Source organism: Thalassophryne amazonica, chromosome 12, assembly GCF_902500255.1.
Source record: "Thalassophryne amazonica chromosome 12, fThaAma1.1, whole genome shotgun sequence".
NCBI classification, from domain to species: Eukaryota; Metazoa; Chordata; class Actinopteri; order Batrachoidiformes; family Batrachoididae; genus Thalassophryne; species Thalassophryne amazonica.
In genome coordinates this window covers 44,541,391-44,809,512 of record NC_047114.1, presented here as the reverse complement: position 1 = coordinate 44,809,512, position 268,122 = coordinate 44,541,391, and the positions used below count along the sequence as shown (strand labels likewise).

Genomic DNA, 268,122 nt, shown 5'->3' with positions numbered 1-268,122 from the left:
CCCTCTCATCATGGACGCTGCCAAGACGTCACGGACAAGACCCTCTCCCAGCATGCATTGTGCCAATTGTAATTTGTGGATTTACGTCAGTTTGCATCTGCACCTTTTTCTTGCCTTATACGGAAGGATCTACTTTTTTTAAAACTTCATATTGTCTTGCGGCAAGTTTGGTGAGTACACATTTCTTTTATTTGTGCTTGAAAATTATTTTGGGGGACTTTTTCATACGCCCGTTTGATTGAGTGGTGTCGCAATGAAAATCTACTGTCTTTCGCCTCCGGTACCATCGCGGGATATGGAGGCGAGAGCCGCAAAGAATCCCAGTCATTAAAAATATATAAACCTCTCTCAGCGTCAATGGAGCTCTGGGGCTCCGATTGCCGAGACGTGCGGTGCTGTGGATTTTGCAGCAAGAAGTCTGTCCTTGCAGCAACAGATGTCACCGGCCGCTCCACATCAAAACGGCGAGCGTAGTCTCTGAACTTGTTCCAAGTTGGCTGCACCTCCATTCAGTAGACAGAGGTGATGCTGGTGTTGTGCGCTGAATCTAGCACAACACCGGCTGCAAAGCAGACACGGGCGGTGTGAGTGGCCCGCGTCGGCGGTCAACGAGCTTGTTAACTAGCCCGCAGACTTAATAAGCGCAGCGGAGGCAGAGAGCGGGAGAGGAAGAACGGCGCCCGCTGTCGATGTCGTGCTGATCTGAGCACACAGATCTGTATCTCACATTCATTGCAGCTTACTTTTGGATGTTGAAACCAGGACGTGTATAAGTAACATTACTAACAGATAAAATCAATTTCAATGCGGGATCGGACTGAAGGTGGGAGCACGTCGTCTTGTCCCTGACGTCATGGAAATGTATCATAAATTTTAGCTGCAAATTTGTCATTTTTAAACGAAGATTTCTCCGCTGAATTACAAATTTGGGCTTACAGATTTACTTTACTGCATTCACAAGGGTCTTATAAATACACTCAACAAAAATATAAACGCAACACTTTTGGTTTTGCTCCCATTTTGTATGAGATGAACTCAAAGATCTAAAACTTTTTCCACATACACAATATCACCATTTCCCTCAAATATTGTTCACAAACCAGTCTAAATCTGTGATAGTGAGCACTTCTCATTTGCTGAGATAATCCATCCCACCTCACAGGTGTGCCATATCAAGATGCTGATTAGACACCATGATTAGTGCACAGGTGTGCCTTAGACTGCCCACAATAAAAGGCCACTCTGAAAGGTGCAGTTTTGTTTTATTGGGGGAGGATACCAGTCAGTATCTGGAGTGACCACCATTTGCCTCATGCAGTGCAACACATCTCCTTCGCATAGAGTTGATCAGGTTGTCAATTGTGGCCTGTGGAATGTTGGTCCACTCCTCTTCAATGGCTGTGCGAAGTTGCTGGATATTGGCAGGAACTGGTACACGCTGTCGTATACGCCGGTCCAGAGCATCCCAAACATGCTCAATGGGTGACATGTCCGGTGAGTATGCCGGCCATGCAAGAACTGGGACATTTTCAGCTTCCAAGAATTGTGTACACATCCTTGCAACATGGGGCCGTGCATTATCCTGCTGCAACATGAGGTGATGTTCTTGGATGTATGGCACAACAATGGGCCTCAGGATCTCGTCACGGTATCTCTGTGCATTCAAAATGCCATCAATAAAATGCACCTGTGTTCTTCGTCCATAACAGACACCTGCCCATACCATAACCCCACCGCCACCATGGGCCACTCGATCCACAACACTGACATCAGAAAACCGCTCACCCACACGATGCCACACACGCTGTCTGCCATCTGCCCTGGACAGTGTGAACCGGGATTCATCCGTGAAGAGAACACCTCTCCAACGTGCCAAATGCCAGTGAATGTGAGCATTTGCCCACTCAAGTCGGTTACGACGACGAACTGGAGTCAGGTCGAGACCCCGATCAATCAATCAATCAATCAATTTTTTTATATAGCGCAAAATCACAACAAACAGTTGCCCCAAGACGCTTTATATTGTAAGGCAAGGCCATACAATAATTATGTAAAACCCCAACGGTCAAAACGACCCCCTGTGAGCAAGCACTTGGCTACAGTGGGAAGGAAAAACTCCCTTTTAACAGGAAGAAACCTCCAGCAGAACCAGGCTCAGGGAGGGGCAGTCTTCTGCTGGGACTGGTTGGGGCTGAGGGAGAGAACCAGGAAAAAGACATACTGTGGAGGGGAGCAGAGATCGATCACTAATGATTAAATGCAGAGTGGTGCATACAGAGCAAAAAGAGAAAGAAACAATTGTAGAAGAATTTTTAGGTCCATATTTGAACTGTGATGAACTATCAAGTGTCCTGATCCGAACTGTATGTCCTCTGGTTGAACTAGCAGGTGTTCAACCCAAAAAAAGGGCTCTATTAGTCATTTAGTCTGTCAGGGGCTTTCCAAGGCCTTTTAGGTGCTTTCCCGCAGGCCACGTGCGGGGGCCTCAGGCCAGCTGCACGTGTGGCTGAGGCCACGTGCGGAGGGGGCCTCAGGCCAGCTGCACCTGTGGCTGAAGGTCTTTTAAAAAAATCAGTTGTAAATCCTTCATGTTTTAATGGGAGCGTTTGTCACATTGAAATAATGGCCTAACACCTGCTTAGGGTTCACTAGAGGACGCTTCCAATAGAAAACCATGTCTTGGGAATGAAATAAATAAAAAAGTCGAAGGAGGAGCGATGCCCGCGGGTCTCCAATAAATAGACGAGCGCGGTTGTCATATTCAGTCTCTCTAGAGGACTCAGTTTGTCTAAGCTTTGTGTCGAAGGCTTAAATAAACTTAAAAACTCTGTGCATTTTATCTTGCTTAAGGCTGAATTATTCTAAAGTGTTGTGTCCTCTTTCTAGCATATCACTTGCAATTAGTTTGTGTTATCTAAAAGGCGACATCCTGAGAAGACCAAAAAGACGAGCCGCGACAGAACTTGGCGAGCCAGCTTCAGGAGGGTCCAGGGGCATTCCGGCAGCCTGGGGCAGTCCAGCTCATCCCTCCAGACCGTAAATAACAGTGATCACGACTAAAAGGTAAGCAGAAACCTTTTATAATTTCTGCACGATCTGGAGGAGTGAGTCGGGATTTCCGCCCAAGTTGACAGGTGATATTTTTTAATTGCCTCTTACCCAAAAGAACCTGGACTAAGAAAATTGATAAGAGACTAAAAAAAGATAAGATTGAAAATTATCAGGCCTTGTAGATAAAATGCTCAGAAGGTGTGTGTGTTCCCGGGAAAAAGAATGTCTATGTGAGTGAAAGTTCAGGAATGTTCATGAACTCTGGTGCGGAAAGAGTGCGTGGAGAACTAACCTGGATGCTTGGGGAATAATTGGTGTTGAAATTCGTTACTAACGTGCCGGCTGATAGCATGCGCTGTAGGGGTTAATTTAGGGGAGTATACTGACAAATAGATACAAGGTAATACAAGGTTATTTAAAGAGTTTAACAGAGACTGAAGTGAAATAAGTGAGAAAAAAGAGTTTAACAAGAGAATACGTGCAGAGAAAGCACAAGATAAGCGCCTGAGGGGGCGCAGTAGAAATACCGTACGTGATAAAGAGATTTAAAGAGAAAAGTGCAAAGAAGCACAGCTGACAGTAAGTAAAAGAGCTCAATAAAGGACGTCATTTTTTAAGAAAAGAGAAAAACTATAAAAAATTAATAAAATAAATAGAGAGTTAGTGCAGAATACATGAGAATTAATGAAGCAGAAAATAGTGCAGTAAGGCACCAAATACACGCTTGTGGGGCGTGGGAGAAGAATAAGTAATTAAGTACACAGTAATATGAGTTTTTTTATAAGAAAAGAAAAAGAGAATATTTTCAGTGCAAAGGCACATTAAGCTCACGAGGAGCTCAGTAAGTGAAAAAAGGTAGAAGAAAGTGCAGAAAGGCACAGGATACGCACGCGAGGCGCGGTAAGGCGTAGAAATAAATGAAATATTGTATGCTCAGAAAGGAGCTTGTGAAAATAATATATTAAGCACAGGATACGCACGCGAGGCGCGGTAAGGAGTAGAAGTAAATGAAATATTGTACGCTCAAAGAGGGCTTGAAAAAAGTAATATATGAAGTTGCTGACAGCGCCGGAGAAGCTGTCTAACGTGAAGAAGAGATACATGCTTAAACAGAACACATTGGTGTTAAGTGAATAAAAAGGTTGTTTAAAGCCGCGGAGTGAAAAGTGGCAGAAGTCTAGATAGAGATATATAGAAAGTTGTTTTTAATAATTTTTGTGTATAAAGCTTTTGAAGATTGGTGTGTGGGAGAGTGGAGAGTAATCTGTGTAAAGCTGTGAGAACTTGCAGGCTGGCTGACATACAAGATTAATGTGAAAGAGTACGAGGGGGAGGTATTTAGACCCAACAGGAGGACTTGGGAGGTGCATGACAGGCAGAGAGGAAAGTGTGAAACAGAGGCAGTGAAGAAAAAGACAGGAGAAGAGTGCTATGTAAATACAGAGAAGGTAGATATTATTTCAAAGAGAGAAAACTAATAAACAAACATAGCAGAAAAAGACGAGAAGCAGAAAGTTAAAAAAAAAAATAAATAAAAATTAGAAGGGAAATAGAAAGTCGGGAGCAAAGACATTAGGAGGTGTTAGGGTTGTAAGAGGATTAAATAAATAAAGTTGGTTATAAATCAAAAGAGTTAAAGCTTAGATTATAGTGAAAAAGCTGACAGACTGATCAATGCTTGGGACAGTCTTTGATGGGAGACTTAAGTGATGATGAAATAATACTCCCAGAACATTACTTGACTGACGGAGACATCGAAACCCAGGGAATCAGGACACATTTTTGGCTGGAAAGGACCTATTTTGACAGGGTAGGAGCAGAACATTGGCAGGACGAACAAGAGATCAATCAGAAATTATGGCAGATTACTAAGGTAATCAATCTGAAGCAAAAGAAAGAACAATTCCCTCTAATTAATTGGGAGCTGCTGATAAGACGTCTGTGGCATCAGGGTTTAACCCCGTGGCTGGAGCTGCTTTGTGCTGACCCTAATAAAGAACTTAGCATACCATTAAATCATTTAGTAACACTACCAACCGATCCAGGTGAAGAACTGTTTCCTAGGTTGACTCTGACTGTGGTCCCAAGGAAGGTTCGGTGGGAAACAGGTAAATTTTCATATTTAGTTAAAGAAAAAGAAGACGGGCATAGCAGTTGGAAATTTAATCCTTTTAAGGGTTTAAAATACAAAACAGGTGTTACAGCCAGCAAGTTATTGGTCTGGATCAGGACAGCCCCTGAGGGACTACCAGAACACCATAGAAACACCTCACATAGCGTTTGTCAGGGTTACATGGGTAACTCTCAAGGTCAAGGTCGGGAAAGTACCCCGCTAGACTTAGTACTAAGAAAATATCCAGGAAAACGCACTAAGGCCAACCAATGTATGAGAAAGTGGCACAAAAGGTCACATGGGGGCAGGCAATGGCCTTTGGTGGGATCATTTGATCCGGTGATGTGTGAAGCAGTTGCGGTAGAAATACAGAAAAAAGAAATTAAAGATCAGCAGAAGAACGTAAAAAACAACAAAAAACGCACTGAAGAAAAAGAAGTTTTGGCCTTGTTCAAGCAGGAAGCACAGAGGCTACAGCAGAAAAGAGAAAAAATGACAGAGGAAAGATCCAAAGAGACTAAAGCCAGTGCACCGAGCTGGGAAGCAGAGCCACCCCCATATAAACGTCATGATATGGGGAAGACAGCTGGACAATTTGTATTAGGAACTCGTGAAGAGGACCAAGGCATGGATGTGGAGGGCAAATTCACACTGACACTAAAAGCTCGAGAGCCACAAGGAGACAGGTCCTCAGTCTGTCAAATGGATCATACAAGGTCTCCAAGTCCGAAAGTAAGTGGTCGCACACCACGACCAGCAGGGGGGGCCACAAATAACAGTGACACGGAGGCAGACGAGGATAAAGAGAGAGACCTGAAGGCTCCGCCTGCACATCGAGGTCCACTGAAAACCGTCCCCTCCCACCATAAGTCAGCCGACTGGACCTTCACAGGCTATAGAGGCTCCGAAGAGTGGCACAAGAGCTTCTGTGACACACTGGATCTGGCCAGAAGAGATAATGAAGAACTAGCTGAGCAACTTCGGCTAGCGAAGGAAAGAATACAAAGACATAGGGACGCCGAGGAAAGAAGAATATTACAACAATCGACGCCCAATCAAGGGAATCACATTATAGAGCCACCCACCCGAAAAATTTCTGGTGAGATCATCATTGAGACTGCAAAAGAGGCCCGACTCAGGCAAAGACAACAATGTGTAGCCAAAGACATAGCGGCTTTAGAACAGAATATAACCGACTGGATGGACTGCCTGGAACCAGTCAGTCGCACTCGATCTGGAAGACAGTATGGAGTCCGCACAGAAGAAGAGGAGGACGAAGACCTCATATGCCCATTGGTGGTTAGAAATGGTCATCATGTGTATACCCCATGGAGCTGGACAGACATGGTGGGGCTGGCCAACAGACTGCCAGACATCACCCAAGGAGCTGGGAGATGGATAACTGCCTTAGAAGAAGGCACTGCAGGGGTAACCTTGTCTTTAGGTGACATAAAAGCCTTGCTAATGCATGTCATGGGAAAACATGACACTGAAGAATTAGCAGGAAAGGTTGGACTAACACAAATGATGGGCACAAATCAACATGATGAAGTCCCCTTTAATCGCTATAGAAACTCCATGTGGGAAGGACTGAGAAGAAAGTACCCTGAGGAGTGGACACCTGAAGAGTGCCCAAAGAAGTTCCTGCACCGATTCCAGAAGAGATGGGCGGAGGAAACAGGAAATGCATGGAACCATTCTCCAGCAACTGAAATCCTGTTTAAAATAACTGTAAAAAAGGCTCTACCAGATGAGGTTCAGAAAGCCCTAGATGGAGTTGTGGGACTATCAAAAATGAATTGGGCTTTATACTCTGAGCATATTTGTCACCATCTTGAAATCTACAAGAAAGAAAAACAAAAAGAAGAAGATGCAGCAAAATCCCTGACGAAAAAATTGGTGCAGATGCAGTTGGGAGAGCTAACCAAAGTCAAGAAAGAAAAAACAAAGACCCAGGCACCAATGATGACCCCTGTTCCTTCTGAGTCGGCAAGCACAGGCCCTACGGCAAACACTGCTGCCACCTTACAGGCACCTGTGGTAACAGCCACACAGAGCCCCCAAGGAGCAGCAGGGAGCACTGCTGCAGGAGAAGTCTCAGCACCAGTGGAGCATCACTATCATTACCATAGCACTGGCACACCCGGAAATGGACCCACCTACAGTCATGGGTGGAGAGGAGAGTCACGGAACTTTCAAGGTCAAAGAGGAGGGTGGCGAAGAGGATCTCGCCAACCTTCATTTGGAAGCAGATTCCAGAACTCAGCTCCCAGGAACAGTCAAGCGGGACCGCCTATGGGACCAACACCCCCAATAGGGGATCAACCCTCTGAGTGTTGGAGCTGTGGACAACCTGGACATCGAATGAGAAATTGTCCGGCCTGACCTTGGGTTGGACCCTCTGCCTATTGGCAATAGGGAGGCCTAGAGAAGACAGAGGGGGAAACGGTGGCATTGGCTATTTCGATGATACCTAAGGAAGAGCCAACCGTCACTGTTAATATACAAAACAGAGATTTCCCTTTCATGGTGGATACAGGGGCAACATACTCTTGCATAGGGAAAATGGGCGCTCATCTCCCCCTCTCTGGGTCTGTAATTAAGACCATCGGCTTCTCTGGGAAAACTCAAATAATACCTTTTACACGCCCACTTCCTGTAACGATTGCAGGAAAAACAATTGAAGCACCCCTGTTATACTCACAAAATACACCTGTGAATTTGCTGGGAAGAGACATTTTATGTAAGCTACAAACCCAGATAGTGTGTACCCATCAAGGACTGCAAATACACTTTCCTGACGAAGCACTCGCCAACATTATGGTGCTTATGGACATGGAAAACAAGGTCCGACCTGTGCAACCCATGGTATACTGGCTGAAGTTACAACCAGAAAATTCAAATCTTCAACTGCAATGGGAAAAATGGAAGCCCTGGGCCGAACAACACTATGAAGCAGTATATACACCTAGTTTACCTTTACATGTCACCCTGATGTTCGATGCCAAACAAGAACAAACTGACTATGCATGCTGCTGGGATGCATTGATGAATCAACGGCTGTTTCACATAACCACCACAGAAATTTATTTAGGCCCCCAAGGGGCCGCAGCTTCTGTCAAGCTAACTTCAGCTGAACAACAATGGTATCAAGTGCCGAATGCCATGCCTCATGTGACCCTTTTAGTCTCAGAAAAGTACGAATCCCATGACCTAGGTCCAATGGTAAAGACAGCCTCAGAAGTTGAAGAATGGCAAAACATGGAAAGTCCACAAGTACATCTGTCAAAAGACCAGCAGTTTATACGAATTAATTTAAAAGTAAATGATGAGGCTATAGCTCAAAAAGTGGAGCTCAATCCTAGACCAGAGGGACAGATGGTGTTATCGGCCCAACAAGAGAAATTGTTAGAGCAAATACCACCAGTGGTGTGGTCCAAAAGCAAAACGGATGTAGGACTAGTAAAAACAGCCTTACCAGTAAAAATAAAAGTAAAACCGGGAGCAAAACTGCCTCACCAAAGGCAGTATCCATTAAAACCTCAGGCTATTGAAGGCATAAAACCAGTAATTAAGGGACTAATGGGAGCTGGAGTTCTAATAAAAACTGCAAGCCCATGCAATACTCCTATCTATCCTATCCCTAAAAACAATACCAAAGAGTATCGGCTGGTACATGATCTGCGTCCTATCAATGCAATAATAGAAATGGATGCACCTATAGTACCTGATCCGCATACTATACTATCAAGCATCCCTGCTGGAGCAAAATGGTACACAGTAATTGATCTGTGTTCAGCCTATTTCAGTGTGCCTGTGCACCCAGACTCACAACATTTGTTTGCATTCACATTTCTGGGACAACAGCTAACGTATACACAGCTACCTCAGGGACTGAACCTGTCCCCAGCCATCTTTAACAAAGTCCTGGCTGAAGATTTACAACACCTTGACATACCCAGTACATTGGTGCAATATATGGATGATCTCCTTATTGCATCAGAGACTCAAGAACAGTGTGAAAAAGATTCATTAATTGTATTGCATGCATTGGCAGATGGAGGTCATAAAGTAAGTAAGGACAAATTGCAGTTCTGCAAACAACAAGTAGAATACTTGGGAAGACAGTTGTGTGGGACCACGCGATGTATAGCCCCAAGCCAAGTGGAGGCTATAATCAAGGCTCCCAAACCCCAAACAGTGGGACAGATGCTTTCATTCCTTGGGATGGCAGGGTACAGTCGGCCGTGGATTTGTGATTATGCTATAAAAACTGCACCTTTGCGTGCCATGATTAGAGCAGTGGGGCAAACAAGCAATGCAGCTCTCCTCGTCTGGACAGATCAGGCAACGGGAGCTTTTGAGGCCCTAAAAACAGACATGCAATCTGCTCCCGCATTAGGTAACCCAGATTATGGGAAACCTTTCCATTTGTATGTTACTGAAAAAGCTGGATATGCTTGTGCTGTACTAATGCAGGAAACAAATGAAGGAAAACAACCATTGGCCTATTATAGTACAAAGCTTGACAACATTGAAACAGGATTGCCACCATGCTATCAGGGTCTAGCAGCAGCTGCCTTTGCATTTCAAAAAGCATCATCCATAATCATGGGACATGCAGTAACGTTGTACACGTCGCATCAGTTACATGCCCTGCTAACCAGTCAACGTTTTGTCTTAACACAAGCTAGACGCACTGGATATGAAGTTGTGTTGTCCGCTCCAGAAATAACAATACAACGTTGTCACACGGTGAATCCCGCCACCAAATTGACCACACCGTTAGATGGTACTCCACATAACTGTGTGGCAGAGACAGAGAAATTTTTGAGAGCCAGAGAACATTTGTATAATCACGCCATAGATGCAGATCTAACCCTGTTCGTGGATGGCTCATGCTTTCGGGATGCCGCGGGATTGCATGCGGGTATGGGGATTGTTAAACTAAACACGGATGGCGAGACCTTTGAATTACTGGAGTCCCAAGGAATTGATCAGCCTTGTTCAGCCCAACTGGCAGAAATCAAAGCCTTAACTATGGCTTGCCAGATAGCTAAAGATCAACGTGTTAATATCTACACAGACTCAGCCTACGCTTATGGCGTATGTCATGTACATGCAAACATTTGGAAACAAAGGGGATTCCTGAGAGCAGATGGCACCCCTGTCACTCATGGAGAAGCGATTTCCCAACTGTTACAAGCTCTCCAATTACCGTCTGAGGTAGCCATCATTAAATGTGCAGGTCATCAAAAGAATAATAACATCATAGCTCAAGGTAACAACCTAGCAGATGACGCAGCGCGCAAAGGAGCACAAGGAGAAAATATGTTTCCCCTGCTAACCATCCAAGATTGTGCCCCACTGGTTTCACTTGACGCACTGATAGTGGCTCAAAGTAGGGCCAGTGGAGAAGAAAAACGAATGTGGGTTAAACGAGGCGCTATTGAGACACGCAGTCAGGGGCCAGCGGACAAGCTGTGGCGCAGTAGTCATGGACATTTTGTGTTACCCACCAATTTATTACGACATGCAATCATTTGGGCCCACGGACCCGATCATTGTTCGCGAGTCCAAATTATGAACAAACTAAAAGCTGTCTGGTGGTCACCATATATGGCAGCAACAGTGGACCGTTTGTTGAATGAGTGTGAGGTATGTGCACAGTACAATGTCCGGAAATCATTCACAGCCCCTTTAGCCCACATTCCGGTCCCTGATGGGCCATTCAGACATCTTATGATGGATTTCATAGACATGGGAGCTGAAAATCGAGTTAAACGAATGAGATATGTTTTGGTAGTGATATGCAGATTCAGCCGATGGATTGAGGCAGTAGCCTCTGCAAATCAAGACCATAAAACGGTAGCCAAATTCTTGTGCCGAGATGTCTTTCCAAGATTTGGCATTCCAGATACTATCTCATCTGACAACGGTAGGGCTTTTGTAGCCAAGGTTACACAAGAAACATTCAAACAATTGGGTATCAAACAGAAGTTTGGGTGTGTTTATCACCCTCAATCAAATGGGGCAGTGGAACGGGCTAATGGCATTTTAAAGAACAAACTAGCAAAAATCATAGCAGACAGCAATGGCAAACTAACCTGGCTGGATGCGTTGCCGCTTGCTTTATTGTCAATGCGCTCACAAACTAACCGACTAACCCATTTGACACCATTTGAAGCTCTTACAGGTCGGCCGATGCCTATTCCATACCTGAGAGGACCCTACGAAGGACCATCGCTGGAGCAGCTACAAGACGAATGGCATAATTATCTGAGACAGTTAACCCAAATACACAAAACTATCTTTTTGCCGGTCAAAGGTGCTACAGAAGACAGAGAAGCAGAGATTCCACTCGAAAATCAGAGCATCCAGCCTGGTGATCTGGTTTACGTCAAGGTGTTCAAAAAGAAGTGGGACAGGCCCCGCCGAGAAGGTCCTTTTAAAGTTATTCTTGCCTCACGTACAGCAGTCAAAGTAGACGGTAAGGACACTTGGTTTCATTTAAACCACTGCTGTAGGGTTGGTGGCCCAGCGCCCCTGCGGCCTCGGCAAGCTCGTCTTGGCAGAGCCGCCGGGCCAAGGGGGGAAGCAGGAGAAGCCAGAGACCCTACAGCAGCACCGAGGGACGGCCACGCCTCCCTGCAGCCAGAAGAAGCACCGAGGGAAGGCCACGCCTCCCTGCAGCCAGGCGAACACTGGCCAAGGCGCTCACAGAGACTGATTGAACAAAGACGACGCACAGCTTCAGAGAGTAGTGGATCCCTGCCAGATAGAGCAGCGACAGACTCAGATGCAGACTCAGAGACAACTGGAGACGCAGGCCAACAGACAGACAGAAATACAGACCGACAGATAGACAGGCCACAGGAGACATCAGACTCGGACAGCAACTCAGTAGATTTACCGACAGAAGAACCGCAGGAAGTACAACCCAGACAAAGCACAGATACACCACACATCCCTAGTGACAGCTCATCTAGTGACGGCTCACTTAGTAGCACATCTAGTAGCACATCTCAACAGTCATCAGAGCAATGATTAAGGAATTATTCAAGGGATTGACAATACTACTGGTGGTCAGTATGGGAGAAAATAGACATCCAAAACATACAACGGACTGTGCCGTGGCCATGGCCGCAATAGCAGCTAAACAAGGCATTCTAAACACAGGAAAAACATATAATTTGGTATACATTAAATCAAAAGCCTACAAGAACATAGGAATACAGGGAAAGCTGGGGGATTACATATTAGGCGAAGCCATTAGCATCAAATGTGAAGAGGAGGGAACACTCAACATAGAGGTAATTTGTGATAAAAGAGGATGCAGGGAAACCAAGCAAGACGTAACTGTTACAGTACATGAAGCCACAAAATGGGTAAAAATCAAACCAAGGAAAAAGAGGACAATTAGAAGCCTAGAAACAAGCAGTCACTTAGGGAGATGGGATCCCAGTACAGACCTAGCCCGCACACAAGGGTTGAAGACCAATTTATTTTACCAATGGTTGAAATTTTCGGCTAAGCAGATCAGTGAAAAGCCTTGCATAGCCTGTCACCGGAAAGGTGTGATACCTCAGGCTAAACCCCTACCTGATATCAACAACTGTTATAGGAGTCCCCAACATAACTCAGACCAAGCAGAATGCTATACACAATGTGTTATGAAAATGGCAGTAGGTGATGAAAAATATGCTGCCGACAGTAAACTTTGTCCAGTGCCCCTAAGTACAGAAGGAACCGTTCCACCTATGATTAAAATAGAGAAAGGGATGATACACCCATTCTGTATAGCTAAAGGCTTAGTAGCACAATACATAAGCGATTGGCAGGTAGGGACGACCCAGCCAAAACACCACATACAGTGTATGCAAAAGCAGCAAGAATACAAACCGGCTAAAACAGCATGGAACATTACCGTCTGTCACACCCTGCCAGCAGCAGGCATACAGTGTGAACAAATAGTACCGGCCACAGGGGGGTCGGTAATTGGACTGAATCTCACCCATGCTTCATGGGTATCTACTCCAAATTTAGCTAAGGGAACGGTACCCTTAGCTGACATCTTTTGGATATGCGGACAAAGAAGGAAACTCCTGTCATCGCTGTCCCCTAATTGGAAGGGCCTTTGTGCTCCTGTGATGCTCACAGGAGCTATAACAGTAATTGAAATGCCAAATTCAATACAACCCATGCCACAGAAACGTCGTAAGAAAAGAGGAATAATGACGTTTAAAACAGACTACAACATCACAGTAAGAAACGGGATACCAGAAGGGATACCCCGACAGTTAGAAGCCATAGACAGTAGCAGAGTTAAAGCAGATGAAGATGCGGATAAATGGGGATGGGCATTGGCTCTGTTCGGGGTTACTCCAAAAATCCGTTCTAGGTTCCAGGAGGTGCAGTGGATTAATTACTTGTGGTATAATCAGCAAAGATACCTGAACTGGACATTGGCAGCTGTAGGAGCCTTAACCGAACAACTGCACGCCACCTCGCTAATGACAATGCAAAATAGATTAGCTATTGAGATGATGATGGCTGATGAACAAGGAGTTTGTATTATGATCAAAGCCACCGAATGTTGCACAGCTATTCCCATGCGTACAGGGGAAGACGGAAATTTGACAGAGCTCTTAATCACACTTGAGGAGATGCAACAGGAACTGTTAAGTAACTCCATAGGAGGGAGAAATGAAACTGACGATTCTGGATACATTGTAGGGAATGGAATGAATATTGGCCCACTGTTTTCACTGTTTGGGACTCTAAGGAGAGGGTGGATATCATGGAAAGACTGGTTGTACCAGATAGGTGTAATCTTGGCACTAACAGGGGTGGCGGTCTTGCTGGTAATATGTTGTGGTATTCCCTTGATAAAATTTCTGGTCAATAAATTGATTTCATCCACAGTAGGACAGCTCCCACTGCTAGCCATCCAAGCCCTAGAAGAAAGCACAAACGAAACAGACAGAGAACCAGAATATATGGAAATGGATGAAATACCAATTATCCTCCCCGACAGCCCCCAGCTCCCTAATATTGTGGCGTACACCCCAGATAGGGAGGACTGGGATGGACCGTGCTTGGTGATATTGTAGACGAGGAAGAAGACATGCACGCACATTTACATTCACACACATGCACCCACAAAAATGAGGGATAGGATAGACAATATCTGAAAGAATGACATGGAGCTGTAATAATGAACGTATATGTATATTACTAGGACACAGGAGTATGGCTGAGAGACCAGACTCCCCTGATCAGGGACCTATGCCTGATCTGCCTCTATCAAGTCTGATTGGACTCTCAGAACTGTTTGGAGAAGAGGATATGCAGGAGGGATGGTCGAGACATGATTGGTCGCCACAGCCGCCTTCCATCCAGCAGCTAAACCAGTTGGCAACAGAAGGATCTTCATCGTTCCAGCACCTGGCGATGACGGCTTCACAGAATCTGCCTGCAGCAAGAGTCGGCCCGAGGACTCCACCATCACCTGAAAGACCCTTTGGACTCAGGAACACACCCCTTCCGCAGATGCCATGGAGACAGTCACATGTGCCAGGGGCAACGATACCCTCCAGGGGAGGCAGCCAAGGTCGGCCATATGCAGCAACCGCCCGAGTGCATCCTAGACCCAATTCACTGCTAGGACCTGTCCCCAGCTTTCCACCCCCAAGGCAGGAGAGATATTCTGATCAGCCCAGTACCTCTGGAGGAGGATCAGCAGGGGTAGACCTTAGCCAAACTCACCCACCAGGACAGAGGGGAGCTTTGTACAGGCTACTAAATGCCCAGAGTGTCCCAACCACTTGCCTGTGCGACATCAACAATACTCCCCCCACACACGAAATGCCTTCCCCCTTGTACTTCCTGTCCCCTGGACTGCACAACCTTAATCTGGTCATGGTCACCCCACAGGACATGGCAATCTTGGTTCGAGAGCTTCGTCTTCCACAAGAGTCTGTTCCAAAAACCTTGGAGCAGCTCCTGCCCCTCACAAATCACATTCCCCATGAGCTATTTGAGGAAATCATGCCACAACTAAGTCAGACAGCTGCATACCTGTTCAGGATACACCGTGACAATGCCAACATCTCTTGTGCTCAGGAGGGCCTCCATACTCAACTGTGTGGTCTTCAGTCTAGTATGGACATGCTAGCCTGCATGATGGAGCATATGGAAAGGGAACAGCTAGGGCTGGCCACCACCACCCTGAATGTGGGCAAGAATTCTCTGGGGGCCCTGTACAACCTGGCCAAGCAGCACAAGGAGCTGGAAAGATCCATCAGAGAACTGCACGACTGTCTGAAAGCCAGAATTCCTGATCCTTCCCCCACTACCCCTGAAAGGCCAACCTCCCCATGTTCCCCAACTTCTCCCAAAACTTCAGATGCTGAGTAAATGCTGAGGAGCGCGGACTGACGTAATGGCACTGAACACGGACTATGATCTTGGTTCTTGAGTTTGAATTGCGGACTGGTTTCAGAAATCTGAGTGTAACTAAAAACAAAGAAGGATATATGTTAGTAACGAAAGTTGGGTAAATGTCTGTCCTTACCATCATCTGCGTAACACAGATAAAGCTAAATGCATACACATAGATATCACATTGCAAAGTTATAAAAAGGGGACCCTTACATGGCGTGTTTGTAGATTTAGTAGTAAAGATGCACCATAGGGACCCCTTTTTTCTTAAATTATAGCATGCCTCAAGAGACATGCATTGCCTAAATTTGGTGTCTGGCCAAAACGGGCATTAGAAAACAAGCTGAAAAAGAAGAAAAACAAAGTGGAGAATGTTGAGAAATGGCCTATAATGAAAACCATTATATGATTGACTAAGGCAAATGACTTAAGGACGGACATGAAGGGAAACCATTTATTGTGTTTATCATTTAACTAGACATAGCTGCGCTAACCTTAGAATAGTTTCTTGATTGGTTGACTAAATAGTGGTAACGTAGGGGTTATTTGATGCATTTAAATAATAAATGTGTGACGCTTTAACAAAATAATATGTAGAACCAAGTATAATGGGTTGGAGCCTCTGGTTGAGTGAGTCAATAGATGCCAGAAGATGATTGGTTGCACTGATGTCAATGTGAAGCCTTTACTTTGCCATGATTAAGAGGTTGATGTAACTTGTTTTATGTGGCCATTTTAAGTGCCTTGAATTACACCAAAACTCAATGTTTGAATGTCACCTTGTGTTGATATAATCCAGCTAATTGCTCACCTTGTGCCTTAGTATGTAGGTTCACCTGCACTGCAATATATTTACCGTGTGAAGTATCAGATATTCATATCCGCACCAGAGTTATCAGTAACTCGAGTGATGTGTTTTTCTTTTTTATTGCAATGCACAAATGAGGATGTCTTGTCAGTAAACAACCCAAGAGTATAGTTGATGTAATGGGACTCTTTCGAGTCCCAGAGGAGGGACTGTAGAAGAATTTTTAGGTCCATATTTGAACTGTGATGAACTATCAAGTGTCCTGATCCGAACTGTATGTCCTCTGGTTGAACTAGCAGGTGTTCAACCCAAAAAAAGGGCTCTATTAGTCATTTAGTCTGTCAGGGGCTTTCCAAGGCCTTTTAGGTGCTTTCCCGCAGGCCACGTGCGGGGGCCTCAGGCCAGCTGCACGTGTGGCTGAGGCCACGTGCGGAGGGGGCCTCAGGCCAGCTGCACCTGTGGCTGAAGGTCTTTTAAAAAAATCAGTTGTAAATCCTTCATGTTTTAATGGGAGCGTTTGTCACATTGAAATAATGGCCTAACACCTGCTTAGGGTTCACTAGAGGACGCTTCCAATAGAAAACCATGTCTTGGGAATGAAATAAATAAAAAAGTCGAAGGAGGAGCGATGCCCGCGGGTCTCCAATAAATAGACGAGCGCGGTTGTCATATTCAGTCTCTCTAGAGGACTCAGTTTGTCTAAGCTTTGTGTCGAAGGCTTAAATAAACTTAAAAACTCTGTGCATTTTATCTTGCTTAAGGCTGAATTATTCTAAAGTGTTATGTCCTCTTTCTAGCATATCACTTGCAATTAGTTTGTGTTATCTAAAAGACGACATCCTGAGAAGACCAAAAGACGAGCCGCGACACAATGCATCATGGGAACCCCCCAGCAGTCTACGTCTATAGCAGCATAACTAAGGGATGGTTCAGGGTCACCTGATCCAGCCCTAACTATAAGCTTTAGCAAAAAGGAAAGTTTTAAGCCTAATCTTAAAGTAGAGAGGGTGTCTGTCTCCCTGATCTGAATTGGGAGCTGGTTCCACAGGAGAGGAGCCTGAAAGCTGAAGGCTCTGCCTCCCATTCTACTCTTACAAACCCTAGGAACTACAAGTAAGCCTGCAGTCTGAGAGCGAAGCGCTCTATTGGGGTGATATGGTACTACGAGGTCCCTAAGATAAGATGGGACCTGATTATTCAAAACCTTATAAGTAAGAAGAAGAATTTTAAATTCTATTCTAGAATTAACAGGAAGCCAATGAAGAGAGGCCAATATGGGTGAGATATGCTCTCTCCTTCTAGTCCCCGCCAGTACTCTAGCTGCAGCATTTTGAATTAACTGAAGGCTTTTTAGGGAACTTTTAGGACAACCTGATAATAATGAATTACAATAGTCCAGCCTAGAGGAAATAAATGCATGAATTAGTTTTTCAGCATCACTCTGAGACAAGACCTTTCTGATTTTAGAGATATTGCGTAAATGCAAAAAAGCAGTCCTACATATTTGTTTAATATGCGCTTTGAATGACATATCCTGATCAAAAATGACTCCAAGATTTCTCACAGTATTACTAGAGGTCAGGGTAATGCCATCCAGAATAAGGATCTGGTTAGACACCATGTTTCTAAGATTTGTGGGGCCAAGTACAATAACTTCAGTTTTATCTGAGTTTAAAAGCAGGAAATTAGAGGTCATCCATGTCTTTATGTCTGTAAGACAATCCTGCAGTTTAGCTAATTGGTGTGTGTCCTCTGGCTTCATGGATAGATAAAGCTGGGTATCATCTGCGTAACAATGAAAATTTAAGCAATACCGTCTAATAATACTGCCTAAGGGAAGCATGTATAAAGTGAATAAAATTGGTCCTAGCACACAATCAGATGGATAAAAGCACCAACATTCTGCCCTACAGCAGCACATTATGTGGTCTGGAGTTTACAAAGTTTTCTGACTCTGACATTAGATACTAGGCCTGATCCAATCAGATACACAAACACCTGGTGCCTTCTGAGCGTGCATGCACACAGACACACACACTCATCCATGCATGCAGGTGCTGGTGTATCAGGGGCATCTTCTGTGTTTCTAGTGAAGCATTATAAATAGATCAAAAGCCTTTAGCAGCCAAAGATTCAGACTGGAATATCAAGTGATGGTAACACTGAGCAGCTTCTCACCGTCTCACACGTCTTTGCTTCATTCTTACAAAAGCAGCAATGATCGTGTTACTGGAAGCGAGCCGCTGGACAAACCTGAGTGTAATCATCAATGAAAGGAAAGGAAAATCTGAATGGAAAACTCAGAGAAGCACTCACCCCGATGAGGACGACGAGCATGCAGATGAGCTACCCTGAGACGGTTTCTGACAGTTTGTGCAGAAATTCTTTGGTTATGCAAACCGATTGTTTCAGCAGCTGTCCGAGTGGCTGGTCTCAGACGATCTTGGAGGTGAACATGCTGGATGTGGAGGTCCTGGGCTGGTGTGGTTACACGTGGTCTACGGTTGTGAGGCTGGTTGGATGTACTGCCAAATTCTCTGAAACGCCTTTGGAGACGGCTTATGGTAGAGAAATGAACATTCAATACACGAGCAACAGCTCTAGTTGACATTCCTGCTGTCAGCATGCCAATTGCACGCTCCCTCAAATCTTGCGACATCTGTGGCATTGTGCTGTGTTATAAAACTGCACCTTTCAGAGTGGCCTTTTATTGTGGGCAGTCTAAAGCACACCTGTGCACTAATCATGGTGTCTAATCAGCATCTTGATATGGCACACCTGTGAGGTGGGATGGATTATCTCAGCAAAGGAGAAGTGCTCACTATCACAGATTTAGACTGGTTTGTGAACAATATTTGAGGGAAATGGTGATATTGTGTATGTGGAAAAAGTTTTAGATCTTTGAGTTCATCTCATACAAAATGGGAGCAAAACCAAAAGTGTTGCGTTTATATTTTTGTTGAGTGTACGTATCAGCTATTTCTTTCTGAAATCTTACCACATTTATTTCAATGCAGGTCTACTTTAACTGGGACAATTTAACCTAACATTTGTAAATTTTTGCAATGTACAATATGCACATCCCTGTGGCCATAGAATATATATACAAGGCACAGGGTCAGCAGCAGCAGCAGTGTTAGAGTATTAAGAAGGTGACAATGTGCATATAGTGCAATGTTCACAGTTCGGTGGTGGATGTTGAACTGTTCAACAGTCTGACAGCATTCGGGTAGAAGCTGTTTTTCAGTCTGGACGTTTTTGCCCGGATGCTGCACAGCCTCCTTCCAGAGGGAAGGGGTGTGAACAGACCGTGCGCAGAGGGTGGGTGGAGTCTCGGAGGATGCAGGTGGTTTTGTCTCTACATCTGGAGATGTAGATGTCCCCAATGGGTGGTAAGCTGCATCCGATGGTCCTCTGTGCAGCCTTCACCACCTGCTACAGCGCCTTCTTCTCCGCCACCGTGCAGCCACCATGCCACACAGGGAGGCAGCAGGACAGGACACTCTCCACTGCACAGCTGTAGAAGGCCCTGAGTACCTCGGTGTTCAGTCCGGCCCTTCCTAATTTCCTCAAAAAATAGAGACGTTGGTGGGCTTTCTTGATGACAGCCGTGGTGTTGGTGTGACAGGTGAGAGTGTTGGAGAGGTGGACTCCAAGGTACCTGATGGAGGAGACGATCTCCACTGCTGCTCCGTTGATGTAAATGGGGGAGGGGGTGGGGGGGCTGACCTGCGGAAGTCAACAGCTATCTCCTTGGTCTTCTGGGTGTTGAGGATGAGGTTGTTGTCTCCGCGTCTCTCCACTTCTCGCCTGTACACTGTCTCATCCCCTTGGCTGATGAGCCCAATCACCGCTGTGTCGTCTGCAAACTTAACTACAAGATTATTCTTGTGCTGGGCTCTGCAGTCGAAGGTCATCAATGTGTACAGCAGTGGACTGAGCACACAACCCTGGGGTGAGCCAGTGTTTAGGATGATGGTGGAGGATGAGGTGGTGATGATCCTGACACTCTGTGGCCTCCCAGTCAGAAAGTCCAGGACCCAGTTGCACAGTGCTGAGGGGATTCCTAGTTCAGCCAGCTTGGACACCAGTTTCTGCGGGATGATGGTGTTAAACGCAGAAGTGAAGTCCAGGAACAGCAGCCTCACATAGGAGTCCTTGTTCTCTGTGTGGGAGAGGGCGTGATGCACCACGGTGGAGATGGCATCAGCTGTGGACCGGTTTTGCCTGTACGCGTACTAGTGCTCATCTACAGTCACATCGATGGTCTGCTTCAGGCGCCTCATCACCAGCCTCTCAAAGCACTTTGTGGTGATGGGGGTGAGTGCAACTGGCCTGTAGTCATTGAGGCAGGATGGTGCAGAGGTCTTTGGCACAGGGATGAGCCTTGATGTCTTCAGGCACGGCGGAACTGACAGCGGAAGATTTCACTTTATATAGGCTTTGAAGGATTATGTAAAAACTACTTCAGATATTTCCCATATTTTTACCACAGGTAGATATTAGGGCATGGAAGAGTCTACTGAATGCTGGAGGTGATCCGGATCCAGATTCTGGATCAGGATTTCACTTTATATAGGTTTTGAAGGATTACGTCAAAACTACTTAATGGATTCTCACCAAATTTGCACCACAGATAGATATTAGGGCATGGAAGAATCTACTGAATGTTGAAGGTGATCCAGATCCAGATTCTGGATCAGGATTTCACTTTATATAGGTTTTGAAGGATTACGTCAAAACTACTTCATGGATTCTCACCAAATTTGTACCACAGATAGATATTAGGGCATGGAAGAATCTACTGAATGTTGAAGGTGATCCGGATCCTGATTCTGGATCAAGATTTCACTTTACAAAGGCTTTGAAGGATTACGTCAAAACTACTTCATGGATTCTCACCAAATTTGCACCACAGATAGATATTAGGGCATGGAAGAGTCTACTGAATGTTGAAGGTGATCCAGAATCAAGATTTCATTTTATATAGGCTTTGAAGGATTACATAAAAACTACTTCATGGATTCTCACCAAATTTGCACCACAGATAGATATTAGGGCATGGAAGAGTCTACTGAATGTTGAAGGTGATCCGGATTCTGGATCAAGATTTCATTTTATATAGGCTTTGAAGGATTACATAAAACTACTTCATGGATTCTTACCAAATTTGCACCACAGGTAGATATTAGGGCATGGAAGAGTCTACTGATTGTTGGAGGTGATCCGGATCTGGATTCTGGATCAGGATTTCACTTTATATAGGTTTTGAAGGATTACATCAAAACTGCTTCATGGATTCTCACCAAATTTGCACCACAGATAGATATTAGGGCATGGAAGAGTCTAATGAATGTTGAAGGTGATCCGGAATCAAGATTTCATTTTATATAGGCTTTGAAGGATTACATAAAAACTACTTCATGGATTCTTACCAAATTTGCACCACAGGTAGATATTAGGGCATGGAAGAGTCTACTGATTGTTGGAGGTGATCCGGATCTGGATTCTGGATCAGGATTTCACTTTATATAGGTTTTGAAGGATTACATCAAAACTGCTTCATGGATTCTCACCAAATTTGCACCACAGATAGATATTAGGGCATGGAAGAGTCTACTGAATGTTGAAGGTGATCCGGAATCAAGATTTCATTTTATATAGGCTTTGAAGGATTACATAAAAACTGCTTCATGGATTCTCACCAAATTTGCACCACAGATAGATATTAGGGCATGGAAGAGTCTACTAAATGTTGAAGGTGATCCGGATCCGGATTCTGGATCAAGATTTCATTTTATATAGGCTTTGAAGGATTACATAAAACTACTTCATGGATTCTTACCAAATTTGCACCACAGGTAGATATTAGGGCATGGAAGAGTCTACTGATTGTTGGAGGTGATCCGGATCTGGATTCTGGATCAGGATTTCACTTTATATAGGTTTTGAAGGATTACATCAAAACTGCTTCATGGATTCTCACCAAATTTGCACCACAGATAGATATTAGGGCATGGAAAAATCTACTGAATGTTGAAGGTGATCCGGATCCGGATTCTCGATCAAAATTTCATTTTATATAGGCTTTGAAGGATTACATAAAAACTACTTCATGGATTCTCACTAAATTTGCACCACAGATAGATATTAGGGCATGGACGAATCTACTGAATGTTGAAGGTGATCCAGATCCAGATTCTGGATCAAGATTTCACTTCATATAGGCTTTGAAGGATTACATAAAACTACTGCATGGATTCCCACCAAATTTGCACCACAGGTAGCTATTAGAGCATGGAAAAGTGTACTGATTGTTGGAGGTGATCTGGATGTGGATTCTGGATCAGGATTTCACTTTATATAGGTTTTGAAGGATTACAGTGGTCCCTCGTTTATCGCCGGAGTTACGTTCTAAAATAACCCGCGTTAAGCGAAATCCGCAAAGTAGTCAGCACTATTTTTTGCAATTATTATAGATGTTTTAAGGCTGTAAACCCCTCACTACACACTTATACACTTTTCTCAAACAGGCATTAACATTTTCTCACTTTTCTCTCCTGTGTAAATACTCTTTTTTTTCTTCTGTGCGAGAAGATTACAAACAGACACATGCAGAACACAATGCGCGTGCTCTCCCTTCACTCACTGCCTCCGGAGGTACGGATGCGGGACCCACAAAGAATCCAAGTCCTCTCTCGGTGAACACGGAGCTCTGCGGCTGTGGTTAACATCCGCAGCAAAACAGCGAGCGTAGTCTCTGGACCTGTTGCCAGATTTGGCGCAGCTCTGCACAGCAGACAGGAGGGCGGTGTGAGTGGTCCGCTGCTGCGTTTACCGAGCCCGCAGAAAGTGCATCGGAGGCAGTGAGAGCTATCGCGGTGATGCCGACCGGTGCCGTGACCGGCCTGCCTGATAAGGACGCAGAACACAATGCGCTGTTAAAAAAAAAGCATGCAAAATTGCACTAAAAAAAATCTGCGAAACTGCAAGGCCGCGAAAGGTGAACTGCGTTATAGCGAGGGACCACTGTACATCAAAACTACTTCATGGATTCTCACCAAATTTGCGCCACAGATAGATATTAGGGCATGGAAGAGTCTATTGAATGCTGAAGGTGATCCGGATCCGGATTCTGGATCAAGATTTCATTTTATATAGGCTTTGAAGGATTATGTCAAAACTACTTCACAGATTTTCACCATATTTTTACCACAGATATTAGGGCATGAAAGAGTCTACTGAATGTTGGGGGTGATCCGGATCCGGATTTTGGATCAGGATTTCACTTTATATAGGTTTTGAAGGATTATGTCAAAACTACTTCATGGATTCTTACCAAATTTGCACCACAGATAGATATTAGGCATGGAAGACTGAATTTTGGGGGTGATCTGGATCCAGATTGGCGGACGTCAGAAATCTCAGATTGCTCTTGTTCACAAATTTGATTAAATCTGTTAAGTGAGTATGCACCTTTGTGAAGATCATCCATCTTCTTGGCAGGTGTAATATATAAAAATCACAGTAGGATTATTCTACAATAAGAGGTCACTGGAAAAAGGTGCAGTATTAACAGAACAACACAATGTCATAGATGTCACAAGTTTTGAGGTGTGCGTTTAATGTCTGCATTGTGTTGTCTCCCTCGGGGCAAAATCACAATCTCCTGGACAGGAGGCATGCACTCGACCATGAGGTTAAAACACAGACACTCTAGTATCTGTCACTAGAGCGTCTTTGGCATTGGGGAGTGACGTTCAGTGACTTCAAATGTCACGTGTAATTGGCATGGTGATTGCAGGAATGTCCACCAGAGCTCGTGAAATGAAAGTTTATTTCACTACCATAAGCCACCTCTGTCATCTGGGAGATTTTGGGCAGTACATCCAACAGTCCTCACAAGTGCAGATCATTATAATCAGTAATGCCGGTAACGCATTACTTAGTAACGTGTTACTCTAATCTGACCACTTTTTTAGTAACGAGTAATCTAACACGTTAATCTTTCCAAATCTAATCAGATTAAAGTTACTTCTCCAAGTCACTGTGCGTTACTATTATTTTTGCATTGTGGGTCGACAGCAGCATTAAACTTGATCCGTGGGCAGGAGGTTCGACTGAACTGCCCACTTTAAACGAGCTGTGAGCTTTTCATCCGCGGTTTTTCTGCAGCAGCTACAACTCGTCCTCACCTCTTAAAGCGCGGTGACAACAGCACACCTGCACTGAGCTTTACAAAGACATTTTTTATGCTTTTTTTTCTCCTTATTTAGAATTCTGAGCTGAGCAGCTCCGTATCTGCTGCTAAAAACAGCTGATCCTCCACGACGCGTCAACAACTAACACTTTTTCCCACTCAAATGCACCTAAACTCTCTTTCTGAGGACCACATGATGTGAAACGCAATAAAACTTTCTTACCTGTAAATCTGGTCATGTTTTCTGCATAAGTAAATGTGTATCCATTCTTTGTGCTCAAACGCCAAAGCAGGGGCGAATCCAGATGGAATGGGGGCGTGGGGCAAGGATGTACCCCCCCCCCACAACACCCCTAGATTAAAGGTCCAGTTTTGGAGCCTTTTTTTACTACAACTACTAATACTACTTATAATAATAATAATTTCAACAAGTAAAATGTTTAGAGAGAATTTAAAATGTTAGAAAAAATGTTAGAAAGAATTTAATAGTTACATTTATAAACAATGTAGGTTAGAAATTGCAAGTTTTACTGTTACAGTGCTGTCAACAGTTAATATGAGTCAAGAAAGAGGTCTTTATTTTACTTTTTATAAAACAAGTATTATTTTCATTGAAGCCAAGAAAGGGTGACTATAAAGTGAGTTTTGGGCAAAACAGGTATCATTGTCATGTTGAGGTGGCAGAGGGTTGTTGTCGGCAGCTGGGGAAAGTAACTAAAAAAGTAACTAGTAATCTAACTTAGTTACTTTTACAATGGAGTAATCAGTAAAGTAACTAAGTTACTTTTCAAGGAGTATCAGTAATTGGATTACGTTTTCAAAGTAACTGTGGCAACACTGTGTATAATCATGGTACCTAGGAACGCCACGTGGGGTTTTCTTCACCCTAATAAAGATCTTTAATTCAAGCTCCACTGCACATTTAAGCATGACCTTTATAGTTCTGAGAAAAAAATGTTAGATCTTTACTTTACCAAATGAAAAATGGAAGAAAAACAGAAGTGTCTGATTTATTTTTTTGTTGAGTAAAGAATGAAAACATTTTCGCTTTCCTACCCTTTGAATGATTTCAATTTATTGGTGCTGATATACCGTAAACAGGAGCAGCTATCAATGGTAGTAAGTAAGCACCTTTTCTCAATTTTTTCTTTTGATCTCATTTGAATGGAGAGATATACCCATGAAAGATTATTCAAATCATTTAAAACCACCTGTATAGGTATTAATATAATGTACAGTTTGGCAAGATGGATTGAGTTTCAGGTAGAATATTTGTTCTGGATTGACAGCATGGACAGGAGAGCATGGAACAGCTTGGACAAACATTTGTGAAGAACAAATGAACATCAAAGAAAAAGCGCACAATCTGTGTGCAGGATTGTCTGGTCCAGTGCACGTGTGTTGCTGTCAAAGGTTGTATGTAAGTGTGTATGAATGTGCTTTCTGGATTTGTGTCTAATTTGATTTCCTATATTTAGTAACACCCCATGGAATGGCTGAGAAATGATGCAGTATATGAAGTTCATCACTCACATGTACAGATGTACAAACGCTACACATATACAATTCACACACACAAACACAAACACACACAGCACACAAAGTGAGTAGGAGGAGGCGCAGCAGAAGGTGAACAGATGTAGCCAGCAGAGAGAAATGATCAGATTGATGTACTGTGAACTCCAAAGGTTTTCTTTCATCTACACCACTGGTGATGTCGCCCTTCTCTGCTGTTAAGGTCATAGAGCTGTGACCACACCCCCTTTTATACCCTGCCAGAAAACACTGTGACAAATCTACTCAGCAACAAGAAGAACAAAGATTTATGCTGATGGATAACTCGAGCGGCTGGTTTGACCACAGCATATCATACATAGCTGTATGACAAATTTTAATATGTAATGCATCAAGTGTTATTCAAATACAGCTGATTCCATTTTGTCATTGTGGCTGAATACATGAAAATCAAGCCATGCATGTATGTTGTGTTTATAATTGTGAATTAAGTGTTTAGTGTGGTTTCTGGAGATGCATGAAATGAAAATATTTCAACAGCACAAGGGAAGAAAGACATGCATATTGTAACAATCAAACTTTATTTATTTATTTTTAATAAAACATTATGGGAGTTACTTCTGTGTTCAGCCACATTAGAAAATTCCTGATGCTGGCCAGCTCACAAAGACAAGAACAAATGTTTCAAAGACATACAGGAGCGAAGGCCCACCAGATTCAGTGAAAATCTTCAAACACATTAAAGGAAAAGTGCATAAAAGTCCACTCACTGGAAATAATGAAAACCTATTAAATATTATATTTATATACTGGTGTATATGTACAGTAGCAGACATAGACACCAAGATGAATACCTCTTTAACCCATTTTGCCCCACTTGTTACAATTGTTGCCGAAGTGTATCACTGTCATTTTCTGCTCACAGTAAAAAAATCTCAAAGGTACTAACGCAACTTTTTCGACTTATAAAAAAAAAAAAACTGGGCATAAACAGGTTAACCAGCAGAGAAGATTTCAATAACTGATTGGAATAGTTGTAAAAGCTACTGAATGACTAATTGACATCATTCAGGGAAAACTGGTGAAACCTGGGCTGTATTTAAAAGCCTACCTAAAAAAAAAACAGTAGCATATTGCATTTAAGATTCATCGGGATTAAAATTTTAGATCTCCACAAGTCCTGTTCCTCCTGAGAAGCCATACCAAAAACATTTACGGGACACCATACAACTGTACAATCTATTATTTGCCTTGTGGAATGGAACATTCCATCTTTCAACTTGTACAAATATTCTTACCATTGCACAAATGGAAAACATTTATTATTTGTTTTATATGACACCTAAACTGATCAGAGACAAAGCAAAGTCCACATGCTATAGATAACCTCCTTGTATAATGAATGCATTTTTAGATAAAGTGGAGTCATTCAATGGAGCAAAACATACGTATGGAACCAAAATGAATAGTAGCTGGAACCAAACTGCATGAAAAATGACAAATCATACAGTGCACTATTTTTCTATACAATGAGACAAATGATCAAAACCAAGTGACATACAATCCACCAATCAAATGACAAGAATCTATTTAGGTGTCATATATAAAAAGCTTGGGACTATGCAGATTTTGCTGCATTAAGGAGGCTCAATTAACACTGAAGAATTAATAAACATTTGTTCTAAAGGTGCTATGCAATAGGCATAGTAACTGAGGAACTGATGGCATTAGAGGTATCAGATACAAATATGCCGTCCACCTTTAAGAAAGCATTCCTTTGCCATGACCAGAAATGCCGTTGACCAAGAAGAAGCCATTAAATGGTAGATGGGCTGCATTTATATGAAACTTTCCCATCTTACACTCAAAGCATTTTACAATGATGCTTCACATTCACCCATACACTGATGTCAAGAACAAGGCACTCTTCTGCACACCAAGAGCATCTTGGGGATTAAGAACCTTGTTCAACGGCTCTTAGTTATATTCAAGCCTGATGGTGCTTTGAACCAAGGATCCTCTGTTCAAAAGCCCACCACTTTAACCATTTGACCTTTGCCTCCCAGCCTATATTCAAATCCTAACCAATCAGCCCTTTTAACAAGGAGCCAGATGGTCACAAGCCCACTGCTTGTCCAAAATTGGCATCCATAATCCAAAAAAAAAAAAAAAAAATACATGCAGGAACATCTGTGCTGTGTACAGATTAGAAGTTGCCAAGTCATGATGAGCGACACTGCCGAAGGTGGTTGAGAACGACACGGCTAAGGTCCTGAGATGTCAAAATCCAGACAGGCAAACAGCTGCTGGCCAACCAACCAGACATAATATTGAAAGAAGACCACAGCTGTGATCTATATGGCAATCCCATCCAACGCCAAGGCCAGAAGGAAGGAGCATGAGAAACTGGAGAAGTACCAAGGGCTGAAGAAACAGCTGGAGCAGATGTGGAAGGTAAAGTCCAAGCTGGTCCCAGTGGTAAGAGGAGCATTCAGAGCTGTAAACCCCGAACTGGAAGAGTGACTCCAGCAGATTCCAGTCACAACATCAGAGGTCTCTGTGCGGAAGAGTGCAGTCCTAGGAACAGCTAAGATACATGAAGAAAACACATAAAGGGTCTTTCACACCAGATGTGCCACGTGGCGTGCATCGCTCTAAAACCCATTATTTTAAATGGTAAATGGACTGCATTTATATAGCGCATTTCCATCTGCATCAGACAGTCAAAGCATTTTACACTAATACCTCACATTCACCCTGATGTGAGGGTGCTGCCATACAAGGCACTCACAACACACCGGGAGCAATAGGGGATTAAAGACCTTGCCCAAGTGCCCTTAGTGATTTTCCAGTCAGGCTTGAACTGAGAATCTTCTGGTCTCAAGCCCAATGCCTTAACCACTAGACCATCACCTCCCCTAATGCTTAGTGCAGAGGCACACCATGGAGCAAAGAGACAAAAAAAAAAAAAAGTGTACATACAGTTTCAACATAGGTACACTTCAATTATGAGAGACAAAATGAGAAAAAAAAATCCAGGAAATAACACTGTAGGATTTTTAAAGAATTTATTTGTAAATTATGGCAGAAAATAAGTATTTGGTCAACAACAAAAATTCAACTCAATACTTTGTAACATAATCTTTGTTGGCAATGACAGAGGTCAAACGTTTCCTGTAAGTCTTCACCAGGTTTGCACACATTGTAGCTGGCATTTTTGCCCATTCCTCCATGCAGATCTTCTCTACAGCAGTGATGTTTTGGGGCTGTCACTGGGCAACATGGACTTTCAACTCCCTCCACAAATTTTCTATGGGGTTGAGGTCTGGAGACTGGCTAGGCCATTCCAGGACCTTGAAATGTTTTTTACGGAGCCACTCCTTCGTTGCCTGAGCGGTGTGTTTGGGATCATTGTCATTCTTCCCTTAACACGGATCAGTCGTCCTGTCCCCTTTGCAGAAAAACAGCCCCAAAGCATGATGTTTCCACCCCCATGCTTCACAGTAGATATGGTGTTCTTGGAATGCAACTCAGCATTCATCTTCCTCCAAACATGACTTGTTGAGTTTTTACTAAAAAGTTCTATTTTGATTTCATCTGACCACATGATATTCTCCCAGTCCTCTTCTGGATCATCCATATACTCTCTGGCAAACTTCAGACAGGCCTGGACACGTACTGGCTTAACCAGGGGACACGCCTGGCACTGCAGGATTTGAGCCCTCTGCATAGTGTGTAGCCTTTGTTACTTTGGTCCCAGCTCTCTGCAGGTCATTCATCAGGTCCCTTCGTCTAGTTCTGGGATTTTTCTTCACCATTCTCGTGATCATTTTGACCCCACGGGATGACATCTGTGTGGAGCCCCAGATCGAGGGAGATTATCAATGGTCTTGTATGTCTTCCATTTTCTTACAGGCGCTCCCACAGTTGACTTATTCACACCAACCTGCTTGACTATTGTAGATTCACTCTTCCCAGCCTGGTGCGCATCTATAATTTTCTTCCTGGTGTCCTTCAACAGCTCTTTGGTCTTGGCCATGGTTGAGTTTGGAGTCTTGACTGTTTGAGGCTGTGGACAGGTGTCTTTTATACAGATAATGAGTTCCAACAGGTGCCATTAATACAGGTAAAAGGTGGAGGACAGAAAAGCTTCTTAAAGAAGAAGTTACAGGTCTGTGAGAGCCAGAAATCTTGATTGTTTGTGGGTGACCAAATACTTATTTTTCACCATAATTTACAAATAAATTATTTAAAAATCCTACAATGTGATTTCCTGGATTTTTTTTTCTCATTTTGTCTTTCATAATTAAAGTGTACCCATGTTGAAATTACAGACCTCTCTCATCTTTCTAAGTAGGAGAACTTGCACAATCAGGGGCTGACTAAATACTTTTTGGCCCCACTGTATGATTATTTAAGTGACTAAATACAGCTACTCTGGGCCCTGTACCTTACTTTTGCACTCATATGTGATGTGTGGATATGTTTTTATGTCTGGGGTCATTTTTGATATTAACGGTGGCTTGAGGTTGCCCACAAGTTCAGCACATACATAGTAAAATCTCCATTGTATAACTAACACTGCCAGTGAATATATGGTCCCACGTGGGACCATATATTCACTGGCAGTGTTAATTTGACACTGGTGATTTTACTGTGTACTATATCAACCCTCCACTGCAACAGCAATTTTATTTTTACTGAGTTCTCTTTTCAGTTGCTTTCATACTGTATAACAGCTGCAGATGACAAACATGAGCAAGACTCATAATTGAATTTATTGAACAGAACAGACTGCTTTAATGGAGTTTGTGAATTAAAACTTTTGTTGCTTTTTATTTGAATGCATCTGCTAGTTTGAGTCATTAAAATTGCTTACGTATGTACACTTTTCACAGTCCTTTTTGGACCTGTTGTGGCTTTGCATGCAAGTACTTATTTTGCATCTTTTCAGAATCACGACTTTATTGCCAAAATCACGTTTGACCATGAACATTTGTGGTTGCGAGAAATCTGTTTTTGAGAACATCTAAGACCCAATTTGAACCACAACACTGAAAACTTGCTTTGCACACCCCTTTTGAATGAAACTCCCTCTGCTCAGCACTGCCAGAAAAATACAGGGGAGAAGTGGATTTCAGTGACAGAAAAATACCAACTTGTCACAAAAAAGCTATACTGGGTGTTATGTCTCTGTGAAAATAGAGCTCAGGATTGTTAATGGTGCACACACAGTGCACATCGATTTGCATCGCAAACAGCACCTCGGTATATGCAAATTCACAACTGAAAGGTTCTCAAAAAACTATAAGTGCAACACTTTTTAATACGATGAAGTAAGCGACCTACGAGTTCTATTTCTCTCAAATGTAGTTGCGGTACATCCTCCAGGGAGGTAATAAAATCATTAATTTATTTGTCTGTCTGTTAGCAGGATTAAGCCAAAACTACTGCACAGATTTTGACAAAATTTTCACCACGGAATATATTAGACCATGGAAGACTCCATTAAATTTTGGAGGTGATCCAGATTCTGGATCAAGATTTCACTTTGTATGGGCTTTGAAGGATTACGTCAAAACTACTTCACAGATTTTCACGATATTTTTTTTTACCACAGATAGATATTAGGGCATGGAAGAGTCTACTGAATGTTGGCGGTGACCTGGATCCGGATTCTGGATCATGATTTCACTTTATATATGCTTTGATGGATTACGTCAAAACTATTTCACGGATTCTCACCAAATTTGCACAACAGGTAGATATTAGGGCATGGAAGACTGCATTGAATTTTGGAGGTGATCCAGATCCGGATTCTGTATCAAGATCAGACTCAGACTCAGACTCAGACTGACTTTATTGTCACTCGACCCTTACAGGCAGAATGAAATGCAGTTTGTCCAGGTGTTGGTTTAGTTAAAGGAGACCTGCATTGAAAAAAATGCAGTCAGATTTTTTGAACACAAAATGACTTACATTTACACATGAGATCCTTCTGAATGTAGCAAAGTAAATCTGCAAGCCCAGATCTGTCATTCAACGGAGAAATCTTGATTTGAAAATGACAAATGTGCAGCTAACATTTAGCCCTCCGCAAATTGTCCCTCTCATCATGGACGCTGCCAAGACGTCACGGACAAGACCCTCTCCCAGCATGCATTGTGCCAATTGTAATTTGTGGATTTACGTCAGTTTGCATCTGCACCTTTTTCTTGCCTTATACGGAAGGATCTACTTTTTTTAAAACTTCATATTGTCTTGCGGCAAGTTTGGTGAGTACACATTTCTTTATTTGTGCTTGAAAATTATTTTGGGGGACTTTTTCATACGCCCGTTTGATTGAGTGGTGTCGCAATGAAAATCTACTGTCTTTCGCCTCCGGTACCATCGCGGGATATGGAGGCGAGAGCCGCAAAGAATCCCAGTCATTAAAAATATATAAACCTCTCTCAGCGTCAATGGAGCTCTGGGGCTCCGATTGCCGAGACGTGCGGTGCTGTGGATTTTGCAGCAAGAAGTCTGTCCTTGCAGCAACAGATGTCACCGGCCGCTCCACATCAAAACGGCGAGCGTAGTCTCTGAACTTGTTCCAAGTTGGCTGCACCTCCATTCAGTAGACAGAGGTGATGCTGGTGTTGTGCGCTGAATCTAGCACAACACCGGCTGCAAAGCAGACACGGGCGGTGTGAGTGGCCCGCGTCGGCGGTCAACGAGCTTGTTAACTAGCCCGCAGACTTAATAAGCGCAGCGGAGGCAGAGAGCGGGAGAGGAAGAACGGCGCCCGCTGTCGATGTCGTGCTGATCTGAGCACACAGATCTGTATCTCACATTCATTGCAGCTTACTTTTGGATGTTGAAACCAGGACGTGTATAAGTAACATTACTAACAGATAAAATCAATTTCAATGCGGGATCGGACTGAAGGTGGGAGCACGTCGTCTTGTCCCTGACGTCATGGAAATGTATCATAAATTTTAGCTGCAAATTTGTCATTTTTAAACGAAGATTTCTCCCTGAATTACAAATTTGGGCTTACAGATTTACTTTACTGCATTCACAAGGGTCTTATAAACACTCAACAAAAATAAAACGCAACACTTTTGGTTTTGCTCCCATTTTGTATGAGATGAACTCAAAGATCTAAAACTTTTTCCACATACACAATATCACCATTTCCCTCAAATATTGTTCACAAACCAGTCTAAATCTGTGATAGTGAGCACTTCTCATTTGCTGAGATAATCCATCCCACCTCACAGGTGTGCCATATCAAGATGCTGATTAGACACCATGATTAGTGCACAGGTGTGCCTTAGACTGCCCACAATAAAAGGCCACTCTGAAAGGTGCAGTTTTGTTTTATTGGGGGAGGATACCAGTCAGTATCTGGAGTGACCACCATTTGCCTCATGCAGTGCAACACATCTCCTTCGCATAGAGTTGATCAGGTTGTCAATTGTGGCCTGTGGAATGTTGGTCCACTCCTCTTCAATGGCTGTGCGAAGTTGCTGGATATTGGCAGGAACTGGTACACGCTGTCGTATACGCCGGTCCAGAGCATCCCAAACATGCTCAATGGGTGACATGTCCGGTGAGTATGCCGGCCATGCAAGAACTGGGACATTTTCAGCTTCCAAGAATTGTGTACACATCCTTGCAACATGGGGCCGTGCATTATCCTGCTGCAACATGAGGTGATGTTCTTGGATGTATGGCACAACAATGGGCCTCAGGATCTCGTCACGGTATCTCTGTGCATTCAAAATGCCATCAATAAAATGCACCTGTGTTCTTCGTCCATAACAGACACCTGCCCATACCATAACCCCCCGCCACCATGGGCCACTCAATCCACAACACTGACATCAGAAAACCGCTCACCCACACGAGCCACACACGCTGTCTGCCATCTGCCCTGGACAGTGTGAACCGGGATTCATCCGTGAAGAGAACACCTCTCCAACGTGCCAAATGCCAGTGAATGTGAGCATTTGCCCACTCAAGTCGGTTACGACGACGAACTGGAGTCAGGTCGAGACCCCGATCAATCAATCAATCAATCAATTTTTTTATATAGCGCAAAATCACAACAAACAGTTGCCCCAAGACGCTTTATATTGTAAGGCAAGGCCATACAATAATTATGTAAAACCCCAACGGTCAAAACGACCCCCTGTGAGCAAGCACTTGGCTACAGTGGGAAGGAAAAACTCCCTTTTAACAGGAAGAAACCTCCAGCAGAACCAGGCTCAGGGAGGGGCAGTCTTCTGCTGGGACTGGTTGGGGCTGAGGGAGAGAACCAGGAAAAAGACATACTGTGGAGGGGAGCAGAGATCGATCACTAATGATTAAATGCAGAGTGGTGCATACAGAGCAAAAAGAGAAAGAAACAATTGTAGAAGAATTTTTAGGTCCATATTTGAACTGTGATGAACTATCAAGTGTCCTGATCCGAACTGTATGTCCTCTGGTTGAACTAGCAGGTGTTCAACCCAAAAAAAGGGCTCTATTAGTCATTTAGTCTGTCAGGGGCTTTCCAAGGCCTTTTAGGTGCTTTCCCGCAGGCCACGTGCGGGGCCTCAGGCCAGCTGCACGTGTGGCTGAGGCCACGTGCGGAGGGGGCCTCAGGCCAGCTGCACCTGTGGCTGAAGGTCTTTTAAAAAAATCAGTTGTAAATCCTTCATGTTTTAATGGGAGCGTTTGTCACATTGAAATAATGGCCTAACACCTGCTTAGGGTTCACTAGAGGACGCTTCCAATAGAAACCATGTCTTGGGAATGAAATAAATAAAAAAGTCGAAGGAGGAGCGATGCCCCGGGTCTCCAATAATAGACGAGCGCGGTTGTCATATTCAGTCTCTCTAGAGGACTCAGTTTGTCTAAGCTTTGTGTCGAAGGCTTAAATAAACTTAAAAACTCTGTGCATTTTATCTTGCTTAAGGCTGAATTATTCTAAAGTGTTGTGTCCTCTTTCTAGCATATCACTTGCAATTAGTTTGTGTTATCTAAAAGGCGACATCCTGAGAAGACCAAAAAGACGAGCCGCGACAGAACTTGGCGAGCCAGCTTCAGGAGGGTCCAGGGGCATTCCGGCAGCCTGGGGCAGTCCAGCTCATCCCTCCAGACCGTAAATAACAGTGATCACGACTAAAAGGTAAGCAGAAACCTTTTATAATTTCTGCACGATCTGGAGGAGTGAGTCGGGATTTCCGCCCAAGTTGACAGGTGATATTTTTAATTGCCTCTTACCCAAAAGAACCTGGACTAAGAAAATTGATAAGAGACTAAAAAAAGATAAGATTGAAAATTATCAGGCCTTGTAGATAAAATGCTCAGAAGGTGTGTGTGTTCCCGGGAAAAAGAATGTCTATGTGAGTGAAAGTTCAGGAATGTTCATGAACTCTGGTGCGGAAAGAGTGCGTGGAGAACTAACCTGGATGCTTGGGGAATAATTGGTGTTGAAATTCGTTACTAACGTGCCGGCTGATAGCATGCGCTGTAGGGGTTAATTTAGGGGAGTATACTGACAAATAGATACAAGGTAATACAAGGTTATTTAAAGAGTTTAACAGAGACTGAAGTGAAATAAGTGAGAAAAAGAGTTTAACAAGAGAATACTGCAGAGAAAGCACAAGATAAGCGCCTGAGGGGGCGCAGTAGAAATACCGTACGTGATAAGAGATTTAAAGAGAAAAGTGCAAAGAAGCACAGCTGACAGTAAGTAAAAGAGCTCAATAAAGGACGTCATTTTTTAAGAAAAGAGAAAAACTATAAAAAATTAATAAAATAAATAGAGAGTTAGTGCAGAATACATGAGAATTAATGAAGCAGAAAATAGTGCAGTAAGGCACCAAATACACGCTTGTGGGGCGTGGGAGAAGAATAAGTAATTAAGTACACAGTAATATGAGTTTTTTTTAAGAAAAGAAAAGAGAATATTTTCAGTGCAAAGGCACATTAAGCTCACGAGGAGCTCAGTAAGTGAAAAAAGGTAGAAGAAAGTGCAGAAAGGCACAGGATACGCACGCGAGGCGCGGTAAGGCGTAGAAATAAATGAAATATTGTATGCTCAGAAAGGAGCTTGTGAAAATAATATATTAAGCACAGGATACGCACGCGAGGCGCGGTAAGGCGTAGAAGTAAATGAAATATTGTACGCTCAAAGAGGGCTTGAAAAAAGTAATATATGAAGTTGCTGACAGCGCCGGAGAAGCTGTCTAACGTGAAGAAGAGATACATGCTTAAACAGAACACATTGGTGTTAAGTGAATAAAAAGGTTGTTTAAAGCCGCGGAGTGAAAAGTGGCAGAAGTCTAGATAGAGATATATAGAAAGTTGTTTTAATAATTTTTGTGTATAAAGCTTTTGAAGATTGGTGTGTGGGAGAGTGGAGAGTAATCTGTGTAAAGCTGTGAGAACTTGCAGGCTGGCTGACATACAAGATTAATGTGAAAGAGTACGAGGGGGAGGTATTTAGACCCAACAGGAGGACTTGGGAGGTGCATGACAGGCAGAGAGGAAAGTGTGAAACAGAGGCAGTGAAGAAAAAGACAGGAGAAGAGTGCTATGTAAATACAGAGAAGGTAGATATTATTTCAAAGAGAGAAAACTAATAAACAAACATAGCAGAAAAAGACGAGAAGCAGAAAGTAAAAAAAATAAAAATTAGAAGGGAAATAGAAAGTCGGGAGCAAAGACATTAGGAGGTGTTAGGGTTGTAAGAGGATTAAATAAATAAAGTTGGTTATAAATCAAAAGAGTTAAAGCTTAGATTATAGTGAAAAAGCTGACAGACTGATCAATGCTTGGGACAGTCTTTGATGGGAGACTTAAGTGATGATGAAATAATACTCCCAGAACATTACTTGACTGACGGAGACATCGAAACCCAGGGAATCAGGAAACATTTTTGGCTGGAAAGGACCTATTTTGACAGGGTAGGAGCAGAACATTGGCAGGACGAACAAGAGATCAATCAGAAATTATGGCAGATTACTAAGGTAATCAATCTGAAGCAAAAGAAAGAACAATTCCCTCTAATTAATTGGGAGCTGCTGATAAGACGTCTGTGGCATCAGGGTTTAACCCCGTGGCTGGAGCTGCTTTGTGCTGACCCTAATAAAGAACTTAGCATACCATTAAATCATTTAGTAACACTACCAACCGATCCAGGTGAAGAACTGTTTCCTAGGTTGACTCTGACTGTGGTCCCAAGGAAGGTTCGGTGGGAAACAGGTAAATTTTCATATTTAGTTAAAGAAAAAGAAGACGGGCATAGCAGTTGGAAATTTAATCCTTTTAAGGGTTTAAAATACAAAACAGGTGTTACAGCCAGCAAGTTATTGGTCTGGATCAGGACAGCCCCTGAGGGACTACCAGAACACCATAGAAACACCTCACATAGCGTTTGTCAGGGTTACATGGGTAACTCTCAAGGTCAAGGTCGGGAAAGTACCCCGCTAGACTTAGTACTAAGAAAATATCCAGGAAAACGCACTAAGGCCAACCAATGTATGAGAAAGTGGCACAAAAGTCACATGGGGGCAGGCAATGGCCTTTGGTGGGATCATTTGATCCGGTGATGTGTGAAGCAGTTGCGGTAGAAATACAGAAAAAAATTAAAGATCAGCAGAAGAACGTAAAAAACAACAAAAACGCAATGAAGAAAAGAGTTTTGGCCTTGTTCAAGCAGGAAGCACAGAGGCTACAGCAGAAAAGAAAAATGACAGAGGAAGATCCAAAAGACTAAAGCCAGTGCACCGAGCGGAAGCAGACCCCCCCATATAACGTCATGATATGGGGAAGACAGCTGGACATTGTATTAGGAACTCGTGAAGAGGACCAAGGCATGGATGTGGAGGCAAATTCACACTGACACTAAAAGCTCGAGAGCCACAAGGAGACAGGTCCTCAGTCTGTCAAATGGATCATACAAGGTCTCCAAGTCCGAAAGTAAGTGTCGCACACCACGACCAGCAGGGGGGCCACATAACAGTGACACGGAGGCAGACGAGATAAAGAGAGAGACCTGAAGGCTCCGCCTGCACATCGAGGTCCACTGAAAACCGTCCCCTCCCACCATAAGTCAGCCGACTGGACCTTCACGGCTATAGAGGCTCCGAAGAGTGGCACAAGAGCTTCTGTGACACACTGGATCTGGCCAGAAGAGATAATGAAGAACTAGCTGAGCACTTCGGCTAGCGAAGGAAAGAATACAAAGACATAGGGACGCCGAGGAAAGAAGAATATCAACAATCGACGCCCAATCAAGGGAATCACATTATAGAGCCACCCACCCGAAAAATTTCTGGTGAGATCATCATTGAGACTGCAAAAGAGCCCGACTCAGGCAAAGACAACAATGTGTAGCCAAAGACATAGCGGCTTTAGAACAGAATATAACCGACTGGATGGACTGCCTGGAACCAGTCAGTCGCACTCGATCTGGAAGACAGTATGGAGTCCGCACAGAAGAAGAGGAGACGAAGACCTCATATGCCCATTGGTGGTTTAGAAATGGTCATCATGTGTATACCCCATGGAGCTGGACAGACATGGTGGGGCTGGCCAACAGACTGCCAGACACACCCAAGGAGCTGGGAGATGGATAACTGCCTTAGAAGAAGGCACTGCAGGGGTAACCTTGTCTTTAGGTGACATAAAAGCCTTGCTAAGCATGTCATGGGAAAACATGACACTGAAGAATTAGCAGGAAAGGTTGGACTAACACAATGGGCACAATCAACATGATGAAGTCCCCTTTAATCGCTATAGAAACTCCATGTGGGAAGGACTGAGAAGAAAGTACCCTGAGGAGTGGACACCTGAAGGTGCCCAAAGAAGTTCCTGCACCGATTCCAGAAGAGATGGGCGGAGGAAACAGGAAATGCATGGAACCATTCTCCAGCAACTGAAATCCTGTTTAAAATAACTGTAAAAAAGGCTACCAGATGAGGTTCAGAAAGCCCTAGATGGAGTTGTGGGACTATCAAAAATGAATTGGGCTTTATACTCTGAGCATATTTGTCACCATCTTGAAATCTACAAGAAAGAAAAACAAAAGAAGAAGATGCAGCAAAATCCCTGACGAAAAAATTGGTGCAGATGCGTTGGGAGAGCTAACCAAAGTCAAGAAAGAAAAAACAAAGACCCAGGCACCAATGATGACCCCTGTTCCTTCTGAGTCGGCAAGCACAGGCCCTACGGCAAACACTGCTGCCACCTTACAGGCACCTGTGGTAACAGCCACACAGAGCCCCCAAGGAGCAGCAGGGAGCACTGCTGCAGGAGAAGTCTCAGCACCAGTGGAGCATCACTATCATTACCATAGCACTGGCACACCCGGAAATGGACCCACCTACAGTCATGGGTGGAGAGGAAGTCCGGAACTTTCAAGGTCAAAGAGGAGGGTGGCGAAGAGGATCTCGCCAACCTTCATTTGGAAGCAGATTCCAGAACTCAGCTCCCAGGAACAGTCAAGCGGGACCGCCTATGGGACCAACACCCCCAATAGGGGATCAACCCTCTGAGTGTTGGAGCTGTGGACAACCTGGACATCGAATGAGAAATTGTCCGGCCTGACCTTGGGTTGGACCCTCTGCCTATTGGCAATAGGGAGGCCTAGAGAAAGAGAGGGGGAAACGGTGGCATTGGCTATTTCGATGATACCTAAGGAAGAGCCAACCGTCACTGTTATATACAAAACAGAGATTTCCCTTTCATGGTGGATACAGGGGCAACATACTCTTGCATAGGGAAAATGGGCGCTCATCTCCCCCTCTCTGGGTCTGTAATTAAGACCATCGGCTTCTCTGGGAAAACTCAAATAATACCTTTTACACGCCCACTTCCTGTAACGATTGCAGGAAAAACAATTGAAGCACCCCTGTTATACTCACAAAATACACCTGTGAATTTGCTGGGAAGAGACATTTTATGTAAGCTACAAACCCGATAGTGTGTACCCTCAAGGACTGCAAATACACTTTCTGACGAAGCACTCGCCAACATTATGGTGCTTATGGACATGGAAAACAAGGTCCGACCTGTGCAACCCATGGTATACTGGCTGAAGTTACAACCAGAAAATTCAAATCTTCAACTGCAATGGGAAAAATGGAAGCCCTGGGCCGAACAACACTATGAAGCAGTATACACCTAGTTTACCTTTACATGTCACCCTGATGTTCGATGCCAAACAAGAACAAACTGACTATGCATGCTGCTGGGATGCATTGATGAATCAACGGCTGTTTCACATAACCACCACAGAAATTTATTAGGCCCCCAAGGGGCCGCAGCTTCTGTCAAGCTAACTTCAGCTGAACAACAATGGTATCAAGTGCCGAATGCCATGCCTCATGTGACCCTTTTAGTCTCAGAAAAGTACGAATCCCATGACCTAGGTCCAATGGTAAAGACAGCCTCAGAAGTTGAAGAATGGCAAAACATGGAAAGTCCACAAGTACATCTGTCAAAAGACCAGCAGTTTATACGAATAATTTAAAAGTAAATGATGAGGCTATAGCTCAAAAGTGGAGCTCAATCCTAGACCAGAGGGACAGATGGTGTTATCGGCCCAACAAGAGAAATTGTTAGAGCAAATACCACCAGTGGTGTGGTCCAAAAGCAAAACGGATGTAGGACTAGTAAAACAGCCTTACCAGTAAAAATAAAAGTAAAACCGGGAGCAAAACTGCCTCACCAAAGGCAGTATCCATTAAAACCTCAGGCTATTGAAGGCATAAAACCAGTAATTAAGGGACTAATGGGAGCTGGAGTTCTAATAAAAACTGCAAGCCCATGCAATACTCCTATCTATCCTATCCCTAAAAACAATACCAAAGAGTATCGGCTGGTACATGATCTGCGTCCTATCAATGCAATAATAGAAATGGATGCACCTATAGTACCTGATCCGCATACTATACTATCAAGCATCCCTGCTGAGCAAAATGGTACACAGTAATTGATCTGTGTTCAGCCTATTTCAGTGTGCCTGTGCACCCAGACTCACAACATTTGTTTGCATTCACATTCTGGGACAACAGCTAACGTATACACAGCTACCTCAGGGACTGAACCTGTCCCCAGCCATCTTAACAAAGTCCTGGCTGAAGATTTACAACACCTTGACATACCCAGTACATTGGTGCAATATATGGATGATCTCCTTATTGCATCAGAGACTCAAGAACAGTGTGAAAAAGATTCATTAATTGTATTGCATGCATTGGCAGATGGAGGTCATAAAGTAAGTAAGGACAAATTGCAGTTCTGCAAACAACAAGTAGAATACTTGGGAAGACAGTTGTGTGGGACCACGCGATGTATAGCCCCAAGCCAAGTGGAGGCTATAATCAAGGCTCCCAAACCCCAAACAGTGGGACAGATGCTTTCATTCCTTGGGATGGCAGGGTACAGTCGGCCGTGGATTTGTGATTATGCTATAAAAACTGCACCTTTGCGTGCCATGATTAGAGCAGTGGGCAAACAAGCAATGCAGCTCTCCTCGTCTGGACAGATCAGGCAACGGGAGCTTTTGAGGCCCTAAAAACAGACATGCAATCTGCTCCCGCATTAGGTAACCCAGATTATGGGAAACCTTTCCATTTGTATGTTACTGAAAAAGCTGGATATGCTTGTGCTGTACTAATGCAGGAAACAAATGAAGGAAAACAACCATTGGCCTATTATAGTACAAAGCTTGACAACATTGAAACAGGATTGCCACCATGCTATCAGGGTCTAGCAGCAGCTGCCTTTGCATTTCAAAAAGCATCATCCATAATCATGGGACATGCAGTAACGTTGTACACGTCGCATCAGTTACATGCCCTGCTAACCAGTCAACGTTTTGTCTTAACACAAGCTAGACGCACTGGATATGAAGTTGTGTTGTCCGCTCCAGAAATAACAATACAACGTTGTCACACGGTGAATCCCGCCACCAAATTGACCACCCTTAGATGGTACTCCACATAACTGTGTGGCAGAGACAGAGAAATTTTTGAGAGCCAGAGAACATTTGTATAATCACGCCATAGATGCAGATCTAACCCTGTTCGTGGATGGCTCATGCTTTCGGGATGCCGCGGGATTGCATGCGGGTATGGGATTGTTAAACTAAACACGGATGGCGAGACCTTTGAATTACTGGAGTCCCAAGGAATTGATCAGCCTTGTTCAGCCCAACTGGCAGAAATCAAAGCCTTAACTATGGCTTGCCAGATAGCTAAAGATCAACGTGTTAATATCTACACAGACTCAGCCTACCCTTATGGCGTATGTCATGTACATGCAAACATTTGGAAACAAAGGGGATTCCTGAGAGCAGATGGCACCCCTGTCACTCATGGAGAAGCGATTTCCCAACTGTTACAAGCTCTCCAATTACCGTCTGAGGTAGCCATCATTAAATGTGCAGGCCATCAAAAGAATAAAACATCATAGCTCAAGGTAACAACCTAGCAATGACGCAGCGCGCAAAGGAGCACAAGGAGAAAATATGTTTCCCTGCTAACCATCCAAGATTGTGCCCCACTGGTTTCACTTGACGCACTGATAGTGGCTCAAAGTAGGGCCAGTGGAGAAGAAAAACGAATGTGGGTTAAACGAGGCGCTATTGAGACACGCAGTCAGGGGCCAGCGGACAAGCTGTGGCGCAGTAGTCATGGACATTTGTGTTACCCACCAATTTATTACGACATGCAATCATTTGGGCCCACGGACCCGATCATTGTTCGCGAGTCCAAATTATGAACAAACTAAAAGCTGTCTGGTGGTCACCATATATGGCAGCAACAGTGGACCGTTTGTTGAATGAGTGTGGGTATGTGCACAGTACAATGTCCGGAAATCATTCACAGCCCCTTTAGCCCACATTCCGGTCCCTGATGGGCCATTCAGACATCTTATGATGGATTTCATAGACATGGGAGCTGAAAATCGAGTTAAACGAATGAGATATGTTTTGGTAGTGATATGCAGATTCAGCCGATGGATTGAGGCAGTAGCCTCTGCAAATCAAGACCATAAAACGGTAGCCAAATTCTTGTGCCGAGATGTCTTTCCAAGATTTGGCATTCCAGATACTATCTCATCTGACAACGGTAGGGCTTTTGTAGCCAAGGTTACACAAGAACATTCAAACAATTGGGTATCAACAGAAGTTTGGGTGTGTTTATCACCCTCAATCAATGGGGGCAGTGGAACGGGCTAATGCATTTTTAAAGAACAAACTAGCAAAATCATAGCAGACAGCAATGGCAAACTAACCTGGCTGGATGCGTTGCCGCTTGCTTTATTGTCATGCGCTCACAAACTAACCGACTAACCCATTTGACACCATTTGAAGATCTTACAGGTCGGCCGATGCCTATTCCATACCTGAGAGGACCCTACGAAGGACCATCGCTGGAGCAGCTACAAGACGAATGGCATAATTATCTGAGACAGTTAACCCAAATACACAAAACTATCTTTTTGCCCGGTCAAAGGTGCTACAGAAGACAGAGAAGCAGAGATTCCACTCGAAAATCAGAGCATCCAGCCTGGTGATCTGGTTTACGTCAAGGTGTTCAAAAAGAAGTGGACAGGCCCCGCCGAGAAGGTCCTTTTAAAGTTATTCTTGCCTCACGTCAGCAGTCAAAGTAGACGGTAAGGACACTTGGTTCATTAAACCACTGCTGTAGGGTTGGTTGGCCCAGCGCCCCCTGCGGCCTCGGCAAGCTCGTCTTGGCAGAGCCGCCGGGCCAAGGGGGGAAGCAGGAGAAGCCAGAGACCCTACAGCAGCACCGAGGACGGCCACGCCTCCCTGCAGCCAGAAGAAGCACCGAGGGAAGGCACGCTCCCTGCAGCCAGGCGAACACTGGCCAAGGCGCTCACAGAGACTGATTGAACAAAGACGACGCACAGCTTCAGGAGAGTAGTGGATCCCTGCCAGATAGAGCAGCGACAGACTCAGATGCAGACTCAGAGACAACTGGAGACGCAGGCCAACAGACAGACAGAAATACAGACCGACAGATAGACAGGCCAAGGAGACATCAGACTCGGACAGCAACTCAGTAGATTTACCGACAGAAGAACCGCAGGAAGTACAACCCCCAGACAAAGCACAGATACACCACACATCCCTAGTGACAGCTCATCTAGTGACGGCTCACTTAGTAGCACATCTAGTAGCACATATCAACAGTCATCAGAGCAATGATTAAGGAATTATTCAAGGGATTGACAATACTACTGGTGGTCAGTATGGGAGAAAATAGACATCCAAACATACAACGGACTGTGCCGGGCCATGGCGCACTAGCAGCTAAACAAGGCTTCTAAACACAGGAAAAACATATAATTGGTATACATTAAATCAAAAGCCTACAAGAACATAGGAATACAGGGAAAGCTGGGGGATTACATATTAGGCGAAGCCATTAGCATCAAATGTGAAGAGGAGGGAACACTCACATAGAGGTAATTTGTGATAAAAGAGGATGCAGGGAAACCAAGCAAGACGTAACTGTTACAGTACATGAAGCCACAAAATGGGTAAAAATCAAACCAAGGAAAAAGAGGACAATTAGAAGCCTAGAAACAAGCAGTCACTTAGGGAGATGGGATCCCAGTACAGACCTAGCCCGCACACAAGGGTTGAAGACCAATTTATTTTACCAATGGTTGAAATTTTCGGCTAAGCAGATCAGTGAAAAGCCTTGCATAGCCTGTCACCGGAAAGGTGTGATACCTCAGGCTAAACCCCTACCTGATATCAACAACTGTTATAGGAAGTCCCCAACATAACTCAGACCAAGCAGAATGCTATACACAATGTGTTATGAAAATGGCAGTAGGTGATGAAAAATATGCTGCCGACAGTAAACTTTGTCCAGTGCCCCTAAGTACAGAAGAACCGTTCCACCTATGATTAAAATAGAGAAAGGGATGATACACCCATTCTGTATAGCTAAAGGCTTAGTAGCACAATACATAAGCGATTGGCAGGTAGGGACGACCCAGCCAAAACACCACATACAGTGTATGCAAAAGCAGCAAGAATACAAACCGGCTAAAACGCATGGAAATTACCGTCTGTCACACCCTGCCAGCAGCAGGCATACAGTGTGAACAAATAGTACCGGCCACAGGGGGGTCGGTAATTGGACTGAATCTCACCCATGCTTCATGGGTATCTACTCCAAATTTAGCTAAGGGAACGGTACCCTTAGCTGACATCTTTTGGATATGCGGACAAAGAAGGAAACTCCTGTCATCGCTGTCCCCTAATTGGAAGGGCCTTTGTGCTCCTGTGAGCATCACAGGAGCAATAACAGTAATTGAAATGCCAATTCAATACAACCCATGCCACAGAAACTTCGTAAGAAAAGAGGAATAATGACGTTTAAAACAGACTACAACATCACAGTAAGAAACGGGATACCAGAAGGGATACCCCGACAGTTAGAAGCCATAGACAGTAGCAGAGTTAAAGCAGATGAAGATGCGGATAAATGGGATGGGCATTGGCTCTGTTCGGGGTTACTCCAAAAATCCGTTCTAGGTTCCAGGAGGTGCAGTGGATTAATTACTTGTGGTATAATCAGCAAAGATACCTGAACTGGACATTGGCAGCTGTAGGAGCCTTAACCGAAACAACTGCACGCCACATCGCTAATGACAATGCCAAATAGATTAGCTATTGAGATGATGATGGCTGATGAACAAGGAGTTGTATATGATCAAAGCCACCGAATGTTGCACAGCTATTCCCATGCGTACAGGGGAAGACGGAAATTTGACAGAGCTCTTAATCACACTTGAGGAGATGCACAGGAACTGTTAAGTAACTCCATAGGAGGGAGAAATGAAACTGACGATTCTGGATACATTGTAGGGAATGGAATGAATATTGGCCCACTGTTTTCACTGTTTGGGACTCTAAGGAGAGGGTGGATATCATGGAAAGACTGGTTGTACCAGATAGGTGTAATCTTGGCACTAACAGGGGTGGCGGTCTTGCTGGTAATATGTTGTGGTATTCCCTTGATAAAATTTCTGGTCAATAAATTGATTTCATCCACAGTAGGACAGCTCCCACTGCTAGCCATCCAAGCCCTAGAAGAAAGCACAAACGAAACAGACAGAGAACCAGAATATATGGAAATGGATGAAATACCAATTATCCTCCCCGACAGCCCCCAGCTCCCTAATGTGGCGTACACCCCAGATAGGGAGGACTGGGATGGACCGTGCTTGGTGATATTGTAGACGAGGAAGAAGACATGCACGCACATTTACATTCACACACATGCACCCACAAAAATGAGGGATAGGATAGACAATATCTGAAAGAATGACATGGAGCTGTAATAATGAACGTATATGTATATTACTAGGACACAGGAGTATGGCTGAGAGACCAGACTCCCCTGATCAGGGACCTATGCCTGATCTGCCTCTATCAAGTCTGATTGGACTCTCAGAACTGTTTGGAGAAGAGGATATGCAGGAGGGATGGTCGAGACATGATTGGTCGCCACAGCCGCCTTCCATCCAGCAGCTAAACCAGTTGGCAACAGAAGGATCTTCATCGTTCCAGCACCTGGCGATGACGGCTTCACAGAATCTGCCTGCAGCAAGAGTCGGCCCGAGGACTCCACCATCACCTGAAAGACCCTTTGGACTCAGGAACACACCCCTTCCGCAGATGCCATGGAGACAGTCACATGTGCCAGGGGCCAACGATACCCTCCAGGGGAGGCAGCCAAGGTCGGCCATATGCAGCAACCGCCCGAGTGCATCCTAGACCCAATTCACTGCTAGGGACCTGTCCCCAGCTTTCCACCCCCAAGGCAGGAGAGATATTCTGATCAGCCCAGTACCTCTGGAGGAGGATCAGCAGGGGTAGACCTTAGCCAAACTCACCCACCAGGACAGAGGGGAGCTTTGTACAGGCTACTAAATGCCCAGAGTGTCCCAACCACTTGCCTGTGCTACATCAACAATACTCCCCCCACACACGAAATGCCTTCCCCCTTGTACTTCCTGTCCCCTGGACTGCACAACCTTAATCTGGTCATGGTCACCCCCACAGGACATGGCAATCTTGGTTCGAGAGCTTCGTCTTCCACAAGAGTCTGTTCCAAAAACCTTGGAGCAGCTCCTGCCCCCTCACAAATCACATTCCCCATGAGCTATTTGAGGAAATCATGCCACAACTAAGTCAGACAGCTGCATACCTGTTCAGGATACACCGTGACAATGCCAACATCTCTTGTGCTCAGGAGGGCCTCCCATACTCAACTGTGTGGTCTTCAGTCTAGTATGGACATGCTAGCCTGCATGATGGAGCATATGGAAAGGGAACAGCTAGGGCTGGCCACCACCACCCTGAATGTGGGCAAGAATTCTCTGGGGGGCCCTGTACAACCTGGCCAAGCAGCACAAGGAGCTGGAAAGATCCATCAGAGAACTGCACGACTGTCTGAAAGCCAGAATTCCTGATCCTTCCCCCACTACCCCTGAAAGGCCAACCTCCCCATGTTCCCCAACTTCTCCCAAAACTTCAGATGCTGAGTAAATGCTGAGGAGCGCGGACTGACGTAATGGCACTGAACACGGACTATGATCTTGGTTCTTGAGTTTGAATTGCGGACTGGTTTCAGAAATCTGAGTGTAACTAAAACAAAGAAGGATATATGTTAGTAACGAAAGTTGGGTAAATGTCTGTCCTTACCATCATCTGCGTAACACAGATAAAGCTAAATGCATACACATAGATATCACATTGCAAAGTTATAAAAAGGGGACCCTTACATGGCGTGTTTGTAGATTTAGTAGTAAAGATGCACCATAGGGACCCCTTTTTTCTTAAATTATAGCATGCCTCAAGAGACATGCATTGCCTAAATTTGGTGTCTGGCCAAAACGGGCATTAGAAAACAAGCTGAAAAAGAAGAAAAACAAAGTGGAGAATGTTGAGAAATGGCCTATAATGAAAACCATTATATGATTGACTAAGGCAATGACTTAAGGACGGACATGAAGGGAAACCATTTATTGTGTTTATCATTTAACTAGACATAGCTGCGCTAACCTTAGAATAGTTTCTTGATTGGTTGACTAAATAGTGGTAACGTAGGGGTTATTTGATGCATTTAAATAATAAATGTGTGACGCTTTAACAAAATAATATGTAGAACCAAGTATAATGGGTTGGAGCCTCTGGTTGAGTGAGTCAATAGATGCCAGAAGATGATTGGTTGCACTGATGTCAATGTGAAGCCTTTACTTTGCCATGATTAAGAGGTTGATGTAACTTGTTTTATGTGGCCATTTTAAGTGCCTTGAATTACACCAAAACTCAATGTTTGAATGTCACCTTGTGTTGATATAATCCAGCTAATTGCTCACCTTGTGCCTTAGTATGTAGGTTCACCTGCACTGCAATATATTTACCGTGTGAAGTATCAGATATTCATATCCGCACCAGAGTTATCAGTAACTCGAGTGATGTGTTTTTCTTTTTTATTGCAATGCACAAATGAGGATGTCTTGTCAGTAAACAACCCAAGAGTATAGTTGATGTAATGGGACTCTTTCGAGTCCCAGAGGAGGGACTGTAGAAGAATTTTTAGGTCCATATTTGAACTGTGATGAACTATCAAGTGTCCTGATCCGAACTGTATGTCCTCTGGTTGAACTAGCAGGTGTTCAACCCAAAAAAAGGGCTCTATTAGTAATTTAGTCTGTCAGGGGCTTTCCAAGGCCTTTTAGGTGCTTTCCCGCAGGCCACGTGCGGGGGCCTCAGGCCAGCTGCACGTGTGGCTGAGGCCACGTGCGGAGGGGGCCTCAGGCCAGCTGCACCTGTGGCTGAAGGTCTTTTAAAAAAATCAGTTGTAAATCCTTCATGTTTTAATGGGAGCGTTTGTCACATTGAAATAATGGCCTAACACCTGCTTAGGGTTCACTAGAGGACGCTTCCAATAGAAAACCATGTCTTGGGAATGAAATAAATAAAAAAAGTCGAAGGAGGAGCGATGCCCGCGGGTCTCCAATAAATAGACGAGCGCGGTTGTCATATTCAGTCTCTCTAGAGGACTCAGTTTGTCTAAGCTTTGTGTCGAAGGCTTAAATAAACTTAAAAACTCTGTGCATTTTATCTTGCTTAAGGCTGAATTATTCTAAAGTGTTGTGTCCTCTTTCTAGCATATCACTTGCAATTAGTTTGTGTTATCTAAAAGACGACATCCTGAGAAGACCAAAAAGACGAGCCGCGACACAATGCATCATGGGAACCCCCCAGCAGTCTACGTCTATAGCAGCATAACTAAGGGATGGTTCAGGGTCACCTGATCCAGCCCTAACTATAAGCTTTAGCAAAAAGGAAAGTTTTAAGCCTAATCTTAAAAGTAGAGAGGGTGTCTGTCTCCCTGATCTGAATTGGGAGCTGGTTCCACAGGAGAGGAGCCTGAAAGCTGAAGGCTCTGCCTCCCATTCTACTCTTACAAACCCTAGGAACTACAAGTAAGCCTGCAGTCTGAGAGCGAAGCGCTCTATTGGGGTGATATGGTACTACGAGGTCCCTAAGATAAGATGGGACCTGATTATTCAAAACCTTATAAGTAAGAAGAAGAATTTTAAATTCTATTCTAGAATTAACAGGAAGCCAATGAAGAGAGGCCAATATGGGTGAGATATGCTCTCTCCTTCTAGTCCCCGCCAGTACTCTAGCTGCAGCATTTTGAATTAACTGAAGGCTTTTTAGGGAACTTTTAGGACAACCTGATAATAATGAATTACAATAGTCCAGCCTAGAGGAAATAAATGCATGAATTAGTTTTTCAGCATCACTCTGAGACAAGACCTTTCTGATTTTAGAGATATTGCGTAAATGCAAAAAAGCAGTCCTACATATTTGTTTAATATGCGCTTTGAATGACATATCCTGATCAAAAATGACTCCAAGATTTCTCACAGTATTACTAGAGGTCAGGGTAATGCCATCCAGAATAAGGATCTGGTTAGACACCATGTTTCTAAGATTTGTGGGGCCAAGTACAATAACTTCAGTTTTATCTGAGTTTAAAAGCAGGAAATTAGAGGTCATCCATGTCTTTATGTCTGTAAGACAATCCTGCAGTTTAGCTAATTGGTGTGTGTCCTCTGGCTTCATGGATAGATAAAGCTGGGTATCATCTGCGTAACAATGAAAATTTAAGCAATACCGTCTAATAATACTGCCTAAGGGAAGCATGTATAAAGTGAATAAAATTGGTCCTAGCACACAATCAGATGGATAAAGCACCAACATTCTGCCCTACAGCAGCACATTATGTGGTCTGGAGTTTACAAAGTTTTCTGACTCTGACATTAGATACTAGGCCTGATCCAATCAGATACACAAACACCTGGTGCCTTCTGAGCGTGCATGCACACAGACACACACACTCATCCATGCATGCAGGTGCTGGTGTATCAGGGGCATCTTCTGTGTTTCTAGTGAAGCATTATAAATAGATCAAAAGCCTTTAGCAGCCAAAGATTCAGACTGGAATATCAAGTGATGGTAACACTGAGCAGCTTCTCACCGTCTCACACGTCTTTGCTTCATTCTTACAAAAGCAGCAATGATCGTGTTACTGGAAGCGAGCCGCTGGACAAACCTGAGTGTAATCATCAATGAAAGGAAAGGAAAATCTGAATGGAAAACTCAGAGAAGCACTCACCCCCGATGAGGACGACGAGCATGCAGATGAGCAACCCTGAGACGGTTTCTGACAGTTTGTGCAGAAATTCTTTGGTTATGCAAACCGATTGTTTCAGCAGCTGTCCGAGTGGCTGGTCTCAGACGATCTTGGAGGTGAACATGCTGGATGTGGAGGTCCTGGGCTGGTGTGGTTACACGTGGTCTACGGTTGTGAGGCTGGTTGGATGTACTGCCAAATTCTCTGAAACGCCTTTGGAGACGGCTTATGGTAGAGAAATGAACATTCAATACACGAGCAACAGCTCTAGTTGACATTCCTGCTGTCAGCATGCCAATTGCACGCTCCCTCAAATCTTGCGACATCTGTGGCATTGTGCTGTGTTATAAAACTGCACCTTTCAGAGTGGCCTTTATTGTGGGCAGTCTAAAGCACACCTGTGCACTAATCATGGTGTCTAATCAGCATCTTGATATGGCACACCTGTGAGGTGGGATGGATTATCTCAGCAAAGGAGAAGTGCTCACTATCACAGATTTAGACTGGTTTGTGAACAATATTTGAGGGAAATGGTGATATTGTGTATGTGGAAAAAGTTTTAGATCTTTGAGTTCATCTCATACAAAATGGGAGCAAAACCAAAAGTGTTGCGTTTATATTTTTGTTGAGTGTACGTATCAGCTATTTCTTTCTGAAATCTTACCACATTTATTTCAATGCAGGTCTACTTTAACTGGGACAATTTAACCTAACATTTGTAAATTTTTGCAATGTACAATATGCACATCCCTGTGGCCATAGAATATATATACAAGGCACAGGGTCAGCAGCAGCAGCAGCGTTAGAGTATTAAGAAGGTGACAATGTGCATATAGTGCAATGTTCACAGTTCGGTGGTGGATGTTGAACTGTTCAACAGTCTGACAGCATTCGGGTAGAAGCTGTTTTTCAGTCTGGACGTTTTTGCCCGGATGCTGCACAGCCTCCTTCCAGAGGGAAGGGGTGTGAACAGACCGTGCGCAGAGGGTGGGTGGAGTCTCGGAGGATGCAGGTGGTTTTGTCTCTACATCTGGAGATGTAGATGTCCCCAATGGGTGGTAAGCTGCATCCGATGGTCCTCTGTGCAGCCTTCACCACCTGCTACAGCGCCTTCTTCTCCGCCACCGTGCAGCCACCATGCCACACAGGGAGGCAGCAGGACAGGACACTCTCCACTGCACAGCTGTAGAAGGCCCTGAGTACCTCGGTGTTCAGTCCGGCCCTTCCTAATTTCCTCAAAAAATAGAGACGTTGGTGGGCTTTCTTGATGACAGCCGTGGTGTTGGTGTGACAGGTGAGAGTGTTGGAGAGGTGGACTCCAAGGTACCTGATGGAGGAGACGATCTCCACTGCTGCTCCGTTGATGTAAATGGGGGAGGGGGTGGGGGGGCTGACCTGCGGAAGTCAACAGCTATCTCCTTGGTCTTCTGGGTGTTGAGGATGAGGTTGTTGTCTCCGCGTCTCTCCACTTCTCGCCTGTACACTGTCTCATCCCCTTGGCTGATGAGCCCAATCACCGCTGTGTCGTCTGCAAACTTAACTACAAGATTATTCTTGTGTTGGGCTCTGCAGTCGAAGGTCATCAATGTGTACAGCAGTGGACTGAGCACACAACCCTGGGGTGAGCCAGTGTTTAGGATGATGGTGGAGGATGAGGTGGTGATGATCCTGACACTCTGTGGCCTCCCAGTCAGAAAGTCCAGGACCCAGTTGCACAGTGCTGAGGGGATTCCTAGTTCAGCCAGCTTGGACACCAGTTTCTGCGGGATGATGGTGTTAAACGCAGAAGTGAAGTCCAGGAACAGCAGCCTCACATAGGAGTCCTTGTTCTCTGTGTGGGAGAGGGCGTGATGCACCACGGTGGAGATGGCATCAGCTGTGGACCGGTTTTGCCTGTACGCGTACTAGTGCTCATCTACAGTCACATCGATGGTCTGCTTCAGGCGCCTCATCACCAGCCTCTCAAAGCACTTTGTGGTGATGGGGGTGAGTGCAACTGGCCTGTAGTCATTGAGGCAGGATGGTGCAGAGGTCTTTGGCACAGGGATGAGCCTTGATGTCTTCAGGCACGGCGGAACTGACAGCGGAAGATTTCACTTTATATAGGCTTTGAAGGATTATGTAAAAACTACTTCAGATATTTCCCATATTTTTACCACAGGTAGATATTAGGGCATGGAAGAGTCTACTGAATGCTGGAGGTGATCCGGATCCAGATTCTGGATCAGGATTTCACTTTATATAGGTTTTGAAGGATTACGTCAAAACTACTTAATGGATTCTCACCAAATTTGCACCACAGATAGATATTAGGGCATGGAAGAATCTACTGAATGTTGAAGGTGATCCAGATTCTGGATCAGGATTTCACTTTATATAGGTTTTGAAGGATTACGTCAAAACTACTTCATGGATTCTCACCAAATTTGTACCACAGATAGATATTAGGGCATGGAAGAATCTACTGAATGTTGAAGGTGATCCGGATCCTGATTCTGGATCAAGATTTCACTTTACAAAGGCTTTGAAGGATTACGTCAAAACTACTTCATGGATTCTCACCAAATTTGCACCACAGATAGATATTAGGGCATGGAAGAGTCTACTGAATGTTGAAGGTGATCCAGAATCAAGATTTCATTTTATATAGGCTTTGAAGGATTACATAAAAACTACTTCATGGATTCTCACCAAATTTGCACCACAGATAGATATTAGGGCATGGAAGAGTCTACTGAATGTTGAAGGTGATCCGGATTCTGGATCAAGATTTCATTTTATATAGGCTTTGAAGGATTACATAAAACTACTTCATGGATTCTTACCAAATTTGCACCACAGGTAGATATTAGGGCATGGAAGAGTCTACTGATTGTTGGAGGTGATCCGGATCTGGATTCTGGATCAGGATTTCACTTTATATAGGTTTTGAAGGATTACATCAAAACTGCTTCATGGATTCTCACCAAATTTGCACCACAGATAGATATTAGGGCATGGAAGAGTCTAATGAATGTTGAAGGTGATCCGGAATCAAGATTTCATTTTATATAGGCTTTGAAGGATTACATAAAAACTACTTCATGGATTCTTACCAAATTTGCACCACAGGTAGATATTAGGGCATGGAAGAGTCTACTGATTGTTGGAGGTGATCCGGATCTGGATTCTGGATCAGGATTTCACTTTATATAGGTTTTGAAGGATTACATCAAAACTGCTTCATGGATTCTCACCAAATTTGCACCACAGATAGATATTAGGGCATGGAAGAGTCTACTGAATGTTGAAGGTGATCCGGAATCAAGATTTCATTTATATAGGCTTTGAAGGATTACATAAAAACTGCTTCATGGATTCTCACCAAATTTGCACCACAGATAGATATTAGGGCATGGAAGAGTCTACTAAATGTTGAAGGTGATCCGGATCCGGATTCTGGATCAAGATTTCATTTTATATAGGCTTTGAAGGATTACATAAAACTACTTCATGGATTCTTACCAAATTTGCACCACAGGTAGATATTAGGGCATGGAAGAGTCTACTGATTGTTGGAGGTGATCCGGATCTGGATTCTGGATCAGGATTTCACTTTATATAGGTTTTGAAGGATTACATCAAAACTGCTTCATGGATTCTCACCAAATTTGCACCACAGATAGATATTAGGGCATGGAAAAATCTACTGAATGTTGAAGGTGATCCGGATCCGGATTCTCGATCAAAATTTCATTTTATATAGGCTTTGAAGGATTACATAAAAACTACTTCATGGATTCTCACTAAATTTGCACCACAGATAGATATTAGGGCATGGACGAATCTACTGAATGTTGAAGGTGATCCAGATCCAGATTCTGGATCAAGATTTCACTTCATATAGGCTTTGAAGGATTACATAAAACTACTGCATGGATTCCCACCAAATTTGCACCACAGGTAGCTATTAGAGCATGGAAAAGTGTACTGATTGTTGGAGGTGATCTGGATGTGGATTCTGGATCAGGATTTCACTTTATATAGGTTTTGAAGGATTACAGTGGTCCCTCGTTTATCGCCGGAGTTACGTTCTAAAAATAACCCGCGTTAAGCGAAATCCGCAAAGTAGTCAGCACTATTTTTTGCAATTATTATAGATGTTTTAAGGCTGTAAAACCCCTCACTACACACTTTATACACTTTTCTCAAACAGGCATTAACATTTTCTCACTTTTCTCTCCTGTGTAAATACTCTTTTTTTTCTTCTGTGCGAGAAGATTACAAACAGACACATGCAGAACACAATGCGCGTGCTCTCCCTTCACTCACTGCCTCCGGAGGTACGGATGCGGGACCCACAAAGAATCCAAGTCCTCTCTCGGTGAACATCCGCAGCAAAACAGCGAGCGTAGTCTCTGGACCTGTTGCCAGATTTGGCGCAGCTCTGCACAGCAGACAGGAGGGCGGTGTGAGTGGTCCGCTGCTGCGTTTACCGAGCCCGCAGAAAGTGCATCGGAGGCAGTGAGAGCTATCGCGGTGATGCCGACCGGTGCCGTGACCGGCCTGCCTGATAAGGACGCAGAACACAATGCGCTGTTAAAAAAAAAGCATGCAAAATTGCACTAAAAAAAATCTGCGAAACTGCAAGGCCGCGAAAGGTGAACTGCGTTATAGCGAGGGACCACTGTACATCAAAACTACTTCATGGATTCTCACCAAATTTGCGCCACAGATAGATATTAGGGCATGGAAGAGTCTATTGAATGCTGAAGGTGATCCGGATCCGGATTCTGGATCAAGATTTCATTTTATATAGGCTTTGAAGGATTATGTCAAAACTACTTCACAGATTTTCACCATATTTTTACCACAGATATTAGGGCATGAAAGAGTCTACTGAATGTTGGGGGTGATCCGGATCCGGATTTTGGATCAGGATTTCACTTTATATAGGTTTTGAAGGATTATGTCAAAACTACTTCATGGATTCTTACCAAATTTGCACCACAGATAGATATTAGGGCATGGAAGACTGAATTTTGGGGGTGATCTGGATCCAGATTGGCGGACGTCAGAAATCTCAAATTGCTCTTGTTCACAAATTTGATTAAATCTGTTTAAGTGAGTACTGCACCTTTGTGAAGATCATCCATCTTCTTGGCAGGTGTAATATAATAAAAATCACAGTAGGATTATTCTACAATAAGAGGTCACTGGAAAAAGGTGCAGTATTAACAGACAACACAATGTCATAGATGTCACAAGTTTTGAGGTGTGCGTTTAATGTCTGCATTGTGTTTCTCCCTCGGGGCAAATTCACAATCTCCTGGACAAGAGGCAGGCACTCTAACCATGAGGTTAAAACACAGACACTCTAGTATCTGTCACTAGAGCGTCTTTTGGCATTGGGGAGTGACGTTCATTGACTTCAAATGTCACGTGTAATTGGCATGGTGATTGCAGGAATGTCCACCAGAGCTCGTGAAATGAAAGTTTATTTCACTACCATAAGCCACCTCTGTCATCTGGGAGATTTTGGCAGTACATCCAACAGTCCTCACAAGTGCAGATCATGTATAATCAGTAATGCCGGTAACGCATTACTTAGTAACGTGTTACTCTAATCTGACCACTTTTTTTAGTAACGAGTAATCTAACACGTTAATCTTTCCAAATCTAATCAGATTAAAGTTACTTCTCCAAGTCACTGTGCGTTACTATTATTTTTGCATTGTGGGTCGACAGCAGCATTAAACTTGATCCGTGGGCAGGAGGTTCGACTGAACTGCCCACTTTAAACGAGCTGTGAGCTTTTCATCCGCGGTTTTCTGCAGCAGCTACAACTCGTCCTCACCTCTTAAAGCGCGGTGACAACAGCACACCTGCACTGAGCTTTACAAAGACATTTTTATGCTTTTTTTCTCCTTTATTTAGAATTCTGAGCTGAGCAGCTCCGTATCTGCTGCTAAAAACAGCTGATCCTCCACGACGCGTCAACAACTAACACTTTTTCCCACTCAAATGCACCTAAACTCTCTTTCTGAGGACCACATGATGTGAAAACGCAATAAAACTTTCTTACCTGTAAATCTGGTCATGTTTTCTGCATAAGTAAATGTTATCCATTCTTTGTGCTCAAACGCCAAAGCAGGGGCGAATCCAGATGGAATGGGGGCGTGGGGCAAGGATGTACCCCCCCCCCCACAACACCCCTAGATTAAAGGTCCAGTTTTGGAGCCTTTTTTTTACTACAACTACTAATACTACTTATAATAATAATAATTTCAACAAGTAAAATGTTTAGAGAGAATTTAAATGTTAGAAAAATGTTAGAAAGAATTTAATAGTTACATTTATAAACAATGTAGGTTAGAAATTGCAAGTTTTACTGTTACAGTGCTGTCAACAGTTAAATATGAGGTCAAGAAAGAGGTCTTTATTTTACTTTTTATAAAACAAGTATTTATTTTCATTGAAGCCAAGAAAGGGTGACTATAAAGTGAGTTTTGGCAAAACAGGTATCATTGTCATGTTGAGGTGGCAGAGGGTTGTTGTCGGCAGCTGGGGAAAGTAACTAAAAAAGTAACTAGTAATCTAACTTAGTTACTTTTACAATTGAGTAATCAGTAAAGTAACTAAGTTACTTTTTCAAGGAGTAATCAGTAATTGGATTACTTTTTCAAAGTAACTGTGGCAACACTGTGTATAATCATGGTAACCTAGGAACGCCACGTGGGGTTTCTTCACCTAATAAAGATCTTTATTCAAGCTCCACTGCACATTTAAGCATGACCCTTTATAGTTCTGAGAAAAAAATGTTAGATCTTTACTTTACCAAATGAAAAATGGAAAGAAAAACAGAAGTGTCTGATTTATTTTTTTGTTGAGTAAAGAATGAAAACATTTTCGCTTTCCTACCCTTTGAATGATTTCAATTTATTGGTGCTGATATACCGTAAACAGGAGCAGCTATCAATGGTAGTAAGTAAGCACCTTTTCTCAATTTTTTCTTTTGATCTCATTTGAATGGAGAGATATACCCATGAAAGATTATTCAAATCATTTAAAACCACCTGTATAGGTATTAATATAATGTACAGTTTGGCAAGATGGATTGAGTTTCAGGTAGAATATTTGTTCTGGATTGACAGCATGGACAGGAGAGCATGGAACAGCTTGGACAAACATTTGTGAAGAACAAATGAACCTCACAGTGCGTACGTGAACATCAAAGAAAAAGCGCACAATCTGTGTGCAGGATTGTCTGGTCCAGTGCACGTGTGTTGCTGTCAAAGGTTGTATGTAAGTGTGTATGAATGTGCTTTCTGGATTTGTGTCTAATTTGATTTCCTATATTTAGTAACACCCCATGGAATGGCTGAGAAATGATGCAGTATATGAAGTTCATCACTCACATGTACAGATGTACAAACGCTACACATATACAATTCACACACACAAACACAAACACACACAGCACACAAAGTGAGTAGGAGGAGGCGCAGCAGAAGGTGAACAGATGTAGCCAGCAGAGAGAAATGATCAGATTGATGTACTGTGAACTCCAAAGGTTTTCTTTCATCTACACCACTGGTGATGTCGCCCTTCTCTGCTGTTAAGGTCATAGAGCTGTGACCACACCCCCTTTTATACCCTGCCAGAAAACACTGTGACAAATCTACTCAGCAACAAGAAGAACAAAGATTTATGCTGATGGATAACTCGAGCGGCTGGTTTGACCACAGCATATCATACATAGCTGTATGACAAATTTTAATATGTAATGCATCAAGTGTTATTCAAATACAGCTGATTCCATTTTGTCATTGTGGCTGAATACATGAAAATCAAGCCATGCATGTATGTTGTGTTTATAATTGTGAATTAAGTGTTTAGTGTGGTTTCTGGAGATGCATGAAATGAAAATATTTCAACAGCACAAGGGAAGAAAGACATGCATATTGTAACAATCAAACTTTATTTATTTATTTATTTTAATAAAAACATTATGGGAGTTACTTCTGTGTTCAGCCACATTAGAAAATTCCTGATGCTGGCCAGCTCACAAAGACAAGAACAAATGTTTCAAAGACATACAGGAGCGAAGGCCCACCAGATTCAGTGAAAATCTTCAAACACATTAAAGGAAAAGTGCATAAAAGTCCACTCACTGGAAATAATGAAAACCTATTAAATATTATATTTATATACTGGTGTATATGTACAGTAGCAGACATAGACACCAAGATGAATACCTCTTTAACCCATTTTGCCCCACTTGTTACAATTGTTGCTGAAGTGTATCACTGTCATTTTCTGCTCACAGTAAAAAAATCTCAAAGGTACTAACGCAACTTTTTCGACTTATAAAAAAAAAAAAAAATCTGGGCATAAACAGGTTAACCAGCAGAGAAGATTTCAATAACTGATTGGAATAGTTGTAAAAGCTACTGAATGACTAATTGACATCATTCAGGGAAAACTGGTGAAACCTGGGCTGTATTTAAAAGCCTACCTAAAAAAAAACAGTACCATATTGCATTTAAGATTCATCGGGATTAAAATTTTAGATCTCCACAAGTCCTGTTCCTCCTGAGAAGCCATACCAAAAACATTTACGGGACACCATACAACTGTACAATCTATTATTTGCCTTGTGGAATGGAACATTCCATCTTTCAACTTGTACAAATATTCTTACCATTGCACAAATGGAAAACATTTATTATTTGTTTTATATGACACCTAAACTGATCAGAGACAAAGCAAAGTCCACATGCTATAGATAACCTCCTTGTATAATGAATGCATTTTTAGATAAAGTGGAGTCATTCAATGGAGCAAAACATACGTATGGAACCAAAATGAATAGTAGCTGGAACCAAACTGCATGAAAAATGACAAATCATACAGTGCACTATTTTTCTATACAATGAGACAAATGATCAAAACCAAGTGACATACAATCCACCAATCAAATGACAAGAATCTATTTAGGTGTCATATATAAAAAGCTTGGGACTATGCAGATTTTGCTGCATTAAGGAGGCTCAAATTAACACTGAAGAATTAATAAACATTTGTTCTAAAGGTGCTATGCAATAGGCAAGATAGTAACTGAGGAACTGATGGCATTAGAGGTATCAGATACAAATATGCCGTCCACCTTTAAGAAAGCATTCCTTTGCCATGACCAGAAATGCCGTTGACCAAGAAGAAGCCATTAAATGGTAGATGGGCTGCATTTATATGAAACTTTCCCATCTTACACTCAAAGCATTTTACAATGATGCTTCACATTCACCCATACACTGATGTCAAGAACAAGGCACTCTTCTGCACACCAAGAGCATCTTGGGGATTAAGAACCTTGTTCAACGGCTCTTAGTTATATTCAAGCCTGATGGTGCTTTGAACCAAGGATCCTCTGTTCAAAAGCCCACCACTTTAACCATTTGACCTTTGCCTCCCAGCCTATATTCAAATCCTAACCAATCAGCCCTTTTAACAAGGAGCCAGATGGTCACAAGCCCACTGCTTGTCCAAAATTGGCATCCATAATCCAAAAAAAAAAAAAAAAAAATACATGCAGGAACATCTGTGCTGTGTACAGATTAGAAGTTGCCAAGTCATGATGAGCGACACTGCCGAAGGTGGTTGAGAACGACACGGCTAAGGTCCTGAGATGTCAAAATCCAGACAGGCAAACAGCTGCTGGCCAACCAACCAGACATAATATTGAAAGAAGACCACAGCTGTGATCTATATGGCAATCCCATCCAACGCCAAGGCCAGAAGGAAGGAGCATGAGAAACTGGAGAAGTACCAAGGGCTGAAGAAACAGCTGGAGCAGATGTGGAAGGTAAAGTCCAAGCTGGTCCCAGTGGTAAGAGGAGCATTCAGAGCTGTAAACCCCGAACTGGAAGAGTGACTCCAGCAGATTCCAGTCACAACATCAGAGGTCTCTGTGCGGAAGAGTGCAGTCCTAGGAACAGCTAAGATACATGAAGAAAACACATAAAGGGTCTTTCACACCAGATGTGCCACGTGGCGTGCATCGCTCTAAAACCCATTATTTTAAATGGTAAATGGACTGCATTTATATAGCGCATTTCCATCTGCATCAGACAGTCAAAGCATTTTACACTAATACCTCACATTCACCCTGATGTGAGGGTGCTGCCATACAAGGCACTCACAACACACCGGGAGCAATAGGGGATTAAAGACCTTGCCCAAGTGCCCTTAGTGATTTTCCAGTCAGGCTTGAACTGAGAATCTTCTGGTCTCAAGCCCAATGCCTTAACCACTAGACCATCACCTCCCCTAATGCTTAGTGCAGAGGCACACCATGGAGCAAAGAGACAAAAAAAAAAAAAGTGTACATACACCGCCGCTTGATGTGACCACACCACGATCAAAGTTCAACCAAATCCAACATTCACCACGACATGCTGTGATGTATATCCATAAAGCAAATATAAACGAGAGGTCCAGCCCAAAACACGAAAGACACCAATGTACAGAAATGTGTGCCAGAGGAATGGTCAGAATGTTACTGCTAGTTTATACACAGCAGTTTTCCAAAGAAAAATCAACTCAACTCAACTCAACCTTTATTTCTAAAGCACATTTAAAAAGACAGCAGTTGACCAAAGTGCTGTACATAATTAAAAAATGGGCACCAAGTTACCCCCAGTTGTAATTAAATGAATTCAAAATAACAATAAAATTGCAACAGGTAAAAAAAAAAGCGTAAAAAGTAGTAAGAAATAATTTCATTTGATTTCATTTGATTTTATTTACATAGCGACAAATCACAACAAAACTGCCTCAGGTGCAATGCATAAGTAAGGTCTAACCTTACCAACCTCTAAAGCAAGCACACAAGCAACAGTGGTAAGGAAAAACTCCCTCTAAGAAAGAAATCTCAAGCAGACCAGACTCAAAGGGGTGACTACAAATATGGTAAATTTGTCAGCATTAAATAACAGGAAAAACAGAAAAAATACTAAGGTGAAAACAGAGATGTAATTGCTTATTTAGGTAACACCAGAGAAAAGAAATAGGTTTTTAAAGAGGCTTTAAAAGTCTCCAGGGACAGGGATGTACTAATATTAAAGGGGAGACTATTCCAGAGCCTGGGGGCAGCTGCTGCAAAGGCTCTGTCACCTCTCCTCTTTAAACTGGTTTTAGGGACCTCCAGCAACAGTTCGTCAGAAGACCATAAGACTCTGGTTGGGGTGTAAGGAAAAAGAAGCTCTGAAAGATACACTGGAGCCAGGCCATTGAGGGCTTTAAAAACAATTAAAAGAACTTTAAAATCAAACCGGTAATGGACCAGAAGCCAGTGAAGAGTAGCCAAGCAAAGAACTTTATTAATCCCAAAGGAAATTATTTTGTCAGTGCCAAAAGAGTAATCAGTAAACATTGTAATGTACCTTGGGCATTTTGTTTAGAGTAAATAAAATAGCATAAAAAGTAATGTTTACATTTTTAAGTCCGTTAGATTCATTAATATATATCTGCATTTCAACCAGGAAAAAAAAAGTACGTAAATATAAATAGTTATTACAAACACAACAGCAAATTATGACAATTACTGCAGTGTCTGTTAAAAATTAAAGTATATTTGCTGCAGTCATGATGGTTAGTAGTCATAACGATGATATTGTTTTTTGTTTTTTTTTGTTTTTTTATTTAGCGGTTTCAACATTTAATAATTACGCCTTCACTGACCACATCACTGCTGTTAATGATGTAATCACGACAGAGTACAAGTCCCTTCGGCTGCTCCCTTGTTTTTCACTCGGGGTCGCCACAGCAGATCCAAGGTGGATCTGCATGTTGATTTGGCACAAGTTTTATGCCGGATGCCCTTCCTGATGCAACTCCACATTATATGGAGAAATGAGCAGGGGTGGGGTTTGAACCAGGAACCTTCTGCACTGAAACTGAGCACACTAACCACTTGGTCACCACCCCCTGTTGTAATCATGACAGCGTAATTACAAAAATATAAATTGGACTATTCTAGTGACTGTGAATGCTTTGAAATTATACACAACATAAGCAGGTCTTCTTCTACCTGTGCAAGCAAAAGTGTATCAACTGAACTTTCACTTCATATAGGTATTTAACATTTTTTTTTCTTTTTATTTCAGTATATAAAAAGAAACAGCTCCTTCAAATAATAAATTTCTCTTAAAAGGACCTTGGTTTTATTTAAAAGAGTAGGAGCAGGTGGGTTTGCAGGGAGACAGGTGAGCTGGACTCTCAGAACGTTTAACCAGCAGAAGGTCTCCTGCCTCTTGATTGGAGTTTTTGGAGCCACTTTCCTCACATTGTGATGAGCAGCAATGTTCTCTTCTTCTATCTGAATTAGAGGGTTTGGTGGACAGTTCCACCATTGGGAGTTCTGAACTACATCTGCATTTGCAGGGTTCTCTGTTATCTCCCAGTGGTTGATTCTTCTGTGCACAGCAAGAGTTCTGAAGGCATTCCAAAACACTCTTTGTTGTTTTAAAATGCAACAAAATTGAAAGAAGGGAAAAGAGGAACATTTAAAAATAAACAAGGGTTAAAGACAAAATTAAACAACAAAAGATTCCAAAGTGTGTCAGTGATGTGCGAAAGAAAACAAGTAGTCAGATGGTCTTAAAAAACAGGAACATTAAAAGTTCTGAACACTGAGAAATTTCTGAATTTGAACAAGCTTTGCATTTTGTATCCTCAGTTATATAGCTTCATGATGAAGTGGCATAGAGGAGGATTTTTGTAAAAAGAAGACCTGCAAGTTCAGCTACAAATTGCCAGTAGGTACATCTGAGATGCAAGCCTAGATTTAATCGATTTTGGTGAAAGAATATTTCTCCACTCCACTATGAAGCTAAGAGTGGTGATGCAAAATACAGAATTTGCACTGTGTACAATTTCTCCAATCACAGTTTTCCGCACTTTTCTCCTTCTTGCACAGTCACTCAGTTTTTGAGAACTTCATGCAGATTTACCATAGAGTGCCATACTGTTTGTATTTCTTTGCAATTGATGTAAATAAAGTCTGAAACATATTCAGTGGCAGCTTTACCATCAGAGAGCCTTGTCCACAACTACCACAAAAGACTCCAAGATGTCATTGATGTTAAAGGGGGCAACACACGGTATTAAGAAGAGGGGTATGTAAACTTTGGATCAGGGTCATTTGAGTAGTTTCTGTTGTCATTATGATTTAAAATGACTAAACACAGTTGTTTGACAATAAATGGCTTCACCCAACCACTAACCATGAGTGAAAAAAGTTTTTGTGTTATTATTCTTATTCTCTGAAAAATGGCCAAATAAACCCCCCTAAAATTCTGCCAGCATATATAAACTTGTGAGCACAACTGTATATGCCACAGCCACAGTAATGACACACTGACACACTTAGGTATAAGATCAAGAATACCCCCCAAAGGGAGAAAACTGGAAGCCCAAATCCGAAAAGTCCGGAAGGATGTTAGCCGACTAACAGGAGGGCATCATGAGAGACAGGTCCTGGAGAGATAAGAAGTACAACAAGATGTCCATAACTGGGGCCCTGGAAACTGCCAAACAAAGGCTCACAGCTCTGGCTACTCAGCTGAAGAAATACACCAGCGAAGCAGAGCCCAAGAAAATATAGTTGTATGCAAAGGTTTGGGTGCCCCTGATGATTTCCATGGTTTCCCTTTAAAAATCATTCGGTGTTTGGATCAGCAATTTCAGTTAAATATATCATACAGCAGACAAACACAGTGACATCTGAGAAGTGAAATAAAGTTTATAGGATTTACAGAAAGTGTGCAATAATTCTTTAAACAAAATTAGGCAGGTGCATAAATATGGGCACCCCAACAGAAAAAAATACATCAATATTTAGTAGATCCTCCTTTTGCAGAAATAACAGCCTCTAAATGCTTCCTATAGCTTCCAATGAGAGTCTGGATTCTAGTTGAAGGTATTTTGAACCATTCTTTTTTACAAAACATCTCAGGTTTGTTGGTTTCCGAGCATGGACAGCCCACTTAAAACACACCACAGATTTTCAATAATATTCAGGTCTGGGGACTGAGATGGCCATTCCAGAATGTTGTACTAAATGCCTTAGTAGATTTTGAGTAGTGTTTAGGGTCGTTGTCTTGTTGAAAGATCCAGTGCCGGCGCAACTTCAATTTTGTCACTGATTCATGAACATTGTTCTGAAGAATCTGCTGATATTGACTGGAATCCATGTGACCCTCAACTTTAACAAGATTCCCAGTACCTGCACTGGCCACACAGCCACACAGCATGATGGAACCACCTCCAAATTCCAAGTGTTTTTCTTGGAATGCTGTGTTCTTTTTCAGCCAAGCATACCGTAATTGTTATGCCCAAATAACTCAATTTTAGTTTCATCAGTCCACAGCACCTTATTTCAAAAGCAAGCTCTGCTTGTCCAAATGTGCTTTAGCATATGTAGAAGAATTTTTAGGTCCATATTTGAACTGTGATGAACTATCAAGTGTCCTGATCCGAACTGTATGTCCTCTGGTTGAACTAGCAGGTGTTCAACCCAAAAAAAGGGCTCTATTAGTCATTTAGTCTGTCAGGGGCTTTCCAAGGCCTTTTAGGTGCTTTCCCGCAGGCCACGTGCGGGGGCCTCAGGCCAGCTGCACGTGTGGCTGAGGCCACGTGCGGAGGGGGCCTCAGGCCAGCTGCACCTGTGGCTGAAGGTCTTTTAAAAAAATCAGTTGTAAATCCTTCATGTTTTAATGGGAGCATTTGTCACATTGAAATAATGGCCTAACACCTGCTTAGGGTTCACTAGAGGACGCTTCCAATAGAAAACCATGTCTTGGGAATGAAATAAATAAAAAAGTCGAAGGAGGAGCGATGCCCGCGGGTCTCCAATAAATAGACGAGCGCGGTTGTCATATTCAGTCTCTCTAGAGGACTCAGTTTGTCTAAGCTTTGTGTCGAAGGCTTAAATAAACTTAAAAACTCTGTGCATTTTATCTTGCTTAAGGCTGAATTATTCTAAAGTGTTGTATCCTTTTTCTAGCATATCACTTGCAATTAGTTTGTGTTATCTAAAAGAAGACATCCCGAGAAGACTAAAGACGAGCCGCGACAGAACTTGGCGAGCCAGCTTCAGGAGGGTCCAGGGGCATTCCGGCAGCCTGGGGCAGTCCAGCTCATCCCTCCAGACCGTAAATAACAGTGATCACGACTAAAAGGTAAGCAGAAACCTTTTATAATTTCTGCACGATCTGGAGGAGTGAGTCGGGATTTCCGCCCAAGTTGACAGGTGATATTTTTTAATTGCCTCTTACCCAAAAGAACCTGGACTAAGAAAATTGATAAGAGACTAAAAAAAGATAAGATTGAAAATTATCAGGCCTTGTAGATAAAATGCTCAGAAGGTGTGTGTGTTCCCGGGAAAAAGAATGTCTGTATGAGTGAAAGGTCAGGAATGTTCATGAACGCTGGTGTGGAAAAAGAGTGCGTGAAGAACTAACCTGAATGCTTGGAGAATAATTGGTGTTGAAATTTGTTACTAACGTGCCGGCTGATAGCATGCGCTGTAGGGGTTAATTTAGGGGAGTATACTGACAAATAGATACAAGGTAATACAAGGTTATTTAAAGAGTTTAACAGAGACTGAAGTGAAATAAGTGAGAAAAAAGAGTTTAACAAGAGAATACGTGCAGAGAAAGCACAAGATAAGCGCCTGAGGGGGCGCAGTAGAAATACCGTACATGATAAAGAGATTTAAAGAGGAAAGTGCAAAGTGGCACCGCTGACAGTAAGTAAAAGAGCTCAATAAAGGACGTCATTTTTTAAGAAAAGAGAAAAACTATAAAAAAAAAATAAATAAATAAATGAAGAGTTAGTGTAGAATACATGAGAATTAATGAAGCAGAAAATAGTGCAGTAAGGCACCAGATACACGCTTGTGGGGCGTGGGAGAAGAATAAGTAATTAAGTACACAGTAATATGAGTTTTTTATAAGACAAGAAAAAGAATATTTTCAGTGCAAAGGCACATTAAGCTCATGAGGAGCTCAGTAAGTGAAGAAAAAAGGTAGAAGAAAGTGCAGAAAGGCACAGGATACGCACGCGAGGCGCGGTAAGGCGTAGAAATAAATGAAATATTGTATGCTCAGAAAGGAGCTGGTGAAAAATAATATATTAAGCACAGGATACGCACGCGAGGCGCGGTAAGTGTAGAAGTAAATGAAATATTGTACGCTCAAAGAGGGCTTGAAAAAAGTAATATATGAAGTTGCTGACAGCGCCGGAGAAGCTGTCTAACGTGAAGAAGAGATACATGCTTAAACAGAACACATTGGTGTTAAGTGAATAAAAAGGTTGTTTAAAGCCGCGGAGTGAAAAGTGGCAGAAGTCTAGATAGAGATATATAGAAAGTTGTTTTTAATAATTTTTGTGTATAAAGCTTTTGAAGATTGGTGTGTGGGAGAGTGGAGAGTAATCTGTGTAAAGCTGTGAGAACTTGCAGGCTGGCTGACATACAAGATTAATGTGAAAGAGTACGAGGGGGAGGTATTTAGACCCAACAGGAGGACTTGGGAGGTGCATGACAGGCAGAGAGGAAAGTGTGAAACAGAGACAGTGAAGAAAAAGACAGAAGAGTGCTATGTAAATACAGAGAAGGTAGATATTATTTCAAAGAGAGAAAACTAATAAACAAATATAGCAGAAAAAGACTAGAAGCAGAAAGTTAAAAAAAATTAGAAGGGAAATAGAAAGTCGGGAGCAAAGACATTAGGAAGTGTTAGGGTTGTAAGAGGATCAAATAAATAAAATTGGTTATAAATCAAAAGAGATAAAGCTTAGATTATAGTGAAAAAGCTGACAGACTGATCAATGCTTGGGACAGTCATTGATGGGAGACTTAAGTGATGATGAAATAATACTCCCAGAACATTACTTGACTGACGGAGACATCGAAACCCAGGGAATCAGGACACATTTTGGCTGGAAAGGACCTATTTTGACAGGGTAGGAGCAGAACATTGGCAGGACGAACAAGAGATCAATCAGAAATTATGGCAGATTACTAAGGTAATCAATCTGAAGCAAAAGAAAGAACAATTCCCTCTAATTAATTGTGAGCTGCTGATAAGACGTCTGTGGCATCAGGGTTTAACCCCGTGGCTGGAGCTGCTTTGTGCTGACCCTAATAAAGAACTTAGCATACCATTAAATCATTTAGTAACACTACCAACCGATCCAGGTGAAGAACTGTTTCCTAGGTTGACTCTGACTGTGGTCCCAAGGAAGGTTCGGTGGGAAACAGGTAAATTTTCATATTTAGTTAAAGAAAAAGAAGACAGGCATAGCAGTTGGAAATTTAATCCTTTTAAGGGTTTAAAATACAAAACAGGTGTTACAGCCAGCAAGTTATTGGTCTGGATCAGGACAGCCCCTGAGGGACTACCAGAACACCATAGAAACACCTCACATAGCGTTTGTCAGGGTTACATGGGTAACTCTCAAGGTCAAGGTCGGGAAAGTACCCCGCTAGACTTAGTACTAAGAAAATATCCAGGAAAACGCACTAAGGCCAACCAATGTATGAGAAAGTGGCACAAAAGGTCACATGGGGGCAGGCAATGGCCTTTGGTGGGATCATTTGATCCGGTGATGTGTGAAGCAGTTGCGGTAGAAATACAGAAAAAAGAAATTAAAGATCAGCAGAAGAACGTAAAAAACAACAAAAAACGCACTGAAGAAAAAGAAGTTTTGGCCTTGTTCAAGCAGGAAGCACAGAGGCTACAGCAGAAAAGAGAAAAAATGACAGAGGAAAGATCCAAAGAGACTAAAGCCAGTGCACCGAGCTGGGAATCAGAGCCACCCCCATATAAACGTCATGATATGGGAAAGACAGCTGGACAATTTGTATTAGGAACTCGTGAAGAGGACCAAGGCATGGATGTGGAGGGCAAATTCACACTGACACTAAAAGCTCGAGAGCCACAAGGAGACAGGTCCTCAGTCTGTCAAATGGATCATACAAGGTCTCCAAGTCCGAAAGTAAGTGGTCGCACACCACGACCAGCAGGGGGGGCCACAAATAACAGTGACACGGAGGCAGACGAGGATAAAGAGAGAGACCTGAAGGCTCCGCCTGCACATCGAGGTCCACTGAAAACCGTCCCCTCCCACCATAAGTCAGCCGACTGGACCTTCACAGGCTATAGAGGCTCCGAAGAGTGGCACAAGAGCTTCTGTGACACACTGGATCTGGCCAGAAGAGATAATGAAGAACTAGCTGAGCAACTTCGGCTAGCGAAGGAAAGAATACAAAGACATAGGGACACCGAGGAAAGAAGAATATTACAACAGTCGACGCCCAATCAAGGGAATCACATTATACAGCCACCCACCCGAAAGATTTCTGGTGAGATCATCATTGAGAGTGCAAAAGAGGCCCGACTCAGGCAAAGACAATGATGTGTAGCCAAAGACATAGCGGCTTTAGAACAGAATATAACCGACTGGATGGACTGCCTGGAACCAGTCAGTCGCACTCGATCTGGAAGACAGTATGGAGCCCCCACAGAAGAAGAGGAGGACGAAGACCTCATATGCCCATTGGTGGTTAGAAATGGTCATCATGTGTATACCCCATGGAGCTGGACAGACATGGTGGGGCTGGCCAACAGGCTGCCAGACATCACCCAAGGAGCTGGGAGATGGATAACTGCCTTAGAAGAAGGCACTGCAGGGGTAACCTTGTCTTTAGGTGACATAAAAGCCTTGCTAATGCATGTCATGGGAAAACATGACACTGAAGAATTAGCAGGAAAGGTTGGACTAACACAAATGATGGGCACTAATCAACATGATGAAGTCCCCTTTAATCGCTATAGAAACTCCATGTGGGAAGGACTGAGAAGAAAGTACCCTGAGGTCTTGGATCCCTCTAAATTGGATGATGAGGAGTGGACACCTGAAGAGTGCCCAAAGAAGTTCCTGCACCAATTCCAGAAAAGATGGGCGGAGGAAACAGGAAATGCATGGAACCATTCTCCAGCAACTGAAATCCTGTTTAAAATAACTGTAAAAAAGGCTCTACCAGATGAGGTTCAGAAAGCCCTAGATGGAGTTGTGGGACTATCGAAAATGAATTGGGCTTTATACTCTGAGCATATTTGTCACCATCTTGAAATCTACAAGAAAGAAAAACAAAAAGAAGAAGATGCAGCAAAATCCCTGATGAAAAAATTGGTGCAGATGCAGTTGGGAGAGCTAACCAAAGTCAAGAAAGAAAAAACAAAGACCCAGGCACCAATGATGACCCCTGTTCCTTCTGAGTCGGCAAGCCTAGCCCCTACGACAAACACTGCTGCCACCATACAGGCACCTGTGGTAACAGCCACACAGAGCCCCCAAGGAGCAGCAGGGAGCACTGCTGCAGGAGAAGTCTCGGCACCAGTGGAGCATCACTATCACTACCATAGCACTGGCACACCCGGAAATGGACCCACCTACAGTCATGGGTGGAGAGGAGAGTCACGGAACTTTCAAGGTCAAAGAGGAGGGTGGCGAAGAGGATCTCGCCAACCTTCATTTGGAAGCAGATTCCAAAACTCAGCTCCCAGGAACAGTCAAGCGGGACCGCCTATGGGACCAACACCCCCAATAGGGGATCAACCCTCTAATGAGTGTTGGAGCTGTGGACAACCTGGACATCGAATGAGAAATTGTCCGGCCCGACCTTGGGTTGGACCCTCTGCCTATTGGCAATAGGGAGGCCTAGAGAAGACAGAGGGGGAAACGGTGGCATTGGCTATTTCGATGATACCTAAGGAAGAGCCAACCGTCACTGTTAATATACAAAACAGAGATTTCCCTTTCATGGTGGATACAGGGGCAACATACTCTTGCATAGGGAAAATGGGCGCTCATCTCCCCCTCTCTGGGTCTGTAATTAAGACCATCGGCTTCTCTGGGAAGACTCAAATAATACCTTTTACACGCCCACTTCCTGTAACGATTGCAGGAAAAACAATTGAAGCACCCCTGTTATACTCACAAAATACACCTGTGAATTTGCTGGGAAGAGACATTTTATGTAAGCTACAAACCCAGATAGTGTGTACCCCATCAAGGACTGCAAATACACTTTCCTGACGAAGCACTCGCCAACATTATGGTGCTTATGGACATGGAAAACAAGGTCCGACCTGTGCAACCCATGGTATACTGGCTGAAGTTACAACCAGAAAATTCAAATCTTCAACTGCAATGGGAAAAATGGAAGCCCTGGGCCGAACAACACTATGAAGCAGTATATACACCTAGTTTACCTTTACATGTCACCCTGATGTTCGATGCCAAACAAGAACAAACTGACTATGCATGCTGCTGGGATGCATTGATGAATCAACGGCTGTTTCACATAACCACCACAGAAATTTATTTAGGCCCCCAAGGGGCCGCAGCTTCTGTCAAGCTAACTTCAGCTGAACAACAATGGTATCAAGTGCCGAATGCCATGTCTCATGTGACCCTTTTAGTCTCAGAAAAGTACGAATCCCATGACCTAGGTCCAATGGTAAAGACAGCCTCAGAAGTTGAAGAATGGCAAAACATGGAAAGTCCACAAGTACATCTGTCAAAAGACCAGCAGTTTATACGAATTAATTTAAAAGTAAATGATGAGGCTATAGCTCAAAAAGTGGAGCTCAATCCTAGACCAGAGGGACAGATGGTGTTATCGGCCCAACAAGAGAAATTGTTAGAGCAAATACCACCAGTGGTGTGGTCCAAAAGCAAAACGGATGTAGGACTAGTAAAAACAGCCTTACCAGTAAAAATAAAAGTAAAACCGGGAGCAAAACTGCCTCACCAAAGGCAGTATCCATTAAAACCTCAGGCTATTGAAGGCATAAAACCAGTAATCAAGGGACTAATGGCAGCTGGAGTTTTAATAAAAACTGCAAGCCCATGCAATACTCCTATCTACCCTATCCCTAAAAACAATACCAAAGAGTATCGGCTGGTACATGATCTGCGTCCTATCAATGCAATTATAGAAATGGATGCACCTATAGTACCTGATCCGCATACTATACTATCAAGCATCCCTGCTGGAGCAAAATGGTACACAGTAATCGATCTGTGTTCAGCCTATTTCAGTGTGCCTGTGCACCCAGACTCACAACATTTGTTTGCATTCACATTTCTGGGACAACAGCTAACGTATACACGGCTACCTCAGGGACTGAACCTGTCCCCAGCCATCTTTAACAAAGTCCTGGCTGAAGATTTACAACACCTTGACATACCCAGTACATTGGTGCAATATATGGATGATCTCCTTATTGCATCAGAGACTCAAGAACAGTGTGAAAAAGATTCATTAATTGTATTGCATGCATTGGCAGATGGAGGTCATAAAGTAAGTAAGGACAAATTGCAGTTCTGCAAACAACAAGTAGAATACTTGGGAAGACAGTTGTGTGGGACCACGCGATGTATAGCCCCAAGCCAAGTGGAGGCTATAATCAAGGCTCCCAAACCCCAAACAGTGGGACAGATGCTTTCATTCCTTGGGATGGCAGGGTACAGTCGGCCGTGGATTTGTGATTATGCTATAAAAACTGCACCTTTGCGTGCCATGATTAGAGCAGTGGGGCAAACAAGCAATGCAGCTCTCCTCGTCTGGACAGATGAGGCAACGGGAGCTTTTGAGGCCCTAAAAACAGACATGCAATCTGCTCCCGCGTTAGGTAACCCAGATTATGGGAAACCTTTCCATTTGTATGTTACTGAAAAAGCTGGTTATGCTTGTGCTGTACTAATGCAGGAAACAAATGAAGGAAAACAACCATTGGCCTATTATAGTACAAAGCTTGACAACATTGAAACAGGATTGCCACCATGCTATCAGGGTCTAGCAGCAGCTGCCTTTGCATTTCAAAAAGCATCATCCATAATCATGGGACATGCAGTAACGTTGTACACGTCGCATCAGTTACATGCCCTGCTAACCAGTCAACGTTTTGTCTTAACACAAGCTAGACGCACTGGATATGAAGTTGTGTTGTCCGCTCCAGAAATAACAATACAACGTTGTCACACGGTGAATCCCGCCACCAAATTGACCACACCGTTAGATGGTACTCCACATAACTGTGTGGCAGAGACAGAGAAATTTTTGAGAGCCAGAGAACATTTGTATAATCACGCCATAGATGCAGATCTAACCCTGTTCATGGATGGCTCATGCTTTCGGGATGCCGCGGGATTGCATGCGGGTATGGGGATTGTTAAACTAAACACGGATGGCGAGACCTTTGAATTACTGGAGTCCCAAGGAATTGATCAGCCTTGTTCAGCCCAACTGGCAGAAATTAAAGCCTTAACTATGGCTTGCCAGATAGCTAAAGATCAACGTGTTAATATCTACACAGACTCAGCCTACGCTTATGGCGTATGTCATGTACATGCAAACATTTGGAAACAAAGGGGATTCCTGAGAGCAGATGGCACCCCTGTCACTCATGGAGAAGCGATTTCCCAACTGTTACAAGCTCTCCAATTACCGTCTGAGGTAGCCATCATTAAATGTGCAGGTCATCAAAAGAATAATAACATCATAGCTCAAGGTAACAACCTAGCAGATGACGCAGCTCGCAAAGGAGCACAAGGAGAAAATATGTTTCCCCTGCTAACCATCCAAGATTGTGCCCCACTGGTTTCACTTGACGCACTGATAGTGGCTCAAAGTAGGGCCAGTGGAGAAGAAAAACGAATGTGGGTTAAACGAGGCGCTATTGAGACATGCAGTCAGGGGCCAGCGGACAAGCTGTGGCGCAGTAGTCATGGACATTTTGTGTTACCCACCAATTTATTACGACATGCAATCATTTGGGCCCACGGACCCGATCATTGTTCGCGAGTCCAAATTATGAACAAACTAAAAGCTGTCTGGTGGTCACCATATATGGCAGCTACAGTGGACCGTTTGTTGAATGAGTGTGAGGTATGTGCACAGTACAATGTCCGGAAATCATTCACAGCCCCTTTAGCCCACATTCCGGTCCCTGATGGGCCATTCAGACATCTTATGATGGATTTCATAGACATGGGAGCTGAAAATCAAGTTAAACGAATGAGATATGTTTTGGTAGTGATATGCAGATTCAGCCGATGGATTGAGGCAGTAGCCTCTGCAAATCAAGACCATAAAACGGTAGCCAAATTCTTGTGCCGAGATGTCTTTCCAAGATTTGGCATTCCAGATACTATCTCATCTGACAACGGTAGGGCTTTTGTAGCCAAGGTTACACAAGAAACATTCAAACAATTGGGTATCAAACAGAAGTTTGGGTGTGTTTATCACCCTCAATCAAATGGGGCAGTGGAACGGGCTAATGGCATTTTAAAGAACAAACTAGCAAAAATCATAGCAGACAGCAATGGCAAACTAACCTGGCTGGATGCGTTGCCGCTTGCTTTATTGTCAATGCGCTCACAAACTAACCGACTAACCCATTTGACACCATTTGAAGCTCTTACAGGTCGGCCGATGCCTATTCCATACCTGAGAGGACCCTACGAAGGACCATCGCTGGAGCAGCTACAAGACGAATGGCATAATTATCTGAGACAGTTAACCCAAATACACAAAACTATCTTTTTGCAGGTCAAAGGTGCTACAGAAGACAGAGAAGCAGAGATTCCACTCGAAAATCAGAGCATCCAGCCTGGTGATCTGGTTTACGTCAAGGTGTTCAAAAAGAAGTGGGACAGGCCCCGCCGAGAAGGTCCTTTTAAAGTTATTCTTGCCTCACGTACAGCAGTCAAAGTAGACGGTAAGGACACTTGGTTTCATTTAAACCACTGCTGTAGGGTTGGTGGCCCAGCGCCCCTGCGGCCTCGGCAAGCTCGTCTTGGCAGAGCCGCCGGGCCAAGGGGGGAAGCAGGAGAAGCCAGAGACCCTACAGCAGCACCGAGGGACGGCCACGCCTCCCTGCAGCCAGAAGAAGCACCGAGGGAAGGCCACGCCTCCCTGCAGCCAGGCGAACACTGGCCAAGGCGCTCACAGAGACTGATTGAACAAAGACGACGCACAGCTTCAGAGAGTAGTGGATCCCTGCCAGATAGAGCAGCGACAGACTCAGATGCAGACTCAGAAACAACTGGAGACGCAGGCCAACAGACAGACAGAAATAGAGCGCTTCGCTCTCAGACTGCAGGCTTACTTGTAGTTCCTAGGGTTTGTAAGAGTAGAATGGGAGGCAGAGCCTTCAGCTTTCAGGCTCCTCTCCTGTGGAACCAGCTCCCAATTCAGATCAGGGAGACAGACACCCTCTCTACTTTTAAGATTAGGCTTAAAACTTTCCTTTTCGCTAAAGCTTATAGTTAGGGCTGGATCAGGTGACCCTGAACCATCCCTTAGTTATGCTGCTATAGACGTAGACTGCTGGGGGGTTCCCATGATGCACTGTTTCTTTCTCTTTTTGCTCTGTATGCACCACTCTGCATTTAATCATTAGTGATCGATCTCTGCTCCCCTCCACAGCATGTCTTTTTCCTGGTTCTCTCCCTCAGCCCCAACCAGTCCCAGCAGAAGACTGCCCCTCCCTGAGCCTGGTTCTGCTGGAGGTTTCTTCCTGTTAAAAGGGAGTTTTTCCTTCCCACTGTAGCCAAGTGCTTGCTCACAGGGGGTCGTTTTGACCGTTGGGGTTTTACATCATTATTGTATGGCCTTGCCTTACAATATAAAGCGCCTTGGGGCAACTGTTTGTTGTGATTTGGCGCTATATAAAAAAAAATTGATTGATTGATTGATTGAAATACAGACCGACAGATAGACAGGCCACAGGAGACATCAGACTCGGACAGCAACTCAGTAGATTTACCGACAGAAGAACCGCAGGAAGTACAACCCAGACAAAGCACAGATACACCACACATCCCTAGTGACAGCTCATCTAGTGACGGCTCACTTAGTAGCACATCTAGTAGCACATCTCAACAGTCATCAGAGCAATGATTAAGGAATTATTCAAGGGATTGACAATACTACTGGTGGTCAGTATGGGAGAAAATAGACATCCAAAACATACAACGGACTGTGCCGTGGCCATGGCCGCAATAGCAGCTAAACAAGGCATTCTAAACACAGGAAAAACATATAATTTGGTATACATTAAATCAAAAGCCTACAAGAACATAGGAATACAGGGAAAGCTGGGGGATTACATATTAGGCGAAGCCATTAGCATCAAATGTGAAGAGGAGGGAACACTCAACATAGAGGTAATTTGTGATAAAAGAGGATGCAGGGAAACCAAGCAAGACGTAACTGTTACAGTACATGAAGCCACAAAATGGGTAAAAATCAAACCAAGGAAAAAGAGGACAATTAGAAGCCTAGAAACAAGCAGTCACTTAGGGAGATGGGATCCCAGTACAGACCTAGCCCGCACACAAGGGTTGAAGACCAATTTATTTTACCAATGGTTGAAATTTTCGGCTAGGCAGATCAGTGAAAAGCCTTGCATAGCCTGTCACCGGAAAGGTGTGATACCTCAGGCTAAACCCCTACCTGATATCAACAACTGTTATAGGAGTCCCCAACATAACTCAGACCAAGCAGAATGCTATACACAATGTGTTATGAAAATGGCAGTAGGTGATGAAAAATATGCTGCCGACAGTAAACTTTGTCCAGTGCCCCTAAGTACAGAAGGAACCGTTCCACCTATGATTAAAATAGAGAAAGGGATGATACACCCATTCTGTATAGCTAAAGGCTTAGTAGCACAATACATAAGCGATTGGCAGGTAGGGACGACCCAGCCAAAACACCACATACAGTGTATGCAAAAGCAGCAAGAATACAAACCGGCCAAAACAGCATGGAACATTACCGTCTGTCACACCCTGCTAGCAGCAGGCATACAGTGTGAACAAATAGTACCGGCCACAGGGGGGTCTGTAATTGGACTGAATCTCACCCATGCTTCATGGGTATCTACTCCAAATTTAGCTAAGGGAACGGTACCCTTAGCTGACATCTTTTGGATATGCGGACAAAAAAGGAAACTCCTGTCATCGCTGTCCCCGAATTGGAAAGGCCTTTGTGCTCCTGTGATGCTCACAGGAGCAATAACAGTAATTGAAATGCCGAACTCAATACAACCCATGCCACAGAAACTTCATAAGAAAAGAGGAATAATGACGTTTAAAACAGACTACAACATCACAGTAAGAAACGGGATACCAGAAGGGATACCCCGACAGTTAGAAGCCATAGACAGTAGCAGAGTTAAAGCAGATGAAGATGCGGATAAATGGGGATGGGCATTGGCTCTGTTCGGGGTTACTCCAAAAATCCGTTCTAGGTTCCAGGAGGTGCAGTGGATTAATTACTTGTGGTATAATCAGCAAAGATACCTGAACTGGACATTGGCAGCAGTAGGAGCCTTAACCGAACAACTGCACGCCACCTCGCTAATGACAATGCAAAATAGATTAGCTATCGAGATGATGATGGCTGATGAACAAGGAGTTTGTATTATGATCAAAGCCACCGAATGTTGCACAGCTATTCCCATGCGTACAGGGGAAGACGGAAATTTGACAGAGCTCTTAATCACACTTGAAGAGATGCAACAGGAACTGTTAAGTAACTCCATAGGAGGGAGAAATGAAACTGACGATTCTGGATACATTGTAGGGAATGGAATGAATATTGGCCCACTGTTTTCACTGTTTGGGACTCTAAGGAGAGGGTGGATATCATGGAAAGACTGGTTATACCAGATAGGTGTAATCTTGGCACTAACAGGGGTGGCGGTCTTGCTGGTAATATGTTGTGGTATTCCCTTGATAAAATTTCTGGTCAATAAATTGATTTCATCCACAGTAGGACAGCTCCCACTGTTAGCCATCCGAGCCCTAGAAGAAAGCACAAACGAAACAGACAGAGAACCAGAATATATGGAAATGGATGAAATACCAATTATCCTCCCCGACAGCCCCCAGCTCCCTAATATTGTGGCGTACACCCCAGATAGGGAGGACTGGGATGGACCGTGCTTGGTGATATTGTAGACGAGGAAGAAGACATGCACGCACATTTACATTTACACACATGCACCCACAAAAATGAGGGATAGGATAGACAATATCTGAAAGAATGACATGGAGCTGTAATAATGAACGTATATGTATATTACTAGGACACAGGAGTATGGCTGAGAGACCAGACTCCCCTGATCAGGGACCTATGCCTGATCTGCCTCTATCAAGTCTGATTGGACTCTCAGAACTGTTTGGAGAAGAGGATATGCAGGAGGGATGGTCGAGACATGATTGGTCGCCACAGCCGCCTTCCATCCAGCAGCTAAACCAGTTGGCAACAGAAGGATCTTCATCGTTCCAGCACCTGGCAATGACGGCTTCACAGAATCTGCCTGCAGCAAGAGTCGGCCCGAGGACTCCACCATCACCTGAAGGACCCTTTGGACTCAGGAACACACCCCTTCCGCAGATGCCATGGAGACAGTCACATGTGCCAGGGGCAACGATACCCTCCAGGGGAGGCAGCCAAGGTCGGCCATATGCAGCAACCGCCCGAGTGCATCCTAGACCCAATTCACTGCTAGGACCTGTCCCCAGCTTTCCACCCCCAAGGCAGGAGAGATATTCTGATCAGCCCAGTACCTCTGGAGGAGGATCAGCAGGGGTAGACCTTAGCCAAACTCACCCACCAGGACAGAGGGGAGCTTTGTACAGGCTACTAAATGCCCAGAGTGTCCCAACCACTTGCCTGTGCGACATCAACAATACTCCCCCCACACACGAAATGCCTTCCCCCTTGTACTTCCTGTCCCCTGGACTGCACAACCTTAATCTGGTCATGGTCACCCCACAGGACATGGCAATCTTGGTTCGAGAGCTTCGTCTTCCACAAGAGTCTGTTCCAAAAACCTTGGAGCAGCTCCTGCCCCTCACAAATCACATTCCCCATGAGCTATTTGAGGAAATCATGCCACAACTAAGTCAGACAGCTGCATACCTGTTCAGGATACACCGTGACAATGCCAACATCTCTTGTGCTCAGGAGGGCCTCCATACTCAACTGTGTGGTCTTCAGTCTAGTATGGACATGCTAGCCTGCATGATGGAGCATATGGAAAGGGAACAGCTAGGGCTGGCCACCACCACCCTGAATGTGGGCAAGAATTCTCTGGGGGCCCTGTACAACCTGGCCAAGCAGCACAAGGAGCTGGAAAGATCCATCAGAGAACTGCACGACTGTCTGAAAGCCAGAATTCCTGATCCTTCCCCCACTACCCCTGAAAGGCCAACCTCCCCATGTTCCCCAACTTCTCCCAAAACTTCAGATGCTGAGTAAATGCTGAGGAGCGCGGACTGACGTAATGGCACTGAACACGGACTATGATCTTGGTTCTTGAGTTTGAATTGCGGACTGGTTTCAGAAATCTGAGTGTAACTAAAAACAAAGAAGGATATATGTTAGTAACGAAAGTTGGGTAAATGTCTGTCCTTACCATCATCTGCGTAACACAGATAAAGCTAAATGCATACACATAGATATCACATTGCAAAGTTATAAAAAGGGGACCCTTACACGGCGTGTTTGTAGATTTAGTAGTAAAGATGCACCATAGGGACCCCTTTTTTCTTAAATTATAGCATGCCTCAAGAGACATGCATTGCCTAAATTTGGTGTCTGGCCAAAACGGGCATTAGAAAACAAGCTGAAAAAGAAGAAAAACAAAGTGGAGAATGTTGAGAAATGGCCTGTAATGAAAACCATTATATGATTGACTAAGGCAAATGACTTAAGGACGGACATGAAGGGAAACCATTTATTGTGTTTATCATTTAACTAGACATAGCTGCGCTAACCTTAGAATAGTTTCTTGATTGGTTGACTAAATAGTGGTAACGTAGGGGTTATTTGATGCATTTAAATAATAAATGTGTGACGCTTTAACAAAATAATATGTAGAACCAAGTATAATGGGTTGGAGCCTCTGGTTGAGTGAGTCAATAGATGCCAGAAGATGATTGGTTGCACTGATGTCAATGTAAAGCCTTTACTTTGCCATGATTAAGAAGTTGCTGTAACTTGTTTTATGTGGCCATTTTAAGTGCCTTGAATTACACCAAAACTCAATGTTTGAATGTCACCTTGTGTTGATATAATCCAGCTAATTGCTCACCTTGTGCCTTAGTATGTAGGTTCACCTGCACTGCAATATATTTACCGTGTGAAGTATCACTGATATTCATATCCGCACCAGAGTTATCAGTAAGTCGAGTGATGTGTTTTTCTTTTTTATTGCAATGCACAAATGAGGATGTCTTGTCAGTAAACAACCCAAGAGTATAGTTGATGTAATGGGACTCTTTCGAGTCCCAGAGGAGGGACTGTAGAAGAATTTTTAGGTCCATATTTGAACTGTGATGAACTATCAAGTGTCCTGATCCGAACTGTATGTCCTCTGGTTGAACTAGCAGGTGTTCAACCCAAAAAAAGGGCTCTATTAGTCATTTAGTCTGTCAGGGGCTTTCCAAGGCCTTTTAGGTGCTTTCCCGCAGGCCACGTGCGGGGGCCTCAGGCCAGCTGCACGTGTGGCTGAGGCCACGTGCGGAGGGGGCCTCAGGCCAGCTGCACCTGTGGCTGAAGGTCTTTTAAAAAAATCAGTTGTAAATCCATGTTTTAATGGGAGCATTTGTCACATTGAAATAATGGCCTAACACCTGCTTAGGGTTCACTAGAGGACGCTTCCAATAGAAAACCATGTCTTGGGAATGAAATAAATAAAAAAGTCGAAGGAGGAGCGATGCCCGCGGGTCTCCAATAAATAGACGAGCGCGGTTGTCATATTCAGTCTCTCTAGAGGACTCAGTTTGTCTAAGCTTTGTGTCGAAGGCTTAAATAAACTTAAAAACTCTGTGCATTTTATCTTGCTTAAGGCTGAATTATTCTAAAGTGTTGTATCCTTTTTCTAGCATATCACTTGCAATTAGTTTGTGTTATCTAAAAGAAGACATCCCGAGAAGACTAAAGACGAGCCGCGACACATACCTCAAGCTAGTCTGTGGCGTGTATGCAGAAAAGGCTTCCTCTCCATTACAGCATCACACAGCATCTCTTTGTGCAAAGTGTGCTGTATAGTTGAACGATGCACAGAGACACTATCTACAGCAAGATCATGTTGTAGGTCTTTTTAGCAGGTCTGTGGGTTGACTATGACCGTTCTCACCATCCTTCGCTTCAGCTTATTTGAGATTTTTCTTGGTCTGCCACTTCAGGCCTTAACTAGTACTGTGCCTGCAGTCGTCCATTTCCTCACTATGTTCCTCACAGTTGAAACTGACAACTGAAATCTCTGATATAGCTTTTTGTATCCTTCCCCTAAACCATGATGTTGAACAAGGAGGTGATGGTCTAGTGGTTAAGGTGTTGGGCTTGAATCCAAAAGATCATAGGTTCAAATCCCCGCCTGACTGGAAAATCACTAAGGACCCTTGGGCAAGGCCTTTAATCCCCTATTGCTCCCGGTGTGTAGTGAGCGCTTTGTATGGCAGCACCCTGACATCGGGGTGAATGTGAGGCATAATTGTAAAGCGCTTTGAGCGTCTGATGCAGATGATCAAAGATTTAACAATCTTTGCTTTCAGGTCATTTGAGAGTTGTTTAGAGGATCCCATGTTGCCACTCATTAGAAGAGATGAAAAGAGGGGAAACATTTGCAAATGGCCACCTCAAATACCCTTTCTCATGATTGGATTCACCTGTGTAAGGAGGTCAAGGGTCAATGAGTTTACCAAACCAATTTTGTGTTCCAATAATTAGTGTTAAATGTATTCAAATCAATAAAATGACAAGGGTGCCCAAATTTATGCACCTGCCTAATTTTGTTTAAATAATTATTGCACACTTTCTGTAAATACTAGAAACTTCATTTCACTTCTCAAATATCAGTGTGTTAGTCTGCTATATGATATGTTTAACTGAAATTTCTGATCCAGACAAACTAAAGATTTATAAAGGAAAATCATGAAAATTCTCAGGGGTGCCCAAACCTTTGCATACAACTGTAAATGGTCTGTTCTCCAATGACCTGTCCATGGTGTACTCCTAGCTGAAAGGGGAAAACAGTAACAAGAACAGAACCACCTGGACTTAGGGGGTGGAATTGCCAGAAGGCAGGATAGCGAACATACATGACAGCTACAGATACTTAGGGAATCCCACAAGCCCGTGTGACCCATGATGAAGATGAAAGAAGGTCAGCTACAGTCAAATACCTCCAGAAGGTAAAACAGGTGCTCAGAGGCAGGCTCAATGGTAGGAATAAGATCTGAGCCATCAATACATACGTCCTACCAGCCATCAGATACCCAGCTGGGATACGAAGTTGGCCCCAGGAGGAGATAGATGCCACTGATGTCAAAAACTCCTCACAATGCATGTAAACTCCTCACAATACACACAAAAACTCCACTCAATGCACAGAGATTTCCATCCAATGTCCAGTACTCTGAGGCTCCATAAGCAATGCAAGCAGGAAGGGCGAGGATTCGTGAGTGTCAGAGCCACAATCCAGGATGAGTCAAGGAGCATCCATGAATACATCAGAAAGATGACCCCGAGATCAGCTATTACAAGAGTGCCTCAGGCAGCTGAAGACATACGGCGATAAGGAACAGGTGGAAGAGATATCATGGAAGACCAAGCCCCTCCATGGGATGTACCATCATTAGATAGAGGAAGTAGCTGAGATCACAAAGACCTACCAGTGGCTAGAAAAGGCTGGCCTAAAGGACAGCACAGAGGCTCTGATAATGGCAGCACAAGAACAAGCCCTAAGCACCAGATCCATCAAGGCAAGAGTCCACCACAGCTGACAGGACCCAAGGTGCAGGCTGTGCAAATGTGCCCCAGAGACAGTCCAGCAGCAGGATGCAAGATGCAAGTTGGGACAGCCTACACTGAGAGGCACAACCAAGTGTCGGGAATCAGAGAAACCACCGAAGGTGGTTGAGAAGTTCAGGGCTAAGGTCCGGTGGGACTTCAAATTCCAGAAAGACAAGCAGCTGCTGGCCAACCAACCAGACACAGTGGTGGTTGACAAGGAAAAGAAAACCACAGTTGTGATCGATGTAGCAATCCCATCTGACAACAACATCAGAAAGAAGGAGCAGGAGAAAATCAAGAAGTACTAAGGGCTGAAGGAGCAGCTAGAGCAGATGTGGAACGTAAAGTCCAAAGTGGTCCCAGTGGTAAAAGGAATACTCGGAGAGGTAAAACCCAAACTGGAAGAGTGGCTCCATCAGATTCCAGGCACAACATCAGAGGTCTCTGTGCAGAAGAGTGCAGTCCTGGAACAGCTAAAATACAGCACAAGGGTAGATCTGCTTGGCTGTATTTACCTGTATTTCTGTCTCAAGGACTACTGCTGTTGCCGCTACTGTACTTGTTACACTAATTTTAAAATAATTATTGTGTCCTTTTTGTCCACATTTTTAGTCTTCTGATTGAATTTTCGCTGTGTGCTAATATTTGAAATAGAATTAAATTAATATTCTAAATAAAATAACATAGAACATCACATTTTAATTTACATGAAATGATTATTTAATATGTGATCATGTGTTTATCCTGAACTCTTTATGCAATCATGTTTAGTTGAGACAATGGCACGTGTGTGTTTGGTGTCCACCCTCAAAAACAAACCGTGCGCCTGTTTGCTTTACATTGCAAATACACCCGTGTTTACATTTGCTCCACACTGACAATGGTCACTATGGGTTACTTTGAGTCACAACGCAGGTAACCAATCAAAACTCACAGGGAGGTGGAGTTCACTGAGAGGAAAAAAAAAAAAAAGAGGAAGCACCAACTGTCAAAAATTGTGAGGGAAACAAATATCATTTTCACTTCGCTGTTCTACAGTCTGCAGTGCTTTCAGGGGAAGTGGAGGTTGGCAACAGGAAACTGACCCCAGGTCTGTGAGGAGGTGACGCGGTGCTGTTTGTCAGAAGGGATGACAACTATTTCCATTTCTCTTATGAATGTTCCAGCCAGCTGCAGCTCTGCCTCTTTACAGACACAAGCTTTAAACAAAAGGTAAGCCTGACACTTCTTATTCCGTCTACCACACTGTACAAACACAAACGCCTCACAAAACCACAGCAACCCAGTGCTCTGGGTGACTTCTGTGTCTTGACACGTTCTGAAGGGAAACCGAAAGTATTCTCAGAGCGGGAATGTCAGTTTGCGAGATATGGTTGTCCACAGGCCTGAATAAACACTCTGCCGGGGACTTTAATAAGAAACACTAAAAAAAAAGTGGTACTTTCAGTGAGAGCCAGCGCATATACACAAAACGATGTGTGATGACCATCACAATCTACACACACTATATTTCACTGTGTTCATTTAACAAGGCCCAGTTACCCCAAGCAACGGGGGGCTTATCAGCTGCTCCTTCACTTGCCGTACTGTTATCAGCATGGCCTGCTTCAGACACGCACACACAGACTAGGGAATGAATGTTATGGGGACTTATCAGTGTCCTTGGGGGCTTGGCAGTCACTTCACAGGCTGAGTTCACAGTGCTGAAGCTGCAGACAAACCTACCGTATGTGACCAGAGAACTGATGAACAAAGACTCCACAGTGCTGCTGCAGACGCCTCCATAGGGGCAGCAGGCTGCAGGGCACAACCACCATACAACAGTACAGATGGCACAATGGCACGCTCAGCACTCAGACCCACTCACAGAACAAATGTGCACATGTTCTGTGTGAACTGTGACATCACAGAACCTGTTCACTTTTCAAACACACACAGTTAAATTCATCTTTGTTTGGATGACTTGCAGTGTCTTGCAATGCAATGTCTGTTGCTACTATTAAAAAAAAAACAGGAGTGTTTCCATATTGCACACAGAAATGTGTAATAACATAATCATGTTTATCTATAAACTACCGTTAAATGTTACAAGCAATGCACGCACTAGTGCACATACAAACCCTGTACTACCCTAACACAATACACGCATCAAGAATCCAGACATATCACAATACATAATTACATCACTGCTCTGACTAATTATGTAAAAAGTAATCTATGGTGAATGTTTTAACTTAAAAGAAATAAATTATTCTGAACAAGAGCAATCTGAGATTCGTCCACCAATCCGGATCTGGATCGCCTCCAAAATTCAGTGGAGTCTTCCATGCCCTAGTAATTATCTGTGGAGCAAATTTAGTGAGAATCCTTGAAGGACTTTTGACTTAATCCTTAAAAGCTTATATAAACTGAAATCTTGATCCAGAATCCGGATCTGGATCACCTTCAAAATTTAATGGCGTATTCCATGCCCTAATATCTATATGTGGTGAAGGTTTTGTCAAAATCGGTGCAGATCGTGTAGTTTTGACGCAATCTGGCTAAAAGCGAGACAAATATAATGCAAATGGTTTTGTTACGTCCTTTGTGGACGTAATTATAAATTGTAATTCCTGATGTCATCTGTTTCCTATTTGTATATTTTATAAATAAATTATGATTCTTCTGCAATAGCCCATTATTTCTTCTCTGCAGTATTTTACTTTTCATGGTGTCATAACACTAATTTAATTTTTTAAAAATTACAGTTTTATACAGGCTTTGATGTTGTGGTTAGAACCACTGGGATCTCGAGGAGTGGACTCCAGGATGCAGGCAGCCAAACAACAAAAGTGGCAAAATCCAAAATGTAGTACAGGTAGACAAAGTGACAATCCAATAACCAAAAACAATGGTCAAAAAGGGACAGTGAGAAAGGACTTACAGTACTGTGACATTGGTAACAGGAGTGACAGAACTAAGGCACAAATTCAGAGACAAATGAACAGATACAAAGTGCTACAAAGGAACTAAGTGAACACAGGAATGAACACAGCAGGTGGAAAAATTAACAACAATCAACAGTGGAGGGAAAAAAATCAACATGAGACCAACCGTGGGAATAAAACCGTGACAGCTCGACAACCATAAAACAACCCAAAGGAGACATAACAGGTAAGCAACAGAAATGTCTAAAACTGGGAAAACTGAATATGTCTTGGACTTTATTTACATCAGTTATGAAGAAATACAAACAGTATGGCACTCTATGGTGAATCTGCATGGAGTAGATAGTTCTCAAAAATTCAGTGACTGTGCAAGAAGGAGAAGAGTGAGGAAAGCCACCAAGACAACCCAGAAGACGTTATAGGCTTCTCTGGCTGTGATTGGAGAAATTGTGCATAGTGCATGTTAGCTTGGAAGGTACTGAGTGTGACATCGGGATATTGGAAGGAAGGAGTACAAGGAGATGTGGCATAAGGTGAAAAGAGAAGTGGCAAAAGCTAAGGAAAATGAATTTAGCGAGCTGCACAAGAAACTGAATACTAAAGAAGGAGAAAAGGACTTGTACCGATTGGCCAGACAAAGGGACAGAGCTGGAAAGGATGTGCAGAGGGTTAGAGTGGTAAATGATTCACATGGTAATGTGCTGACAAGTGAGGAGAGTGTGTTGAGAAGGTTAAGGGAATATTTTGAGGAGCTGGTGAATGAAGAAAATGAGAAAAAGAAAAGGTTGGATGATGTGGCAAGAGCAAATCAGGAAGTACAAGAGAGTAGTAAGGATGAAGTGAGGGCAGCTATGAAAAGGATGAAGAGTGCAAAGGCAGTTGGTCCAGATGACATTCCAATGAAGGCATGAAAGTGGCTAGGAGAGATGGCAGTGAAGTTTCTTACCAGACTGTTTAATCAAATCTTGGAAAGTGAGAGGATGCCTGAGGAGTGGAGACGAAGTGTGCTGTTTTCTATTTTTAAGAACAAGGGTGATGTGCAGAGCTGCAGTAACTACGCAGGCATAAAGGCACAAGACAGTTGTGAGACCAACTAAAAAGACAGGAGACAGAGCTGGACATGGCAGAGCTGAAGATGTTGTGATTCTCTGTGGGAGTGATGAGAATGGACAGGATTAGGAATGAACATAACAGAGGGACAGCTTAGGTGGGGCGGTTTGGAGACAAAGTCAGAGAGACAAGACTGAGATGGTTTGGAGATGTGCAGAGAAGGGACTCAGGGTATATAGGGAGAAGGATGCTGAGGATGGAGCCACCAGGCAGGAGGAGAAGAGAGAGGCCAAAGAGGAGGTTTATGGATGTATTGATGAAGGACATGCAGGCGGTTGGTGTGGCAGAGGAAGATATAAAAGACAGGGTGAGATGGAAATGACTCATCTGCTGTGGTGACCCCTAATGGAAGCAGCCGAAAGAAGAAAAGGATCCCAGTTATACAGGTTGCACATTTCAGATTGGCTGTGAGTTGATTACTGATTATGTGAACCTGAACAAAAGCTTTGAAAACTGAGTCTTCCTGGTAGACCCTGTGCTACAAGATATTTTTCAAAAACTGAATTACAACGCATGAGGGAGACTTGTGAGGGAAGCTAACAAGACACCCAGATGACTCCAAAAGAGCTATAGGCTTCTGTAGCAGTGATACTAGAACCTGTGCACAGTGCAGTTTTTCCCTGCTGTGTAACCTGTTGTACAGGCTCACAATAGAGTTGGAACAGAAAAGGTTTTTCATACAAGAAATGAGGTGGGCTTCATAGATAATTGGCAAAGCTTCTGGGGAAAACCTGGTCTTGTTAGGAGAGACGGCATCCATCCCACTTTGGATGGAGCAGCTCTCATTTCTAGAAATCTGGCCAATTTTCTTAAATCCTCCAAACCGTGACTATCCAGGGTTGGGACCAGGAAGCAGAGTTGTAGTCTTACACACCTCTCTGCAGCTTCTCTCCCCCTGCCATCCCCTCATTACCCCATCCCCGTAGAGACGGTGCCTGCTCCCAGACCACCAACAACCAGCAAAAATCTATTTAAGCATAAAAATTCAAAAAGAAAAAATAATATAGCACCTTCAACTGCACCACAGACTAAAACAGTTAAATGTGGTCTATTAAACATTAGGTCTCTCTCTTCTAAGTCCCTGTTGGTAAATGATATAATAATTGATCAACATATTGATTTATTCTGCCTAACAGAAACCTGGTTACAGCAGGATGAATATGTTAGTTTAAATGAGTCAACACCCCCGAGTCACACTAACTGTCAGAATGCTCGTAGCACGGGCCGAGGAGGAGGATTAGCAGCAATCTTCCATTCCAGCTTATTAATTAATCAAAAACCCAGACAGAGCTTTAATTCATTTGAAAGCTTGTCTCTTAGTCTTGTCCATCCAAATTGGAAGTCCCAAAAACCAGTTTTATTTGTTATTATCTATCGTCCACCTGGTCGTTACTGTGAGTTTCTCTGTGAATTTTCAGACCTTTTGTCTGACTTAGTGCTTAGCTCAGATAAGATAATTATAGTGGGTGATTTTAACATCCACACAGATGCTGAGAATGACAGCCTCAACACTGCATTTAATCTATTATTAGACTCTATTGGCTTTGCTCAAAAAGTAAATGAGTCCACCCACCACTTTAATCATATCTTAGATCTTGTTCTGACTTATGGTATGGAAATAGAAGACTTAACAGTATTCCCTGAAAACTCCCTTCTGTCTGATCATTTCTTAATAACATTTACATTTACTCTGATGGACTACCCAGCAGTGGGGAATAAGTTTCATTACACTAGAAGTCTTTCAGAAAGCGCTGTAACTAGGTTTAAGGATATGATTCCTTCTTTATGTTCTCTAATGCCATATACCAACACAGTGCAGAGTAGCTACCTAAACTCTGTAAGGGAGATAGAGTATCTCGTCAATAGTTTTACATCCTCATTGAAGACAACTTTGGATGCTGTAGCTCCTCTGAAAAAGAGAGCTTTAAATCAGAAGTGCCTGACTCCGTGGTATAACTCACAAACTCGCAGCTTAAAGCAGATAACCCGTAAGTTGGAGAGGAAATGGCGTCTCACTAATTTAGAAGATCTTCACTTAGCCTGGAAAAAGAGTCTGTTGCTCTATAAAAAAGCCCTCCGTAAAGCTAGGACATCTTTCTACTCATCACTAATTGAAGAAAATAAGAACAACCCCAGGTTTCTTTTCAGCACTGTAGCCAGGCTGACAAAGAGTCAGAGCTCTATTGAGCTGAGTATTCCATTAACTTTAACTAGTAATGACTTCATGACTTTCTTTGCTAACAAAATTTTAACTATTAGAGAAAAAATTACTCATAACCATCCCAAAGACGTATCGTTATCTTTGGCTGCTTTCAGTGATGCCGGTATTTGGTTAGACTCTTTCTCTCCGATTGTTCTGTCTGAGTTATTTTCATTAGTTACTTCATCCAAACCATCAACATGTTTATTAGACCCCATTCCTACCAGGCTGCTCAAGGAAGCCCTACCATTATTTAATGCTTCGATCTTAAATATGATCAATCTATCTTTGTTAGTTGGCTATGTACCACAGGCTTTTAAGGTGGCAGTAATTAAACCATTACTTAAAAAGCCATCACTTGACCCAGCTATGTTAGCTAATTATAGGCCAATCTCCAACCTTCCTTTTCTCTCAAAAATTCTTGAAAGGGTAGTTGTAAAACAGCTAACTGATCATCTGCAGAGGAATGGTCTATTTGAAGAGTTTCAGTCAGGTTTTAGAATTCATCATAGTACAGAAACAGCATTAGTGAAGGTTACAAATGATCTTCTTATGGCCTCGGACAGTGGACTCGTCTCTGTGCTTGTTCTGTTGGACCTCAGTGCTGCTTTTGATACTGTTGACCATAAAATTTTATTACAGAGATTAGAGCATGCCATAGGTATTAAAGGCACTGCGCTGCGGTGGTTTGAATCATATTTGTCTAATAGATTACAATTTGTTCATGTAAATGGGGAATCTTCTTCACAGACTAAAGTTAATTATGGAGTTCCACAAGGTTCTGTGCTAGGACCAATTTTATTCACTTTATACATGCTTCCCTTAGGCAGTATTATTAGACGGTATTGCTTAAATTTTCATTGTTACGCAGATGATACCCAGCTTTATCTATCCATGAAGCCAGAGGACACACACCAATTGGCTAAACTGCAGGATTGTCTTACAGACATAAAGACATGGATGACCTCTAATTTCCTGCTTTTAAACTCAGATAAAACTGAAGTTATTGTACTTGGCCCCACAAATCTTAGAAACATGGTGTCTAACCAGATCCTTACTCTGGATGGCATTACCCTGACCTCTAGTAATACTGTGAGAAATCTTGGAGTCATTTTTGATCAGGATATGTCATTCAAAGCGCATATTAAACAAATATGTAGGACTGCTTTTTTGCATTTACGCAATATCTCTAAAATCAGAAAGGTCTTGTCTCAGAGTGATGCTGAAAAACTAATTCATGCATTTATTTCCTCTAGGCTGGACTATTGTAATTCATTATTATCAGGTTGTCCTAAAAGTTCCCTAAAAAGCCTTCAGTTAATTCAAAATGCTGCAGCTAGAGTACTGACGGGGACTAGAAGGAGAGAGCATATCTCACCCATATTGGCCTCTCTTCATTGGCTTCCTGTTAATTCTAGAATAGAATTTAAAATTCTTCTTCTTACTTATAAGGTTTTGAATAATCAGGTCCCATCTTATCTTAGGGACCTCGTAGTACCATATCACCCCAATAGAGCGCTTCGCTCTCAGACTGCAGGCTTACTTGTAGTTCCTAGGGTTTGTAAGAGTAGAATGGGAGGCAGAGCCTTCAGCTTTCAGGCTCCTCTCCTGTGGAACCAGCTCCCAATTCAGATCAAGGAGACAGACACCCTCTCTACTTTTAAGATTAGGCTTAAAACTTTCCTTTTTGCTAAAGCTTATAGTTAGGGCTGGATCAGGTGACCCTGAACCATCCCTTAGTTATGCTGCTATAGACGTAGACTGCTGGGGGGTTCCCATGATGCACTGTTTCTTTCTCTTTTTGCTCTGTATGCACCACTCTGCATTTAATCATTAGTGATCGATCTCTGCTCCCCTCCACAGCATGTCTTTTTCCTGGTTCTCTCCCTCAGCCCCAACCAGTCCCAGCAGAAGACTGCTCCTCCCTGAGCCTGGTTCTGCTGGAGGTTTCTTCCTGTTAAAAGGGAGTTTTTCCTTCCCACTGTAGCCAAGTGCTTGCTCACAGGGGATCGTTTTGACTGTTGGGGTTTTACATAATTATTGTATGGCCTTGCCTTACAATATAAAGCGCCTTGGGGCAACTGTTTGTTGTGATTTGGCGCTATATAAAAAAAATTGATTGATTGATTGATTGACAAGAAAACAGATCAAATCCAGGCTTGTGTATCCTGTATGTGTTCTGGCAAACTGCTGCTAAAATTTCTTGTATATTTTATGAAAAAAATCCTATGCTGGATTGGTCGAACTATCCATCCATCCATCCATCCATCCATCCATCCATCCATCCATCCATCCATCCATCCATCTATCTATCTATCTATCTATTCAATGCATTTTAGAAGGCACATGTCTAGATTTTTTCAAAGCTTATGAACAATAATCAAGAAAATACCAAGCGTCACATGCAATTATTTTCTCATCAATGGTTATATTTATTTGAGCATTAAATTTACTTCACTCTGGTGTTGTGTGTTGGGGGGTGTGGCTGGATGTTTTGGTGTTCTTTTCTTTTCTTTGCTCTTCAGGTGGCATGAGAACTGATTTGTCTGTGGAGAAGGTGCTGGCTGAAGAATCCTCACCCTCATCAACATCATGTGTAGCACCTGTGACTGGTACTCACATGCAACCTTAAAGACTTTCAGCTGAAGCAGATAATTGGATGGCGTTCTGCATTTAAGTCATGTGTGATTCAAGCAGAACTGCCGGGAACTCGACCTTGTGATGTCCGTTTGTGAGACGCTGAGGACCGCGCCTGGGTTTGACACATCGAGCCCGTGAAGCAAGGAAGGGTGAGGACACTTGCTGTCAGCACACATTAAAGGTGATTAAGTGTTCGACTAATTGTTGATAGTAACTTGGTGTTTTGTTACGCAGTATACTGGAATTGTGCGGTTTGCTTCTCACTGCTGTGGCGTGCAGGATAAGTGATCCTCCACTTGTGAGAAGCTGCTCATTTGCATAAAGTTAAAAAATACAGACCTGAATGTGTTGCTGATAGCGTGTGTCTTTTGAAAGATATTGTTGTAACTGCTGACTTACCTCACCTCCTCTTTGCTTCACAGAGAGTCAGTTTGTCGTGTCCACCTGGGGGGTGTTTGTCTGGTGGTAGTGGGTCCAGGAACACCGGGCTTCTATCCTTTTGGGCGCTTAAGAGCGTGCCAACAGTCACTCCACCAGAAGGATGTTCTTTTAGTTTTGTACACATTAATATGCACAGGTGAAAAATAAATTGTTTCTGTTGTTGGAACCGCTTTCTGGTTATTTTTAGCGCTGGGTTCTGTCTGACGCAGGTCCGCTCCTCAACTCACGTCGACACATAACATCTGGTCTCATATACAAGCTAAAGCTCTGAGTGCCAACAACTGCAAACATCAGTGGAGGCTGAACACAAGAAGGCCATGATTGCCTGAGATGTTGGCAGCAGTTTGGCACTGGAACTCAGGAAGCAGTGCCTCCTAACTGAGCTGTGCTTCCTGTGTGATAACTGATCCAAACATGTTGTGCCTGTATCAAACAAAGAAGCACCGTCACATTCTTGCCATCCTTTGGGCAGCTGGAATAAACATGGACTACAAAGAAATTGGACTCTATAACATTACCAGCACATTTTCATCCAAACTGAGGATTAACAGGATTTCTTTTTTTTTAAATAGGTAGTCTGTCATTAGAATTACATCGGTGGAAGTGTTTTGCTCAGACTATGAGATCTATACAAAACCTGAATTTTGGAAAGATCATCATCAGAGAAAGATAGGGTAAGTGCATAGATGGCATGGAGTTTTTCAGCATTACAATGACAACCATGTATACTGAGCCAAACCTGCATCAAAATATATTTTCAGTACATTTAGATTTGCTTAGTTTATTTTCAGCAGTTACGGTCCATGCAAAAGCATTTGGACAGTGACAACATTTTTTGTAATTTTGCATCTGGACACCACAATGGAGTTGAAACAATAAAGATGTGATTATAATGTAGACTTTAGGCTTTAATTCAAGGGGTTTTACATTAATCATTCAGGAACTACAACCATTTCATACACAGCTTTGTTTCTCGCATTTTCAGAGACCATAAGTAACTGGACAAACTACATACAAAAGTATTATTGTGAATACAAGTCACCACTTTTACAGACAAATCAGGAGATGGATACACAAACATTTCCCAGTCATTTATTATGTCTTGGACTTCATGTACATCAATTATTAACCGTCAAGTGACTGAGTGAGGTCATTTACAACCCCGGCCATATATATTTTTGTGCACCACTTTTCTTATTTTAATCAGAAAAAGTTTCCTACCATGAATTTGTCAATATGTTGTTCTTGCATTTGTTTTGCTGATCCGTGTGGCAAGTACTGTATAATCCAAATTTGTACATGGTCACTGAAGATCTTTGACATTTTCGACATTATAGGCTTTAGATGGTATTGTAATTTGCCAACTTTAATCATTATATTTTATTGTTTTGCAGGGAAGCATGGCCAACAGATTTAGAATAGCAAGATTTACAGCTGCACAAGCACTGAGACTGATTTTTGATGCCCAGAGTGAGGATGAAAAGGATGACGGACAAATATATTAGACAATGAAATCAATTTGAAGAACCCTAAAACAATCATTTACATAGAAGTATTCCAATATAAAGTCAATATTAGTCACTAAAATAGCTTGGTCGCTTGAGGGTTAAGCCATACAAACAATATGTTACGTGCCGTAAACCTGTCTGGAGTATTCACAATAATCCTTGAATGTAGTTTGTCCAGTTATTTATGGCCTCTGAAAATGCAGCGACTGTGTTAATGATTAACAAGATAGTTTTGTTAAACACTTTGAATTCCCGCTAAAAGGCCACACTACAAGCACATCTTGATTGCTTCATTTCATCTCCATTATGGTGGTGTACTTTGCACACAAAGGTCGTACGGGTCATATAGTTTGGCTGTTCTGGTCTTAACGTCCATTCTGCAGTCACACTCAAAGGAATGTGCACATTAACACTTCAGAAACCTTGATAGCTGTGCAAAGACTTGACGTTTCAACTGCAAGGCCAGCTACCTCCTCCCTGTGCACACGTTTGTGCAAACGCTTCCTTCCTGTTGCTGGCTTGGCCTCTTTTTGGAAGCAACATCAGAGTTACAAAAAAAAGAGATAGAGAGAGTGAGATTTGTGAGAGATAAAACCTTGTTGTTCAACTCTGGACACATTTTTTGGTGGGCGGGGGAGGGGGGGTGTATTTTACTGAGGCGTGTGTTTCTCGTCCGTCTGTCACAGCAGGTGTTCTGCTCTCTGCATTTTGTTTCTCTGTACTACTTCACGCTTGCTGCTTTGCTCTTCCCCAACAGGTTTGGTCACACCACAGGACGGCTTCACAGCCTCCACTTCCTCATCGAAAATCGAAGTGAGCATGAGTTTCCTGTGACGCAGGTGTCTCTGGTCATTCCGTGTGCTTTTATCACTCCGGCAACTGTTGACTTACCCTGCACGGAAAGAGGCCGCTCTCTTCATTACCGCCGCTGACTGGCAGAAGATCCACCCCAAACACTGGACACACCTGTACGCCAAAACACGCCAGAAACACAGCCAAGTGGTTAGCAGTTTGGGTTTTTTTTTTTTTTTTCGGGGACAGCTGTGATGCTGTTGTCATACAGTTAGACGGGCGTGCAGGTGTTTGGTGTAGGTCGCCATGCTGCAGCAGTCAGAGCTCGTCTTTGATTTCGCCAGTGACCATGGTAACACTGTGCCACAGGTGAGTAAAAGCTAATCAGCGTATTTGTGTGCAGGCGTAATCATTCCTATGTGATTGTGTCCTTTGTGTTGCAGCTGGGCGGACAGACAGATTACCCCGCGGTGATCGTGGAGCAGGTCCCACATGCACACCTGCTCTCATACTCCGGTCTAACATACGAGCACTCACAGGCAGAACACGATCACCAACAGCTGCTCAAAGGTCAGCAACTTTCTTCTGCCACGTCACTTCGTCTTGTGTCTCCTGTGCTAAAGGAAGTATCATAATGCAACCTTTGCTCTCTTACGCTATCCCGTATTTTTTTTAATGTTTGCCAGATGACATCACAAAGATGTGGGGTGATACTCTTAAATATCCCTTAAGATTTCCCTCTAAAGAGACAAAGAGTAAGTTTTACAAAGGACAAAAGAGAATAGCGTAATATTCATATTCTATACCTACTTATTCCAGCTAAAGGTCACGGGGGAGCTGGAGCCTATCCCAGCGGTCACTGGGCGACAGGCAGGGTGCATCCTGGACAGGGCACCAGTCTATCATAGCACCATATTAGATTATTCAATTCAATTTAATTCAATTTATTTCATTTATATAGCACCGAATCACAACAAAGCTGCCTCAAGGCGCTTCACACAAGTAAGGTCTAACCTTACCAACCCCTAGAGCAAGCAGATAGGTGACGGTGGTAAGGAAAAACTCCCTCTGATGATTTGAGGAAGAAACCTCAAGCAGACCAGACTCAAAGGGGTGACCCACTTCTTAGGGCATTCCAAAAGATTACAGAGTTATAGTAGAAGTAGCTATAAAAGAAAGTATGTAATGGTGCATCTCAAGGCCAAGCCCACTGAGTCCAACATCGTGATTTGGATGGGATGTTTCAGATGTCATTGGCAGGCTATTCTTGATCAGATTTGCAGCATGTAGCATCAGCCGCACCAGTCCTGTATGTCCGCCTTCAGCAGTGATAATTCTGGCTACTGGCCAATGTCTCCTTATCATGGCCACAAACAGGCCCATATTTCACAGCATAATACAGACAGACCCCTGTGTCCATTTACCATTGTGGAATATGGATCGTGGAGTCATACTTTCAGTCAGGTTTTAGAATTCATCATAGTACAGAAACAGCATTAGTGAAGGTTACAAATGATCTTCTTATGGCTTCGGACAGTGGACTTATCTCTGTGCTTGTTCTGTTGGACCTCAGTGCTGCTTTTGATACTGTTGACCATAAAATTTTATTACAGAGATTAGAGCATGTCATAGGTATTAAAGGCATTGCGCTGCGGTGGTTTGAATCATATTTGTCTAATAGATTACAGTTTGTTCATGTAAATGGGGAATCTTCTTCACAGACTAAAGTTAATTATGGAGTTCCACAAGGTTCTGTGCTAGGACCAATTTTATTCACTTTATACATGCTTCCCTTGGGCAGTATTATTAGACGGTATTGCTTAAATTTTCATTGTTACGCAGATGATACCCAGCTTTATCTATCCATGAAGCCAGAGGATACGCACCAATTAGCTAAACTGCAGGATTGTCTTACAGACATAAAGACATGGATGACCTCTAATTTCCTGCTTTTAAACTCAGATAAAACTGAAGTTATTGTACTTGGCCCCACAAATCTTAGAAGCATGGTGTCTAACCAGATCGTTACTCTGGATGGCATTTCCCTGATCTCTAGTAATACTGTGAGAAATCTTGGAGTTATTTTTGATCAGGATATGTCATTCAAAGCGCATATTAAACAAATATGTAGGACTGCCTTTTTGCATTTACGCAATATCTCTAAAATCAGAAAGGTCTTGTCTCAGAGTGATGCTGAAAAACTAATTCATGCATTTATTTCCTCTAGGCTGGACTATTGTAATTCATTATTATCAGGTTGTCCTAAAAGTTCCCTAAAAAGCCTTCAGTTGGTTCAGAATGCTGCAGCTAGAGTACTGACGGGGACTAGCAGGAGAGAGCATATCTCACCCGTGTTGGCCTCCCTTCATTGGCTTCCTGTTAATGCTAGAATAGAATTTAAAATTCTTCTTCTTACTTATAAGGTTTTGAATAATCAGGTCCCATCTTATCTTAGGGACCTCGTAGTACCATATTACCCCATTAGAGCGCTTCGCTCTCAGACTGCGGGCTTACTTGTAGTTCCTAGGGTTTGTAAGAGTAGAATGGGAGGCAGAGCCTTCAGCTTTCAGGCTCCTCTCCTGTGGAACCAGCTCCCAATTCAGATCAGGGAGACAGATACCCTCTCTACTTTTAAGATTAGGCTTAAAACTTTCCTTTTCGCTAAGGCTTATAGTTAGGGCTGGATCGGGTGACCCTGGACCATCCCTTGGTTATGTTGCTTTAGACGTAGACTGTGTTTCATAATTATTGTATGGCCTTGCCTTGCAATGTGGAGCGCCTTGGGGCAACTGTTTGTTGTGATTTGGCGCTATACAAGAAAAAAGTTGATTGATTGATTGATACTTCAGGGGTCCATATATACTGTGTGACAGCAATGTTAAACCATTCACCATACATTAGCAAGCACAGGCACAGGGTTGGTAAGGTTAAGGCCCCCTGACACTTGCACGACTTTGACTGTACGCCCTATGTCATGCAGGAGAGTAAACCTGTCTGTAATGGGTGTAGATTGAATGCGAGATGGGTGTCGGCGCGTTCAATTGCGCAAAGAGAATTTTGAAATGTTCAAAAAATCTTTCATGCATAAATGTTGTGCAACGTTGTGCGATCTACTCGCCAACACTACGTGCAGCTTGTCAACTCAAGTAAAGAAGTGAACAGTGTGAGCAGTTGCGTCAGCGCACCGCCTCAGGGCACAGCTTATCTGAACGATTATAACGAAATGTTAAATCTATCACAAACATACTTTTACAGCTGCACACAAGAAGGAAAGAACATACAACTGTTTTACCAAACCATGACAATGTAAACATGAGAAATAACTGGAGTAACTGGAGAAAGAATAATTGGACAAATAATTGACAAAGCATTTGGAGCCTTTTTAGATGGCTCGAAATGCTTTCTCCAGCTTCTTCAGTGCGCGCAACGAGAACAGCTCTCCGTGATTCAGGAAGCGATTAGAGCCGTTTTCAACAGACAACTTGCAGAGAAAATGATTAATCCGTTACAAAATAATTATTTTATATACGCAGCATATTAACTGAAGTTGAATTGACATTACAAAGGTTTGCTAATGATGACTTGAGGCCTATCTGCAGCTTATCTAAACAATGCACAGTGTGAATAACTCTATGCACAGCTTTCAACTAGGTTTTTGTTGGTCTATGGTGCAATCACTTTCTGCTGCCACACAACATCAATGCACAGGCACTGCACCTGGCCACGCCTCATTTTTAGACCAGCATACCCAGAGGTGTACAGATGAATGTGGTTGAGCTTGTTGCATGATACAAGCGCTGGGTATGAAAATGACACCTGTGCCAATTGTAAACTGTCAATGAAACCTGCACTGTGCTGTGTGATCATTTTTGCTGGTTGGGAAATAGGGTCCATACTGTCTTACTGTTGACATTTGTTCTCACTTGGAAATTAATGACAGACCAAAAGGTGAATAACGTGTCATCTGATTATCTGTGACTAATAGTGAAATTTTTTATATATTTACTTCACAGACATGCTGATACAAACCTTATGTACACAAGGCCTACAGCATTGCACACTTGTAACTCTTTGAGAGATAAGTGTGTCATCCTAGCCCAAGTAACCAGTTACTCACCACTCAACACTCTCCATTTTTTTCAATTTACAGTGCATCCAGAAAGTATTCACAGTGCTTCACTTTTTCTACATTTTGTTATGTTATTCCAAAATGGATGAAATTTAATTTTTTCCTCAAATTTCTACATATAATACCCCATAATGACTATGTGAAAAAGTTTTCTTTTCTTTTTTTTTTTACATTTTTGCAAATTTGTTTGTTGACATCACATGCACATAAGCCTTCACAGCCTTTGCCATGAAGCTCAAAATTGAGCTCAGGTGCATCCTGTTTCCACGGATCATCCTTGAGATGTTTCTACAGCTTAATTGGAGTCAACCTGGGGGTACATTCAGTTGATTGGACATGATTTGGAAAGACACACACCTGTCTACATATAAGGTCCCACAGTTGACAGTGCATGTCAGTGCACCAACCAAGTATGAAGTAAAAGGAATTTGTCTGTAGACCTCCGAGACAGGACTGTCTCAAGGCCAATCATGCCTGTATGGTAGAGTGGCCAGACGGAAGCCAATTCTTGGTAAAAGGCACATGGCAGCTGCCTGTAGTTTGCCCAAAGGCACCTGAAGTACTCTCAGACCATGAGAAACAAAATTCTCTGGTCTGATGAGAAAAAGATTGAGCTCTTTGGCATGAATGTCAGGCATCATGTTTGGAGGAAACCAGGCATCATTTCTACAGTGAAGCCTGGTCGTGGCAGCATCATGTTGTGAGGATGTTTTTCAGTGGCAGGAACTGGGAGACTAGTCAGGATTGAGGGAAAGATGAATGCAGCAATGTTCAGAGTCATCCTGGATGAAAACTTGTTCCAGAGCGCTCTTGACCTTAGACTGGGGCGACGGTTCAACTTTCAGCAGGACAGCCAAGATATCAAAGGAGTGGCTTCAAGACAACCCCCCCCTCCCTTCCAACCCAATGGAGCTTGAGAGGTGCTGCAAAAAGGAATTGGTAAAACTGCACAAAGTTAGGTGCACCAAGCTTGTGGCATTATATGAGGTCTATTAGACAATAAACTGACCCTTTTATTTTTTTTAACTATATGGATTTGAATGACGTGCGATTCCACCAATCATGCTTGAACCCTCGTGCGCATGCGTGAGTTTTTTCACGCGTGTCGGTGACGTCATTTCCCTGTGGGCAGGCCTTGAGTGAGATGTGGTCCCGCCCTCTCGGCTGAATTCCTTTGTTTCACACGCTGCTCCAGACGGCGCGCGTTGCTTTATCAAAATTTTTTCTGGACCTGTGAGGAATATCCGAGTGGATACTATTCAAGAAATTAAGATGGTTTTTGGTGAAAAGTTTAACGGCTGATGAGAGATTATGGGGTCTTTCTGTCGATGTAAGGACTTCCCACAGAGCGGGACGTCCTGAAGCGCATCCAGGCGCCGTCGTCGGCCTGTTTCAACCTGAAAACATCCTAATTTAAGGCTTATTTCACCCAGGATGTCGTGAGAGAACAGAGAAGATTCAGAAGAGGCCGGCATGAGGACTTTATGCAGACATTCCACTGTTTAAGGATATTTTTTAATGAAAGACGTGCGCGCAAATTCGCCAAGTCGTTTCCGTGACGACTCGGCAAATCTGCGTGCACCGCGACAGGAAAAACACCTCCGTGTTGAAAACCATTTGTAAAATTCAGGCGGCTTTTGATGGCTTTCAACATGTGAGTAACTGAGAAATTGTTTAACAGCTTGGGCATGTTCTAACTTGCCCGTTAAGGTTTCCAATGGAGGTGTTTTTCCTGTCGCGACCCCCCGCGGTCGGGTCCGGCCCGACATGCGACTCTGTCCGCACGTTCTTTCATTACAAAATGTCCGTTAACAATGGAATGTCCGAATAAACTCCTCATGCCGACTTCTTCTGAAAGTTCTCTGTTCTCTGACGACTTACTGGGTCAACAGAGCCTGAAATGTGGAAGTTTTCAACTTGAAACGGCAAGACGCTGCCGCCTCGAAGCGTAGATCGCCGTCAGGCACCGTGGGCCGTCCTTACGGCGACACTACCAGACCAAAATCTCTCATCAGCCGTTAAAATTTTTACAGAAAACCAGCTGAATTTATCCAATGGTGTCCACTCAGTTGTGCCTTACAGCTTTGAAAAAACTTTTATCAAACAAAGCAGCAGTCTCTGAGCCATTCCTAAACAATGAAAAAATCGACGAGAGGGTGGGCGACTCCTCACTCAAAGACTGCCCACAGGCGAATGACGTAACCGACAGGCGTGAAAAAACTCTCGCTCGGGTTCAAGCATGTCTGATGTAATCACACGTGATTCAAATCCATATGGTTTTTGAAAAAAATAATAAGGTCGGATACTTTTCTAATAGACCTCGTATTCAAGAAGGCTTGAGGCTGAAATTACTGCCAAAGATGCATCAACAAATTACTGAGCAAAGGCTGTGGATATTTATGTACATGTGATTTCTTACTTCTTATTTTATATATATATATATATATATATATATATATATATATAAATTTACAAAAATTAAAACAAAAAACTTTTTTCACATTGTCATTATGGAGTACTGTGAGTAGAATTTTTGGAGGAAAAAATGTATTGTATTTTGGAATAAGACTGTAAATGTGTAAATATGTGGAAAAAGTGAAGCGCTGTGAATACTTTCTGGATGCGCCATATGTGTGAAAATGGTTTGTTTCTCTCACAGGTCTACAGGCTACAAACTCAAAACTATTATGTTCAAAGTGCTTTTTTTTAGCAATCCTGTGAATTACTAAACTAGTATTTATTTGTATAACCACAGTTTTTCATGATTTCTTCACATCTGCGAGGCATTCATTTTGCTGGTTTGGAACCAAGATTTTGCTTGTTTACTAGTGTGCTTGGGGTCATTGTCTTGTTGAAACACCCATTTCAAGGGCATGTCCTCTTCAGCATAAGGCAACATGACCTCTTCAAGTATTTTGACATATCCAAACTGATCCATGATACCTGGTATACGATATATAGGCCCAACACTATAGTAGGAGAAACATGCCCATATCATGATGCTTGCACCACCATGCTTCACTGTCTTCACTGTGAACTGTGGCTTGAATTCAGAGTTTGGGGGTCGTCTCACAAACTGTCTGAAGCCCTTGAACCCAAAAAGAACAATTTTACTCTCATCAGTCCACAAAATATTCCTCCATTTCTCTTTAGGCCAGTTGATGTGTTCTTTGGCAAATTGTAACCTCTTCTGCACATGTCTTTTATTTAACAGAGGGACTTTCCGGGGGATTCTTGCAAATAAATTAGCTTCACACAGGCGTCTTCTAACTGTCACAGCACTTACAGGTAACTCCAGACTGTCTTTGATCATCCTGGAGCTGATCAATGGGAGAGCCTTTGCAATTCTGGTTATTCTTCTATCCATTTTGATGGTTGTTTTCCGTTTTCTTCCACGCGTCTGGTTTTTTTTTTTTTTTTTTTTTGTCCATTTTAAAGCATTGGAGATCATTGTAGATGAACAGCCTATAATTTTTTGCACCTGCGTATAAGTTTTCCCCTCTCTAATCAACTTTTTAATCAAACTACGCTGTTCTTCTGAACAATGTCTTAAACGTCCCATTTTCCTCAGGCTTTCAAAGAGAAAAGCATGTTCAACAGGTGCTGGCTTCATCCTTAAATAGGGGACACCTGATTCACACCTGTTTGTTCCACAAAACTGACGAACTCATTGACTGAATGCCACGCTGCTATTATTGTGAACACCTCCTTTTCTACTTTTTTTTACTAACAGCCCAATTTCATAGTCTTAAGAGTGTGCATATCATGAATGCTTGGTCTTGTTGGATTTGTGATAATCTACTGGTACCTTGTTTCCCATGTAACAATAAGAAATATACTCAAAACCTGGATTCATCTTTTTAGTCACATAGCACTACTATTATTCTGAACACTACTGTATCCATGGGTGGAAATTTCATTTCACTGATGGGGAGAACGTTCATTAATTTTTCTATACCTGCTTACTCCAGGGTACAAAAGGAGGCCGGAGCCTATCACAAGGCCGCATGATAGACAACTCAGTCACATTTGCACTCACACCTATGACATGGGGAGGTCAATAAACACAAAAATTTCTCAAGGGCAATTCTTGAGGGGGATACAAAAATGCTGCTAAAAAGTGTGCTTGCATTAAATAGATATAGACATTCGAGCAGTGGCATCTCTTGCACTGAACACTTCGTGGGTCACCACAAAACTCTGTATGGGCACCAGACATCAGTGAAAATACACACAAACATAGCTGCTCACTCAACCCAAACATGAATGCACCTTAACAACAAAGATGAAGATATTAATATAAGGCGCTGCAACAGTTATCAAGCCGTATATAGTAATTATGGTTTGCTCATTTACACTTTCTTTCATGCACTGTTTTTGTTAGAATGGCCTAAGCAGTGGGCCACCCCACTGAATATGGCCTGCTTCAGGTTTCTTCCTCAAAAATCGCCAGAGGGAGTTTTTCTTTCCCACTGTCACCCATGTGCTTGCTCAGGGGGGTTAAGTAAAGCGCCTTAGGGTGACTTTGTTGTGATTTTCCGCTATATAAACAAACAAAATTGAATTAAATCGAACTGAATTGCAATCCAGCATATGAAGCACCTTACATATGTGGCTGTGTGTCTGCAACAAAGGTGGCACTCTCAAGTCGCGCTCACATTGGCTACATGTCACAGCAATCAACAGAGGCAAAGCAAGGCCTTGCCATTCATTTTCAAACAGAGTGGGAATTTTGCAGCGGCAACAGACAACGGTTGCTATGCTGCCAGCTAGGCAGGGCCAAAATAGACCTGAGGTCTGTTTTATGCAAACACTAAGAGACGCAACACGGTTGCTGGCAATCACAGTGAATAGGCAGCGTAACATCAGGTGGTTGTTCACTTGAACAAAATAATCCAAGAAGGCAAAACAGCCTCCAATATACCAGTGTTTCTGCATACATCTGTTTCTCATACATTTTCTAAAAGTTAGCGCAAAATACACACTTTTAAAACTAGATGCAGTTTTTTCTTTAACTAAATAACACCTCTAGCAGGCGTGCCCCATGAACGCCCATCAAGTGACAAAGCCAACTGTGTGTCGCCATCATTTGTGGCTAATCTGACATTAGTATCAGCGTAGTGGCTTTCTGTGTGCGTAAGAAGACACCTCTCTCAATGGAAAACTGCAGCACATGCTTCTTAGTCATAATCCATAATGCCAATTAACTGTGCAGCAAGCCATATTATTGCAGATATTTCTAATTAAATGCTCACACAGGAGCCATTTGGTCATGTTATCATTAGTTGTTAGTATCATTCTATCCAAAACATAACACCGTTTGCAACATGTGAACAATTAAATCCATCACAATTCCATTAATAAATGGAATAGTTTTGATTGTGTTGAATGTTTGGTCTCCAAAGTAAAGGTCAAACAAGGTCAACATCCATTGGATTGGATTCTATGACATGTGACATATGTTACCCGGTAACATGATAATAGTCAGGAACTGTGAGGACATGGCACGACAGGCGGGTGGACACAAATGCAGACTCATCATTTAGAGGTGGGATTTAGAAAAAGGTTTAACAAAAACAGGCTCAGGTCGATACACAGGGTCACAAGCAGGCAGGCGGTGGTACAGACAGTCTTGAGGCGGCGGCGTGGTCAGTAACAAGCAGAGTTCCAGCACGGGCAAACAGGTGTATTGGAGGAGGCAAAAACGTAGTCAAAAAACAAGCAGGGTTCAGGCACAGAAAAGCAGGTTAACAGGCGAGGATCATACACAGCAAGAAAGCAGACTATGGCAGAAAACATACGAGAGGCTTGGAACGAGGCAAAACACACAATGAACTAGCAGTGAAACAGAGGAAAGCATGGACTTAAATACAGAGGTTAATCAGGGCGTGGTGAGAAGCAGATGCAGGGAAGAAGGCGTGGCTGGATGAGACAGTTCAGTGACAGGTGGGCGTGTCAGAGCAAGTGAGGAAAGTGAGTGACAACAAATGTGAAACAACAAGGAAATAATGATACCTAGAATACAAATGTGAGAAAGAATAAACAAATGAAAAGGCAGAAACAGAACAGAAAATTAAAGGCTGGATCTAAACTAGAGGAGAACTCAACATGTGGCAGGAGTGTACAGAAAAACCTGAAGGACTAATGTGCTCAAAACAGAGTGACTGAATAACCAGAAAATAAATGACAAAGACTAAACTACAACTACAATAAGTGGCTGACGTGTGACATAATTCTGAAAACCTAACTTGATAATACAGAATGACTAAATAAGAAACAGAGACTAAACTAGAACCAAACTTAATGTGGGTGAAGTGTAACAAATCATAAAACCAAGACTAAAGTGTAAGAAACAGAAAATAAACACTCAGAGCCGAACAGAAGGACCAAGACAGCGAAATGGACGGAGACTGGGGGACAAAAGCAGATTCTGGGCCGGTCCAGGGCCAAAGCATGACAATAACTAAGCATGATACATTGTCAAAACTATTCCTTTTTAAAACCCTGTTAACTCAATTAATAATTTGCATCATGTTTGACCAAAATTGGAGCAACTTTAACTTTTGACCCCTGTACAAACTGAAACTGACCTTTGTCACAATTTTTGCTGTTTTTACCCCGTAACTCCTGATCATTCAGTCATAGATAATCCAAACTATACCTTTTTGGAATCTTTATGATCAGACAAATAATGTGGTGTAGTTTATAAAAAAAATTTGAGCATTTTTAATTTTGACCCCTGTGTAATTCTTCAGTTGACCCCTACCTGGTCGCCTATTGAAAATTCAAGTGGGCAGTCGTTTTTTTCAAAAGTATTTGCGCCAACTCTGGTGCTTGTATCACCATTTGCATGATTTTGCTCTAAATATGCTCTTAGCTGCTGCACTATTTGGGGAGGAGGATACTGTCTATGAATTGTTGCTATTTATAACCCAAATCAGAAAAGTTGGGATGGAATGGCATATACAAAAATAAAACATAAAAAAATAAAAAACAACAAAAAAACAAAACAAAACAAGGATTCTTACATTTACTTTGACTTTTATTTCACTGCAGACAGTCTGAACCCAAGTTATTTCAGATTTTGTTGGGTCTGTTTCATTTGTTATTATACACCCATTGCTGAATTTCAGACCGAAAACACATTCCAAAAATGGTTGGGATGTTAAAGCATTATCACTTTGTAATGTTGCCTTTCCATCTCACAACACGTAAAAGACATTTTGGCACTGAGGATACCCAGTGATGTAATCACCAACTTTTATTGGAGATGAACAGCAGTTGGCACTAAAGTAACGTGGTGTCAGTTCTGTCAGTCACAGTGTGTGACAGGAAAGAATTGTATTATTTTGAATGAGGGTTAATGCTGATATATTACTGGGGGGGAGCTCTCAGAAAATATTCAATCTGTATGTGTATTGTAATTTTATAATTGCATGGATATAAATGGAGCTAATAAGAAAAATAATGCAATATTATACAAATAATGAGTGTTTATGAGTTCAAAGGTACAAATATTTCATGAGGTGAAAGAGGAAATATTCTTTCCATGAGGTGAAAGAGATAATGTTCCATTCAAATGGGCTTTGCCTCGTTGAATGGAACATTTCGTTCAATGGAAATATTCTTTCCATTGAACAAATGAAAAAACATTCATTATTTGTTTTATATAACAACTAAATTTTTTTTATATTTTATTAATTTATAAATAAGAGAAAAGGGACTTACATTTTCGTGTGCGTCGCTGGTCTTTTGACGTCAACAGGTTCCAAACACTCCAACACAAATTTTAAATTGCAGTCCAATCCATGCCAAGATTGTTCTCAGTCAACTTGCAAAAACAGTCAGATTGTGAAAAAACAATGTAGTCCAAAGCTGATGCCGTGCACTGACTTCTTCATGTACACTGTGGTCTGCTTTTCTCAGTCCAGCGAAAATGTGTGACAGAAATTTGTTGAGCTCCTCATCCGACAGCGGTTCCATTTCACCTAGAGACATTCCAGACAGCTTACACCATAGTGGATTTGTTTTTTCTTTTGTATTCAAAGAATTACAGTGGGGCCAAAAAGTATTTAGTCAGCCCATGATTGTGCAAGTTCTCTTACTTAGAAAGATGAGAGAGGTCTGTAATTTTCAGCATAGGTACACTACAACTATGAGAGACAAAATGAGAAAAAAAATCCAGGAAATCACACTGTAAGATTTTTAAAGAATTTTCGGTCCTCCACCTGTTACCTGTATTAATGGCATCTGCTGGAACTTATCTGTATAAAAGACACCTGTCCACAGCCTCAAATAACCAGACTCCAAACTCAACCATGGCCAAGACCAAAGAGCTGTCAAAGGACATCAGGAAGAACATTGTAGATGTGCACCAGGCTGGGAAGAGTGAATCTACAATAGTCAAGCAGGTTGGTGTGAATAAATCAACTGTGGAACAATTGTAAGAAAATGGAAGACATACAAGACCATTGATAATCTCCCTCGATCTGGGGCTCCACGCAAGATGTCATCCTGTGGGGTAAAAGTGATCAAGAGAACAGTGAACAAAAATCCCAGAACTACACGGAAGGACCTGATGAATGACCTGCAGAGAGCTGGGACCAAAGTAACAAAGGCTACACACTACGCAGAGAGGGGCTCAAATCCTGCAGTGCCAGGCATGTCCCCCTGCTTAAGCCAGTACGTGTCCAGGCCCATCTGAAATTTGCCAGAAAGCATATGGATGATCCAGAAGAGGATTGGGATAATATCATGTGGTCAGATGAAATCAAAATAGAACTTTTTAGTAAAAACTCAACTTGTCCTGTTTGGATGAAGAAGAATGCTAAGTTGCATTCCAAGAACACCATATCTACTGTGCTTCGGGGCTGTTTTTCTGCAAAGGGGACAGGGCGACTGATCTGTATTAAGGGAAGAATGAATGGGGCCATGTATAGTGAGATTTTAAACCAAAACCTCCTTCCATCAGTGAGAGTATTGAAGATGCAACGTGGCTGGGTCTTCCAGCATGACAATGATCTCAAACACACCGCTCAGGCAACAAAGGAGTGGCTCCGTAAAAAGCATTTCAAGGTCCTGGAGTGGCCTAGCCAGTCTCCAGACCTCAACCCCATAGGAAATTTGTTGAGAGAGTTGAAAGTCCATGTTGTCCAGCGACAGCCACAAAACATCACTGCTCTAGAGGAGATCTGCATGGAGGAATGGGCCAAAATAAAAGTTACAGTGTGTGCAAACCTGGTGAAGACTTACACGAAACGTTTGACCTCTGTCATTGCCAACAAAGATTATGTTACAAAGTATTGAGTTGAACTTTTGTTATTGACCAAATACTTATTTTCCACCATAATTTATAAATAAATTCTTTAAAAATCCTACAATGTGATTTCCTGGATTTTTTTTTTTCTCATTTTGTCTCTCATAATTGAAGTGTACCTATGTTGAAAATTACAGACCTCTCTCATCTTTCTAAGTAAGAGAACTTTCACAATCAGGGACTGACTAAATATGTTTTTACCCCACTGTAGCAACGTCAATAAGCTGCTAAGCGCTGAGCTGCTAGGGTGCATATGTGGTGGTCACGTGCGGTGGTTGTAGCGTGCAATGGTACAGATCATATGGAACCAAATTTGCATGCTAAATGGAACCAAAATTGTACAGTATGGAGCACAATGGCAAATGGGACAAATGTTCAATAACACGTGACATACAAACCACCTAGCAAATGACAACGATCTATTCAGCCGTTATATAAAATGTGACTATTAATGGAACATGTGGTTCAGTTTTGTCGTATTTGCAACGTCTACCAGATGGGAGGTGTTTTACATGAAATTTATCTGACTTGCATTGTGGATATTGTTGTTGCCGTCTGTACAGTAGAGGGTCATAAAATCGTGACAAGTTCTATCCCAAAACAGTAGACTTAAAAGGAGCTTGATGTCTGCGCCAGCATTTTTTTTTTACATCTCTATGCCACAGACACCCTAATGTAGAGAACACACATGTGCGAGCTGTGAGTCCTGTGTAGTTTGCCTTAATTCAGAGAGGGGCGTCAACTCAGAACATGACGCCATTTTGGTTCCAACTGCGCTGAACTACTGAAGGAACGTTTAATGTTTTCAACATTTTTTAAAATCATTTAACCACATACAGCAACACATCCAGGTACAGGTGCAATCAAAATAAATATAAAAATAGTTAAGCTGTCAAATTTACAATTTGTGATGATCTATTTAATTAATTTAAAGCCTGATTTATGTTCTGCAGCTCTGTAACTCCGTGTCATGCAATGATGTGCGTGACAGTTTTAAAGTTCTCCGTCTCTGGATTATGCTTTATTCTGGACTAATTTGAACCTCAACAAGCTTTTCTTTCTACAATCATCACCTCCAATTCAAAGGTAAGCTGTTGTGAAAGTGTAGGAACACGGACCCACAACAGGGGGCGCAAATGAACGGACAATGGAGAAGGTAAATAACAAGGTTTTACTGTTGTGGAACGTGCACAACCAATACAACAATTGACAATTGGGGTTAAGCCGAATTCCACTGGTGTCGTGTGGGCAGGCTCGAAGGTAGGAGACGTCCGTCCAAGTCGAACCGGAACCACCCAGATTTCCTCTGCCACCGAACCCTGGAAGTACTGGAACCGCCAAGTCCCGAATTCCCAGGTGGCCACTGCCTCTGCTCGTCGGATCCGGTACTGCTGGCAAGAGAACAAACACACAGGTGTGGATGCGGCTGCACCCAGTAACACAGAGAGGGGAGAAGCCGTCTCCACCTCACGTCACAATACTGCAGGAAGGTGAGTACTTATCTTTGAGTAGACAGCTGTCCTGCAATGCTCAACAAGAAAGTCAATATAATATAGCAGAGAATTGTACCTCTATCTTAAGGCGATATCTCGGCACTGAGGTGGAGACGCCGTCCTGATGATATACCTCCGTGCTGAGTGGAGTCAGCTGTGTCCAGTAATGGGTGACAGCTGTCACCCTGACTGCTCTCGTAAGGCGGCAGCGCCCTCTGGTGCCTGGAGCCCGCACTCCAGGCAGGGCGCCCTCTGGTGGTGGTGGGCCAGCAGTACCTCCTCTTCAGCGGCCCACACAACAGGACCCCCCCCCCTCAACGGGCGCCTCCTGGCGCACGACCGGGCTTGTCCGGATGGCGACGGTAGAAGTCGGCCAGGAGGGCCGGGTCCAGGATGAAGCCCTTCTTCACCCAGGAGCGTTCTTCGGGGCCGTACCCCTCCCAGTCCACCAGGTACTGAAAACCCCGGCCCATTCGACGGACGTCGAGGAGCCGGCGCACGGTCCAAGCCGGTTCCCCGTCGATGATCCGGGCAGGAGGTGGTGCCGGACCCGGGGTGCAGAGGGGTGAGGTGTGATGGGGTTTTATCCGGGAGACGTGAAACACTGGATGAATCCGCAGCGAGGCCGGAAGCTGGAGCCTCACTGCGGCGGGATTGATGACTTTGAGGACTTTGAAGGGACCGATGTACCGTTCTTGGAGTTTGGGGGAGTCCACTTGAAGGGGAATGTCCTTGGTGGACAACCACACTTCCTGCCCAGGACGATACTTGGGGGCCGGGGCCCGCCGCCGGTCTGCATGTTTCTTCGCCCTCGTCCGGGCCTTCAACAAAGCAGAGCGGGCGGCACGCCACACCCGACGGCACTTCCGTAGGTGGGCCTGGACCGAGGGCACACCGACCTCTCCCTCGACCACCGGAAACAAGGGGGGCTGATACCCCAAGCACACCTCAAACGGGGAGAGGCCGGTGGCTGATGACACTTGGCTGTTGTGGGCGTACTCGATCCAGGCCAGGTGGGTACTCCAGGCCGTCGGGTGCGCGGCTGTCACACAGCGTAGTGTCTGCTCCAATTCTTGGTTGGCCCGCTCTGCTTGCCCGTTGGTCTGGGGGTGATACCCGGACGAAAGGCTGACCGTGGCCCCCAGTTCCTGGCAGAAGCTCCTCCAAACGTGTGAGGTAAACTGGGGACCGCGATCGGAGACGATGTCTGATGGTATTCCATGCAGACGGACGACGTGGTGGACCAGGAGGTCCGCTGTCTCCTGGGCCGTTGGGAGCTTCGGGAGGGCCACGAAGTAGGCCGCCTTGGAGAAACGGTCCACTATCGTGAAGACGACGGTGTTTCCCTGGGACGGCGGGAGACCCATGACAAAGTCCAGGCCGATGTGGGACCAGGGGCGATGAGGCACGGGCAGTGGCTGTAGCTGCCCTGAGGTCTTTCTGTGGTCGGCCTTGCCCCTGGCGCAGGTGGTACAGGCCTGGACGTCGGCCTCCAGGGATGCCCACCAGAAGCGTTGCCGGACGACTGTCACGGTCCTTCGCACCCCAGGGTGACAGGAGAGCTTAGAACCGTGACAGAAGTCCAGGACTGCAGCCCTAGCTTCTGGTGGGACGTATAGTCTGTTCTTTGGTCCGTTTCCGGGGTCCGGGTCACAGGTCAGGGCCTCCCGGACGGTCTTCTCCACGTCCCAGGTGAGGGCGGCCACGATAGCGGACTCCGGGATGATGGGATCCGGGGGATCCGACGGTTCCGTTTTGACTTCGTCTTCGTGCACCCGGGACAATGCAGCCGATCTTTGATTCTTGGTCCCGGGACGGTAGGTAATCCGGAAGTCAAAACGGCCAAAGAACAGTGACCAGCGGGCTTGCCTGGGGTTCAGCCGCTTGGCGGTCCTGATGTACTCCAGGTTCCGATGGTCAGTGAAAACCGTGAATGGCACGGCTGTTCCCTCCAACAGATGTCTCCACTCTTCGAGGGCCTCTTTCACAGCAAGGAGTTCCCGATTGCCGACGTCATAGTTCCGTTCAGCGGGGGTCAACCTGCGGGAAAAATAGGCACACGGGTGAAGGACCTTATCGGTCTTCCCGCTCTGGGAGAGCACCGCTCCTATCCCTGAGTCTGAGGCATCCACTTCAACCACTAACTGGCGGCTAGGATCGGGCTGCACCAGAACTGGTGCAGACGAAAAGCGCCGTTTCAACTCCTTGAACGCGGCTTCGCACCGATCCGACCAGGTGAAGGGGACTTTTGGAGAGGTCAGGGCTGTCAGGGGGCTAACTACCTGACTGTAGCCCTTAATGAACCTCCTGTAGAAATTAGCAAAGCCGAGGAACTGTTGCAGCTTCCTACGGCTTGTGGGTTGGGGCCAATCTCTCACCGCCGCAACCTTGGCCGGATCAGGGGCGACGGAGTTGGAGGAGATGATAAACCCCAGGAAGGACAAAGAAGTGCGGTGGAATTCACACTTCTCTCCCTTCACAAACAGGCGGTTCTCCAACAACCGCTGCAGGACCTGACGGACATGCCGGACATGAGTCTCAGGATCCGGGGAAAAGATGAGTATATCGTCCAGATACACGAAGACGAACCGGTGCAGGAAGTCCCGCAAGACATCGTTTACCAACGCTTGGAAAGTCGCGGGAGCATTAGTGAGACCGAACGGCATGACCAGGTACTCAAAATGACCTAACGGGGTGTTAAATGCCGTCTTCCATTCGTCTCCCTTCCGGATCCGAACCAAATGATACGCATTCCTAAGATCAAGCTTGGTGAAGATTCTGGCTCCATGCAAGGGGGTGAACACCGAATCCAACAAGGGCAACGGGTATCGGTTGCGAACCGTGATTTCGTTCAACCCCCTGTAATCAATGCATGGACGAAGCCCGCCATCTTTTTTACCCACAAAAAAGAAACCAGCACCCATCGGAGAGGTGGAATTCCGGATCAACCCGGCAGCTAATGAGTCCCGGATGTAGGTCTCCATTGATTCGCGTTCCGGCCGTGAGAGGTTGTACAGCCTACTGGACGGGAACTCACTGCCTGGAACCAAATCAATGGCACAATCATACGGGCGGTGGGGAGGAAGAGTGAGAGCCAGATCCTTGCTGAACACGTCCGCGAGGTCATGGTACTCCGCCGGCACCGCCTTCAGATTGGGCGGGACTCGGACCTCCTCCTTAGCGTGGGAGCCGGGAGGAACCGAGGAACCTAGACACTCCCGATGGCAGGTCTCGCTCCACTGTACCACTACCCCGGACGGCCAATCGATCCGGGGATTGTGCTTTAGCATCCAGGGAAAACCCAGAACCACACGGGAGGTGGCCTGAGTCACAAAGAACTCGATCACCTCCCGGTGGTTACCTGACACCACCAGAGTTACAGGTGGTGTCTTATGCGTGATCGGAGGGAGTAGGGAGCCATCTAGTGCCCGAACCTGTACGGGTGAGGTAAGAGCCACCAGAGGGAGCCCTATCTCCCTAGCCCATCTGCTATCCAACAGATTCCCCTCAGAGCCCGTGTCCACCAGTGCTGGGGCCTTCAGGGTAGAATCCTCATACAGGATCGTGACCGGGAGTCGTGTGGCAATGTGGGTGTGTCCCACGTGAATGTCTCGACCCACCCCTAGCCCAGTCTCTAGGGGCGGGCGTTTGGCGTTTGACCGCTCGGGGCAGTCTCTCACATGGTGCTCTATTGAACCACAAACAAGACACGCTCCGTGGGTCCATCTCCTCTGTGCATCTGGTGCCCTAAATGTTGCCCTACTCGTGTCCCTAGCTTCGTCAGTAGGGGGAGCTGTGACCCCACGGAGCGCAGGGGCTGTGGAGCGTGGGGAAGGCGGAGCTTGGTCGGAACCGGAAGGGAGAGGGACGACGCGTGCCTGGCCACGCCCTTCGCCTCGTTCCCGACGGCGTTCTTCTAGCCGGTTGTCGAGTCGTATGACTAGATCGATGAGCCCATCTAAGTCCCGCGGTTCGTCCTTCGCCACCAGGTGCTCTTTTAGGACCAGTGACAGTCCGTTTACAAAGGCGGCGCGGAGGGCAGTGCTATTCCAGCCGGATCTCGCCGCCGCGATGCGGAAGGCGACTGCATAGGCAGCTGCGCTCCGACGCCCCTGTCTCATTGACAGCAGCATGGTTGAAGCGGTCTCTCCTCTGTTGGGGTGATCGAACACCGTTCTGAGCTCCCGCACAAACCCATCGTATGCATGAAGGAGCCGTGAGTTCTGCTCCCAGAGCGCTGTAGCCCAAGCGCGTGCCTCCCCACGAAGCAGGTTTATTACATAAGCTACTTTGCTAGCGTCAGTCGCGTACATCACGGGACGCTGTGCGAAGACGAGCGAACACTGCATCAAGAAATCCGCGCACGTCTCCACACAGCCTCTGTACGGTTCTGGGGGGCTTATGTATGCTTCTGGGGACGGAGGGAGGGGCCGTTGAACGACCAGTGGAACGTCACTATCACGCGCAGGATCCACGGGAGGGAGAGCCGCAGCGGCGCCCGAAGGGCGCGCTTCCACTTGTGCGGCGAGAGCCTCCACCCTGCGGTTTAGGAGAACATTCTGCTCGGTCATTAAATCCATCCGAGTGGTGAAAGCGGTGAGGATCCACTGCAACTCACCGATTACCCCTCCCGAAGACGCCGACGCGCCCTGTTCTTCCATTGGCCGTTCAACAGCCGGTTGATGCCCCTCGGGATCCATGACGCTGGCCGAGATATCCTGTTGTGAAAGTGTAGGAACACGGACCCACAACAGGGGGCGCAAATGAACGGACAATGGAGAAGGTAAATAACAAGGTTTTACTGTTGTGGAACGTGCACAACCAATACAACAATTGACGATTGGGGTTAAGCCGAATTCCACTGGTGTCGTGTGGGCAGGCTCGAAGGTAGGAGACGTCCGTCCAAGTCGAACCGGAACCACCCAGATTTCCTCTGCCACCGAACCCTGGAAGTACTGGAACCGCCAAGTCCCGAATTCCCAGGTGGCCACTGCCTCCGCTCGTCGGATCCGGTACTGCTGGCAAGAGAACAAACACACAGGTGTGGATGCGGCTGCACCCAGTAACACAGAGAGGGGAGAAGCCGTCTCCACCTCACGTCACAATACTGCAGGAAGGTGAGTACTTATCTTTGAGTAGACAGCTGTCCTGCAATGCTCAACAAGAAAGGCAATATAATATAGCAGAGAATTGTACCTCTATCTTAAGGCGATATCTCGGCACTGAGGTGGAGACGCCGTCCTGATGATATACCTCCGTGCTGAGTGGAGTCAGCTGTGTCCAGTAATGGGTGGCAGCTGTCACCCTGACTGCTCTCGTAAGGCGGCAGCGCCCTCTGGTGCCTGGAGCCCGCACTCCAGGCAGGGCGCCCTCTGGTGGTGGTGGGCCAGCAGTACCTCCTCTTCAGCGGCCCACACAACAGTAAGCTGTACATTTTCCTCTTTACGTCTTTGTGCTGTAAAGTTGCAGACTTTCTGATCCATTTTTAATCACATTGTAAAAACTAGTATAATATGATGTCAGACGAAGGAGTAAAAGCAGAAAAGTGTCAAATCACAGGCTTTTTTGTCAGATTTAACGTGCACATCAGGCTTCAGATCCCAGTCTGAACACGGTTTGAAAAAATAAACTGTCGGACTTTTAATCAGGAAAATGACTCTGGTCCCACTTTCCTCAAACTGGCGAGTGTCAGACTGCTCAGGGTTTTTAATGGAAATACATTGCGATCAGACAGGACATTTTATCCGATGTGAGCGGTATGTATGTAATGGATTAGTTACAGTCAGGAGGTGCTGAACATCTATGGGGAATCCTGAATCAGGACGTTTGCCTCATTTAATGACCGGGTCAAAATTTCCTCTGAAAAATTTTTTTTTTCTACCAAATGTATTTGATCCATTATGAAAATGTAATCAACGTGCACACTGCAAAAAAAAAAACTACTATAATATGATGGCAGACAAATCAGTGAAAGCAGCAAAGTGTCAAATCACAGCCTTTTGCTGTGTCTGATTTAACAGGCGCACGTCAGATTGCAGGTCCGAGTCTGAGCACGGTGTGAAAAAATAAATGGTCGGGCTTATAATCACAGAAATGACTCTGGTCCCACATCCACCCTTTTCAGGTTTAAAATCCCGCAAAACTTAGGAGAGGTTGCCATGCTGCAAGATCTCAGTAACATTGAGAACTGCATTGAGACGCGCTGATCATGCTGCACTTTATCCGTTGCACAAAGACAACAGCATTAACATCGCAACATAAAACTATTTTTTTTTATTGTGCCTAAAACTCTCATGAATATATTCTCTGGGTTTATAGACGTTGTTATTGTGTTTGTTTTATGTAAACATGTGAGAATCACAGGCTGTCTCTCCGTTATTTTCAGTGGGAGCTGCTGTGAGCTATGCTCACTTCCTGATCATGTCGTTCTGGGGGAAAGTGAAGTTTGCTCTTTAACGTCTTGACTATTGTTCTTTACAACACCGTTTGTCCACTTTGTTCCAGACTAATATATATAGTATGTCTGAAATTCGGTTTGCGTTTATTAAATTCCACGCAGATTAAATGTAGCAGACACAGATTATTTGTTATAATTGTTTTAGCAAGTTTTCAGGGTATCATGCATGCAGTCTCTTATTAACGTGATGAAAAACATAAAAAATACATTTTTGTAGTATAATATTAATTTACAATTGTCATCATGTGGATTCTCTATGTTGTTTTGACTGCAGCGACTCTCTGGCGCGCAAGGGATTATGGGATACATGAAAACCCTGGATGCGAGGGATTTAATGGAAATACATTGCGATTGGATGGGACATTTTATCCGATGCGACTGAAAATCCGTTATATATGGTGTTTATTGCATTGAAAACAATACAAAAACATTGGGACTTTTTTGTCTGGTGACTGTGAATATCCGGTTTATACGATGACGGTTTAGGTGAGTTTTATTGTACATGGGACTGAAAAATAAATTTACCTCTCAAAGCTTTGATGATGTAGTCGCTTCCATCCCACACGGCTGATTTTATTTTACCAAATTTAACTTCTCTTTGGATATGAAGGGACAACAACCCGGCATTTTCAGCGAATAAATAAAAAAAATGTATTTTCATGCAGACAGATTAACAGCGAACGTTATTTTGAACCCAAGATGGCACCGTGTGTCACGTGACCCAAGATGGCACCTTGACTGATCATTTCGCCGCTCTGGTCCTGTGTCCCCCCCCCCACCCCGTCCCACCCAGGACTGACGTCTCTGGAGAGAGAGAGAGAGAGAGAGGGAGAGAGAGAGAGAGAGAGAGAGAGAGAGAGAGAGAGACGCGCATGCGCAGTGAGAACGCATGGCCCACCCTCTACAAACATTCAGGAAGTAGAAGAAAACATTCTTGTACCTATGAAAAAACATACTTAATACTACATAACATTTAGGATGTAGACGCGCTTAATATCGTTTGCGGTACATATGCTATGACTTGACACTCACTGGAATTGTGGCTTAAAAGTAAGTTAAGTGTTTGGTGTTTTTGCCGTGTGCAGCTGGATGTCATGGGGAGTTTATTGGCTCGAAGAATTCTTGCTAAAGTTATACAACAGCACATATATGCATCTTTAACTTCATATTTATAGCCAGCGTGGGGCATTTACTCCGTCCGTGTTTCTTCAGTTAAGAATATGTGTGTGTGTGTGTTTTTTTTTAACATAAAGCGTTTCAGATCTCGACAAACATGTTAGCTTGCTGATGTTTATTAGCTCAGCGGCTCCATGCTTTAAATGGATGCGCGGTAAATAACACACGCTTGTCATGTTTTGTTTCGTAGATGTATGTGTGGTAAAGTGTGTGCTGGTGGATGCCAGATTAGGAGAGACCGGGTGGGTATTTCACAAAGCCGAATTTCCTGTTATCCTGTTTTGGCTGTGACTCGATTCGTGACGATGGTGGCACCTGAGTTACCATGGCGACAGCTGCTTGATTAATATGATCTGGGCAGCTACTCTAGATCAATGTGTTATTTACTGATGTATAGACCTAATGATCATTTAACACGCTGGAAAACGGTTTATTACAGTTCACAGATGCATGGTTAACATGACCTTTATTCTAATAACACTATGTAACACAATTTTAGTTCCTGGCTTCTAAGTGTTATATTTCAACTGCTTATGTCTAAAGTCTATGGAAAAATGACTACATTCAGCACAAACTTTGATTTTTTTTTTTAATGCCTAGAAAGTTCTAAAAGTTTCTTGAAATTTCTAGATAATTCTGGAAACTTCTGGACCGTTCTAGCAGTTAAAGAATATTCTAGAAGACTACTCGGTAGTAGTGAAGGCGAATCGAGAATATTCTTGAAAACAGACAAATTTCAAAATATCATTGTCTTGATCACAGAAGCAAAGTTTCTGTGGAATAACAGCTATTTTCTATTTATTTAAGGCATAACAGGTTAGAAAAACACACTGTGTACCCAGGAACAAAACAAAAAATAAAAATTTGTTACATAGTGTAATCACACATCTGAGAGTCATGGTCACTGCTAGATTATGTTCAGGAAGACCGCTGTCCAAGGTTTGATGCATTGGGGGTCATTCTGTGCCAAGTCACCCAGAGGGTCCCAGGTCACCATCTCAAATTTCCCCTCAAAAATTCACAGGTGCTCCTATTAGGGAGTCAACCAATATAGGTTTTTCAGGGCCAATACTAACTAGAGCACTGCACTCGTAGAGCGAAAACCTAACACTAGTTTCCAATTCCACAAATGTTTACCTTGGGAAAAAAAATGAAGGTCAAAGTCCTGTTAGAAGTTGCTTTTTCAAAAGCAAAATTAGATGTGATCAAATGTCAGCAGCATCTATTTAGTTCAAGCACTTGAATCAAAGTTTTTTTTATGGTGTTGTCAGGTTTTTGTTTTTGTTTTTTGTTTTTTTGTTTTTTTTACTTTTTTGGTTTCTGAATTCTTTTTCAGATAATTTTCACAGAAAATTGGTTATCTCTGCTATGCACAATTTGTAATTGTTTTTGGGCATTTGATTTCTGACCGATAACTGGTAGATAGACAAACGGGCAATCCATAAGAGAAAAACAAGAGTGATTGAGGAACTTTTAATTGAGATGTAATGCAAAAATATACGCCAAATGGGCTTTTCAACATTAAATTCAAAATCCACAATCCAGATCAGATCCGGTGTCGCTGACCGAACGGACCAATTTTTAGGGGAGGACCGTTCGATCTGCGACCTATTATTTTGTTCATAAGGGAGCGCTCCCTAAAATAGGCAAGAAGCCTACTTTATGTCAATGCTGAGTGATGTGACATAGTGACTGCCAATCTGAGTGAAGGCAATGTGATGGCAGCATGAAGTGCATTGGTTGGTTGCGCAAACAAAATAATCCCAGATTTTGGAATACGCATCCAGACCACTGTATTTCTGAATAAATCGAACATGTTTGACATTTTTTCTTCTTATATTTGGTGAATATTAACTGAAAATAAGGACTTTTCTATATCGACAGATATATTGGTATCATACATTTTTTTTTAACTCCCTAATCATATAGGCCTCTCAAAAATCTGTATCAGTCAGGCTGTGATTGCTGCCATCTTATTTTTTCCTCTGTTTCTTGTTTCCACATTTGTTTGGTCCTTTTATTCCGGGAAAGTGTTCGGCGTCCTGCACAAGTACACTTCAGTGATTAGTTGCCCCGATAGGAGTCTAAACCCAGTGTGGACCCAAACCAATGTTCTCCCCACAGAAACTTGTAGCAGCTGTTGCTGTAACAAAATGGCAATCATGTTCACAGCCAGATACATTATTTTGCTTTCATCAGTGCTTCCTAAACCAATTTCCGAAGTGTGTTAAGATGAAAATAGTCTTGATGATCCACTGTTCAGCTAGAAAAGGCACTGCTGCACCATCCAATATATGCGGTCACTCTGTCAAATCAGAATCATTACTCCCATAATTCAATTTGTTGCTCTGTGAGTCAGATGATTTCAATGTTATTGAATGTGTTACTCCTCCACCTGCTTAGCAGTACTCCTTTTTCTGTGGTCTACAGTGGAGCCATGTGAAAGTGGAGAGGAAGAGACCATGGAGACACTTGTTCCTGCTGACTCACTTCTCATCATGGACTGCCCCGACACACTCTCTCTGGAACAGCATTACTGTAAGACCTAAAACACATCCACCTGTGTTGACTTGCACATGCAGTGACACAATGAAGATGCCTGACTGAATCCTCCCATCTACTGTGTTCTGATGCAATACATGTTTGACTGCAGGGTGACATTATTAGACTACTAGTCACCATGTTGTTCTTCTTCATTAAATATGTTTATTCCCTCATCCAGCCCAGACCTTCTTGCCATCACTGTGTGATGTCATCGCTACTCCTGTTACTCAGCTGACTGTGTCAGCAGAGGGAATTGTGGAAGCTGTTGACCAGCCACAGTGGGGTGAAGTGCACACAAAGGAGCCTGCAGCCCAGCTGCAGTCCAGAAAGAAAGGTCAGTCCACGCTGGTTCCACATCAGAAGCATGAACTACACTGCTGAAATTAGAAATGGTGTACCAGGCGACATTGCACCGTGGAGTGCAGGCATATTGTGTTGGCATAATTGTAGGTTACTTGAAGTCATTAATTCAAGCATCAATGCATTTAAAGATTAGTCTCGTTGTGGAAAACCCGTAGTTTAACTCATGGGTAAATCACAGTCACAGAAGATAATGGGAGCTGTGGTGGCTTCCTTGTCTGCCTTTTGCACAGTGATTCAGTTTATGAGAGCTGCCTTCACCAGACAGATCCACCATGTGGCATCATACTGTTTGTATTTCTTAATGATTTTTTGTAAAGTCCAAGATGTATTCACTGACTTGGAAGAGTTCATGTATCCATCCCCTCACTTGTCTAAAGAATGCTGCTTGCACAGCCACAAATCAGAAAAAAACTGGGACATTGTGTAAATTGAAAATACCCCCCCCCCCCCCCCCCCTCCCGTAATGATTTTTACATTTAATTTGACTTTTGCTTCATTGCAATATGAACCCAGGATATTTCATGTTTTGTGTTGTCAACTTCCTTTGTTAACATACATCTATTCCTGCATTTCAGGCCTGCAACACATTCCAAAAACAAACTTGGAACAAGTGCAGTTTAGGGCTAGAAATCAGAACAAATAACAGAACAAACAAATCTATATATTAAAAGCCAAGCGGCCACTGTGTACATGTATGTATGCATGTGTGCGTGCAGCTTTGATCACGGAGAAACTGGGGAGAGCTGACATTTGCCATTTGGTATGCTTATGTATTTTGGGTCAAGGATGAATGCCACAAAAACAGAAGGTTGATAGGACTAATATTATTGGGGAAATTAGGGACATTGGTTATCAACAATGGACATTGAGTATATTAAAAGTGAAGTGGCGTGTGTGTGTATACACCTTTGAACACGGAGAAACTGGTGAGAGCTGACATTTGCCATTTGGTATGCTTATCAATCAATCAATCAATCAATCAACTTTTTTCTTATATAGCGCCAAATCACAACAAACAGTTGCCCCAAGGCGCTCCATATTGTAAGGCAAGGCCATACAATAATTATGAAAAACCCCAACGGTCAAAACGACCCCCTATGAGCAAGCACTTGGCAACAGTGGATCGAGCATGAATGCCTCCAAAATGGAACATTGATAGGACTAATATTTTTTTGGAGAAATTGTGGATATTGCGTAACAACAGTAAACAATGACGATGAGAATTACATTCTGGACTCACGCCATTCCAAATCAATATAGAAACTTTGGATCATTTATTACCACCCTTGAAAAATGTCAGCTACCTATTTTGTAAACACTCCCCAATCTAGAGCCTGTGGATCCCCACCAGCAATGTGCTACTACTACTACTACTAATAATAATAATAATAATAATTACAATAATGATATTATTTCAAACAGGTGACATCAGCTGTTGATTGCAATCATGATTTGGTGCAAAATCAGTTTCCACAAAAGGCTGGGCCTTTGAGGAAGCAAAGATAGAAAGAGGATCTCCAGTTTGTAATCTTGTCCAGAAGTGGCATCATCTTCTCTGGGCTTAAAGGCATCTGGGTTGGACCATCACACAGTGGAATCTTGTGTTGTGGTCAGACAAATCAGTGTTCCAGATAATTTTTTGGAACAAAGGGATGCAATGTGGTCTGGACCAAAGGCAAAAAAAAGAGTCCAGATTTTGATGAGTTGGTGCAGTTGGTGTTGGAGAAAAACACCTCCTTCTTCTCCCCCTCCTTCCTCCTCCCAACATTCACCCATTGCAGTTATTATTTTGGTGGACAGGACATGCTTCTGGTTGCCTTTTTGGACAGTGATGTAGTTGAGCAGGTGCCAATGCTTTGTGTGAGGGTGTTGGCGGGATACTTTGAACTTTTGCTTTTGCCTGATGATGGTGTTAGTGATGACAGGATCATGTTCGGAGCACTTTTTGAGCAGCAGGGTGCCTTTGATGTTGTATATTTCAGCTCTGTTTTGCCTGGCAGCCCTTTCCAACCTGGGCATTGTAGTCGCCGAGGAGTCTGAGCTTGTCAGATGGTGGGATCACAGACAGAGCGGTGTCCAGCTTGGCATAGAAGGTTTCCTTCTCTTTATGATCGGTGTCAAGCATTGTGCCACAAGCACTATTGGTGGTGGCCTGACGTTCACTCACAAGTTTGAGACAGAGTGTCATCAGTCATTCACTGACACCCAGCCGAAGTTCACTTAGTTTTGGAAGGAGAGAGTTCTTGATGGCAAAACAGACGCTGTGGATTTTAAGACCTTTCCAGAAGAAAATATAGCCCCCTTGCTCCTCACATCGCTGGCCTTCTCCTGCTCTTGTTTCACCCAAGGTGATGATGTCAGGGTCAGGTTTCTGGAGCTCATGAGATATGAGAGCTGTTTGCCTTTGTGGTCGGCACAACGTTTTGCTGTACATCAAAGTTCATATGTTCCATGTTTCAAATGTCATCATTTGTTTTTCTCCTGTAGAGCTGTTGGCCCTGTGGATGTGGTCATCTAGATGGGTTAAGGTGAAACAGACTATATTTTGGGCACCTTTTCTGGCCTGGTTGGTCCCCTCTTCCTCTGCTAGGGCAGAAAAGGATGTTGACACATACTGGCAAAACCAACTGCCTGATGACATCACATAAATTAAGTGGGGACATTTATTTTTTTGATGTTATGCTTTAATTTTGTACATCAGTGAAAACACTTAACACTTGGGCTAAAAACTATTTATGAATAGAATTTTATGCAGCAACAAATTAACATGCATAAAAATGAGCACAGGGAAGGAGGGAACCAACCAGTCCTCCAAAGTGCTTGCATTTGTGTGATCCAGTTAGAAGTGCTCAATGCAAAGAGCTCTCAGCCAGTGTAATGGAGGAGCTTGCTGCTGATTACCAGCTCCTTTTCCACCCTGGCGGAGGAGGCGGGGACCAGCTAGCTTTTCTAGCCCCCTCCCTCGGAATATTCCATTCGGAATAGGGCTGGTCAGTTGCAGATGCAGCCGCCGAAAAACCCTCCTGCTTCTTCCAAGGGTCTGATGACTGAATAACACATCTGCTGCTTTAGTGCCAGGTCAGAACTAAGAGCGTCTAGATTCACAGTCTTGCCCTTGCCACTTTTGCTGATCACCGAAAGACTTGTGGGTGTGCAGTGCACCGTAGAAAATGTACATCTGGGGTTGAGCTAGAGATGCCTGTGCATGGGTTTTTTTTTAACATCCCTAGCAGATCATAAGCCTGGTCTGATGGATGGGAAATCCCACACGATCAGGGTCTGGGGACCTGCGGCAGCCTTCATCTGCCTTCACAGCCGTTGGGTTACAAGCCATCACCCCCCCTCAGCCTGATCTGCCATTGAAAACTTCTTGTTTCACAAGAGAGCGCTTAGCCTGGGCTGCGCTAAGGGTTCCTGTTGGGCCTTCATGACTAACATAACAGCCATAGCTGGCACACAAGGTCCCCGCCATATTTCATCTCAACAGGAAATCTACTAATTTAACCATTACCCAGGTTTTACGATACGGATGAGTGTTTGGATTTTGTCACCTTTTGCAGCACCACATTCTGGGCACATTACAAAGATGTGGCTGTGGAAGAAGATGGTGCGAATACTAGACTGGCCTGGCTACAGTCCTGATCTGTCCCACAAAAAAGAATGTGTGGAGATTTTTGATAAGAAAAATGTAACAATGATGACCCCCATACTGTTGCACACCTTAAAATATGTTTGTTAGAAGAATGGGACAAAATATCACCTGAAATGTTTCAGTGATTGGTATCTTCAGTGCCACATCTTTTGAGTGTTGTGAGAAAGAATAGCAACATTAAAAACTCCTAAATGTTTTTGCCTGCCAACTTTTTTTAAAGTATTGCAGCCCATAAATGCAGGATATATATGAACAAATAAAATAAAATTGACCACACAAAACATGAAATATCTTGGGTTCATAATGTGTACAATGAAACAAAAATAAATAAATAAATGTAACAATCATTGTGAGGTTTTATTATTAATTTTTTTTTATTTGCATTTTCCATGCGTCCAAACATTTTCTGATTTGACGTTGTGAATGTAATGACTTTTATCAACGATAACTCTTGTATTTAGTGTGTCCAATTACTTATGGCCTCTGAAAATGGAGGACTAAGTATAAAATTGGCTGTCATCTGTAAAAGGTCTATATAATGCTTTTGTAAAACATTTTGAATTAATGCTGCACTACAAGCAGATGCTGATTGTTTATTCTGGTGGTGTACAGAGCCAAAATTACAAAACTGTTCTATCACTGTACAACTACTTACTGGCATCACTGTGTACAACAACCACACAATATGCCTTATGATATAATACAGCACCTGTCATATCATAGTATTTTCATGTTAATGCATACGGTGCAACCGGAAAGTATTCATAGCACTTCACTTTTTCCACATTTTATGTTACAGCCTTATTCCAAAATGGAGTAAATTCATTTTCTCCCTCAAAATTCTCCTCACAGCATCCCACAATGACATTTTTTTTTCTTTTTTTTTGCAAATTTATTAAAAATAAAAACTAAGAAATCACGTGTACATAGGTATTCACGTTTGCTCAATACTTTGTTGATGCACCTTTGGCAGCAATTACAGCCTCAGATCTTCTTGAATATGATGGGGAGCATCGGTGCACAGCCATTTTCAGATCCCTCCAGAGAAGTTCAATCAGATTCAGGTCTGGGCCCTGACTGGGCCACTCAAGGACATTCACGGAGTTGTCCTGAAGTCACTCCTTTGATATATTGGCTGTGTGTTTAGGTTCATTGTCCTGCTGAAAGATGAAGCGGCGCCCCAGTCTGAGGTCAAGAGCGCTCTGGAGCAGGTTTTCATCCAAGATCTCTCTGTACATTGCTTCATTCATCTTTCCCTCAATCCTGACTATTCTCCCAGTTCCTGCCGCTGAAGAACACCACCACAGTATGATGCTGTCACCACCATGCTTCACTGTAGGGATGGTGCCTTGTTTCCTCCAAACATAATGCCTGACATTCACACCAAAGAGTTCAATCTTGTCTCATCACACCAGGGAATTTTACTTCTCATAGTCTGAGAGTCCTTCAGATGCCTTTTAGCAAACTCCAGGTGGGCTGCCATGTGCCTTTTACTAAGGAGTGGCTTCCATCTGGCCACTCTACCATACAGGCCTGATTGGTGGATTGCTGCAGAGATGGTTGTTCTTCTGGAAGGTTCTTCTCGCTCCACAAGGAATGCTGGAGCTCTAGCAAAGTGACCATCGAGTTCTTGGTCACCTTTCTGACTAAAGCCCTTCTCCCCAAATCGCTCAGCTTACATGGGTGGCCAGTTCTAGGAAGAGTCCTGGTGGATCCAAACTTCTTTCATTTATAGATGATGAACACCTTCAGACCAGCAGAAACATTTCTGTACCTTCCCCAGATTTGTGCCTCGAGGCAATCCTGTCTCAGACGTCTACAGGCAATTCCTTTGACTTCATGTTTGGTTTGTGCTCTGACATGCACTGTCAACTGTGGGACCTTATATGTAGACAGGTGTGTCCCTTTCCAAATCATGTCCAATCAGCTGAATTTACCCCAGGTGGACTCCAGTTAAGCTGTAGAAACATCTCAAGTATAATCAGTGGAAACAGGATGCACTTGAGGTCAATTTTGAGCTTCATGGCAAAGGCTGTGAATACTTATGTACCTGTGATTTCTTTTTTTTTTTTTTAATAAATTTGCAAAAATCTAAAAAAAATAAACAATTTTCACATTGTTATTAAGGGGTATTGTGTGTAGAATTTTGAGGAAAATAATTAATTTCATCCATTTTGGAATAAGGCTGTAACATAAAATGTGGAAAAATTAAAGTGCTGTAAATACTTTCTGGATGCACTGTATATGCAGTATGCTGTGCATTTCTCTACATCTGAGCCGTGATGCAGATTCCTGTCACATTAGCATGGTGTGTCGAGCTGGATTTAGTTACTGCTCAGGTCTAAGATTTGGTCAAACATTTGTCAACAGTTTTACTAATGTAGATCTGTTTTAAGTGATGATCACCTGGCCAGCAACAACAGCAGGCAGGCATGGATGGCGGTCCAGCACCTCACCAACTACAAACCCGGCATCAGAGCTGCTGAAGGTGATGCTGCATTGGCAAAATAGTTAAATCTCTTCTTTGCCACCAGGAGCAGCCACGTTGCAGCCGGCAGTAATTTCACGGTGGGAGAGTACAAGTGAGGCGCACGCTGAGGGGTGTCAGCTCACACAAAGCAATGGGCCTTGACAGCATCTCCGGGCAGGTGTTGAAAGACTGTCCAGACCAGCTTGCTGGGAATTTTCACCAGAATCTTCAACTGGTCCCTGAAACAGTCTGCTGTCTTGTAATGCCTGAAGACTTCCACTGTAGTCCCCCTACCCAAGAAATCACCCATAACCAGCTTCAGTGACTACTGGTCCATAGCACTCACACCAGTAGTGATGAAGTGTTTTCAAAAACTGGTTAGAAGTCACATCATGTCTTTCATAACCCCCACTTCACACCTATACCAATTTGCTTACAAGGCCAACAGGTCAGCAGAGGATGCTGTGACCGCTGCCCTTCACGCCACACTGACCCACCTGGAGCAACAGGATAACTACACCTGTCTTCTCTTCATAGATTATAGTTCAGCTTTCAACACCATCACCCCCATGGCCTCATGAGGAAACTGCTGAACCTCGGTCTGCCTCATTCCACGTCTTTGGATTAAGAAGTTTCTGTCAGATCACTCACAGAGAGTCAGGTTTGACCCTCATATATCTACAGCTCTCACACTTAGCACCGCTTACCCTCAAGGCTGGATGCTGGACCCGCTGCTCTTCACCTGCTACACCTCTGACTGCACCCTTGTCCACACCAGCAACACCTTCATTATGTGTGTGGATGACACCACAGTGTTAAGCTGTATCACTGGAGGAGATGAGTCCGCTTACCAGGATGAGGTGAAACAGCTGACAGTGTGGTGTAGAGAAAATAACCTGCTCCTGAACACATCCAAAACCAAGGAGCTAATCATAGACTTCAGGAGATATGCAACAGACATTCAGCGCATTATCACCTGTGTGGAAAGGGTCAGGGACTTCCATTTCCTGGGAGTCCACATAGATGAGAAACTGACCTGGGACAGGAACACCACAAACTTGGTAAAGAAGGCACAGCAAAGACTCCCTTTTCTGAGAAGCTGCAGGAAAATAACATAAACCACAGACTGCTCATGTCTTTTTACCGCTCTACCATGGAGAGCATCCTCATATACTGTCTCTATATGTGGTTTGCCAGCTGAACGGTGGCAAACAGGAGGCTCCAGAGAGTTACCAAAATGGCAGAGAAGATCACTGGGTGCCCTCTACCCACACTGGAGGACCTGCATAGCTCTTACCGTCTCAGGAGAGCCAACACCATCCTAAAGGACTCATCCAACCCTGGCTACTCTCTGTTTGAGCTACTGCATTCAGGCAGAGGGTACAGGACCATTAAAGCAAGCACAAATCGATTGAAAAACAGTTTCTACCCAACTGCTGTTAGAGCTTTGAATGCCACTGGAATCAAATAGCCAGGTCACATGCCACGCTTGAAATGAGTGCAATATTTGTTAATGTGCAATATCCACTGCCACTGAAATATCCACTGTTTTGTACATACTCATAATTTCCTTTTTGCTACTACGTTCTTGTCTGTATTGTGTCTTCTGAGAGGGCTTTCATAGTTGCCTAAAGGTTTTTAGGGTTGTAAAATTCATATGGTACTCTATAACTGTTTTGTGGTCATTTTCTTTCTTGTTTATGAACATAAAGCAGTCAGTATGTGACTATACACAATATTTTTTAAATGACATGGCCTTTTGTCTATCCAGTGAGGAAACCACGACATCAGAGGGCAGAGTCTCCCACACCGGACATTAGAGTGAAAAAAAGCAGATATCACAAAGGTATGACCTTAGGTAGCAAGCTTAACCCGCCAGGCCACTATGACTAGAAAGATGGAGAAGTTCTTCTGCCTCGCTCATGATTGATCATCCTCAAGTTCAGTTCAGTTATTTATTTAGTTTTTCCTTTGTTTCTCATGTTTGTGCTTTAGGTGGAAACACTCTGTATCTGTGGCAGTTCCTGATGGAGTTACTGCAGGACCGGCAAGTCTGCCCACGCTACATCAAATGGACAAATCCTCAAGCAGGGATCTTCAAGTTAGTTAACTCAAAAGCAGTGGCCAGACTGTGGGGAAAACATAAGAACAAGCCAGATATGAATTATGAGACCATGGGAAGAGCATTAAGGTATATTATTGAGGCAATGACAAAGTTTCATGTTCACATCTTTACTTTGAAGAAACAAGATATGATTATTCAATGTTCTTGGTACTTTGCCATCTGTATTTTGGTAGGTATTACTACCAGAGAGGCATACTGAATAAGGTTGAAGGCCAGCGCCTGGTGTACCAGTTCACATCCCTACCCAAAGACATGATTTATATAACGGATGGAGACAGCACCTATGAAAAAGATGAAGATGATAACAATGACCATAGTGGCATTGATGAAGGTGTTAGCGATGACAGTGAGTCAGATGATGTCACATTATCTCCAAGTGACCAATCTGTGGAGGAGGAAGATTCCCACCCAACACAAAAGAAAATGGCATCAAGATCAGTCCGAGCTCAAACCCCTCAGCGGACCAGACCAGCTGCCAGGTCTTCAGGCCACCGTGAGACCGTTCTCCGGCCTGCCAGTACCAGCTTGATTCAGGAGCAGCATTTGCCAATTGTTTCGGCCGAGATGCTGCGGACCCTTCAGAACCTACAGAAGGTGCAGTCCTTGCAACCTGCAGGCCACGCCTCAGTTTTCCAAACGGCTCAACTGCTGGGGAGCCTGTGTAATCGACAGGCAGCTGCTGAGGGAGATGTAGAAAGGTGTAAAGGTGAACCGGTGACATCTGATGCTGGTTCAGAGAAGTCCCAAACAGGATACACCACACTGAAAGTGGAGACCCCACCACTCGTGCTCTTAGCTAACTCTGATCAATAAAACAAACATCACAACCCCCACATAGCACATGCACGCGCGCGCACACACACACTCCAGACTCAGGACCTTGTCGTGACCATGTCTTGCTACCACAGCCCATATGTTTGTGTCTCAAGTGTCTAAGATGGGGGGGGGATATAGATCTGTTTTAATTCATCTGTTGAATTGGTGACGTAATGTCAACACCAATGCACATTTCCTGATATCTGAATTCAGATTAGCAGGAAAATAGCAGCAACCAAAATATCACCACATTCAGGAGTTTACCTTATAGCAGCCATAAACTGTGGGAGACACCAAAGAAACATGCACTGGAAACCACAACTTTTGTTCACCTTATGCAGATATACATTACTGTTTTCCACCCCCCCAAAAAAAAAAAAAAAAACATTCCTGTTCTTCAATTCATTTAGATCAACATCCATGTAAATGAGGTGCCTTTTGGTTAACCATTCAGTCTAGATCCTAAGAGAACCATTATGTCATTTGCTAGAGCACCGTTGGACACAGTGAACATGTATGTTCCACATTTCAGTTTGTTGAAGGTTGAATTTCGATTTGTGATGTCACTGGTGACCTTTCATGTCCTATTATTTACTGTTCCTGAACATAAATTCGAAACACATCTGGGACAAGCTTATGGAGTCATGAGGTTACAAGACCGTTTCAAAATGTTGGTATCGTCGGAGAAGAATGAAGGTCCAAGTCTTCAGCCTCATGGTGTTTCCTTTTACTGTCTTGTTGTGACACCTGGATGTGAACCATTGACTTAAAGTGACAACTGGATGTAACCAAGTCTTTTTGGAGAAATCTTAAGTATGTCTGGAATGACGTGACATCAAATGAGCAGTTACTTAGGAAGACCAGATGAGGTGCATCCCCTGCATTGTGAGGGAACATCAGCTACGATGTTATAACCATGTGGCGTATTTCCCTGAGCATGATCCAGGCTGCAGATGCCTCATTGTTGACACCAAAAACGGAACAGGCCAAGGGGACGCCCACCTCCTTAAAGCAGCCATGGTATGGACCATGGGTATGGACCATGGTCTGCCTGGGTGGTTCTATAATGTGGTGGATGCAGCAATGCCTAGCTTCAGCCCATGCTGCCATAAATGGTTTCAAACCTGTTTAGTTTTGGTCTAAATCCTCCAGAAAGTTCCAAATGAGTTTTGGAACTCAGAATCCATTCCTTATTGGTGGACTTGTTCTTACCTTCTGCTTGCACTTGAGCTTCAGAGTCATGGAGCAAATTATCTGATGAGCACACTGTTCACTCCTTTTCTGCTCTGATGTTCACGTTTTGCCCCTCCTTGTAATGTTAGTTTATTTTAGTTTTTTTAAACCATCTCATGCTGAATCATTCCTCTGCCTTGAAAAGGCCTTTTGCACTAATGTTCACCCCTGCTGTATTTTACTTCCCCAAGTGCCTGAAGATATCTGTGTATGCTGTCCCGGCTTTCTTTCTCCCCAATACCCGCGAGGTCATTAAGGGGGAAACATTCCATCTTCTTTTGTGAGATTACTGTTTTGTTTGTGTTGTGAATTGTAGGAAATAAGGGATCGCTGTTTCTAGAATAGTAATTTAGCACTGCTGCTGTTTATATTTAATGTGTCCACAGTGGAAATGAGAATAATCTTTGCTGACAATCACCAGTGAGCTGGTTTTGTAGCAGTTCACCTCGCTGCCGTGCCTTTTGTGGAATATTTCTGCTTTCAGCCTTCGTGTAACACACATGTATATTGGTGTACGTGGCCCTGTAAGGCCTTAATGTTTTGTGTATACACTGTACGTCTGTGAACATGTTTAACTTTGTGCCTGGTTGCCATTGTCTCCCTCAGGTTCATAAAACTTTTTTGCTGCACATACTATATACTTGCCTTGCACTCAGAGTCTATGCCAGGAGTTTTGTTTTCAGGCGGTCTCAGTTTATCCTTACAAAGCCAGCCCGCAAACTTCAGTGACTTCGGCAGAATCCAAGGTCATGAGATTTAATAATGGCTTTGTTTGCATAGCACTTTTTAAATGCAAACTGCTTTGCATTATCAAATTAAAATCTCCAGTGCACAAATCATAAAGTGCTGAAGCAAGTTAATTAGTGCTATGAAGTGTAATAACAACGCAGCACAAATTGAAAATAACATGAAAGAAATAAAATCTTATTAAAATTAGTATTCCACTGAGGATTACAGATAAACGTATACTAACAAAATTTGAAAAGGTGCATTTTTTAAAGAAGCGGGTGGGTTCTGTTTGGGTGATCTTGGATAGGAGATGCACATATTTTGCCTTTTCCCCTGGAAGCCTTATGCAAAACTATTATTGGAAAAGCCTTGTATGTAGTTTCCAATCTTGCTTTATGTGTTTGGTTTTTTTTTTACTGATATATGGAGCAAAAAGTGGAATTACTGCCTTTTTTTTGTATGTTTGCTTGTATGCAGTCTGAACTCTGGAAATGTTGCAAACACGATGTCCAGTTTATTAAAAAAAAAATAAATTTCATTTTGTCATAGTGTGAAAATCCTGCCTCTGTCATTTTGTCATCACACTCTGTTTCTAAACCCACTTATTCCTTTTAGGAGTCACAGGGCTACATTGTTTTAAGGTTCCCAGTAGTGTACAGGAATGAGAAATGCTGCCCTTTATTCATCTAATCTAATCTAAAAGGGGGTAATTGCAAGGTGTACCTAATAAAGTGGCCGTGAATGTATCATCATTTATTATTGTTTTATATAATTTCATGCACAGTATTATTAGTGTGCATGGCATCGTCATCGTCGTATGGCCTGTTGACTACCGTGTGTGGTTGTAACAATTTCATGTTGAATTACGCTACTCCAACAGATAGACATACATGTAACATTATGAAAACAAGGAGATGAGTCATCACTGCCATCCAAAGATGGAGTTCTCTGCACATCTGGCACAAAGATAAATAAATGTAAGTATCATAAAATAACTATACCACATTATTTGTCTGATCACAAAGATTCCAAAAAGGTATAGTTTGGACTATCTGTGATTGAATGTTATGGAGTTATGGGGTAAAAACAGCAAGAATGGTGACAAAGGTCAGTTTCAGTTTATACAGGGGTCAAAAGTTAAAGTTGCTCCAGTTTTGGTAAAAAAAAAGAAGTGGAGTAAATTATTGGTTGTGCTAATAGGACTAATAAATGGAATAGTTTTGACTGTGTTGAATACTTGGTCTCCAAAGTAAAGGTAAAACAATGTCGACGTCCATTGGATTCTATGACGTGACATATGTTACCCAGTAACATGATAATTAAGCATGACACATGGTACAATCTATTCCTTTTTAAAACCCTACTAACTCATCCAATAATTTCCATCACTTTTTACCAAAACTGGAGCAGCTTTAACTTCTGACCCCTGTACAAACTAAAGCTGATCTTTGTCACCATTCTTGCTGTTTTTACCCCATAACTCCATAACAATCAATCACAGATAGTCCAAACTATACCTATTTGGAATCTTTGTGATCAGACAAATAATGTGGTATAGGTTTCATTATGAGTGTAACATTTTTAAATTTTGACCCCTGTGTAATTCTTCAGTTGATCCCTACCTGACTGCCTATTGAAAATTTTGGTGGCTAACGTGCAAAACAAAGAGTAATGTCTAAGGCGTATGTGTACCAATTTTGGTGCTTGTTTGCAGAAATGAACACTTGTTACAGTTATCTGGTCCACTACAAAGTGATCAAACCCACACTAAGCCAAATGAATCGCATTTTTTCCACGTTAAACTCGGGTTAAGTTTAGCATCCGCACTCCAGCCCAGATGGTGGCGGTAATTCAGAAAATGAAAATGAAACAGAGAAATTCTTGCGCTTCGAAGCTCCGGTATCTGATTCATCTGTGACTCCAGCTTCGGTCTGCACGTCCACAACAAACCCATGGCAACGGAACGGTAGGTTTAATGAAACATCTGGTTTATATGTTATATTTCCATATATCTGTTTGTATTCAGATGTCCAATAGTGACTCTCTTTATTCGATTTAGCAGGTTCCCCGACAGCTTCATTGACGAAGACCCTCAGAAAGCTCTCGAGGTAAACATTAGCTTAGCTAACCTTCGCCACACGTTAATGTTAGCAAGTTGATGAAACTTCTGGAACCTTCTTTGACGAATTGCCTTTATTAATTGATTTCGTACAACCAAAAGTTTTTAAACCCATATCGGGCGCCTTCAGTAATGTTACGAGTTGTTTTTTGTTTTTTTTTTAAGTTTCAAGCATCACTTTGAAATGTGGGCGAATGATCTTAAGTCATAAAATGTAGCCGAGGTTCATCAAGTTTGAGGCTGGAAACATCATTCAGGGTCCTGATGGAGCACCAAACGCTTACGAATGCCATATTTAAAATGGCTTAAATTATGTAAGAAATTAGAACAAAATGAGGGCCATTTTATTGGCTAAAAAGTTTGAACATAGTGCCCACTAAAACACCAAAACATCAAATCTAGCCTTGCATCTCAGATATACCTTAAAGCAAATTGTAGCTGAGCTTTTAGGTCTTTTTTTTTTTTTAAAGAAAACCCTCCTCTGTACCACTTCATCATGAAGCTGTATAACTGGTGATGCAAAATGCAAAAATTGCACTGTACATAATTTCTTCAATCACAGCCACAGAAGCCTGTAACTTCTGGGTTGTCTGAGTGTCTTGGTGGCTTTTGTCACTCTTCTTTTCCTTGCACAGTCACTCAGTTTTTGAGAACTGTCTACTCCACACAGATTTACCATAGAGTGCCATACTGTTTGTATTTTTTCATAATTTATGTAAATAAAGTCCAAGACATATTCAGTTACTTGGAAGTGTTCGTGAATCCATCCACTGACTTGTCTGAAGAAAACTGACAATACTATAGAAATAATGATGAATGTTTGAGTTCAATGGTACGAATATTTCATGAGGTGAAAGCTGGAACATACCATTCAACTTGCCTTCGCCTCGTTGAATAGTATGTTCCAGCTTTCACCGAATTAAATATTTGTTCCATTGAAAGAATGTAAAAACATTCATTATTTGTTTTATATAACAGCTAAAATAGATCCGTCATTTGACATTTTATTAATTTCTAAACAACAGAAAAGGGACTTACATTTTGGTGTTCCACTGCTGCTGAAGTCCAAATTGTGACGTGTAGTCCAGTGATGCTGTGCACTGACTTTGGACTTCTGTAAAAAAAAAAAAAAAAAAGACTTTGCGTAGTTCCTCAGTCCAGCCAAAAATCACAGCAGCTTTCCAGCTGAACAGCTCTTCATGCATACAGACAGCACAGTGGATTTGTTTTGTGTCTGTGTGCGCACGGACGTGTGCAGAGTGCAATGGTACCAAACGTATGGAACCAAATTTGCACTCTAAATGGAACTAAGCTGCACTCTAAATGCAATGCAACACAAATGGGATGAATTAATATATGTCATGTGACATACAAAGCACCAATCAATATACCAAAGAGGCCCATTACTTATGCAACCATCATCATGGCTTTTATTTTTTTATTCATTTATATCAAATTGCAGAGATTTGCTTTGAGTTTAAGGAAGAAAATTTGGGAATTTTTTTTTTAGATTGAGATGCTTGATTTACTCTTTGTATTTGAAATGGCATCAATAAAATGCGTGAAATGCCAAGGTGCCAAATACTTTTGCAAGCTACTGTATATCACTCACTGCCAAAATCTTAGAAAAACTGCCTTTTGTTATGCCATATACTTAGAATTTCTGAACGATGAATGCGTATCAAAGGTTTATTAACTGAGCGCGAAGTCTGTATGGGAAAATATCAGACCGAGGTGTTGGCAGTACAAACCTCACTATGCTCAGCCTATACAAAAACACAGATGTTTGATATTCCCATACAGACCCAGGTAGTGAGGTTAATAGTTTGTTTTTTATATGGCTATTACATATACATACATATACGAGGTCTGTCCAAAAAGTATCGGACCTTTTTATTTTTTGCAAAAACCATATGGATTTGAATCACATGTGATTGCATCAGCCAAGCTTGAACCTTCGTGCGCATGCGTGAGTTTTTTCACGCCTGTCGGTTGCGTCATTCGCCTGTAAGCAGCCTTTGTGTGAGCACTGGTCCACCCCTCTCATCGTTTTTTTATTGCAAATAAATGTCTGAACGATTTGGAGCTTTGCTGCATCAATTTTTTTCCAGAAACTGTGAGAGACCTCCAGGTGGACACCGTTCGGAAAATTAATATGGCTTTCAGGGACGATTTTGTGGGGATTACACAGATTAAGGAGTGTTACTGCCACTTTAAGGACGGCCCACAACTGCTGAGAGCGCGCCGATCGACAGGCTGAATCAACCAGATCATTTTGAACGTGAAGGCTTTGTTGATCCGGGACGTCGTCTGACTTCCACAAAAAAAGGAAAAAGGCATGGACATCAGCACTTTTTCGGCACATTCCACTGTTAAAGGAGTTTTTTTCATGGAAAGAAAAGCGGACGGATGCGCCACCGTGCCTTTCATGGCGCAGGACAAAACCACCTCCGTGTTGGTCTCACAGGACGGCTTTGAGATGGCTTTCAGACAGCTGTCGGTGGGTTTTCAGTCGTGTGACTAACCGAGAAATTGTGGATGAGCCTGGACATGCCAGAACATGTCCTGTGAGGCTTCATCACGGTGTTGCTTTGCGCCATGCGGCTCCACCGCGACGCGCGGAATTCCTCCGCACGTCTGTCTCTATGTGCCGAAAAAGTGCTGATGTCCACGTCTTCCGCAATTCCTGTGCTAGTCAGAGGATGTCCCGGATAAAACACAGCGTCCAATTTGGAAATGAATGGCACATTCCACTGTTACAGGAGTTTTTGTCATGGAAAGAGGAGCGGAGAAATTCCGCGCGTCGCGGTGGAGCCGCATGGCGCGAAGCAACGCCGTGATGAAGCCTCACAGGACGTGTTCTGGCATGTCCAGGCTCATCCACAGTTTCTCAGTTAGTCACACGACTGAAAACCCACCGACAGCCGTCTGAAATCCATCTCAAAGCCATCCTGTGAGACCAACACGGAGGTGGTTTTGTCCCGCGCCATGAACGGCACGGTGGCGCATCCGTTCGCTTTTCTTTCCATGAAAAAAATCTCCTTTAACAGTGGAATGTGCTGAAAAAGTGTTGATGTCCACGCCTTTTTCCTTTTTTTGTGGAAGTCAGACGACGTCCCGGATCAACAAAGCCTTCACTTTGGAAATGATCTGGTTGATTCAGCCTGTCGATCGGCACTCGGCGCGCTCTCAGCAGTTGTGGACCGTCCTTAAAGCGGCAGTAACACTCCTTAATCTGTGTAATCCCCACAAAATCGGCCCTGAAAGCCATATTAATTTTCCGAACGGTGTCCATCTGGAGGTCTCTCACAGTTTCTGGAAAAAAATTGATGCATTAAAGCTCCAAATCGTTCAGACATTTATTCGCAATAAAAAAAACGACGAGAGGGGTGAACCAGTGCTCACACAAAGCCTGCTCACAGGCGAATGACGCAACCGACTTTTTGGACAGACCTCGTGTATATGTATATATGTGTATGTATATATATGTGTATGTATATATATATATATATATATATGTGTATGTATATATATATATATATATATATATATATATATATATATATATATAAAACGTGCAAACTTAGGGTATAGCCCGAATATGAAAGCTTCTGACGGGGTTGGGCTCGTAGTCAGACCTGTTTGCTTTCTTCACCTACATCAGGGGTGGGCAATCATGTGCCATAAAGGGCCGAGACACTGCAGGTTTTCCATGCAACCAGTCGCCTCAGCAGGTGATTTCATTAAAGATCAGGTGTTTCAGCAGGTGATTTCATTGACAACCAGGTGTTTATGTTCAGAGCAGAAGCTCATCAGCAACCCACCTGCTGAGGTGATTGGTTACACGGAAAACCTGCAGTGTCTCGGCCCTCGACGCCCACCCCTGACCTACATGAAGAACTTGCTTAACAGATGGTCCGATCATTAGCTGGTAAGCTTTTAATCTGCCTTTTTTTCTGATGCTGTTTAGATATTTATGGAGTTATGTTCATGTCCAACTTGGTTTTTCTAATCGTGTTTTTTAGCTTTCTGGTTTGTAACGAATGTGATACGCAATCCGGACTGATTATCATGGTAATGGTCTGGTATTGGAAAATGTCAGACCGGAAATCAGCCAATGAGAGCACGCATAGCGTCGTAGCCATATGATAATACTATGTATTCAAGCAGTACCTGGTGGTTGCCAAACTTTGAGACAAAGGAGACAGTCATGCTCATCGCGGTGTCAGCACTTTCTCAGTTTTACTTTTCCATTCTTGTTGCAGCTATTTTTAAATTAACAGTACTGTAAGATGTCTAAGAGCTGATTTATTTATTTTTCTTCTTCTTCTGTCTAGGAAATTAATGAAGCCTTGCAGGGAGACCCGGAGAATGCTGAGTGGTTTTGCCAGCGTGCCTATGCTCATATTCTTCTCAAAAACTACAGCTGTAAGTACATTATTGAGAAGCAAGTTCACTTGAAAATATTAAAATAATTCATATGGTATTTGGTTTGCATTAAGTGCTCTAATGTGTGGAATGTAAACGATTGTCTTTGTTTTGCATTGATAATTGCAGTGTGATCTTAAGTGGTAGCTTATTCTATTCATGCTTGGGGAACTTCTCATTGGTCAGGAATAATCAATGAGTATAATATTACAAACATTTTGGTAAGCAGTGTCTTTGTTTGTTTTTGTTTTGGATTTTTTTTATTTACAGGTGCTGCTGATGATGCGAAGAAAGCACAGCAGCTAAAACCCAGCCTTCCGCTTGCTTTTATGCGAACAGGGTGAGTAATACGCAGTGATAAAGTGAAATAAAATGGTGGAGGACAGCATCTGTGTTTGTGCTTGGTCATAGGTCATGTTAATCGGATCAGTAATGTTCTACAATAGTTAGATATAGCTTTATTATAAATTTGGTGTGTAAACAAGAGAGATTCCTGTCCTTAAACGACATGCCATCTAAAACTTGGAAAACATTCTTTAGAATGCACACCAGCTATGTGTGGTAAATCAGGTAAAACGTTTGGATTTACCTCTTTACTAGTATCTACCATTTACAGTTTACAATTTAATGTACGAGGTCTGTTAGAAAAGTATCTGACCTTTTTATTTTTTTCAAAAACCTGATGGATTTGAATCGCCTGTGCTTGCATGACCCAACCTTGAACCTTTGTGGGCATGCGTGAGTTTTTTTCACCCCTGTCGATTGCGTCATTTGCTTGTAAGCAGCCTTTGTGTGAGGATGGGTGGAGTGTCTCGTTGTTTTTTTCTTTGCAAGGAAAATGGCGGAATGACTGGAGCAGCGCGACTGCATCAAATTTTGCCAGAAACTGGGCAACAGCCAGGTGAAAACCATTCGGTTATTCAGACGGCTTTCGGTGACGATCCTATGGGCATCACACAGATTAAGGAGCGGTACAACTAAACGTCCGCACAACGGTGGAGAGCGAGCCTCGCTCCGGGCGGCCATCAACGCTGAAATGACCGGATCATTTCCAAAGTGAACTCTGTGGTGATGTGGGACCGTCGTGTGACTATCCGAGACATTGTGGAAAAAGTGAGCATGTCACAACAGATTCAAATCCATCAGGTTTTTGAAAAAAATAAAAAGGTCGGATACTTTTCTAACAGACCTCGTATACCAGGCCATGACCAACTTACAGTGTTCTACACTGAACTCCAGAGGTCATGTTCCATGCCATGCAAGATAGAGAGCCTCATCTTCTTTCTGCATGATTTTGTCAGTTATAACTGAAATCCGTTATATGTAGAAAATGAGCAAAATCCATTATATGTATAACACGGACAAAATCCATTATTGTATGTAAGGGATTAGTTACAGCCAGGAGGTGCCGAACAATTTATGGGGAATCCCCATCTCCAATTAGGCTTTTGTATTTCATTGATTAAAAGCATGTCCTTGAATCAGGACCTGCTTCATTTAATGACTGGGTCAAAACTTCCTCTGAAAAAAATAAATAAATAAACACCTGCCTTGAATAAGCGACAGACATTATGTGTATTAAAACATTGCATTTGGTCGAGTCACCCTTTTTTCTAAGTCCGCTGCAGAGTGGTACCTTAAAATCCTAAACCCTGATTTATGCATGTACTACTCGGTAACCTGTGACATGATCCTTTTAAAGTTCTCTGTCGCGTCTTTCAGCAATTTTCCACAGGACCAGCGGCTTTTCTAGATTAATTTGTCCCTCAAAGAGTTCCATTCCTTTATACGGGGTCTATTAGAAAAGAAACCGACCTTTTTATTTTTTTCAAAAACTATATGGATTTGAATCACGTGCAATTACATCAGACAAGCTTGAACCCTTGTGCGCATGCGTGAGTTTTTTCACGCCTGTCGGTTGCGTCATTCGCCTGTGGGCACGTTTTGAGTGAGCACTGGTCCACCCCTCCCGTCGGAATTCCTTTGTCTGAGAACTTCCTGAGAGACTGGCGCTTTGCTTTATCAAAATTTTTTCAGAAACTGTGAGGCAGATCCAAGTGGACACCATTCGAGAAGTTCAGATGGTTTTCGGTGAAAATTTTAAGGGCTGATGAGAGATTATGGAGTGTTACTGTCGCTTTAAGGACTACCCACGGAGCCGGACAGCGCGCCGCGCCCCGAGCTGCCGTCGTCAGCCTGTTTCGAGCTGAAAACTGAAAGACGTGCGGACGGATTCGCGCGTCGGCACGCAGCCGCTCATCGCATGGCGCCACAGAAAAACACCTCCGTGTTGATAACCATTCGTAAGATTCAGGGGGTTTTCGATGGCTTTCAGTCAAGTGAGTATCTGAGAAATTGTTTAACAGCTGGGCATGTTCAAACTTGTCCTGTGAGACTTCCAACGGAGGTGTTTTGCTGTGGCGCCGCGCCATGAGCGGCTGGGTGCCGACGCGCGAATCCGTCCGCACGTCTTTCATTACGAAATCTCCTTTAACAGTGGAATGTCCGGATAAACTGCTGATCCCGACCTCTTCTGAAACTTCTCTGCTCTCTCACGACGTCCTGGGTCAACAGAGGCTTAAATTTGGAAGTTTTCAGCTCCAAACAGGCTGACGACGGCGGCTCGGGGCACGGTGCGCCGTCCGGCGCCGTGGGCTGTCCTTAAAGCGATATTAACTCCTTAATCTCTCATCAGCCCTTAAAATTTTCACAGAAAACTGTCTGAATTTCTCGAATGGTGTCCATTTGGATGTGCCTTGCAGTTTCTGAAAAAATTTTGATCAAGCAAAGCGCCAGTCTCTCAGGAAGTTCTCAGACAAAGGAATTCCGACGGGAGGGGTGGACCAGTGCTCACGCAAAGCCTGCCCACAGGTGAATGACGCAACCGACAGGCGTGAAAAAACTCATGCATGTGCACGAGGGTTCAAGCTTGTCTGACGCAATCACACGTGATTCAAATCCATATAGTTTTTGAAAAAAATAATAAGGTCGGATACTTTTCTAATAGACCTCGTACAATGATCAACCTCCAGATCAATGATCGGCTACGTATTTCCTCCATGAATTGTGGTTCATTTGATCGTCTTTTTCCGACTCTGTGTTGTGAAGTTTGCAGACTTTTCTGCCAAACGTATTTGATCCTTTATCGAAATGTAATCAGTGGGAACAATGCAAAAACTTTTAAAATATGATGAGAGAGGAAGGAGTGAAAATGTAAAAGTGACAAATCACAGGTGCGTGTCAGGCTCCGGGGAGGGTTCGCAGCCATGCAGAGGACTAGGGTCTAAAGCGGTTGGGTTTGTCACACCCAGGGATATGTGTGAAACTTAAAACCATGTTATAGTGAGGGGAGCAAGCACCATTTTGTTAATATCACCAGACTTGAATAAAGAAGGCCTCATTTAGGTGCCGTGTCTGAACACAGTTTGAAAAAGAAAAAATGCCCGCACTTTAAATCATGGAAACCCGCTTTCCTCGAATCAGCGAGTGTCAGCGCTGAGCTTCATTTCATACCTCTGTTACTGGGAATATCCAGACTGCTCTGTCTGGTACATGCGAGGAGTTTTTAATGGAAATGCATTGCGATCGGACGGGACGTTTTGTCCAATGTGAGAGAAAATCCGTTATATGGAATCTGTTATATATACGGTGTTTATTACATGGAAAACCATACAAAAACATTAGGGTTTTTGCCCGTCGAGTGCAAATATCTGGTTTATGCGATGACCGTTTAGGCAAGTTTTACTGTAAATCGTATTATTCATTTATAAGGCACACGTGTAAAGGAACATAGCTAATTAACGTCACCATAAGGGCACAACATACGAGTAAACTGCTTCTTTCAGCCACTGAACAGACGATCATATGTGAACATACCACACAATGAATCGTTTGAGTCCACTGGGGATAAATTCAGATGATTGGAGTGTGCTGTATTGCGCATACAAAGAGATGAATGCAATCATATTAAAGTCAATCCAGTGTGCATTCTTAACAGATTACCAGCTCTGTCATGCATTAAGAAAACATTCAGTCCAAGCTGCTCCTTGTTGTTTTATTTATTACTTTTTTGAAAGTTAACTGTTTTTTTTTTTTTTTTTTTTTTCCTCCTCTCTCTCTCTCTTTTATATGGCAGCTCAGTTCTACGGAGTGCACAAATGTAGGACTAAAATGAGAACACTCAGAGTAATATTGATTGAACAATGTTTTAATTGTTAAAATATATCATTGTTATTGTTCTTAATAGTAATGATATTTTGTTCAAAACACGTTTTCAAAAATGGATCTTTACTCTCAGGGGGCTGGGTGGTGGTGGTGGGGGGGGGGTTGTTGCTCTCCATCCACTGGCTACATGCCTGGCTGCACAGTTTCTGAATAGGAAGCAACCAGGCACGGAAAATTCATTTATTTATGTGGAAAGTGCTACAGTAAGACATTTCCATCACATGCCATCCATCAAAAACATCTGGTGTATATGTGAAGGAAAGGACAGTGAAATATTTCAAAGCTTTCACCGTGGGTGCATTACCTGCTCTTCTTCTTATCAGACAACAAGACTGATAATCCATGATGATGTATATGAATAAAAGACTTGTGTATTTGATGTGAAGCAGTGTGTTTATATACTTTTATAATATACCCTGTACTCCGTGTTGAATGCAGCCGCAGTGCTGCGAGCTTGCTCACTCCAGTGACACAGTGTATATGAAATTAAGTGAGAGAAAATGCTCACTGATTTATTCAATTGGGTTTCATTTGTTCTATACCAGTCAATCAGAAAAACACCTCTACAGCCCCAGGATCATCACTGAAATGTGGTGATTGGAATGTTACAAAAAGACACTGTAACAAAGTAAGTAGAGATCATATATCAACCAGGTTTAGGAGCAACACATGCTGCCATCCAAGCAACGTCTTTTTCAGGGACGTCCCTGCTTATTTCAGCAAGACAATGATGAGCCATATTCTGCACATGTTACAACAGCGTGGCTTCGTAGTAAAAGAGTGCAGATACTAGACTGGCCTGCCTGCAGTCGAGACCGGTCGCCAGTGGTGGGCACAGATAACCAAAAAATTAACTTAGATGACAGATAATCAGATAACTGAAAAGTTATCTTCGATAAAGATAAAACAATAAACCACCCAAAAATTTATCGGAAGTTACAGATAACCGGTAACAGATAAATTCTAATATCTCTGGCACATTTACAACTACTAGTAAAACAAATTTAATAGCTTCTAATAATATTAAAAACAACAACAGACCCAAACAATAAGACCATACTTTTTCTTTCAACAGTCCGCCCCTGCTGGAAGCTCTACAGCGCTCCGAGCACAGACAGGCACCCCGAGACCCAAACAATGAGACCACGCTTTTTTCTTTAAACATTCGGCCCCTGCTGGAAGCTCTTGTTTATTACAGCCCTCCCAGCACAGAGACACTCTTGAGAGCAGCCGTAAAGCCAGCCTTGTACCAATTATAAAGGTCCGGTCATGCGGAGGTCTTGAAAAATAAAGTCATATTGACTTATGGTTTTGATTTATAAATAACATTAATACTGATAGAATAACTCCATTAATGTCAATTCTGTCATTTGTACAAAGTTAAAATATAACATATGTCTTTTAATGTTGAATAATGCACTAATTCTGGGGTTTTGTAACAAAGAGACAGATCGCAAAGGATTCTGGGTAAAGGTGCCTGCTAAACACTGATTGGTTCAGTCATTCATTATGTAAACCAACACGTTAATGTGAAGTCTTGTGTGTTGGTGTTTAAATGTGCTTTTGTAAAATATTCCATTTTTTTATTTGTAAAAACAGGCATTTTTACGGAGCTCTGGAAGTGTCATCGCAAATTTTTTTGCATGTTTTTTTTTTTTTTTTTTTTGCATTCTTTTTTTTCATTTTTTTGCATTCTCTCTTTACAACATTCATTTGATGTAAAACATACTTTACACTGTGCGAGATGATTTTTCATGCAGGAATTTTTTGGACCAAGTTTCAGGTTAATCGTGCGTCCTGCATCGTGTAGTGTTCATGGAGTATCAAGCTGCGGTCAACATCCTGATCGCTGATCGTATGGTCGAATGAGAATCAAACCTGTTTGATATATTATTGTGGTCGGCCGTCGTGAGGTTATCCTGCTGCTGAAAGCTACAAGCAGCATCCAACCGTTCGCACTGTACCTGTGCAAACACTGCAGAGCTGTCTTGTAATAATGTTGTTGTTGTTGTTATTATTATGCAGTTGTTTTGTTTTTAAACTTCATTTGTAAAAAAAAAAAAAAAAGCCATTTGCAAAGCAAAAATTTGATTTGACAATCATCTTTCTTTCTTTCTTTCTTTAATATTTATTTCATTCATTTAAAAGAAAAAAACCCCAGAAAAAACAGAAATAAAGCATCACAATCACCAGAATGAAAAGGAGCAGAGAGAAGAACAAGTCTTATATCTGACATAACTGGGGTCAAAATAAATAGAACACTGCCATCTACTGGTCCCCAGACACTGCCATGAACACTACTGGCCAGTAGATGCTAGATGGCAGTAGAGGCTTTCAAAACAAATTCTAGATAATCCCTGTCTGTTCACATTTAAAATGCGTGGAATTTAACAAACGCAATTAAAAAATCAACGTCTATAAACGCAGAGAATATATACAAGAGAGTTTTAGGCACTAGAGTTTAATGCTGTTGTCCTTGGAGCCTGAACAGAGTGTCTGAAATGCATTTGTCCTGTCGTGACGTACTGAGATTACATCATCCTACCCATAATGAACTGCGGGGCAGAGCATATGCTCACAAAACCTTATAAATTAACACATTACTTTAAAACTAAAACATATATCTGATATTTTTACTTTATACAACTTCAGACATGACAGTAATTTTAAATAACTTGTCCAAAATTAGTTTGGTTAAAATTTGAACCATAAGTTAAAGATGTATGCCTCTGGATGACTTGGGTGATATTGCCAGCATATCAGTATGGTGTTAAAGGAAATGTGTTTTTTTTTCTTTTTGGGGCTGTTTTTCCTTTGTCTGTAAAGGATTGAGATGCTTTTTATACAAGCAGTTCTCTTCTGTTTGTGTGCGTCTGGTACAAAACTTTTAACAGGTGGGTGCTGAACTATTTTTAAAAATGCTTGTCGCTGTTCAGCTTTGTTTATTTTGTTTATCGTTTTAAAAGTTATCGGACAAAAATTCATTGGAAGATAATTGGTCCGATGATGGTCTGTAAAGTTATCTTAAAAGATAATCCGATAATGAAAACGTTATCTTCGATAATTATCGGATTATCGGAAAACTAATTTTGGACAAGTTATTTAAAATTACTGTCATGTCTGAAGTTTTATAAAGTGAAAATATCAGATATGTTTTAGTTTTAACGTAATGTGCTAATTTTTAAGGTTTTGTGAGCACATGCTCACAAAACATGCTCACATGCTCATTTTGCTTAATCTGCATAGTTAGATTGATCTAGATAATTAGATAACGATTTATTTCACAGTGTAATCTTCACGTGCCTTAATTAAAGCACTCTCTCTGCTGAGTCACCTCTAAATTATTCACACATTATTCACTTTGTGTGTTTTTAGGAATCCGCTAGCTTAGCGCAGCTATTAGCTCTTAGCCGGTTTAGCATGGTGGCTTCTCAGGGCTGTACGCTTAGCTTTTTCACTACGACCACAGGTGCTCCTAAATGAAAAAATTTAGGAGCACCGTGAAATTTCTTGATACAATTTTATTAACGCAAAGACACATACTGTACAGAGAGTACCTTTTCCACACACACATGCACATTTTATATGATTCTATTGTTGTATTTATTTCATTGTTTTTTACTTCCTTTTCTATCGTTATTTACATCATTGCTTTTGTCCATTCCATTACTTATTGCTGTGTATTTCTTGTATTATTTTAAACCCTCACACACACATAACATCCCGGTCCCACTTTTTATACTCAGGTCGCCTGCTACGCTTAGCTACATTCAACCAACGGTCCACAGCAGGATGTGGATCAAAGTCCTCTAAAGCTGGCCCCTCCAGGGTGATCCTCATGAGGTCTTCAGTGGTGGAGACCGCTAGGCTGCTTCTTTTGGTGCTCTTAATCCGATTCTGACCAGAGAAACCTCTCTCACACTGGGCAGCAGAAATGGGCAGCACCAGCATCAGCTGCACCAACTCCAGTATGTTCTACGGGACCAAGATAGGCCGTTTTTATTAAAACTATAATCACCAATATAAGGAGGGCACTGCACCTTACTAACAAGCAGTGTTTGCTTACCTTGTAGTCCTCCCTGTATGGCTCTTTGGTCAGCATGGTCTCCCACAGACCACTGTAGGTCTTGTCCCTGAAGTTTTCATTGACCAAGATCTATAAAATAAAATAATAATAATATAAAATAAGACCAACCTGTTTTCATGCCCAAACATTTGTTTGAGAAATAAAAATAGAACGTTTTCCTATAAATAATTATGATGGTTTTTAGAACTAACGAATTTAATTTTAACGATCAACGTACGAGGTTGGACACATAAGAAATTATTAATAGTGACTGACCAGTATTTCATAGTTCCTCTGATCGCGCCTCTTCGTCCTGGCGTCGCTGCGCTGTCACGTCTTTTTCCACTGATTCACACCTCGTGCAGGTGTCTTTTTCCGAGTGTAGAACACAGTTATGGGTAGTTGTTGGCGCTCTTTTTTTCTTCTGGGCGAGAAGATTCTTATAAACAGACACGCAGAACACAATGCGCGTGCTCTCCCTTCGTGATGTCGCGACCGGCTTCTTGATGAGGCCGCAGAACACAATGCACTGTAAAAAAAACAAAAAACATGCAAAATTGGACTAAAAAAAATCCGCGAAACAGCGAGGCCGCGAAAGGTGAACCGCGTTATAGCGAGGGACCACTGTATTTATTTTAGGAGCAAAATGCGAATGAAAGGGTTTAAATACATTCTCGCACACGTGCGCCCGTTTTATTATTTTCTTTCCTCGCACAATCAAATTTTAGGCGCAATATGCGAGCAAAACGCTCGCACTGTACAGCCCTGCTTCTCCTGTCTCTCCCCCACTTTTCTGCACTGGGTGTGAAATGTTTCATTATTCCTCGGCCTCCTTTAGCAGGTACTTGTAATAAGTGTAGCTCGGCTCCGCACCTTGGAAAATCTACAGCTAGCCAGGCCCCTGTAGTTGGTGCGGACCAAGGTAGCTTAGCCGCCGTTAGTTGTCCCCCAGCAGATCCCGAGCAGCCGGGAAAGCAGGCCGGCTGGGTGACTGTGAGGAAGAAGCATAGTTCTAAACAGAAGCCCCCTGTACACCACCAACCCATTCACATCTCTAACCGTTTTTCCCCACTCGGCGACCCACCCGCCGAGGATCAAACTCTGGTTATTGGCGACTCTGTTTTGAGAAATGTGAAGTTAGCGACACCAGCAACCATAGTCAAATGTCTTCCGGGGGCCAGAGAAGGCGACATTGAAGGAAATTTGAAACTGCTGGCTAAGGCTAAGTGTAAATTTGGTAAGATTGTAATTCATGTCGGCAGTAATGACACCCGGTTATGCCAATCGGAGGTCACTAAAATTAATATTGAATCAGTGTGTAACTTTGCAAAAACAATGTCGGACTCTGTAGCTTTCTCTGGGCCCCTCCCCAATCGGACCGGGAGTGACATGTTTAGCCGCATGTTCTCCTTGAATTGCTGGCTGTCTGAGTGGTGTCCAAAAAAATTAGATGGGCTTCATAGATAATTGGCAAAGCTTCTGGGGAAAACCTGGTCTTGTTAGGAGAGACGGCATCCATCCCACTTTCGATGGAGCAGCTCTCATCTCTAGAAATCTGGCCAATTTTATTAAACCCTCTAAATCATGACTATCCAGGGTTGGGACCAGGAAGCAGAGTTGTAGTCTTACACACCTCTCTGCAGCTTCTCTCCCCTGCCATCCCCCCAATACCCCATCCCCGTAGAGACAGTGCCTGCTCCTAGACCACCAATAACCAGTAAAAATCTATTTAAGCATAAAAATTCAAAAAGAAAAAATAATATAGCACCTTCAACTGCACCACAGACTAAAACAGTTAAATGTGATCTATTAAACATTAGGTCTCTCTTCTAAGTCTCTGTTAGTAAATGATATAATAATTGATCAACATATTGATTTATTCTGCCTTACAGAAACCTGGTTACAGCAGGATGATTATGTTAGTTTAAATGAGTCAACACCCCCGAGTCACACTAATTGTCAGAATGCTCGAAGCACGGGTCGAGGAGGAGGATTAGCAGCAATCTTCCACTCCAGCTTATTAATTAATCAAAGACCCAGACAGAGCTTTAATTCATTTGAAAGTTTGACTCTTAGTCTTGTCCATCCAAATTAGAAGTCTCAAAAACCAGTTTTATTTGTGATTATCTATCGTCCACCTGGTCGTTACTGTGAGTTTCTCTGTGAATTTTCAGACCTTTTGTCTGACTTAGTGGTAGCTCAGATAAGATAATTATAGTGGGTGATTTTAACATCCACATAGATGCTGAGAATGACAGCCTCAACACTGCATTTAATCTGTTAGATTCAGTTGGCTTCACTCAAAATGTAAATGAGCCCACCCACCATTTTAACCGCACTTTAGATCTTGTTCTGACATATGGCATAGAAATTGAAGACTTAACAGTATTCCCCGAAAACCCCCTGTTGTCTGATCATTTCTTAATAACATTTACAGTTACTTTAATGGCCTACTCAGCAGTGGGGAATAAGTTTCATTACAGTAGAAGTCTTTTTGAAAGCGCTGTAGCTAGGTTTAAGGATATGATTCCTTCTTTATGTTCTCCAATGCCATATACCAACACAGTGCAGAGTAGCTACCTAAACTCTGTGAGTGAGATAGATTATCTCGTCAATAGCTTTACATCCTCATTGAGCACAACTTTGGATGCTGTAGCTCCTCTGAAAAAGAGAGCCTTAAATCAGAAATGCTTGACTCCATGGTATAACCCACAAACTCGCAGCTTAAAGCAGATAACCCATAAGCTGAAGAGGAAATGGCGTCTCACTAATTTAGAAGATCTTCATTGAGCCTGGAAACAGTCTGTTGCTCTATAAAAAAGCCCTCCGTAAAGCTAGGACATCTTACTATTTATCACTAATTGAAGAAAATAAGAACAACCCCAGGTTTCTTTTCAGCACTGTAGACAGGCTGACAGAGTCAGAGCTCTATTGAGCCGAGTATTCCTTTAACTTTAACTAGTAATGACTTCATGACTTTCTTTGCAAATAAAATTTTAACTATTAGAGAAAAAATTATTCATAACCGTCCCAAAGATATATCTTTATGTTCGGCTGCCTTCAGTAATGCTGGTATTTGGCTAGACTCTTTCTCTCCGATTGTTCTGCCTGAGTTATTTTCATTAGTTACTTCATCCAAACCATCAACATGTTTATTAGACCCCATTCCTACCAGGCTGCTCAAGGAAGCCCTACCATTATTTAATGCTTCGATCTTAAATATGATCAATCTATCTTTATTAGTTGGCAATGTACCACAGGCTTTTAAGGTGGCAGTAATTAAACCATTACTTAAAAAACCATCACTTGACCCAGCTATCTTAGCTAATTATAGGCCAATCTCCAACCTTCCTTTTCTCTCAAAATTCTTGAAAGGGTAGTTGTAAAACAGCTAACTGATCATCTGCAGAGGAATGGTCTATTTGAAGAGTTTCAGTCAGGTTTCAGAATTCATCATAGTACAGAAACAGCATTAGTGAAGGTTACAAATGATCTTCTTATGGCCTCAGACAGTGGACTCATCTCTGTGCTTGTCCTGTTAGACCTCAGTGCTGCTTTTGATACTGTTGACCATAAAATTTTATTACAGAAATTAGAGCATGTCATAGGTATTAAAGGCACTGCGCTGCAGTGGTTTGAATCATATTTATTTAATAGATTACAATTTGTTCATGTAAATGGGGAGTCTTCTTCACAGACTAAGGTTAATTATGGAGTTCCACAAGGTTCTGTGCTAGGACCAATTTTATTCACTTTATACATGCTTCCCTTAGGCAGTATTATTAGGAAGCATTGCTTAAATTTTCATTGTTACGCAGATGATACCCAGCTTTATCTATCCATGAAGCCAGAGGACACACACCAATTAGTTAAACTGCAGGAATGTCTTTCAGACATAAAGACATGGATGACCTCTAATTTCCTGCTTTTAAATTCAGATAAAACCGACGTTATTGTACTTGGCCCCACAAATCTTAGAAACATGGTGTCTAACCAGATCCTTACTCTGGATGGCATTACCCTGACCTCCAGTAATACTGTGAGAAATTTTGGAGTCATTGTTGATCAGGATATGTCCTTCAATGCACATATTAAGTAAATATGTAGGACTGCTTTTTTGCATTTGCGCAATATCTCTAAAATTAGAAAGGTCTTGTCTCAGAGTGATGCTGAAAAGCTAATTCATGCATTTATTTCCTCTAGGCTGGTGCAAGAGACCAAGTGGAAGGGAAGTAAGAGCAGGAGCATCGGCGGTGGGTACAAGTTGTTGTACCATGGTGAGGACAGGAAGAGAAATGGTGTTGGGATCATTTTAAAGGAAGAGTATGTTAAAAGTGTGTTGGAGGTTAAGCGAGTGTCTGACAGGGTGATGAGTGTGAAGTTGGAAATTGAAGGGGTGATGATGAATATCATCAGTGCATATGCCCCACAGGTAGGCTGTGAGATGAAGTAGAAAGAAGATTTCTGGAGTGTGTTAGATGAGGTGGTGGAGAGTGTACCCAAGCATGAAAGAGTGGTGATAGGAGCAGACTTCAATGGGCATGTTGGTGAAGGGAACAGAGGTGATGAAGTAATGGGTAGATATGGTATCAAGGATAGGAATGGGGAAGGACAGATCGTAGTTGATTTTGCAAAAAGGATGGAAATGGCTGTGGTGAATACCTACTTTAAGAAAAGGGAGGAGCACAGGGTAACATATAAGAGTGGAGGAAGGTGCACACAGGTGGACTACATTCTTTATAGGAGGTGCAAGCTAAAAGAAATCACAGACTGTAAGGTGGTAGCAGGAGAGAGTGTCACTAGACAGCATAGGATGGTTGTTTGTAGGATGACTTTAGAGGTAAAGAAGAAGAGAGTGAGAGCTCAACAAAGGATCAGATGGTGGAAGCTGAAGGAGGAAGACTGTTGTGTGAAATTTAGCGAGCAGGTGAGAGAAGCACTAGTTGGAGGGGAAGCGATTTTGGACAGCTGGAAAAGTACTGCAGATGTGGTGAGGGAGACAGCTAGGGCAGTACTGGGTATGACATCTGGACAGTGGAAGGAAGACAAGGAGACTTAGTGGTGGAATGAAGAGGTCCAGGAAAGCATAAGGAGAAAGAGGTTGGCGAAAAAGTTTTGGGATAGTCGGAGAGATGAAGAAAGTAGACAGGAGTACAAGGAGATGCGGCGTAAGGCGAGAAGAGAAGTGGCAAAAGCAAAGGGAAAGTCATATTGCGAGCTGTACAAGAAGTTGAATAGTAAGGAAGGAGAAAAGGACTTGTACCGATTGGCCAGACAAAGGGACAGAGCTGGAAAGGATGTGCAGCAGGTTAGGGTGGTAAAAGATGCACATGGTAATGTGCTGACAAGTGAGGAGTGTGTGCTGAGAAGGCGGAGGGACTATTTTGAAGAGTTGAGGGTCAACTGTTCAAAGTAATGGAGAGTGTGGTAGAGAGGTGAAGAAGAGAGTGCAGGCAGGGTGGAGTGGGTGGAGAAAGGTGGCAGGAGTGATTTGTGACTGAAGAATATCAGCAAGAGTGAAGGGGAAAGTTTACAAAACAGTAGTGAGACCAGCTATGTTGTATGGTTTAGAGACAGTGGCACTAACAAAAAGACAGGAGGCAGAGCTGGAGGTGGCAGAGCTGAAGATGTTGAGATTCTCTTTGGGAGTGACAAGAATGGACAAGATTAGGAATGAACATATCAGAGGGACAGCTCAGGTGGGACAGTTTGGAGACAAAGTCAGAGAGGCGAGATTGAGATGGTTTGGACATGTGCAGAGGAGGGACCCAGGGTATATAGGGAGAAGGATGCTGAGGATGGAGCCACCAGGCAGGAGGAGAAGAGGGAGACCAAAGAGGAGGTTCATGGATGTGCTGAGAGAGGACATGCAGGTGGTTGGTGTGACAGAGGAAGATACAGAGGACAGGGTGAGATGGAAACGATTGATCTGCTGTGGCGACCCCTAACGGGAACAGCCGAAATACAAAGAAGAAGATTTCCTCTAGGCTGGACTATTGTAATTCATTATTATCAGGTTGTCCTAAAAGTTCCCTGAAAAGCCTTCAGTTAATTCAAAATGCTGCAACTAGAGTGCTGACAGGGACTAGAAGGAGAGAGCATATTTCACCCATATTGGCCTCTCTTCATTGGCTCCCTGTTAATTCCAGAATAGAATTTAAAATTCTTCTTCTTACTTATAAGGTTTTGAATAATCAGGTCCCATCTTATCTTAGGGACCTCTTAGTACCATATCACCCCAATGGAGCGCTTTGCTCTCAGACTACAGGCTTACTTGTAGTTCCTAGGGTTTGTAAGAGTAGAATGGGAGGCAGAGCCTTCAGCTTTCAGGCTCCTCTCCTGTGGAACCAGCTCCCAATTCGGATTAGGGAGACAGACACCCTCTCTACTTTTAAGATTAAGCTTAAAACTTTCCTTTTTGAAAAAGCTTATAGTTAGGGCTGGATCAGGTGACCCTGAACCATCCCTTAGTTATGCTGCTATAGACTTAGACTGCTGGGGGGTTTCCCATGATGCACCCAGTGTTTCTTTTTATTCACCTCTTTTTGCTCTGTATGTACCACTCTGCTTTTAATCATTGGTGATTGATCTCTGCTGTCTTCCACAGCATGTCTTTTTCCTGATTCTCTCCCCTCAGCCCCAACCAGTCCCAGCAGAAGACTGCCCCTCCCTGAGCCTGGTTCTGCTGGAGGTTTCTTCCTGTTAAAAGGGAGTTTTTCCTTCCGACTGTCACCAAGTGCTTGCTCATAGGGGGTCATTTGACCATTGGGGTTTTTCCGTAATTATTGTATGGCTTTTGCCTTACAATATAAAGCGCCTTGGGGCAACTGTTTGTTGTGATTTGGCGCTATATAAATAAAATTTATTTGATTTTTAAAAAAAAATCTGGAAGAAAATGAAGCGCTGTGAATACTATCCAGATGCATTGTAGGCGTCCATAAATTATATGTGTAATATTTTTTGACACAGAATACGTATCGAATACCTGAAGAAAGGAAAGTGCAACAAAAGCATGGAATGACAAGATACCAGCTGAAATCTATCAGTAATTAAAAAGCAATCCTGCCCCTTGTCAGTGCAAATTAATATCAGCTCTGATTCAATCCCAACTAATGGCCTAGGTGTCACACAAGAAACATCTCATGATGGGTGAAAGCAAAGAGCTCGTCTCAAGATTTTTGCTACCTTATTGTTGCAAAACATACTGATGGCATTAGATATAGAAAGATTTCTACACTTCTGAATGTTCCAGTGAGCACTGTTGGGGTCATAAACTGGCTCTGACCAGGTGCTTCTTATAAGATTTCTTACATAGGAGGGAAAAGAATGATCAGAAGAGTTATTCATGAGCCAAGGACCACTTATGGAGAGCTTCAGAAAGATCTGGGATTAGCATGTACGAGTACAGTTGTTACAAAGAAAACAATAAGTAATTCAATTCAGTTCAATTTTATTTATATAGCGCCAAATCACAACAAACAGTTGCCCCAAGGCGCTTTATATTGTAAGGCAAGGCCATACAATAATTACATAAAAACCCCAAAGGTCAAAACGACCCCCTGTGAGCAAGCACTTGGCGACAGTGGGAAGGAAAAACTCCCTTTTAACTCCCATTAAAACTCCCATTCTACTCTTAGAAACCCTAGGAACTACAAGTAAGCCTGCAGTCTGAGAGCGAAGCACTCTATTGGGGTAATATGGTACTATGAGGTCCCTAAGATAAGAAGGGACCTGATTATTCAAAACCTTATAAGTAAGAAGAAGAATTTTAAATTCTGTTTCTGTACTATGATGAATTCTAAAACCTGACTGAAACTCTTCAAATAGACCATTCCTCTGCAGATGATCAGTTAGCTGTTTTACAACTACCCTTTCAAGAATTATTGAGAGAAAAGGAAGGTTGGAGATTGGCCTATAATTAGCTAAGATAGCTGGGTCAAGTGATGGCTTTTTAAGTAATGGTTTAATTACTGCCACTTTAAAAGCCTGTGGTACATAGCCAACTAATAAAGATAGATTGATCATATTTAAGATCGAAGCATTAAATAATGGTAGGGCTTCCTTGAGCAGCCTGGTAGGTATGGGGTCCAATAGACATGTTGATGGCTTGGATGAAGTAACTAATGAAAATAACTCAGACAGAACAATCTGAGAGAAAGAGTCTAACCAAATACCGGCATCACTGAAAGCAGCCAAAGATAACGATACGTCTTTGGGATGGTTATGAGTAATTTTTTCTCTAATAGTTAAAATTTTATTAGCAAAGAAAGTCATGAAGTCATTACTAGTTAAAGTTAAAGGAATACTCGGCTCAATAGAGCTCTGACTGTTTGTCAGCCTGGCTACAGTGCTGAAAAGAAACCTGGGGTTGTTCTTATTTTCTTCAATTAGTGATGAGTAGTAAGATGTCCTAGCTTTACGGAGGGCTTTGTTATAGAGCAACAGACTCTTTTTCCAGGCTAAGTGAAGATCTTCTAAATTAGTGAGACGCCATTTCCTCTCCAACTTACGGGTTATCTGCTTTAAGCTGCGAGTTTGTGAGTTATACCACGGAGTCAGGCACTCCTGATTTAAAGCTCTCTTTTTCAGAGGAGCTACAGCATCCAAAGTTGTCTTCAATGAGGATGTAAAACTACTGACGAGATACTCTATCTCACTTACAGAGTTTAGGTAGCTACTCTGCACTGTGTTGGTATATGGCATTAGGGAACATAAAGAAGGAAACATATCCTTAAACCTAGTTACAGCGCTGTCTGAAAGACTTCTAGTGTAATGAAACTTATTCCCCACTGCTGGGTAGTCCATCAGAGTAAATGTAAATGTTATTAAGAAATGATCAGACAGAAGGGAGTTTTCAGGGAATACTGTTAAGTCTTCAATTTCCATACCATAAGTCAGAACAAGATCTAAGATATGATTAAAGTGGTGGGTGGACTCATTTACATTTTGAGCAAAGCCAATTGAGTCTAATAATAGATTAAATGCAGTGTTGAGGCTGTCATTCTCAGCATCTGTGTGGATGTTAAAATCGGCCACTATAATTATCTTATCTGAGCTAAACACTAAGTCAGACAAAAGTTCTGAAAATTCACAGAGAAACTCACAGTAACGACCAGGTGGATGATAGATAACAACAAATAAAACTGGTTTTTGGGACTTCCAATTTGGATGGACAAGACTAAGAGTCAAGCTTTCAAATGAATTAAAGCTCTGTCTGGGTTTTTGATTAATTAATAAGCTGGAATGGAAGATTGCTGCTAATCTTCTGCCTCGGCCCGTGCTACGAGCGTTCTGGCAGTTAGTGTGACTCGGGGGTGTTGACTCATTTAAACTAACATATTCATCCTGCTGTAACCAGGTTTCTGTAAGGCAGAATAAATCAATATGTTGATCAATTATTATATCATTTACTAACAGTGACTTAGAAGAGAGAGACCTAATGTTTAATAGACCACATTTAACTGTTTTAGTCTGTGGTGCAGTTGAAGGTGCTATATTATTTTTTCTTTTTGAATTTTTATGCTTAAATAGATTTTTGCTGGTTATTGGTGGTCTGGGAGCAGGCACCGTCTGTACGGGGATGGGGTAATGAGGGGATGGCAGGGGGAGAGAAGCTGCAGAGAGGTGTGTAAGACTACAACTCTGCTTCCTGGTCCCAACCCTGGATAGTCACGGTTTGGAAGATTTAAGAAATTTGGCCAGATTTCTAGAAATGAGAGCTGCTCCATCCAAAGTGGGATGGATGCCGTCTCTCCTAACAAGACCAGGTTTTCCCCAGAAGCTTTGCCAATTATCTATGAAGCCCACCTCATTTTTTGGACACCACTCAGACAGCCAGCAATTCAAGGAGAACATGCGGCTAAATATGTCACTCCCGGTCCGATTGGGAGGGGCCCAGAGAAAACTACAGAGTCCGACATTGTTTTTGCAAAGTTACACATCGATTCAATGTTAATTTTAGTGACCTCTGATTGGCGTAACCGGGTAATGCACTCAACCACCATGGCCTGTATGCACACTCACCATGTAAGACTCCATTGCTGAAGCAAATTCATGTTGAAGCATGTTTAAAGTTTGCTCAACACACTTAGACAAGCCTGTGAAATACTGGGACAATATAGTCTGGTCAGATGAGACTAAAATTGAACTCTTTTGGTGCCACAATATGCACCATGTTTGGAGGTCAAATAGCACTGCACATCACCCCAAAACAACAGTGAAGCTTGGAGGTGGGAACATCGTGGTGTGGGGCTGTTTTTTAGCATACAGCTCTGGCAAAATTCATATAATTGAAGGAAAGATGAATGAAAAATATGTTGAGACATTCTTCATTTAAAAAAAAATTGGTTGCCATCCACCAGAATAATGAAAATGAAACAAATTTGGGCATGTCAGCAAGACAATGATCCTAAACACCCAGCCAAGGAAACTTTCATTTACTTTCAGAGAATGAAAATAAAGCTGCTAGAATGGCCCAGCCAGTCAACTGACTTGAATCCAATAGAAAATCTATGGAAAGAACTAAAGATAGTTCATAGAAGAGGTCCATGGAACCTTCAAGATTTGAAAACTGACTGTGTCCAAGAATGGGGTGCGACTAGTTTTTCCATACATGGGTTGTCTTGAAGCTATCATGACTAACAAAGGCTTTTATATAAAGTGTTAAATAAATTCAGTAAGCATGTTCAATACTTTGTCCATGTGTCATTCCATTTTATTACACATCACTTAATTTATTAATACCTATGGTTTGATTTCTTTGTATATGTGAATTACTGGGGTTGTTACTGACATCTGGTGAAAATGTGATGTCAATAGCACCTTTGAGAAAAATGGTGTCATGTTGAATACTTATTTTACCCGGTGTATTTGATGATCAGTTGTATGAAAAGCTGCACTCAGGTCCAGCAGGAATAAATAAAATCTGTCTATAGTAATTGCAAGTGTAGCGGCTGTACTCTCTCTCAATTTGCGTTGTGTTTTGACTGCTCCCACTCGCTCCCCTTGAGATGCAAACTCACAATCTCTGACATGGAAGGTCGACACTGTCCGGTCGGCTAAAATCCCATGCTCTGGTCTGAGGGGTCAGAGTATCCTTTGGCTGTCGGAAGAATGAGGGCTATTGACGTCCATATACACAGCGACTCGTGCTGACCTCTGTCATGCGAGCCCCATCACCACTTTGACATTTTCCGTAGAATAATCTATGTACTGTGTACCTCCTGTAATCAAGAGCAGATGAAATGTGATACAAATTGGTAGGAAAAATTAAGAATGTCATTGGTTGATATTCAGTCTGTTATTTACTGGACTAATACTTAATAGCTGAGCATTTAGGAGCATGACCAAAATGTTTCATGTCAGGTGAAATTTCCTCCGATCTAAACTGTTAAGTCCAAATGGTGTATTATTTCTCTCCTCTACCTCAGAATAGCAGAGTTCCATCTGAACCACTATGAGACGGCACATGCAGTTTTCACTCAGGGACATCAAATGGATGGTGAGTAAAGCCGGTTCTGGCTGTAAGTACAAACTCGATTCACTCTTAATCAGCTTTTGGTTACAGTCGTGTCCTCTCTGCTTCACTCTCAGTTCAATTCAGTTTATTTATGCGGTACCAAATCTAGGCCTGGGGTGACAAATCTACTTAATAGATTACGTTGATTACATAAACACGGCAATTTCAGGGGTGTGCATCAACACATTGCAAAGAGGGAGTAGTATGGCTGCACATTGAGAGGAAGAATGCCACAGAAGAGCAAGCTGAATTTAGGGGGAAAACCCCTCTGCAATCATCTAAAATGTGGAAGTGATGGGTACTGAAACAGCAAGTTCCAGCGTTTATCCAGGACCTCTCGCTTTCCCTCCCCTCCTCCCTATCTCCCCATCTCCCCTTGACCATGTGCACAAACTGTTTTGCTCCCTTCCTCTCTCTCGGTGCATGTGCACGAGTTGTGTGTGTTTCGCTCCTCTCCTCTGCAGTTTCCCTACAAGTCATGGGCTCCTGTACATGCAGATTTAAAATGGGAAAAAAATTGATTTCATTTATATTGCGCCAAATCACAACAAAGTTGCCTCAAGGCGCTTCACACAAGTAAGGTCTAACCTTACCAACCCCTAGAGCAAGCACACAGGCGACGGTGGTAAGGAAAAACTCCCCCTGATGATTTGGAGCAGAAACCTCAAGCAGACCACACTCAAAGGGGTGACCCTCTGCTTGGGCCACGCTACCGACACAATTGATTATACAGGAAATTTTGGGAGACTATGCTGGAGCACAAGACGGGAGGCCTGCAGAAGAGGACACCCGCTCCAATCTTTGGATGGAGCCACTCCTCAAATGGAGAGAAAAAACAGAATCAGGTGGCAGAAAGACAACAAATACAGGATAATTTGTCAGCATTAAGCAACAAGAAAAATAGAAGAAATACTAAGGTGATTGCCGGCCACTAACCCTAAGCTTCACTAAAAGACCCAGACTTTAGATAAAGTTGAGGCTGCGGCCCCTCTGTTTCCTAATAAAATGAATTTAAAAGGGTAGAAAGCATAGTACCATACTATGCCAGTATGCTAGCCATACAAAAGGGAAAATAAGTGCGCCTTAAGTCTGGACTTGAAAATCTCTACAGAATCTAACTGTTTTCTTGATGCAGGGAGATCATTCCACAGAACAGGGGCACGTCAAGAGAAAGCTCTGTGACCCGCAGACTTTATTCACCCTAGGGACAAAAAGTAGTCCTGCACCCTGAGAATGCAGAGCCCGGGCCGGTATGTAGGGTTTAAGCAGGTCAGCTAAGTAGGTGGGTGCTAGTCTGTGAATAATTTTATAAGTTAGTAACAGAACCTTAAAATCTGATCTCACAGCGAGAGGAAGCCAGTGAAGAGACATCAAAATGGGTGCATTGTGGTCAAACCTGCTTCCTGTCAAAAATCTGGCAGCTGCATTTTTAACCAATTGAGACCCCTAATGCTGGACTGTGGTAAACCAGAAAATACAACATTGCAGTAATCCAGTCTAGAAGAAACAAAGGCATGAATCAGTAGGAGTGCAAGAAAGAATTGATTCACGTCCGAATCACGATTCTTATTTATTACGATTCTGAATCGATCCAAAATGTCCAAGAATCGATTTTTAAAAAGCATTTTTTAAAAACATTTTCTTGCTTACTAGCTGCGTGTACTGTTTGTCAGGCAACAGCTTCCGTACTACAGCGTCCCCGCTAGGTGAGGGTCTAGCATGCCTCAAACATTCGTGAGCTGCAGCTTAGCATGGCGGGCGAAGAGCTAATTCACCCAGCACCGTCTTTGCTGAAGGCAAATGTTTGGGCACATTTTGGATTTTATTATTTGCTGCGTAAGAAGGAGCTTGACATGACTTATGCAGTGTGCAAAATCTGCAAAATGAAAGTCAAGTACTTCGGAAACACTTCAAATCCGCAAGCCCACATGCTACTAAAAGAGGGGAGCAGCGGTATCTGCAGACTACTCACCGGCGCTTTGCTAAACTGCCAGCCAACTCTGAACAAGCAAAGCAGATAAGTAAATTTACATTGATTAACCTTGTAAAGCTGCATTTTCTTAAACATAAACATTTTTAAGTAATATAACTACGAGGTCTGTTAGAATAGTATCGGACCTTTTTATTTTTTTTCAAAAACCATATGGATTTGAATCACGTGTGATTGCATCAGCCAAGCTTGAACCTTTGTGCGCATGCGTGAGTTTTTTCATGCCTGTCGGTTGCGTCATTCGCCGGTGAGCAGGCTTTGTGTCAGCAGTGGTCCACCCCTCTCGTCGGATTTTTATTGCGAATAAATGTCTGAACGATTTGGAGCTTTGCTGCATCAATTTTTTCCAGAAACTGTGAGAGACCTCCAGGTGGACACCATTTGGAAAATTCTGTTGGCTTTCAGGGACGATTTTATGGGGATTACACAGATTAGGGAGTGCTCCAGCCGGTTTAAAGACCGCCCACAGCTGCTGAGAGCGTGCCGCGCTCCGAGCGCCGATCGACAGGCTCAAACCCTGCTGAAACAAGCAGATCATTTTCAACATGAAGCTTTGTTGATCCAGGACGTCGTCTGACTTACACAAAAATGGCAGGAGACGTGGACATCAGTACTTTTTCGGCACATTCCACTGTTACAGGAGTTTTTTTCATGGAAAGAAAAGCAGACAGATGCGCCACCGTGCCGTTCATGGCGCGGCACAAAACCACCTCCGTGTTGGTCTCACAGGACGGCTTTGAGATGGCTTTCAGATGGTTGTCGATGAGTTTTCAGTCGTGTGACTAACCGAGAAATTGTGGATGAGCTGGATATGCCAGAACATGTCCTGTGAGGCTTCATCACGGCGTTGCTTTGCACCATGCGGCTCCACCGCGATGCGCGAAATTCTTCCGCATGTCTGTCTCAATGTGCAGAAAAAGTGCTGATGTCCACGTCTTCCGCAATTCCTGTGCTAGTCAGAGGACGTCCCGGATAAAACACAGCGTCCAGTTTGGATATGAACGGCACATTCCACTGTTACAGGAGTTTTTGTCATGGAAAGAGGAGCGGAGGAATTCCTTGCGTCGCGGCGGTGCCGCATGGCGCAAAGCAACGCCGTGATGAAGCCACACAGGACATGTTCTGGCATGTCCAGCTCATCCACAATTTCTCGGTTAGTCACACGACTGAAAACCCACCGCCAGCTGTCTGAAAGCCATCTCAAAGCCGTCCTGTGAGACCAACACGGAGGTGGTTTTGTGCCGCGCCATGAACGGCATGGTGGTGCATCCGTCCGCTTTTCTTTCCATGAAAAAACTCCTGTAACTGGAATGTGCCGAAAAAGTACTGATGTCCATGTCTCCTGCCATTTTTGTGTAAGTCAGACGACATCCTGGATCAACAAAGCCTTCACGTTGGAAATTATCTGGTTGATTCAGCCTGTCGATCGGCGCTCGGAGCGCGGCGCGCTCTCAGTAGCTGTGGGCGGTCTTTAAACCGGCTGGAGCACTCCTTAATCTGTGTAATCCCCATAAAAGCGTCCCTGAAAGCCAACAGAATTTTCCCAATGGTGTCCACCTGGAGGTCTCTCACAGTTTCTGGAAAAAATTGATGCAGCAAAGCTCCAAATCGTTCAGACATTTATTCGCAATAAAAATCCGACGAGAGGGATGGACCACTGCTCACACAAAGCCTGCTCACAGGCGAATGATGCAACCGACAGGCGTGAAAAAACTCATGCATGAGCACGAAGGTTCAAGCTTGGCTGACGTAAAAACATATGAATCAAATCCATATATTTTTTGCATAAAATTAAAAGGTCCGTTACTTTTCTAACAGACCTCGTATTTCTCAGAGCTCTTTGAATGGAAAATCGATTCTGAATCGAATCATCACCCTAAGAATCGGAATCAAATTGAATCATGAGTTGTTGTACGATTCACATCCCTATGAATCAGGGTCTCAGCATCAGCCATAGACAGGATGGGATGAATCTTCACTATATTTCGCAGGTGGAAGAAAGCCGTCCTCATAATATTTCTAATGTGGAGCTCAAAGGACAACGTAAGATCAAAAATTACCCCAAGGTTCCTCACGTTGTCAGTGTGATGTATGACACACGAGCCTGGGTTAAGCGTTAGCTGGTCAAATTGATGCTGATGTCTCACTGGACCAAGAACCATCATTTTAGTCTTGTCAGAGTTTAAATGTAGGAAATTGCTAGACATCCAGCTTTTTGCTGATGCAAGGGCATGTGTAACTGAGAATCATCAGCACAGCAATGAAAGATAACTAAGAACTTTCAGTTATGTTGGTTTTGTTGATCAAATCAGAGTAATAGGCACACTTTGTCATCAGCAGTGCATGCTTATAGTCTAAGTTAGCATCACACCACACGAGGTGCAATACTTCTAATTTTGAACTACGTCATTTCTGTTCTAGACCTCTAGCCTTATGCTTGAGGTCACGCAAGTAATCATTGAACCAAGGTGACTGTTTGTTTACACCCAGGGATATGTGTGCAGCTTAATACTTAATACTATATTACAGTGCAGGCAGCAAGCAGTATTTTGTTAATTATCACCGGCCTTGAACAAAGGCCTGCCTCGTTTAGGCGCCGGGCCTGAGCACGGTTTGAAAAAAATAAACACCCGCATTTTTAATCAAGGAAATGAGATATAGAGGTCAACCAGTTTACAGATTTTGTTGTTTCATCCCAAAAGACACTGCACCTTGTGATGAAACAATAAACAGGCTTAGCGCGGTGGCATGTTGGCTTAGTGGTTAGCACTGATGCCTCACAGCAGGAAGGTCCTGGGATCACTTCCCATCTGGGCCTTTCTGTGTGGAGTTTGCATATTCCCCTGTGTCTGTGTGGGTTTTCTCTGGGCACTCTGGTTTCCTCCCACAATCAAATACATGCTTATTTAGGGTCTGCTCCTTTCTCTGCCCCTGGCCAAGGCAGTGTCTCTGCATCTTGAGTTGGTCCCCGGGCAATGGACTGTGGCTGTCCACTGCTCCTAGTGGTTGGATTGTGTCTAACTGTAATGAGGATGAGGTTAAATTTTCATTGCATGTGTGTGATCAGAGAGGCTACCGGAGTGTGAAGTTCGCTGATCCACAGCAGGATTGTTTTCCACCGGCGCGGCTTTACTGAGGCCCGAGGCGTCAGCGCACATCCACCGGCGCGGCTCCACCTGAAGCCCGAGGCGTCAGCGCAGTTCCACTGGCGCGGCTTTACCGAGGCCCGAGGCGCCAGTGCGGAGTTATCTGACCATGGGTCCGAAGAAGGCACTGACGGCGGAGGAGGGAGATGATATCAAGAAGTCCCTGGACTTTTTGTCTGAGGAAATCTCTGTGGTTAAAATGCAGCAGAAATCCATTATGGAGCTGGTGGAAGAAGTGAAGGCTCTCCGGATCCAGAATGCCGAGAAAGACCAGCGTCTGGTGTACCTGGAGAACCGTGTTGCGGAGTTGGAACAGTACACAAGGATGAATGACGTTATTATTACAGGAATTCATATTAAACCTCGATCCTACACACGGGCGGTGTCAGAAGACAGCGGAGGGGAGGCCAGTGAGCAGGAGGCCAGCTCAGTGGAACAACAGGTGGCTGACTTCCTGCAATCTAAAGCTATTCAAATGGACTGTAATAACATTGAAGCGTGCCACCCCCTGCCCAGGAGAGAGGATGGAGACAAGCGAGCAGTTATAATGAGGTTTGTCAACAGAAAACATAAAATGGCATTGTTAAAACAGGGACGGAAACTTAAAGGAACAAACGTATTCATCAATGAACATCTGACCAAAAGAAATGCAGACATTGCCAGGAAAGCTCGTTTCTTAAAAAAGCAGGGAAAAATTCAACAGACATGGACATCCAACTGCAAAACATTTATCAAATTGAATGGAACACCAGAACAAGCGAAGGTTATGGTAATCAGGAACATCGAGGAACTGGACAAATACGACCAATAAGGTATGAGGACACAAACACATCACAACACCATGACACAGACCAGAGGAACCTATTCATCTACTACATCATCTACATCTGGAGACAAGAAGGATATAACTCAAAGGATTGCTGATCATGGAAAAGTAGAACTGAGAACATTTAAATACACAGACCACAATGTACTGGACTTGGAGCACGATATAGACCCGGACAATAATTTCTTCTCAAATATCAATGACAGTTGTTGCTATTATACAGATGAACAGTTTAATCGGATCATTAAAACGGATAACAAATGATCAATAATCCATTTCAACAGCAGAAGTCTATATGCAAACTTTAACAACATTAAAGAATATTTAAGTCAGTTTAAAAAAATATTTAACATAATTGCTATATCAGAAACATGGATCAATGAAGATAAAGGAATGGATTTTGAACTGGATGGATATGAATTTAATTGTGTAAACAGAAAGAATAAGAGTGGAGGAGGAGTGGCTGTGTATGTGGATACGAACATGGATTATAAAATAGTAGACAATATGACAACGGTGATTGATAACTTATTAGAATGTAGAACTATTGAAATATGTGAAGAAAAAAGCAAAAATGTATTAGTCAGCTGTATATATAGAGCACCAGGATCTAGTATTGAAACATTCACTGACTGTATGGGAAAAATGTTCTCAAAAACTAATCAAAAAACTGTGTTAATTTGTGGTGACTTAAATATTGATCTGCTCAATCCAAATAAGCATAAAATAACAGATGAATTTATCAGTATAATGTACAGTATGAGTTTATATCCAAAAATCACCAGGCCAAGCAGAACTACATCCCATAGTGCTACCTTAATTGATAATATATTCAGCAATGATATTGAGAATAACACTGTGAGTGTATTATTAATCAATGACATTAGTGATCATCTACCAGTTTTCATCGTTTATAATAGAAACCATCGGCGGAATCAGCCAGAGGAGAAAATAAAATACAGGCGAGTGCGGACAGAGGAAAACATGAACACACTAAAGAAGGATTTACAGGAGCAAAACTGGGAAAAGGTATACAGTGAAAGTGATGTTGATAGTGCATATGAAAGTTTTTTACAAATATTTACATCATTATATGATAAAAATTGTCCAATTAAACAAGACTACAGAAAACAAAAAATCCAAGCTCGACCATGGATGACGAAAGGGTTACGAAATGCATGTAATAAGAAAAATACACTGTATAGAGAATTCATAAAACTAAAGACTAAAGAGGCAGAAAATAGATATAAGAAATACAAAATAGATTAACTAATATTATACGGGTATGTAGGAAGGAATATTATAGTAACATATTATATAATAACAAAAACAATATTAAAGGAATATGGGATATATTAAATAGCATTATCAAAAATGGTAATAAAAAACAGAGTTACCCTCAGTATTTCATTGATAATAATGTCAAGAAGGAAAATAAGGATGAGGTAGTCAACGGTTTTAATAATTTTTTTGTAAATATTGGACCAAGCTTGGCAGAAAAAATTCCCGATTCCCAACCTGAGGATTGGGATAATAATCTCATAGAAAGAAATCCCTGTTCAATGTTCCTCACAGCAGTGGATGGAAAAGAAATTATAGACATTGTGAATAATTGTAAATATAAAACATCTACCGATTTAAATGAAATTGATATGGTGGTGGTAAAACAGGTCATTGAATGGATTGTAGAACCATTAACATACATCTGTAACTTATCATTTCAAACCGGTAAATTTCCCAATCAAATGAAAATAGCTAAGGTTGTGCCGCTGTATAAGACTGGGGATAGACACCACTTCACAAATTATAGACCTGTTTCTTTGCTTCCACAATTTTCCAAATTATTAGAAAAGTTATTCAATAATAGATTAGACAAATTCATAAATAAACATAAATTACTTACTGATAGTCAATATGGATTCAGAGCACATAGTTCAACATCACTTGCATTAATAGAATCAGTTGAGGAGATTACAAACGCCATAGACCACAAATTACATTCAGTTGGAATATTTATAGACCTTAAAAAGGCTTTTGATACAATCAATCATGACATATTAATCAATAAACTTGAACAGTATGGGATTAGGGGGTTGGTGTTGCACTGGGTGAGAAGCTACTTAAGTAACAGAAAACAGTTTGTGAAGCATACATCATCATGCTTGGACAATGCTTGTGGCATCCCACAGGGGTCAGTATTGGGTCCACAACTGTTTCTAATTTATATAAATGATATTGTCAATGTTTCCAAAATATTAAAATTAGTATTATTTGCAGATGACACAAGCATTTTTTGTTAAGGGGGGGATCAGTATAGAAATGGGAAAATTGAAAATATGGTTTGACAGAAACAAATTATCATTAAACTTAAGTAAAACAAAATACATGTTATTTGGCTATTGTAATACAGACATACAGGTTCAGTTACAAGTCGAGGGGGTAGATATTGAAAGGGTACATGAAAATAAGTTTCTGGGGGTGATAATAGATGATAAGATAAACTGGAAGACTCATATACAAAGTAAACTGTCAAGAAGCATTTCAGTTCTAAACAAAGCGAAACATATTCTGGACCACAACTCACTCCGCATTCTTTACTGCTCACTGGTTTTACCATATTTACAGTACTGTGCAGAGGTATGGGGTAATACTTATAAAGGTACAACACAATCACTATCAGTAATGCAGAAAAGAGCTATAAAAATTATTCATAATACTGGCTATAGAGATCATACAAATCCACTATTTTTACAATCCAAATTCTTAAAATTCACAGACTTGGTTCATTTTCAAACAGTACAAATTGTGTATAAAGCAATAAACAATTTACTTCCAGCAAATATTAAAAATATGTTTTTTAACAGATCAGGGGATTACAGTCTGAGGGGGAAATTTAATTTAAAGCATCAGTGGGCACGAACAACATTAAAAGGTTTCTGTATTTCTGTCTGTGGGGTGAGGATGTGGAACAGATTGGGAGTGGGGCTCAAGCAATGTCCAAGCATGAACCGGTTCAAACAGCGGTACAAAAATATGTTTTTTTCTAGGTATAGGGAGGAGGAAGGGTAATGAGGGTTAGGGTGTTTTTGTTTTTTGCTTCGGCTTGTAAATATATAGTATTTTGTATGTAAGTAGGTATGTGTAGGTGTATATATATGTATATGTGTGTATATATATGTATATATATGTATATGTGTGTATATATATGTATATATATGTATATGTGTGTATATATATGTATATATATGTATATGTGTGTATATTGATATCGGTTTAGGTGTGTAGGAATCTATGTGTATATGTGGCAAAGGATATTACTGGTTGTGGGGAAGAAGGGGTAGGGATAAATAAGCTGATGCTTCACCCTACCCCTTTTCGGACATGTTGGGTACACAGTAGGAACTTTTTTGTTGTTGTCTTTACTGATCTATCTTGTAATTGTTGTTGTATCAAATGTTCGAAATAAACAGTTTTCATTCATTCATTCATACAGTGACAATAAAGGCCCTGATTAAACGTTTGCTCACACTGATACTATACATGCAAGCGTCTGATATGGCTGAGCTGGGGAGAATCTTTATTTATTTTTTTTTTTAGCTCTATGCTAGGTCGCTAACTTGAAACTCTTTTTATTTTTTGTACAATATATAAAATTTAACTTATGAAAAGCTTTAGCCTAGACTACAACCCCTGGCAATAATTATGGAATCACCAGCCTCGGAGGATGTTCATTCAGTTGTTTAATTTTGTAGAAAAAAGCAGATCACAGACATGACACAAAACTAAAGTCATTTCAAATGGCAACTTTCTGGCTTTAAGAAACACTATAAAAAGTCAGGAAAAATAATTGTGGCAGTCAGTAATGGTTACTTTTTTAGACCAAGCAGAGGGAAAAAAATATGGACTCACTCAATTCTGAGGAATAAATTATGGAATCACCCTGTAAATTTTCATCCCCAAAACTAACACCTGCATCAACTCAGATCTGCTCATTAGTCTGCATCTAAAAAGGAGTGATCACACCTTGGAGAGCTGTTGCACCACGTGGACTGACATGAATCATGGCTCCAACACGAGAGATGTCAATTGAAACAAAGGAGAGGATTATCAAACTCTTAAAAGAGGGTAAATCATCACGCAATGTTGCAAAAGATGTTGGTTGTTCACAGTCAGCTGTGTCTAAACTGTGGACCAAATACAAACAACATGGGAAGGTTGTTAAAGGCAAACATACTGGTAGACCAAGGAAGACATCAAAGAGTCAAGACAGAAAACTTAAAGCAATATGTCTCAAAAATTGAAAATGCACAACAAAACAAATGAGGAACGAATTGGAGGAAACTGGAGTCAACGTCTATGACCGAACTGTAAGAAACCGCCTAAAGGAAATGGGATTTACATACAGAAAAGCTAAATGAAAGCCATCATTAACACCTAAACAGAAAAAAAAACAAGGTTACAATGGGCTAAGAAAAAGCAATCGTGGACTGTGGATGACTGGATGAAAGTCATATTCAGAGATGAATCTCGAATCTGCATTGGGCAAGGTGATGATGCTGGAACTTTTGTTTGATGCCGTTCCAATGAGATTTATAAAGATGACTGCCTGAAGAGAACATGTAAATTTCCACAGTCATTGATGATATGGGGCTGCATGTCAGGTAAAGGCACTGGGGAGATGGCTGTCATTACATCATCAATAAATGCAAAAGTTTACGTTGATATTTTCACCCATATTGGCCTGTCTTCATTGGCTTCCTGTTAATTCTAGAATAGAATTTAAAATTCTTCTTCTTACTTATAAGGTTTTGAATAATCAGGTCCCTTCTTATCTTAGGGACCTCATAGTACTGTATCACCCCAATAGAGCGCTTCACTCTCAGACTGCAGGCTTACTTGTAGTTCCTAGGGTTTGTAAGAGTAGAATGGGAGGCAGAGCCTTCAGCTTTCAGGCTCCTCTCCTGTGGAACCAGCTCCCAATTCGGATCAGGGAGACAGACACCCTCTCTACTTTTAAGATTAGGCTTAAAACTTTCCTTTTTGCTAAAGCTTATAGTTAGGGCTGGATCAGGTGACCCTGAACCATCCCTTAGTTATGCTGCTATAGACTTAGACTGCTGGGGGGTTCCTATAATGCACTGAGTGTTTCTTTCTCTTTTTGCTCTGTATGCACCACTCTGCATTTAATCATTAGTTATTGATCTCTGCTCCCCTCCACAGCATGTCTTTTTCCTGGTTCTCTCCCTCAGCCCCAACCAGTCCCAGCAGAAGACTGCCCCTCCCTGAGCCTGGTTCTGCTGGAGGTTTCTTCCTGTTAAAAGGGAGTTTTTCCTTCCCACTGTCGCCAAGTGCTTGCTCACAGGGGGTCGTTTTGACCTTTGGGGTTTTTACGTAATTATTGTATGGCCTTGCCTTACAATATAAAGCGCCTTGGGGCAACTGTTTGTTGTGATTTGGCGCTATATAAATAAAATTGAATTGAATTGAATATTTTGGACACTTTTCTTATCCCATTAAGTGAAAGGATGTTTGGGGATGATGAAATCATTTTTCAAGATGATAATGCATCTTACCATAGAGCAAAAACTGTGAAAACATTCCTTGCAAAAAGACACATAGGGTCAATGTCATGGCCTGCAAATAGTCCGGATCTTAATCCAATTGAAAATCTTTGGTGGAAGTTGAAGAAAATGGTCCATGACAAGGCTCCAACCTGCAAAGCTGATCTGGCAACAGCAATCAGAGAAAGTTGGAGCCAGATTGATGAAGAGTACTGTTTGTCACTCATTAAGTCCATGCCTCAGAGACTGCAGGCTGTTATAAAAGCCAGAGGTGGTGCAACAAAATACTAGTGATGTGTTGGAGCGTTCTTTTGTTTTTCATGATTCCATAATTTTTTCCTCAGAATTGAGTGATTCCATATTTTTTTCCCTCTGCTTGGTCTAAAAAAGTAACCGTTACTGACTGCCACAATTATTTTTCCTCATTTCTTATAGTGTTTCTTAAAGCCAGAAAGTTGCCATTTGCTTTTTTTCTACAAAAATTAAACAACTGAATGAACATCCTCCAAGGCCGGTGATTCCATAATTTTTGCCAGGGGTTGTAGTGCAAATTGCCAATATACTCAGAATTCAATGGGTGTTCATGAACTATTTAAAGTACATAGCAGCGTTTCTTTGTTACTGTGATGCTGTTGAACAGTGAAAAGCGGCTTTTTCTCTCTCTCGCTCTGTCTAGTTTCTGACAAGTCTTTTGAGATCTGGATCAAGCGTTGTGAGGAGATGATGGGGGGTAAGTAGCTGAGATTTTTGTCATGCCTGCATGAGTTCAACATCACCACTTGTGTTCAATGATGCAGTGTCGGCTAAAGTCACATGAAAGCGCTGTGATGTTCCTGATCTGTTAATGAAACACTTGGGACAAAATTACCAATCATTAAAATGAACACATTTCTACCCTGCTGGTGCACTTGGGTTCAGGCTGCATGACTTCAGTAGCTGAGCCTGAAAAGGCTGTCGAAGCATGATTTTGAGATTAAGGTTGGTATCATTATCAACTGTGTTGGGATTGATATCAGGTTGAAGTAGCAGCTGTGTACTTACAAATGTAGTGTTAAGAACAGAGCATCAGCAATATCACCAAATCAGAAATAAAATATCTTGTGGAATCCCTCAATGTAATATAATTTTTTTTTTCCTGCTTTGAAGGATAGTTTCCTCAATAGAACAAGTCTCCACCAGAGCACTGCATGGAAATACTCGCTGACACACCAAGAGGCATATTGTATGTAGGTTACGTCTGGTAATGCTAGAGCGTCGAGTAAAAAGGATTTTGAAATGAATAGAAATTTGAATTGCTCCTGCAGCTTAAAGGGCCTTTCACACTTCCTGTGCCGCATGATCATTCTGCCGCATTCGCTCCCTTTTTTGAAAAAGTGGACACGCAGAGGAAGCAGAGACGTCACAATTGCCATCATGGATTCACGAAACACTCAGTCTGCAAGACATAACCACAAGTTTTGGAGCAAAAACCAGAAGAATGAGTGACCGACATCACTCTGCTGGGAAGAGCTTTTTCCAGCAACTGTTCAGAGTGAGGCTGGCTGGAGCTGAAGTGGTCGGGTGGAGCTGAAGCGGCCGGCCCGGCAAAAGACCCACAGACCAGGTCAGAGAGAAAGAGACAGCAGCCGGTATGATTGAGCAGACACTCAATCTGAAATTCTTCACTTTTGGATATGTACACACACCCAGTTTGAGCAATGGAGAGTAATCTGAAAATAAAGCGTTACGTTAGTGCACCAATTTTTATCAGTTAACCAGTAGTGGGCACAGCGTACCAAAAAGTTACCTTCGATAACAGCTAATCAGCTAACTGAAAAGTTATCTTTTATAAAGCTAAAACGATAAACCATCCAAAAATTTATCGGAAGCTACAGCTAGCCGATAACTTTCAGTATTGTCTCCAGTACACTTGCAACCCATTTCTGCATAACAAGCTGATTTTGAGTTTTAACACCACGATCACTTCTGGTAGTATCAAAAGCAACCACAGACCTAAACAATGAGTCAGCACTTCTGTCTTTGTGCACCCTGCCCACTGCTGGAAGCTCCTGTTTACTACATATTTTGCAGTAGTGAAGCAAAACAAGCAAAACATATACAAAAGCAAAGCAAAACACACACAAAACAAGCCATTATTCCTAAACAGGATACACCAGTACCGCAGTGAGGCAGAGGTCTTTGAAAATAAAGCAGTTTTAACTTATGGTTTTGATTTAAAATCATCAAATTAAACCAGATAGAATAATTCCATTAATGTCAATTCTGTCATTTGTACAAAGTTAAAATATAGCACATATCTTTTAATTTTAAATGATGCACTAATTCTGAAGTTTTGTAACAAACACAGACAAATGCCAAAGGGATTATGGGTAAATGAGCCTCCGCTAACACTGATTGGTTGACTTTCATATGTATCAAACCAACACATTAATGTGAGGTGTGTGTGTTGGTGTTTACATATGTGTGCTTTTGTAAAATTTGCCTTTTTTTATTTGTAAAACAAAACAAAACAAAAAAGCCATTTGCAAAGCCAAAAAGTGAAGTTGTGATAGACAACCGTCTGATATAACCGGGGTCAATATAAATAGAACACTGCCATCTACTTGCATTCAGACGCTCATACTGCCATGAACACTACTGGCCAGTAGATGGCAGTAGAGACCGTGAAAACTTGCCAAAACAAAATTCCATATAATCCGTGTCTTGCTACGTTTAAGCTGCGTGGAATTAATAAACGCAAACTGAATTTCAGACATTTTATATATATTACTCTGGAACAAAGACGACAGACAGTGTTCAGAGCAAAAAGGAAGCAAATTGCAGCTCATGATGATTTCAATTGAAAATAATAGAGAAACAATCTGAGCTTCTTCTGGCATTTTTACATAAAAAACAATGACAATGTCTGTAAACCCAGAGTGTATTCACAAGAGTTTTAGGCGCAATATTCAAAGGGTTTAATGCTGTTGTCCGTGTGGAGCCTGATCAGAGCGTCTCAAATGCATTTCTTCTCTCGTAAATGTACTGAGATTACCCATAATGCACCTGTCCACACTAAAACCTTCAAAATTAGTGCATTAATTTAAAACTAAAACATATATCAGATAAAACTTCAGACATTACGTTAATTTAAATAACTTGTCCGAAATTAGTTTGGTTAAAATTTTAACCACAAGTTAAAACTGTATGCCTCTGGATGACTTGGGTGATATTGCCAGCACATCAGTATGGGGTCAAAAGAAATTATCTTTTTTCTCTTGTTTTTTCTTTCTTTTCTGTAACCAGTTCTCCTTTGCTCGCAGAAGATAGAGCGGAGCGGTTTTTCCTGGAACCAGCTTTCCTCTGTTTGCAGAGGATAGAACTGTACATCCGCTACAAAACATTTAACAGGTAGGTACTCAAATCTTGGATTTCAGACTTCATAAATGTTTGTAATTGTTAAGCTTTGTTCACCAAGCCTGCAAAAATATGTTAGCGGTCTAAAATTTATAGGAAGATAATTAGTCCGCTGGTGGTTTTCAGAGTTATCTGAAAAGCTAATCCAATAATGAAAACATTAGCTTTGATAGTTAGCGGATTAGCAGAACTGTGCCCACCACTGCAGCTAACATTAGCTTAGCCTTTAGCTATAGAATCAATCACTCAGTCAAACTGAGTGAATGTTTTATATTTGTAAATTTGTTAATAAATATTTGTTTTTACCAAATCTACACAATAGTTTTTTCTTTAATTGTTAGTCCTCTAACTACAAGAACAGTCTCAACTTTATATAACAGATTTTTTATTTAACTATCTACAACCCCTGGCAATAATTATGGAATCACCGGCCTCGGAGGATGTTCATTCAGTTGTTTAATTTTGTAGAAAAAAAGCAGATCAAAGACATGACACAAAACTAAAGTCATTTCAAATGGCAACTTTCTGGCTTTAAGAAACAGTATAAGAAATCAGGAAAAAAAATTGTGGCAGTCAGTAACGGTTAGTTTTTTAGACTAAGCAGAGGGAAAAAAAAATGGACTCACTCAATTCTGAGGAATAAATTATGGAATCACCCTGTAAATTTTCATCCCCAAAACTAACACCTGCATCAAATTAGATCTGCTCGTTAGTCTGCATCTAAAAAGGAGTGATCACACCTTGGAGAGCTGTTGCACCAAGTGGACTGACATGAATCATGGCTCCAACACGAGAGATGTCAGTTGAAACAAAGGAGAGGTTTATCAAACTCTTAAAAGAGGGTAAATCATCACGCAATTTTGCAAAAGAGGTTGGTTGTTCACAGTCAGCTGTGTCTAAACTCTGGACCAAATACAAACAACATAGGAAGGTTGTTAAAGGCAAACATACTGGTAGACCAAGGAAGATATCAAAGCATCAAGACAGAAAACTTAAAGCAGTATGTCTCAAAAATCGAAAATGCACAACAAAATAAATGAGGAACGAATGGGAGGAAACTGGAGTCAACGTCTGTGACCGAACTGTAAGAAACCGCCTAAAGGAAATGGGATTTACATACACAAAAGCTAAACGAAAGCCATCATTAACACCTAAACAGAAAAAACAAGGTTACAATGGGCTAAGAAAAAGCAATCGTGGACTGTGGATGACTGGATGAAAGTCATATTCAGTGATGAATCTCGAATCTGCATTGGGCAAGGTGATGATGCTGGAACTTTTGTTTGGTGCCGTTCCAATGAGATTTATAAAGATGACTGCCTGAAGAGAACATGTAAATTTCCACAGTCATTGATGATATGGGGCTGCATGTCAGATAAAGGCACTGGGGAGATGGCTGTCATTGCATCATCAATAAATGCACACGTTTACGTTGATATTTTGGACACTTTTCTTATCCCATCAATTGAAAGGATGTTTGGGGATGATGAAATCATTTTTCAAGATGATAATGCATCTTGCCATAGAGCAAAAACTGTGAAAACATTCCTTGCAAAAAGACACATAGGGTCAATAGGGCCTGCAAATAGTCCGGATCTTAATCCAATTGAAAATCTTTGGTGGAAGTTGAAGAAAATGGCCCATGACAAGGCTCCAACCTGCAAAGCTGATCTGGCAACAGCAATCAGAGAAAGTTGGAGCTAGATTGATGAAGAGTACTGTTTGTCACTCATTAAGTCCATGCCTCAGAGACTGCAAGCTGTTATAAAAGCCAGAGGTGGTGCAGCAAAATACTAGTGATGTGTTGGAGCATTCTTTTGTTTTTCATGATTCCATAATTTTTTCCTCAGAATTGAGTGATTCCATGTTATTCCCTCTGCTTGGTCTAAAAAAGTAACCGTTACTGACTGCCACAATTATTTTTTCCTGATTTCTTATACTGTTTCTTAAAGCCAGAAAGTTGCCATTTGAAATGACTTTAGTTTTGTGTCATGTCTGTGATCTGCTTTTTTTCTACAAAATTAAACAACTGAATGAACAACCTCTGAGGCCGGTGATTCCATAATTTTTGCCAGGGGTTGTAGTAATGACCTTAAAATAGAAACATGCTGTTTTGTGTTTCTTTGTATTTTAAGAAATGTATTTCTTCACTTTTCCCACATCAGGAAAATTTCAATATTTGTCATGCAGAAAACCTAGTAAATACCGATACACTTCAGGACTTGCAGTGATGGAACTGAACACCAAACCTGAAGTCCAGAAGTAGGAAGAGAACATCGCACAAGATCGGTTTTTGCACATCGCGCAAAGCTTGTCATTGAAAATAATGGGTTTTTAGAGTGATGTGCGCTGCATTTGTGTCCTCGGTGTGAAAGGCCCTTAATCCTGCCATTCCCTGTCTGTCTGCATGCTCTTTATGGGTAAATCTAAATTCTGGGTAAATGCTTCATATCTATCAAGTTGGAAAGCCAACATTACTAACACTAAAAAGTGTTAATAAAGTACAGTTATTTTGCCTGCAAGTTAAAACTTTCTTTTTATAAAGTCATTTGTTTTACAGTGTGTAGAAAGACAGTAAGGAAAAAAGAAACAAGAAAAAGGCACAGATGGGTGAGAAAAAATAAGCAGGGGAAGAGGAATCATCATGACAATACTTTTTTTTTTTTTTTTTTTTTTTTTCTCTCCACGATACAGGCCAAAAACCTTTTCACATAGGTGTACAATAAGCATTGATTAGGGTATTAGGGGGGGATTTTACTCAAGCAAACAACAAAATAAAGCACATTTAGTTACCTAAGTAATTATTATTAACATCCTGTTGTAGTCGGGGACCACTTGTTTGAGATGATCTGTCCATTTTCTCCAGTATGTGGTGAATTTGTCCATGCACAGATTGAAGGAAAAAGTCAGTTTTCCATGTCATATATTTCCTTCACAATTCCAATCCACTCCTGTTTCGATGGGGTCTCCTTTGTTAGCCATCTTCTTGTAATAGCTTTCTTACTGGCTGCTAACATTATTTTAATTAAATAATTATCCATAACATTGATCGTGGGGGAGATATTACCAAGATAATTTGTGCAAATATGTTTAATTTTAAAGCCTACTATTGATTTAATTTCCTCCACTGCATCCTGCCAGTAGGATCCTATAATTGTGTAGTCCCAGAAAACATGGAAATGATCTGCCTGAGCATTTCCACACTGCCTGAGCATTTCCACACCGTCCATAACTAGGCTGACCTTTCTGAAACTGTTTCATTTTTGGAGTAATAAAAAATGTAATTACATTTTTCCATGAAAGTTCCCTCCATTGATCAGAACTAGAAGTGCTCATTTGAGTTTTACAAATGTTCAGCCAATCATCTTCTGATATGGTTATTTTTGCTTTGTTTTCCCAGTTGGATTTTATGTAAAGAGTAGAAAACCCATTGTAAACTGAGTAGATTCAGGTAATCAGTTTCCATTTTAGTTTAGATTTGTACGTGTCAATCAAAATGTTACTTAAGACAGAGCTGCCTTGCTCTGTTGTTTTTATATCACATTTGTAATAAGCTCTAACTTGAAGGTATTTAAAGAAGTCTTGATTTTCTAAATCATATTTGTCTTTAAGTTTTTGAAAACGGTCTCATCTCCCATTATCAGAAATAAGACAGTATGATGTGATACATTTAGAGAGCTTTCGCTTGAAATGCCCAACCATTTGGGCAGGTTTAAAATTTTCATTGTGTGTCACCCATCGTAATCATTTATTAGGATTTTCCAATTTGTTTTTAACGACATTCGCCAAACCAGATATTTAAGTGTTTTTGTCCAATCACTTAAGTTTTTGTTTATGCAGTAAGTATAGATTTCTGTCTCCAAGCAAAGTATAGAGGGGAATGCCCAGCTGGCTTAATTCTAGATTTTTCCATTGAGAATTGTAATATGGATTGCACAAAAAGATTAGGTGTCTAAGATGTGCTGATTTGTAGTAGTTCATTATGTTTGGCAGAGATAATCCTCCTTTTTCTTTGGGCAGTTGCAGTGTTTTATATCTGATCCTCGGTTTAAGGCCTTTACATATGAGCCCAGATAGCATTCTCTTCCTCTCTGTTAATTGTTTCTCAGGTATTTCTATTGGTATGGGCAGAAAAAGAAAAAGCAACCGTAGCAGGATGTTCATTTTAACTATATCTATTCAGTTATACAGTAGTGTTCAGAATAATAGCAGTGCTATGTGACTAAAAAGATGAATCCAGGTTTTGAGTATATTTCTTATTGTTACATGGGAAACAAGGTACCAGTAGATTCTCACAAATCCAACAAGACCAAGCATTCATGACATGGATCAGTTTGGATATGTCAAAATACTTGAAGAGGTCATGTTGCCTTATGATTGAAATGGGTGTTTCAACAAGACAGTGACCCCAAGCACACTGTTAAAGCTGTGGTCACAACCTGCCGTACTTGCACGTGCGTGCAGTCTACTTGCAAAAATGTGGGCTAAATTTGGAGATCTGTACGTCGTAAGTACTGCCTCAGTACGAATTTATGAGCACGCAGACACGCCATAGAGGTTTTAGTGCATGCAGAACGTTCGCTGCAGTCAGGCTGCGGATTCACCAGCAGTACAGATGACGCACGTTGTGAGTACTGCCTCAGTACGGATTCAAAGCAGCACGTTTTCGTTCAATTACTTTTGAATTAACCAAATCCGTACGGAGGCAGTAGGCTACTCACCACATACTATGGAATTAAATTGTAGGTATCAGATCTTGAAGATTGTGATACACATATATAAATTAGAATTAAGTTGAAATTTAAAAAGCTGGTAATCAAGTGTGTAGTGAATATATTCCTCTATCAGTGTTTCACACCTTGTGTGATTTTTCACTAACAGGCTGGACATGCTCATGCATCGCCGACACCGAAAAACACCTGGCCCTCCGGGTCCCGCTCATAACACACACATCAAAAGAAAAGCCGACCCCACACACACACACACACACACACACTGCTTTATTGTCAACTCTCTTTATCGTTACACTCCTAGAGACGTGCGTTTGTACGTACTCCCTCCCTCCTCTTGCTACTGCCTCTGTACGTTTTCACAAAAACGTAGTCGCCGTGGCATCTGCAGAAAATGTACGGTGCCATTAAATGTAGAGCCTGTCTTATGTTATTTTATGTCTCTGGTTTTAAGGAACCCAGTCTGGTCTTCATCTGTTATAGAAGGGATAATATTTTCTAATCTTTTTGTGATTATTGAGGCGTACAGTCTAAGTTTAAAATCGATATCGGACTGTATGAACTGCACTCAGATTTATCTTTGCCCACCTTAGGAATTACAGAGATGATGGCATGTCTCCAAGAAACTGGTGTTTCTCCTCCATTAAGTGTAATGTTAAAGCATTTCAATAGTGCTGGTGATAGTAACTCTCTAGATGTTTTATACCATTCTGCAGAGTATCTGTCCTGGCATTTTATTTGTTTTGAGTCTTGAGTCATTATCCAGCTCTTTTTGTGTTATTGCATTCATCATTATTTTATTCTCTTCCAGCCCATTGGATGATAGATCCAGTGAGTGAAGAAAATGTGTAATACTTAAAGAATGGGCTCCTTCTGGTTGTGTATGCAGATCTTTATAGTAATTTTCAAAGGAGTTTTATATTTCTTTTAAGTTGACATATTTTCCCAGATTGTGTGTCCTGAAGCCCCGCCACACAGGAGCCATTCTGACACGGCAAATATTTTCATAATCCGACGCAGTCGGCAGAAAAAGAGGTGTGGCCCGAATGCGTCTGAACTGCCTCGTGCACACCTGGAGAATGCAGCCCAAACATATTTCAGACAACAGTCAAATGACACAGAGTGCTGTCAGATGGCACCGACATCAAATCTCCGCTCGGCCTCATATTCCCAGCGCTAAACTGACCTCTCATCAGTGTGTGTCTCACATGACGGAGTGTGCGCGTGTACATGTATAGAACAGGTGATTCAAGTGATGAGTATGTGTCCACTCAGCTGCGCGCGTGTGCTCACAATGGCTGAAGGAGCCACTGTGGACGGTGTGTGCAGAACAGGTGATCAAAGCAGTGTGTGAGTGTGTGGCTGAAATGTTCTCTCAGCTGTGTGTATATGTGTTCATAAACACTGTACCAGCCAGTCCGCGTGCGCACGTGGGGTGCACATCTGGTGGGACTCCTAACTACTGCTGATTTGTGCTGTCAGTGCGCAACTTTCAGACAGAGTCAGTGGACTTTCTCTTTTTTTTTTTTTTTTTTTGTCTTTTTTTGGTGTCATTTTACTTGATACACATCTTAACACAACTGCAGTTGGATTATCGGTGTGGGACGCCGCTTCACATGGGATTAATTATATCAGAGGTGGATTATGCTTTTGTCATCTGATTGGCAGCACACAGCACAGCGGAGTGAAATGGGCCGGCTGGAGATGAGTGACATGTTCATCATGTGCTGGGCAAACATTTCCACATCATACCTGTTACAGCGGTGACATCCCGGTTACAGATTGCGTTGCTGGGTGCCACGCCGAGCCTCAGACGTGCACAGTGCCAAATACAGTAGTGTTCAGAGTAATAGTAGTGCTATGTGACTAAAAAGATTAATCCAGGTTTTGAGTATATTTCTTATTGTTACATGGGAAACAAGGTACCAGTAGATTCAGTAGATTCTCACAAATCCAACAAGACCAAGCATTCATGATATGCACACTCTTAAGGCTATGCAATTGGGCTATTAGTAAAAAAAAAAAGTAGAAAAGGGGGAGTGCACAATAATAGTAGCATCTGCTGTTGACGCTACAAACACAAAACTATTATGTTCAAACTGCTTTTTTAGCAATCCTGTGACTCACTAAACTAGTATTTAGTTGTATAACGACAGTTTTTCATGATTTCTTCACATCTGCGAGGCATTCATTTTGTTGGTTTGGAACCACGATTTTGCTCATTTACTAGTGTCCTTGGGGTCATTGTCTTGTTGAAACACCCAGTTCAAGGGCATGTCCTCTTCAGCATAAGGCAACATGACCTCTTCAAGTATTTTGACACATCCAAACTGATCCATGATACCTGGTATGCGATATATAGGCCCAACACCATAGTAGAAGAAACATGCCCATATCATGATGCTTGCACCACCATGCTTCACTGTCTTCACTGTGAACTGTGGCTTGAATTTAGAGTTTGGGGGTCGTCTCACAAACTGTCTGCGGCTCTTGGACCCAAAAAGAACAATTTTACTCTCATCAGTTCACAAAATATTCCTCCATTTCTCTTTAGGCCAGTTGATGTGTTCTTTGGCAAATTGTAACCTCTTCTGCACATCTTTTATTTAACAGAGGGACTTTGCAGGGGATTCTTGCAAATAAATTAGCTTCAAACAGGCGTCTTCTAACTGTCACAGCACTTACAGGTAACTCCAGACTGTCTTTGATCATCCTGGAGCTGATCAATGGGTGAGCCTTTGCCATTCTGGTTATTCTTCTTTTCATTTTGATGGTTGATTTCCGTTTTCTTTCACGCGTCTGTTTTTTTTTTTTTTTTTGGTCCATTTTAAAGCATTGGAGATCATTGTAGATGAACAGATAATTTTTTGCACCTGCGTATAAGTTTTCCCCTCTCCAATCAACTTTTTAATCAAACTACGCTGTTCTTCTGAACAATGTCTTGAACGTCCCATTTTCCTCAGGCTTTCAAAGAGAAAAGCAGGTGCTGGCTTCATCCTTAAATAGGGGACATCTGATTCACACCTGTTTGTTCCACAAAATTGACGAACTCACTCACTGAATGCCACACTACTATTATTGTGAACACCCCCTTTTATACTTTTTTTTTTTTTTTACTAATAGCCCAATTTCATAGCCTTAAGAGTGTGCATATCATGAATGCTTGGTCTTGCTGGATTTGTGAGAATCTACTGAATCTACTGGTACCTTGTTTCCCATGTAACAATAAGAAATATACTCAAAACCTGGATTAATCTTTTCAGTCACATAGCACTACTATTATTCTGAACACTACTGTACATGTTATTACGTGACCAGCATTTCCTTTGCCTGATCGATCTCGGAGCTCAATCAACTGCGATCATATTGTTTCAAATGCTGTTTTGATGTTGTCAGAATATGTAAATTGCAGTCAGATCATCAGATTATACATGAATCTCTGTCGGATTGGAGTCCCATCTCCATGGTGCCCGGAGAATTATGAACATGTGCGTCACACTCGGGGCCGTTGGCCGATTTTGACCAACTGTGTTGACTTCCGCAGATGGCTGTCATAATGTTTTTGCAAATGAAATCCGGCACCTTTCAGATGTGCACCAATTCATAAATCTGACACCACTCTGCGTGATTCCAGCTATATGTGATGGGGGTACTAATTTTATAGATGGATCTTTCCTCCTGTTACCTTATCATCCAGGCTAACAGTTTTTTAACTCTTGGCCCATTATCGTAGTATCTTTGTTTTATAAACTTAGTTTTCTTCTCCTCATGACTATATCGTATAGTTTCTTTAAGCCTTGTGTAATGAGTTTTATCTGATCTAATAATTTTGAATCATTAAGTTTTATGTGTTTCATTTTTACATTTTTTTATTTCCTGTAGAAAGTCTTTTGTTTCCTTCTGTTTCTCCTTTTTTTAATTATATAGGTTGTCCCCTTATTACTGCCTTGGCAGCATCCCATACAGCACCTGGAAACACTTTATTAGTATCATTTAGTTCTGAATAATCTTTAAATTCCTTTTGAATAAATTGGTTGCACAAAGGATCATTTAATAAGCTTGCGATATTGTATTTTTTTATTTCAGTGTCCAGATGTAGGGATAAGTATTCAACTGCGTGGTCTGAGATCTCTTTGATTCCTATTTGACACTTTAGAATTCTGTGTCTTTCTGAAGTAAACATGAAAAAAGTCAGTTCTTGAATGTACATTATGAGGGTGTAGTGCAGCAGATAACAGAAGTTTTGCAGAGGAATCCTTCAGATCTGGTTACAAGCACCAAAGTTTGACTGTGTATACCTTTTGGTACATATTTTAGAAAAATAATGTTAGCCATTTGAATTTTCAATAGGGAGCCCAGTAGGGGTCAATTGAAGAACTGCATAGGGGTCAAAAAAATGTTCCAATCATATTGAAAGCTATACCACATTATGTGTCTGATCACGAAGATTTCCAAAAGGTGTAGTTTGGACTATCTGTGACTGAATGTTCTGGAGTTATGGGGTAAAAACAGAAAGCATGGCAACAAAGGCCACTTTCAATTTGTACAGGGGTCAAAAGTTAAAGTTGCTCCAATTATAGTAAAACATGATGGAAATTATTGGTTGAGTTAGTAGGATTAGTTAGTCCAAAAAAAAAAAAAAAACACTCTAACAAAAAAACTTCTGATAGATCTACTCTTTAAAATAGTTAACATCATTAATTAATGATGTTGTTTTTCTCCCGTTATCACTCACGAGTACATGACCTGCGGGTCATCGTCTTCTGAAATGTAATGGCTTGCTGGAATCTCCAGAGGTTCCCTTTGGCTCTGTCAATGTCCGTGGCCCGGTTCCATCGTCTTGAGGACCTGCTGACCTGCCATGGTTTTCTCTTAGTATCTTGCAGGATGTCACAGCTGTCTGGGGTGCATCAGTGGGTGCATTGCCCTCATCTGGTTCTTTGTCAGCTGTTAATATCCCCTTCTTCAGCATATCATCCATTGCTTCTTCTGTAGTGTTGTACCTGGTGGATCATTCTTCATAAAAGACTTGGAATTTTGTGGGTGTTTGGAATCTGAGTTCCCGTTCTTTTAACACCTTCTTCAATTGTGGGTATTCCTTCTTCTTTTTTTATTTATAACTTCTGATGGGTAGTCATGGTCGAAGTGGAATCTTCTTCCATTGAAAGGCATCTCTTTATTATGTCCACCAAGGATGTAGTAAAATCATCACTGTTTGTTTTTTTTGTCTGTCTGCTGTAAGCCTGTATAAAGTCAAATCGACTGCACAGATTTTGACTAAACTTTAACCACACATACATATTAGGCCATGGAAGACTCCATTAAATTTTGGAGGTGATCCGGATCCGGATCCAGGATCAAGATTTCACTTTATATAGGCCAGGGGTGGGCAACCTGTTCCAGAAAGAGCCATGAGGGTGCAGGTTTTCTTTGCAGCCACTGACTCCACCAGGTGATTTTACTGATTAATATCACTTTGAGCAGATGGAATCAGTTAATCAGTGAAATCACCTGGTGGAGTCAGTGGCTGCAAAGAAAACCTGCACCCTCATGGCTCTTTCTGGAACAGGTTGCCTACCCCTGATATAGGCTTTGAAGGATTAAGTTTAAAAAAAAAAAAACTACTTCACGGATTGTCACCAAATTTGCACGACAGATAGATATTAGGGCATGGAAGACTCAACACTGAATTTTGGAGGTGATCCGGATCCAGATTGGCGGACATCAGAAATCTTGGATTGCTCTCGTTATTCCATGTGGTTCTCAGTACTAGTTCCTTGGTTTTATACATGAGGAAACAAGCTATAATGGTTCTCGGCGTGGCGTGTGGTGGTGGTTTTGGTTCGAGTGACTGGTGACAGCGTTGTATTTTAAAGTCAGTTGCAACTCTGACTTAATGAACTTTTCTAGAAATACACATGCATTGTTCTCCTCCTCTCATTCAAGAATCCCAAAGATGTGGAGGTTATTTCTAAATCGGTTAACTTGTACACAATATGCTCTTGCTCCATCAAATCCTGGAGAAACGCATCCTTCGCATTAATATTCCACTCCTCCACATCGGCCACTCAGTTCTCTACTTCCTCCATCCTAGCCTCTGTGTTCTGCACTGATCTCATTCACTTTCTGGTTGACTTCCTCTTTAAAGTACATGGCTCTTCCTTCATGCCTTTTGATAATCTCACAGAATCCGCTCAGTTCCTTTTTCAGGTCCAAGTGTCTTGCTTTTATGTCAGCGCAGATAGCACCTATGCTAACTTGTAGGGCATCCATCTTAGCATCTGTGGCAAAACGGATGAGTTGTTTTAATCATTGAAACAAACAGGAATAATAGATCATACTTCCTTATATCATACTTACTGATGCAAAAGCTTTGCATTTTGCATCACTACTCTTAGCTTCATAGTGGAGTAGAGCAGAGAAGGATTTTCTTTCACCAAAACAGATCAAATCCAGGCTTGCATCTCAGATGTACCTTCTGGCAATTTGTAACTAAACTTTCAGGTCTTCTTTTTAAGAAAATCCTCCTCTATACCACTTCATCATAAAGATGGATAACTGGTGATACAAAATGCAAAGCTTGCACTGTGCACAATTTCTCCAATCACAGCCTACTAAGCCTGTAACTTCTCCTGGGTTGTATAGGTGTCTTGGTGGCTTTCCACACTCTTCTACTTCTTGCACAGTCACTCAGTTTTTGAGAAATGTCTACTCCATGCAGATTTACCATGGAGTGCCATACTGTTTGTATTTCTTTGTAATTGATGTAAATAAAGTCTGAAACATATATTCAGTGGCAGCTTTACCATCAGAGAGCCTTGTCCAAAGCCACCACAAAAGACTCCAAGCTGTCATTAATGTTAAAGGGGGCAATACACAGTATTAAGAACAGGGGTATATAAACCTTTGATCAAGTTCATTTGGGTAGTTCTCTTGTCATTTTGATTTAAAAAGAGGAAACACAGTTGTTTGACAGTTAATTGCTTCACCCAACCACTAACCATGAGTGAGAAAAAAGTTTTGTATTGTCATTCATATTCTCTTAAAAATGGCCCAAAAAAGCAAAAATTCTGCCAGGGTATGTAAACCTTTGAGCACAACTGCACGTGTGTGTGTGTGTGTGTATTTTATGACTTTATTTTGACACGAAATACACTTTTTCTGAAAGAGTGACCCAGTGGAGAAAAACATACGGACCCTTCTTCTTTTGTGGCTTTGCAGCCGCCGCGACGCTCCGCCACAGGAAAAACACCTCTGTTGGAAGCCTTAAGGACAAGTTGGAACATGTCCAGCTGTTAAACAATTTCTCATATACTCACTCCACTGAAAGCCATCAAAAGCCGCCTGGATTTTACAAATGGTTATCAACACGGAGGTGTTTTTCGTGTGCCGCCGCACCGCGCCGGCTGCGTCCCGACGCGCGGACCCGTCCGCACGTCTTTCATTAAAAAAATCTCCTTTAACAGTGGAATATCCGGATAAAATGCTGAAACCGACTTCTTCTGAAACTTCTCTGTTCTCTCACGACGTCCTGGATCAATAGAGCCTGAAATGTGGAGGTTTTCAGCTTGAAACAGGCTGACGACGGCGCCTGAGAGTGCTGCGCGACGTCTTGCACCGTGGGAAGTCCTTAAAGCGACAGTATCACCTCAAAATCTCTCATCAGCCGTTAAAATTTTCACCGAAAACCAGCTTAATTTTTTGAACCGTGTCCACTTCGATGTGTCTCACAGGTTTAGAAAAAATTTTGATCAAACAAAGCGCCAGTCTCTCAGCAACTTCTCAGACAAAGGAATTCCGACAAGGGGCTGGACGACTCCTCCCACAAGGAGTGTTCACAGGCGGATGACGTCACCGACAGGCGTGGAAAAACTCACGCATGCGCACGAGGGTTCAAGCATGTCTGACGTAAAAACATATGAATGAAATCCATATAGTTTTTGAAAAAAATAAAAAGGACCTATACTTTATTGACAGCCCTCGTATATTTTGCTTGCATGCTGAAATCATCCTGCATCAATTTTGTTTGTATTTTGGTGAATTTCATAGACTGCAGTACAGCTGGTGCTCAGGATGTGTGCATTTTAATGAAACTATGCTGTATGTGCATTTGGGGGTTTTCCTGCTGACTGACATAAGTAGTCGGGCTGCAAACTCACATGGTGTGATTTAGGAATTTACTATGGGGCAGTAACTTGTAAGCATACATTTCACATGTAAATATAAATAAAGTCACTGTTTTGTACCACAAATGTTGTTTTGATAGGTTTTAATATCTTTAAATGATTTACACGTACTTGCATGAAGTTCCAGTATATTTCAGAGCTCATCGCAAGTTAAGGAAAGACATTTAAAGAATATTTTGGTATTTTCAGTGATATTTGTCTAATGCTATGGCATTTATAATAAGTACATATGCTATAGCACGAGGCAGGTATTACTGAAAGAAGGTTTACACAGACAGATTTTTATTACAGTCAGGTTTCCACATATACCAACATACAAAAATATAAAATGGAAATTCATGAAATTAGGTCTCTCTAGTAGCCCCGAAATGCCTCAAAAATGCTCAAAATCTGTGGGCCCCCACCAGGGGCAGCTCCCCTGGACCCTACTGGGGGCCTACGGCAACCCCGGTCCCCTGCTGATTTTCAGAGTTTTTTTTTTTCTTTGCCTATTTTCATCCCTGACCACGGACACAGGAGACAGTCTGAAAAACAACAAAGTAGAGCAGCAGAACAGAGCAGAGTAACAGTGGCGATCTTCCAGCGATCAGTCACACCACATTGTCATCCTCATCTGCAGCCCTAAAATTAAACAACCATAAGTACAAAAATGGCTGACACAGGAAGCCAAAGCCACCACTCGCATACTGGTCACCACGACGTGGAGCAGTGCCTCAACGTCACACGACCGCACCTGACGGCAAACAGCGATCGGCGCAGAGAACGGCAAACTGCCTACAGCCACGCTCACATGACTTTCTGTGAGACAAAATGCTGAAATAAGCCACTAACAGATGAGATGCAGAAAACTCCAGCTGTCACCATCCCCACCTGTCCCCACAGGAACACAGAGTGAAAGGCCCAGCCCATGACACAAGCCCAGCCTCCAGTCAGAGAGACAAACACTGACTGCCCACTTGTATACAGCATTCTCCCTCCAAGATTGGCTGAAACCCAACACCAGCTGAGAATCATCAAGGCCAATCACTTCAACCTGCTACACATGCACATTGGCTTCACCTGTATCGACGTGTCCTGTCGCCAAATCCTCGTTTTTCTCACTGTTGTGACTTGTGGTCTTAACTTTGGTTAGTTGGTATTTCCCCATTGAAATTTAACAGATAAGCACGCCTTAGTTGACTCTAAAATAGGGGAAATGTCAGACCATTCTGTGATCTCTGCATCTCGCCGCAATACCCAGTAGTCTTTGCCTAAAAGTTAAACAAGTTATTGCTGGGGGATATGAATACTTAACTCACTCGATGCCATTGACTCTAAAACGCGTCTTTTCCGATAGTAACGCCCCGCGCCAAACATGCGTCATCGAGCCAATTTCTTTTCTTTTCTTTTCTTGTGGTATGTTTGTTGTTGACATGGACATATAACTCAATTTTCTATGGGTCTTGAAAAAACACTCAGATGCTGAAGAAATCCTGGCACTGGGATGTTCTGAACTTTGAAAATGGCTGGCACTCAATGAGTTAATAAGGTAGGGGGAAAAAACTCCAATAAAATTAAGAACTTCTATTGTAAGATGACAACACACAAATCCAGTAGTATCTCAGAGATCTGTCTGTCTTGCTAAAAACTCATGTGGCTTTCTGTTCAGAAATCCTCACCCACTGCGTAGGAGAAATCTGTTGTATGAGCTGAGGGCTATTAAACTCAGAGATGACAGCAAACATTCACTCAAACAAAAAAAAAAAATGTAATGGCAAACAAAGCATTTGTTTAATAGTCATAATTCCCACTTTACTGTTGTGGAAGAAATGTAAAAAGGTTTTTGGTTGTCACAGCACTTTGGTTTTTTAAACTCCAAACACCAGATTCTACCAAACTGTTGTGAGGAACACTGTAAAACGTAATGTTGGGACAACTAGTGGGATACCATTAGTCATTGACTAGTCAATAATTAATCTTGAGACTAAATGAACACAGTCAGATCTAACCAGTAAAACTCCCTATTGGCTTTAATTAAAAGAAAACATGTTCCACTAAAGACAAAAACAAACAAACAGATCAATCAAAAACAAGACAGATCCACATCAGAATTTATTTATTTATTTATTTATTTTTCTGTTTGCAGAGAAACAGAACGGCAGCATTAACGTGGTAAGTTTCTCTGCACAACCACCTGGGGGCATTGTTGTTCTCAGCTTCAGTAGAAAAAAAATGAGTGTCTGTGCTTGGGTTTGTGTTTCATACAGGATCCCTTGTTAACCTATTTCTTTGTTCATGCTTTATTTTGTGACTTGCTGTTGTGGTTCTTTGTCCATTACCACATTTTGCTAATTCTTGTCTTATCTTTGTGGCTGAATAATCAAGCAAACACCAGCAGCTCCAAATGTCAAGTAAGTATTTGAACATAAATATATGTTTTTAGTGGAATTACACTGCAGCAGGTTTGAATTTATTGTTGTATCATTTCAGGTTTTTTTTTTAACAGCCCTTCAGTAGTTTAAAGAATGAACATTGTAAACAAAAATTTAGAAAATATAACTGTGAGGTGAAATATACATAAATTTATTAATTTTGATTGTGTTGAAGTGACGTCATCACAAATTTATTGTTTGTAATGGAGACTGCCCGAGTTATGTGTGCTGCCACTTACTGGGTAAAAAAGTCACGTGCCACCACAATGCATTCTGAGAAAAAGGTCGACATACCCTGCTATATGGGATCGAGTCACTACAATTTTGTTTATCTGGCGTGTGTGTAAGGTAATTTACTGGTGTTAATGGTTCGTAGACAGCATGGTTTCACACACAAGCACAGTGAAAAAGCTGGATGTTTGCGTGGGCATGTTGAGTGTCTGCTTCTCCTGTTTGGCATCTTTATAATCAAACTCCCCAAGACCCTCATAGCTACCCTCTGCGTGTTCTATGAATGCGAATAACTCTTGTTTTGTTGCACACATGTAGTCCTTTCCTAGGTAGAATTTCTTGCAGTTTTTTCCCCAGTTAACTTTGTTAGCATTACATCGGAAGTCGTGTTGGGATTTGTGTCGACTAGTTGCCCGCATGGGACATGTATTTTTACCCACTAGGTGGCGGCACACATAACTTGGACAGCCTCTATTGGGAGAAAGGGCTTTGCCTCGCTTGTTCAGTGGTTGTGTATTTCTTTCAGACATGACTGGTACCAAACAGAATCTCAAGTCATTGTCACGGTCATGGCAAAAAATGTACCCAAGGATGGTGTTTGTGTGAACTTCACAGAAAACCAGGTACAAACACTCATAAATACAACAAGAGCTTGGAGATTATGTGACAAAGAATAAGCACATGTATGCTTGTGTGTCTGAAAGAGAAGTGGCATAGCTCGTGTGTGTGTGTGTGTGTGTGTGTGTGTCCTCAAGGGGGCCTATTAGATAGGTCTCATGCTAACACACACACACACACACACCCTGGTACTTGTTGGCTGTCTCCCCATGGATCCAACTGTGCCTCCAGTGGTGCCTTGTTAACATTGCCCCCAAAGTACAGATCTAAGAACAATTTACCCTCCCTGGTTTCTCCCACCTCCTAATTGTCTTTAGATAGAAGACATAACTGGTCTAGGATCGGCTACGCATCCCTCCAGGGACCCAACTATTTCTCTCTCTCTTTCTGTTTTTCTTTCTGCCGTTCCCATTTCTCTTTCCCTCTCCGAGGGGTAGCTGGAGGGCACCCCAGGGAACAGCTTTGTCTTTCCTAATAGAATAACAAACTGAGTTTACAGCATTTCAAAAGAAATGGTTCAATTGCTGAGAATTATGCAGTCACTTATGTTTCCTCTGTGGTGTGAAGTATAGATAAGTTCATATATTTTTTACGAGGTCAGTATAAACAAAAGAAATTAAAGATGAAAGGCAGTTGTTCCACTTATTTTCCCAAGTGACTGACTGTGCAGCAACTGTATACCTACATTGTATGAATTCAACTGAAAATGAATATTAAGTCTTTGATAGTTTTATGGAATTGTCCCAAAGCTACTGCAGCTAACTTTCTAAGCTTTTATCTCTGTTGAATTACTTCTTGCTTTAATTTGTTTGCAGTGAGGAAAATGAACTGTTAGGTGGTTTGTTGCAAGTGATTAGGTTAATTAGAAGTGATGCCAATAGAACTTGGCTTTAAAAGTACTCTCACACAAGGCATGTGAGCGGTAAGCATTTGCTTGCTGTACTCGCCATGCACATGCCTGCACTTGCTGCCAGCATGTGTGCGCCAATCAGTGGAGTTTAACATAGTGAGTCTTCGGCTGCTTCCTGATTGCTATTTTATTAATTTTGTTTTCTTCAGTTTTATCGTAGTGTTGGAGTTTCTGAACATCCTGGTACTTTTCAGCCTGTCACACAGATGGTGTGTGTGTGTGTGTGTGTGTGTAAGAAGGAACTGCGTGATGAGTGAAGTTGAGAGGCGAGTATTTTGGATATTAGCGAAACACTCACCACATCCTGGTGAGTGTCTGTTTTCTGTCGAGATGACCTGCCCCGTCGAAAGGAGCTGCGCATAGCGTAAATTGACAGTTACATGTGTCGAGATTTGCGCCGCGTAGCATAAATCGACAGTTACGTGTGTTGAGATGAGCTCCGCGTAGCGTAAATCGACAGTTACGTGTGTCGAGGTGAGCTCCACGTAGCGTAAATAGACAGTTACGTGTGTCGAGATGAGCTCCCCGTCAAGTTGAGCTCACTGCCATTCACTAAAAATATGAATCTTGACAAAGTTAGCTCATTTTGATGGGAAAATAAAGACAGCATGTACATGCAGATCTTTACTTTTTATACTTTACATTTTAAAACTGAAAAGACACATTGCTGTATTTTTATATAAAGACAAAATTTATGTGTTTTTCCTTCGGTGGGGGGAGCTCAACTCCACGGGTGTTTTCTGTCGAGATGAGCTCCCCATCGTCAAAGGACAATATTCTGTTTTGAAAACAGCGTATACATACAAATCTTTACTTTTTAAAATTGAAAAGGTGTTAAAGTCTGGGGTAGAAAGAGATACGCATGAGCAGTTGCGCAGTAACAAGAGGCAGCTGAACTCAACGGGGGGAGGTGTTAAAGTCCGGGTAGAGAGGAGTTGCGCGGTGGAGCTCCTCTTGATGGGTAGCTCATCTCATCAGGACACCGGCAGCAGCATAGCATTGTGTGACGTGTTTGTGGAGAACTGGCCGGCAAGTGCTCCACATGTCCCTAAACACCACGCGCACACCTTTGGTGTGAGAGGGACTTTGAAAGTCTCCAGTTGCTGGTGCTGTTCTGTCTCAGGGTAACATTTGTCATGTGACAAGTGTGTGAACAATTAGGCCACAGCAGAGGCTACACAACCAGCCTGGTTGATTGTCAGGCTGTTAGGAGCTGTCCTCCAATCAGTGATCTCTCTGTGACCAAAGGCAACAGGACCAAGAAGCTCCTTTCTGTCACAGCAGCCAAATCAGACACTTATTATTTTGGACATGCTGATGCTTTCATTTCTGTTTTGCTGTCCCCCTTTTAGTTTTGTTTTTATCGTGACGATTGCGACACGTGTATTTATCAAATCCATCTGGTAAGTCTGCTAGTGGTTAATAGTTTGATTCTGTGGCTTATTCTCATCTATAATGATTTAAAAAGGATTCTGGAGAATATTTGCATGCTGACTGTAGAGTGTAGCTACAGCTGTGAAACTCAAGCAGTTGCCCATAAATTGAAACTAAAGTGGCCTGTGAGCTCAGTGGTAACTGCAAGACTGGTCCAAATCCTGTGAGCATTCTGTGGACAAACTGATTCACCAGAACTGTGGTGGACATGTCATTGTGGAGAAACCTCAGGATCTTGATGAATTTCTCCTGACATCTCATTTTGCACTGGATGTTCCACAGAAGTGGGCATGACACCCTGTCAGACACCTTTGACAGGTCGAAACAGGGAAGGTACAGCAGTTGGTGTTGCTCTCTACACATTTCTTGTAATTGGTGGAGAGTGAAGATGGTGTCTGTTGTCCATTTGATGGTCAGAAGCCACTCTGAGTTTTACGATGGATGTTTTTCACTAGTGGTCTCAGATGGTTATTGGCAGTCCGTGCTGGAACATTTCCTGTTGTAGACAGCCACAAGATTCTGCTATGGTTTCCGCAGTCACACTTGTCTCCTTTCCATTTGTAGATAGTCTGCAGGCATTCTTTCTTGACTCGAGATGTTGATGATGAGATTTTGCAGTTTGTGTTGTGAGAAACATTATTTTTAGCTTCATTAAAGACCTCAGTAGGTGTGTTGTTCTTCCGGGTGTCTCGTAGTAGACTATTGTTGGCTGTCTTGAGCTCTTCCCAATGTTTAGGAACCGTAATACATTTTATCAGGCACTGTTGAAACTCTGCTTTTGTTTCTGTGTCTTTGAGCTTGGCAATGTTCAACCTTTTGACAGTTTTCCAGTATCCAGGCCTCCTCTTGGGGTGGATGGTCAGCTGAATCCTGGAGCAGATCAGGCGATGATCCATCCAACACTCATCTTCACCAGTCATTGCCTTGGTGGACAGGACATTTTTTCCGGAATGCTTTCGGACAATTATGTAGTTGAGCAGGCGCCATTGCTTCGACAGGGTGTTGCCAGGAGACTTTTAACTTTTGCTTTTGCCAGACAATAGTGTTATGTCGCGTTCACACCAGACGCCACGCAACGCCACAAATTCGCATCCGCCACCTGCCGATGGATGCACCACCATCGCCTGGTATGTCGCTCTGCTTGAGCCGCGTTCACACCGGACGCCACAAATTCATCATTTGCTGCAGGAGCTGCGTCTGGATGACGGCTGCTTTCAGTGGTACTTTCGTCTCTCCAGGACCCAGTTTGAGGACTTCCTGTCCCGTTCGTGCGCGCACATGTGAACAAAGAAAAAAAAAACTGGCTGCTGCTGCAGTTCCTTGCTCTCCTCTCCAACTCTGTCATAATTGTGTTATAAACCAGTCAAGATTTGTTTTATTATACATCCGTGTCGTTAATAAAATTATCTTCACGGACAATTCGTTCGCGTGCGCACATGTGAACAAAAAAAAAACTGGGTGCTGCTGCAGTTCATCGCTGTCCTCTCCAACTCTGTCATAATTGTGTTAAAGGACAAAAGGGACATAGGTCCTGCTCACAGGCTGATTGCCAGAGACAGGACATGTCCACATCAAGTATAAACTCCAGACATCTCCACGTCACTACATATCCAGTCCCTGATTGGTCATTGTGACGCATCAAGATGAAAAAGTTCAGATTTTTCAACTTGGGGAAGAGGGCGATGCGAAGCGATGAAATGTGATATCACGCCACAAACACGCCAGTGACTTTATTTGCGTCGCTTTATTCACGTCCATCGCCTTGCATTGTGTGGCTTGGATTTTTGTGGCGCCACAACGCGTCCTTCCATAGGGATTACATGGCAACCTCTCGCCGCCGTCGCTCGCGTGGCGTCTGGTGTGAACGCGGCATTAGTGATGGTGAGGTCATGTTCAGCACACTTTGTGAGAAGCAGGATGCTGTTGACTTTGCACTTACCCATTCCATTTCTCCTGTTGGTTCTGTTTAAGATTCAAGAATATTTGTCACTTTTCTACAGCCTTATTCCGAAATGGAGTAAATTCATTTTTTCCCTTAAAATCCTACTCACAACACCCCATACTGACAACAGGAAAAACGTTTTTTTTTTTTTTTTTTTTTTTTTTTTTTTTTTTTTATTTATTAAAAAACTAAGAAATCACCGTCACCACAGTCTTAGGTGAAGAGTGTTCTGGAGCAGGTTTCCATCCAGGATGTCTCTGTACATTGCTGCATTAATCTTTCTCTCAATCCTAACTAGTCTCCCAGTTCCTGCTGCTGAAAAACATTCCCACAGCATGAGGCTGCCACCACCATGTTTCACTGTTGGGATGTCGAGGGTTCATCTTCCAGCAGGAAGGAGTGGCTTCAGGACAACTCTATGAATGTCCTTGAGTAGCCCAGCCAGAGTCCAAACATCAATCTGATTGAACATCTCTAGAGAGATCTGAAAATGTCTGTGCACTGACGCTCCCCATCCAACCTGAGCTTTTGAGGTGCTGCAAAGATATATGGGCAAACTGCCCAAAGATAGGCACACCAAGACTTGAGGCTTTAAGTGCTGCCAAAGGTGCATCAAAAAGTATTGAGAAAAGGGTGTGAATACTTGTGTACATGTGATTTCTTAGTTTATTATTTTTAATAAATTAGCAAAAAGAAAAAAAACCTTTTTCATTTTGTAGTTTTGGGGTGCTGTGAGTAGAATTTTAAGGGCAACAAAAAATTTACTTCATTTTGGAATAAGGCTGTAACATAACAAAATGGGGAAAAAGTGAAGCACTCTGAATACTTTCCGGATGCATTGTATATGTTTTTTCTTCTCACTCTGGACATCTACAGGGTGCACAGATGGGACTCACCTACTGCTTCTCCTCCGTTAGAGAGCACAGAGGAGCACACACTGACAAACATTAGTCTTTTGTTTTTTAAACTGTTCTGTCTCACATTGATGCGCTTATGATACAGCAGTATCACATTCTATCATTCTGTAGTTTATAGTTGGCTTCGCTTTTCTTCCTTACATGCTTTTCACTCTGTCTTCCGCCATCGTTCGGCATGATGTGCAGCGCATGTGAACATATGAAAACACAACATCGACTACATCGATTATATCGCGGGATGGGAAATTCTCTCTCTTGGAAGAATTGTATGTAACAATGTAGTATGGCCCATGCCTAAAACACACACGCACACACACACACAGAGTACATTTACTGTTTCTGAAAATGCTAAATTGTTGATTTCTGAAACTTTAAAAAAAACTCTCCATAAACATCTAAAAGCTGATTTTGTGTTCCCTTCATCTTTCACGTTGCTGCTGTGTGTGATAAATTACATCCTTGTCTTGCGATCATTCATTTTAGATCCCTCACTGAAGCTCTCACAGGTGTTGGAGAAGTAAATGATAGGACATTTGTTACCTGAGCATTGCCTATAGGCAGAGCTACACAGGTTTGGTGTTGTTTTAGGGTAGTACTTAGTACTTGCCAACTCCCTGAAAAATAAATAAGGGACACATCATTGCTAGCAGACTTGATTGCCTTCAGCCCTCCCGGCATGGCAAAATTTATTTATTTTTGTCCTTGTGTGTGTGAGAGAGAAAGAGAGAAACACTTTTTCAGCTATTTGACGCATACTTTTGTCTCTAAATACAGGGCGATTCCCTTTTTCAAGGGACAATCGGCAACCCTAGTAGTTTGGGTTCCTACTTTTGTTTGGGAAGAAGAGGTCACATACTGTAAATGAGCATATACAGTCAGGCTCTGACTGAGGCCCAGTTCTGACCATTTTGGGTGGGTATACTTTAAATGCATTTTTTAAGGAAGCATGTATATCCAGTATATGTGTGCATCAGCACCTCCACACTAGTCTGTGATGTATTTTTTTTAATTCTTGTGATAGGATATAGATAAAGTATCTGAGAGTTTCATCCGACAAGAAGTGTATGTATGTTAATGTTAAATTTAAATGATGTAAAGAACATTTCCTTCATACTGTCAGCACCCAAACCTAGGTCCAGACTAGTTGAGCGGAACTCATTTGATGTGTTCCGCACATTTGAACACAAGGACAAAACGACCTGGCTTTCAGTTTCTTTGCAAACTCTCATGTCTGGAAGGTAGATCTGTAGAGCAACAGAACTACAGATTTTAGCAATTATCTGAAATGGGAACAGAAAACATTATTTGAAATAATTGTAAATGGTTAATTCCATTGTTTTTGCTCTTTCATCAGAAAAGAAAAATTTTGTGCTGAGTTAATTTCATGTCATGTGTGTCTTTGTATGACTAAGAGAAATTTACCAGCCGCAGTCAATTAAACTAAAATGTGTCATCTCCAGCTTCCAACCACTTGATGTAAATTTGTACCTTTTATAAATGTTGGTTTTGCACATCAGCTTCATTGGTGTTTGAGACACGTGCTAACACTTAAAGAGAAATCATGTTTGAAATAGTTAGCTAGAGCTTTTTGGGTTAAACACTGTGCCCAGCATAGCCTACCTTAACTGCAGCTTTAGCAACAGACTGAAGAGAAAAATATAGCCTGTATCAGACATTTGTATAATGTCCAAAAGACAAATATCACACAGCCTTACTGTAACTTATGTGATTTGGTTTTAACTCGTTGGGGAATGAACATTTTAGGGTGCAACACAAGACTATAACCATTAAAATACAGATTCTGCTTGGAACAAACTGAAAATCATTATTTGTACAGTTCATTTATTTTCTGCCACTTGCATGGGTTGAGGTAGTAGGAGACTAAGCAGCTCCTCCCACTCTTCCCTATCCTTGACCAAGCCCTGTAACTGTTACCCGGGGATCCTGAGTTGTTCCCAAGCCAGCTAGGAAATATAATCCCTGCAGTAGGTCCTGGGTCTTCCCGGGGCGTCCTTCCAGGAGGACGTGACTGGAAGACTTCACCAGCGAGACAACCAGGGGTCGCCCAAACCACCTCAACTGGCTCCTTTCGATGCGAAGAAGCAGCGGGTGTGCTTAGAGTCTCCCAGATAGTCGAGCTTCTCACTCTGTCCAGGGGTGTAAGCCCAGATACCTGTTGGAGGAATCTCATTTTCAGCACTTGTATCCATGACCTTATTCTCTCGGCCATTACCCAAGGTTTGTGACCAAAGGTGAGGATAGGAGCATAAATTGACTGGTAAATTGAAAACCTTTTCTTCTGGCTCAACAACTTCTTTACTACGACCTTCTGGTACAGTGTCCAAAAACATCGGATGCCATCCCATTCTGTCTATTCAGTTCACGCTCCAACTTACCCCCACTTGTGAATGAGAGCCTGTCATAGTTAAACTCTTCCTCCTGGGATGGTAATTATCCTCTGAACCAGAGGGGACAATCCACCTTTTTCAGACAGAGGACCAGGGTCTCAGATTTGGAGATGCTGAGTCTCATCCCAGTAGCTTCACACTCAGCCTCAAACCTGCTCGGTGCACGCCAGGAGTCACTGCCTGATGAAGCCGACTGAACCACATTGTCCGCAAAAAGCAGAGATGCAACTTTGTCACCAAACTGGACACCCTCCGGTCCCTGACTGCACCTTGAAATCTCATCCATGAACATCACAAACAGGATTGGTGACAAGAGACAGCCCTGAGTCCAACACCCAATGGGAACAGGTGTGATGTGATGCCGAGAATGCTAACACAACTTCTACTTTGGTCATATGGAGACTGGATAGTGTTGCAGTGGTTCTAGTACCCCATACTCCCACTGTGCCCCACACAGGGTACTTCAAGGGACCCAGTCACATACCTTTCCTCATAGGCGAGCCCTTGTTGGCCAGGTCTACAACTGTGGGACTTCGTCAGGCTCAGCCCAAAGGGACAACACGGTGGCACCTTCATGTGGGCTCACCACCCGCAGGAAGAGTGTAACAAGTCAGGTGTGCTGTTTTTTGGCCAGTGGACACGGGCAAATGCCCATGCGTGACACTCATTTGTACAATGATTTCTTTACTTACTTATTTAGTTATTTTCCTCCTCACTGAATAATGCAAACTTCAGAATATCTTCCTTGCCTAATAATGGTCTCACGTCTTCATATTTGGCAATGTGTGGAGCCCTATGGTAACATATTTGTGAGCAAACTGCATACTTTGGCATCAAATCCTTCTGCCATTGTTGTTTTGTTGCTGTTCCAGCAATCATCCAGTCCCTTGCTCTCATTAGAATGGCAGGGTATGGTACCAAGAAGAATTTTTGAATGTGATAAATTAATGAATTTCTAACTTGCGACATTGGGCACTGATTGACTGAGCCCCCGTACATCATCATTACAACTGAGTTTTCTCACAACTATGGTGGACTTGAAGGAGAAAATCAGTTTGGCTGTAGATAAAGAAGAATTTATTGCAAAATACATATGAATGGAAACCAAAACAACTAGGATGCTTGTAATTATTGTTAAAGAATGAAAGTATCCATCATGCTTCTGGGTCTCAGTTTCCTGATGACTTCAGTGTACTTTGGTGGCCACATGTGAACTGCATGTTCAGTACCAGTTTCCTGTGGCAGACTGACTTACGTACTTATGTTTAATGTTTATCATCCTTGACATCAGAAAAAAAGTGGTGAGGGCAGGTGGATTTTATTTTAATTTTTTCTTAGAAACTAGTATATACAACATAATTTCAAACCTGAAAACAACACATACAGAACCTGCATACCAAGTGAGAACTCAAAATATCAGATATTTTAAAAATAAATGTTGTAGTGTGGTAAACATGCATACTGTGTGTGAGTGACACGGAACAACTGACTGTGTGGTTGTCAGTGACTATCTTTGACCAAAGCATACTCACCGCCCAGAGGACGTGCGGATTCTTGCGCCAGCAGTACCACCATCAAGGAAATTCGCTAAAATAAAAAATGCGGGCTGATTTTGGCATGCTAGCGGGGATGATAAACTGTGTTTTGTTGTTGTTGTTTTTTATATGGGGCCTTACACACTACTGTATAATTACCAAGTTTCATACTGCTAACCTGAAGTTTTCAAATTCCACAGGATATCACACAGGAATATGCTGTTGAAGTACAATAAGTTGTCTGTCTCTGGTTCTACAGCTCTCTGCTGTGATACAGTTGGCGTCAGGGGAGACCTGCAACCTCAATCTCCACCTGTTACACCCAATTATCCCTCATCAGAGCACCTTCAAGATCCTCAGCACCAAGGTACTAACAAAGACCAAAAGTTAACTCACAGTAGTTGTGAAAAAGAGATATCATTTTACTATCTTCTGAATTCTGGAAATACAGTTTTCCACAGCAGTTTCATTTGTTCGAATAGACATTTTACTGAGTTGAGGTATAATTGGTTTCCATTGCCTGTTTTTGGGGACCAGTGCTTTGCATATTTTCTCCGTATCCTTGCTCTACTCAGTATTGATTAGCTGGTCTAGGTATGTTCAAGCAGTCCAGACATGGGAGGTTCCATCTCTTCATAAAGTTGGAGCACCAGCGAAATGTCAAACATATAGGACATTGGTTCTTGAGAAATGAAGTTGGAGAATTGCTGTGATTGATGATGCTGTCAAGAGCTGGAGATGGGTCTGGTATCTAGCAGGATGGTTGCCTTCCAGGACCGAGGTGGTTCCTTAGGTCCCCTTCACACAGTAGTGCAAATTTGGTCAAAGTGCACATGAAGCAGGAATCGTATGCAAAACGTGTAAATTTGTAGCTGTCTCACACGCCTCGTACACCTGTTGCTACAACTGTTTGTGCACACCAGCGAATGAAAGACAGAGTGTGCCCTGTGCGAGCCCATCGAACCCTCTCGCAGCAGGTGTCAGCCAAATTCTAACTGACACACACGGACATCTAACACCGCTCGTTTGGCACTTAAAAAATGTGTGGCCATTCATACTATCATCATACTATCATTCATACTATCAGACGATCACTGTCAAGCTGGATGTGAAATTTGTCTAAGTGCCCCACAACTATGGAGTTTCGTAGTGCACATCTGACATGCCAGAGTGTCGGCTCCCCCCCAACATGTGTGCATGTGTCACACCCCCCCCAAACACGTGCATGCGTGTGGTTCCCCCCACCCACAGGCGAGGGGCCTCTCATCTGATCACAGAGTGACACCTTGGTCTGTGTGCTGAATGGACGGGGGTGTGGGAGCTGGTGACAACTCTGGTCCTGGACATCAGAGCTGCAGAACACACACCGTGTTTTGATGGACATACGCATGTGTATGCTTGCTGTCCTCACATCGAAATATATAAAAACATATATCACTTCTGTGACGGGCTGGAGAGTGCGTACATTGGCAGGCTGTTCCAGCTGGACCAGACAGCCAGTTCCTGTGGACATGCAGCAGGCGATCTCAACGTCACATCTGTCTGACAGGACAGTGAGCAGCGCACCACAGGGCCATATGACAGGCCAACAGTACAACAAATATGCTACTTTCAGTCACATATCGGCAGAAATACGCTGTACCAAACTCCGTTTGTTTTCTTCTTTTCTTTTCTTTTTTTTTTTTTTTTTTTTTTTAGAAAATACATTTATCTGCTCGGTGGTTTTAAACATTTCACACTCCTGTTATGAGACAATGATTATGCCTATCTCGTCTTTCAGTGCTTACCAGTCGAGTGAGTATAAGAGAAATTGTGGAGAGCTGGGCATGTCCCAACTTGTCCTCTAACACTACGAAACAGAGGTGTTCCTTTGTCTCACTCCATCAACGAATCGGTCGTGACGCGCGAAGCCTCCACGCGGCTTTCCATGACAAAATCTCTTGTTAAAAGTGAAATCTGCCGGAAAATGGCTGATGTCCAGCTCTTGTGATAACCAGAGAAATTGCACATGACGGTCCCGGCTCCACACAGCGATCCGTTTAGAAATGATGTGGTGGTTTCTGCCTCTCGATGGCGGCTCGGAGCGCAGCGCACCGTGCGCCATTGTGGGCCGTCCTTAAAGCTGTAGTAACACTCCTTATTCTCTATGAAGCCCGTAAAATTTTCACCGAAAGCCAGATAAATTTTTCGAATGGTTTCCAGCTGCCTGTCTCTAACAGTTTCTGAAAAAATTCTGATGGGAAAAAAGCCCAAATCATTCCGCCATTTCCTCGCAATGAAATGATGACGAGAGGGGGTGGACCAGTGCTCACTCAAAGCCTGCCCACAGGCGAATGACGCAACCGACAGGCGTGGAAAAACTCACGCATGCGCACAAAGGTTCAAGCTTGGCTGACGTAAAAACATATGAATCAAATCCATATAGTTTTTGAAAAAAATAAAAAGGTACAATACTTTTCTAACAGACCTCGTATATACACTCAACAAAAATATAAACGCAACACTTTTGGTTTTGCTCCCATTTTGTATGAGATGAACTCAAAGATCTAAAACTTTTTCCACATACACAATATCACCATTTCCCTCAAATATTGTTCACAAACCAGTCTAAATCTGTGATAGTGAGCACTTCTCCTTTGCTGAGATAATCCATCCCACCTCACAGGTGTGCCATACCAAGATGCTGATTAGACACCATGATTAGTGCACAGGTGTGCCTTAGACTGTCCACAATAAAAGTTTTGTTTTATTGGGGGGGGATACCAGTCAGTATCTGGTGTGACCACCATTTGCCTCATGCAGTGCAACACATCTCCTTCGCATAGAGTTGATCAGGTTGTCAATTGTGGCCTGTGGAATGTTGGTCCACTCCTCTTCAATGGCTGTGCGAAGTTGCTGGATATTGGCAGGAACTGGTACACGCTGTCGTATACGCCAGTCCAGAGCATCCCAAACATGCTCAATGGGTGACATGTCCGCTGAGTATGCCGGCCATGCAAGAACTGGGATATTTTCAGCTTCCAAGAATTGTGTACAGATCCTTGCAACATGGGGCCGTGCATTATCCTGCTGCAACATGAGGTGATGTTCTTGGATGTATGGCACAACAATGGGCCTCAGGATCTCGTCACGGTATCTCTATGCATTCAAAATGCCATCAATAAAATGCACCTGTGTTCTTCATCCATAACAGACGCCTGCCCATACCATAACCCCACCACCACCATGGGCCACTCGATCCACAACATTGACATCAGAAAACCACTCACCCACACGACACCACACACGCTGTCTGCCATCTGCCCTGGACAGTGTGAACCGGGATTCATCCGTGAAGAGAACACCTCTCCAAAGTGCCAAACGCCAGCGAATGTGAGCATTTGCCCACTCAAGTCGGTTACGACGACAAACTGGAGTCAGGTCGAGACCCCGATGAGGATGACGAGCATGCAGACGAGCTTCCCTGAGACGGTTTCTGACAGTTTGTGCAGAAATTCTTTGGTTATGCAAACCGATTGTTTCAGCAGCTGTCCGAGTCGCTGGTCTCAGACGATCTTGGAGGTGAACATGCTGGATGTGGAGGTCCTGGGCTGGTGTGGTTACACGTGGTCTGCGGTTGTGAGGCTGGTTGGATGTACTGCCAAATTCTCTGAAACACCTTTGGAGACGGCTTATGGTAGAAAAATGAACATTCAATACACGAGCAACAGCTCTGGTTGACATTCCTGCTGTCAGCATGCCAATTGCACGCTCCCTCAAATCTTGCGACATCTGTGGCATTGTGCTGTGTGATACAACTTTTCAGAGTGGCCTTTTATTGTGGGCAGTCTAAGGCACACCTGTGCACTAATCATGGTGTCTAATCAGCATCTTGATATGGCACACCTGTGAGGTGGGATGGATTATCTCAGCAAAGGAGAAGTGCTCACTATCACAGATTTAGACTGGTTTGTGAACAATATTTGAGGGAAATGGTGATATTGTGTATGTGGAAAAAGTTTTAGATCTTTGAGTTCATCTCATACAAAATGGGAGCAAAACCAAAAGTGTTGCGTTTATATTTTTGTTGAGTGTATGTATATATATGTGTGTGTGTGTGTGTGTGTATATCTGTGCTCCAAATCTTGTTGGAAGTTTGCCAGGGTGTCAAATATTTTTCTGTATTGTTCCTTGTCTCAGTTACTAGATGATCATTTTTCTGTAATTATGTCAAGTTAATATTTATAATAATGAAATGTCATTTAACAAAAAGACAAAGCCTCGTCAGTGTGAGTTTAAGCATTTTAATGAAACTGCTCATTACTTCTGTTGCCGCACCAAGATTAAATCTTAATCTCTTTTGATAATTTAAAGAAGTGTAAAGTAGACTGCCACTGCTTTTAATTCCTTAATGCTGGGAAATCTTATTGTAGATGAACAAGGTATGAGAAAATCCATGCTCACTGTATAATGTGTGGCTCCTGTGGAGCCTTTTCCCCCAGTTCATCTCAGAACCCAACGGGAGATACATACATTTGCACAAATACTGAAATAGGGCTGTACTCGCTGAGAGTTCCTCTGCAGTGTTTAAGGTGATTATGAGCCCAACGAGTAGGAGGGGCACTTCTTAGTATAGAATAATGTATGACAGAGGATGTGAGCTGACTGTGCACTGATTCTGGGTTTAGAACACTGACAGGTTTTTATCCTGCAGATCAGTAAGTAGGTTTTACTATGTGGCTCTATAGTTATCTATTTAAATTTTCTTATCAATAAGGGAGCACTTTGGAAAATTTTAGGACACTGTTCACTAGGGGCTACCTCAGATCTTCATTTGTTTATTGAAGGAGGTAGACGAGGAGCAATGTAATATCGACGTATCTCTTCTCTCTCGTTGCGTGCATGAAAGGAGTGAAGCTAACCCCCCTACATTGCCAACTGGCTGTCTTGAATTGCTGTTGCAACCTGGGACATAGTACTTGACTATGCAAGTGAATTATTACTTTTTTAGGACAGAACAGCTTATATTAACTATCCTGACAATTTACCGAGCTGTAACAATCGCGTTGACTAGGGTGGCAGTGTAGCTGGAAGATATGTTGACCAAGTGGGTGCATTGTGCAGCTTTATTCAGTTTTTTTCATTGCAATACAGTAGGGTTGGGCACGATATAGTCTAAAATTAATAGTACTGTTTTCTTCACTTTTTGGACAATGATGTTATTATATGACATTATTTGCTTTGCACTCTGTGACTCAGTTAATCAGTTTGAGCAAACGTTTAACCTGGACTATTTCCATTTTCAGATCTGCTCCTTCAAAGTTCAAATCTGGATGACATACATCATGAAAGTTATTTACTCAGTTGTACGTGTTTATATGATGGATGATTCCCAGTAAGTTTGGATGTAATGGGGTCATTTCATAGAAATTGATACTGTTTAGAACAAGTAAATATATTTTTTTTCATAACTTCATACATTTTTTGAAGTGACCTGCTGTTTCTACAAGCCATTCTTCTCATTTGTCGCTGTCTGTCATTGTATAATTGCAGTGTGCAGTCCCGCCGACTTCTTAATTAATTTGTCGAATTCATGAGTGAGTCCTGGACAGTGGCACCATTTATTTTATTTATTGTGGTTTGCACTCTGCACCCTATGTGCACCCTGCAGATCTGAGCTCTGTGCGATAGGAGAGTGAGTCCAACACAGCACCTCACCCGCTCTCATCCCGCTAAATAATTGTCTCATCCTACCAACTTTTTATTTAATATGTCTGTTAGTGTATTACACTGCACATTGCCTCAGGACATGCACAGAGGCACCAACATGAACATGGCTGAATGATTTCCCAAACTAAATTCTTAAAATGTGAGAAGTTGGTGATGCAGAAATTGACATTAACAAACCTTATGTGAATGTCAGATCTCTCCCATCGCCATTTCAGTTATTTTCTGTAAAACCTCCTGCACCATGTGTTGAAGAGTCTGATGTAAGGTAGAATAACAAATAATAACAAGTAATAGCTTTGAATAGAGATATAGATGCACCAACTTTATATTTAGAAATTGGTGAATTTTGCTTCTTTGTTTTAAAGATACACAGACCAAGTTGTAGAATAACCATTGCATTCATTTTGCCTAGGTAGAGTAGGATCCTTATGGGCAGTTCCAGTGTTACCCATATAGCAGTTGTACGATTAATCTATATCAGAAAATTGTTTCACTATTCTGGAAATGGATACAACTTTCTCTTTACTAGAAATGCAGCCCATTATTTAGTTCTGCTAAGGGAACTTTGGGACATTAGGTTTGGAACCACTAGTCGTAATTGTCAACTGTGTGTGTGTGTGTGTGTGTGTGTGTGTGTGTGTGTGTGTGTGTGTGTGTGTGTGTGTGTGTGTGTGTGTGTGTGTGTGTGTGTGTGTGTGTGTGTGTGTGTGTGTGTGTGTGTGTGTGTGTGTGTGTGTGTGTGTGTGTGTGTGTGTGTGTGTCTGGGTTTTATTTCCAGCAAAGAATCTATTGCAGAAATTAATTATCACTTTCTCAGCACTGTTGCTTAGTGGTTACCGCTGATGCCTCACAGCAGGAACGTTGTGGTATCACTTCCTGCAGGGTACTTTCTGTGTGGAGATTGCATGTTCTCCCCGTGTCTGTGTGGGTTTCCTCTAGACTCTCCGATTTCCTCCCACAATTAAAAACCTGCTTATGTAGGCTATGCCGTTTTCTCAGCCCCTGACTAAGACAGCGTCTCTACATCTGGAGTTGGTCCCCGGGCACTGGACTTTGGCTGCCCACTGCTCTTAGTGGTTGGATTGTGTCCAACTGTAATTAAGATGGGTTAAATGCAGAGGACAAATTTTGTTGAACGCATGTATGTAGGCCTGTTGGGATAATTGCCATCTCAACTTAGCATTTGATACAGTGCTTTGTTGTACCTTCTTAGCAAATTGTAGCTGAACTTTCAGGTCTTAATCCTTCTCTATACGACTTCATCATGAAGCTGTATAACTAGTGATGCAGGTGACTCCACCGGCCTCCCTCGTTGCAGTCCACTACCCACCCTATGCCTAAAAAAATAATAAAACAAAACAAAAAAAACAATAAATATATAAGCAGTCAAATTATATATAAACCAGACTGTCAGTAATACCCCTCCTCTCCTCTGCATGCATTCTTAAAATGTTCCTCATGTACATTTTTTTTTGAAGTGCTCAATGTTGGTGCTTCTCTGTAATTATTCATATAACCTCACAAACTGAAATACACGTAGTGGCACAAACAGAGTGCTTTTTTAAGGATAGTGTTCTTTTTAAGTTGTAACCTTGTAGATTCTCATCTGCTTGACACTATGAAATCTGGAGATAATTGTTGGCACCAACAGGCCTCAGGGCTGATATAGATCTTATTTATATGTAATCAGTACATCAAAAACAAGGTGTTCTTGTGCTCTTTATACCCCACATTATGCACAAGTGTTACCCCAGACGTCCACACTGTAGTTTAGTTATGGTGAAACAAGTGAGTAGTAGATCATCCACAGTGATTTATATTCCAGTGGCTGTCTAGATTTTTGAAAAATCATTACATCTGGACAGAGAGCAGGCATTCTGCTTTGTGTGCACCTGATTTCATCAGATCTCTGACGTGAAGCACAGTATGTCCTGATGGGTACTTGGCTGGGAGACCACTTGGGAAGACCAGGGGGCTGCGTGTGTTTCTCCATATGTAACTGGAGTTGTGTCAGAAGGGGCATCTGGCTTAAAGCCTGTGCCAAATCCCAATCCAGATCTGCTTTGCAGCTGCTGTGGTGACCCTGTACAATTGAGGGCAGCCAAAAGACAACAACAGCATTATCTATACAGATCTTAATCACATGGTTTTTAATTTTAAGATCATAAAGTAATGTGTACTACCGTGGTGTCCTTGGGGGTCCAGCAGCTCTAGATGACTAGTGTTTATAAAATAGGTAGCTGACATTTTTCACAGGTGGAAATAAATTATGCAAAGTTTCTATAAGATGGATTGGTGTGTGAGCCCAGAATGTTTTACAACCTTAGACCTAGACCTCAACAGTTTTAAAGAAGAGGTCAACCCTTTTATTTTCTGTTAATTACTTAATTTTTTTAATGTTAATTTACTATCTTAATGTATTTAGAAATTGTTTAGGTTCTTGTTATCATATAAACACCATTATTATCATCCTCAGTATTATTATGTTATTTTATTATTACTTCTATTTCGTCATTTGATTTTTAAATGGACCACAATGAAAATAAGTGTTTTCACTTTCTTGTATCATCCATGTATTTTGAATGCATTTACAATTATATCATGTACTTACATTGAACTTACTAAATCATGCACACAAGCAAGCTTTTACTATATGGATGATTTACTGTTTGAATTATGTGTGAGACTGGAATGTAATTATCAGCATCTATTGTTCAGTGTTGTTAGCTAATGTCTGTGGTTTCTCCAAAAATATTAGCCCTATCACTGTCTGTTTTGGTGGCATTCATCCTTGACCCAAAATACGTAAGTGTACCAAACAGCAAATGTCAGCGCTCCCCACTTTGTCCATGACCAAAGTTATACACATGCCTGCAGGCACACAGAGCTTTTTGCCTTTTCTGCTTTTATTTTTACACACCCACAAAGTGAGACGGTAGCGGAAGACATCAAACGCGCTACAGTTCTCACTCATGGTAACAGCAACATAACACTTAACTAAACTAACTGAACCAGTTGAACTAAAAAAACATAAATCAATAACTAACAACACTGTTAAAGTAACATCAGCCACAATAACAGTTAAAACTCCAAAACCTCAAATTCCCATGGTGCATTGCATTCATTATTCGCTGTTGTTAGCTAATATCGCTAATTTCTCAAAAAATATTAGTCGTATCAACTTTCTCTTTTTGCAACGTTCATCCTTGACCCAAAATACAGAAGCATACCAAACGGCAAATGTCAGCTCTCCCCGGTTTCTCCGTGATCGAAACCCTACACACGCACTCATGCACACAGAGGCCACTTGGCTATTATAATGTAGATGCCATTGACTGTGAAAAAATTTAAACAGATTTTCTGACAATTTTACATCTGGATATGCTTTAAAGTTATTCTCTTGTTGGATGTGGTTGGGCAATATTTGTCCAGCTTCAAAATAGAGGGATGCAAAACACCTATTGTATTCTAGGTAGTTTAGGTACAGCTTCCACCACCTTTGTATGAAGAAAGCAACTGCTGAGTTGCCAATTAGAAATCAGCCACTTAAAATAATTTTAGGTTTCTCTGCAAAACAGTGTTACTCATGTTAGATCTCTCTTCCCCATACATTTTGCACATTATAGTGTTACTCGCATTACAGAATTGGTGACAAATTACATGAGAAATGATTTTTCTTTTTCTTTTTCCTTTTCTCAATTTTATGTCTTGGGTGCACATAGAAGATATGATGTCTGGGACTTGACATTAATAACTAGTTTCATTGCAGAATGTGGAAAAGGTCAGTCTATTTTTGGTACTCGTATTACAGATTCAGATGGTTTGCTTTGTGTACGAGCATACTTTCAAACTACTAATGTTCTTTCTTACACTTTGAAATGAATACTGTCACAAAATAATATGCTTTATTGCATTAAGTAAATACAACCCCAAATTAGAAAATGTTGGGATGACATAGAAAATTTAAATGAAATCACAACAACAAAAAAACACAGATTTTATCCTTTGCTTTTGAGTGGCCGGGAGACACATTCTTAACAAAGCACATTTCCTCTGCCATGGAACTGGCTGTGTTTGTGGTTTGTGCCTCGGCATTGCATGGCGCTAAGCTAAACTGCTACATGCAGGACAAGGGCAGTGTCAGTGAGGAAGCCGCTTCAGAGTCGTTCAGGAAGGTGATGACAAATGGCTGCTTTTAACAAGACAGCCGTGACGTGGACCAGCTCCTAGTCCTTTGAGTTACTAGCTAATCTGAGCTAAACTGATGGCTAAGCTAAGTGCTATCGGGAGTCCCAGTGTCAATGAAACCGTATCTACTGTCTGGAGATGGCTGGTGGAGGGACATTGTTTTTCTTTGAATAAAAGACAGCGCCACATGGCTCTGTGTGTGAACACAGCAGTAGTGAAATCAGAGACACCACTTTCATGGTATATAATTATTGTTCAGTCTTATTGAGACATATGCAATGTTTTTTTTTGTTTTTTTGTTTTTTTTTCTTTTCTGAATTCACCACGTGTTACAAACAGCCGAGACGAACATTTGTTGTTTGCATAATACAAAAATTTGATTTGAAAGCCAAATTAAAGCTACATTATAACCATATACTACAATTGGAGACAAAAAAAAATCAGTCCAGATTGACTGTGTGTCCTGGTGTAAGTCATGAAGTAGACACAGGTGGAGTGACCTTCAGACAGGTAATTGTTAGCACCTGAGCTTACGTCACTTTTATGATGATAAAATGATCCAAAATGTGGTATAATGTAGAGCAGAGTGGGTTGGCATCAATGGTGTGCAAATGATTTTTGTGTTAGTATTGGCGTGTTTGCTGTATTAATGTTAAAAACAGCAAACTTCTTTTACTTTTAGAGAAATGCCCAGTGAAAATGGATGTGCAGTATGTGACCAAAGATGCTGGAACTGCAGTGTCTGGGTTAGAAAGAGGTCTTGGGATGTTTGATAGGTTTCATGATGCAACCTGATTATCACATATTTTGGCTCCTTTGTGTTTGGGAGTCATTGACCTGCACAGAAACCGCCCCTCACAAAAATCTCACACACTCTCACTTCCTCATTTTTCCATGGCAACAGCGGCAGACACTGCATACCAGAGGGGCTCGTGGGCTGCAGCTTAAACAAGGGCTCAGTCTTGGAGAGACCACGGCTGAATGAGCTCTTGGATCTCTCTCTATCTGTCATTCTTTTTTTCTTCTTTCTTTCTTCTTTTCTTCCTCATTTGGTGTGTCTTTTATGTTCACTGTCGTTCTTTCTATATCCACACATTTTTTTTATGTCTCAGTCATACAGTCACACACACACACACACACACACCTACCTCTATGTGAGGGAGAGTTCACACCCTCTTCCTTTTCTACAAAGCCCTGTCTGTTCCTTGGTCCACTGGGCTCCGTGGGCGCACATGGCCTCTGTATATGTACACACACACACACACACACACACTGCCCAGTTCCGAACATGGGCAGTGGTGTGTGTGAGACTTTTTTGTTTTTGTTTTTTTGGTAGTATTTTATTTTTTCTGAAGCTAAGGAGACACTGGGGTGGGCTGGGGGCATACAAATGTTCAATGTTATCAGCAAATTGAGTTTTTGCCGATTGGCATGATCCCTAATGACCATTTTTAAGCAAAATGCCTTGCCCTCGGAGCTGGTTGATTCTCAGCCAGTCTCGGTCTGTCTCTTTAATAGGCTGCCCTGCTCTTTTCTCTCCACAATATTTACGCTTCATCTCCTCGCTGTCTATAAAGTTAAGCCGGGTACAGGCGTGCATTCAAAAACACTCTAAAATACAGAGTAATCCTTCAACACGGTTATGCCATTTACACAACGTATTCTAGTCAGTGTGTGCATGTGTGTGTATGTGACAGAGCATGTTGTCTGCAGTGCATTATCGTCGGTGTGACCTCTGCCTGTCCTTCATCACCATAGACGTTCCTACCGCAGGGATCACCACGACAACGGGGAGCCAATTACACACCAGTGTGTTTGATTGGAAGCGACAGTGGACGCACACTCAGAAGCATACACTCACACACTCTTTTTTTTTTTTGGCAAATAACTAAATTTGCATGCCTGTCAAAATCTCATAATGTTTAGATGTTTTTCACGTTTACATATTGAGTGGATATTGTTTTGGAATCTGCAAGTATTTGGAAAAAAATAAACATGTGGCAAGTACCTCACGACCTGAAGCCCTCCCTGTAAGTACATGTGTTTATGTTGCGCACTGTTGCGTAGTCCAGCCGCTTGGGTCCTGTGGGTGGTGGCTCCTGTATGGGGTCCTGCTGTCACATCCCTTCACCACTTTGCCTGCCACACACACCAAAACACACACACAGAGACACAGGTGGTGCCTGGTCTGTCGTGTCTCTTTAAAGCCAGTACACACAGATGTGGCAGCAGATAAATATTGTATGAATGCATGCATATAAGCACACACACACACACACACACACACACTTTCACATATCCACACACAGTCCATGTGAGATATGATGCTCTCATATCTGAACGCGCACGACAGTAGCTGGTACCTGCAGGACTAGCTATCGACTTTGAGATGTTTTTAGTTTGCTTTGCTTGTACAGTCCTTGGTCTTTTTTTTTTTCTTGGATTTATTTTTTCCTGCACTGGTAAAACAGCACACATGTAGATGAGAGAGTGGGTGACTTAATCCATCCCAGCATTATCTAAGTCATAACTGAAAAACAATGAAAACTGTCATCTTTTAACTCAACAAATTAAAAAAGCAGATATTGATGATGAACTCATTCGTTCGTTCTTTACATTGATGACACATCAATAGAAGAAGCAACTTTGTTTTGCTTATGTAATGTCCCATACGTGTGTCTGCTGCCTGCTGGGTGCAGTGCTCACCTTCAGATTGGCACTGGGTAGCAACCATGCAGAGAAATGTGGTGCCCACTACTTGATCAAAAACAGGACAAAATCTACAACACAGTCTGAAAGTAAAGCCGGAGATAAATAGCGGGTAAAACACGTGGCTGAGGTTGATAAATCTTTTCGTAGGTCAGGTCAGGTTTGGGTGCGTTCATCATACTATGGAACTGCTTTGGCTTCTGGTTATCAACCACCCAAGTAGAAAACCAGTCCGTCACCACGTCCTGACAGTAGCCACCTATATTCTGTCCCGTCTATCTGACTTGAATTAACAAGCTATCTACTGCAGCCAGGAAAATGTGGGCATTACCTTGGCCTTCTACAACCACTGGAGGTTATCAGTACTGAGGCACCTGTGTGCTGGATCATGCCCAGACAAATGCACCACATGACCAAAATGTTATAAGGAAATGATACTCTAGTCTCACTGCTCGTTTGAGACAGACGTTCGTACAATCCGACCCAATATTCATTGATAAAGCAAATTAATGATGGGGGACTCAAAACACTTCTGGAATGTTTCCCCGTGTTCTAGAACATTGTTTTGGGGTCGACATGAAAAGGAAATCTTTATGTGCTGTTCTGTCACATGCTGAAAACTGGCATCTGCTGGACAGTGGAGAATTGTGCATTAGGGTTAGGCGGTAGTACCATATCTCAGGTATTTACAAATAGCAGTAGCAACACGAGTCAACCATTAAATGGCATCATCTAAAAAAACACATATCTGCTGTGTAATGCCTACTATTTAGCTGAGCTGTGCCAACAGATGCTGTTTTAGTTGGACCTAAAACTCTGAGCTGCTGCTTAAGAACACTATTTTAGCGGCGAGCGAAATTCCGAGCTGCCACTGCCTCTTCTGCTGATGCTCCTTCCTGTTTCAGAGTTCACAGGAGAAGTGTGTTGTTGAACGTAGGTGCGGCTTCTGACGTAACACTTGGAAGTGGGTTGGGTTGGATTTTCAACTCAGGCTGCAGCGAGAGGCTTCATGGCCTACTTGTTGTTTCATTATGTGAAAATACCAACAGTTGCAGTTTTTTTTTTTTTAGGTTGTGTATGGCATCTTTAATAGAATAAACGAAGCTTGAAAAATACATTTTAAAACGCATTAAAGGCCGTAAACACCATAAATTTACATGCAGTGGCAAGACAACATAAATAATACACATCCCAACAGGTTTGGTGGTGGCCAAGTGTTCAGTGTGCTTGGTTTCAGTGTGGAAGGTTCCCGGTTCGGACTGCACCCCTGCCACATTTCTCTGTGTAATGTGGAGTTGCGTCAGGAAGGGCATTCAGTGTAAAACTTGTGCCAAATCCACATGCAGACCCATCTTGGATTGGCTGTGGCGACCCCGAGTGAACTCAAGGGAGCAGATGAAGGGGCTTACTTTTATCTTTGATTTAATACATTTTTCTTCTCTACAGACACATTTTGTGTGTTTGACTGATGAGCACAGCTGAAACTAATCCATCATCCATCCTGCATCCACTAATTGTCTAGTAGGTAGCAGGCACATCTATGGGATAATACAGAGGCAAACAAAGTTGCTTTTCAATTGATCTGGTGCATCAAAGTTCATTACATACGTACGAGGCCTGTCAATAAAGTAATGGCCCTTTTTATTTTTTTCAAAAACTATATGGATTTCATTCATGTTTTTACGTCAGACATGCTTGAACTCTCGTGCGCATGCGTGAGTTTTTCCACGCCTGTCGGTTACATCATTCGCCTGTGAGCACGCCTTGGGAAGGAGTGGTCCCACCCCCTCGTCGGATTTTCATTGTCTGGAAATGGCGGAATGAAAAGGACTTTTTTCCATCAGAATTTTTTCAGAAACTGTTAGAGACTGGCACCTGGAAACCATTCGAAAAATTTATCTGGCTTTCGGTGAAAATTTTACGGGCTTCACAGAGAATAAGGACTGTTACTACAGCTTTAAGGACCCCTTTAAGGACGCTCGGCGCGCTGCGCTCCGAGCTGCGACGACGCGGCACAAGCCACCGGACCATTCCTAAACGGATGGCTCTGTGGATACGAGACCGTCGTGTGCTATTTCTCTGGTTATCACAAGAGCTGGACATCAGCCATTTTCCGGCAGATTTCACTTTTAACAAGAGATTTTGTCATGGAAAGCTGCGCGGAGGCTTCGTGCATAAAGACCGATTCGCTTTGGAAGCGAGACAACGGAACACCTCCGTTTCGGCGTGTCATGGGACAAGTTTGGACATGCTCAGCTTTCAGTGCTTACCAGTCGAGTGAGTATAAGAGAAATTGTGGAGAGCTGGGCATGTCCCAACTTGTCCTCTAACACTCCGAAACGGAGGTTTTCCTTTGTCTCGCTTCATCAACAAATTGGTCGTGACGCGTGAAGCCTCCGCGCGGCTTTCCATGACAAAATCTCTTGTTAAAAGTGAAATCTGCCAGAAAATGGCTGATGTCCAGCTCTTGTGATAACCAGAGAGAGCACACAACGGTCTCGTATCCACAGAGCCATTTAGAAATGGTCCGGTGGCTTGTGCCGCGTCGTCACAGCTCGGAGCGCGGCGCGCCGAGCGTCCTTAAAGGGGTCCTTAAAGCTGTAGAACAGTCCTTATTCTCTGTGAAGCCCGTTCACCGAAAGCCAGATACATTTTTTGAATGGTTTCCAGGTGCCAGTCTCTAACAGTTTCTGAAAAAATTCTGATGGAAAAAAAGTCCTTTTCATTCCGCCATTTCCAGACAATGAAAATCCAACAAGGGGGCGGGACCACTCCTTCCCAAGGCGTGCTCACGGGCGAATGACATAACCGACAGGCGTGGAAAAACTCAAGCATGCGCACGAGGGTTCAAGCATGTCTGACGTAAAAACATGAATGAAATCCATATAGTTTTTGAAAAAAATAAAAAGGGCCGTTACTTTATTGACAGACCTCGTAAAGGCCTGTTCTCATTATCAGTGGCATTCATCAGTCACGAGTGCCCATGGATCTGTGCCTTGCGAGTCACGACAGGAGTAGGGCCTTGTTACTAAGTTACTGTGTTAACAAATTGTAGGGGATAAACTCTTTCATCCCAATAAGTTAAACGGTGAATGAATTATCGTCCTTTTTGTAGAATGGGTTACCCCCTTAATGGACCAAAAGGAACTGAAAAACTTGCTTGGCTCTGATTGAAATAGTCATTTTTAACACTTGGTTGCAAATTCTTTGTTGTCAATAACCACCTGAAGTCTGTCCACTAATGTCCTAGGTTTCTTCCTTGCAGATGTTCTGCCAGACGTTCACGACAGCTGTCTTCACTTCTTGCGTATTGATAAAGCACTTTGCCGTCAGCATATACAACCCCTGGCAAAAATTATGGAATCACCGGCCTCGGAGGATGTTCATTCAGTTGTTTAATTTTGTAGAAAAAAAGCAGATCACAGACATGACACAAAACTAAAATCATTTCAAATGGCAACTTTCTGGCTTTAAGAAACACTATAAGAAATCAGGAAAAAAATTGTGGCAGTCAGTAACGGTTACTTTTTTAGACCAAGCAGAGGGAAAAAAATATGGAATCACTCAATTCTGAGGAAAAAATTATGGAATCATGAAAAACAAAAGAACACTCCAACACATCACTAGTATTTTGTTGCACCACCTCTGGCTTTTATAACAGCTTGCAGTCTCTGAGGCATGGACTTAATGAGTGACAAACAGTACTCTTCATCAATCTGGCTCCAACTTTCTCCGATTGCTGTTGCCAAATCAGCTTTGCAGGTTGGAGCCTTGTCATGGACCATTTTCTTCAACTTCCACCAAAGATTTTCAATTGGATTAAGATCCGGACTATTTGCAGGCCATGACATTGACCTTATGTGTCTTTTTGCAAGGAATGTTTCCACAGTTTTTGCTCTATGGCAAGATGCATTATCATCTTGAAAAATGATTTCATCAACCCCAAACATCCTTTCAATTGATGGGATAAGAAAAGTGTCCAAAATATCAATGTAAACTTGGGCATTTATTGATGATGTAATGACAGCCATCTCCCCAGTGCCTTTACCTGACATGCAGCCCCATATCATCAATGACTGTGGAAATTTACATGTTCTCTTCAGGCAGTCATCTTTATAAATCTCATTGGAACGGCACTAAACAAAAGTTCCAGCATCATCACCTTGCCCAATGCAGATTCGAGATTCATCACTGAATATGACTTTCATCCAGTCATCCACAGTCCACGATTGCTTTTCCTTAGCCCATTGTAACCTTGTTTTGTTTCTGTTTAGGTGTTAATGATGGCTTTCGTTTAGCTTTTCTGTATTTAAATCGCATTTCCTTTAGGTGGTTTCTTACAGTTCGGTCACAGACGTTGACTCCAGTTTCCTCCCATTCGTTCCTCATTTGTTTTGTTGTGCATTTTCGATTTTTGAGACATATTGCTTTAAGTTTTCTGTATTGACGCTTTGATGTCTTCCTTGGTCTACCAGTATGTTTGCCTTTAACAACCTTCCTATGTTGTTTGTATTTGGTCCAGAGTTTAGACACAGCTGACTGTGAACAACCAACATCTTTTGCAACATTGCGTGATGATTTACCCTCTTTTAAGAGTTCGATAATCCTCTCCTTTGTTTCAATTGACATCTCTCGTGTTGGAGCCATGATTCATGTCAGTCCACTTGGTGTAACAGCTCTCCAAGGTGTGATCACTCCTTTTTAGATGCAGACTAACGAGCAGATCTGATTTGATGCAGGTGTTAGTTTTGGGGATGAAAATTTACAGGGTGATTTCATAATTTATTCCTCAGAATTGTGTGATTCCATATTTTTTTTCCCCTCTGCTTGGTCTAAAAAAGTAACCATTACTGACTGCCACAATTTGTTTTCTTGATTTCTTATAGTGTTTCTTAAAGCCAGAAAGTTGCCATTTGAAATTACTTTAGTTTTGTATCATGTCTGTGATCTGCTTTTTTTCTACAAAATTAAACAACTGAATGAACATCCTCCGAGGCCAGTGATTCCATAATTTTTGCCAGGGGTTGTAAAATGCTGACTCACTTCACTTCAACGCAGGTGTTCAACTTAACCAATTCAGAACATTCCACTTCACTGCCTTAAAATGTCTTGGGTTGTCTTCACAGTATGCTTTGGACCATTATCTTCAGCGTTGGGCTGTTGTTTTGTAGCATTTGTCTCTAGATATTATAGCTCAATGCAACTTAGTACTCTTCCTGCTGATTTTGTGTTTTCAGTGGTTTTTGGGAAGTATATCGACTTTGTGTAGCCTTTAGAAAGTCAGTCACATTTTCTTATTTTGTTTTTCACTCCAAGTACTTCAAATGTCCTTTAGCTTTTTACACACCTTTAAAGCACCATTACCAGCTACGTGTGTTGTTGAAAGCGACTGTCACCACAAGTCATATGATGTGTGACAGCTTGCATCAAATTTGGGCAAGCAGAGCCACCTTTGGCATCAAATTCTGTTCAGTTTTCTGAACTTCAACACACTTCCATAGTGCTGGTACTGTTGAGGTTTTTTTGTAAGTTTTTTTTTTTTTCTTTTCCAAGTTTTAAATGCGTTTATTCTTCATAACCTGAATTGTGCAAGTGAGCCATTCCATTGAGTAATACACCACATTTCTATATATTGGCATACTGAAATGGGTGCAGTACAAACAAACTTAATTTAAAAACTTTTTGTTTGCTTTCTGTGTTGGAATAAGTCAGTGTTTTCCAACTTGTCCTTCCACAAACATTCCACACAGGCACACCTTCTCCACAGATCATTATACATTTTAGAGCACTATACAAAAATTATATAAATCCTTTGAAGAAAACAGTACTTTGTGCATTATTTTTCACATTTACCACATCAAGGCAGAGCTAAATGCCCTCACCTCCATGCTATTGGGCACTTTTAATGACATTTTCACCTGTTCAGTGGCCACAAAATGCAAATTATTCTGAGATCTTTTTTCCTCTATGCAGTAGTATTAATTAGCCAGGTAGGTTTTCTTTACTAATGACTCCCGCATCATCTAAAAATAGAGTCTAGGTTGTAACTAGGTGTTGTTCTCCTTTTTAAAAAGGCAAACTCTGTTTAGTTCTTGATATATACTGTCTATATATGTATATTTTTTTTCAGTATTTCGGGCAGAGGTTTTCCACAGTTCTGTTATGAGTTTTTCAAATGCAAACCACTGAATTGGTTTCAGGCCTCTTCCACAGGGGTGTTTTTGTGTGTGGGGGGCACTCTGTTCTTTGTATAATCCAGTTTTTTTTTAGTGTGGCACGCCAGGTCTTTGTATAATCCAAAGTTTTTTATTTTGTGGCACTCCGGTTTTTGCATAATCCAGAGTTTTCTCATGTGGCACTCCGGTTTTTGTATAATCCAGTTTTTTCATGTGGCACTCCGGTTTTTGTATAATACAGAATCGGATCAGGGTAAAAGTGAGTTTGTTTTTTTTGTTTTTTTTTAAGTGAATAATAGTCATGTGACTTTCTTTCACCCTCTACAGTGGTTTTTGTTTATCATGGCTCTGTTGTTTTCCAGCCATAGAAAGTCCAGTGAAAGGTGCTAATTATCCAGTGATGGCATTTTCCTGCTGATTCAGTTGATGACGCCTGCTTGAATGACGGAGAAATCCACGCACACCATATACTTGTAGATCCAAACTGAGTTGTGAAAAATTAATAATTTAGTTTTTTCTCTCTGACTTTTTCTGTTGTTTTCTAGCCTTAGAAAGTCCAGTAAATGACAAGAAAAGGCACACTTACACAACATACAGTGCCACATACAGGCCTGACAGATGTCCTACAACTTCTTTGGTCAGTTTCAGTGTTTTACTCGGAACACAGATAAATCTTGAAACGTTGCTGTGTTTACGTAATACTATTTGGAAAATGAGAAAAAGAGAAAAAGATTGTTTGCATCCGTGTGGACAAGACCTCAGATTCAGTCAGTCAATCCTGGTGAAACGAATGTTAATTTTGTGAGCTGAATGTTATAATTTAGATAAATAGTGTTGGAACATGTGTTACATATATGAATGTTTTTACCAAGCACCATCACTTGTCCAGGTTTTCTGACTAACAAAGTACAAACGGTGAATGTATATCATTTCACACCTTTTGTTCTGTACCTTGAAACTTGTTTTATTTCTTGATATAATGATTCTTGAATTATTACTGATAATAAAGAATGTCATAAATATTTTTTCAAAGTAAAAACTTATCAAAAATATATGATCACAGTTATTCTCAAAAATGACGTGTGAGTTGATTGGCACCTCCAGTAATATAACAGTTTGCAATCATAAATACAAAGTACATTCTACATTAAAATACAGTAAAATACAATACATAAAACACAGTAATTTAAAACCAATCAGGGATGTGCATGAAAGGCTAAATTTTAAAATTTAAATAAGATAAAAATATAAGTAAAACATTAAGATTAAAAACTACTAAACAAGAAAGAGTAAGAGTATGAACTCTTAAGTTTAAAAACTTTGGTCTAACTTGCCTGCCCAACTTTACAAAATGAATTATTCCACAGCATCAGTGCAGAGCTGAAAACATTCCCACCTCCAGCACATATCTCTGAACAACACAACCTCAAGTCCTGTCTGGAAAACAGCAGCTGAAATTTCACATCTTTTTAAGAAAATGCTTCATTTTCCCATTAAAACATAAAGCTACAACACCATCACATATGACTTCCCCAGCCTAGGCTGGTACGCATTTTCAGCTGGGTGGACTGGAACGATGCAGGTGAGGTGTCTTATTCAAGCACACAGGTAGCCTGAAGCACACAGCTGGAACTGAACCCCGGTCTATGTAGTGTGTTGGTAGTCGAGTTCCTGTACCACAGGGCCACCTGCTCTGCATATTTTAAGGGCTTTACTTATTTTACTGGGTATTTATTAGAGGATATGTCCTGTATGGTGCAACTAATGAGCACTTAAATCAGAGGTGGGCAACTTGTTCCAGAAAGGGCCAAGAGGGTGCAGGTTTTCTTTGCAGCCACTGACTCCACCAGGTGATTTCACTGATTAATATCACTTTGAGCAGATGGAATCAGTTAATCAGTAAAATCACCTCGTGAAGTCAGTGGCTGCAAAGAAAACCTGCACCCTCTTGGCCCTTTCTGGAATAAGTTGCCCACCCCTAACTTAAATGTATCCTCTTTTTGTTTTGTTTTTATCACACTTATGATCAAGATCAGCAGGTATCCAGTGTTAAAGGACTCAAAAGCAAAATCAAAATGTCTAAAATCTTTTTCCATGAAGTGCTGAGGTGCTTTCACGCTGCCAACTCCGTCCTTTCTATGCATAACAACAGCTGTTCCTATGGGGTAGAAGGTATAGGAGACTGTGCGACAGCTGTTGTTGTGAGAGTGCATGCCCTTTGCGAGTGGTGTCCAACTTGACCATTTCTCAGCCGATTCATCTGGATAGTGCAGATTCTCACCATAGCAACAACAAAACCACACTAAGAAAGTATGAAGATGTTCATTGCAGGCATTTCATTTGGTTTTGATTCGGTGAAGGTCTGCATGCTGTAGTTTCAGTTGTGACATGTCACGAGAATCGACCCGATTCAATGAGAAAATTAATAGGCCATTATAGTGATACTGAAGTGGGTTCATAGAGTGACTGACAATCAGATTATGTTCACATTAATCCTAATAGCATTATAAATCTTTTTTTTTGGGGGGGGGGGGGGGGGGGGGGTTCTGCCCTGTTCAGGTTTTTTTTTTTTTTTTTTTTTTTTTTTTTTTTTTTTTCTTCAGTTGATTTTAGTCCTTTTTCATGTTTGAGTCCTGTGTGTGTGTGTGTGTGTGTCTCTCTCTCTCTCATTGTGTCTCTGTGTCTGAATGCGTGTGGGGTTCAGTCTTGTATTCCTGCCTGGCATGTGTGGGTGTATGTGTGCAGGTTTGCTGTCTACGAGTGTGTGAGTCTGTTACCCGTGGGGCGTGCCCTCTGCACTTGTTGGGGGGCTCCTCCCTTGGTCTTGTTGGGTTCGTCTGGTCGTCTCCCGTGTGTGTGTGTGTGTGTGTTTTTCTCCCGTCTCCTGAGCTTGTGGCTGCTTGCACTCCTGGGCCACTTCCCTGTGTCCATGTGATCTGTCGTCTGTGTTTATGTCTGTCAGGCAGCTGTGTGGGTGGTCCCCTGGGTCGTATGAGAGCTGTCTTTTTCCTCCTGTCCTGTTCAGTCTTCTGCTTGTGTGTTACAGCTCTTATCAGGGATGAGAATTTTCTGCGGATCTGCGGATTTCAGAGTTTTTCTGGGTTTCTGGGCTATTTCTGAGATCAGCGTAAATCTGTTGAGAAAAAGTGGGTTTGTGGGGGGGGGGGGGGGGGTGCAGTGCGGTCATCCCTGCAAGTTAAATCTTTCTTCATATGCATGGGAACCATAATAGTGCTGCTAAAATGTGCAACGTCATTGGTTACTTTTTCTACAACAACAAACTTTCAGCCAATCAGAATCTCTGTAATATCTAAAGTCGCCGGAAGTACCTGAATGTGGGCATTTTGAATTTCTGCAAGTTTTGGTCTGTTGAGCTGCATCTGTAACATGGCCAAAATTACAGAGAGAGAGAGGACGAAGACCATGTTAAAGACATCGATGGTGGTGTTAAAAAAAAAAAAAGGTTTAAATGGACATGGTTGGAGTGGGAGGTGGACATTTACGGGACAAAAGCAAGACTCTGTGAATTTGTCCGCAAGGTTGAGCTCCCCGGTAAAGCTCTCTGCACGTTATGTTTTGTTCATCAGCAAAAACTTGGAAGAACACTGCAAGATGAAGAAACGTGTCATAAAATTAATATTAAACAGGCTAATCTGCCCGGCTCCAGAAGAGCGCGGAAGAGGCCCAGCGAGCCCCAAAGCCCACAGCACTCATACCAGTAAGGGGAGTGCTGAGCACCTGACACCAGTCAGCAACCAAACATCTAGTGCTCAGTGTGTGTCCACTAATTCTATTCATGCAATTAAAATGTGTTTACAATCACTGAAATTTTTCAGTGCTGCAAAACCTCTGTTTGCATACGGAGTTTTGTCAGAATTTGTTTCCATGTTCTGTTAATTTTGTCAAATAAAACTGCTAACTTAAAAAAAAACAACAAAAAAGAAACATGTTTTCTGGCGTTATTTTGACACGAAACAGACTTTTTCTCAAAACGTGACCATGTGGAGAAAACAAACTCTTCTCCTTCTCCTTCTTCCCTTTCTTCTTCTTCGGCATATAACGCCGGCATGCTTATTGTTGCATTGCTACCACCTACTGCGTCAGTGTGTTATAGCAGCACTAAGTCTTCTCGATGAGTCCAGTGTCTTTCAAGTATTTAAAAAGCCAACACTTCCCCCTCTCACTTAACCTGATGGCTAAAATACTTCCTACAGAAACTTCTTTCAGGCTTTACAATTGATTTCCTTCATCAATCCTGCATCAATTTTATTTTTATTTTGGTGAATTTATAGACTGTGGTACAGCTGGTGCTCAGGATGTGTGCTTTTTAATGATACTGTGCTGTATGTGCCTGTGGGGTTTTCCTGCTGACTGACATAAGTAGTCGGGCTGCAATCTCACATGGTGTGATTTAGGAATTTATTATGGGGCAGTAATTTGTAAGCATACATTTTGCATGTAATTATTAATAAAGTCACTGTTTTATACCACATATATTGTTGGTTTGATAGGTTTTAATCTCTTTAAATGATTTACACATGCTAGCATGAAGTTTCAGTATATTTCAGAGCTAATTGCAAGTTAAGGAAAAACATTTGAAGAATAGTTTTGGTATGTTCAGTGATATCTGTCCAATGCTGTGGCATTTATAGTAAGTACATATGCTATAGCACGAGGCAGGTATTACTGAAAGGTTTGCATAGACAGATTCTTTTATTACAGTAAGCTCTCCAGATACCCCAAAATACAAAAAAGTATAAAATTGAAATTCATGAAATTAGGTCCTCTAAAATGCTCAAAACTTGTGGGCCCCACCAGGGGCCCTGCCCTGGACCCCACTGGGGGCCTACGGCAACTCCCGGGCCCCCGCTGATTTTCTTTTTTTTTTTTTCTTTGCCCATTCTCATCCTTGTCTTATTCAGTCCTTGGTTCCCCGTGTCAGAGTGGTCCTGCCCTTGAGTCCCCACGTGTTGTCACCCATGTGATCTTGTCTTTGTTTCTCCTGTGTTACTCCATTTTTCATGTTAGATATCTGATGATTATTACACCATCATCGGTTCTGCCTTGTGATGTGTGATGTTACATCATGTGTCCCACGTTGGTTAGTTCCAGGTCCACAGCCTTGCTGTGTTGCCTGGGTGACTCCTGGCAGCTGAGTGCGCCCTTTTGACAGCTGGTCGCTGTGAGGACTCCGTCCCTCACTCTTTCGTGTCTCACCTTTTGTGTTTCATGTCTTTTATTTTCTCCGAGCATTTACTCTTATTTAAGCTTCTATTGTTCACCACCGTGTCGTTTTGTTAGCTTAATTTTCCATGATTTGGTTATCTTCCACTTTGATCACCTGTGTTTTTCTGTTGTGCATTTTGCGATCGTTTTATTTTCTATGATCTCACTTTTTGTTCATTCTATCCCCCATGTGCTTTTCCTTTCCCAGAGTGCTCACACCTGTCATTTTGTTAGTCCTGTTCTGTATTTAAGTCACACCAGTTTACTTCCTCACTGCCAGTGGTTTATTTCCAGTCCTGTCAGTGTTGTTGCAGCCACTCATACATAATACTCCGGGAGCCCAATGGGGTTTCATAAGCAATTTTTGCCCAAAAGGTTTGAGGTGAGCACTACATGTGGTGTTGCTTAGGGTCTTTAGAAACAGCATTCTTAAGTTCCGTAAATGTGGGATATAAAGGAAGGGGAGCTACTGAAAGTAACCCCAAAATAGTTAGAAATTGGAAATTTGTACCCAAATAAAATATTACTGTCTACTGAAAGGTATTGGTGTACTGATCCCAAAAATATAACTTAAGAAAACTTATTCTGCGGGAAAGGCCTCTTAAGAAGTCCCCCAATTAGCAGTAATTAAGGGGTTATTTAGCAATTTGAGCCCATCAATGAAACTTTGGCTAAAACATAGATCGGAGTGACCAAAATCAAAATCGCTTCCTTAAGAATCTAATCTTTGTGGGTTTGTTTACTTAAGAAGGGGGTTCCACCTAAAGTCCCCCTAATATCATTATGAATTAGTAATTTGTTCCCAAATAAAATATGACATTCTATTTAAAGGTATTGGTGTACTGAATTCAAAAGCATAAATTAAGATAATATTTTCAGTGGGAAAGACTACTTAAGAAGTCCGCTAATTAGTAGTAATTAAGGGGTTAATTAGCATCAATGAAACTTTGGCTAAAGCAATGATTGGAATGACCAAAATAAAAATTGCTAACTTAAGAACTTAATTTTTGTGGACTTGCTTCTTTAAGAAAGGGGGAGCCACTGAAAAAAAGCAATTGACAAGTTACTGAAAAAGAAAATCATTGTTCAAAAATGTTTTATTGAAGGAATTACACTATAATTAAACATAAAATGCTATCATTAAAATGATCAGCTAGCCTTTCTGTACCTCAGTTAACATTCACAAAATAAATGATCGTCACAAAACAAGCGGATTAATCAACAATTTCCACAGTATTAGCTGATGAACAACACATTTTGTGTTTTGAAATTATTCAGCCAGGTGCTATTAGTTTAGGTGAATTACCCAGTATGTAAAATTAAACTTCAGTTTTCTTTCTTTGACCTCACAAACAACAATCGAAATTGACATGTGCTCTGGAGTTATTCACCTCATATCAATTAAAGCTCTTTCACAGTGTGAACATTTTAATCAGAATCAGCGAGGTGCTCCTCATCAGAGCCAAGATCCCCTGACTCATCATCTGATGAGAGCGCACAGTCATCATCGCTATCTCCAACTCTGGCAAAAGCTCCTTCCTCTGGAACCAAGGCATCAGGAAGCTGCTGACCCACGAACCAGATGATGTTGTATGTATCATTCTCAAGCTCCGAGCCATCATGCTTCGAGGGATGTTGGACATTCACTTTCTTGTCTGCATTTGCCCACATGGTGACAATGAAAGCCAAGCAGTTGACATGACAGGTCAGTTCTGATTCACATGGTGGAAGTCCACTTGCATCCAAGCCCTTCAGTTTCTCTAAAGCCCCATTTACACATAGGCGGTAAGAGCTCCCGGAAGAGTTTTTGGCCGTCTTAAGGATCACACGCCATTGTTAACGGCGGCACTAGGGGGCGTGGCTTAGTTCCGGCTTTACCGGGAATCGTCGAAAAAATTATTCAACATGTTGAATAATTCTGGGAGCGCTCCCGGAGAATTCGCGTGACGACGGAGACAACGCGAACAACGGCGTTTGATACTTTTTAATCGCCGTTTCATCCTGCCCCTTCCTGTAGTGCCACAGTTTACACCGCTGTAATTGGCGGCCGGCGTTGTATCCCTAATCAACGGCATGTAAAACGGCGATAGAGCCCACATCGGCGTCCTCAAGGGCGTTTTAACCGGCGACAGAGGCAGACAAAACGGCGGCACTAGCGGACAGTATGCCGTTCTAAACACCACCTCCCAGTTAACAGCATTGCAAACGGCCGATAGGCGGCAGTCAATATAAAAACGCTAGCGCGCTGCATGCGGGCCTCTCACTCGTGGCCAGCTCCAGATATTTTTGCAGAGAAACTCCAGTATGCCTCCTAAAAGAAAATTGGCAGCAGCAAGGACTTACCAAGAGGTCTGGTTCAGAAGCAGAGGGTAGCCCTGTGGTGGTGACGGAGGAACACGTTGAGGAGGGGAAAAGGAAGGAGAAGAAAAGGCTGAGGATGATCTCCCTCCCCCTGCAGTGACAGAGGCATGTATTCCTGCTGCTTCAGCCTATTATACTCTGGGGGTGGTGCCTATATGCAAACGTTCCTGGAGTAACGCAGGATTTGCCTGGATAAATCCAGCGGTACACAGGGCATTATCGGCGGCAGCAGAACACCGCCGTTCTCACGCGCGTCTTAACCTGCGATTGTAAAGAATAGAACTGGGTATTAACCCCCATTGCCTGACGTGTGCCGGATGCTACGGCGTCAAAACGCCACTTTATTCGGCGGATTTAGCGGCGTTTTATCCACGTATTTGCGGCTAGTATGGTGGTCAAAACGGCGAAATGCTCCGCCCCTTTCCACCGCAAAAACAGCTGGAACTACCACGAACGTCGGTCTACGTACTACCCGCCGACAAAGCCATCTATGTGTAAACGGGGCTTAAGGGATTTCTGGTTGTGGCTTTTGGGCCATAGGCCTTCTGGAATACCTTGTGTCTGAACTTGGTGAGAGGCATCTCTCTCCTTTAGCTTTGCTCCATACATAGAAGCTGTGAATGCCTGGAGCAACATAAGGTTGCTGTCTGTGATCCCCTCAGATACAAGACTGGCGAAGACTCGCTGTATGTCCTTGTTTTTTTTTTTCGAGTTTTGCGAAGGGACGCTTCTTTCCTTTTCTCACAAAAGCAGACATATAGTCATAGCCAGTGAATGCATGAAATGCAGGCAATGACTGGTATAGGAGTGGGCCTAAAACTGTAGACTTCCACCATGTGAATCAGAACTGACCCGTTTCTAAAGACCCTGAGCAACACCACATGTAGTACTCACCTCAAACCTTTTGGGGAAAAAAATTACTAATGAAACCCCATTGGGCTCCCAGACTATAATGTCCATCACCTCCTGTCATCCTTGTTCACTAAGTGTATCTTGCTGTGGTTTTTCTCCCAGTCAGTGTTTTTATTTTGCCACCCTGTAGTATTTTTGTCACCTTCACTAAAGACACTCATTGTATTTTTTTATTATTATTATTATTTTGGAGTTGCTGTTGTATCATTGCCACCCTTGAAATAATTAAATACCTTTGTTTTTGTACTGACCTCTTGTGTCTTGGCTGCCTGCATCTTGGGGTCCAACCCAGTTCCAGTGATTCAAACCATAACATTTTTAACTGTATTGTTCAAAAGTCTGTTCAACACAAAAACAAACTCAAGTCTCAACAAACATTTCCCTTTCACCCGATGAAGTAATGTGTATTGACAACCACTCAGTTGGTTCCATACAAGCCATTGGTCAGGGAAAAATGAACTCTTTCACAATGGACTCGCTAGCTTCTTACTTTTCTGATGACTGAAATACGTGACATCAAGGGGAAAATGGACACACCAAAGGACCCCCTTCTAGTGTGCATAATCTTTCTCTTTCTCTGTTCTTGGCATATTTCAGTCAGGATTCGAAGAGTTTTTCTTGGTCTGCAACTGCAACTTTTCTTGGTCTCTCTTTGAATTTCTTGATGATACTTCTCACGCTCGTTCTTGACACTTGGAAAGACTGTGATAACTCCTTCACATGCTTTGTGAGCATCCAGAATTCTTTTTCTCAAGTCTAAACTGATTTCTTTAGCTTTTGGCATGATGCTTTCTCAGATGATGGCTCAAGCCCTTACTGAAATTTTTGCACCGGGTGTCGTTTGGAAGATAACAGTTTTAACTTGATTTTACAAGTTTTGAGCATTACAAAGTTGAAGCACATCATTGCACAACATTGGTTTGTGCTATGATTCAACAAAAAAGTCTGTTCTTAAGGGGGCTAATAATTTTGATCCTGGTAGTTTTTGATTTTGTTTCTCTGCAGAGTAAAATCATGTAAGCAACCAAAATAAAACTAGGATGTCTAGAAATGCTGCGTGTTGAAAATTTCTTGCTCTGTTAAAAAAGCAATCGAGGAAAATTTTGAAGAAAATGTTAAATTTCTTAGGGGGCTAATAATGCTGTCCTTGTCTTGAATATGAACTGCAATGGAGAAGTAAAAAGGTCTAAATTCACACGTAGCTAAATTCTCTGAATATGTATGCTTAAACACAAAAATATATCATTCAGTAAAAAAATTTATGGCATCAGCCTGGCAGAGAACAAACAAACAGCTACTTTGCCACAGAGCTGATTTTCACACAGGAATTTGAACAGAAATGTTGAAAATTCCTTGCTCTGTTAAAAAGGCACTTATGTGATTTTTTTTTCCTTTGAAGAAAACAAATTTCATAAGGGGGCTAATAATCTTGTCCTCATCCCTATCTTGCTAAGACCTTGCATAAATTCAAGATCTGGCTTGGCGATACAGCTTAGGTCAGTATTGCCCTTGTCATCTTCTATATAAAGACAAAAACCTGTGCATGTGTGATAGATGTTTATAGAACTTTTATAGAGTTTTGATGTTATCCATACTGAATTTGATTTGCTGATGGTTCGGATCACTAAGCTTCCTTTGTGGGCATATTTCAAAGATTTTTTTTTTTTTATCACGCATTTCATGGAATATTCACATTTGTTCTGTACTGTGTAATCTACTAGCTGTGGCTGTAAATAATTTGGCAGTCCCAACTTACCCATCATTGGGTAAAAAGGTGGAGACTGGGCAAGACCCTACATGACCTGGGATGAGCACTCCACAGTCTCAGACTTGATGAGCAAAGCTAACAGGCTAAACTTGGTTCTGGGGTTTAAATAGGTATATTTTTGTGGTCTTGGCATATTCTTGATGGGTGACTTGAGTGAGGTGTTAAAAATTTCTAACCAGATTACTACCTCACCGTGGATATGATTAGTCTGTAGTGGAGCTACTGGTAGCAAAGTTATGATACCTGCCAAGACACTAACAGTGCTTGCATAAATAGCGTGAAAGTTTTACTGGACCATGAATCATACAACAACCATATTATTACAGGTAATAAAAGGCTCAGAAAGAAGACATTCTGCTCATGCTAACGTTAGCCTGTTAACATCACTTTATATGATGCCGGTGACTTCTGAAAGATGGCGTCTTTTTTAGAGCCCGACCGATATATCGGCCGGCTGATATAGGCCGATATAAGCCCTTTTCAAAGTACTCACTATCGCCCAAAATTTTGCCAATAAAACACCGATAATTTCTCATAAACGGAACAGTTACTGAAATAATGTTTGTGTCGGCAATGTAAAATGTCCTTGCACCATTTGTCCAGTAGATGGAGCTCTGACTCCATTCAACTGAGAGCTGCTTACACCCCTGCTTACGTGTTCATCACCGGCCCCCGTAGTTTGCCGTTACTGATGCCGCACTGATCGGCTGACAAAAGCATACAAGTAAGTTTATAAGGATGTTGTTTGTAATAACTTTGCGATTACATTCACCCCACATTTCTCCCATTTCAGTTCAACTCAGTTTGATTAACTCAATTTAGGTAGTAATGTGTCAAATGTGCTTCATTGCGTCAGTCACGCTTTTTATTAAGCCCACATTGTGTAGACCTTATTCTAGCTTGAAAAACTTTTGTTTACTGCTAAAGCCCCATTTACACATAGACGGGAAGCGTCCCGAAAGAGTTTTTGACCGTCTTAAGGATCACACGCCGTTGTTAACGCCAGCACTAGGGGGCGTGGCTTAGTTCCGGCTTTACCGGGAATCGTCGAAAAAAATTATTCAACATGTCGAATAATTCCGGGAGCGCTCCCGGAGAATTCGCGTGACGACGGAGACAACGCAAACGGCGTTTGATACTTTTTAATCGCCGTTTCATCCTGCCCCTTGCTGTAGTGCCGCAGTTTACACCGCCGTAATTGGCGGCCGGCGTTGTATCCCTATTCAACGGCATGTAAAATGGCAATAGAGCCCACATCGGCGTCCTCAAGGGCGTTTTAACCGGCGACAGAGGCAGACAAAACGGCGGCGCTAGCGGACAGTACACCGTTCTAAATGCCACCTCCCGGTTAACAGTGTTCCAAATAGCTCCAGATATTTTTGCAGAGAAGCTCCAGTATGCAAAATACCAAAAAAATACCAAAATACCAAAAAAATACCAGACTGTAGCCTTGTGGTGGAGATGGAGGAACACGTTGAGGAGGGGAAAAGGAAGAAGAAAAGGCTGAGTATGATCTCCCTCCCCCTGCAGTGACAGAGGCATGTATTCCTGCTGCTTCAGCCTATTATACTCTGGGGGTGGTGCCTATATGCAAAACTTCCTGGAGTAACGCAGGATTTTCCTGGATAAATCCAGCGGTACACAGGGCATTATCGGCGGCAGCAGAACACCGCCGTTTTCACGTGCGTCTTAACCTGCGATTGTAAAGGATAGAACTGGGTATTAACCCCCGTTGCCTGACGTGTGCCGGATGCTACTGCGTCAAAATGGCGCTTTATTCGGTGGATTTAGCGGCGTTTTATCCGCGGCTAGTATTTGCGGCTAGTACGGCGGTCAAAACGTCGGCGAAATGCTCCGCCCCTTTCCACCGTGAAAACAGCTGGAACTACCGCGAACTTCGTTCTACATACTACCCGCCGACAAATCCATGCTTAAGAGGTTGAAACATTCAGATTCACTGGTCATCCGGAAGGGTTCTGGGAATCACTGCCCTTTGCCATTAACCCTCTGGGGCTGGCGCCGTCGTATACCATGGCTGGGACCAAGCTTTACTAAATTGTAAATAGCTTTTTAATGATATGAGATAGAAACTTACTCTCTCTTTTCTTTTTTTTTTTTTTTTTTTTTCTTTTTTTTTTTTTTGCTGAAAAGTTAACTCCATGGACTTTCGATCCAATGTCGGCCATCTTGGTACTCCTCATAGAAGATGTGTGATGACGTGCACAGTGTGAGTGTCCAATTGGTTCTCCGTCACATGGTTCTCCAAAATCCAATCGTAGGGCAGATTTACCTCACGTGATATGGCAAAGATCGTTTTCAGGAGTGATATCTTACTAGTTGGCCCGTTTGAATAGCTCCCTAACTGCACCAATTGCATTTTTGCATTTTTTTGGAACTTGAAAATTCTTCTCTGTTATAAAGTTAATCAATATGAGGACAAAGCTTCAGCTTTTAGCTCATACCTTTTTTGTTAAGGGTCCAAAAAAGAACATTTTATTCATTTAAAAAAAAAAAAATATCGGCTGATTTATCTGGCTATCGGCAAATCAGACGATTTATCGATTATCTGCATTTTTTTCATCCAAATATCGTTATCGCCATCGGCCTCAAAAAATCCATATCGGTCGGGCTCTAGTCTTTTTCAAGATACATTAAAAACTAAATCCTTTGTGAATCACTGTTTTAAGGTCCTGCCTTCACTCAGGTCATCAGCTGCAGTCTACTCTTAAATGAACCTTAATAATACTTCTGCAGACTAATTGAGCTAAAACCAATTTCCCATAATGCATTTGCAGTTCTCTGGCAAATCATGACATTATTTTGTCCTTTCCTCTTCAAATGATGGAGTTAATGTTTTATTCACTTCCACAAAATAAGTCCACAACACTGAATGTGAAACAACATTCTCTCACTCAGGACATATAAAAAAGACTATTTAATTCTGTTAGGAAACAGCACAAGTTTTAATTTTAGCACAATCATACTGCACTTAGAAAAAGATTGACTGTACACGTTGACTAATGACTGAACCTTTAGCTCTACTATGACTGTAAAACTTGGTTTCTTTTTCTAAACTTAAATGATGAGGTCTAACAACTTCATTATTTTACCTTCTGCATTTAACTTGTATAAAACTTTTTCTGTTGAAGATAAATAAATACCTAAATAAATTTGTCAGTCACGTTTTAAACGATGACACGGTCCTGATGTCTCGTACGCTCTTAAAGGGAGAATCACACATGCTGCTGTCTGAACCACAGACAGTCTGTCTGAAAGTGTAACATTGTCAGATGTTTTATATAGAAATACAAATTTTTGTGTGTGTGTGATGCTTCTAGAAATCTGCACTTTTGAACCAGTCACCAGTAAATTTGGTGTGATGCCCGTTTGTGTCACTGGGCTCCATATGGGCATATTTAACATGTTTTATTGTACATTTAACAGAATATTCTCATTTTCATTTTTGACGGGTTTGTTGTAAATCACAAATGTCTGTGTAATCTCACACCTAGACGTTGGCACATGGGTGCACTGCTAATATTTAATAAAATGTCAAACATTATGTGCCAGCACATGCCCTGTGGGCTCAGGGTGCCATCTTATTGTACATTCCCAGCTTGGCTGACAGTTGAGCTTTTGCTTATCATGCTCCATCCTTGTGGAAGAGTCAGTTTTGAAGAGTTTAAATTAAGGGTCGGCCGATTGGCACCAATATTCCACATTTTTGCAGATATCAGTATCGGCCATTTATAACAGCTGATATGACAGTTTATTTTTGCAGCGCTGCATGCAGTGACTTACTGGTCGCCAAGTTCCGCCTTCATGTGCTCTGCAGCTTCTCTCGGTGCTCAGCTTAGCCAGTGAAGCCTTGTTGCTAATGGCAGGGTCCAGGTGGCCGCGAAGGCCGCTGTTGCTTGTTATTATTTGAACTATCTGATTGAAAACCCTTTGCAACTAAATGTGCTACCGTTGTTAGTATTAAAAGTTACCATATAATGGCACAAAACACAAAGTGGCACGGCAAACATGTTGGGTGTATTCATAAATATGAACGACTTGGCCTTCGTCGTGTCCTCTCAGCAGAGATGCTCATTTCTAGTTTACCAGCCACTGGCAGGTGAGGTGGAAAGTTAATTTCATTCACTGCACAAATGCCTCAGTGTGCACAAGGCCCTTTGTGCGGAGAAACTGCTGACACCTTCCAAAATGCTCTATCGGCGTAGCGCTACCTGCGCTGGCTCATCACTTCCGTGACGTCCAACAAGGTAGCAGCGATCATGCTGCTTTATTTTTGTCACTCTGCTCTTCATGCTTCACTCTGTGCCATTCAACCTCTCGCTCTCTTTCTCCCTCTCTTCCAGCCTCGTTTTCCACCGGTTCCCCTCATAAATGAATCATCACGTTGCCCAGCAGAGCAGAAATGTTCGCTAATTGCATTGACACAGAGTGTCTGTCTCACGTGCGCACTGCTCACATGTAGGGCACATAGCATTAATAGGTTGTTGTGGGAGGAGGAGTCATCGCGACACTTTGCGTGTGTCACTCGCATGTGCCATGTTAATACTGTTCAGTGTGTAGTGCGCATCATCTTCTCGCCTTTCCATATTCTCCTGTTGCCATGATTTGGATCAGATACGGTTGTGTGGGAAAGCTCCCCCTCCCCGGTCCTCTCTCATTCGCACCGGCCCTCTGGCTGACAGACGTCTCGTTAGTGCAGTGTGTCTGTCAGTGAGGTTTGAGATTGAGCTGTGCCCCCGCACATCCCTGATGTGCCTCGCTCAGAACACTGCAGCCACAGTAATGATGATGTCTTCTGCTTTTAAGATGTCCTTCTAATGGAAGTGTTATTTTTGTCCTGCACAACAAATAACGTGCTGTTAAACATTATCTCACTTGTTCTTTTTCCCTTTGTCAGGTGGAGATCAAGATGAAGAAGACGGATGCCTTCAGATGGGAGATGCTCGAGGGAGAAGGACATGAACCCAACATCAAACACTTCGATCCTCGTCAGTCCACGTTCTCATTGTTTCGGCTGTTTCTTCTGCACATTCTTCCTTTTCCTTCCAAGTTGTCTGCCTTTTATTTCTCTCTTTTCTTTCTGTAAAGATCAATATATGTGCCTGTCTTTCTCTGTCCAACGCTAAAATGAGAGTGGGCTGTTGAGACCTGCTAGAGTCTTTCATTAGCTGGATGGTGAATGTAGTCAGGAAAGGGAAAGGTATGACAGCAACATGTGACTCAGTATTTTAGCCCACACAGTCCCATTAGTGACAACTTTAATTGTGTGCGATAGAGAGGGATGGTGGGAGAGACGGCTAAACTTTCCATAGCACACGTTCAGCCTCCAGGACACACTTCAAACTGCTGTTGTAGTTATTTGACAGCTGATGATTTTTCTTCTTCCACATTGTTGCATCTCCACGCTTGTTATGGAAGCATCTTCTCTTCTTTTGATGCTGTGATTATGTAATTGATGCTGTGTTTATGTAAATCTGCTTCGCCTGCTCATATTCTTTCCTATGGTCAGTCACACATGCGACATTGCATTTGTGAGCGAGATTATTTCAGTTGTACTTACCTAATTTACACCAGTTTTGGTGTGCGTGTAAGCTGCATTGATCACAAAAAGCCTTTTTTGGGGGGGGAGGTCGAAAGATCAAAGTCACTGGAGTATATTTTTTGTTTTTTAAATGAGCACAGTTACTTCTGTGAAGGCTCTCAGTTGTCCAGGTGGTTTCCATAGTAGAGAAGCTTGAATCTTTGACTGGACTGGGTTGCTTGACGCGAGCATGTTTCGCTTCAAATTGCAGAAGCTTCCTCAGCTAACATTCTTGCTCTGGTAGTCTGACTTCTGTCTTGACTCTTGTAGAGAAGAAGTGCTCGCGTCAAGCAACCCAGTCCAGTCAAAGATTCAAGCTTCTCTACTATAGAGCACAATTACGTATTTCCTAATTGCCTGATTGTCACAAAACTTGGTATGTGTGCTCAACATGGTTACCACAAGACACCTATTGATTTTAGGATCAAAAGGTCAAAATCACTGAAGTGTACATTGGAAAAGCATTCTGCAGAAAAGTGTCACTTGTCAAAGTTACACTTATCTGTATTTGCCCAGAGTGCTGTGGGTTAGTGCAGACTTTAGCCACCTTGACACTTCCCTGAATTTGTTCCCCGCACTGCCACGCAATCTGACATGCCAGAGAGTAAACTCGATGTAATCTGTGTGTGAGCTGTGCACGGCTGCATGAAAGTGCGCAAAGAAAATTTTGAAATGTTCAAAATCTCCGGCACTGTTTTACCATTACAATATAAATATTATAAATAAATGCCTTTGAAATGATTACAAATGCATTCTCCACCTCATGAAGCACACAAGAAAAGCTGCAGCTTTAGATAATTCCTCTGTGTTTCCGGTAGCAATGAGAGATGGTTTCATTAGCCAAGTTCCAAGAGCAAATGCGTCATCCGCTACGAAAGAATTACTTTATAACGTGGCGTCAAATGGGACAAAACACAGCATCCAGCGGGACAAAGCAGGTTGCATAGGCATGACAAATTGCGCAGCAGTGCATGGATCAAATTCATGCATGTGTCAAGGTGCCTTAAGCACTTGTTACAATACACTGCACTTTTTTTTTTTACAAGATACAAGTCAAATCACAGTGGTCATGTCATTTATGTGAGCCTGAGATATTATTGTTTGACGATCCAGTACCAGCAACAACCAGATCCACTTTAATGTGTGAGTAATGCAAGTGTAAAAGTAGATGGCACTCAGGGAGTCACAGTCCTCTGCTTAGCTGTAAAAGTAATCATGTATTCTTTGATTTGAGACCTTTTTGTCAGTTTCGGACAGACAGGACCATGAACGTTTCCTCTCTTTAGTGGAAGTAATCATTCCTTTGAGTTTTGGGGCCAAGTAATCACACCTCTGACCCTGTAAATACTGTATATTAAGATCCCAAAATCTTACATTTTGCACTGCTTAAAAATAAAAAAAATCCTAGTGTTTCTGTGCTCTGCCATTCTGTATGGAACTCCGACCAAAATTTACAAGTTGCTGTCACAGATGTTCAACTTTGACTCTTTTTGAGGGATTGCAAAATGAAACAAGCTTGGGTTGCGTATATTCCACCGTAAATTGTAGAAACAACAAAACCACCCTTTTAGTTTACTGATCGTTTTTTTTTTCTTCAAAATGTAATGGTGTCAATTCAGTAGCTGATTGCAGTGTTAAAAATATGTCCCAATCAGTGTTGTCAAAGTAACTTCGAAAAGTTACTTTTTTTAGTTGCTTTATATAGTTACTTTATGCAGTTACTTCATTCGCAGCTTTATGCAATTACTTTTTTAGAATCTGCTGAAAACTTGCAACTAATAAGTAATGTAACTAGTAATCTAACTTGGTTACATTTAAGATTGAGCAATCAGCAAAGTAACTAATAGTTACTTTTCTGAGTACTTTCATTAAATTGTGTGAAAAGTAATTGGTTAATTTTTTTACTAATCCTCAGTGTACGCTGGCAGCACTTTGAGTGTCAAACAGCTGTGTCGTGGCTGTCTGAGCTTTTCACCAGCTGCTTTATCCAGTGGATTGACTGTTTTAAAATGCAGTTTCCTTCAGAAACAGAGCCAGAGCTTTAGGTTGAAAACAGGTTTTGGTGTGAACATGCTTGTCTGTCTGTTTGTGGTCCTGCAGTGGACTGGATGCTTGTCCAGGATGTACTGCGCCTCTCGCCCAGTGACTGCTGGGATCCAGCTCCCCCATTTACTTTTAATTGGAATAAACTATTATCGAAAATGAATGAATGAACCTCTTCATTGTGTATTGGGATCATGTGCTCAAAGGTTTTGTTTCAGTGATTGATTGTTTTGTTTTTGGACTATGGAATGATTTGAGGACATGTTGTATTGTGACGTGCCTCTTGTACATTTGTCGTGATGTGGTTTTACATCAAATGGTGTTATGTGTAGTATCTTCATCACCGTTTGGTTTCTTCTTCAGATCAGTACCCAACATCATCGCACTACACCTGCAAATGGGACAAGATTGCGGTGGACATCAGTGAGGAGGAGAAAAACGAGAAGCTCGAAGGAGACGCAGCCCTCAACAAGCTCTTCCAACAGATCTACAGTGACGGTTCAGATGAGGTCAAGAGAGCCATGAACAAATCTTTTGTGAGTATAATTACATTTGAGTACTGGGCATGTGTTTTTTATTTTGAGGGGTAAATATTATTTTGCAGGTAACTGTCGATGTCGCACAAACATGCAGTTTTCTGAATACAAGTTGCTTTACAAAAAAAAAACAATCTGAACAAGAAAAGATGAAAGATTTACAAATTATTGGATGAGCTTCCAACAGAATTGAAGTGTATTGTGTGATCACAGCTATAGTTTTTGGATTACAGGGCTTCAACAACATTCTGCTTTATTATAACCCCGCAAACAATAATTTGAGTGTGTAATGTATTCGTCTGTCTCTGCATCTTCTGAGAGCTGCTCCTCCTCAACCATTTGTTTTTTCATACAGTGGCACTGCACCATGTGAAAATGTCCATGAAGGAAAATAATTCTGGTCTAACATTTTCAAGGGGAGATCATTGAACTTTTTGTTTTATTTTATTATTTTTTAATACGTCATATTTGTCAATTATATGTACATTGGTTGACCAGTTTAATTCAGGTGTTTCATTCCAAAAAAATTGATGCATGATGGACAACGGCACACTTAAGCAAAAATTAATTTGCTTGACTTATTAACCTGACAAACAAACTAGCGTATTGTTTTGGTGTTTTTGAAAATAAGAGGAGCAGCATTGTTGCAGTAGCTATTGTATCCCAAACAGGAGGCTCTCAATCCAAGGTTGCCCCTTTCTCGTTAAGGCCATTTCCACTGCAGGAACTCACGGGCTGTTTTAAGGGTCCCAACACTTTTGCACGTGTCTCTACCTCAGGGACTGTCCTTCAAAGGTTATTTTTGGTGCCTTTTTTTTTTGGTGGTGAGATAAAACTCTGAACTGAGGTAGGTACTTCTGAGTGGCCCTGAAAATCCGTTGGCTAGAGTTTGGCACTGATTAAGAAGATGTCAACAACAAGCGCCAAGCCAGAGTCTGGCAGAGGCACCAGGTGGATCGACAAGGAGGTACAGGCGTGGTTGGCAATTTTTCTTGACTAACGAGGTTTGAGCAAAGATTGGAATCCTTGAGAAGAAATAAGACAATTACACTGTGTCAGAATTATGTCACTGCATACTCAGCGACTGAGACGACCAATTATGAGCCATTTCTCAAAATGCTTGTGCCATTTGGGAGGTAGGTTGAATTCCGTTGGCGAAAACCTGTCTGTAGTTGCTTCAAGAAGTACATCTGGTATAAAACTTGAGCTAAATCAAGATGTGGATTCATACCGGATCTGCTGTAGCACGAGCAAAATAGGAGAAGGCAAAAGGAAAAAAAAAGTGGAAAGAAAATGTGAAATCGTGTTTTGAAGTGATTGGGTGCAAGTCAACAGATTATAAATCTGTGAGTGACCCTGTGATGGGGCCGCTTACCAATCCAGTTTTCTTTTCAAAAGAGATGTACTGTTGAAACAGAAGTGTTGGAGGAGATTAGTGTGTCACTGATCTTTCTGTATGTGCTGCTGTGCAGATGGAGTCAGGTGGTACCGTCCTGAGCACCAACTGGAGCGATGTGGGCAACAGAGAAGTGAAGATGAGTCCACCTGATGATGTGGAGTTCAAAAAGTACTGAGCACCTCCCTCCGTCACTCTGTTTCACTTTCTCTTCCAGAGAAGTCGTCGTTTCTCTGCCGTCTCTGTGAACGTTCAACCCCCCCACAGTTGTTGCTCACCGCCCACACAAACACACACACACACACACACACTGCAGCATTCACACAGGCCGCTCTCTACAGTAACTCACAGTCAGATTGGTCAAGCCATTAAATTCATATTTCATTTTTAGTCCAAAGGACTCAAAAACAAACCCACCTGGAGTTTCAGCTCAGCTCCCAGAATGTTTGAAAACATTTTTTTTTTTTTATCTCTCACAGCCTTTCTGTCACTCAGCACTTGTTAAAAACAAATGTAAAGATATTAAAATTAAGAGTCAAATGAAATCTTTAAATGATGAACACTTTTCTCAGCTTTTGCAGCCTTTTTCTTTCTTTTTTGTTCCCTCTCTTAAACAGTAAAGTCAACAGCAATACTCTGCAAATTGACTCACGTGGCGTCTGACATGTCGGCACGGGTCATCTGTCAGCGTGTTTCAAACCTCAGCGTAAATAAAAAATTTGTTCTTCAACTCAGATGTCATGTGTTTTATGGTTTGTTGTTTGTACAAACAATTTTGGACAAGGTGAAAAGTTGAGGAGCGGATCCATCAGACTCCAAAAACATCGATGTATTATGACAGCCGTGCCGTGTGATAGTGCGCTCGGAGGGATGAAATGTGGCTTCAGTGATACGATGTATTCGCCTCGGATATCTTTGACAGCTTGAGGACGGTTTTCAGATTGAGGCTCGATTGAGACGGAGTCGCAGAGAGCCCTGAGTTGTTTGGTCAGGACGCGAGGGTGCAGCAGCAGGTGAAGCTCCATCAATGTCACAACGTATGTGTGGTAGCTGTAAATGTGCAGGAAGGGGGGGGTCCTGCAGAGGCAAGTGAGTATTAATATGGATCAGCCTCAGAACCACATCACCAAACCTCTCAGACCGAGTTAAGTGTTAAATTCATCACACATCGTTTCATCTCTCGTGATGATCAAACACCCATTTGTGGCTTTGGATGGAGGGCTGTAACACACACTGCTGCGCACAAACACAGCGCCCCCATCCTTACCCCCTACCCCTACCTCAGGCGGCTCTGTGACATCAAAAGCAGCTAAGCGCTTTGCATCGTGGGTAAGATCTGGCAGCATGACGGCAACAGAGTCTTTAGTCTCATTAAAGAGTTCTACAGCTGCAACTCCCACATACAAAAAAAAAATCTTGAAACTTCTTTCCGCTTATGCCTTTGGAGCCGCTACCAGACAGACAGACACAACATTCCCACATTTAAAAATAATGCAATGCTAAAATATGAGCATTGTATTCTTTAGAATTTGCAGTTGTTTAATTAATTATTAAGATCCTGTTGTCTTACATACAATTTGTACATGTTCAACAAAGCCCCTTCATCAGTCAATCAATCAAAAACAATATTTAGATTTTAAGAGCAGAAGTTGTGCAAATCAAGGAATATTTGTAGATCACTGTGCACTTGCGAGTATATGAGACAAATTTAACTCCATTGGAAGTTAGTTTTATAGTTAGCAAACGTTAGGTTGCACGTTAACATCTGCAAAATGTCTTGTAAATGACTCCAGAGGTGTTATTGGGTTACAAAAACAGCATTTTGCATTTTAGAAGTGTTTATTTATACCTAGCTTTTGACAAAGAAGATATATTTACACACAAACAAAACAGAGTTTTGTAGCTAGCTACTAGCCTGTGAAGTCACCATGCTAACGTCCGTGAAATGTCTTGTAAATAAGTTCAGAGGTGTTATTAGGTTCCAAAAAGTGTTTTCAGTTTTAGAAGTGTTTATTTCTCACTAGCTTTTGCATAATATATGAGAAACATGTATATTAACACACAAAATAAAGCGATTTTGGAGAGAACAGCCACTGACGTCACAGTGCAGCTCTCTGATTGGCTGTCACGCCCGCCACTCAAAAACAAAACTGAACAGTTTGAAAGAGAATGTGACTTTTGAACCTCTTAAAATAGGTCAAGTTAGCCATCTTTGACAGTGTCCAAGGTCTGTGTCCCAATAATGTTCCCTGTGAATTTGAATTTGAATTGTGGCAGTAATAAGACTGGACTGAACACAGACGGATGGACGGACTGACGAAAAGCCTTCGCAATACCCAATGGCCATATTTGAATCAAAACACTCACAAACAACCAATTACAAATGTCAAACCATCTGGACAGCAGAATGGCAATATTTCAGACTTTACTGGATATCAATATTGCACATTGAAATTGATTTTAAAAGGAATTACATTGAGAGAAAACCCTACTGTTTTAAAGTGACTTAAATGTAAAGTAGCTAAAACAGAGTCAGATAATTCTCCGTAGAGTGACAAGAACTGACAAAACATATTTGAGCCAGCTGACTGCAGTTAGAATACTTTGAATCCTTTACATTTATTTACAAGAAAAGGAAAAAGGCAGATCAGCTGCTGTCATGACAGCTAAACATGCTGTACTAGAATTCAGCAGAAATTGTTAGGTCATTGCATAGATAAGTAGAACACTTCATAGCATATAAAGTTGCACTGCAGTTTGAAAGTAGCTAAATCTAACCTACGATGCACCTTCCTCACATTTACACTGTGATTCTGAACATTAGGTGTTTGACTTTTCCCACTCTTGTTGTCTGAACACAGCATTAGCCTGCTCTGCTAAGGCTGACAGGTGTCTACAGTAGATGAAAACACAAAACCACCATCTCCCTTCTTTCTTAAAGCTACAGTGTGTAGGATGCAGTGCCATCTAGTGGTGAGGTTTCAGACTGCATTATGCTGTTGCCGGTCACGATCTTGTCCTTCATATTTTGGCTTCTTTAACAATGGGGGAGATTTGTGCCCTCTCTTGTGTAAGCAATTTTTACAATCACAAAAATGAGGGTTATTAAACTTGTTAGCCTGCACTAGCAACCAGTAGATGACGTAGGGGAACAACCATTCATTCCTCTGCTTTTTTTGTCTTCGGTCTTCTTGCTGCACTACTAAACCTAAAAGATGTGAAAATATGTCCCTTTTGGGCTACTGTATCAACGAGGCAGCCCACTCCTATGTACGTATGAGGGGCTCATGACAACACTTCAGTTTGTTAATTATACACTAATGAATGGGTGGTTGCGTTTCTGCTAATAATCATCCTCAAATCCTACACACTTTAGCTTTAAATTTTCCCAGAATCTCACCTTCTTAGAGAAACACCCCCCCCCCCCCCATCTCCCCCCTGCCCCCCATCTCACCGTCGCCGGTAACCGTTTCCCCCGTGGCCTAAACGATGCCTAGAATACGTGCCACCCACCAGCGACACGGCATGATGACCCGACAGACCACCCTGCAGCCGCGATAGTGGTAGGGCCACGGCTGGTACCCCCCCAGGGGCTCGCAGATCCTCTGGCAGTGGGTGTAGCTGCGGCGGCACTCGGCGCAGCACACGCCCTCGTGGTCCAGCGTGGAGTGGATGGGCATGCTTCCGTCCTCGCCTTCCAGTCCTCTCTGGGAGGAGACAAAGGACCGTGATCAGAGCACAGTGGCGTTTGTGTGGTTTTGGCTTCATCGACACAGAAAGCTCATTTCAGACTAATTAAAAATGGATTTCCGACAGGCGGGACGGGGGGGAGGGGATGTTGTCAGATGTAGGTTTTTGTTGTCAAATATTTTTCCCCCCACATACAGCTCATATTGCCGGCTCCCCCCCACCTCTGTGGCTGTCACAGCGTGTTGGCAGCGGTGGGGCGATGCTTCAGTCTGAGAAATGTGGGCCCCGACATAAGGGACGTGGGGGGGGAGGGGGGGTATGTATGTATGAGAGTCTGTGTGTGCTCAGCAGTGTGAAGGGGGCACAGCGCAGACGGGGGGTTGTTGTGGAATTATTCATACAGCCTGGATGCTGAAAGGGAAGCTTTAGATGGGTGAATCTAAAGGGATTCAGACAGCCGCACATTGAAAACGAATGCGATGGGATTTGCAGTGACAATCTGGGCCCCCCCGCTCTGACCCCGGCATCTGCTGCTGCTCACACAGCTGTGAGAAACTCTCCACAGCAAAAGCCCTCTCAGGTAGCACTCAGATCTGAACAGACAGTTGCGAGCCCAGCTGAATGTAAGAAGAATGTGCGACTTTATGTGAATCACCTGATAGGGGTTCTCCGGGTTGACTCCTGCTGCCGCGTCCTCTTCCTCCTGGGCCCCAGCTGTCTGCCGGCGCTGGCGGGGGGCGGCTCTTCTCTTTGTCTGTCCGCCTGCACACATCACAGATTCAGCGTCTGACAGCGGACCAAATTTAGGAGCGCAGTGGCACGACTTATGATTACACACACACTGTTTTCCTGGCAGTATTTTTGAAATTGCACAAAATTGTGTTTTGAGGCCTTTTGACCTCCCAGCGTGCTAAAATTGTCCACTGAGGATCTCAAACTTCAAAGGGACTGTGCTTTTCTTTTAAGCCTGTTTTGAAGCTTTAAAAACTGTGATTTAAATGGAAATAATCTGCAACATTTGACCCTCATCTGCTTTGCTTTGTGGAAAAACCCACATTGCCACGAATGTGTGCGCGCACACACACACACACACACACATATCCTTTACATTAGTTTTCGTGTGGTAACTTATTTCATCATGTTGACATAACGAAGCTCATTTTCTCATGATAACAGTCTCATTTATCACAAGATAACTGGTTAATTTGTCTCATTATCTTGAGTTAAACTCCGCTTTCTTGAGATAATGAATTAATTTATCTAAATCAAGAGGAATGACAACACCTTTGCCCTGAAATAACACCCTTAGGGGAAGAACAAATGAAAGCAAAGCGTGGTGCGCCTGTGACACCAGATGTCGCCAGTGAGTCCTCCAGAGGTTTCACATTGTATGGCGTTTCACCACCAGGGTGAGCCAAAACAACTTGAAAGTTACATATTACAACAGTTGGTGGCACACTTAAGCTCCGTTTAGCCTAAAGCCACGTTCACACCGGACGCCACGCAATGCCACAAATTCGCGTCCCTTGCCTGGCAATGAACGTGTTTGCTGCAGGAGCTGCGTCTGGATGACGGCCGCTTTCAGCGGTACTTCCGCCTCTCCAGGACCCAGTTTCAGGAAACTCCTGTTCCGTTTGCGCGCGCACATGTGAACAAAGACAAAAACTTGCTGCTGCTGCTGCAGTTCATCGCTCTCCCCTCAAACTAATTGTGTTAAATAAATAAAGGACAAAAGGGACATAAGTCTTGTTCACAGGCTGATTGCCGGAGACAGGACATGTCCACATCAAGTATAAAGTCCAGACATCTCCATGTCACTACATATCCAGTCCCTGATTTGTCATCGCGGCATGACAAGTCGATAAAGTTTAGATTTTTCAACTTAGGGAAGAGGGCGACACGATGCAACGCGATATCGTGCCGCATTGCATGGCTTGGACTTTTGTAGCACCACAACGTGTCCTTCCATAGGGATTACATGGCAACCTCTCGCTGCTGTCGCTCGCGTGGCATCCGGTGTGAACGCGGCATAAGAACGCGACTTCTTCCTTTGACTCCAGAATGTTTTTAGACATGGGTATTGCAAAAGTTTCTAAACATTTTGAAAAAAATAAAAAAATTTTTGACATCAATAAAGCTTTGTTTTGACGTAGGGGAGACTGAGGTAAGATGAGCCAGTGGGTAAGTTGACCCACCCCTTGTATGTAGGTAACTGCACATGTTTTGTCATGTGACCATACATTCAGGAACCATGCATCATTTCCATCTTGCTGTGATGCAGAGGAGCACATGGGGAAGGGGGAAAGTATTTTTTACACACAAAAAAATATTTTTTTTTGCTTGTCAAAGTAAATTTTCTGCACATCAGGTAAAACGACTTGCGTCATAGCAAATTTGCACAGGTCTAAAATAATATACATGTTGGTAATTTGCTAATGTAAAAAATCATGTGAATCAATTCAAATTCTAAAGATTAGCCTGAATTTCTAGGTGAGCCCATTTTTTCCAAAAATGATGGTTATGGGGTAAAGTGAGCCAGTGCTTGAACTTACCCCACCATAATGCACTGAAATTTAGGTAAGTCTCTAATGTGTAAAATAGTATTTCAGTTGAGTATACTCACTGGTTTGGTGTGTTTGTCATATGTTAACCATTGAAGAAAAGGTATCATGCCGAGAACCTACAAAAGCAAAACAAGCTGGGGCTCAACACCCCTTGAAAAGATGGAGAGAGCAGCCAATGATGTCAAGAGTGCAAAGTCCAGTGGCAAAAGAGAGAAATATTGACAGGTAAACATTGAGGAGGTACATAAAAATGGGAATAAAAACAGTAGGGTACGGTGGAACAGCAGAATCAAAGAGAGTCTTCTCGGAGGAGCTGTGTATGGTCCAAGGAAGAGATATTACAACAGAGCTCTCGATGGTTGGATGAGATCTAACCCAGGCAAAACAGCCTGCATATACTAAATCCCTGGCTGTGTGAATGATGCTTTCATGTCAGCAATGGCACCACAGAATATCTCCTCCAGATTCAGATCTGCTGAGGTTTCCCCTTACAACAGGGATGTCTTCTTTGCTGCAGAGTTTGAGCCATCCATGGTGTCAGATAGGCCCAACGTTGAGCCGCATCCTGCAGCTGCAGGTGATGCACCTATGGTTTCTGCACACGCTTCACCAACTGACACTTATTCACACTCCAACCATGCTGGATCCTATGTGTCTCCTACTAAGATTCTACCTTTACCCAAAAGTCAGCAGCCCACGAAACAAATTAACCGAAAGCATGTGAAGACAAGAATCCTGACTGAGACAAGCAGGCAATCGAATGTGTCCATCAAGAGAGGAAAAATAAACAGAAGGCAAAACAGAAAGAGCCATCAACGAGCAAGGAAAACTGAAGAGGAAACAAACCCAGATGAAAATCACAGTGGAAAGCAGCTCTGAGGAGAGTGATGTTACCATCCCATTTGATGACACTTCCGAGCATGAGAGCACCAGCAAGGAAAGAAGTGAACCAGATGTCTCACATCTGGTAGCTGGTGACTTTGTCATACTAAAATTTGCATCCAAATGCAGGAGCCACCATTACAATGGCTTGGTTGACAGCCTTGCAGGCAACGAAGTGAGCGCCAGATTTCTCAGAAGAATCTGAGGGATTACTGGCAGAAAGAAACCCACCTTTGCATTCAAGGAAAAGGATGAGGTATCTTTCCCACAGAGTGATGTGTTGAAGATGCAACCTCAACCTCAAAAGGCTGGAGGATCTGCAGGGAGGGAGCAACAGTTCATATTCTCCTGCAACCACAACAGCTGAAATATTGAATACGTAGCTGTTTTGATTAAGTGGTTAGATGGTTTTAAAACTAATTAGTGGTTTGTTCCCAAAGTTCAAAATTGTTAAAGCTGTTATTAAAACTCAGATGGTCAGTTTACCCCCAGATGGCTCAACTTAAACCTAACCTGGGCAGGTTGAGCCACAGGAGCACTTTTTTTTTTGTTTTTTTTTGAGAAGTCATTATTTTGGGTAGCTTTGTCAGAAATGCATTCTGATAATTTCATTTGATAGGAGACATCCTGAAATAAACATTTATGTTTTCATTCTTTTTCTGTAATTTTTCCTTACTTCCAGGACAACATGAGTAAAACGTGGCTCATCTTACCCCACTCTCCCCTAACTATGTCATTATCACGAGAAAACGGGGGTTTTTTTCTGTCATGATTTATCTCATCTGGACAAATCTGCCTTTTGTTTTCTCATAAGAGGATATCATGACAAAATGAGCTGTTATCTCTTAATAGCGAAATAACTTGCTTTCACTAGAAAACAGCATTCATTAATTAGTTGCAAGCGAGGCCATTCTCAGCTTCCATAGCTCTCGGTTTCACGGCCACTGAGCTGACTGCTTACTGGTTGGGTAGGTGGGACGGAGCCAGAAGATTGGTAGATCTCCACACAAGTCCTTGATCTTGCTGCTGAGGAAGGTGGAGTCAGAGAGTGGACTGTCAGCTGCCACCCAGATCAGATCCTCCTCAAACTTGGCTGGCATCACCTCATCCTCCTTCATGGGGAACAAAGATGGGGAGACAAAGGAGCTGAGCAATAAAAAAAAAAAAAAAAATTACAGCTCAACAGTTGATCGTCTGTCCTTGATAAACACGGGACGTAGCTTTGAGTTGGGGTTTTTTGTTTTTTGTTTAGTTTTTTATGATGATGATGTGATGGACTGTTGTCAGCTGACAGGCCTGAGTCCTGGTGGCTTTGGGAGGCTTAGTTGGTGTGGCGTAAATGTATAGATTTCTCCTGCCAGAATTACCAAAATCCAATTTTGACACAGACTCAGCACACTCTGGGACTCTGATTTGATCCCACCACTGTGCACAAACACTTACATTTGGTCTCAGTTTCAACTTTCCTGTTAAATGTTTCTGTATTTTCTGTCTCTGTATACGGCTGATGTCATGTTGAAGACATTTGATTTCAGCCACATTTACTTAACACTTGGGAAAACAACATTATTGCACACTAAAATTACACTTTTAAAATACATATAAACATTAGTCTGACTGAAATCAGATGAAATCAAATTGTTCAAAGTCGAACTAACACACACATCACTAATGTGACTGAAAGTCAAATGCGCTCAATTGGTCTCATGTTGGCCTCATTGTGTGATCCATAATTTCCTCCCTGGGTTTTGACCCAAAAATAGGACACAAAGATAACGTGGTCACATTTATTTGTAATACGTTTAACATGTACAACACGTATGAAATATACAGAACTACAACATTGTCCATCTCACTGTTTGCCTTGTTTGTTGACAATTAGCCACCAGCTAGTTTGTCTGTCATACAAGAGGCCAATGAGAACTGGCTCAATCACATCTAGTTGAAAGGGTAGAGCACCTTTTGAAACAGAGTCAGACATACTTCAGTTAATAAACCGATAATTGAGCTATGGGTATGAATTTTTTACAGAGGATTTATATCATGATAGACAAGAACTGATTAAATTTTCAACGTCAAAGGTTGAAGTCAGAAAAAATCTTGGAAATCTGAAAAATCCCAATCCTTTAACATTGAACGAATTTTCAAAAATTCATAACTGTCAAAAAAAGATCACATTTCTTTTATATTTGACAGTGTTATATAAGTTGGTATTCTTTATCAACTGGCAAAGTTTGATCTGCATCTGATCCAGATTACAGATTTTGTGGCCATTTAAATTTAACATTGAAAACCCCATTTAATATACATTTTACATTATATCTTTATCAAACATGCCCCAATCACTCATATTTGAAAGTGAGGTGCAAACTGGCACTCACATCACCTGACAAAGTTTGATCAGGATCTGATCCAGATTGTGGATGTACGTTTTACATTATGTCAAGCAAAAGTGCCCCAGTCACTCTCATTTTTCTGTTATGGATTTACCTACACCAAAATTGGATGGTTCCATTTTTTTTCCTGTTTGTCTATCAATCGGAAACCAAAGCCAAAAAGCAATGATAAATTGTGCATAACAGAGATAACCAATGTTTTGTGAAAATTATCTGAAAAAGAATTCAGAAACGCAAAACGTTAAACAAAAAAATTACAACACCACAAAAAGCCTTGATTAAAGTGCATGAACTAAATACATGCTCCTGATATTTTATCACATCTAATTTATCTCATGAAAAGCCACTTCTAACAGGAGTTTGACCTTGAAAATTTTTTCTACAGTCAACATTTGTGGAACTGGGAACTTGCGTTGTCGAAGGTTTGCGCTGTACGAGTGTGGTGTTCTACTTGACTTTGTGATGCTTTGCCACATATCTGAGGTTGAGTCCTTTTGGCAGTAGATTGATGGCCCGGTCACACGGCGATAGCAGAGCAAAATGAAACTAACAAAAGAAAAACGAAGCAAACAGCGACCTTGATGCTTCCAACAAAATCAAAATGAAACATTCATGATGACATGACTTGACAGCAGGTATCAGACCGAGCGACAGCCTGTGATCATTTCTGCAGCCAGCCTGTGCTGTCTACAGCACTTGCAGCTGCGGGATCTGGTTGTCTTGATAACAGGTTTGTCTTCACAACAACGTGTGCGCACACGCATGCCCCAGCCAGAGACGGCTGCAACATGCGTAAATAGTTAAAGTAGTTGACTAAACAGTCTTGCCACTGTTGTTTCTGAATAAAAACATTGCTTTTCATCCCACACATGGACGAGTCATGTTCAGCTCGTCTGTGCTTTAGTTATTGATCCGTTCAGATATTGTCAATGTTCGTGCAAGACGTCGGACTTGGGAGCTTGGGCGAAGTTGGACGACAGTCACGGAATGCAGACGGTATGAGAACTACACAAACGATGAGGAACCGTCAAGACGGAAAGCAAAATGGAATACAGATGAATTGAGGTTGTCGTCAAAATTCGTTCACATTTTTCAACAGTTTGAATATTCTGATGAAGTGCCAACTACAGGAACGAAGCTGGACGACGGTTAAACGATGTCTCCGAAAGTCAACGCAAGTCCAGATTTCTTGTTTCATTTTGGCTTTGGTGTCCATTAGTGCCGTGTGACAGAGGCTTAAGTTGCCCGTACATGCATGTTCCCCACCACATCTTCCAACATCTCCTGGGGGAACTCATGGCATTTCCATGCCAGATGGGATATATAATTCTTCCAGCATGTTCTGGGTTTTCCTCGCACACTAATAAATGTCATCTTGGCGTAATCCTAATCAGACGTTTGAGCCTCTTCTGCTGGCTCTTGTCTGTGTGATGGAGCAGCGACTACACTCTGAGCTCATAGATGTCAGATCTCCTCCCCCTGCCTTAAGAGTGTCTTTCTTAGCTCATTTCACCTGCGTGATTGTGTTATAAATACCTTGGTATTTATAAAGCAATTTACTATATATTGTTCATTTCAACGACATTTTGTGGAGCCCCTCCAACTTTTTACCCCAGCCCCCCTCAGCTCCCCCAACAAAAATTTCCTAGCACCATCACTGCTCCTGAAACTACTTTTTGTTCACAACAGGTAAAAAAGTCCTGCACTTAAAGGGCTGAATATTGCTTCTCTGCATTTTAACACCACAGTTACTTATCTATGGAAATTTAACAAGATCACCTCAGGAACCAACATAAAACATTCACAAGTAACAATCAATCCCAATTATTTACCATTCTTTACAGTTTTCCCAGAAGCCCTTATGCTGCTGTTCCTACATTCAAGCTAACTCCTCCTGACTGCTGCCACGGCTGCAACGCAGCACCTTTTATCTCCCAGTCGCCACACTGCATCCACAACACCATGGAACAGCGATGAGAATCACGTGCGGTTTCCCTACTTTTGGAATTAATTTAGTCACCTCTTAATACTCGTATGGTTTGAAATCCAGTGAGAAAACAATTGAGGTGTGATGTGTTTGTGACAGTTCTCACATTAGCCACCGGGTGTCTCTGTTACTAAACAGCGTGGTGTGCACAAAGCTTGCCGGTGAAGAAGAGCTGCTATGCTAAATAGCTAAGCACCTCGCTCCCCCCAGTTTGTGTCCATAAATATAAATAAAGCCAGTTAACAAAACAGAGGTTGGGCAGGGGTACCCTAAGTGGTAAAAACTTTATTTTTCCTGAAAAACATCTCTCGAGTGAGATCCCGTGAGCGAGAACTGCATGTTACGGGTTGCATAATGGCGGCAGGCGAAAACAGTTTGAAAGTTTGGAGTTTTTCGTGACGAAAATGCGCTGGAAATGATAAAAGATGAAGATCCCAAGTGTGTCCAAGAAATCAGTAAAGATTGCAAAGATAAGTTTGCATGGACGTGGCTGGACAAAGTACTACCTCTGCCAACGTGCAGTCCTGATGTCAGACTGAATATCTACTCCTAATGTAAGGTAGTACTTAAAAAAAGGCTTGAACATATGTTTCAAAAGGATTCGACATAAATTACTGAATAAGAGTAAAACACTTGGAGTGCGTGAAAATCCACATACCTGATTTAATTTAATTGAAAAAACATCATTTGTAGTGTGGTCTTGAGTGGATTTGCCCAGGACTGACTATCCTGGCTATTTGGTTTCATTACTAACAAACATTGATTTGTAATGTCTGGTCACAATAAATTTTGACACGTTTTATTATGAATTGTCATTCATTGCCAAGATTTTAAATAAAGGTAGAAATTAGAATATTTTTTTTTATCCACATAAAATTTTTTTTTTCATTTTCATTAAAATTCACCAGAATAGCTCCTTTTAAAGTGAAAAATTCACAATTTTCAAATTTTTCCCCTTCCGGGAATGGGGACCCCCACACCCCCTGCACCCTCCCCCTCACAGCCGCCCACCAGCCTTTTTCCTTCCAGGCATTCCTGATGGAATCGTATTGGGTGCTGAAAGGCATCCACCCAGGCATACAACCGGTTTATTCCCACCTCTTTAAAATAACCAGTCAATGGTGACCTCAGCGCTCATGCACCTATGTGCAGGATTACGAATACCACATGAAAATTCACTAAGGTATATTTTATATATTATATTCCAATTCTAAGGTGGAACTATGCCAGTATACAAAGGTATATCTAAATATCTAAAAAGGAAGAGTAAAATAGGAGAGTAGAGTAGAGCCACTTAGGTGCCTGGTCTTGAGAACCAGTGTCAAAGATGATGCTCCCTCAATGCAAATGATAATTCTCATTGTCACCTATTATTTCCACACAATATTAAATCAACAATGGTCCCATGTTACTTTACTACTCTGAGAGATTTTATCTTAATAAATAGAACAGCAGAATCACACCACATCACGTATTGTTTACATTTGTTGTTAGGCCTATTTGAGAAAAATGCTTGTTTCTAGTCACCTGATCGCCTATATTTCACACATCTGACCCTAGCTGCTTTAGAGAGGGTCCAGTAATGTGACACACCCTGTTATAAACCTGGGACCCGAGCCTTTTTAATTTGAAGACTGATATGTACTTTCCTAAAATAGCTCACCAGTCAGAGACTGAATTTTTTTTGTCTTGCCAGAGTGCTCCACTTTAGGCCACACTGAGTGCTTTAAGTTCAACTTTTCAGAAAGGCACTGTGTGCTTAATGCAGCCCATCTTCAAGCAATCAGTCAGAAAGAGAGCAAAAAGAGAACTAGTTTGCTGTTTCTGTCTGAAGTCAGTGACATGTCACACAAACCCCTGCTGCTGCCTGCATCTGCACACGTTCACAAAATGCTCTCTGTTCAAGTGATCCATTGGTCCCAATGTTAAAGCTCCCTTCACGCTGTTAAAACTCCAACTCAATAAATCCTGTTCACATCAGACATCATCTGTGCTGCTAAATCCACACTGTCATCAAAAAGAAGAAAATGCACAAAGCGCTGTGATTTGTGTGATGTTTGTCAGACAGCGGCAGTGAGTCCGTCGCTGTGCTGCACCTCATGCAGGGTCGCTTACTGGCAGCCCGCGGGCCACACTAAGCCCAGCCTCCTTTTGTTCAAGCAAGCATCACCAAGCATCGTGATGGCAACCCAGTCTTCCAGCAGTGCAACGATGATTTAAAAAAAAAAAAACTCCACGTCTTTAGCTGCTTTCCTCATCTCTTCATTGGAATCTGAGGAGCTTTTGAGGATTTATCCATCTAAAAAGTCCTGTATGTGTAGAGAGTTCCATCTGTGGGGAATTTATTGACTGACTTACATGATGATCTGAGGAGCCGAAGCAGGCCAGTTTGAACTTTTTTTTAGCACGACTGTTTATTGTACTCAATGTGGTTTTATTAACATTATTTTCAAATAGACATTTTCTTAACCAAATCTTTTTTTTTTTTTTTTTTTTTTGCTCCTCAGAAACTGTTTTCCAAAAACAAAAAAAAAATGTTTTGCATGGGGCGATACAGAGATTAGTGCTATTGCCTCAGAGCAAGAAGGTCCTGGGGTTGCGTCCCTCCTTGTGCTTTCTGTGTGGAGTTTGCATGTTGTTTGTGTGCATTCCCAGGTCCTCCTACTTCCAAAGATATGTGAAGTTATGTAAACTGGAAAGTTTAAATTAAACGTAGGTGTGTTTTTCTGTCTGTGTATGGCCCTGCGATAGACTGGCATCCTGCCCCCCCCCTTGACCCTTAACCCTCTGGGGTCCGGGGGCAATTTTTTTTTCGGACAGTTCACTCGCCTGGCATAAATGTTTTATTATTGCTGTTAACAGCTCTCTCTGCATCCCACAATCAAGTTTTATGTCTCTTTTTTTCAGGACAACCTGTGCTTTCAGAATATATGTTTTTGTTGTGTTTTATAAGTGTAATAAAGGTTTATAATCAAAAATAGGCAAGGAAAAAATAAAGCGAAAAATAATTTTCCACACACATTTATTCAAAACACACAGCAAACTATAATAAACAACTGTTTTTACATTTTATAAAGGTAATTTGAGGTCTTGTATGAAAGTCTGTGCAACAAAAAGGTTCAAACAAACACAAATGCACATTTTGAACAATATATACAAAATGGTCTATGCGGTTTGTTATTTTGATATGGTAAACAGTGCTTTACACAGAGAAAGCAACAGAGTTATCCAGTAACATTCACATGCAAACTAGTGGAGCAGTCCTGATAGTTACACAATCTTTGTTTGAGCATGTGAGATTGTCATCAGAGGCTCTCCGTCAACTTTCACTGATCGCCGTGCGTAATGGCACAGGGCGCATTTGGAGCCCAGTAGCATGTACTCATTGGAGCACCCAGAGGGCTATACAAACGGGCCAACTAGTAACATATCACTCCTGAAAACGATCTTTGGCTTTTCACGTGAGGTAAATCTGCCATACGATTGGATTTTGGAAAACCATGTGACGGTGAACCAATTCCGATTGGACACTCACATTGCACACATCATCACACAGCTTCTATGATGAGTATAAAGATGGCCGATAGCTGGCTCGAAAGTCTGCGGAGTTACCTTTTCAGCAAAAAAAAAGTAAGTTTCTATCTCATATCATTAAAAAGTTATTTATAATTTAGTAAAGCTTGGTCTTAGCCATCGTATATGACGGTGTCGGCCCCAGAGGGTTAATGGGGCAGCGCAGTCTCATTTGAATCCCTGCGTGATATCGTGGGATTTGACCACTTCTGGGGACAGCCTGCCAGTGAGTACGCGGCACAAACATAGTATCACTTCACACAGAAAGATGGTGTACTGTTTTGTTTTTGGCTGCAATCACCAAAGGAGTCGCGTAAGTGGAGGGGGGTTTTTTCGGTTCCCAGTGGAGAAGGGAGACAAGGCAAATGGGAGCGGTTGTGTCGGTAAGTTTTAGCGAGACGTAATGTGAATAATGATAATGGCGCTGTCCTCGGAAGTACAATTTTTGTGTCATAAGCTCTTTCATTTAACCCCTTTATCGCCCACCTTCAAACGAGGTTACAGTGTCCAATTGGAGCGTGTGGGTATAGACAATGAATGAATGAATGGTTTGAATAGGGGAGTGCCGTCTTATAATCAGGGCCGTCTTATTTTCAGGCCAATATGGTACTTTGCAGAGACCTTTGGGCAGCCGTGCAATAGACTGTGCAGATAAAAAGTTTTAGTTTTAGTTTTTTTATTGATGTGGTTTTGTTTGTTTTTTGAGGCGGGGGGGGGGGGCTGCAGCGATTGGACAGCTCCTATCTACGGCCCTGCACATGTTTATACAGCTCATTACTCTCCTTCCTCTTTAAATAGCCCACACTTTACTGTCTGACTCAAATCTCCATAAACGCTCTGCTGTTAACGTCCCTTCTACCAACATAAAATCATGTAATAAAAAGTCGGCCCTTCAGGCTTCACTCCATCGATCCGACGTTTGGCTGCATACACGGTGTCACCACTTGTCACAATCTGAAGGGAAGAGGAACTGAATGGCCTAAATATACCAGGTTTTGAAAAATGGCAGCAAAGAAACTAATGAGCGCTGAAGAGGAGATTGTGTGTGTGTGTGTGTGTGTGTGTGTGTGTGTGTGTGTGTGTGTGTGTGTGTGTGTGTGTGTGTGTGTGTGTGTGTGTGTGTGTGTGTGTGTGTGTGTGTGTGTGTGTGTGTGTGTGTGTGTGTGTGTGTGTGTGTGTGTGTGTCCACAGCCTGCGGGGAGAGGGGCATGAATTTACCCAGAGGCACTTCTTCCTGAGGGCTGCACTAAACCATGTTTAGGCAATGTTATCCTCCAAACTCCCCAAAAATGCTGCTGCTTTTTAAAAATACATTTATTTATTTATTTATTTTCCCTGCAGCTCAAATGATTTGCTGGAGGGACAAATAAAAGCTGGAGTCCTCCACAGATAGCAGCTTATCTGACCCACTCTGTGGGGATGCGTGTGCGCTTATCTAAGCCACATTTACTCTAAATTATAGCAAATGACCAGCCTACAGCTGCAAATAAATAAATAAAAATTTAATCTTTCTCTCTCACACACACAATGCATGTGAACATAAGGATCATTTGCGAGGTAATAACAAACACACAAATGTGAAATAAATGATGGTTTATGGGCCAGACAGAGGCAATAAGAGCAGCTCTGTGTGATAATTAACGGTGCGCGCATGTGCGTTTAGCGTCTGCAGTTTTAGGGGATGTGGATTCATTTGGATGTGATGCTTATGTAGAACTAAATGATTTTAATTATCGGGTGGATTTAATTCAGCACTCTGAGGCAGCCGTGTGGAGCAGTGATGATAAAGTTTGCGTGATAAATTCGGCGTGGACATCCTGCAGCACGCCGCCGGTTTGTCAGCAAGCTTCATATTTACATATAACATAGTAACTGTTAGAAAACTGTAGGACAAAAGGGCCCGTGTGCTGTCAGGTGATTCCAGCCAATTCCCCAGGTTACGTTTACCAAAAACAGCTTGTGTCTCTGCAGGCGGTAGGAGAATTTTTCACCTGGGAGGGAGCTGAATGTCACCGATGTCACCAGACGGTCAAAGATGAGAGGGGTCCTGAGGGATTTGGGTTGACACCACCTCTCCCTCACCCCTTGCCTGTAGTCTCACGGCAGTATGTGAGACTGGGTTATGAAAAGTACATTAATCTATGGGTTTGTGGCAGAGGCATGAAAATGGGGCACTTTGTGTGACGGGGGCACAAGTTAATTTTGTGACAGGGGAAGGAAAAGGAAATGTGGGGTAACGGGGGGGGTTGGTGGGGGGTTATAGTTAGGGTTTGGGGAGGGTAGACACTTAAGCATGTTTTATTTTTGCTATGAGTCCAGTTATTCATCAAATGTGGGCGAATAGTGGCACTTAGTGGCTCTTAGAGGCAGAATATTTGGCGAACGAGGCTCATCTCTGAGCATGGCGCTAATTTTGAAAAGTTCAAAATTTATTAAAAATAGCGTGGGGCAGTTTGTGTACGAAATACTATGAGGACAAACCAGGATTGTAGAGGCATGTTTGTGGTGAGGACGAGGCTGTTAGAAGCTCATTTTCCGAGTACCTGGCTGCTACGAGAACAGGACAGGCTATTTTGGACAGGCTATTTTGGCTCCGCCCTCTCGCGCACTTCGTTGTGACAATCCCACCTGGTTTGTTCAGCTGGATGCCGTGCTTTGTGCGCTGGACGCTGCATATATAAAATAATATATGTGCGCTGCATATATAAAATAATTATTTTGTAGCAGATTAATCATTTTCACTCAGAGTTTGGCTGTTGAAAACACCTCTAATCGCTTCCAGAATCACAGAGGACATTTCATCTGCAGCTTTTCTTTCTCTCTCTCTCTCTCATCCGCTTCATGAGATGGAGAACGTATTTGGAACAGCCTAAAAGGTAATTATTTGTGACATTTATATTGTAATAGCTTGGTAAAACAGTTGCATGTTCATTTGTTCTCATGAGCAGCTGTAAAAGTATGTTTATGATAGATTTAACACCTTGTTATAATTGATCAGACGAGCTGAATGCGATGCGCTGACGCAGTCACCCGCAGTGTTTTTTTTAATGTTTGTGCAATGTTCATATACGTGGCTCATTTTTCAAATAATCACTGAAATTTCTGACGAATCCATACGTGGCTCATTATTCATGGTTTTATTATTTGGTGGAACCAGGGCTTTATACTATGGTTATGGTTAGAGTTAGGATAAGGGGAAAATTATAAAGAGTAAAATAAGCCATGTAACGAAAATGGGCTGCTTTTTGTGATGGGGTCATGGGAAATAAAAAACCTGAGACTGGGTTGTCTGAGACAGGAGGTGACTCTTGGATCTTGTTTCCTAAAACATCTTAATATTAATCTGATTTTTGCCCTCAGAATTACAGGGATCGTGTTAAACTAGGACTCACCAGCCCTGCTCTTGGAGGTCACCTGCCCTGCATGTTCTCCATGTGTACAGCTGATTAGTCAAGTCTGGAAGTCTGGTATCTGGCAGGGCAGGTGACCTCCAGCAGCAGCGTCAGTAACCCCCATCAATTTCTATTTCACTAGATGGAGGACCGGGGCGATCCGCTCATTAGCTGGCTGTTGCCAGAGGGCCGCCATCCTGGTTAGCATCTAACAACCAAACATAAATAGAAATCAATGAGCATGATCGATGTTTTCAAGAGAATTTCTCCATAAATCTGCATTTTACATGCTATTACTGTGCTGTTACATTTATTCAAACTCAGTGCACCCAAACGCTGCACAAAACGGGGGAGGTAATGGTCGAGTGGTTAAGCATTGGACTTCAGACCAGAGGCTCCTCGGTTCAAATCCCAGCCTGAGCAGAAAATCACTAAGGGCCCTTGGGCAAGGTCCTTAATCCCCTAGTTACTCCTGGTGTGTAGTGAGCGCCTTGCATGGCAGCAGCCTGACATCGGGGTGAACGTGAGGCATTTGATGTGTAAAGCGCTTTGAGCATCTGATGCAGATGGAAAAGCGCTATATAAATGCAGTCCATTTATACCATTTAACAGCATTTTCAGATCACTTTAACACAAATTTAAGTCAGCAAATCATCGATTTCTATTTAAAGCCTGACGACGCATAATAATGCTAAGCAAGGTGGCGGCTGCCTGGCAACAGCCCACGGCTGTGTCTGCCATCTAGCGTATTACATAGAAATCTCTGGTGACCCCTGAGCAAAGGGGATTTTTGACATCAGTTTAAATTGTGGTAGGTGGTACAAGACCTACATTTCGATCTCTAGGAATTAGACTTGTAGTGTGATCCGTTCACACTCACACAACCGCCGACATCTATACATGTCCACTCCCCTGCTTAAATATGACCACCGAAAGAAAAAATATCGGATTAACAGGTGCTTCTTGTGTCCCAGATGTGTGCCGTCAGGTTGATTTGTTTTAAAAATATCGGGCCTGATTTACTGAAGTTTCACCTGTTTAAAAAAGAGCTGTTATGGTCACAGTGCAAGAAGCGGTTGTCTACACAAATGTGTGGTTAAATGACAAGTATATTTTCACCCTAAGTCTCGATCCAGCACAATCACAACCCAAACACTCCAAATCCTCATTCAAGCTTCCCAATCAGATTCTGCAAAGGTCACTGTAAAAGATTTCCTCGTCAACAAAGTCACCTAAGCTGCTTTCCACAACCCTCGCCAACACCCAACTTATACTTTACTGAACAAATAAACAACCTTTTCAGATGAATAAAAGCCGGATTTACTTATTTATTTATTTTTAGGTTTACAGCCACAACATGATTCCACAGAAACAACAGACACGACAATAATCAATAATGAATTGATCAACATAATGTTGTAAAAGGCTGGGATTCAGTTTTCGAAGTAAAGGGTCGGATAGTCACACAAGATATTTATTTAGTTTAGTCTTTAATGGTGAGCACTCTTCATCATAAATTATTTGATGTTTTTATTATTTTGCAGCGCCTTTGTTCAAGAAAATGTTTGAAAGCCATATCTGAGATGTTTGCACATAACTGTGTACCTTTATAAAAAAAAAAAATCAGTTTTGTGATGCTACAGTATTTGATGAGTTTATGTTTGACAGGACACCCTTGAAAAAGAAATGTTCACTTTTAAGAAATGTTTGCTGGATAAATCTATACTGTTTCAGAATTGTTTAAAATAAGATGAACTGGGTCGACTATTTTAAATGTTTATGGTTTATTTCACTACAACAATATGTTGCTTCTGGAGTCATGAAAGATCTGTTAATACTTTTCTCTTTTTTATATGTAATCTCTGTTGCTACTATGTTCTTTTAATTTAAAATTTTTGAATTGTTGTTGTTACATCCTCCAAGGACGTAATAAAATCATCGGCATTTATTTATTTGTCTGTCTGTCTGTTAGCAGGATTACATCAAAACTACTGCACGGATTTTGACGAAATTTTCACCACAGATAGATATTAGGCCATGGAAGATTCCATTAAATTTTGGAAGTGATCCGTATCCGGATTCTGGATCAAGATTTTACTTTATATAAGCTTTGAAGTATTATGTCAAAACTATTTCACGGATTCTCACCACATTTGCACCATAGATAGATATTAGGGCATGGAAGACTCCACTGAATTTTGGAGGTGATCCCAATCCGGATTCTGGATCAACATTTCTCTTTATATACACTCTAAAAAAGGAGCTGCTGTCCCAATCACAAAAATTGACATAATTTGCATACATTTTTAAAAGTTATTTCAACTCAATTATTTCAACTTTCAACTGGGTTAATGCCACAAGACTTCCCTAGTTAAGTTGAAATAACTTTAAAAAAAAACTATGCACATTGTTACATCACTTTTCTCATTGAGACAGCGGTTCATTTTTCAGAGTGTAGGCTTTGAAGGATTACTTCAAAATGACTTCACGGATTCTCATCAAATTTTCACCACAGATAGATATTAGGCCATGGATGACTACTGAATTTTGGAGGTGATCCGGATCCAGATTGGCGGATGTTAGAAATCTGTGATTGCTCTTGTTTCTTTTTAAATTTGCACTGTGGACATACCTTTTTCATTTGGTTAAATTTTATGTTTATTTTTCTTTTCTTCTCCTGACCTTTCAAGTCTGTACGTGGCTTAAGGAGGTTTATATTTGCACTGAAAGGCTTGTACCTTACCTTTTGTTGTACTGGTTACAATGACAATAAAGAATCTGAATAAAAAAAACCCATTTACCCTGGCTCCCCCCACCCCACCCCACTCCCCCAAAGTACAGGCTGATCATCCCCGTACTGTTCATCTGCAGGCCTGCACAGCCCCATTCCACTATATCTGTCTGACAGTAAACTTGGCTTTGCCATTTGTCTGTTTGGCTCCTTTACTTCTTACAGAAGTATTTTATTGTTGTTTATGCACCTATTACTTCTTACAGAAGTATATTCTTTTTATCGTTTATGCACCAGTGGCACCAGATCAGATTCCTTGTATGTGAGAACTTACTTGTCAAAAAATTAGATTCTGTTTCTGTATCTGTAATTCGTGGATTTTGGTCTGATGCAAATATTTAAGGGAGGTGATCAAATAGTTGACTGAAAGGGATCTCCTCCAATTAATGTACTACCAAGGGTGACCAACCCCCACCCCCAAAAAACAGAACCCATAAAAATTGTAATAAATCATACAAAGTACGATCATTCCCCAAAGTTTCATTTATCTTTGTTGCTTTGATTGGAACAATCATCTTCCACAAAATGTCTTTGTCAACCAAGGAAAAGACATTTTGCCTGGAGGCCTATTTCATCAACAAATCATACCATTGTGAGCATAATTTTGAAAGATCACAACTTATATGCAAAGCGACCAAGATAACTGAAACTTTGGGGAATGATCGTACACAGACTTAAATTTAAGTCCAGCAAATTCCAAGAAATTTACTGGACCTTCGTAGGATTTATTACAATTTTTATGGGTTCTGTTTTCTTTTGGTGGTGGTGGTGGTGGGGGGGGGGGGGGGGGGGGGGGGGTTACCCTGTACATTTTGAAAAGGTCAAATTATGCTGGATGATCAGTTATGGATTTTTTTTTAAGGTTTTTCACAGTGTCACAACTCAAACCCTGGCTTCTTTGTTAACACTAAAAAAAATCCTTTCATGCTTTAGAAAAGCATAAATCTTGTAAAATGCAGTGAGTGAAAGATAAATGATGACCTGTTTGTTAACAAGATGGTTAAAATGGTCAATGCTATCATCTTGTTCATCTCCAAAATAAAAGGGCATATAATGAGGATAAAACATTTAAATTTGATGGACTTTGGTGCGTCAGTTCAGTTTATTTATATATAGCACTAAATCACAACAAAGCTGCCTCAAGATGCTTTACACAGGTACCCAGACAGCAAATAGATCCGGGCCGGATGTAGTCCAACATCTGGTACCAATCCTGAAAACAGATCCGGTCCAGACAGTTTTTGCACCCTGGCCCAGAGCCGGCACGGCTCCGCTTTACAGTTCTGGAACAGATCCAGACCAGATCTGAACTGGATCCACAAAACACCAACCGTTTACAGACCATATCTGGCACGGATCTGGGACAGATGTGGTCCGCATCACAGCACCGTGGCAGGAACATGGGGCATAACGATAAGCAATTTTATCTGCACTCGGTAGAAAGTATCTATTAGCGGTTGTAAACTCTGTACTTTGTAATCGTGATCGTCACTGAGGCTTTTTAAAATGCTTATTGCAAAGCGGTTTGTTTCTTTATGACAATCAAGTTTTATAAGTCCAGGGACACTGATCTGTGTGTTATAGATACAAATCAGTTTCCTCGGATCCATGGAACTTACCCCTGTAAAACTTGTTCCTGCCACGGTGCTGTGATGTGGTCCACATCTGCCCCAGATCCGTGCCAGATATGGTCTGTAAACGGTTGGTCTTTTGCAGATCCAGTTCAGATCTGGTCCGGATCTGTTCCAGAACTGTAAAGCGGAGCCGTGCCGGATCTGGGCCAGGGTGCAAAAACTGTCTGGACCGGATCTGTTTTCAGGATTGGTACCAGATGTTGGACTACATCTGGCCTGGATCTATTTGCTGTCTGGGTAAGGTCCACCCATACCAACTTTGGTGCATCAAACTAATCCAAAAAGCAGCTTTGTTTTGCTTATGTAATTGAACTTGGCACAATGTCTATTTTAAAAAAAATACGAGGTCTGTTAGAAAACTATCCGACCTTTTTATTTTTTTCAAAAACTATATGGATTTGAATCATGTGCGCTTGCATCAGACAAGCTTGAACCTTCGTGCGCATGCATGAGATTTTTCACGCCTGTCGGTTGCGTCATTCGCCTGTGGGCAGGCTTTGAGTGAGCACTGGTCCAGCCCCCTCGTCGGATTTTTATTGTCTTTGAAATGGCTGAGAGACTGCCGCTTTGCTCCATGAAATTTTTTTCAGAAACTGTTAGAGACAGCCAGTTGGAAACCATTCGAAAGATTCAGATGGATTTCGGTGAAGATTCTGTCTGCGTCACATGGATTAAGGAGTGTTAAAACCTTTTTAAAGACGGCCCACAGCGGCGGAGGGCGTGCGGCGCACCGAGCGGCCATCGACAGGCTGGAACGACCAGATCATTTCTAAACTGAACGCTGTGTTGATCCGGGACATCGTGTGACTACCACAGAAATGGAAAGAGAGCTGGACATAGCACTTTTGCGGCACATTCCACTGTTACAGGAGATTTTGTAATGAAAGACGTGTGGAGGATTTGGCACGGAGCCGACGCGCTCAACAAAAAAAACCGCTCAACAAAAAAACACCTCCGTGTTGGAAACCATTCGTAAGATTCAGACGGCTTTCGGTGGCTTTTCAGTCGAGTGAGTATCCAAGAAATTGTTTAACAGCTGGGCATGTTCCAACTTGTCCTGTGAGACTTCCAACATGGAGGTGTTGTTTGTCCCGCGCCATGAGCGGCTGCCTCCCGACACGCGAATCCATCCGCACGTCTTTCATTACAAAATCTCCTTTAACAGTGGAATGTGCCGATAAAGTGCTGATCCCGACCTCTGCTGAAACTTCTCTGCTAGTCACATGACGTCCTGCATCAACAGAGCCTTAAATTTGGAAGTGATCTGCTCGTTCCAGCCTGTTGATGGCCGCTCGGGGCGCGGTGCGCCCTCCGCCGCTGTGGGCCGTTTTTAATCCAGTTTAAATGGTCCTTAATCCGTGTAATACAGATAGAATCTTCACTGAAAGCCATCTGAATCTTCCAAATGGTTTCCACCTGGCTGTCTCTGAAAAAATTTTCATGGAACAAAGTGGCAGTCGCTCCACCATTCCTAAACAATAAAAATCCGACGAGGGGGTGGACCAGTGCTCACTCAAATCCTGCCCACAGGCGAATGACGCAACCGACAGGAGTGAAAAAACTCACGCATGCGCACGAAGGTTCAAGCTTGTCTGATGCAAGCGCACATGATTCAAATCCATATAGTTTTTGAAAAAAATAAAAAGGTCTGATAGTTTTCTAACAGACCTCGTATTTTTTTAAAATAGACATTGTGCCAAGCTCTATTTTTTTTCCCCCTTTTAAAAGGTCAGTGTAATTGTGGTTGGAATGGAAAATGAAGTGTTGTCCTCAGTATGTTCCTACACACTGAATCCATTCTAACCACAGTTACACTGATTAAAACATTTAACTTTGCAAGATACCTTAATTTTTAAATGTATTGTTATTGTTGCTGTTGTTATTATTACATACCAAACAATGTCTGCGAATGAGCTTATTTGTCCCTTTCATTTACAAAGGCTCGTCCACTGCTGCTTGTTTACAACTATATATGCTGTATTACATTTACAACAAACTGGAAACAAAATATGATTGTTCTTAATCTGAACAAGCCCTGTTTTGTCTGTTATTCAGAAACATTTTCAAACTGAAGCCTGAAGTGTACCAGGTGCATGCAGATGACTTTGTTGTTTACTACAGTGTTAATCACCCAAACACTTAATTAATTCCCACAAAGACATTCAGAGGGGAAATAAAACCTTTTTCAAACTCACCATGTCGAACGTGATGGAGTCCTTGCTGTGAACCTCCACATCAGGCAGCTGAGCCTTCACCTGGGTCTTGATGTAGCACTTCTCTCCTCCAGCAAATCGGATCCCTGTGATGCCCTGGTGAGGTCACAAAGCAACGGTGAGGAGCCAAAAACTGGAGCTCAGTCCCAATGATGACTGGCTGAAGAACAAACCTGATCTGCATTGTTATTGTAAGTCTAAGCATTTTGATGCATTTTGTATTTAAAAGACTCAAGGAAAAATTACATTTTAAAGGTCAAAGGTTGTTTGACATGGAAGGTCAAATTTCAGCTTTCTTAGTATGATAGTGTAACCAAGCGACATATCTTTGGGGCTTGATCAGAAGATTTCTTGATCACAATGCACCAGCTCAGCCAAAGGCAAGTTCCCCTACTAGCAGGAACATTTTTTCAATCTGGACTTCACCTTGTTACACATCTCCTCAAAATTTTTGATCTCAATCCAAGGTCACAGGTGCATTTAAGCATTAGGGGACTTTGCCTGTGATTATTGGATCAACTGCCACATCCCAATGAAAATTGGACAGATTATCCCTTTAACATCCTCACATTTTTCAACAGAATGTGGTAGATATCAATATGCTTCGCAAATGGTTGAGTTGACCATCAAAGGGTTAAATGTCACAAATCATTGAACTGTATTATGCAAAATCAGTTTAGTCTTATATCTTTACGTATAGTTGCAGGTAGACATTATCGAACTATAAGCACAATTTCAGCATGAAACATCTGATCGTGGTTTTGGCATCTAGAATGAAACAGTATTGTAGGACCTGATGTATCAAAGAACATTAAACATGTTCTCTTGGGGGGTGGGGGGTGGGGTTGAGGGATCTGTGGTATTGGAGCTAAAAAGCTCAGGGTGATGGAGATGTTCTGCTGGAATTGAAAGAAATCTTTGCTTCCATTTGTCTGACATGTATTATCCCAACAGACTGGAATAAAGGGCATATTTTGCCTGTCTGGAAAGGATGATCAGCTGAATTGTAGCAACTACAAACAACAACTACAACTGCACCTTAAGCCAGGCAAGGTTCTTGAGTTGTTCTCAGCTGTGCGGTGCTCTGCAACCATGCAGCAGCAGTTTGTTTTCACATCCAAGAAGTCGACTATCGACTCAATGAGCTCAAGTGTCAAAGTCATCAGTGATACTTTGCAGCCTAAGCATTTGATTTGGTTGACTGGCCTGTTGTGTGTGACATTCTAAGAATTTCTGGGCTCCTCAATAAGTTGATGGACATCAAAGCCTACCACACAGATGTGAATACTGTGCAGTGAATGCTGCTGTTTTTGGAGTTTGTAGTCTAGTCTCTATTCAATGTTTGCATTCATTGGAAGTTGGGTAGGGTTGTGGAGTCCAGCAGTTTTGGTGTCGTTGATAAGGAAACTTTCACTGAGCTTGAGCTTGCAGACAATACTGACACTTGAGAAGTTGAGCGAGGAATTAGATTGCTCAGATTTGCAATTGCCCAGATAAAGCCAAAGACCCAGGCTTTCAGTGAGTTACTTGAATCAGTCATTAGAAATGTATCTGTTGGGAGTGCATTTGTCAAATTTATTGAGAGATTCACTTATCTCTGCAGTGGCATTGCTTGGGATCTTGGCCTTTAAGATCAAAAGACAACTGGGAACAATTTATGGAGAGATGAGGTAGCTTAACATGTGTTTGAAAATGTCAAGTTTTTTGTCCAAGTTTTTTTTATAGCCCAGGTACTTCCAGCCTTACAGTATAGTTGGTAGACTTAGACTCTTAACCGGTGATCAAAGGAGATGACAAGCTGTTTTTGATGCTTGGTCTATCTGGAGGATCCTTGGGTATACGGGAATGACTTTGTGTCAAACGAACTACTACTCAGAGGAAGTCAAATGAGGTTCACTACTTGCATTGTGAGCATATGTTGAAGATCACATTTGGGCCATGTTGCATTCTTCCCAGAGTGCCTTCGTGTTCAGGACCCCAGCAATTGGAAAAGACCAAGGAGATGCCAAGTATCATCTCGCTGTGACAGACAGCTATTTCCTTTAGATGAGGCTAGACTAGTTATGTGACTGTTTGCTAACCAGTGCTTCCATAGTGTGGCGGATGCTCACTGAACTAATAACTGAAGGAACAGAGCAGGCTGTACTTTCTGAAGAGGTTGCGGTCCTTTAACATCTACAGGAAACTCCTTCTGGATGTTCTACTAGTCCGTAGTAGCCAGCCTTTTCTTTTACACCATGGTGTGCTGGGGGGAGCACCACATCCAAGAAGGACACAACCAGGCCAGACAAGCTGATCAGGCGGGCTGGCTCTGTGGCTGGCATGAAGCAGGACTCTCTGGTGACGGTGGCAGAGACGAGAACATAAACTGGACAAACTGCTGGACATTATGGATGATGCCAGTCACCCTCTGCACACCGTCATCAGCAACCAGAGGAGCCCCTTCAGCCACAGACTGCTCCTTCCCAAGTGCAGGACCAACATACTGGAAAAACTCCTTTGTCCCCCAGGCCATCAGACTGTACAACTCCTCACTCAGGGAGAGGAGGAGTAACAGGAAGACAGAGGATGGGAAGGAGAGGAACAGTAGTAGCCAGTAAACCAGTAGTGATCAGTATGTCTGTTTTTTATATTGCGTATTTATATTTTTTTACTTTCACGTTTGATACTCTGTGTGCTTCTTCCCATGTGTGCTGCTATACAATGCTGCTTGAAACTCAATGTTCCTGATGGAGTTGTCCCAAGGGATCAATAAAGTTCTATCTAATCTAATCTAACCTAACTTGGTCAGAGTGCTGCTCAAGGGATTAATGAGACTATGTTGTGATTCTGGATGTGTTTGAATTTGTGCTTTCTGGTGAAAATAAACCTGAATTTTTCATTTGTGACTTACAATCTCAAAATCGTGGACTTCCAGTGTCTCGTCTGTGCCGGTGCCAGTACGGAACGTCTCCATGTTATTTGCTGAATCGATCTCCATTGTGCCCTCCTCCACCTTTCCATTGATACTCATACTGTAATGGACATTGTAGACCTGCACACACAGTGTGAGACCGGCATGTGAGGCATGAAAGCGTCACCCCACCCCCAGCTCTCCCTATCAGTAACCACCCTGCTTTTTATTGCCCTCTGTGTTCCAAAGTTACCCTCCAAATTCACACATTTGGTCAGATATAATCAGAACTCTCATGGCTCCAAAATGTTACAACCATTTTCAACACGGTTTCCAAATTTAGCGTGGAAAAACACTGAGAAAGCAACCTTTTTTCCCCCTTCCATTTCTGTGACACCTCTTGCCCCTGGTGCATCAGTCGGACCAGAGAAGTGCCCGCCCACCCGCCTGCCCCATTCTGCAGGGCTCCCTGAAATGCACAACGCTTCCATTCACAGAGCCTCAGACAGAACATACTGCAGTGTTTCATTTACATTTCAGTGTTTGCCTACAGTGCAAAAAAAAAAAAAAAAAACTTATGGAGAAGCTGATTTTGCCTTGTAAGGAGTAAAAATCCACTGATTGGACTAAATTTAACATTAAGCAGCTTGTCTGAACAACAACCAAACATCATTATTTGCAGACTTTTACTCTAATTGAGTTGATTGTCTCAATTGGCTCTTATTTTGAAATGAAATTACAGTTCTGTCCTGTCAGATGATAATGAAATATTTAATTTCTTGAATGCTAAAAAGCAAAAGAAGTGATAAAATAGAACTCTTACATGTTTTTCACTGTTGTTCCAGAAGTAGAAGGCTCCAACGGCCCCCAGCAGCAGCAGGAGGGCCACGGCAATGAGCACCGCCACCCCGGCTTTCAGCAGACGACCGGTGGTGGCGGGCTTCACCGCCACGGCAGAGTAGGCCTACGGCACAATGAAAAGTGTAATCGGAACAATCAAAGCAAACGGCAGTAAGTTAAACAAGCAGAGTTAAGTGGTTTTAGTAGATTAAAGAACCACATCACAGACTGGTACGTTTTGATCATCAGTAAAAAAAAGGGCTCACTGAGCCAAACCTTCTATAACTTTGGCCCCTGTCATGGATGAAAGTAACGTGTGTGTGTGTTAGAGATGACGTGTTCAGGCCTGTACACACTCACCGGGGGCATGAACTGCTGCAGGTCGTCCGGTCCCGCGGAGGCGATCGGTACTTTCTCTGAGCTCCCGGCCATGACTGGAGCTCTGACACCTGAGGATACCCACTCCCCTCTCTCTCTCTCTCTGCAGGACAAGCACAACCCTGTATGGAATGACCATTCCACCCCTACCCCCCTCCAGCACTGTTTCAAGCCAAATCCTTCCCTACAAACATTTCAAAATTTTGTGGTGGTGAAATCAAAAAGTAGCTACCTGTCCAGGTTGTACACCTGTTCTCAGAAAGTGACAGCACTCTCGCTCTCTCTGTATATATATACACACACACACACACACATATATATATATACAGTGGTGGGCACAGTTCCGATAATCCGATAATTATCAAAGATAATGTTTTCATTATCAGATTATCTTTTTAGATAACTTTAAAAACCATTATCAGACTAATTATCTTGCGATAAATTTTTGTCCGATAACTTTAGACCGATAACACGGTAAATAAAGCTGAACAGCTACCAATATTTACAAAACTTAAAATCAGTTGAGCACCTACCTGTTAAACGTTTCATAGCTCATGTGTAGTTCTACCCTCTGCAAAACAAAAAAGAGCTGCCTTAAAAAGAAACCGCTCTACCCTCTGTAGACAAAGGAGAACTGGTACCAAAAAAAAAAAAACTAATTTCTCTTAACCCCATATTGAAATGCGGGCAATATCACCCAAGTCATCCAGAGGCATACATTTTTAACTTATGGTTCAACTTTTAACCAAACTAATTTCAGACAAGTTATTTAAATTAATGTCATGTCTGAAGTTTTATAAAGTGAAAATATCAGATATATGTTTTAGTTTTAAAGTAATGCACTAATTTTTAAGGTTTTAGTGTGGATATATGCTGTGCCCAGCAGTGCATTACGGGTAGGATAGGGTAATCTCAGTACGTTCACAACATGAGAGAAATGCATTTGAAACACTCTGATCAGGCTCTACGGACAACAGCATTAAACTCTAGTGCCTAAAACTCTCGTGAATATATTCTCTGGGTTTATAGACGTTATTGTGTCTGCGTTTATTAAATTCCACGCATCTTACACACACACAGTGGGTAAAGTAAGTATTGAACACCACCATTTTTCTAAGTAAATATATAACCAAAGGTGCTATTGACATGAAAGTTTCACCAAATGTCCTAAAACATACAATAATAACAATAACAAATACATACAAAAAAAACCCAAAAACAAAAACAAAAGAAATAAGTACAGAAATTAAGTGATGTGTAATAAAATGGAATGGCACAGGGAAAAAGTATTGAAGATGTTTACTGAAATTTATTTTAATACTTTGTACAAAACCCTTTGTTGGTAATAACAGCTTGAAAATGCCTCCTGTATGGAGAAACTAGTTGCATGCATTGCTCATGTATGATTTTGGTCCATTCGTCCACACAATCAGTCTTCAAATTTTGAAGGTTCTGTGGATGTCTTCTGTGAATGCTGATCTTTAAGTTCTTGCCATGGATTTTCTATTGGATTCAAGTCAGGTGATTGGCTGGGGCCGTTCCAGCAGCTTTATTTTCATTCTCTGAATCCAACTAAGCGTTTCCTTGGCTGTGTGTTTGGGATCACTGTCTTTCTAAAATGTTCGCCCTCGATTCATCTTCATCATCCTGGTGGATGGCAGTAGATTTATATTAAAAATGTCTCTGTACATTTTTCCACTCAACTTTCCTTCAATTACATGAAGTTTTCTGCTGAAAAAGAGGCCCGCACCATGATGTTCCCACCTCCAAACTTCACTGTTGTGTTGTTTCTGGGATGATGTGCAGTGCCATTCGACCTCCAAACATGGTGTGTCTTACGGCACCCAAATAGTTCAATTTTGGTCTCATCTGAACAGACTATATTTTCCCAGTATTTCACAGGCTGGTCTAAATGTTGTGCAGAAACTTTAAACAAGCTTCAGCATGCTTTTTTTCTTCAGCAAGTCTTCAGGAGTCTTGTGTGCTGAGTCTGCATACAGGCCATGGTGGTTGAGTGAATGACTTATCGTTTTCTTGAAATAACTGTACCTGCTAAATTTAGGTCTTTCTAAAGCTCTCCACACATGGTCCTTGGCTCTTGGAAACCTCTTCTGGTAACTCTTTTCACTCTGTCATCAATCTTGTGAGGAGCACCTGGTCATCACCAGTTTATGGTGAAATTATGTTCTTTCCACTTCCCGATTATGACTCCAACAGTGCTCACTGGAGCATTCAGAAATTTAGAAATCATTCTGTAGCCAATGCTGTCAGTATGTTTTGCAGCAAAAAGGTTGTGAACATCTTGAGAGAGCTCTTTGCTTTTACCCATCATGAGATGTTTCTTGTGTGACAACTTGACAATGAGACACCTTTTTATAGGCCATCAGTTGGGACTGAACTAGCTGATATTAATTTGCACTGACAAGGGGCAGGATTACTAATTCCTCAGAGATTTCAGCTAGTGTCTTTGCTTTCTGTGTCTTTTTACACCTTCCTTCTTCAGGTGTTAGGATTGCATCTGATGAAAATTTCATGTTAATAGCACCTTTATAAATATATTTACTGAGAAAATGGTGATGTGTTAAATACTTACTTTATCTGCTGTATATACTGGAAGTATTTTTATTTGGGGCATTTCAGCTAAATTGGATTTATCCACTATGTACGTGTGCGCACACATGTCTCTGTGTGTGTGTGTGTGTGTGTGTGTGGGGGGGGGGGGTCAGAGGTTTCAGTCTATTAT

The 268,122-nt window shown here is 42.2% G+C and overlaps 3 protein-coding genes and 1 long non-coding RNA gene across 9 annotated transcripts; 2 read left to right on the top strand and 2 right to left on the bottom strand.

Annotated features, from left to right (window-relative positions):
* Positions 1-83,764: 83,764 nt before the first annotated feature.
* On the top strand, positions 83,765-129,328 carry LOC117522416 (ETS-related transcription factor Elf-1-like). Of its 4 annotated transcripts, XM_034183811.1 has the most exons (10): positions 83,765-84,018; positions 92,697-92,798; positions 94,390-94,793; positions 94,868-94,994; positions 95,111-95,179; positions 119,426-119,533; positions 119,718-119,873; positions 127,796-127,870; positions 128,020-128,215; positions 128,323-129,328. In XM_034183811.1, the coding sequence occupies exons 3-10, from the start codon at positions 94,731-94,733 to the stop codon at positions 128,960-128,962; spliced, it is 1,434 nt and encodes a 477-aa protein (XP_034039702.1). In that variant the 5' UTR covers positions 83,765-84,018; positions 92,697-92,798; positions 94,390-94,730; the 3' UTR covers positions 128,963-129,328. The 4 variants fall into 4 exon arrangements, with proteins under 4 accessions (XP_034039702.1, XP_034039701.1, XP_034039703.1 ...); XM_034183810.1 differs by lacking the exon at positions 92,697-92,798; XM_034183812.1 differs by lacking the exons at positions 92,697-92,798; positions 95,111-95,179.
* Positions 129,329-132,801: 3,473 nt separating this feature from the next.
* On the top strand, positions 132,802-236,880 carry sugt1 (SGT1 homolog, MIS12 kinetochore complex assembly cochaperone). 3 transcript variants are annotated; one of them, XM_034183817.1, is made up of 13 exons: positions 132,802-132,893; positions 132,987-133,035; positions 137,384-137,474; positions 137,745-137,814; positions 157,194-157,264; positions 169,482-169,535; positions 187,243-187,268; positions 187,485-187,507; positions 188,286-188,382; positions 197,783-197,890; positions 231,488-231,578; positions 234,578-234,750; positions 236,223-236,880. In XM_034183817.1, the coding sequence occupies exons 1-13, from the start codon at positions 132,880-132,882 to the stop codon at positions 236,322-236,324; spliced, it is 969 nt and encodes a 322-aa protein (XP_034039708.1). In that variant the 5' UTR covers positions 132,802-132,879; the 3' UTR covers positions 236,325-236,880. The 3 variants fall into 3 exon arrangements, with proteins under 3 accessions (XP_034039708.1, XP_034039706.1, XP_034039707.1); XM_034183815.1 differs by having other exon boundaries at positions 187,482-187,507; XM_034183816.1 differs by having other exon boundaries at positions 132,826-132,893; positions 132,990-133,035; positions 187,482-187,507.
* On the bottom strand, positions 225,279-238,343 carry LOC117522419. The gene is made up of 3 exons (XR_004564214.1): positions 237,996-238,343; positions 232,147-232,150; positions 225,279-225,289 (listed from the first exon to the last, which is right to left on the bottom strand). It is a non-coding gene; the product is annotated as an uncharacterized LOC117522419 (long non-coding RNA).
* A 392-nt stretch (positions 238,344-238,735) lies between these two features.
* cnmd (chondromodulin) lies at positions 238,736-265,433 on the bottom strand. Its single transcript, XM_034183818.1, has 7 exons — positions 265,362-265,433; positions 264,985-265,125; positions 264,162-264,302; positions 261,251-261,364; positions 244,244-244,394; positions 240,492-240,598; positions 238,736-239,853 (listed from the first exon to the last, which is right to left on the bottom strand). The coding sequence occupies exons 1-7, from the start codon at positions 265,431-265,433 to the stop codon at positions 239,629-239,631; spliced, it is 951 nt and encodes a 316-aa protein (XP_034039709.1). The 3' UTR covers positions 238,736-239,628.
* Between the last annotated feature and the right edge of the window lie 2,689 nt (positions 265,434-268,122).

Bases quoted from the DNA above. Each gene is read 5' to 3' on its own strand.
- LOC117522416 (XM_034183810.1), top strand. From the start codon at position 94,731: ATGCTGCAGCAGTCAGAGCTCGTCTTTGATTTCGCCAGTGACCATGGT. The intron at 119,534-119,717 runs GTAAGACCTAAA...TCCCTCATCCAG, and splicing joins CTCTCTGGAACAGCATTACT to CCCAGACCTTCTTGCCATCA. The intron at 127,871-128,019 runs GTATGACCTTAG...TTTGTGCTTTAG, and splicing joins AAAAAGCAGATATCACAAAG to GTGGAAACACTCTGTATCTG.
- sugt1 (XM_034183815.1), top strand. The intron at 157,265-169,481 runs GTGAGTAAAGCC...CGCTCTGTCTAG, and splicing joins TCAGGGACATCAAATGGATG to TTTCTGACAAGTCTTTTGAG. The intron at 187,269-187,481 runs GTAAGTTTCTCT...TGAATAATCAAG, and splicing joins AGAACGGCAGCATTAACGTG to CAAACACCAGCAGCTCCAAA.
- cnmd (XM_034183818.1), bottom strand. From the start codon at position 265,433: ATGGCCGGGAGCTCAGAGAAAGTACCGATCGCCTCCGCGGGACCGGAC. The intron at 264,303-264,984 runs GTAAGAGTTCTA...CTGTGTGTGCAG, and splicing joins GGAACAACAGTGAAAAACAT to GTCTACAATGTCCATTACAG. The intron at 239,854-240,491 runs GTGATTCACATA...GTCTCCTCCCAG, and splicing joins ACCCGGAGAACCCCTATCAG to AGAGGACTGGAAGGCGAGGA.